The sequence below is a fragment of the Canis lupus genome, chromosome 17 (assembly GCF_011100685.1).
Source record: "Canis lupus familiaris isolate Mischka breed German Shepherd chromosome 17, alternate assembly UU_Cfam_GSD_1.0, whole genome shotgun sequence".
In the NCBI taxonomy this organism is placed as follows: Eukaryota; Metazoa; Chordata; class Mammalia; order Carnivora; family Canidae; genus Canis; species Canis lupus.
Genome location: NC_049238.1, coordinates 19382710 through 19667027, shown reverse-complemented (window position 1 = coordinate 19667027; position 284318 = coordinate 19382710). Strand labels below are relative to the sequence as shown.

General features: G+C 49.6%; 3 protein-coding genes, 3 long non-coding RNA genes and 1 other non-coding gene across 15 annotated transcripts; 5 read left to right on the top strand and 2 right to left on the bottom strand.

Annotated features, from left to right (window-relative positions):
• The first annotated feature begins 11508 nt into the window (after positions 1–11508).
• On the top strand, positions 11509–115217 carry DNMT3A (DNA methyltransferase 3 alpha). 4 transcript variants are annotated; one of them, XM_038560954.1, is made up of 23 exons: positions 11509–11674; positions 38429–38663; positions 51959–52063; positions 66574–66844; positions 72993–73036; positions 73492–73638; positions 96731–96946; positions 97211–97369; positions 97645–97752; positions 98047–98203; positions 98539–98688; positions 98796–98840; positions 99593–99672; positions 100281–100393; positions 100584–100767; positions 101009–101093; positions 102913–103058; positions 103894–103984; positions 104174–104322; positions 105431–105516; positions 107443–107512; positions 108335–108453; positions 109228–115217. In XM_038560954.1, the coding sequence occupies exons 2-23, from the start codon at positions 38601–38603 to the stop codon at positions 109367–109369; spliced, it is 2730 nt and encodes a 909-aa protein (XP_038416882.1). In that variant the 5' UTR covers positions 11509–11674; positions 38429–38600; the 3' UTR covers positions 109370–115217. The 4 variants fall into 4 exon arrangements, with proteins under 4 accessions (XP_038416882.1, XP_038416881.1, XP_038416883.1 ...); XM_038560953.1 differs by lacking the exon at positions 11509–11674 and adding an exon at positions 12182–12270; XM_038560955.1 differs by lacking the exon at positions 11509–11674 and adding an exon at positions 38061–38285.
• Positions 14100–20625, bottom strand: LOC111090538. Its single transcript, XR_005372221.1, has 4 exons — positions 20147–20625; positions 16529–16818; positions 15654–15797; positions 14100–15440 (listed from the first exon to the last, which is right to left on the bottom strand). It is a non-coding gene; the product is annotated as an uncharacterized LOC111090538 (long non-coding RNA).
• MIR1301 (microRNA mir-1301) lies at positions 25569–25703 on the top strand. Its single transcript, NR_128790.1, has one exon. It is a non-coding gene; the product is annotated as a microRNA mir-1301 (primary transcript).
• Positions 115218–163398: 48181 nt separating the features above from the next.
• Positions 163399–170184, top strand: POMC (proopiomelanocortin). Of its 2 annotated transcripts, none has more exons than XM_038560951.1 (3): positions 163399–163557; positions 167137–167288; positions 169331–170184. In XM_038560951.1, exons 2-3 carry the CDS (start codon positions 167157–167159, stop codon positions 169994–169996), a joined length of 798 nt encoding a protein of 265 aa, XP_038416879.1. In that variant the 5' UTR covers positions 163399–163557; positions 167137–167156; the 3' UTR covers positions 169997–170184. The 2 variants fall into 2 exon arrangements, with proteins under 2 accessions (XP_038416879.1, XP_038416880.1); XM_038560952.1 differs by having other exon boundaries at positions 163403–163557; positions 167107–167288.
• A 6834-nt stretch (positions 170185–177018) lies between these two features.
• On the bottom strand, positions 177019–266735 carry EFR3B (EFR3 homolog B). 3 transcript variants are annotated; one of them, XM_038560948.1, is made up of 23 exons: positions 266613–266735; positions 227254–227330; positions 226112–226239; positions 216854–217004; positions 202230–202351; positions 197557–197706; positions 196164–196298; positions 195618–195696; positions 194339–194474; positions 193891–194052; positions 193075–193186; positions 192637–192688; positions 190760–190932; positions 190172–190247; positions 189302–189463; positions 187992–188123; positions 186025–186092; positions 185223–185350; positions 184418–184509; positions 181433–181481; positions 179368–179474; positions 178006–178055; positions 177019–177373 (listed from the first exon to the last, which is right to left on the bottom strand). In XM_038560948.1, the coding sequence occupies exons 1-23, from the start codon at positions 266695–266697 to the stop codon at positions 177268–177270; spliced, it is 2532 nt and encodes an 843-aa protein (XP_038416876.1). In that variant the 5' UTR covers positions 266698–266735; the 3' UTR covers positions 177019–177267. The 3 variants fall into 3 exon arrangements, with proteins under 3 accessions (XP_038416876.1, XP_038416877.1, XP_038416878.1); XM_038560949.1 differs by having other exon boundaries at positions 194339–194447; XM_038560950.1 differs by having other exon boundaries at positions 194339–194444.
• On the top strand, positions 193278–198742 carry LOC119877154. 3 transcript variants are annotated; one of them, XR_005372220.1, is made up of 5 exons: positions 193288–193440; positions 194160–194459; positions 194777–194875; positions 195460–195692; positions 195957–197740. It is a non-coding gene; the product is annotated as an uncharacterized LOC119877154 (long non-coding RNA). The 3 variants fall into 3 exon arrangements; XR_005372218.1 differs by having other exon boundaries at positions 193278–194459; XR_005372219.1 differs by lacking the exons at positions 195460–195692; positions 195957–197740 and adding an exon at positions 198685–198742 and having other exon boundaries at positions 193294–194459.
• A 9488-nt stretch (positions 266736–276223) lies between the features above and the next one.
• On the top strand, positions 276224–278972 carry LOC111090536. The gene is made up of 2 exons (XR_005371841.1): positions 276224–276812; positions 278797–278972. It is a non-coding gene; the product is annotated as an uncharacterized LOC111090536 (long non-coding RNA).
• The last annotated feature ends 5346 nt before the right edge of the window (positions 278973–284318 follow it).

Sequence of the window (284318 nt, the reverse complement as noted above, 5' to 3'; positions counted from 1 at the left end):
CGAGGGGCTTTGCTCTCCGCGTCCCCTGCCAGGAGTTCGGGGGTCACTTCCATCGTCCCCACCCTGGTCCTCTGTTTGGCTGGAAAAGAAATAGACGGCGCGGGGGTGCGGAGTCCTAAAGCGACCTTGGGACACCTGTGGCCCTTGAGCATCCCCTCGTGGGGCCTGGACTCAGCCGCCCGCGGGTGGCAGCGGAGCCTGTCGCCAAGCCCGCGTTGTAGAAAACTAGTGTCCGATAAGGAAAAATGACTTCTCAGGTGGAAGAGCAAGCTAGAGGCAGAGGGGGGCTGCATCCAGATCCCGGAAGCCCCGGCCCCGCGCTCTGGGCTCCCCAGGCTCAGGCTCAGCGGGAGAGGAAAGAACAGGGCGAGGCGGCCTGCAGGGCTGGGGCCCTCCTGAAAGCCCCTGGGGAGGCCACGACGTGGCGGGCACCTGCTTCCAGAGGTGGCCCACATCCCTGGGCTCGGGGCTCCTTCCTGCTCCTTCAAAGCCAAGCAGCAGTAGGTCAAGTCCTTCTCAAACCCTGTCACTCTGGCGCCGACTCTTGTCTCCTGCCCTACTTCCAAGGCCCCTGGTGTTTATGGACCCCAGATAATCCGGGTGATCTCCCCATCTCCAGCTGGGCTGATTAGCAAACTTGGTTCCCCCCGGCCATGTGACCTAACATATTCACAGATGCCAAAGATTAGGATGTGGACGTCTTTGGTGGGGGTCATTATTCTGGCTGCCGTATGCCCCTTGTCCCAAGGGCGGCGTCTGCAAATAGTCGCATGTCCTGCACGTCTGACACATGAACTGTGATGTAGGCCTGCAGCTCTCTCCTGTGCGCCTCTCGGGAAGGACCGTGGCCAGCCCCCGCCTCATCCCTCGAGGATTTCCCCTCCACTCTGTGTTCCTGTGTTCCCCTGGAAGCGTTCCCACGGCCTGCCAGCTCCTGGTGGGAAGGCCCTGGTTCCCACCTTCTCAGCACTTTCCTGTCTTTCTGTGTGTCCCTCCCACAAGTGGGCGCGTGGCCTCTGGGCCCGAGGAGAGTCAGGGAGACAGGCCCAGGTTGCTGGCTAGGCTCAGCAGAGGAACAGGGACACTTCTGCAGATGGGACAGGGAGGGGGTCCCTGCCAGTGCATCCGCTGACAGGTGGCCAGTTCTGGAAAGTGCAAATGGCTAGGGAATCCGCTCTTGTCCTCTGAGGAGGGTCCTGCACCTCACTGGAGAGATGGAATTGGTTTCAGCTGGCAAAAGGGAGATGGGGGGCCAGGCCCTGCCTGCCTGCGTGACCCTGCTCAAGTAGGGAGTGGAGGGTGGGTGGAGGAAGCAGATGGTGCTGAGCTGGGATCTTCTGGGATCTGGGGTGGAGGCTGTGAGTTCGTCCCTGTCCCCCAAAGTGCTGGGGCAGCTGGGAACTGGCATCACTGCTGGTCTCCTCCATTCTGTCGCCTGCTGCTTGCATTCTCCTGACACTGTCCCCTCAGGGGCCAGCTGGGGCAGTCTTGGGTCAAATGCAGCCACCTTGTTTTTGCTCCCTGTAGTAGGCAGCTAAAATGGTTTCCTGTATTCAGACTCCTGTATATTCCCTGCCCCTTGAGTGTGAGCTGGTCCTGGAGGCCTGCTGTTTACAAAGAGAATAGCTGAGTCTGATGCAAAAGTCTGTGACTTCCCTCCTGCCTGAACACTGTCTCTCGCTCTCTCAGGCTTGTCACTCTGATGAAGGCTGCTGCCATCTTGTGAGCTGCCCCGTGGGGAGGCCCACATGGCAGGGAGCTGAGGGCCGCTTTCAGCCTTCAGCCAGCGTTGACTAGAAGGCCTCAGTCCGACAACCCACAAGGAACTGATTCCTGTTAAGAACTATTGCATGAGTGAGCTTGGAAATGGATCCTTCCCCGTCAAACCTGGAGATGGCTGGAGCCGGCTACGTCAGTTGTAGCCTATGGGAGCCCCTGAGCCGATGACCCCATGAAGCCACCTCCAGATTCCTGACACACAGCATCTGTGAGATAATGAGTGTTGCTGTTGAAGGCACCAAGGTTTGGGTTAATTTGTTGCGTGGTGATAGATCACAGATATACCCCCTTTGTCCTTGACCCTGTCGCCCCATCAGCCCTTTGTCCTTGGCCTCTGTTTACTCATCTGGTTCTCCCCTTGCCTTCCTGAGCCTCCTTCTCTCTCCTTCGCCGTCATCTCTCCCACCCCAGGCTGAGGTCTACCCCAGCGTCTCTGGTCTCCACACTCCCCAGGGGGAGCCCATCTATTCATGGCTTCCATAACGTGTAAGTACCGTGTGTGTAGCGATGCTCCTCCAGTCATTCCCCACCCCTTCCATCAGCTCATCAGCATTCAGTTCCATTTCTCCTCCGGCCCCTGAATATATATTTTATCTGGATGTTACTATAACAACCCAAACCAGTGAATATGTCCCTTCCCGTCATCTCTGTTTCCAGTCAGCAATAGATGTTCCTTTTGGAAGGCGGCGGATCGCTTGCCCGTACCCCCTGCCAGAGCTGAGCACAGATCTCCTCGCCTCTGGGCTGCCTCCCTCCAAAGACTCACCTTCCTTAAACATGATCCCCAAGACATCAGATTATCAATCACTCTCGAGTCTCCAAGTTCTTTCCCATTGAAATTGCCTGATGTTTTCCACCAACATCCCCACGTGACTCTAGCGGCTGGACCAGTGTTTCACCTCCCTGGCCTCAGGGAGGCCCCAAATGTAAGGCTAAAGATTGAAAAAGCCCCAGATGTCCTTCAACAGATGAATGGTTAAACGGTGGCATATCTGCATGTGGAATTTTACCCAGGAATTAAAAAAAAAAAAAGGTACCATTAACACACGCAACAACTCGGATGAGTCTCCAGAGGTTTATGTTGGGTGAAAAAAGCCAATCCCAAAAGATCTGACTCCATTTACATAACATCACTGAAAGGAGAAAACTGTAGAAACAGCATGGATTCGTATTGCCCCGGGGGTGGGGAGAGGCACAGGGGAGGTGGGTGTGGCTGCAAAAGGGAATCAAAATGTTCTGTTCCTTGACCACGTCGATGTTGGTATCCTGATCGTGATACCACACTTAGGTGTTGAGAGAAGTTATCATGGGTCAGGGGGAGACTGGTAAAGGGTACAGAGGATTTCTCTGTAGTTCTCACTACTGCACATGAATCTAAAATTATCCCCATAAAGGGATGCCGGGCTGGCTCAGTCAGTAGAGCACACAACTCTTGATCTCAGGACTGTAAGTTCAAGCCCCATGTTGGGCTCAGAGCTTACCAAAAAACAAAACAAAACAAAACAAAACAAAAAAACAACTCCAAAAAAGTTTAATTAAAAAAAGATACCCTTTAAAAAAAAAAAAAGATTTATTTATTTATTTATTCATGATAGATATAGAGAGAGAAAGAGAGAGGCAGAGACACAGGAGGAGGGAGAAGCAGGCTTCATGCCGGGAGCCAGACACAGGACTTATTCCCGGGACTCCAGGATCGTGCCCTGGGCCAAAGGCAGGCGCCAAACCACTGAGCCACCCAGGGATCCCCAAAGATACTCTTTTTACTGAGTGGCATGGAACTCAACTTAAAGCCTGGAATGTACATTACTAATATAAGAATATGAATGAAAAAAATCACTGCTTTTTACTCATGAAAATGTTTGTAGCTGATACAACCACAGGCTTCCAGCCTTTTATTTTGATATTGAATTACATGCCCCACAGAGAGCCAGGCGGGCTGTGGGGTTGCTCAGCAGCTGCCCTGAGCCCATGAGGTCCTATTCAGCAGGGGGCAGCTCCTTTCCTCTTCCCTCTGGAGGAGCAGAGGAAGGAACCAGGGGAAGGGCTGGGGTGAAGGAGGGTGCAGCAGAGTCAGGAGAGTTCCACAGGGGAGGGTCCCTGAGTCTGAGGGTCAGGCCAGCAGCAAAGGGAGAGAGATTGAGGGGGAGTGACCCTGGGCATCACCTCCTTGCCTCCCTGTGCCTCTCTGGATATTGCCCTCTCAATCCTGATGCCCTCACCCACCAAATCCCAAGCAGCTCTGGCTCAGTTCTATTTCCTTAGAGACCCTCATCCCAGCCTTAATCCCTTCTTGTTTGAACATCACAATTTAAATTGTATTTAGTATTTTATCTTTATTTTTTTAGACCAGGGCGGGGCAGAGAGAGAGAGAGAATCCTCAAGCAGACTCCCTGCTGAGCACAGAGCCCAATGTGGGGCTCTATCACACAACCCTGAGGTCATACCCTGAGCCAAAATCAAGAGACAGAGGCTCAACCGACTGAGCCACCCAGGTGCCCCTGAGCTCCACAATTTAGCTCATGATAACTGGCTAATGTTGGTCTGGATTGTGTCTTGTGATAATGCCTCACAGACGGAAAGCATCGCACCAGGCTCCCTGGCACAATGCTGGCTAAAATAATTGTTGGCTTTTATCACAGTCAAAGGGGTGACCCCCTTGATTTATGGAGAGGTCATAAAACTCAAGAAGAAAGAGATCCACAGCCCGACAGAAAAAGGTTCAAAAATAAATCTATAGTTCTCAGTTTATAAATGCAAATGGCCCTTAAACATATGAAAAGATGATCAACCTCCTCAAAATGAAAGAAATGCAAAACAAAATGTGGTGAGAGATCACTGCTCACCTATCAGATGGGCAAAAATCCAAGAGTTTGGGGCACCGAAGTGGCTTAGTCCATTAAACAGCTGCCTTCAGCTCAGGTCATGATCCCGGGGTCCTGGAATTGAGCCCCGGGTCTGGCTTCCTGCTCAGCGCCCTCTCCTTGCTTGTCTTCTCTCTCACTAGCTCTCTCTCTCTTAAACAAATGAATAAAATCTTAAAAAAAAAAAAATCCAAGAGTTTAACAACATTTCTCAACTGGCAACATACTTTTTCGTACATATTCCTGATGGGAAGGCAAAATGCTACAACCTCGGGGAGTGATTTAAAAAAATTTTTTATTCAAAAGCAATCTTATTTTTTTTTTTGAAGATTTCATTTATTTAATTATGAGAGACACAGAGACACAGGCAGAGAGAGAAGCAGGCTCCCCACAAGGAGCCTGATGTGGGACTCGATCCCGGGACTCTGGGACCACACCATGAGCCCAAGGCAGATGCTCAACCACTGAGCCACCAGGCATCCCGACCTTGATATTCTTAAAAAAAAAAAAAATTACAAATCAGTTATTTTGTAGAATACCCCTTGTTTTGGGTTTGCTATGGTCTGATGTCTGTGCTTCTCAAAATTCATATGTTGAAACCTAGTGCCCAAGGCAATGGTATTAGGAGGTAGGGCTTTGGAAGGCTCTACCCTCACGACTGGGATTAGGGGTCATAAAAGAGATCCCACGGGGCAGCCTGGGTGGCTCAGCAGTTTAGCCTTCAGCCCAGGGCCTGATCCTGGAGACCCAGGATGGGGTCCCACATTAGGCTTCCTGTAGGGAGCCTGCTTCTCCCTCTGCCTGTCTCTCTCTCTCTCTCTCTCTCTCTGTGTGTGTGTCTCTAATAAATAAATGAAATCTTAAAAAAAAAATTTTTTTTAAGAGATCCCAGGGTGCTCGCTTGTCCCTTCCACCACGTGAGGACACAGCGCAAAGACGGCTGACTATGACCCAGGAAGCCCTCACCAAACACTGAATCCGCTGCTGTGATGGTCTTGGGCTTTTCAGACCCCAGAGCTGTGAGAAGTGAATGTTTTGTTGTTTATAAGCTACCAGCCTATGGTACCTTGTCATAGCAGCCCAATGGGTTAAGATAGGGTTTGGATGTCTCCTCAAGATAGGACTCAGGCGATGCATCTCGGGTTGGAAGATCATAGAAATGATGCTGTGTCCTTCTCACAGCCTCCTGTTAGGCGGCATACCATTTCCATTTGGCTCATTACTGATGATGTTACCTTCAATCATTTGACAAAAGGGAAGTGTTTCAGGTTTTTCCATTGTAACGTCACTCTTCTTTCCTTTTCAATTAGTCAGTATTTTGTTGGGAAGTATTTTGAGACCCTGTAAATATCCTGCTCCTCATTCAACCTGCGATGTATCCATTTATTTCTAGCAGTGTGGTCGCATAGATTTCTATTTTATTCAGTGGGCTGTAATCTGTTGGTATCATCATTGATTCTGATGCTCAAATTTTCCCATATTTTGCCAGTGGGAGCCCCGCCCCTGTATCCCATTATTCTTTGAGCACTTCCTTACTTTTCAGTGTGACATACTCTGGGCTCATCTTGTTCCTTGCTTGGTCCTACTCTGGAAACTGCCATTTCTCCAAAAAGGTTCAGTTCCTTTTAGTAAATAATGGTATTTAGAAACTAAGATCTGAGCATGAGGTGTGCTCATTCCAATGGAGGTTTTATTGCTTGTAGGTGCTCTCAGCGGACAGAAAAAGGGACTACTGATACAGAGACACATACAGGCGTGTGTGGATGTGTGTGTGTGTGTGTGTGTGTGTGTTTACATCTATGTTTTTGTATCTGTCAATACACAGTGTGAGGCTCATGCTGGGAGTGAGAGATAGAGGCTGAGGTGTCTCCTGAGGGAAGGGGCTGAACCAGCATCTAGAAATGGGGGAGGTTTATGACAGTTGCTGTGGGAAATCCAATAAAAGGATAAAATAATTGAATAAAAGATTGTGTATACACAATAAAACACATAAAACCACACAGAACGAATTTGTGTCTTTAGGATTTTCTCTGTGCATGAGAATGCTGGCACTTTAATGGTTGCAAAGCACTTTCACATCTACTCTTTGTTTTCATGTTTAAAACTTCTGTGGTGGGTTAGCAGAGTAGTCTACCCAGCCCTTTGGGACTTTGGGGTGGGTGCTGGTTGCTGGTCCATGGAGTCCCCAGAAAATGAGCTGACTAGCAGCTGGCTGAGGCTTTAGGGAAGTAATATCAAATCCCCAGATCTAGGGATTGCTCAAACTCTGAAGGAATCCCCAGGAAGACATGACCGCGCCACTAGGAAGCTGGCCCCCCCACCAAAGGAGACTTCTTCCCCATAGGCCCTCAGGCACAGCCATGGAGGACAATGAACCAGGGAAATTCTTTTAGGACTGGGACCTGGATCCACCTGTGAAGAAGTGAGCCTGGCAGCCCAGGCGGCAGGGTGTGGTCCAGGCCATGAGCAGCAACCCCTAAAGGTTCTTCCCCCTCTCCTCTTTTGCGAAGTCAGTCCCTGTTGTGGATAATCTGTTTTCTCTCCGACGTCACAGATTTGGCATTTTGGGTAGTTGCGTTTAAAATGTAGCCACCGTGGTGGATAAGAAGCAGCCACATCCATCTCATTGAGAGAAATGCACATTACTCAGAGATCCTGATTTTAGAGCTGGTCATGACTTGGATTATCTTCCTTTGGGAAGGAGATCAAGTGCATTTTTAGTTGTAGATGGCGTGGGTTCTTCATTTTAGTAGGAACATCTTAAAAATATCTTTTTTATTGAGGTGAAATTCACTAACACTAATCATTTAAAAATGTACAATTTGGTGGCGTGTAGCACATTTGCAATGTTGTGCAACCACCACCTCTATCAGGTAGCCAGAGCGCTTGGAAAGTGCATACACAAGGAAAGAAGGTACACGTGGATGCCGGGCAGCCACGGGAGGAAGTGGAATGTGTTTGCTCAGCACCCCTTGCTCCGGGGAACGAGTTTGCTCCTACTCCATGGGTGCTGGCTGGATGCACCAGTACCGATGCCATCTCCTGCACTCCCTTATGGGGGTGGGCATGTGATTCATGCTCTCCTGCTGGCTGTAGAACCTGGTGCGCTGTGGGCTTGTGACCACGGCCAGAACAACCGAAGTGACCCTTGGAACGTTTCTGCTTCAGTGAGGGTGACAATGAAAGCCCAAACTGAACAATGATGTGTCTCAGACCTCGAGGCTCCAGGAGGGGGAGGTGGGTCATTGCTAGGGGACATGGAGCTTCATGTCCTAGAAGCCTTAGGCCACTTCCTGAGGGAAACGAAAACAATGTTCTTCCCCTGGGATTCTAAACTGGGAGAACGCAGGCCTGGGTCTGCTGGCCACCATCCTGGAGTCTGTTTCAGGGAGGAGAGAACGTGCCAACCCAGTGGGGAGCAGACAAGAGTGATGGCGACCATGAGCCCTGGAGCTAGCATTCGAGAAGCCGGATTTCCCTAGTCTTTCCAACCTTGGGCCTCCCCATTGTCTAAACTCTAAACCACTGAATCCCCTCATTTAAACCAGTTTAGGCTGGGATTCTGTCCCGTGTGACTGAGAGTCCTGACGAATATAACAAGCCACATGGAAGGTAGGTGGAAGTATCACCATTTGCTATAGATGAGGAACCTACGTGGATAGTGGTCTATGATGCAGCTCTCCGGGTGGGTGTGACAAGCAGTGGATATTAAGATGACCCAAGTGGTGAGTCACCGTGGGGCTGAAATCACCGAGCCTGATGGTAGGTGAGCCAGGTCTGCACATCAGGGAGGAGGTGCAGCAAAGGCAGGTGGAATGGTTTCAGAAGCAGGCTGGTCCAGAGGACATAAAGTCTAGCAGGGTGCTGGGGCCAAGGGTAGACTCTCGTCTGAGTCAGAAGTGTGGGAACTGAGTCTTCCGCTGGAGTCCCCAGGGGGAAGATGTTAGAGGAACATGCTGCCGGTGAAACAGTTGGAAGGGCCCCTGTGGTAGTCACTGGTGCTGGTTGCTAAATATGTCTGGTTCTCCCTGCTTTGAGATCCGTGGTAGTGTTTACTTCCTGGATCCTGATAGTTGAATGGAGCTGTTTGACTGGTTCCAGCCAATGAGGGACAGATGGCTATGTCAGTGTGATACCCTCCAGTGCCCTCCTTGCGGTGGTGGCTCTTCTGTCAGCCAGGGTCCCAGAATATTCCATGAGCTCTACGCCTCTGCAGACTTGCCACAGACACGTAACAGGAGCAAGAAAAGTAAACCTTATGGTTTTTCATAATAGATTTAATAGATTTAATTTATAGTCATACCGTGCTCAATTTTTTATTGTGGTAAAATATGTACAGCATAAAATTGCCATTTTAACCATTTCTAAGTGTCTAGTTCAGAGGCATTAAGTGCATTCACATATTGTGCAACCATCACCACCATCCACCTCCAGAACTCTTTTTGTCTTTCCAAACTGAAGCTCTGTAACCCACTAAATACTAACTTCCCACTCCTCACACACACCCACCCCTGACACACCCCAGTCCCTGGCAACTACTATTCTACTTTGTCTCTATGGATCTGACTACTCTATGTGCCTCACGTAGGTGGAATCACACAATATTTGTCCTTTTGTGTCTGACTTACTTCACTTAGCATAATGTCTTCAAGGTTTATCCATGTTGGAGCAGCTTCCAGAATTTCCTTCCCTTTTAAGGCAGAATAATATTCCACTGTATGCATATGCCACATTTTATTTATCTATTCATCTATTCATGAACATCCGGGTTGTCTTCACCGTTTGGCTATTGCAAATAGTACTGCTGTGAACACTGGTGTACAAACGTCTATTAGAGTCTCTGCTTTCAGTTCGTTTGGGTATGTACGTGGAAGCGGGACTGCTGGATCGGAGGGTAATTCTATGCTTACTTTTGGTGAGGAACCACCATATTGTTTCCTACAGAATTCTTGTGATTTTAAGTCACCAAAATTTGGGGTTGCTTGTTATTGCAGGATAACCCAGCATATCCTGGCTGATACTGCTCCTTGCCCCAGATAATCTAGGATCAACCAGGATTCCGATCAGGCCACAGTGAAAGAGACAGAAGCGAGAGGGTACAGGAGCCCAAAGGCTACATCAATTGGAGCTAGACCCGTGTGATGTATGGTTAGGAAGGCCCAGCAGGGTTAGCCAGCACTGATATGCCTCTTCTTGGGACCACCTGGAGGGGCCTTCATATGCCAAAGACAATCAGGGCCAGGCTCTGGACCAACCCTATAGCCACATGGTTGCTTCTGACTGGACATAACCCCCCTCTAACATGGTCAACTCGGGCCTCCCGACCCCAGCAACACAGATATCCAAGGTCATACACATCATGGGCTCCCAATGATTTCATCACAAATAGTTCTACTCGACAGATACTTGATCCTGAGAATTTCAACTTGTCAAGAGCAACTATAATGTTTTTAAAAGTGTGCTGTGGTGATTTCAGGGTGAGGTGAACCAGGCTTTGAATCCTGGTTCTGTGACTTCCCAACTGGCTAGCTTTGACCAAGCCTCAGTTTCTTCATCTGTAGAGTGAGGATAGTATAAACCGCCACACAGGTTTGGCAAGGACTATGCAAAATGTGCCAAGTCTGGTGCCGGGCACACAGGAGGCCCTCGGTAAACAGTCGCTGCTATTTGGGGGCAGCGTTATATAAGCCCTTGAGGAAGGGAGAGGTATGGCACCATCTTTCTCAACACGGTCTTCCCTTTAGCCATGTGTTAGAGTATTTGTGGACGCCCATCTGGATGTGGAAAGAAAGTGGCAAGGGGCCCGCAGTGCACACATTCATTCGTTCAACCGATGTTTACTGAGAACTTACTGGGAGCCCAGTGCCGAGCTCCACACGTGGTTCTTGTCCTCGTGGAGGAAGCAGTACGAGTCTCTGGAACTGGACAGCTGCAATCCACGGACGGCAGGGCCGGTCATCAGCGGCATGGGGTGACGACTGTGCGGACAGTGGCCTCTGACCTTGAGGCTGGGGGGGTGGGGGAGACTGGGGCATCTGGGAACATTAGAGAGCTTCCAGAAGGGGAACGTCTTGGACAAAAGTTGAGCTTTGTGTCTCAACGAGTTAGGTGACTGTTCTTGTGCCCTCAAAGGGGTGAAGCTGGTGGGAGAGAAGGGAGAAGTAGGACTGGTTTCAGCAGTGAGGGCCTGAGTGCCCATCTTGGGCAGCCCCTGCCCACGAGGGGGGTGGTGGGTACTTGGGTCAGGGAGCACACGGCACTGCCACGTAGCTGAGGCGCCAGGTGGATTGGGGGTGCGCAGTGGAAGGGGCTGCTGGAGGCTGCCGGAGAGCCAGTCTGGGGGTGCTCAGGGGGTCCAGCGCCAAGGCCTAGAGGTAGCGGTTGGGAAAGTGATGAGCAGAGGGTGGCTATGCTGATGGAAGTAGACAGAGATGCCCCAAGTCAGAAACCTGGAGCCCGGAGAACTCTCTGGGAAATGAGAACAACCCCCACGGGAAAGGGGTGAGTAAGCGTGAGGGTGGAGTGTAGGTGTGCACAGAATCTTAGAGCTGGAAGGGATCTTCAATGTCATTTAGTTCAACCTCCCACCCCACGAAGTCTTTCAGTCTTCCACTGTCCAATTGAGGGCACTCAACTCTACTTGGACACTCCAAGGTACGGGGAGCTCACTCCCTTCATGGGGACTCATCCTAGCGAGGCGCCCGGGCCTCCAGGACGGCCTGGATGGACCTGGCGCCGCGACCTTGGCCGCGCTGAGTGGGCCGGCCTCCGCTCGGCGGCGGCACCTGGCGGGGGCGGCGGGTCGGGTGGGGATTGCGCTGCGGATGGGCCGGCGCTGCTGTCCCCGGCCCCAGTGCTGAGGCAGGCAGAGTGCAGTGGGCTCTGGTGGAGGTCGGGAGAACTGCAGGGTGAAGGCCGCCGGGGGCTCCGCGGGCTGCCGGGGGGAGGCACTTGACACCGGCCCGGGGAGAGGAGGGGCCGCTGTCCCTGCGGCCAGTGCTGGATGCGGGGACCCAGCGCAGAGGCAGCGCCAGGTAGCGGGGCGCCCCGCGGGTCGGGGGGAGGGCGGGCTGCAGCAGGGCCCCCGGCGGAGCGGCCCGGAGCGCGGCCGAGGCGGGGCGCCCAGGCCCAGCGCAGGGTCGGGGCACCGCGGGGTCCGGCCCTCGGTCTCGCAGCGTGCGGAGACCCCCGGCGGGGCCGCGGAGGCCGGGGAGTCGGGCCGAGGGCGCTAGGACCGGCCGCGCGCCCAGGCCGCTACCGCCGCGGCGCCCCGGGGCCCCCCAGTCGGCGCTGCCTCCCGGGCCGGCTCCGCAGCGCCGGGGCCGGGGCCAGCGCGGCCGCGGGGGGCGAGCGGCGGGCGGAGGCCTGGGCCCGCGGGCGGCCGGAGGGAGGGAAGGAGGAAGGCGGAGAGAAGGGGTGGGAGGGGGGGACCCGGCAGAGGAGGCGGAGAGAGGGAGCGCGACAGCGAGCGGAGGGAGGGAGCGAGCGAGGCAGGCAGGCGGGCCGGGAGGGAGGGAGGGCGCGCGGGCGGCGGCGGCGGCGGCGGCGGCGAGAGCAGAGGACGAGCCGGGACGCGGCGCCGCGGCACCAGGGCGCGCAGCCGGGCCGGCCCGACCCCACCGGCCACACGGTAATGAGCGCCGCTGCTGGCGGCCCGGGAGGCCGGCCCGGAGGCGGGCGGGGAGGGCGGGCGGGCGGCCGGGCGGGGGGCACGGCGGCGGGCAGTGCCCGGCTCGGGGCGCGCTCCCGGACCCCTGCAACTCGGCGCCGGGCGCTCGCGGGGCCGGGGCTGCGGGCGGGGACGGCGGGCCGGGCCGGCCGGGGCGGCGCGGGGGATCTGAGGGTTTGTTTATGTCCCCGCGGGCTCCGCAGGCGCCCCCTCCCGTCCCGCCCGCCCGCCCGCCCGCTCCCGGCGCGGAGCCCCCTCCCCGCCCCCGCCCCCGCCCCCGCCCGGCTCCGGGCTCAAGTTCAAGTCTATACAATGCCGCGGGGGGCCCCCTCCGCCGCCGGCCTCCGCCGCGGTGCCCGGCCCGGCGCTGCCGCAGGGGCCCCGGCCTGGCCGCCCCCGCCTTCCGGGCCCTGCCCCCGCCCCGGGGCCCCGCCTGGGGCCTGCGGCCGCGGCGCTGCAGGGCGCGGACCCCGACCCGGAGAGATCGGCTCCCGCCGCGGCCCGCAGGGAGCGGGGGAGGGGGCGGGGGCCGGGCCCCGCGCAGGCTCCGCGGCGGCGGCAGAAAATGGCAGCCTGGCACGACCCGGCCCCCCGCCCCTCCCCCCGGCTCCCGGCCCTCCTCGGCCCGGCGGGGCGGGGGACGCGGGAGGCCCCCGGGGGCGGGCCGCGGGGTGATTCGGGGGCCGGGCCGGGGAGCGCTGCGCAGCGATCCTGCTCCGGCCACCTGTGGCTGGGGGTGCGGGGTGCCAGCGGATCTGGGAGGGGCGGCGGGGGTGGCGAGAGTGCCACTTGGGGGGCACACCTCCCCGCGGAGGGCCGGGCGGCGCGCGGGGGGGGACGTCGTGCCTGGCTCCTCCCTGCCCCCGCCGCGGGCCGTGGGAGCCGGGGCGGCGGCGGCGGCGGCGGCGGCGGCGGCGGCGGCGGTGGCGGCGGCGCCGCAGTGTGGGGGCGGGGCGGGGGCGGGCGGAGATCCCGGGCCGGGGCCGCGGGGGCCGGAAGACGCGGGGATGCGAGCTGCGGGCCCCGGCCGGGAGCGGCGCCCGGGGTCGCCCCCTGCAGCAGCACCCCCGGTCGCACACACTCGCACGCACGCGGACACACTCACGCACACGCACCCCCGCCGGGCCGGTGCAGACGTGTCCTTGAAAGCTTCGCATCTGCACAGTGAAGGACGAGGCCTCGCGGAGGCTGCAGATCGGGGTCTTCGGCCCCGCGGCCCCGCGCCCCAGGAGACCCCGAGCTTCGGAGCCGTAGGCGGCCGCGGCCCGTGTCCCGCCCTCACCCCGCTCCCCTCCCCCAGGCCGCCCTGCCCGCCCTCCCCCTCGGCGCGCGGACCGAGCTGGCGTGGGTCCAGGGCCCGCCCCCGGCCTCCCCCAGCCCCCCGGCGCTGGGGCCCGCGGCCCTCCGGCTGCCAAACTGCATTTCGCTTTCCTGGAACCTCCCTTCTTGGGGGCACCCACTCCCCTGCCCTCCCCTCCCCTCCCCTCCCCTCCCCTCCCACCCCCTCTGTTATTCCCCACTTTTCTCTCCATCCCCAGCGTCCTTCCACCCCTCTGCGCGGCGAGGCCCGCGGAGTAGGCGCTGCCGGCCTGGTCGGGGCGCGGGGGGCTTCTCCCCCTGCGCGGGCGGGAGCCCCCCGAGGCTGCACCTTGACCCAAGATGGCGTCCAGCACCCCGGCGGCCGGCCGGGCCCGGGGCGGGGGCGGAAGGGCTGGGGGCCCCGAGCCACCCCGCGTGCCCCCTCCCAAGCCTGCAGGGCCGGGAGCCCGGGCCTGGGCCACGGGCGCCCTCTGCCCTGTGACCCCGCTTGCCCCTCGCCGGGCGCCCGTGCCCGGAGGCTGCCATCAGCATCCCTGGGGGACTGTTGAGTCTTCAGGTTTCACCCTGGGCTGCCAGCGGCTGAAGCGGCCTCCGGCCTCCTGGGCTGGCGGGCTCTGCAGGGATCCTGGGATCAGGTGCTGCTCTAGCTGTGCCTCCTCCCTTGCAGGCAGATGTGACAGCTGCAGCCGGGGAGGCTTTTCTCCTTCGGCGTTGCTGGAGTGAGGACTGGCCTGTGGGCTCTGGGGAGCCCAGCTGTCAGGCGGAGGGACCCCCTTAGGGCTGCCGTCTCTGCTGGCAGGGGCTCTCTTCTGGTGCTCTCCTCAGCTGCCGGTCCGGAGGCTTGGGTTGTCAGGAGTTCCTGTTAGGTTTCTGGGGCAAGGTGGTCCCCCTCCGCCTCCAGGTCCCGTTGAGGCCGTCGTTGGGCTGTTTGACAGGCATCTCCGTGAAAGTGTGAGGCTGCGGGCCTGGGAGTGCATGTGTGTACATGTGCTGCACCCGGGCGGCAAACTTGCGCTTCGGGTCTGGCACCTGCCTGCCTGCCTCCCTTCCCTGGCCCCACTTCTTTGGGCTCTGGCTCCCTCTCTGCACTCTTGTCCAGCTGCTCGGTCGGTACTCAGGCTTCAGCTCCTCCTCAAGCGCATGGCTCCCGGCTCAGGCTCATGCTCAGGCTCAGGCTCAGGCTCAGGCTGACCGAGCCTGCTGCCCATCCCAGGCACGGGGCCCGCGGTAGAAAGCCGGCCTTGGGAAGGTGAATTCCTTCTAGATTCGAGCGGTGCCAGGGGCACAGAGCAAGGCTGCCCTCCTAGCACTGGAGAGGACAACCGCACTGTGGCCATCTGTCAGGGTGTCTGCGGACAGGATTCCTCTGTGGGGTGGGGGTTGGATCGGAGCTCGGAGGTCCATTCCAACTTTGAAATTCTATGGCTCTGATTCTAGTGGTGGAATTTCAGACCCGGGAATGGGGGTGGGGTGGTCTGTTTTCACCACACAGCGGTAATCCGGAAAGGCTTCCAAGGAGTGGAGGTCTGAGCGAGCCAGGCCTCCTGGGGGATGGGCCTGTGAAAAAAAAGGGGCGGGTGAGGGGTGGGGGCCCCCTCCCCCGCAGGGAGACAGGTTTGTCGCAGGTGCCTCCACAGAGAGTGTAAAAAGACAGCCTCCAGGTAAACCTTCACATGTAGGTTCACACGTAAATCTGTGTGTGTACATAATTTCCGAGGGTTTTTTCCCCCTCCGAGTCCAATTCACAATATGCTCTCGAGTTCCTCGTGGATATTTTCCTATCACGGTCACACAGCACTGCCAATGGTCCCCTGCAAGAAATGCAGGACAAGTTAGAAAATCCTTGCCCAGGGTGACTTGGCCCCTGGGGAACTCACACAGTGTCCCCTGCTCCAGCTCTCTCCCATAAGCCTGTGGTCTCCACAGGATAAGGACCTCGACTTGGCGGCTTCTGGGTCCCCCATCAGACATTTAGTGGGACCTCCCTGGGTGTCTGCTGAACAGCAGGGGAGCTTGCTACACACCTGCGGTTTTGGTGTGTGTCCTCTCCCTTAGCGGTGGCCCGGCAAGGCTCCTTTTGTTGGGAAGCACGTAGGGAACTCAGAATCGCCTTACCTGCTTCCTGATGGGTAATTTAAGAGTAGACCCCTCACTCCCCATCGTTGCACCTGAAATATTAACCATTGGTATCCAAGCCTTACAACTGAGATTTGAAAGAGAACTTGAAGCTCTGAGAACACTTGGAGCTGGGTTGGGGGCTGTTTGGGTGTGGGACCAGGCCGGGGTTGGAAGTACTAACCAGAGCCTGAGGCCAGGATTGGGTGCCCGTCAGAAGGCACGGCCTTTCCCTCGTCTCTTCCTGCTGCTGGTGCGGGCCTGGGGTCCCTGGGGAGATGTGTGGTATGGCCCTGGGGAATCGTTTCCACTCCTACTCCGGTATCTAACAGATAGTAGCACCAGTCAGGAGCCCCCCCACCTGCCCTTTTGAGGCTGGGCATCTCTGTGACCACGTCACAGCTAGGGTGGTCAGCTAGGGTGCCACATTCCTTTCCTCCCAAATCTTGAGGACTTGTTTTCAGTCCTCTCTATTTTTCGCTTAAAAAATAAAAAATAAAAAAATCTCAAATCTGAGACCCATGAAGTATCAGAGATATGTGTGTGTGTTCAAGCTGGCCTGCACTTGGCTGAATGTCGTGGGCAAGACAGGGTGTGGTGCATGTGTGTGTGTGTGCATACTTCCACGGACACGGTGTGCAGCCACGTGGGGGAGAGATAGGACTTGCTTAGACACGGGCCTGTTTCAAGGCAGCTGAAGTGAGGGCCCTGGAGTCCGATGCTTCCCTGCTGCCTCGAGATCTGGACCACCTAACTTAATCGCCCTGTGCCTCAGTTTCCTCACCTGTACCATGGAAATAAGTTGAGGGTGTCGTGAGGACTCAGGGGTCGATGCGCATTACTCCCTTGGTGGAGTGTCCATGCTCAGTGTCAGGTGGCTGTGAGGATCCTCATCATTTGGGCAGCTTGGGTGGACCAGTACTGCGGGAAGTGCTCTCAGAAGCCTGTCCACCTTCCCGCCTATTTTGCCAAAGAGTGGATGATGGAGGAAGGTGCTGGTTCTGATTGATGTGGATGTTCTGATTGACAGATCTGCAGAGGGGAAGGCTCCTCCGTGCCACTTAGCCATCTGTTCTGGAGAGTAACAGAGCACGTTGTCAACAGGTTGTCTGTGTACCCACCTTAAATCCCTCATGCTGTAGTTCCAGCTCTTTATTCTGATCCTGCCTTGAGCGTCTCGTGTTTGCTTGTTGAACATTTCTTGTGGGCAGAGCCCTGTGCTAGGATTTCAGGGAACACAGAGTGAGTTTAGGATGAGCCCATCTAATTGATGACCACAGACCAAGGTCACAGGAGAGGGAGAAATAAAGTGCTCAAAGACAGTGAAGCCACAATGAACCAGAGGGGATCAGGGAAAGCTTCTTGGAGGAGGTGGTACCACTGAGGTGGGGCCTCCAGGCCTAGGGAGGGAAGCCTTGCTGTGGGGGATGGGTGGCTGGAGGGTGGAGGAGATGCTAGGGGGTGGGGTGGGGGTGGAGTGGGGCCTCTAGTGAGCTGAGGGCCAGGCTGAGGCCCCACATCGATTTGGGGAGAGCAGTCCCTATGCTCTAACTCCTGCGTGGCCCTGCGTGTAGTGTCTTGGTGGGGTGGGGAGAAGCCAGAGGGACGGATGGGGAGGTGGGGGGCAGGAGGGGAGCAGGGAAGGGGCCAGCTGAGCTCATTTGGTGTAGGCTCTGGATGATCCCTTTATATTCCATAGACTAGCACTTAAGAGCTCAGACTTGGAGGGAAACAGAGCATATTTAAATCACAGTAACCCCAGGGGTCTGTGGCTATTAAGGGGAACACCAGCCAGGGTAAGTAAGATCTGCACTCCAGTGACAGCAATGGTGGTATGAATGGGGAGGAGGAGGGTCCCTTGCTTGGCCTCCCACTGCTTCCCCTCAACCAGGCTGAGGTGCCCCAGCATCCAGAACATTCCCATAAGGGGCTGTGAGTAGGAGAGAAATGGGGGCAGCAGGGCTGATTCTGCCCTTCCTTGCAGGCTCCCTCCGCCACCCACAGCAGAACCGAGCAGGCTCTGAGGGGATGTGATCCGGGTGTGGCTGCAGGTGCCTAGCAGCACGCCCCCCCCCCCCCCCCCCCAAGGACAGCTAGTGGTCAGGGCCCTCCAGGCCACATCTCCCTTGCCGATCACATCCAGGCCAGGCCTGTCTGGAGGACAGCGACGGGGGAGGAGGTGCAGACGTCTGGGGCTTTCCTAACTGAATCCCTGCAGGGAGTGGAATTTTTTTTCCAACCATAGCTCAGCTCAGCTCAGCGTGGTCCACCCCTGTCCTGCTGAGGTCCCCTCTGACCCCTAAGCCTTCCCAGCCTTATTTATTTCTATAACCAGGTTCCTATTTTCTATTTCCTGTGGTCATGGCCCTGCTCAGTGTCATCCCTATTGATCTCCCCTCTCTGTTTCTGTTTCAAATGTCAAGGTCATTTTTATTCTGAGCCAGTTGTTAGCCACCCTGTCTGGGAACACCAAGGGGACAGAGGCCCACCCATCCCTCCCAGCGAGTAAGTGAGGGTCAGAACTTGGGTGTCCTGACTCTTACTCTAGTTCCTCTGCTGCTGTGCCAATGAATGGGCCTAGGGATTGGTGCAGGTGTTCTAGACCTAACACATCCCCTAGATCCCTGTGTCCCAGTGGGCTTTACTTGGACAGATTGAAAGATGCTCAGAGAGGACATTATGGGACAGCGGGGTCAGGTCTGTGGTTTACTGAGCCATGGATTGACAGGGCCATGTCATGGGGAATATCAGGGAACTCTGGGCCTGGGCGGCTGTGAAGCTGGGGGCTCTGGGAGTGTTGCTCCCCCCCAGAGGTTCCCCAGAGGACCCTGAGAGGGGCAGGGGAGGGCACACAGGCCTATGCCTAGCAGCTGGTATCCTCTAACATTCCACCAAACAGAACCTGTGGGAAAGGGGTTTCTTGAAGAATGGTCCTGTCTGATCAATTTTAGAGATTCTGAAAAGAGTAATACATTTAATGGATAAAGAGGAATCTATTTAGATTCCCCCAAGCCTTTGAAAGGAGGTAGTAAGCACGTCTATTCTGATGTGTTACATGCCTGTGATATGGTGTTGGGTAACCCACGAAGGCAGTGTGTGGGGGTGTGATCTTGTTTTTGTAAAACCCTTTAAAAATAAATACATATATACATGGACAGAAAAAGTTGTTCTGGAAGGTTACCCAGCAGACCTGTCCACAAAGTCTCTGCCTCTTTATATGCTTTATACATTTTTGTAATCTTTGAAAAGATGTAAACGCACATGTGTTACTTTCTTAATGACAACAACAAAAATAAATAAAACCACACTTTTTAAAGCTTCTGGATGAGAACGTGGAAAAGATTTGAGTCATGGTAGGGCTGGAAGGATGACTCTTTTTTATAATGGGTAAGAAAGGAGCTTGGAGGCCGACAGCAAAGGCTAGGGCCACTCAGGTGCCTGTTCTTTCTGGAAGGGTTGCAGGGACAAACATTACAGACCCTGGGAAGCCTCTAAGCAAAGGCCAGGAGTAGCAGGGATGGGCTGTGAATGGAAGATAGGCAGCTGGCTGAAGCCTGGCCTGTGGCAGGGCAGGGCCAGTGGGCCAAGTTAGCTCTATGGGACGGTGACTTGAGCTGTCAGTTCACCCAGAATGGGAAATGAATCACTGGGGGACTTCATGGACGGCTTCGATCTGGTGGCTCTTGTGGCCCAAATGGTTCCCTGGGAACCAGCGGTCTAATCGGGGCCTGGTCCCCAGGTGGAGCTCAGGCGACCTGGCCCTGGCATAGAATGGGCAGCGCGGAGAGCCACACGCAGGGAGGACAGCGTAGGGCTTCAGAGGGGCCCAGAAAGGGATGGAAGGGGTTCTGGGGAACTCTTCGGGCATGTGGGCTCCAGCTGGGCCCAGGTCTGTGTCCGGAGAGGCCCACGAGTGGGTGGCAGCGACCCAGGTGACAGGGCGGAGAGGGGAGGAAAGGCAGCTACAAATTCCTCTGCCGGTTGCTTGGCAACAGCCCCCAGCTTCCCCTTCCATGGCCCGCCCCCAGCACCAGCCCCTGCCATGGGTGCCTTCCTGGAGCTCGTTTTCGAGCTCGTTTTCCCCTCCGAGGCGTCCCCGTTCAACATCACACGGGAGAGGGTATGCGTCCGTGTCTGCGTCCGTGTCTGCCTCGGCCCCACCCCTGGCTGAAGGCCGGCAGAGAAATATGGTGACATGGAAGCAAGCACGAAGCGTGTCCCTCTGCCGCACCCCCGGCCTCAGCCCCAGGCCGGCAGGGGACAGGTGTGCCGGCCTGAGAAGGGTCGTGGCAGGCAGACGGCCGGCGCACCTGATGTGCATGTCAGCCCCACCAGCCCTGGCTTAGCCTGGGCCTAAGTGTCCTTGTGCCGCAGATCAGCATGAAAGGCCTCCATCTCTTACCGGCATGGCCGGAAGCCAGTGGAATCCTGTCTGAAGAACAGTTGGCACTGTCCCCAGCACACAGTAGGAGGCGAGGAGACAGGAGCTCCTGTCGTGAGAGGGCTGCGTGCGGGTGACTGTGGGGACCGGGCAAGATGGCCCCCGTGAGGCCCTGTTGCTTTGCAAGACCTTACAGAGGTATCTGTCATCCTCCCTGTGGGGATCTCGGGGCCTCTGGAAGGTCGAGGTTCAGCTGGTTGATCTGTGAGCCCTCTGGCCCTGGCCCCCCGATCCCTGGGCCTTTAGTCTTGGTGGAGTCCAGGCCCACTAGGGACCTCACGGGTCCCCTCTGTCCTGGGCCTTCTCTCTCACTGCCCTCTGGTCTCACTGGGCCCAGAGCAGGCCGTAACCTCTCTGCTGGGTTCTGGGCCTGCTGGCAGGGCCGGCTCTGCCCCCTGGCCTGGAGGCCTGGGAGGGTCTAGACCACAGCAGGCCAGGCAGCTGGCACACGGCAATGGTCCTAATGGTTTTATGACCAGCAACAATGCGGTGCCTATTGCCATCCTCTCACGGCCGGCTTCCCCGCCCATCTGGTGGTGGCCTGAGGGCCTGCCTGGCACTGGGGGCTCAGCTGGGAAGCCCAGTGGGGCCTGGCAGTTGCTTCTGGGTTTTTTTCTGTCAACACCCTCTATGCGGCCTGGACTCCAGGAGAACTGGGGTTCAGCAGACTGAGCTGCCAGGGCTCTGCCTTGGCAGGCCTGGCAGCTCTCGAGTTTCTGTCCAGAGGTCCCTTGCTTCAGATCCTTAAATAATGTTCATCTGTTCATTTATTAAAGACCTACTATGTGCCAGGCACGGGCCACAAAGATGAAAGAGACTGAGCCGGTGCTCTGACGTGGAGTATTATTAGAATGCAGGTGGGTGGAGAGAGCTCAGGGGCTCAGAGAAGGGACATCTCATTCAGAGGAGAGAAAAAAATCAGGAGGGGCTTATTTATTTATTTAAAAATTTTATTTATTTATTTAAGAGAGAGCGAGAGAGCACAAGCAGGGGGGAGGGGCAAAGGGAGAGGGAGAAGTAGGCTCCTCACTGAGCAGGGAGCTGGTGCGGCTGGATCCCAGGACCCCAGGATCAAGACCTGAACTGAAGACAGACACTTAACCGACTGAGCCACACAAGCACCCCAGGAAGGGTTTTAACAAAAAAAAATTTTTTTTTTAAAGATTTTATTTATTTATTAATGAGAGACACAGAGAGGCAGGGACACAGGCAGAGGGAGAAGCAGGCTCCCTGCAAGGAGCCTGACGTGGGACTCGATTCCAGGACCCTAAGATCATAGCCTGAGCCAAAGGCAGACGCTCAACCACTGAGCCACCCAGGTGCCCCTAAACAATTTTTTTAAATTGAAATTTAGTTGACTTATAATGTTACATTAGCCTCAGGTGCACAACATAGTGGTTCAACAATGTCATAATGATGGGCTCATCATGATACTGTTCTAAAGAGGTGATGGCTGAGCTGAGTGTCAAGGGCAAGGAGCAGTTAGCCAGGGGCTCAAGGGCCTTTCCTGACCTGATGGGATGAGGAACTGTGGGCTGTGGGGCCGGAGGGCAGGGCTGGCACTGGACCCAGAAGGGCTGGGATGTTACCTGCTGATAGATGCTGGGCTTGGAATATCCATATTTGTGTCTGTGGGAGAGCACCCAGTGCGTCAGGACAGAGAGATCGGACAAAAGGAAAGGGGCAGGGGCAGCCCGGGTGGCTCAGCGGTTTAGCGCTGCCTTCCGCCCAGGGCATGATCCTAGAAACCTGGGATGGAGTCCCCCGTCAGGCTCCCTGCATGGAGCCTGCTTCTCCCTCTGCTTGTGTCTCTGCCTCTCTCACTCTGTGTCTCTCATGAATAAATAAATAAAATCTTAAAAAAAAGGGGGGGGGGTAAGGAGCTGAGGCAGGAGGGGAACAGAGTGTGAGCATGGAGGTGGGGTGCTTAGGGAGGCATTTTGGGAGCGGAGCTGGCAGGAATGGCTGGGTGATGTCACCTGGCCAGCTGCATGGGTGAAGGTGGCAGCCACTGAGAGGCACAGGTGGGGGTAGTCTGGGAGTGCCTTCATGTGGGGGAAAGTACTGGAGTTGGGGCGCCCAGGGCCTGGCCAGGCCCAGCCGGACGGATTAGAAAGGCGGGCACATTTTCTTCCATAACTGGTAGCAAACCCTGTAGATTTTTGAGGAGGGAAGTAACTAGGGGAATCCTGGTGGTTGGAAGCCTGAGCAGGGGCTTGTACTTCTAAGGAGGCCTCTCAGAGGATGAGCCTCAGGCCGCCTGGGTGGCTCAGTTGGATAAGCATCTGCCTCCAGCTCAGGTCCTGATCCCTGTGTCAGGCTCCCTGCTCAGCAGGGAGTCTGCTTCCCCCTCTCCCTCTGCCACTCCCCCTGCTCATGCTGTCTCTCTCTCAAATAAGTAAATAAAATCTTAAAAAAAAAAAAAAGATGAGCCTCAAGGCCTGGACTCTGTCCTTGGACTCCCCGGCTGCAGGACCTGGGGTGAGTCCTGTCCGCCTTTGAGAATGGCATGTGAATTGCAAAGTTAACATCCACCCCCCCTCCAGAGGCAGGGCTGCCTAGATAGGTAGGCATATGCAGTTTTGGGAAGCAAACAAAAGAGACGAACAAGAACTTTCTCTAAGATCGAAGTGGAGTCCTCTATATGTCACAGGAAGGGCCATTAGCAAAGAACTTCTTGAAAAGTGACGTGAGCCGCATTAGCGCCACTGAGACAAGAGGCAGTGTGGCATCGTGCCGGGGCCACCAGACCCAGTGCTGGACAGACAGGGGCCCCTCGGCCCTGCCACCTCTCAACTGCATCCTTGGGCAGATCAGTCCACCCATCTTAGCCTCAGGTTTGCCATCTGCAAAGTGGAGATAACCTCACAGGCTTGTGTTTGCTTGTTTGGAGCACTGCTTCATGCATTAAACCTGGGCATTTGATGTCACTCGTCACACTCTTTATGTCACCCGTCTTTTAAAAGAACCCTTATGTGGCTGGCCTCATAGGTACTCGGGAATGAACACTTGGCTGCACATGCTCTCTGTCTGGTGCTGGGGAGGCACACATGTGTGCCCCCTTCTTTCCCTCTCTCACTGGCTGAGCTGCTTCTTGGTCTTTGCCTCTGGGAGCCCTGTCCCCCTCTCCCCCCCGCCCCCATTCCCTCAGTCAATTTTGAGGAGTTGCCTGTCCTGGGAACAATCATGTTCCATTGACTCTCAAGCCTGGTCACCCCAGTGTATTTGAAGAGCATCTAGTGGGCTACCTGGGAACTGGGGGAGTTGGTTCCTTTTCTCTTTAGTAAAGAGTGGATAGAACTGCCCAGGGCTGTGTGGAGAGCAGAGGGCAGGGAGGGAGAGGCTCTGCACAGGGCCTGGGTGGAGCACAGCCGGGACCTTGCCCGGAGCTGGCTCAGTGTGCTAGGCAAAGGGGTGCAGGGCTCTGGTGGGGTCTGGGAGACGAGCCCGGGGTGACCTTGTCTGAACAGTGAGACTGGCTTCCTTGTGAGCGGGCACACATGGTGACCATTGGCTGTATCCTGGGCCCTGTGACACGCAGCCATGCCCGTGGGGAGACCTTTGAAGCATCTCTGCCTTCTGGAGGAGGCTCTGGTGGGAAGATGGCTTTTTCTCCTCCCAGGCTCTCTTGGCCGTGATGTTGGCAGGAAGGCCTGGGCCAGAGTCAGGCCGTCTCTGGCTGGGCAAGGGGTTGGGCTGGGACCACTATCAATTTGAGAGCGGAAACCAGTGTTTCACTGGGTTTGTACAGACCTGTGCGCGTACCCTGTCGGGGGGGCAGCCCTCTGGAAGCTGAGCATATATGGACTGAGGGTGTGGTGGTGTAATCAAATGAAACGTACAGCATAATTAATCTGGCATGCCCTTAATGGTATGCATAATTGTGCTGCATGGTAATTAGGTGTAAATGGTAAGCAGTTCACATAAATGTTTTTGTAATTGGTATTAATTTTGCAGAGGCAAACTAAGTTTATGCGGTTTTTCTCTTCTTGCTCTGTTAGTTTTCTAGCACAGGCGATTCCTAGCTCTTGGAGGAATTCTATTGCAAATGTTTGTTTATCGGGCAATGTTTTGTGTTTTCTCTCGGAACAATGTTATGAATGGTTATGAGGTTCCCAAGCTGGTTTCCAAATGCCTCTTTGGCCCATGCCGTAGGTGAAATGTGTGACGCATGTGCAGGGAGAGCCTGGTGCATGAGAGGAATGGGTGTGTGTGTGTGTGTGTGTGTGTGTGTGTGTACCTACGTGCCTGTCTGTATATGTGTGTCTGTATCTGACTGTGTGTGTGTGGGGGGATGTCTATGTGTGTGTATGTGTGTACATGCCTGTGTCTGTGTCCACATGCATGCGTATCTGTGTGTGCACATGCATCTGTGTGTATCTCTGTGTGCATGTGTGTGTATGTGTTCGTGATGACAGATTCAGGGCTGTGATGAAGAGGTTACCCAGTCTTGTGGCTAGGGGGATTAGGGGCAGGCTTGGGCTTTGCCTCAGAGAGGACTCTAGGTCAGGCCACAGGGAGCAAGAGCCACTTGTGGGTGTGGTCTTAAGCCAGAGTCTAGGTTTCCTGAGGACACTTCACTGGCCTTTTGCCCTGATTAATCGCATAATACTTTTTTAAAGACTTAACATTGACTTAGTGCCCACCGTGTGCCAGGCACTGTGCTAAACGGTTGTCTCGGGTTCTCTCATATCTTAAAATGGGCTTATAAAGTAGGAGCTCCTAGTCACTCTGTTGTACAGGTTGGGAAACCAGAGCTCATGTCTCTTGAGTGGCAGAGCCAGGGTTTGAGGAGGAGTCCAGCTGAGCCTCCCTAGGGCTGCAGTGGGGCGTGATGGCACCAGAGCTCCTGGGCAGGGGTTAGTGATTCTGAGATGTGCTGCGCAGAATCTGAGACCCTTTTTCCTCCCCTCCACTCCCTCCACAAGAGGTTTGGTTTTGGGTGGGGCGGAGGGTGAGGAGAAAGCAAACCAGGGACTGGTAGGTAGTTCATTTAGCAGTGGGTGGAGAGGAGCTGTGCCTCAACAGCAGCTCCCAGGCCCTGAGGACCCTTTAGGGGAGACATCGTAGCCTTGGCCTGGGAGGGGGTCAGGTGGGAGGTCGCTCCTTGACACTTGATCTAGGAAGAGTGGAAGAAGTGTGTGCATAGATACCTAGGACTCAGCTTCCAAGGGCCTGGCAGGGTGCGGGAGGCCAGCCCCCCTGGCTTCCCGTGGTTCATTGACACCCTGACCTGGGACCCTCACAATTCCCTTCTCCCTGGACATCTGGGGGCTGGTCGGGCCTGCAAACCCCACAGCAGGGGTACATCCTGGCCTGGGAAATGTGGCACAGGAACCCAGAGCTCCAGAAGAGGGCTTTTCCATTGGCACAGTGCCTTGGGGAACTCTGCTAAGCGACCCCTAGAATGGGGCTTGTGGGGGGTCACTCTGGGCACCGCAACACTGTGCTAGGGATGTTGCAGCTGCCTGGGAGTGACTTCACACAGTCCTCTCTGCCTCAAGGGTCACCCAGAACAGGCAGGAGAGGGAGGGGCAGGAGGGGAAGACAGCTGTTGGCTGTTTGGGGGGCCAGCAAGGTGCCAGACATGAACTCTGACCTCATCTGTTTGGGGAAAGCAGACACATGCATATACACATGAAAAGCAAAATGACCACACAACAGAAACTGATTAAAGACCCCTGGATGGGTGGTCGAGGAGAAGCAATGGGAGTGGGGTGGTGCTGAGGGATGGGGAGGGAGGGCCCTTCCTCCCCCCAGTCAGAGGAGAGAACGGTGTGAGTGTAGTCACAAGTGTGGGGATGGAGGATGTAAGCTGGAGGACAGTGACCGGCCCTGGAATGATGGGGTCAGCTGGGAAGGTGGGGTGGGGAGCATGCTGCAGTGAGCCATCGGTGTAGGACCAGGCCAGAGTTTAGATTTTACTCTGCGTGAAAATCATTGGCATCATGACGTTTTTAAATTTTTTTTATCTTATCTTTTTAATTTTTTTAAAGATTTTATTACTTCGTGAAAGACACACACACACACACACAGAGGCAGAGACATAGGCAGAGGGAGAAGCAGGCTCCCCACAAGGAGCCTGATGTGGAACTCGATCCCGTATCCCAGGATCACGCACGCCCTGAGCTGCCCGGAGCCGAAGGCAGACGCTCAACTGCTGAGCCATCCAGGCGTCCCATGAGTTTTTTTTTTAATAACAGCTTTATTGAAATATAATTCACATACCATCCAATTCAGCCATTTAAAGTGTGCAATTCGATGGGTTTTAGTACATTCACGGAGTTGTGCAACCATCACCACAATCAATTTTAGAACATTTTCATCAGGCGTCATAGGTTTTGATTGAGGAAGCCATGTGTGGAAAATCTTTGCTGAGCGGCTGGGGTGGGAGGTAGAGGGCCGGAGAGGCAGGGAGCCCCGTGGCAGAACCAAGGTTGCGCCCTGTGGTGCAGAGGGCAGAGGAGCTGGGGCATGGAGGCCTGAGGATCGGTGCCTGGTGCCCGGCGGAATGTGGGGACTTCAGGGGAAGGGGATTTCATTTCTCTTCGGGGTTTGGGGCTTCGGCAGCTGAGCGGAGGGTGGTGCCACTTCCACATAGGGAGAGAAGCCAGAGGAAACAGGAGACCTCTGGTTCTAGAAAAGTGGGATTTTAGGTGACTGCAAATCAGCCAGTGGGGGATGTTCAGAAAGTGGAGGTCTGCTCTACATGAAGCCTGAGTATCTCAGCAGAGGGGATTTCGGAGGGCAGCTGGGGGTACAGTGGGATCCAGGATGGTGCCCACATGCACTAGTGGAGAGGAGGGCCCCAGGGGTGGGAGGATCAAGGGCACAGAGCCAGGTGGAGGCATGGACAGGAGAGAGAGCCAGAGAATCCACTGGTTTGTAAACTTCCAGAAGGAGAGGTGTCTCGTGCTCAGCAGTGGCACTCAGTAAATGATTGACGTGCTTCAAGTGGGGTGGTGGTTAGCTGGCAGGGATGCTGGATTGAACTCACGGACGGTGAGGATGGAAAAGGCCCTTTGAGGCTGTGGGTGACCGTATCAGTCAGAGTCCATTCAGAAGACAGAAACCACATAGTGATTTAAACAGGAAAAGTTTACTATCAAGACTTATTAACTACAACAGGGGATTGGAGTAATGAGAGTTTGGCTAGAAAGCAAAACAAACTGCAGAGGATCTAGAAGTAGCATGTTTGAGACCAGCTACTTCCCTGGGGTCGCCATGGAACACCCACTGAAGATACCCCCCAGGGCTGGGACCCTGATCTTGTTGGAGAGGGCATGGCTGTGGCGCCCGGGATGACGGACATGTTGGCCGAACTTGCTGGAAACCTGCCCCTGGAGCTCACTGGAAGTCATCCTTTGGGTCCCAAGGAAAGTTGGGCATGAGGAGTTATATTGCTGGAGGCACAGCGCCACTAAGCCCCCCAAGGGAGTGTTGGGTGAAGCTGCTGGCTGCTGTTGCTGATCACCCCACTGCAGAGGCCAGGCCCTGGAGGAGCACCCTCCTGGCAGGAGCCCGGTGCTGGATGGGGCAGGACTGGGCAGAGGGGAGCCACAGAGACAAGGATGCCACAGGATGTGGCTGCTGGAGAAGTTGGGTATGGTGTTGGAACCCTCCAGGAGAGCACCCCGGGTCAAGGAAAGAGGACTCCCTTTTCTTCAGTGACCCTCCATCACCCTCTGCTGGCAGAGTCTAACGCCCGACTGCCCGCTGGCAAAGAAGAAATATTTCAAGGGCCTAGCTCCATTTTCACTGAGCAGGAAATGAAGGATGAATAAATCGATAACTGGCACAGTCTGCTCCTTTGGCTGCACAGCTCCATTTGCACCTTTCACACACGTTTGGGGCCCCCTACAACTACAAAATAAGCTATATTTCTATCTAGCGAGACACAGCTATTTTTCTCACTGAGGTTCTCACTCTTTTCCCCAAATGAAGAGTTCCACCAATCATTGGATCAGCCCACTGTCTCCATCAATAACTTCTCAAATTCAATCACAGTCCCACTGACTATTCTGTTACCTACAGACTAAATTATAGGGGCACCTGGCTGGCTTAGCCAGTGGAGCATGTGACTCTTGATTTTCTCTTTTTTTAAGATTTATTGATTTTATTTGAGATAGAGAGCACAAGCAGGAAGGGCAGAGGGAGAAGGAGAGAGAATCCCCAGCAGCCTCTGCACTGAGCCCAGAGCCAAACGTGGGGCCCGATCCCACAACTCTGAGATGACAACCTGAGCTGAAACCAAGAGTCAGATGCCCAACTGACTGCCACCCCAGTGCCCCTGAGTGTGTGACTTGATCTCAGGGTCCTGAGTCTGAGCCCTTAAAAACAAAAAAAAAAGACTCAATTATAAAGTTAACTTCCAACAACTTGTGTATGAAATCATGGTGAAATAATGGGACGAAAGGAGGAAAAAAGAGAAAAAAGTCACCATGTACAAATAAACACACACATGTATATCAAGAAAATAGAAAATATGCAAAACTACTACGGTTCTCATATCTATTTGTTTGCAAGGCAACATTTAATGTCTGGTTCCTTTCTCCCATTACTCACCCTACATTTCCTCTGCGCTCAGCTGGACTCCCAGAAGGCCAGGCTTCTTTTACCTGGTGGAGTGAGCTAAACCTAGATTCTGGAAGGATCTGAATACCAGATTGCCCTGTCTTCTTTGTTGTATTGTTACTGAAGTTTTCCCTTAATCCTAAATTTTTGGCATGGAAGAGGTAACTGAGAAAATCCTCTGGGTTCCAAACATGGTCGTCTTTGCCTCTGTTGTAAACCAGCAACCCAATGTCTCTTTGGTAATCAGGATCGATCCCCCAAGCCAGGGGGGTAACTCCTTTTTTTTGTCTGTTGATTTAGTGGCATAGAGATCCTGAAAAGCCAAGCTGTTGACTTACCTTCCAGTGGAAACATGGTGGTGGGGATTATGACGTTCAGCACTCCTAGTGGGTTTCAGACATATGGTGCAGACCAGATACAGGGGTCAATGGGGGAGTAAGTGAAGAGGCTCTGGAGCTGGCAGGTGTGGACCATGAGCCACCTCCAGGGGAGGACTGATCCTTGCTCACGGCTGCCCCAGACAGCAGGCCCTACCAGGATTCACGTGGCTGATTCTCACATGGAGCCTCAGCCTGGCCACCCTGGGTCCCTGACTCCAAGGGTGTGGGATGCCCATCTGGCTGCTATAGCACACACGGCTCCTGACTTGTCATGCTCAGAATTGCATGCTCCTTTCTGGAAGTCTGTACTGGCTCTTTTTAATGCCCAAGGACAACTTCAGCTCCTTACCAGCATCTATTTTGGGTATAAATCCTTTTTTTTGTCTCCTTGCTTTTGGGGCTGTGTCATGGTAACCATTAGTAAGAGCAGAGGAGTCTTATGCGACTCATCTCTGCTAGTATGGCTGCCATCGTGGCAGCAGGTTTGGTGTGATCATAAACGCTCACACTCGTGGTGCCCTGGCCTCAAGGGTGGTGTAAGAACCACAAGTCATCTTGTTGTGACTCCAGAGCCAGACAGATGGGCTTTGAAGTGGCAACAGGATGGCAGGACTATTGGCCTGTTGCCAGTGGCTTTTGGTATTCTATGTGCAGCTGGTGGTTTGGATGGGAGAGACGTTTCTGGAAGCCAGAGTAATGGTATGATGATGTGCATCTCACTCATGTTGAGAGAGAATGAGCAGTCCAAAGGAGAGATACTCACCCCCGCACTCCCACATCCAGCCCAGTCTTGTGATCGAGAGAGGCTGTAATGGGGGGAAAAGACTTGGCAGATAGACATCTCTATCTAGGAGACCCTGATCACTCCCATCAGCCTTCTGCTGGCCCCCAGCTTCCCAACCCTGGAGCTTATCACCACCCTGGGTGGCATGGGGCCAAGATTACTCTCCTGCCTTCTGTCATCCACAGGAGTCATTTGTACCTCCTCCCAAGCTCAAGTGGGAAATACAGCTAGAAGGCTGTTTTCTGTGGGCTGGTGTCATACCAGGGGCACGTAAAGCTGATCTGGGGTGTATGCTTAGCATGCTCATCCATGACTGAGAGCTGCCATGTGTGTGAGGACTTTGGAGTTAGATGGACCTGGATTCATAATCCTGCGCTGGAGCCTTCTACCTATGTTACCATGGAGAGGCAATAAACCTCTCTCGGCCTCAGGTTCTCCTTCCATAAGATGGGAATAACAAGAGAACCTACTTCATAAACTTCACAGGATTGTTGTGAGGATGAAACGGAACAGTGCCTGTCTCTTAGCAAGTGCCTGGCACACGGTAGGTCCTCATACTATGATTAGAAGGTTACATTGCTTACCACCTCCCCTACCCCTGCCCCCTACTGTACAGATAGGCCTAACCAGGAAAGGGAGGCTAACTGGAAACTTTGCTTTTGGACCAATCTGTGCCCAAAGTTAACATGTCTGCAACAGTCACATGTTAATGGTAAGAGGACATGATGGAGGGGAAAACTTTGGACTTCAAGGTAGGACAGATCTGGATTTGAATCTGGTTCCACCGTTTAATAATCACCTTGGGCAGCTTTGTAAGCCTCTCTATACTTGACTTTTCTCATCTGGAAAATGGAGGAAAAATAGTTCCCACTTCAAAGGGTCCAGAGTGAGGCGTAAGGATGAACGCGATGTTGAAATTGTAAAGCTCTATACACAGGGGCTGGCACATCGTGGGAGCTTCCTAAGTACCAGCTCCTGTTTGAGCGATGTAGGCTCAAAGGCACTCGGGGGATTTCAGGAAAGGAGAGAAAACTGTGGGCTGGATTAGTCAGGGACTAACAGTTGTTAAAATGTATTGCGTATTTTCTTATTTTCTTCGTGCCAGGCACTCTTGTAAGCATGCTCAATGCATCTCATTTAGAGTCTCACAACAGCCCGGTGAAGTGACTCCCTATTATTTCCCCCATTTTACAACTGAGTAAACTGAGGCTGTGGGCCATGGTTCTGCCCCCCGGTTGGTTCACACAGCTGATAGAGTAACCAGGTCAGGATTTGAACCTATGCAGGAAGAAGCCCTTGAGGAGGCTGAGATTAGCATATGAGTCAGGACTGTTAGCCTCGGGGCACAGACTCACTCACACCCCACTACGGAAAGCCTCCCATTACGGGGAGGTTCAGAGATGCCCTGCCTCCAGGTACAGCTAGATTCGGGGACCCAGACAATGACCACAGTTTGCCATCCCTCTAGCTTCAGCCCTTTGTTCTCGGGCAAGCCCTCCCCCGCAGGCAGCCGCTCCTGACTCACATCCTACCCCCTAGCATCTTTCCATTGCACCACCACGGTCCCGGGAGGCGTCTGATTGGCCCTGCCTCGTCACGTGCTCACTCTGCGCCTGGGGAGACTGAGGAGAGGTGCGGGGTCCCAGCGAACACCCCAAGCCCACTGGCGGGGTGGCTGGGGGAGGCCGCTAGGTAGCTGGAAACAAGCAAAGTCCACGAGGAGACAAGCTGACTTCAGATGGAGGCAGGAAGGAGGGCCTGCTACAGAGAGAGTCAGAGGTTTTTCAGCAGCACAGGTGGAGGACTCGAGGTGGAGTGGAAGGGATTCTTAGGGCATTGACATTAGGTTTGTTTTTGGTGGAGCAAGGATTTAGGCTTGGGACGATCCTGGTTTTGCTTCTGGAAGAGAATACTTCTGTGCAGGCCCTTGTTGAGATGACACAGTGGGGTGACAGTGTCAGTGCTTGGTCGGGCAGTCTTGGAGGGGAGATTTGGGATGATCAGCAAGGGGAGGTGCTGATGAGCTGGGCATAGTGAGGAAGGTGGGGATGGTGCTGGGACAGCGTGGTGTGAGCTGGGGGTGGGAGGTGACGTGGCAAGGATGGCTGAACTGTGGGTCTCTGACTGAGGTGGGCTCTTGAGTGAGCCAGCGTGGTGGTTAGGGATGTAGGCAGCAGTGGCATGCACAGATGCAGTTTGGGAGGAATGTAAGGGAGGCGTAGCACGCTGTGCCTGGCCTGGGCCTGGTGGAAGTGATGTGCTGGGAGATATTAAACGTTTGGTGAGGGGTGGGGGGTGGCGGGGAGGGAGGTACCACTTTTATAGCTGGTGATGGAACTCTGTGTGGGTGTGAGGAGCTAGCTGGTCATGGTTATGCTGTGGGATGTGATGGTTTCATAGAGCAACAGAGGTAGAAGGGCTGAGCTGCACTCAGAGAGGAGGATGGAAGCCAAACCCAACCAGTGGTTGCAGTTGGGAGGTAAGCCCTTGTTCCCATCCCCTTTCTGTCTTCTTAAAATTTCTTTTCTATTTCCTCTCAGTAGTACATGCATATCATTTAAGAAGGCAGTACCAACATCTCTTCACTAGAGAGACGCTCCCACCCTCTTCCTCTTCTCAGAGGCAACCACTTTTAGCTGTTTCTTCTAGCAATTTTACATCTCACGTTTCTGAGGAATGTGCATATTTTTGACTCTTCCATTTTAGACATTTCCCATTGATTTCCTATTTAGTAAAGAAGAATGTTCTCTTACATGGCCACCCTTTCCACTCCTAAATAGTTCTTGTGGTAGGCATACTACTAACAGTACCCTACCAGTGCTCTTTCCAAAACGTTTTATACACATATGTGTATATACATGTGTTGTAAGCAGTTTAATGCCCCTCCCCCCCAAAATGGACACATCCTCATCCCCTGAACCTATAAATGTGTTATTTTATATGGCAAAAGGGACTTTGCAGTTAAGGATCTTGATGTGAGGAGATTATCCTGCATTATCTGAGTGGGCCCAGTGTCATCACAAGGGGCATTAGAAATGAAAGACAGAAGCAGGAGATTGCAGAGGAGCTGTGATGGAAGCGGGGCCAAGTAATGTGATTGCTGGCTGTGAGGACGGAAGGGGCCATGAGCCATGGCATGGGAGCAACTTTTAGGAGCTGAAAAAGCCAAGGGAATGGATTCTCCCTAGAGCGTCCAGAAAGGAACGAAGCCCTGCCGATACCCTGGTGTCTAGCCTGGTGACATGAACCATTTTGAATTTCTGACTTCCAGAACTGCAACATAGCAAAATTGTGTTGTTTTAAGCCTTCAATTCTGTGGTAATTTATAACAGCAGCAGCAGGAAGTTTATGTATATATACACACATGTACCTCCACATGCATTGTGTATGTGTGTATATAGACACACACATATTTGTTAAATCAACTAATACAACTGTGTTCACAGCCAGACCTTATAGTATCTTGCAATAGTTTCCTTTCTTTTTCCCCCTGGAAGTTAATAATGACCTTGTCTCATCTGCCTTATTTTCTTTGTACCTTCTGCTAATTGCTGTCTCACCTTCGCAGCCATCAATGGGGCTCTCTGCAAGGGCAGTTACATCAGCTACGACATGTTCCAGTTCCCGGTGTCTGCTGTCTGGGTGGGTGACACGTTGTAGCGGCCATCCTGGGACTTCCTTTTGTGGTCCTCCTTGGCATTCCCTTTGCCTTCCTTCTGGTTGGAATTCCTGTTTTCTGGATCTTGTGTCTTCCCTCATTTGGTTTACTCCCCTTCTTGGAGCCCATCATCTAGGACAGATAGCGGTCAGTATCTGAATCCATTCAGTTCCTGAGTTCGGATGGCGGAATGCACGCAGTGAGGGACACCTGTAGTTTTGTCAGATTAAAAAAGACTGTTCGATGGTCACAGGCATGGTGACGACAGCACTTAACAGGCCCAGGTCTTGAGTTACACTGCTTAGATCTGACAGTGGCCCTCGATGGCTTCATTTGACCTCTTTTCACCTTAATCCTGGAGAATCCCTTCCTTTGTCTTGTGTGTCTTAGAGGACATCTGCTCGTGTGTGGTTCTTGAGAAAGGAGTGTCTGAAAATATCTTTTTCTATTGCACCTAAATGATGATTAGTCTGCGGAAAGAATTCTAATGGGAGAATTATTTTAAGAATTCCAAAGGTATTGGTCCTTTGTCTTTTTGCTTTCCGCATTAATGTTGAGCAATCTGAAGCCATTCTGATTTGTGAGCCTCTGTAGGTCACTTTTATCGTCCTTTGTGTGATCTTTCTCTTCGTACCAGTATTCTGAAATTTCACAGTGATGCACCTTGTCGTAGGTCTGCTTTCCTCCATTGTGCGGACATGCAGTGGGCCCTTTCCACCGGTCCACTCTTGCCTTTCAGTTCTGGGAGATTCTCTTGCATTATTTCATTGATAATGTTCTCCCCTGTTTTTTTTTTTTTTTTTTTTCTTTTCTTTTCCATAACGTCTGCTTTTCAGATGTGGAAACTTCTGGACCAGGTCTCTCTTCCATCCTCTCTACTTTTCATTTTTCTTGTTAATGTATCTTGAGCATTGAGTTTTGCCTCTCTCATAGCATGATTTGTATTTCTACAAATCTTTTTTGTTCTCTGGATGTACTTTTTAAACAACACCATGTTACTGTTTCATGAATGTGTAATCTTCTCTGTGCTTGAAGTGTGTCTTTTCCAAGTTGTATTTTGGTTCAGTTTGGTTTATTTGTTCTTGTGTCTATTTTCCAAGTCAGAGACTTCCCTCAGATGTCTACTGGTTCATGGTTGTCCTGTACAAGATTAAGAAGAGGGGACTGGGGAGCTGGTTGGAAGTTCTGTGCATGTTGGTGGGGATTGTTTCCTGGCAGATCCACACTGGTTGACCTAAGCAAGCCATTTGGACACCATTTGGGTTCTGGGGGCAGCATCCATATCCATAGGCCTTTCCTCTCAGACTGGTAAGATTCCCTAGAGAAGGTAAGGGTCTGGCTGCCAGGGTTCTGGGAGCCCATTGGGAGAAGAACTGGGAGCATTCAACATCAGGATTTAAAATACCTTTATCTCCTTAATTTTGTTATATTACCTTTGCTCTCAACTGCACTGGTCAGCTCTGTGCAAAGACACTGTTTTGTGTTCCCCAGAGAGGAAACCTTCAGATTCCTGGGGGAGGAAGTCTAGGGTTTTTACTTCTTTCACTCAGTCTGCTTTATTTTCAGACGTGGGTCCTCTCTACCCCTGGTCTGGGGGGTACCTGTTGCTGTTGCCTTAAGTGTCTTTTAAGGATTCTTGTTATAAATTAAGTTTGACTTGATTTGAAATCAGTTTTGTCTGAAATTTGGCCATCACAAGTCTGCTTTCCAGACCCCAAAATTTCGTTGGTGGTGTCTCCTCTTTGTTCAGCCCACTCATGTGACTATATGTTTTTAAAAAAGCTTTCAGCGAAGTTGGATTTAGAAGGTGGTGAAACTGTCTGTGTATATTCAGAATCCCAGCCCTTCTTCCACAACACTTTTGTAATTGAAATAGTAATAATGGTGACTATGATAGTTGTGATACTAAACTTTTTTATGATGGGATTCCTTAAACGTTTGTTAAAGTTATTGTTATAAAGATTATTAATGGCCACTGTCTCCATAAATAATGGCCACAGTGGCCAGTAGGAGTATAAGGGAGGAAATAAAAGCTGCCTGTCATGGTGGTAGGGTTCTTGGCATGGATTTTTCTTTGGTGGTGGTTTTTGTGGTACAGCCCTTGGCATGGGTGAGGAGGATGCTTCAGTGCCAGGAGCAGCAGAGCCATGCTTGGCAAACGACCAGCATGGTGGACACATGTTGCTGTGTTGGGAACATGGGCCTCGGGGCAGGTCACTCCTGCTTGAGAGAAAAGGAGGCTTCTAAGGGCAGGTGGGAAGCGCTGTGTCTAGTCCTGGACTGTGGCCACCATCGTGGATCCCCTGGAGTTGTGCAGTGCGTGGCCTGCCTGGCCATATGCTGGATGGTTTTGGAGGATGCTGGGTGATTCTGAGGAACACTTTCTGACAGAGCTGTTCTCTTGAGTCACACAAAGGAACCTACAGACGGATCCAGGTCAGCTGAGTTTGCTGTAAGGGTAGCAGCTCAGATATCAGAGGGATATGTGGAGAAAGGGGAGGAGGAAAGAGCATTTCCCTTCCTTTCCGGGGTGTCTGCCCTCAGGGTCAATGCCTTGTGATGTTCTGCTTTTCCCTCCTACTTCCTTCCTCTTCTCACTGGCAATCAGAGGTTCCCTGAAAGTGGTTTTGTTTGTTTTTTTTTCCCCCCTCACAGAAGCTCGCTGGATATTTCTAGGCCTCAGTGTTGAGACAAACATCTGGTAGAAGGTTATCTGCCTCTTGTTTGCTTTGTGCCTGGGTCTTCATGGACTCCATGCTGGGGCTCTGGGGCTCCTGAAGGCGGCCCAGCCTTGTCTGCTTCCCCCCACTTTGCCCTAGGCGCCTCCCACAGCTTGGCGGGGCAGGGCTAGAAGTCGCCTTGTGGATCCTGTAGTCCAACTCGCTCATTTCATGGATGAGGAAGCTGAGGGCGGAAAGCCCGAGTCAGGACTAGAACTCACGTCTACTGACTCGAGGTCCAATGTTTTTTTCCAACCGGACTATGCCCCTCTTAGCTCCCACATCCTTTTGAAGGTTTTAATGGTGTGTTGGGGGGGGGTCATTGGACGTGTTTGTGCTAACAAGCCGTGTGTGGGTTGGAAGGGGAACCGCTGGCTGATAATGGAGGGAAGCCCCGTGGAGTTCTGGGTTGGACCTGTTCTCTAATGGACTCTCGAGAGTTGTTTCTGTGGGGTGGTGTGTAAGTGGAAGGACGAAGCTTCCCAGAAACTGCCCTCAGAACTTTAGTGAGAGAGATCTGGATTCAAGCCTCTGCTTTGACTCTGGAATGTGGACCAATCCTAATCTTTCTCCACTGTAAAGGAGGGATAGTCATAGTACTAGTAGCTGCCCGAAGGAAGGAGGGCCGGCCTGTCACGTGCTTAGCACCGCGTCTGACACATAAAGCGACACCCTCTGCTGCTGTCTACGCACTCGTGTGTTGGGGCAGCAAACACGCATGGAACCCAGGAGGATGCTGAGCTTAGAAGTCCGCGTTGCACCTGGAGCTTCCCCACGGCTCACCTGTGGGGCTTGGCGCACCTTTAGCCCAGGCAAAGTTTTAACTGCCAGGAGTCCCGGCCCCAGGGAGGCTGCTCCTAGCCCCAGCTTCCGCCTCCTCCACCCCAGGGCCAGAGCCCACCTCCCGGCGAGGCGCCAGTCCCTGGGGACGGGGCTGCGCCCGTGGGAGACCCAAGCCTGTGCTTTCTCCAGTGCCTGGTTTTCCAGGGAGCCTTGGCTGGAGGGGGATGGGAAAAGAAGCCCAAGAGGGAGGGGAAGCCGGGGAAGCAGAACGGGAACTGGAAGGGGAAGGGTGTGGGTGGGCCCAGATCCAGCTGCCTCCCACTTTCCTTCTCCTGCCAATCCCCTCCCTGCGGGCGGGTGCACTGGAGGCAGGGGCTTGGCCCGTGTTTCCTCCTGGGGGGTGGGGAGCCCGAGAACTCAGTGTCTCTGAGCCGAGGGGGTTGAATCTGCAACACCCCCACCCCTTGCTGAGGCCTGCGGCAGGGGCTTTGTTATTTTACTGGCTTGAGGCCCACACCTGAAGCAGGGAGGATGAAAAGCCCCTAAAATTAAGCCGTGTGGGTGCGGAGGGGCCTCCCCAAGCCCCCCCCCCCCCCCCCCCCCCCGCCATTTCCCGAGACAAATGGGGCCGATTGGTGGGGTGGCGGGGAGAGCGGCCTCTGGTCGGCCCTCAGTGTGGCCTTGGCCGTGGCCTCTCCCCACCAGGACGTCCTCCGAACGGCACTGCAAACCTAGGCCTTCAGCCTGGCCGCAGCCGAGTTCAACCTCAGCTTTCTCTGGGCCCAGGCGCTGGTCCTAAAGTGAGGTGACATTCATTTCACTACATCCTGTGACTGCAGCTCACTTCCTCCACGTGGTGGGAGCGGTGTGGGGGTGGGGGCGTGAGGGGAGGACAGATTAGAAGGAAAATGTAGCAGGGCTGGGGACCTCTGGGATTTCCCAGGGGGTGGCTGGGTGGGAGGGAGGGTGCGGGAAGCTTTCAAAGGAGAGAACAGAAGTGAATGAAGAGAAGGGAGGAGGCAGGAGGCAGTTGGAAGTCCCAGAAGTGGCGCCCACTGTGCCACAGCAACGCGGAGGCCTGGGGAGACTGTTGCCGCCTCAGAGGCAGGAGGCAGCCCTCAGGGAAGCCAGGCAGTACCCTGCCGGCTGAGTCGGCCTCGGTTGCCCCCACTCTGGGGTGCTAGGCTGGCCTGAGCTGCTGGTGAGCCTGGGAAGAGGAGCAAGGTCAAGGAACAGGCCTCACAGGGCGCCGAGGCCCTGGGGCTGAGGCAGGCGGTGGAGTCAGGTGGGGCCTGGGTTGGGGGTGCCCTGCCCTGCTGACCCCTCTTGTCTTCCCCCCTGCAGGTGGAGCCACTGGAAGCCCACACCCCACGCAGCCGCAGTCAGAGTCTCACCGGGATCTATGTCTAAGTTCTAACTCTTGCTTACAAAGACCACGATAATTCCTTCCCCAAAGCCCAGCAGCCCCCCAGCCCCGCGCAGCCCCAGCCTGCCTCCCACCGCCCAGCTGCCCGCGATGCCCTCCAGCGGCCCCGGGGACACCAGCAGCTCCGCTCCGGAGCGGGAGGAGGACCGCAAGGTGAGCGGCTGGCTCTGCCCAGGACCCTTTGGCCCCAGCTGGGGAGCAGGGAGGAGGGGGACGGCCCGTCCTCAAGTAATGACACCTCTGGTTGCTGAGCGCTGGACCGCGCAGCTCAGGCTTCCCGTCGGGGTCGGTGGGGAGGGCTTAAGGCCCTGTTCGGGCCAAGGCCGGTAGAGGTTCAGTCCTGGCGGTACGGCGGGAATTTGAAGCACGGAGTTAGGCTCCAGGACCCAGACTCTTACCTCCCCGGTGTTTGAGCAGAGGTTCAAGCCCAGGGTCTGCACAGTGTTGGGGGGTGGCCCAGATTCCTTTCTGGATTGGCCTCTACTGGCTCCGTGTCCTCAGGTGGGTCGCTTTACCTGTCTTAGCTGCCTCTGCTTCCCCGGGGTATTCAGTAGCTTCTGGGAGGCCAAAGACGAGTTCAAGGTGGCTCCATATCTATGAGGCCGCATGAGGGCTCTCCCTCTCAGAGCGCCAGGCACACGGTGACACCAGTCATCCTGGAGATGGTGATTTCCTGTCCCTTACCCCCACCCCCGGGCTCTAAGTGTCACTTCTGATCATGGAGCCAATGACATCCTTGTTTTCAGAATCCCCTGAGGGGTGGCTGAGGGGTGACCTCATCACCCTCCGCTGAACTCCAGGATGGGCCTAAATCAGAGGAGATCCCAGCAGACCCATAGGGATCCCTGCTCAGTCCCAATAGGCTGCCTTGGGACCTCACCAAGCTGTGTTCATCTATGGGCAAAGCCACCCCAAACCCCCAGCACTTGGACTCTATTTTCTCTCTCTGTGAGTGAAATGGTAACCACCCCCCACCCCACCTCCACCACCTTTCTTGGGAAGCTGTGCCAGCCACGGGCCTTTCTGGGGTGTCTTGTTTGTTGTGCCCTAGCCCCCATGGTCCCCTCTTCCTGAGCAGGAGTATGGGAGGGTAATGCTTGGTCGGGAGTATAGTTTGTCCTTCTGGAACCAGAATGGACTCCTGGCACCGGGTATGGGCACTCTGAGGAGTGTGAGTTCTGCTTGCCCACTCTCAGGGACAGCTCTGAGACCTGCTCCCTGTTCATTCTGCCCTATGCGTGCCCAGCTCCTTCCTGGGCTCCCTCGTCCTTAGAGCCTGTTTCTGTTTTCTGAGTGGTTTCCATCCATGTGGTACTTGGGAACAACCCTTGAAATAAGTGGGGCAAGGACAGATGGCCCTAGTTTACAGATGAGGAAGCTGAGCCCAGCTACTCAGTGGGGGGTCCAGATGAGAGTCCGATGGATCAGAACCTTCCCCACTGCCCCACTTGTGTCAGTCGTTGTGTGGACACACAAAGGTGTGCGCACTAAGCCCAGTCACCTGCCTTCCCAGCCTAGAATCATGCAGAATGCCCTAGTAGGGGACGCCTGGGTAGCTCAGCAGTTCAGCGCCTGCCTTTGGCCCAGGGTGTGATCCTGGAATCCCAGGATCGAGTCCCATGTCGGTCTCCCTGCATGGAGCCTGCTTCTCCCTCTGCCTGTGTCTCTGCCTCTCTCTCTGTGTCTCTCATGAATAAATACATAAAGTCTTAAAAAAAAAAAAAAAAAGAATGCCCTAGTGGGGGATATATACCCAGCAAGCAGGGGAGAAAGTACTTGCTATGGCCTGTGGAGCCAGGCTTCTTGGGGCTACAGGTCTCCTTCTTTCTGACCCCACAGAAAAGGAACAGATAGTCCAGGTTATCCCACAGGCCTTCTGAGCTACTCCTGTCTCAGGCAGCAGTAGACCCACATTCTGCTGCCACAGAGTCAGGGCCACCTGCGGCTGACCCCCTGTGCTCTCCAATGGAAGCTATGGATAATTCCCTTCCTTCCCAACAGATCTGTTTTTGCTCTCCTGTTGGATTAGGTGACCCTGACTTCCCTGCCTGGTCTGAGGCCCTGACCGGTGCCGACAGAGCTCTGTGTCCATATACTTGTGGCTGGTGTCAGCTGCCCCCCACAGGTGGGGAAGGTGGGAATAGCCAGGCCAGGCTCCTCCTGTTACTGGACCGTGCTGCCCTAGATAGCAGAGGCCCTGGCTCCCTCGCATGGAGAGCAGCGGAGCAGGCTTTCTGATATGACAGTTCAAGCTAGAGAAAGAGCACTGGACAGAGTCAGAAGCCCCAGGTCCCAGGCCTGAGCGTGCCACTTCCTGGAGATGTGACTTCAGGCCATCTGGGGCTTGCGTTTGCTCAGCTGTAAAGTGGGGATAGTAACTCTAGCTGTGCCTGTTTTACAGGGTGGTTGTGGAAGTCAGATGAGGTCATGGGCATGGAAATGCCCTGCAAACAGCAAAGTCTGGTCCAATTAGGAGGGATTACGATTGCTATTATTATCTACCCATAGTAACTGTTCTGGCTCATGTGGCAACAAACACGCACCCAGCCCCAGGTCCCGGTGCTGGTAGGTGCTGGTAGACCGGGCTGATGGACGGGGGGCTGGGGCTTGGCGGGTGCTCCTCCTCGGCTGCCCACACCACAGCGCGCATGCTGGCTCACCTGGCACACCTCCCCGGCACCTCCGGGCTGGCTCCCACAGCAATAGGGAGCCGCCCAGGGAGGGCGGGTAGAGACGCTGACAGCCGCCCACGGCAGCCTGAGAAAGCCAGGCCTGGGGCAGAGGTGCTGTGTCACTGCAGAACGGGAAGATGGGCTTGGGCTGCAGCCCAGGGAGCCTGGCGGAGCTGCCGGGGGCACCTGGCACTAAGGAACTGGTCGGGGAGCCAGAGGGAAGAGGTGTGGCCACCCACTGGCCCTGCTGCGCGAGGCCCCACGTGCCCTTCCAGCCTCCTTCCCGGCCACGCCTCCACGCACCTTCCACTCTGGTACTTCCTGGAGCCGCCAGGCCTTTGTTTATGCTCTTTCCTCTGCCCAGTGTGCCCTTTCCCTAATTTTCACTGCTTTTCTCGGATCAAAGCCCTTGCTTCCTTCCGTCTGCCTTGAATTACAGTTTGTAGTGGACCCGGGGTTCTCAAAATGTAACCCCTGAAGCAGCACCAGTGGCACCAGGAAAGGTTAGAAAATACAAACCAGAACTTCTGGTGGAGGGGGAGGGGACAGCAATCCGAATTCTAACCAGCCCTCTGGGGCCTTCTGGTATGGATAACACCCAGCCCCACTGCGGCACCTGGAGGGCAGGGCCTGACTAGCACAGAGTAGGTGCTCAGGAAGTACATTGTGGCTAGGGTAGGAAGGAAAATGAGAGTGGTGAGATCCCTTCCACAGGAGAACAGCCCGGGGTCTGGATCAAGCGGGCTGGGTACAGAGCCATGGGTGGTAGCCAAGGAGTTCACTTACAGCTGGGAGTGCATAGAGAGGTGTGCCCAGCAGCCGGTCTCCCTGCCGGCCTCCCCCTTACCCTGCCATCTGTATGTTGGATGGGGAAGGAGCTACTGGGGAGGCTGAGGCAGTGCAACTTCTAGGGGCTGAGCCCTGGGGCTCTCGCCAGGCTGGGTCAGCTGGGTAAATGTGGCCAGATTGGAGGAGGGGGAGCTGGCCTTATGGGGGGATAGGGTAGGGGGTGGTGAACAGCAGGGAGGCTCAGCAGGGAAGCCAAGAGCCAGGGTGGGGTGTCAGGCCCTACGTGGAGGGGAGGGGAGGGACAGAGGGAACAGGAGAGGGGACCAAGAACATTCCAACCTTGGGCTAGAAGGGCCCCCTCAGATCCCCAAATACGAATCAGCGCCTGGCCAAGAGTCCAAGCCCCAGGCTGGGCCCCCAATCGTGTTGCTCCCCTCTTTCTCTTTCCTCTGGCCTCAGAAACACAACAGCCAAGGTGCACTGAGTGCTGACTATCTGCCAGGCACTACTTTAAGCTCTGTGCTCACGTGATCTTATTTAATTCTTACGGTTGCTCCATAAGGTAGGCTATATTATTTTCACCACTCTTATTGATGACTAAATGGATGCTTAGAGACATGAGGTCACTTGCCAAAGGTCACACAGCTAGTGGGTAGCTAGGTGGTGGCGTGGAAGTCCAGCAGGCTCCGCTGTTGGCTGGTGCTCATCAGGCTGCCTCCTGGTGGAGGCCGTTACACTCCACAGTCCCACCCATCTTGCTTCTGCTGCAGGTTCCAGTACGTTTATCTGGACTGGAAGTCGGGATGGTCAGAGCATGCTTTTACTTGGGGTAGCAGCGCTCTTACCCTGGAGTGGAGGCTGGGGGCACTTCATCTCCAGTAAGAATCTGCAGACAAGGCTAGTGTGCACGACTGTGGGTGGCTGTGTGCAAGCGCATACACATACACTCCAGATACACACTGTTCAACAAAGACAGAGCTGTGGCCACACTGCTTCTTACTGTTCCTCTCCCTCCTGCACGCATTGTTTCTCTCTTCTTCTCTTCCTCTCTTTCTTTCTAGGGACCTTTCCAGGTACCCAGCACATAGTAGGGCTTCACAAGTCTGTTGGATGAACTGAATGAATATTCCCTAGTAAAAGAATGGGATGGGAACATAGCAGTCTTGCCTACTATCCAGAGGAGGGAGGCCCCTCCTGGACAGCTGGCTAGTAGGAGCAACAGCAGGGGATGCATATTTGTGCTAGGGAAGCACAGCAAGCATACCTGTGTGTGTGTGTGGGTGTGTATGCATGTGTGGCCAGTGCGGTGGCCGGGGCTTTTCCCTCACCTAAGTCCAACCCAGAGGCCTGGCAAGTGCCGACTTCCCTTGGGCACTGACCACTTCTTGCAGTCTGATACCCAAGCTACAGGGCACCTGGGGTGGGCTTTTCCCAGCTCCACTACTCCACTGTTCTTGCTGTTGCACAGGCCTATTGCACACTCCAGGCAGGCTCTGCCTTTATTACACTCAGATGTCCACACACCATCACTTAGGGCCGGCTCTTTGCTTTATAATAATCACTACAGGGGTTGTTTAAATAGCATTCCTCTTAGCACATTCAGTTACAGAAAAGGCAGCTTTACCCTTCCCTTTTCAGGAACACAGCTAATAATAAGGATGCATCCATTTATTTTTAAAGATTATTTTATTTATTTATTTGACAGAGAGCACAAGCAGGGGGAGTGACAGGTAGAGGGAGAGAGAGAAGCAGGCTTCCTGTGGAGCTCAATCCCAGGACCCTGAGATCATGACCCAAGCCAAACACAGATGCTTAACAACTGAACCACCCAGGCGCCCTGGATGCATCCATTTTTAACTCAGTGGAGTCGATTAGATGCTTGGTCCTGTAGAGCAGGTGTGTGATGCAAACAGTGCCCACCCCTGAGCTGACTGGAACCTGTGTTTTACTTCAGGTTCTGTAAAATTTTCCAAGTTAGATATATGACAGGCATACCTCAGAGATATTGTAGATTCAGTTTCAGGTTACCACTGGAAAGTGAATATTGCAATAAAGCAAGTCAAATGCATTTTTTGACTTCCCGATGCATAAAAGTTATGTTAGTACTCTACTGGAGTCTATCAAGTGTACAACATGTCTGAAAAACTTACATACCTTAATTTTAAAATATTGCTAAAAAGTGCTAATTGATCTTTCAGCAAGTTGTAAATCACTGATCACCATAACACATAATGTTAAGGAAAAAATTTGGAATATTGCAAGAATTACCAGAATGTGGCACAGAGGCATGAAGTGAGCAAAATACCCAGCAATAGACTTGCTGGATACAGGGTGCCACAAACCTTCAATTCATAAAACATGCACTATCTGTGTGGTGTGGTAAAAGGAGGTATGCGTATGCACATCAAGTTTGGGTAACTTGCAGTTGTGAGTAGGTGTCACTTGGGTTCTGGAGAAGGACTTGTGTTCGAAATGTGGACTCTGCTGCATGGCTATGTGGTCTCTAAGCAGGGAAATGAGAGGTTTACATGAGCTGGTTTATATGGTGTGTGTATGTGTGTGTGTGGTAGTGGTGATTTTTTTTTTTTTTTGGAAGATTTTATTTATTTATCCATGAGAGACAGAGAGAGGCAGAGACATAGGCAGAGGGAGAAAAAGGCTCCCTGTGGGGAGCCTGATACAGGACTCGTTCCCAGGACCCCGGGATCATGGCCTGAGCCAAAGGCAGAAGCTCAACCACTGAGCCATCCAGGCGCCCCCATGGTGTGCGTTTAACACCGGGGCCTGGCATATACTAAGTTAGTCTTGTGACTTATTTTGGAAAACTAGCCAGCTTGCTATCTACCTACCTAGCAATCTATGTATTTACCCGCCCAGAGTGGAGATGGGCAGATGGCAGTGGGTGTCCCAGGATGAGGGGGAAAAGGGGATGATGCCCTTCCTTTCTGGCACCTGGGCCTGGCCATGCCCTGCGGAGAGCCACAGGGCAATTAGGGATATTACTTGTAATCGTCCCACACACCGTTTGCACAGTATGGAAGGGCATACTGTGCAAAGGAGTTTCCTTGGCTTGGCAATTAGCTCACTTCATCCTCCTGATTGCCCTGGAGGCATCTCCTCTCATTATCCCCATTTTAGAGGTGAGGAATTGAGGTCTAGGGAGGTTAAGAAAGTTCACAAAGGTCACATGGCTATGAAGCAGTTTTGTCTGGATTCTTTCCTTCTATAAATCAATAAAAATCATGCCCTATGTAGTGTTGTAGTGCCTTCAGAAAGGGGTTCCCCGGTGGGGTGGGGATGAAATGATGGGCTGTGTAGGGCCAGCGAGGGCGGCCTTGGGTCCACGAGGGGGACACTCTACTTAGGTACTTCTTTGATTATGTGTTGTCTCTCTCTAAACTGAGTGTTCTATTTGCTTATCTCTGTATCCAGTACCCGGTAGGTGATGTATAAATGTTTTTGAGCACACCCATTGGTCTGGTCTCATGTTGGCCTTGAGGTCATCATGGCTGGGCTGCAGTGTGTTGGGTGTGTGCTTAGTGGAGTCTCCATTCTGGAAGGCGGTGAGGACCCAGCATGGCGCACAGGTTGTTTAGGAGGGCTGCAGCCCTGGCAGGAGGGCCTGAGAAAACCCACAAGTACCACCATTTTCAACCGTTTGGTACTTATGGAGCACCTGCTGTTGTGCAGGTTCCTGGGAGCTGTGGGGGCTTGGAGGGGCAAACAGAACATGGCCACTGCCCTCCAGGAGCATGGCCCTTTGGGAGGGATGGAGGCTTTCATCGATATGTATAGTATGAAGCGGACTAAGCATTTAATGAATACTTGTTGAATGTTGTTGAATAATTGAGACAGAGGGCTGATAGCCACTCACACCGCCACCTTGCCCTCCCTGCACATTCTCCAACAGAACGTCGGGCTGCCCACCTGTGTGTAGGCCCAGCCCGGGTGTGGGGCACTTGTGAGCGCATATGCGCAGTGTGGTGTGCAGAGTCCCGTGGCTGTCAATCTGCAGACCTGGGCCTCAGGCAGTCCAGAATGGGGCCTGACAGGGAGGCCAATTGGTTTCACTGAATTCCACGATCACAGACAGAGCCCCTGGAGGCCAGCCAGCCAGCTGGCCAAGGCTGTACGTGCTTCTTGTCCCAAAGGGTCTGGGCAAGCGACTGGCTGGATCCGGCAAGTTCATCCCCTCAACTCAAACACCAACTTGAGACATCTGCTCAACGGATGCTGGGTCAGTAGCATCCGGTGTATGTTCTGAAGGGAGCACGTACATCTGGCTGGCTGTTTCCGGGTGGGACATAGATCTCTTAAGGGGAGGGGTCCTATGTCCAGGCATGAACTCCTGAGACAGCTGTGTGGATGTGTACATGCGAGCGCCAGTGTGTGCCTTTACCTTAGCTTGCCTGCATGTTCATTGGTTTCCTGGTGACGCACACGGTGACACACACATCAGTAGCACATAGTGTAGTAGGGTGTAGTGCGGTGTTGCAGCAGATAGACCCATGAGCTGGGAATCAAAAGATTTAAATGTGGGTTCTAAAGCCTTTTTTCCTGGCTCTCTGATCTCTGCAAGTTAGATAACCCCTCTGAGCTTCAGATTTCCCGCCTGTGTCATGGAAAAAAATAATACGGCTCTGCTTTCTGTAAAGCAGAAGAATAAAATGAAACAATGTATGTGAAAATGCTTTGTTAATTACCATGTACTGTACAACTGCGGAGAGATTATTATCGTCACAGCCCAGCTCATCAGAATGAGAAGTTGTATGTGGCTTAAAATAATCCATCCAGCGAGCTGTGTTAAAATCTAGGTCAAATCATAGCCTCAGAAGTTTAGAGAGGCTGATGGTAACTACCTAATCTAACAGGCCACCAAATGTGAAGGTGCTTTGAAAGCTGTAAAGAGTTACATAAATGTAAAGTGACATGATTGTGTTTAAGCCTAGAAAGTACATTTTAGTCATCTTGTTTCTTGATTTGAAATCATAAAGATCAGAGTGGTACTAGAGCCTCATACACAGTTATATTTATGCTGGTTTGTGGATTTGCATGCCCACCTCTCTGTGTGTATGTGTGTGTGTGTAGGGGGGACTCTTACTGAGTACCTACTATGTGACAGTCACTCATCAAGTGTTTCTGAGTGCCTGCCTCATGCTAGGTGCATCGGTCTAGGCCCTGGGGATGCTGAGGTAAGACACAGTCCCTTCCTCCAAGGAGCTCGTGGCCTGTCTAGGACAAGAGCTGACAATTGCAGTGTTGGGTAGTGGGTACTATGGGAGAGAAAGGACCTATGGACTCAGTCAGAGGATCAGAGGAGGAAGCCCTGGGGAAGGAAATCTGGGAAATGAGGTGGAGAAGTAAGGGGTTTGCTGGTCAACCTGAGGGGGAGGTGGTTGGGGCAGAAGGAATGCCAAGGCACTGGAGAGGGAAGAAGTCCACTTTTGCACCTGGTGCAGTCCGTTGGCGATGGGTGGGAGGAAGGCCGTGGGGAAAGGAGACCAGGGCGGCCTGCCAGATCCTGGGGGCCTTCCTTCACACTGGCTAAGGAGCTTGGCTTGATCCTGCAGGCCCCTGGAAGCCCCCTCAGCAAGGGCTTAAACTCTGCAGAGTGACATAATCAGCTTTGCATTTTGGAAAGATCAGAGAGCCCCATGTTCCTGAGTATCTCACTGCAGCAGGACCAGCCAGATGCTGGGGTTTGTCTGTAGCAGTGAGTGATGGCTGCAAATGCAGAATGCTGGGATTTGCCTGGGAATGGGGAGGGAGGGCCGGAGAAGGGGGAGGGATGCACTTTTGTGAATCCTTCTGGTCAGGATGTGTAGAGCAGAAGTTAGCGTGTACTTGAGGGGCTATCCTGTGTCAGCTTTTGATATATTACCTTGTTGAATTGTCACAGCATCTCTGTAAAGGAGATACAGTCCACCCCGTTTTATAGGTGAGGAAAGCAATACAGGGTAAATAGCCTGAAATTACTAGTGATCAAGAGCAGGCCAGAAAGTCCAGCTCACCGCTGCCACCCCCCACTCCACCCTCTCCAAATCCCACCCAACTAGAATGTCTGCCCCTCTCCTGCCACTTCCCCACCGTAGGGATTGACTAATGCAGTCCCCTTAGCTGATGGATGAGGAAACCAACCTGGGCCCATGTCTGTTCCTACTAAATTTGTTGCTGTTTTCCAGCTGCTCCAAGTCACCCTGGATCAGATTCTTTCCTTTCAGAGTATTAGTGACGCCGCCTATTCACTGCTGCTTACAGATTTGATAAGCATGTTTTACATTCCTTTGCTCAGTCCCTCAGCAAAGATATTGAATGAAACCAGATCTGCCCCTGTGGCAGATGAGGGGATGGATGGCTTGATACGCCTCCTTGAGGAGCATGGCCCTGAGCCATCTTCTCACCCTCCTCTGTGTTATCCCCCTAACTTTGTGTGAACTCAGGCGGGCCGGGAGCAGGAGGTCCCGCCACCCTTCTCTTTGCCCTGTGATATCGCCACATCATGGAAGAGTGATGGGTTGGCCCCAAATAACATGCTTTTCACAAATCCGTACTTTAGGGCCTGATGGAATGGGCACGGGCCAGGAGTTGCACAGACCTAGGTTTGAGTCCCAGCCCAGGCTCTTTGGGTTGTGCCCGACACCTGACTGTTGAACGGGGGCCGTGTCGCACCTTGCCCTTGCCCCTGGCACAGGGTGCAGGCTCAACACACGGCAGCCTACCCTGACAGTGTGGTGATTTCCACACTATCAACATGTCGAGACCTGGTTAGGTGACATGGCGTCCAGGCATTCCTTCCTCCCGAGGTGTATTGCACTGAACTGAATACAGCGGGGTAGGATGTGTTGAGCATCTCCTGTGCATCAGGCATGGCACCGGTCCCTAAACGTGCCAAATTACAGCAGTGTCCAGGTAGCACGGGAGTTGCCTATCAGGGCACCACCACACCCAGCCCCAAAAGGGTGTCTCCACGTGCTGATGGAAGCCAGGGCTTGCCAGTCCTGAAATGTCAAGTGCCTTTGGGTTTTTTCGTTTTTTTTTTTTTTTTTTTTAAGATTTTATTTATTCATGGAGGGGGGTGGGTGGGCAAAGGGAGAAGCAGGCTCCATACAGGGAGCCTGATGTAGGACTTGATCCCAGGACTCCAGGATCACGCCCTGGGCCGAAGGCAGGTGCTAAACTGCTGAGCCATTTGGGAATCCCCAGTACTGTTGTTTTTAGGTCATTGCAGTAGGGTAACTGTGTCTCCTTGTTGCTGTGCAGGGTCTCAGGTCAGTTCAGAATAAAAGAAAATCAGATGAATCCCTCTGCCAGAAATGCAGTCTGCTAAAGAAATAGTTCAAGCCTGGAATTTCTGGGCAGCAGGAGTCTTCCCAGACCCTGTGGCCACCCAAACTGATCCTGATGCACGTTGGTGCCCCCCTCTCTTGCCCATTGCCTTGTGCATTTCAGTCCCATGGGCCCCGCCATGAGGAACGGTCAGCAGCTTGGTCAGCAGCTCAGCCAGGTCTGGCCTGGTGCTTTCCAGGCAAACACAGCGGGCTGAGCCGGCCTCCTGCTGCCAGGGGAAATGGAAGCTCCCTCCTGTGGGGGGCATGTGGAGCACTCACTAAGTGCAGGACCCGTTTGAGGCTCTGGGAACTCAGCAGTGTGCAAAACAGACAAGAGGACAAAACATGGGACACCTGAGTGGCTCAGCAGTTGGGCGTCTGCCTTTGGCTCAGGGCGTGATCCTAGGATCCAGGATCGAGTCCCACGTTGGGCTCCTTGCATGGAGCCTGCTTCTCCCTCTGCCTGTGTCTCTGCCTCTCTTTCTCTCTCTGTGTCTCTCATGAATAAATAAATAAAATCTTAAAAAAAAGAAAAGAGGACAAAACATTTGTTCATTACTCTTCAAAACCTGAGAAGCAGGCAGAGTGGGCACCTTCATACTCCCCTTTTATGGACGAGGAGAGTGAGGCTCAGAGAGAGCGATACTGTGAGTAGCTAATGAACAAGCCAGGCTCAAACCCATTTTGGTCTGCTCTAAGTCCTGTGCCTTCGCATGACCTCACATAACCTCACATGGACTGTTGTTTTTGTTTTTTTAGAAGATTTTATTTATCTATTTGAGAGACACAGAGTGAATGAGAGAGAGCATGAGTATGAGCAGGGGAGGAGGAAAGGCAGAGGGAGAATCAGATTCCCTGCTGAGCGGGGAACCAGACGTGGGGCTCGATCCTAGGATTCCATGATCATGACCTGAGCCAAAGGCAGATGCTTAACCAACTGAGCCACCCAGGTGCCCTGTGGACTCTGTTTTGTGAATGCTGTTACCTAGTCAGAATGATCAGGATCGTGCTCATTTAGCAGCAGTGGAACCAGCACCATCTCGGCCTGAAATTCACTAGATCCAGTTGATCCAGTTGAACTGGATCCAGTTGATTCAATTGTGTATATCAGTTGAAACCCTCACCAAGGGACGCCTGGGTGGCTCAGTGGTTGTGCACCTGCCTTTGCCCCAGGATGTGATCCTGGAGACCCGGGATCGAATCCCATGTCAGGCTCCCTGCAGGGAGCCTGCTTCTCTCTCTGCCTGTGTCTCTGCCTTTCTCTCTGTGTGTCTCTCATGAATAAATAAATAAAATCTTAAAAAAAAAAAAAAAAAAAACAACTCACCAAGATTAAGGTCCTTTGGAAATATGTCCTCTCCCTGCAATCCAAATGATCATTTCTTATACAGGGGTGTCTGCAGGGGTCTCAAGGAACAGCCCAGAACCAGAGGCCTGGCCTACCATGGGGTATGTGCCCCAGCCCCTCCACCATCTGGCGGTTCCCCCTGTAGCCTTTCTGCCCTCACAGCTTCTCTGCCATGTTTTCCTGAAAAGAGCCTGTCAAGGGTCTCTGGTCCTGGTATAGACTCTCTGTCTCTCCATCCTGGACCCTCCCCTCCCGCCCACAGACGGGCAAACCACAAGCGATTTTGAAATCACAGAAAATGAAAGTTGAGTGGGATGTTGAGGGACATCTTGATTAAATCCACAGGGAACCCGCACACCTTCCCTTTTACTCTTCTGGGGCACCAGTTGCTGCTCGGGGTTGGCATCCTCCCCAGGGAGGACTTTGAAGCCATCTTTGGCTCCTGACATCATGCAGTGCTCAAAGAGCTGCCTGTAGTCCCTCTGCTGGGTCAGGGTCCCTTTCTCCTTCCCCAACATTGTTTCTGTTTGTGATTAGTCATGCTGGAGCCGGCTGAGTCAGAAGCGACCCGTGGGTGGTTTGTGGCCGGGCTGCTGGAGCAGTGAGGCAGGAGGACTTTCTAGGTTTCTGACTGTGCTCCAGGAGACAATGTTGCAGGGCCCGGCCCTCATAGGTGCTGGATGAGGTGGGTCACGACGCGAGACTTCGGGTCCAGGGCTCAGTGAATTCAGGGAGGGCATCAAGATAAACCCCAGACAATGTCTGTGAGATGCTCCTGTGGGGTGACAGACATGCGGGGCAAATGCTTCTGGCAGGTGTATTCTCAGGGGCCGCGACAGTCCTCTATCGTTTGCCACCGTCCTCATTCCAAGTGTTGCATGTGTTTCCAGTTGCTAAATTTAATAATTCTTTTCAGGGGATCTTACTCTTTTCAATAAAAGTGACCCATTAAATATATAACTAATTTAATTTTTGTACCTGTGTAAGATTTGTTTCACATAAATAAAACCCTATCCAGAGACACGCTTTATGTCAGAGCATGTGTTGTGATTCTGTGGCTGAGAAAATGTGTCCACCAGGAGACACAGCTGCACGGTGCCAAGTTTGCAGCATCTACCCTGAAGTCCCCCAAGGTTTTATTTATTGACTGAAGCTTCACCAGGCAAGACACAGATGAAAGTCGCCCCTGCTGGGGTGGTAGGGGAACAGCCTGACATGGCTCTGGAAATGTGGCTGTCATGGGATGGGGGGACAGGGGAGGAGTACTCTCGGATCCCGCCCTGGCTTCATAGGCTGTGTCTGTACCCACAGGAGGGAGAGGAGCAGGAGGAGGCCCGTGGCAAGGAGGAGCGGCAGGAGCCCAGCACAACTGCACGGAAGGTGGGGCGGCCTGGGCGGAAGCGCAAGCACCCCCCGGTGAGTGTCATGGCATCCCTCCAGCACGCAAATGCACACACGTGCACACATGCATGCTCTACACGCAGTGATATGTGTCCCGCAGGCGCCTGGGGACATTAAGACTGGGCAATGCGATGCACCCCTCCAGCTGCAGAGCTCACTGACATTCCCCAGGCTTTGAATCCTACCACCACCCTCACAACTTTCCTGTTTTCTGCATTGAATTGGAAGCCCCTAGAGACCAGAGGACTTGCACTGTGAGTTGTGGCAGAGCTGAGATCTGCTTCCAGAAGAGTCAGTAAGACAGCCTGATGGTTTCCACCAGCCCAGCCCTGTGGCTTGGACAGCGGGACTTGCCATTCCCTGGCTGGCCCACCCAGGGCCCTCCCCTTGCCATCCACACACCCACCCTGGGCCTCAGCCCCACCTGAGGACCTGGAAGGGGCGAACCTGTGTCTTGGAGTCTGATCAAAGTGAGGAGAGAAGCAGGCTAGCGGGTGCCTTCAGAATAAAGAATGAGAAGGAGACACTGTTTAAGTGTGTGCTACGGGGCCGGCCCCAAGCCCAGGCCTCTGGAGGCCATAAGCCCTGAGTCTGGGAGGAGCCCCAGGGTTGCCCAGGATGAACAGTGCTCTGGAGGGTACACCCCATGGGCTCAACAAGCCTGCCTACCTATGCCTTAGACTCAGAGGCAGAGTGATAGTTCCTTGCCAGCCCCGAAGACAGCTGGTTCCTCTCTTTCAGCCCCTTCCAGCTGAGAATGGGAAAGCCCAAGCCAGTAGGCAGTGGGGAGCAGGAGGTCAGATTTGTAACTGGCCTGTCAAGGAGATGTTCCCATTGGGGCAGGGTTTTCTCCTTTGGACTAGAGAGTCACGGTGAATGGTGGCCTTAGTGAAAGGGACAGCAGAGGGAGGGAGGGCTGTGCCAGCTGGAGGTAGGAGGGCTCTCAGCCAGAGGGCTGCACCTGCGGGTACCAGTGCCAGTTCTACTGGAAGGTTGGGAGGGGCGGGGGGCAAGCAGAAGTTAAGTCATTTAATTGGTAAGTAATTTTAAGCATTTTAATATTAAAGCAAACATGGATATTTTATGGCCTGTAATGAAAAATTCACACGAAGTTGAAAGATAAAACAGGGGACTTCAAAGGAGTTTCCAGCTTGCAGCAGACTCCAGGCTGTACTCCCAGGTTCCCAGGGTGCCCCCCTCCTCCCCAACTTGTGGGAGAAGGTGGAGGGCCCCAGTGCAGGCTGGAGTGGGAGGGGGAAGGGGAGCCAGGCTGAGTCAGAGCCCACCGGTAATTCCCCATCTACATGTGTGGTCATGATCTGTGGGCTAGAGCTCCGCCCCTCATCCAGGTGCACCGGGGACCACAGCCACCACCTAGAGCAAATAGAGACCCAGCAACCCTTTGGCTCATCCCTGTGAGTCACTAGGACCCAGAGGGAGGGCACATCACCGAGAGGTGGAGTAGGCCCCCGGGACAGAAAGTGCAAGGCAGTCAGGGACAGGTGTGTGGAAATGTGTCCAGAGATGGACAGATGAGAGGGAGCAGGGGCAAGGCCGAGTGGGGGAAGGGTCAGAGGGTCATATGCCCTCCCCTTCCCTGGCCCGGAATAGGGGCTAGTGTAGAAGGAAGAACACTGTCTTCAGAATATAACAGACCTGGGTTTCAGTGCTGGCTCCACCACTCACCACCCATGTGACCTTGCAGAAGTCACTTGCCTGAACATTGGCTTCCTCCTCTGAAAGACAGATTATAAGGTTGCATTCCTCCTAGCTGCCCATGGGAATTAAACGTGTGCAAGCACCAGAGAACCAGTGCTTCTCAAAGGTCCATCCTGCCCTTGCCCGGCCAAACCTTTTCATTTTAGGAGGCCATAGCAACCTCGGTTTGATAGAAGAAACAGCACTGGATTTGCTGCTTCCCAGCTGTGTGACCTTGAGCAAATTACTGAACTGCTCTGAACTTCTGCTGCTTCATTGGGAAAATACGGCTACCAGTAATATCTGTCCTGTCCAACCTCCGGGGATACTTTGCAAATAGCAAAGGGGATCCAAATGTGCAGGGTGGGCCGTATAATACACCTGCCCCTTGCAAGGGCCAGTGGGGCCAATGTCTACCAGACCTTTCAGGTAGGAGCCTAGCCTTGGCCTCTGAGGAACCCTGGCGGGAGGTGCTGCACATCCTGTGCAGGTCATAGTCTGCCGTGGTCCAGCCCATGCCCTAGCTGACACCTGCAGCCCCCTGGACTCTCAAGAGAGGCCCCAGGACAGGAGAGAGAGCATGGGGAAGGCAATGCTGATGGGGGAGGAAGAGGGCTGAGGTGGCTGTTGTGAACGGGCCCCCTAGCCCACTGGAGGAACAGAAAGACTGACCCCAGAGAAGAGAGCTCATGGGCTTTCCCAGGCAGTAGGCCTCTGGGCCCCCAGGGGAGCCCATGTGAGGGACAATGGTGCTGTCGCTAGAGGTTGGCTCCTGGTCCCCTGGCTCCTAGGCTGTCTGGCTGGCTTGTGGAGCAGGTGCTTGTCCTGGCCTCCTGTCCCCAGCAGAGGAACATAGCCGGAGGGCTTCTTGGGGACCTGGTATAGCTGTGGCCCTGGGAACAGATTGACCAGGGAGCTTTAAAGCAGCTGAGTGTGTGTCATCCAGCTAAGCCTGGAAAGAGGAGGGAGCTTGGCTCAAATCCCGACAGGTGGCATGGAGGGGGGAGTGCTGGGAGGCTGAGAGTAAGAGCTGGCTTCGGGCTGGGGTCTTTATTTGTGCATTTCCTGTGCTGGCCTGGGAGCCATAAGGTACAGCCTCTAGTGTCCTTAACCATCCCCTGGCCCCGATGCTAAGAAATCATTGTCTCTCTCTCTTCGTTTTGTCCCCAAGGCCTGTCTGTCCCTGGGTATCTTCTACTCATTCGTGTTCTGGCATCAGCCTCCTGGCTGCACCCCCACCCAGACCAGACCCCAGCTGCTCCCAATATACTTTATAACTCCTCGGCCACAGACACTTGATACCCGCTGAAGGGACCACACTGGTAAATAAGACTTACCTTTCAACCTGGTGTGCTAGAGAGAGGAGGGCCACGAGTGTTACACTAAATACTGTCCACGGGACGATTCTGTCCAAGAATTTTCAGAGACCCCATTTCTTATGGGACTGAGATCTGAATGGGTCCTCACCACATGATCTCTCCTGCCCCTGCTCTGGTGCTCAGAGTCCACTGCTTTTGTCATAAAAACCCCAACTTCTCTCTGCCCCCCCCGGGGCAGAGAAACCCGGGACATTTCTGTCTCCCTGCCCACTGTCACAGACCTTCTGAGCTTGCCCTGCAAGTGAAGCCCACCACAGCCATTGTGACCCTCCCTTCTGAGCTGTTTGTAAAATTAATCAAAACGAACACTAGGGAATAAAAGAGTAGATGGGGGCGCCTGGGAAGCTCAGTCAGTTAAGCATCTGCCTTCAGCTCAGGTCGTGATCTTGGGGTCCTGGGATCAAGCCCTGTGTCGGCCTCCCTGCTCAGCGGGGAGCCTGCTTCTCCCTCTCCCTCTGCCTGCAGCTCCCCCTGCTTGTGCTCTTTCTCTGTCAAATAAATAAATAAATAAATAAATAAATAAATCTTTTAAAAAAGTAAAAAGAGGTAATAAGCCCATTTACCATATGCTTGGAGGGCACTGGGCTTTTGAACTGTTACATGTCCTATAAAAGGACCTGAGAATAAGTAATTTGAAACTTTTATGTCAATCTGATACTGTCACCACATCCACATGCGTAATTTTGTATTTTACCAAAGTATCATTTCTTGATGGATTGAGAACTAAGAAAACTAAAACAAAAACCTGGCCTTTCACCCCAGATAGTTAGAAAAGCACACAGAGGAAGCTTGTCCCTTCCACTAGATTTGATGTTTCGTGCCACCCTGCATTGCACTGTCTACCTACCTCACTGAAGCCAGAGACCATGAATAAAGGCTCAGAGTTGTGTAGCACTTTATTGCCTAAGGAGGCTTTCAGCAAGGATGACCTCCCTGTGTGAGGTAGGTGGGGCCTCTGTCATCACCATGCCCACATTCAGATGAAGAGACCAAGGTTCAGAGAGGATGACTGGGGCTTGGACACCACATGTCCTGCTTGCAAAGCCCACAGGGCTCATTCCTCCTCACCCCTCCAGTCACGTGCCCTGGAAGCCTGGGTGTCCAAAATCCCCTTTAAGTTAACATGTGAATGCAGGGCTGTTGGAAAGAAGTATAGGCCTGGTCCAAAAAGCAAGCATACAGAGAAACAGAACTCATATATACCATGAGGAGGGTGATTGACCTCAGTACCGGGGAGCCTGTGGGGAAGTGGGGAAGGCGGCCGTGGTCCGAGGTGTGAGAGTTGGGCCCATTAAAACCAGGCAGTGGCGCTGGGCTGCAGCCCTGGCCTCAGAGCCAGGATGCTTGAGTGGAGCAGGCAACAGGAACAGGAAGCCAGTGCGGGGTGGGGCGGGGCCTAGGAAGGGAGCTGGCACCTGGGCTCAAGGCCTGTGGGCTGGCCCGTGCCCACGATGGGGAGGAGGGACGGCAGCATGCAGGGCTGATTTCTGCTGGCCGGAGAGTGTGAGCCTGTTTGTGGGTGTGAGCGTCGGGGTGGGAGAAAGAGGCGTCTTCCTGTCCAGCAGCTTCTGAGGACGTAACAAGTGAGGGCGTCACCAGGCCCGGCAAGCCCTGCGACCACCTTTGTCTTTCATGCTGGTTACAGCTGGGGCATCAGGAGGGACGGTTGCTGCCCTTGCCCACTGGACCCTGGAGGGTGACCAGCCCTTTGGGGCTCCATACCCTGTTTACTAGCTATATGTATTTATTCATTGAAGATTTATACCCACCAACTTCCTCCAGGGTTATTTTTGCTCAGTGGGAGCATTCTGAGGTCACCTCTTGCTAAGAATAACCCGGAGGGGGAGGGGGAAGGGGGGCTGGGGCTGGGAGAAGGGGCTGAGCTCAGCCAGGCCAGTCCAAAGCCAGCATTACTCACTCCACATTGGAGGCTAAGCCTCTGTCACAGTGCCCAAATGAGTTCAAGAGGACAAAGCCGCCCCCCTCTTCGGAGCAGAAGACTTGGGGTATAAACTGGGAAGTTAGGGAGCCATTCAACTGCAGCTTAAGCCAGCTGGGGACAGTTTGACTCAGCTGTTGGGAGTTTGCAGTATTGGCTCATTTGCCAACCTAATAGCAACTTTTGTCTTGTCTCCTGGTTAAGACAGAGCTCAAATCCCCTCTTTGTGTCCAGGTCGGAATGGTTCCTTCAGCAATCCCTGGAACCTTGATTCAGTGACTAGGTGCCCCCTGGTTTTTATGCACAAAACTTTCAGAAAGAATATCTCCCAGTCCTAGCCACCAGCCCCCTCAGAGGCTCCTCTCCCTGCAAGGCGCCCCTCTGCTCATGTTTTTGAAGGTGTGAGGAGAACAGATCTGTCACACATCTTAGGAGGTTAGAGACCTCTCTGGTAACTATGCCCTGCGGATTCATCTGCCCATTCCTGCACCTGATTGGTCAAAGCAGCACTCACCAGTGGCATCTGGTCCTGAGAGCCTGGCTAGAGGTCTGGTCTTCAAGTGCCAGAGATACATTGGCGGGGGTTGGGGGGGTGGCGGGAAGGGGTTCGGGTTGGGTCTGGGAGGGAAGGGAGTTAATGTTTAGAAATCCAGGGAAAAGTGGGAGACTTTCCTACCCAGAACCTTCCTGAACAAAGGTGTGGAGGGAGGAATGTGCGCCAAAGGAGAACCGTGCGCTTACTGGTGTGGCTGAGTGCCTAAGGGCTTCGTGTACGAACACATTGGACCTTGGTTGGAGAGGGTGTTTGCTGGCGGCCTGAGGTGTTTATCCTCTCAAAAACGTGTGTATCTGGAAGATTTTTGAGGGGGTCGGGGGGCGTGAAGCGATTGGGGTCATGTTTTGGGAAGCTGGCCCTGGCATCTGTGAGCATGGTGGGTTGAGCACGAGAGGATGCAGGGAGATAGGAGGGTGGGGTCAGGTGGGGTGAGATGGTGCCAGAAAACACCCCCAGAGCCTGCTAGGGGGAGGCAGCCGGGGACAGAATTGGCTGGGCCCTTACCGCCGGCCCCTGCGGACCAGGGAGAGCCAGGGGAAAAAGAAGATGTTACAGGCCCCAGGGCTGACGTCAGTGTTACTGTCAGAGACGGAGACTTCTGGAAGAGAGCAGATTTGGCAGGGGCCCTTGTGGAGGCCACTGTAGATAACTGGTCTTAGAGGGGAAGCATCTCAGTGAAATCCCAGAATCTCCATGTTGTTTTTCCAAAAATCCTTGTTGTTTTTCATCCCTCCCTGTTCCCTTTCCTGGACTCACACAGTCCAGGGCCACCTCCAGAGAAAGTCACGTGCTCCCCCGGGTCTGGCCTCCGTGGGCTTCTGTAGAGCCTGAGCTGCACCTGCGCCCCTCCTGTGAGGCGGAGACTCGCCGGCACTGCATCTGGACAGAGCTGCTAAAGCTGCTTTTCTTTCATCATCCTTGCCTAGAGAATTGGGTGCCCTTCGGTCCTGCCACCTTGAGAAAGATAGAACCCAACTGGAAAAGCTCCAGAGCAGGGCAGCTAGCTTGATCAAGGGGAAGGCAGTGGTGCCAAGCGAGGACAGACAAGAGAGATTATGGCTCCCTGGTCTGGAGAGACAAAGGCTAGAGGGGATGTGATTAAAGCTATGAAATCACATTGTGGGGTGGGGCAGGGGGAGTGTACCCCCATGGGGGTGCGGTGGCGGCAGTGAGGGGAAGAGATACCCATTTGAAGCTTTAGAAAGGTACGTGAAGCATAGAAAAGAAGGCCCCGTTTCCCATGGTGGGTTTCCTTCTTACCAAACCCCAGCCATGGACTGTAGAGGTTGAAAATAGAAATGACTTCAAAAGAGATTTACTTAAATATATGGATCTTCTATACATAATGGCTTTTTAGAGGGAGCCTCCAGCTCATCCTGAAATCCTTTGAGGTTGACTTCAAAGAGCACAGCCAGGCCCTCTTCCAGGTGGACAGGTGTCCCTGCCGGAAGCGGAACCCCAAGTGGCTTGGCCACCACCAGGCATGTTCGCTCTTGCATCCACTTGCCATGGCCAGCAGGGGCACTGACTGTGTTACCTCTAAGGCTCTGCTGGGCCCTGAAGTTGTCTCCTAGAATTAGTGTCTGTCCGTCCGTCTGTCTCTGACACAGGCACCCATAGTAGAGAGATCTCTGGGAGGAGGAAGGGAAGGCAGCTTATCAGCCTAAATGGTGAGGCCCGGAGGGCATGCCCAGGCTTTCCAAAGTTGGCCTTCCTTGGCTTCTGGTCCTACTGTCCCTTAGTCCCCCTGGTGGCTCTTTTAGCTGCTCCACCAGGGAAAAGGAAATCGGAGGAGTCAGAGTCCTAGTTCCAAAGTTTTTGGAGCCTGACTTCATTCACCCTAGGAAAGCCGAGCAGGAAGGCTTTGAGGACCTCTCTCGGGAGTTGGCACCGGGTGGACCTCTCCTGTTCTCCCTGCCTCAAGGCTACTTCCGGCCAGTCAGATCCAGGGCTGCCAGCAGAAGGGGCTGCAGGAAGGCCTGGAGCAGAGGGGAGGGGGGAGCATGGGCCCAGTGCCAGTGCTTGTGGGACAGGCTGGCCTGCTGTTTCCTGAAGCTAGAGTCAACCTGGGAAAAATCCAGGGCTCGGTCAGGGGGCTGATGGGCCTGCAGTTGTGAGGAGAGGGGGACTGTTTACGTGTTTTTGTTGATGTCACTTTGCCGCATCCCTGCACATCTCCCGGGCTGTGTCTCCGGGAGGGGGCGCACCCCTTGTGTGTCTGTGCGTGTGACTGTGTGTCTTTAATCAAGAGGCCAAGGCTGGCCGGATGCCAGGGTTCCCGGCTGGCACGGAGCTCAGTGCTGCCAAGGGCCTTAAAAGCACAATGGCGGTAACATGGGAGGGGAGGGGCCGCCTCACATCTGCCGGCCGCTGGGCCTCCTTCCCCGGCCTCCTTCCCCAGAAGGCCCCCTCCAGCCGCAGCCCCTGGCCACCGGTGGGGCGGGGCAGAGCGAGCCAGGTGCCCGGAGCCAGCCCCGCACGCCCCTCACGCCGCACGCCGGCTCGGACCTCCAGGGGCTTCCGGTCGGAGAGGCCGGGCCCTGGGCCTGCCCCCTCCACACCTGGGCCCAGGTGAGCCTGCGCGCAGCTGCTCCCCATGCCCCGGCCGCCCCCGGCGAGTGGACTTTTCTGTCCATGGTGTCTGGGCCTTGTCTCCTCTATGTCCTTTTCCCTCGTCTCTTATTTGCCAGGTATTAATTTTTTGTGTGTAAATATTATTATTCTAATAAACGGCCTCTCAAAAGTCACTTCCTTATTTGGAGCCTCAGCCCTCTGCCCGGCCTTGGAAGGCCAGGCCTCACCTGGAGAGGGAGGGGTGGGAGTTCTGGGGTCTGCTCCAGACTTCCAGCAGAGCAGGGGGAGGACAGGGGCTGGGGCCCGGACAGGTTCACTGAGGAGGGTTACTTCCTCGCCGGCCGCCGTGGCTGCTGCCAGGGAAACAGCCAGCGGCCTTTCCCTGGCCCTGCTTAGGCACATCAAAGCCTCCTTTTCCTCCTGGGAACCCTGGGGATTTGAGGTTGGGTTTTTCCAGAGACTCAACCCAAAGGGGGAGCGGCTTTCCAATGCCTCTCTTGTACCTGGGTCATTCTGGAAGCTTTACCACTTAGAAGGTGGTGTGACTGGAGGCAAGCCTTGGAGCCTTTTTCCTCCAGAAGAGTGAGGGTAATACCCCACGTCAAGACAATTGTGATAATTACGTTTATTAATTGTATACGTGTATTTATGCTGCGTGCTGTGCTTTGTGCTGGGGAGCTGTAGGTGGAATGGTTGGAAGGGAGACAAATAAAAAAAATAAGTAAAGTAAATCTCATGCGTCTGGGAGGGAGACACACAATGAATAATGAGGTGCAGCAGAGGAGTGCTATAATGAGATAGGGTGTGAAGAGCTCTGTAAACAAGCCGTGCCTGCAGTGGGCTGGGGGTTCCGTGACCACTGGGGTGGACTTTATCCCCACTCCTGCACTGGGGAGGGGCTGAGGGGACTGGGGAGGCCTGCGGCCTGGGGGCAAGGCCTAGCACAAATGCCTCCCAGGGGTGAGTGTGTGTTTGTGTTCCTGTGTCTCTGTGTGTGTGTGTGAGTGTGTGTGTGTGAGAGAGAGAGACAGCCAGGAAGACTTGAAAATGTTCCTGAGAAGACAGAAAGTAGAACAGTGGTGACTGGGGGGGCCGGGGGAATGGGGAGTTAATATTTCGTGGGGACAGAATTTCAGTCTCAGGTGACTAAAAAGTTCTGAAGATGGATGGTGGTACTGGTCATACAACGCGGACGTGCATGATGCTACTCAATTGTACATGTGGAAATGGTTAAAATGGTAAATATTATGTATATTTTACCACAATATTTTTTAAAGTTTTTTTTTTTTTATTTTTTAAAGGTTCTTAGAGAAAGGCAGTCTCTGGTCAGTGCCCCAACCCTCAGCGCAGGGGGCGGTGGGGGGAGTTTCAACAGCAGCATTATTGACATTTTGGGCCAAATAATTCTTTGTTGTGGCTTCCGCCCTGTTCTTGCACACTTTTCGGCAGCATCCCTGACCCCTACCCACTGGAAGCCAGCAGGCCTCCCCACCCCAGCGTGACCTCCAGAGGTGTCTCAGACACATTACCAAGTGGAGAGCCACTGCCTTCCTCAGCTTGGAATAAGCCATGGCTTTACCCAAATCTGTTGCCCCCAAATCTGTTGCCCCGACTCCTTAGCCCCACCTCCCGGGGAGAGAGGGGCATGCACAGCCTGCCATTCCCATTCATCTACCTCTCTGCTCCCTCCCCTCAGCTCCACAGGTGAGAAGCAGAGGAAGTTGAAATTGTCACCTTCAGCTGCTGGTGGTGGCTTCTGAAAGAACCAGGGGCTTCTGCTGCTTCCCCTCCCCCTTCCCCCACGAGGAAAAATGAGTATCTCAGGGTATGCCCTGTCTCCTTTCAAGGCAACTGTCAAATAAAAGCAAATGAAAACAGAATTTTAAGCAGTTACATGTAACATGCAGCTAGTTTGAAACTCTGTCTATGCACATGAGCAGGATGTTCTGAGTCTTAACCTAGGCTTGGCATTCAGGAATCAGTTATGGGTACTGAGTGCCCACCCTGTGCCCTGCACCTGCTGAGTCCAGCCTGATAAAGCAAAGTCCCTGCCTCCAGGAATGGACAAGCCAAGGGTGATGGGGGACAAAAGGTGGCTGAGAGGAGGGCATGGAGGTAGGGGCAGAAGGGTGCAGGCCTGGCTCTCCGAGGGGCTTCCAGGTGTGGATTAGGCTGTTCTTCTCATCAAAGGTGCCCCTTTCAGGTGCCCCCAGCCTCTCTCAGAGATTCGGACAGCCACTTCAGGCCATCTGCCTGTGAACCTCCTTCCTTCCTCTCAGTGGTTTCTTATAGGTGGATTCAACTGCTCAGCTGCCTGGGCCCCAGAGAGGGAGCCAGTGAGGGTCCACTACTGGCTGGGGCAGGGCAGAGGTGGGGGTATGCCTTTTTTAAAAAAGAGATTTTATTTTTAAGTAATCTCTATACCCAATGCGGGGCTTGAACTTTCAACCCGGAGCTCAAGAGTTGCATGCTTTCCCATACTGAGCCAGCCAGGTGCCCCAGGGTGGGAGGGCTCTTGGGGGTTAAGTTGGATCAAGGGCTGGCCTGAGTGGGAGTCAGCAGTTCCCCTGATCCCAGAGCTTTGGCCTACACAGGCTTATCTAGAACCAGAGAGGGTGGCCTGGTTGGGAAGAGAGGAGGTGAGGACTAGGGGGGCAAGGCGGGGATTTCAGCATGCTGAGCTAACCCTGGAGGGAGATCTGTAGAGAGCACTTCCTTCTCCTCATTTACCCACCTCTGGAAGGGGTGTGGGCCTTACACTGTTGCAACCTAGGGTCCTCCAGGGTGGGCCTGGAAGGGATGCTTGATCAGCATGGGTGTCAGGGCAGGTACTCCTGGCTCTCTCTGCTATGGAGCTGGCAATCAACAGGAAGTGAGTCCCAGGGTGAGAGGAGGCCATGTGGTCCCCGGGCAGGAAGTTAGTGACAGCAGAGTTGTCTTGAGTAGCTTTGTGGGGCTGGGAGCCTGCCCCAACTTGAGGTGTCTGTGGGGCAGCATGTGGCCAGAAGGCAAAAGGACATGGGCATGATAAGAGCTTGGCTGTGACCTGAATTTCCCAGCCTGAGTTGGCCAGGGGGACCGCCACCCCACCTCCCTGGCAGTGCCACATTTAGAGCTCTGTGATGCCCGGTACAGCCAGACATTGGGGTGTCTATGGGGGCCTGGGCATGCCCCACTCTGCCTGGGCTGTCTAGAGGCGAGAGGATTTATACCAGGGAGGGGCATTCTAGGCCAAGGAACCCTGTTGGCTTGAGCAGGGAAGTAGGAAAGGCCATCTGAGTCCTAGACAGTGTGTCGGGTCCAATACTCAGGGATGGAGGCTAAGGAGAAAGACAGGGCCTGCTTGCTCACTTGCATGCCTGTGTTTGGCCTCCTGGCTCTGCTGGCTTCAGCCCTCTGTGACCAAGGCTGGGCTAGCAGAGGACTTCTTGTTTCTGCCAGACGCCTCCTCTTTCTCTTGCTCTAGCCCCACCCCCACCCCCACCTGCCAAGGACTGCACACATTTGCAGCTTTCCATGGGAGCTTCCCTTCCTGGAAGCAGGCCTGCCCCAAGCTACCCCACTCAGCCAGGAAAACAGCTTGGCAAGTCCCTCTGCTTGCCTTCAGGCTACCCTGTGTGCCTAGAGCCTTGGCCAGGGAAGACTCTAGTTTTTCTTTTCTTTTCTTTTTTTTTTTTTTTTTTTTGTCCCCAAGGCCCTTGTTCCTATTTGCCACCCTGGGGGGGTTCTTGGACAGATAGCAGCTGGGTTCAGAGTTGAGGATATAGACCTTAGAGCAGAAGCAGCCTTGGAGATTACTGGGCTGTGTGGGGAGGGAGCCCAGCACTCTCAGGCTGTCAGAGTGCACTTGAGTGGTACAAGTCTTTGGAGGGAATTTGGCCAATCTACTCACACTTAAAGCAGGCCTCTACCAGCCAGCCCACTTTTGGGACTCTGATTTAGACATACACAGGCACATAGAACTGTAAGTGCAGGGGGTTCACTGCAGCAAAAAGCAAATCGGCCCAAAGGCCCACAATTAGGGAACTGTTTGAATAAATTATGGAGCATCCATTCAATAGAATGTTGAGCAGCTGTGAAATAGGAGACAGATCCATATGCACGGGTATGGAGAGATGCCCACTATGCTTGGTAAGTGAAAAAGCAAGTTATAGAACACTGAGTAGTAAGATACCCTATTAGGGAAAAAAAATTCTGGATCTGGCTGTGTGTGTGAATCCATGTGTGTAAACATGTAACTCACACACCATCGTAGATGCATAGAAACAAAGTCTAGAAAGGATACTCACCAAACTGTTAAGGGTTTACCTGTGATTTTGGAGGTAGGGGATTGAAAAAGGAGCCTTAACCTTTTACCACGACTCATTTTTATGTGGTTTGAATGTTTGTATGTGTCTGACTTTTATAAACAGGAGGAAAAAAAGACTTAGGGGTGGCAGGCTAGCAGCGTGTTTGCCCTTCCCACAGGCATTCGGGGGATGGAGCCGGGCAGGACTGCTGAGGGCAGCCCTGTGCCCATGGGCATGGCAGGGCACTGAGCACAGGGGATGCTTGCCTCTTCTGCCCCAAGAGGACACCTCCATTCCCTCTGAGGTGCCCTAGCCTGCTTGCCCCTGCAGGGCCAAGGACAAAGTACTCACCAGGCTTTCATGCCCTCACTCTGTCCTTCAAAGTGTGCTGCCTCGAGCAAGTCCTAGAATTCTCTGAGAGCCTCCTCAGGGAGGGTGAGTGGGTCGACATGGGTAACGGTGAGAGGGAGTGACCTTTACAAAGCACAGTTATGATTACCCTTTTTTTTTTTTTTATGATAATCACACACAGAGAGAGAGAGAGAGAGAGAGAGGCAGAGACACAGGCAGGGGAGAAGCAGGCTCCATGCACTGGGAGCCCGACGTGGGACTCGATCCCGGGTCTCCAGGATCGCGCCCTGGGCCAAAGGCAGGCGCTAAACCGCTGTGCCATCCAGGGATCCCTATGATTACCCTTGATGTGATTCTTATTACCTGGAACTGTAGTAGCAAGTTCAGTTCTTAGACTCTTGGGGATGAAGGGATACGTTTCCTTTTGGAAGGGGAGCATGAGACCACCGGCCCGGCTGGCTTACTGCAGAGGTTGCAAACTGCTCGTGAGGGCTGTGGCTCTCCAGGGGTTGGGGTGCCCGGAGAGCACGTGGGGTCCAGAGCTGAGGGAAAGACTTGTGCTGGGCTTTGGGGCCCCAGCATATTTGGGAGGCCCCCACTGAGCCTTGTGCTCCAGTTGGCAGCTAGTCACTATCTGGGTCTGGGCCTTGGGGGAAGCCAAAAGGAAAGCCAGAGGGATTTGGCAGAAGCCAGAGCAGCCCAAGGTTACCAGAACTGATGGGTGGCACTAGAATCTTCTGAGGAGGGGTCCTGATCTGAAGGAGGGATAGCGTGAGGAATGTTTGTCTTTTTTTTTTTTTTAAGATTTTATTTATTTATTCATGAGAGAGAGAGACGGAGGGAGAGACACAGGCAGAGGGAGAAGCAGGCTCCATGCAGGGAGCCCGACGTGGGACTCGATCCTGGGTCTACAGGATCAGGCCCTGGGCTGAAGGAGGTGCTAAACTGCTGAGCCACCTGGGCTGCCCGAAATGTTTGTTTTTTAAAAAAATCTTTGATATTTTATTTGATTGATTGATTTTTTATTTTATTTTTATAAGATTTCATTTATTTATTCATGGGAGACACAGAGAGAAAGAGGCAGAGACACAGGCAGAGGGGGAAGCAGGCACCCCGCAGGGAACCCAACGTGGGACTTGATCCCGGGTCTCCAGGATCACGCCCTGAGCCAAAGGCAGGCACTAAACTGCCGAGGCACCCAGGGACCCCCTGACTGATTTTTTTTAAGTAAGCTTTAGGCCCAGTGGGAGACTTGAACTCCAACCCTGAGATCAAGAGTCGCATGCTCTACTGACTGAGCCAGCCAGGTGCTCCAGAATGTTTGTTTTTACTTACATAGATATATGTATTTTTTTTTTCACTCATGAATAGCAGAATGTTTGTTTTTAACAGGGGCTGCAGAGTAGGCTTGGGAGTCCTATGTCACCTCAGGGAGTAGGGGTGGCGGCTTTGGTGGGGTGTCGCTTGGGCAGTGAAACCAGGCTGGTAGACATGGCTGGATTCTTCTGCTTCTTACACGGGAGGCCACAAACCCCTTGACTGCAGGGAGTCGGGCCCATGAATCCCTTGAAACAGAGAGCAAAATTGTTAGTATATTTGTTTACGTGGATGCCTGTGTGAACATGGTTTTCTGGACAAAGGGTGCATGACTTTCACCAGAATTTCAGAAGGGTTAGTGATCCAAAAGTGGCGCAAGACCACAGGTCTAATCCTCCCCTTCTGTTTCTTCATCTTTCCAGGTGGAAAGCAGTGACACGCCAAAGGATTCTGCAGTGACCTCCAAGTCCCCGTCCATGGCCCAGGACTCAGGCCCCTCAGAGCTGTTACCCAACGGGGACTTGGAGAAGCGGAGTGAGCCCCAGCCAGAGGAGGGGAGCCCTGCTGGAGGGCAGAAGGGCGGGGCCCCAGCAGAGGGAGAGGGAGCGGCTGAGACCCCACCTGAAGCTTCCAGAGCCGTGGAGAATGGCTGCTGCACCCCCAAGGATGGCCGAGGAGCCCCCACAGAAGAGAGTGAGTCCTGGGCGCTAGGGGAAGCCTCTTCTGGGCTCCCCAGGATCCCCCCCAAGGGTTAGAGACTTGGGGCCAACAGGTCCCAGGAGGCATGGGAGCCGAAGGTCTACTTGCCAAGGCTGTACCCTGGAGGCTGCTGGCTGGATGCAGCCTGCACACATGTTTTATTTGGCCCATGTAGTGTTTTAGACATTTTAAAAAATTAGTTGCCAGTATTTAAAAATCAAGAAATTTCACATAAAAATCTGGAGTTTTGGCTTCTCATGAGGAAAAAAAAAAAAAAAGCTAGATCTGGCAACAGTGGGTTTATAGAATGCCAACAGTTGCAGGACTGGGGTGATGGCTCTTCCCCCCACCCAACCTCTCTGTAGGCTGGTTGTGTGCCTCAGTTTCCCTCAGCCCTCACCTGGCCTGCTTCCTCTTTTATAAGACCCACAGCTCTCAGGGATTGTTGTGTCTGTAACCCTTCGCCTGAGTGTTCCAGGATGCCCGCCGAGGTGTTAAAAGTCCAGGAGCCTTCCCAGGCACAGATGTCTTGAACCCACCATGGGTTCAACTCAAATGTGGATGTGACTGAGTGGGTTGGGGGCGGAGTGGATGGGGGTGGCCAGTGAGCTGCCCAGCCCAGGCCCCTTCCTCCCCAGACTTTTTGGCCTTGCCCTGGAGTCCTGGAAAATTGCCTACTTTTCTCTTTCAGGTTAAGCCAGTGATTTCAGGGCCAACTGAGCTGTAAACATGTTAGTAATGAGGACAACTAGCATTTGTACAGGGCTTCACAGTTTACAGAGCGCTTTCTCATATATTATCACATTTGATCCTCCCGGGGCCCTGCCAGGTTGTTTTGCATATGTGCGTTTTAATTCAAAAAGTCTTCCTTCCAAGTGTGTATGATGGAATGAGTAAATTGATTAATTGGCATAACTTATTTTGTATGGCTCCAAACCCAATATTCCTGCAGGATTGAGAGCATTTCCAGAGAAGAAATTTCCAAATATAAAGATATATATATATTTATATCTTTCACTCATTAATTATTCAACTAATATTTTTATGATATTCCCACTATGCGCAAAGTGCTTTCTGAGGTACTCTGTGTTCGTCGTTTTAGTACTCAGTCTTCTTCAAGAGGTATTATCCCCATTTTAAGGCAGAAAAAAAACCCCTGCCACTTAGCGAGATGCAGTGACTTGCCCAGGGCCCCCAAGCCCATAAGGGGTAGATCCAGGATGCATTCCGTCTTGGTCTCTGGCTTCAAAGTTTTTATGCCCTTCCACTGTCCCCTTTTATTCTGCAGTGGGGTGCTCGCTTCGGCGGCACATATACTAAAAATATTCTGCAGTGGGGCTCAGGACAGGCCAGCCTGGAACTGCCCAGGGCTCCTGGCCTCACCTGAGTGTCTTGAGAGTTTGTCCCGACACTGGGCTGGAGGGAAATCCAGGAGGAAAGGAAGCAAAGGCACCATCCCTCCCATTAAGAAGACTGGGTGTTCCAGAGCGGAACCTGGGAGCCCATCAGTCCCCACCACCCCCACCTCCCGCAAATGTGCTGCTTCTCCCAGCTGGGCATGCCCACGGCTGATCCCCGGATTCCTGGGACCCCACCACTGGCTGGCACTGAGCTGCAGTCCTTCCCATCTGGTGGGATGGAGCCATTGCTCTAAGGCCGCCCTTAACCCTTGAAGGTTTGCTTTCACTTTGGGATTTCCCTGTCTCCGTTTCTATTTGTTCTCGAGTTCCTACTTCAAGTCAGTGAGTAGGTGTCTCTCAGACATCCATTTGGTGTGTGTGTGTCAGGATCTGTGCCAGGAGCTGGGGAAGCCCTCATACACAAAATCCTGGTTCTTGCCTTCAAGGACCTCACAGTCGGCTGGAGAGACAGCCGTTGACGAGAAAGTCACACTGAGAAGCATGTGATTATACAGGGAGATAGGTTCTCTAAGAGAAAATAAACACAGTTCTCTGAGGAACTGTGACAGGGAGAGCCCAGCCAGCCCGGTCTGTTCCCCGAAAGCTGGAGGATGACTGGGGGGCCACCACTTTGGGGGGGTAGGAGGGAGTGAAGACAGATTACAGAAGCTCCGGGGAAGGAGGGAGCAGGTCACCCAGAGACCTGAGAGAAACCAGCAAGTCTGCAGTGGAGAGAGCAAGGGAAAAGGGTGTGAGAGCAGAGCAGACAGGGCTGGACAGGCCTGTGAGGACACCTTCCCCGGGAGGCTGGGGATGGGGTGGGGAGTGACATGATCTGCTTTGTGTTTTGAAAAAAATCACTTTGTGCTCTGGCTCCTGGAATGGAACAGAGGGGCCGGGAAACTGAGTTAGGGGGCTGCGACAGCCGTTGAGGGGCCGAGGGCGGCTGTCATGAGGTGGCAGCAGAGGTGGAGAGAAGCGGACAAGGGCCAAGAACACCAGGGGAAAGGGGAGAGATGGTGTCAAGGTGACTCCTGGGTTTGGGATTTTCGCATACCAGGTGGACCTTCCACAGAATCTTAGTGCTGAGTATGGCCGGCAAGCACTTCCGGCCTCCCTGGCCTACCGATAGCCTCGGAGTGCTCCTGTGTGGCCGCAGCTATCAGCAAGTGGACATGCTGGTGGGCCTCAGAGCTGTGGGGACCCCCGAAGGCCACCATGCATTGCCTGGATGCTGACACCGGTGAGGTGCTGCCCAGGGCCGTGGGTCGTGGTCCACTGGAGGCTTGGCCGCCTGGCCCACAGTCAGCCACACAGAATGCGTCTGCAGCTGCTTAGTTCCAAGGAGGGAGGAGACTGAGGCCGCAGAGAGGGAGCAAGTTGGCTGTGGTCTCCCTTCTGTTCCCCTCATTCCAGGTCTCCTCTCAGGGAGCCCCATCCATCTTCCCTGAACCCCTTCCATTAGTTCTGATACAGGAAAAACAGAGGACTTTATGGCAGCATTTTTGTGCACATAGGTGCCCCAGATCCTGATAGTCCAGCCAGGAGAAACAAGGAGGAGCAGGGGAGATGATGAGTAATCAGGACAAGAGCCACCTGGATAGGCAGGTGGTGGCCTTGGGACCGCTCCTGCACTCCTGCATTAATGCCGCCATGATTATAATAGAAACAATGGTAATATGGCTTTCTTTTACTGGATATTGCCTATGTGTTGAGTGTCCTGTATCCTCACTACTCAAAGTGGCCCCACCAACCAGCAGTGTTACCTGGTATCACCTCGGAAGTTAGAAATGCAGAATCTCAGGCCCCACCCGAGACCCATGGAATCAAAATCTATTTTAAAGAGATCTCACGATTTTGATACATATTAAAGTTTAAGAAGCCCTGCTTTTTAGTTACATATTCTCTTGTTTAATCTTTGTGATCACGTGAGGAAGACTCTTATTGTCCTTATTTTTCAGATGGGGAGACTGAGGGTTCAGAAAGGTCAAGTCACTTACCCAAGATTATACAACTAGTAAAGGACCAGGTTAGGGTCAGCACAAAGCCTTTCTTTGCTCAGATTGATCACCCGGTTTTGGGCTAGTGACTGCCCTCTGAGGGAAGCCTGGCCTTAGCCTTGTCATGGAGATTTGGATTCTTTTTAAAGGAAATTTGGGGTGGCCCCGGGGGTGAGTGTAGGTGTAGACCAACAGGTAAGTGTTGGAAGCACCCTGGCCTCTCCTGCCCCCTGGACCTGAGATACTCTAGGGTCAGGTCGGAGCCTGCCAGGGCCACCCTGGGAGGCACACTGCCACCTGGCCCGCCTGTGACCCTGGGTCTGGGCCAGGAGCAGATGGACTGCAGAGGGAGTGTTGAGAGAGCAGCTGACCCCCCTTGACTCAGAACAAGTGCTGTATTCTGAGGCAGCCCAGTTTGTTGTTTTGCTGGGCCAGGCTGGAAAGTGTGTGTGTGTGTGTGTGTGTGTGTGTGTGTGTGTGTGTGATATCACTCAGTGGGCATGTGCAGAATCTGTCAGGGAAAGAATTCCAGAAAGCAGCCAGTTGGAAACTGCACAAGGAAAAGTAATTCTGTTTGGGGGAGCACGGGGGCCAGGGAACGGGGAAGGGGAGAACATGGAGGTGGTGGAGGGTAAAGTGAGCGGGCTTGGCATTCAGGAGCCCTGAAATCTGGCTTCAGCTCTGTAAGTCCCTCCATACCCAGTCCTCAGCCTCAGTTTCCCCACTGGCAAAATCTAGGGGCCGGACAGGCGCTCCATCGTCTCTACGGTTCCCGTCAACCCTGATTTTCCTTCATTCGAATGAATGGAGGATTCCCCATAATGAGATGCCACGGAGGGGCCCCCATGGGAAACGCGGGAGAGGTCCCAGGGACCCCGGGCCGAGGGCGGGCGCCCCCTACTGGCAGTCCGAAGCCTCGCCGCGACAACGGGCAGGTCTGAGAGGAGGGGTACCCCGGCGGCGCGGCGGGAGGGGGGACCCGGCCCCAGGGAGCCCGAGAGAAAGTCCGGGGAGGGGAGCGGAAGCCCGGAGGAAGCGCCAGAAGGCCCGGGTGGGACATACCTTAAAAGCCTGTCGTGTGCCGCGTGAGCGAGCACCGGGTTCCCGCCGCGCCCGCGATGGCCAGAAGCGCACCGGCGCTTCCTCCCCGCGCCCCGCGCCCCGCGCCCCTCGGGGGCGCCCCGGTCCCGGCCCCGGCCCCGCCCCCGCCCCGTGCGCCCCAGTGCACGCGGCCCGCCCTGGAGCCTGGCCCCGCGCCCCGCCCCCGCCCCCGCCCCCGCCCCCGGGGGCACAGGAGCGGGGCGCCGTCACCGGGGTGCCCCTCCCCCGGGGGCACAGGCACGGAGCCCCAGCTCTCCTCTAGCGACGGAGAGGGAAAGAAACTTCCTCTCCGGGGCCTTCGGAGGCCTTCGGTGCTGTGTCTGGTTTCCGCTTCAGAGCCAGGAGATGAAGTAGGGGCTGTTTTTTCCGTTTTGGGCTCCCCCACCCCAACTCCCAGGAGCCAGCCTCAGTGACCTTCCTGCTTTGGGCCCAAGCTCAGTACTCTTGACTTTCAGGGGCCCAGGTGAGAGGAGAGCTCACCGTCCTCCCCCGACCCGACCCGACCCGACCCCGCAGGAAGCTCTGGAGGGCATAATTAACCCAGCCCCTCAGCCAGGGCCTGCTAGCCTGCAAGGGTGTGCTGGACCTGGGGAGGGCATCTGGGGGAGGACCTGAGAGGACCACGGAGGAGCGCAGGGATGTTCTGGAGGAGTGTAGCTACCCTCCCTCATGAGGCCTAGACAGGAACAGGGAGAGGATGAGATGAGACCCTCCTATAGACAGGACTTCTGGGGCTTCTGCCCCCAGGGGAGCCTTTCCTTCCAGGAACTGGAATCTGGGCCCAGCTGAGGAGCTGCAAGAGACAGGACCAAGGAAACACTTCAGGGAAAGGGATCCAAACTAACATTTATTGAACACTTACTATATGCCAAGCCCTGCTCCAGGCACTCAATGTTCCCAGTAACCTAAAGATTTTAGAACAGTTGGCTATGTTGATTCAGTAAAAAACAGGCAGGGAGAAGTGACCAAGGTCACACGGAAACACCTGGACTCCAAGTCTTTTAGAATGAAGGTTCAGAGACCTGAGAATGGGGTGGGGAATAGGGTTACAGAGGCAGATGTTAATAACAGCAACAGAAACCACAGTATTGAGAACTGCAGAAGGACCCTAGAAATCATCTCCAGCATCATGATTTTCCAAATAAGGAAACTGAGTCTCAGAAACCAAGTTGCTTCGCCAGTCTTGCTCTAGTGGCTCTGTACCCCATTGCCCCCTCTCCCCCCCCCCCCCCCCCCAGGATATCTTTGCCTCACTCCATAGAAGCATTGAGCTCACTTCCAGGGCAGGGGGAGGCTTTGCAGTCTGGCCCCCTCCTCTAGGAAGGGAGCTGTTTCTAGGTGACCCCTTTTGTGTGCCTGAGACAGAGTCAGTGGTCCGGAAACCATGGCCCTGGCTTTTCTGTTGTTCCTTCGGATTTGGGTCTCCAAACCTGCCACAGTTCCTTCTCTGCTCAAGGCCACACTCTGAGTCCTTGGGGCCAGCGTGGTGCCTAGCACATGGTGGGCCGTCCCATTTGACCTGTGAACACCTGAATGGTTGGAGGACCCCTGTCCCTGCGCAGGGACCCCAGGCACAAGAGGGGGCCTCTGAGCCACTCCTGTAACTCTGTCCATAGTCCCTTTGTTCTTCCCTCTCCACAGGCAAAGAACAGAAGGAGACCAACATCGAATCCATGAAAATGGAGGCAAGTGTTTTCCTCAACCCCCAGGGGCTCTGTGGATCCTGATTCTAGGAGAAGAAAGCCACCTCTGACCACCTGTGGCGACTGTGTGTGAGGGGATCTTGAGGCGGCCCCGCCCCCTTCTTTACACGTCCCCTTGTAAGGAGGAAAGGAGATGGGTGTGGAGGTTAGAAGTCCTCCCAACAAGGCAGCCAGCTGGTCCCGCTCTGAGACCAGGCACCCCCCCTCCCCCGGGTCACGTCCATGTGCCCCCTCTCCCCCTGTGGCTCACTTCTCCAGCCCAAACAGGGGCTTGCCCAGCACTTGCAGGGTTGACCTCTCTGGCCAGGAGTCAAAGCTCCTGTGTTGTGTTTGAGGTGAGTGCCTCCTCAGTTTCCCCGCAGGAGGAACAAACCTTGCGGTGGGACGGTCAGCGCCCATCTTAATGCCAGTCTGTCTCTCTGTCGTCTCTGTCCTAGGGCTCCCGGGGCCGGCTGCGGGGTGGCTTGGGCTGGGAGTCCAGCCTCCGCCAGCGGCCCATGCCGCGGCTCACCTTCCAGGCGGGGGACCCCTACTACATCAGCAAGCGCAAGCGGGACGAGTGGCTGGCACGCTGGAAAAGGGAGGTGAGGTGCCTTCTGGCCTGGGCCCCAGCCTGCCCCACAGATTTGGAGAACCAGAACTTAGCTTCAGCCACCCTTGGGAGCTGTTGTCAGGTCCTGCTGAGCCTCAGTGTCCCCTTCAGGTTAACCTTTTGCACTCACAGGGAACTGTGTAACTCCTAAGTAGTGACCAGTTTCTTTTTTTTGTTCCAGAAATGTTTATTGATCACTTACCACATACCAGGTAGCATACTAGGCTCTGTGCGTATATAGTTCCTGGCCTCGTGTTGTTGACATTCTGATAGTGGAGGGAGACAGAACAAGTCAAGTAGAGATAGAAAAATAAAGCCTGGGCTGAAACAGAGGATAACAGAGGCCTACTTTAGGTGGGGTGGTCAGGGGAGGCTTCTTGGCGGAGGTGGCATTTAAGTTGAGACCTAAAGAACAAGAGCTGGCTCTGATCTGGTTGCTCCTTGGTCATTTAGTCTCTACTGCCTTGGTGCCTCTTGTTACTAAATCTCTCTACTACCTAGCTTCCACCACCACCCCAACGCCCCCCCCGCCCCCCGCCACCCATGAGCCCTATGGAAGCTATCTGATGAGGAGCCAGGTGGGGTATAGAATGTTCTAGGCAGAGGAAACATCACAAGCAAGACCTCGACTTGTTTGGCAAAATGAGAGACCAGTATGCCCCGTGTGAAAGGAGTGAGGGAGAAAGTGGAGCCAGACAAGGCTGGGAGGTAGGCAGGGGTCCGACCACCTGGGGCTTTGCAGGTCCTGGCCAGAAGCTGGTGTAATTCTCGGTACATTAAAGATTTCTATGCAGGGGATTAAAGGGGCAGCAATGGAGACAGGGTCGATTCGGGATGTATTTAGAGATAGAGTCAGTAGGGCTTGCTGAGGGATGGGAAGGGTGAGGCAGGGGAGGAAATGGAAGTGACTCAGGGACACCTCTCAGGGGTCTCACCTGAACCCCCAGTGATGATTGTGTGCCATGTCCTCAGGTGGGGAATTCGGCTAGTGGAGGCATAGGTTTGGGACTGGTGGGAATTACAAGTTCAGTCTGAGACGCTGAGGTGCCTGGAGCCTGGGGGGTTGGGAAGTCCGGGCTGCAGATGCAAAGGTCAGAGGACGTCAAGAGCAGAAGTCCAGGTGTTTAAGTCCAGGGAAACGGATGAGCTCACCTCGGGACAGGGAGAGAGAAGAGACCAAGTCCCAGGATCACATCCACAGAAACCCCAGCAGCTATGGGCCATGTAGAGAGGACTTCAGGGCCAGAGAGGCAGGCCCATTGCCTCTGACAACCTGGAGGTAGCTGGTGACTTTCCTAAGAGAAGCTTCCATGGGGGTGAAGCCAGGCCATGGCAGGCTACAGCAGTGATGGGAGGTGAGGCTGTGGAGACTGAAAGACCAAGGAGCCCCGGCAGCCCCTCAAGCCTGATTTGTGGGGCTGTTCTCCTGTCTGACCATAGAGAGAAGGCACTTGACCTCTGGCACCAGGAAGGGAACAGAAATGGCGCAACTTGCCACCATCTAGGGTGTTCACCCCAGGCCTACAAAGGAAGGTTTACATTGTGTGAGAGCTTGTAGAAAAAGTTCAGAACAAGGTATGGGTTTGGCTACTTGATTGCTTCTAGTTCCTTTGGGATCCAGGAAGGCAGGAACTTCTCTCCCCTGAAAGAGGCAGCCTGTCGAAGGTCCAGGTCCAGGAGAAGAGAGGCACTTGACCCTGAGCACGAAGTGTGGTCTTGGGATGAAATTCAGGAACCGGGGCTATTCTTGCCATCTGGTCGGTTGCCCACTCATCAGTCCTCGGCGGCCAGCAGGGGGGGCTTTGCATTTTCCTGTTCTCCCTTAGCCCTGGGGCCAAAAGCTTAGACTTAGTGACTTTTAGACCTGGAAAATTTATAAATTCTGTGGTTCTAAAACTATGCTCCCTTGAAGAAGTATGATGGAAGCCTACCCTCAGCTGCAATAAAGGGGATCTTCTCTCAACTTGCAGGAAAAATTAAGGTAGTAGGTGCATTTTCTCAATTTTAAGTTTTCTACTAGAATTTAAAAAGACTTTATCATGGGCCTCTTGTAGCATACACAGAAGTAGAGAGCATAGTGTGCTGAACAAACCTCCATGTGCCTGTCCCCCAGCTTCAACCATCATCAAAAACTTTTCTAGTAAATTTTAAACCTTTGGCATCTGCTTCTCCACTCCCAGCCAATAAAGGTAATCAGTGAGCATTAACAGGAAAACTTTCAACATTGATTTAATTTAAAATGTTTTAGGTATATGTGACTTGAGGTGTAGAGACCTGCCCCTGCCCCCAAAATATATTTTCTGGGGTGCCTAGCTGGCTCCGTCAGTCAAGCAGGAGACTTGATCTCCATCCAGGTCATGAGTTCAAGCCCCACATTGGGTGTAGAGCTTACTTAAAAGAACAATAGCAATAACAAAAACCAGTATACTTTTTGCCAGTAAAACTGTTCCTTCCTTATTTGTATTCTATAACTAAAGATGTCCATATGAAATTCCGTGACTTCCAGTGTGGGTTTCAGCACTGCTGATCCCCTCACTCTCAGACTAGGGGGCAGGCACTGTGCTTCTGCGCTGGCCACAGGTTTGGGTCCCATTCAGGCTTTCTATTGCCCGCCAAGGCCTGGCCACAGTGAGGCACCTACCTGCCTTGGGCTGGGCCAGATGTCTAGAGGAGAGCTAGCTGCAGGTATTGAGAATGTTGGGGAAACACAGGTAGCTCTGAAGCCTGCCAGGTTCCCTTCAGACCAAAGGGTAGTAACTATCACCAGCAGGCCTCTCTTCCTAGTGGCTTACCAGAGGTAAAGAAACACTTCCTCCACTGGCAACCTCACCTCGTTCCCTGACATTCAACCTTTTCTTCTGATACTGCCTCCCTTGGCCTTCCTGACCTTGGCCCTGGGATTTTTTCCCATTTCCTCCAACTGTATCTGCTCAGCATCCTTCTCTGTCCCTTGACGTTGGCATCCCCAGCCGCCACTCTTGATCCCCTTCCCACTTATGTGCCCTCTTAGATCCTACTACCTGCCCTCCTCCCAAAAAGACACCACCCCTCCTAGAACTACAGTTCCAGCTCTTTCCTAGGCAGTGTCACTTGAAGGCCCAGCCAGCATTTCTTAACCTCAAAATGCAACACCTGCTTTTAAAACTTCTTGCAGGGCACTGTTTTTGGGCGACCAGAACCCTCCATGTCTGAGCACTGTGTGAGATACTGAGGGTACTGGAAACCCAGAGGATTCTTAATTATCCCAAGATAGGATGAGGGTTTGGGGCACCTTGGGAAGAGTATCACCCAAAGGGGTTTAGATCAATTCTGCCAAGATCATCCATGCATCAACAAGAGGTGGTTTTTGGCTTTTAAAGGATGAACTATAATTTAGGGAAAGGGAAGGAAAGACATTGCAGAAGGAGATGTACAGCACGTGCAAAGGCTCTGGGGCATAAGGCAGCATGGCCTTTTCAGGATCAGGAACAGAAGTTGGTGGTAAAGCACAGGATGTGGGGCCTGAGGACTGTGTTGTCCTGTCTTGGGGCTCCAGTCTGCACCTGCTCCTTCCCTGGTCCACGTGCCCCACCTGTGCGGCCTGCTTCCCTCAGAATACTCCCTCAGCTAAATTTCCTTTTGCCAGTACATCCTTGTCAGTCCAGTTATTGAGTGAGATTTACTCTTTACTTTTCCAGCTGATACTACATACCTCTCCAGGTTTTCCTCCCCCAGGAAAAAAAATGTTAAGAAGGCTTAGAATATCACAAAAGTGATATCATGAAATTTAAAGTAACTGGTTGAGGAAAAGGCGACATTTGCTCCTTCCCTGAGGCTGAGGTGGGAATTCCGGCTGGAAGTGGGAAGCAGTTGTCTCCTGTCTGTTCCCTCATGTATTCCCTTCACGTCCTCATTACTACTTTTAGGACTAAGCTCTGCTTGAATCATGACCAGGCCCTGCTATAGAACCTGCAGTGGCCCCTGCATCGTCTCCCTCATGGTGCCAGAAATCCTCACCCCACCCGGTTTCATCACTGTCCTCTGAGAGAAAGGGCCTCTAAGAGGGACCAGTCCTCCCTTTATATTTGCCATGGGCCTTCCTTCCTCTCCTTCCTCCCTCCCTTTCTTCCCACTGATCTTTCCTTTACCTACTCTTCGGGAATGAGTCCATGAGGCTCTCCAGGATTTCTCCAGTTCACACTAACCTGTTCTCTGCACTCCACAGCTCTTACTGTCACTATTTTTGGGTTTAGCACTCAGTGATATCGCATAGGGTATGTTTTCCACTATTTCTTATGTGTTACTTGTGTCTTCCCCCCATCACAATACTGGGTAGGAAGAATAGGCTCCACAAATGGCTGCAGGTTGGCCAAGCAGTTGAGAGGCTGGTGAAGTACGACACCTCCTCAGAGAGCTCAACCCTGGGATTTCTGCCTTGAGGCCCCAAGCCCTTGGTCTCCATATGTTTTTTTCCAGAGGTGCTGACAGGCATACCTGGAGAAGAGCACGGAGCCAGGGAACCCATGTGGGTGGGTTCCCATGGGTAAGGTGGTGCCCTGACTCCTCTCTGCCCTGTGCTCCTCTGCCGTGCTTGAGTCCGAATCAGCCCAGACCCCGGCAGTGAGGAGGACAGACAGGAGGCAATTCCTCCTCCCAGAGGAGGGCAAGTCCTAGGTTCCTCTTTCTAATAATTAACGGAACAGAAAAACCCAAGGGAGTACTTTGGGCTTAGCAGGGGCTTCTCACATGTGTTATTTCATTGGTTCTTGCTGCGTGGAGGCAGAGGGGGTGCAGGGGGCTAGTCATCCAGCCGGAGGGGCTGTGGGCTTCCAGTGTATACCACTGCATATGGTTTTAGGACTCACTTGTAGCTGAGTGATGTTATGGCTCTTTCAATAGTCTCTTCACCCCAGCCCAGTTCTATGTTATGTCAAGGCAAGGATACTATGTCCTGCTGATCTAGGATCTGGTCTTTTTCCTGGCTCCCATCCTGAAGGGAGGGACTCATGGGTCCTTACACTTATTGGATGCTTCATACATATTCAGTAGTGATGATAACAAATTATCTGTGATTCAAGTCTAGTCTCTTGCCTTCTTCCCCTCCTACATTGGGCAGCCCCCCACCCCACCCCCTGCAATCCCCTGCTTCTAGGCTGCCCTACAGGTAGCAAAGCTTGCCTATTCCTAAAGGGAAGGGCACCTTTGGAGGTGAGCTCAAATGCTGCTTGGTGACTTACCAGATGTGAGAACTTCAGCATCACTTTTAACCCTACCGACCTGAGGTCCCTTGGCTACAGCTGGTTTTGGCTACGCTGGACACTCCAGGCGGGTCTCATGTCCATGAGGGCAGCACTTGCCAGTGCTTGCTTTCTGCCTCTCCCCAACCTGAGCTTGGTAGATGCAGGCACTCTGGGCACCTCTGGCCCCAGGGCTGGCATTCAGGAAGGACTGGGTAAAGGTTTGCTGAATGAGTAAATAATTCTAATCTCAGAATTGTGTGGGTTAATAAAGTAATTCTTAATATCTAAAGCTCCTACTGTGGGCGTCTGGGCGGCTCCGTCAGTTAAGCATCTGCCTTTGGCTCGGGTCATGATACCTGGATCCTGGGACCAAGCCCTGCATGGGGCTCCCTGCTCCGAGGGGAGCCTGCTTCTCTCTCTCGCTCTGTCTGTCGCTCCCCCTGCTTGTAATCTTTCTCTCTCTGTGTCAAATAAATAAGTAGTCTTTAGAAAAAAAATAATAAGCTCCTGGTGCAGGGCTAGCATATAACAGGAACTGGATGACTTTAAATGATTTTAAATGATACCAGTATTACACAAATACATTCTTCTTGTTAAAAAAAAAACCTCATCCCTCCCCCATGATTTTAATTCCTGCAGCAGAGGTGCCCAGTGTTGTTAGTTTGGTGCATACATGACATGATTTTTTTCTATCCATCTCTGTGTGTATAAATATATAATTTTGTTTCACAGATGCCTTTGTTTCTTTTCCTTTTTTACATAAAGGGAACCACATTGTAGTTTCATTTTACAGCTTGGTTTTTTCACTTATGATTAGTATCTACAATCTAGCCATGTAATTACGGTTCTATCCCACCATATGGATTACCATGATTTTACTTAAACGTTCTCTGAGTGGGGGGCATTCATGTTGTTTAAGTGAGCACTGCGGCGGTGAACATCCTTGGTCACGGCTCTTTGTGTATCTGTTTCTCTAAGACCCCTAGAAAGAGAAATGCTAGGTTGAAGGGAATGTGTATTTTGCATTTTCTCAAATCTGCCAAATGGCTCTCCAAAAAGGGCAAGCACCAATTTATGCTCCATAAACAGGGTATGAGAAGACTTCCACCATTGCCAACATCAATATTTTCCTAATCTAATGGGTGGGAAAAATAGTATCTTATTATGATTTTAATTGGCATTTCCCAGATACTAAGTGAGGCTGGACATCTTTTCATATGGTTATTGGCCATTTGTGCTGCTGCTTCTATGAGCCGAGCAAATGTTGCTTCCTCTTACTTTATAACCCTGCAGTCTCAACAGACTGTGTTTCCTGTCCATCCTGGGAAGAACAGCCTGTGACTGTCCAGAGGGTCATCTCCTGCTGTGCTATTTTCCATTTAATAAGCAATAACTGAGCACCTACTAAGTAGGGTGCCATTGTGCTGGGGGCTTTAGGAATAAGGAGATGAATTAGGTGTGATCCCCTGGGCTTTAGTATAGGAGACATGAGACATGGCAACGCAAAGTAGACCATTAAGGACTAAAACCAAATTATTAGCAAAGTATGTGGATAGCAGTTTTAGGGTATTGTGACCAGCAGGCATCCCTCACTTATCCACCATATATAAATTAATGACAACCTGAACTTTTGTAGGACAGCCTCAAAAATAACATCTCCCTTCAAGGAGGCGATGCCATTTGGGGCAGGAATGACAAGAGTACTTTACCAAAAGGCTGAACATGTTTTTAAAGGTATTCCCATGACAGCCTGTAATCAGAGTGACTTCTAGGGCTGGCCTTTAGGATAGGCTATGAAATTGCCATCCTAGAGGCTCCTGTTGTCTCCTAAGTAGGTGGACCATTTGCACACTGGAGCGTTCACTTCATCTGGGGGCACAGAAAAGACCTCTTAGAACAACCCCCACTTTTTAGTGGTGAGAAAGCAAGAGGCAGGGCTGGCCACAGCAACCCTCAAACCAGGCAAAAGGGGGTCGGACTTTACTGAGCACCTATTTCGTGCCCAGCACTGTGCCAAGAGCATTCACTTTCACCCCAGAGCTAAGATGCGATCAAGTGAATTCATATGCTGGGAACCCCGCAAAATTGAGTCTGCTCCAGGGGCCCAGCCCAGGTCAGGAAGCTAAACCTAAGTCCACCTGAGCTTCTGGGAAACACTTGTCCCAGAAGCCTCACATGCATCAATCACAATCTTACAGCTCACCTTTCCCTAGCAAACAGGAGCTGCTAGCCTTATAAGGAAATTCCCCACTTCCTAGCCAATCCTGCCCTGTTTCTGCATTGCGTCTCCTAACATTCGTCAAGCTTGCTCCTGCCCAGAATCCCTCCGGAAGAGTGCTCTATTGCTTGTTAGGCACTGTACTCCCCGATCCGTGGATTGTTCTTCCTTGAATAAAAGACATCAAACTCATTACTAAATTGTATTATTTTTGTCATTTGACAGATATATTGTCTGCAATTACTCTAAGAATTATTTTTATCCCTGTTTTACTCTTAGGAAACTAAGATTTCCCCTAGATGAGGAGGTAAGCGCCACACGGATGTGCTTGTAGAGCGTTCCCAGGGGCAGAACTGATCTCATGCTACTTCTGTTTTGCACCCAGATGACTCACCTGCAACAGTATCTTCCTGGTTTGCAGTCATGGCTTCTCCTCAAACTAAAGTATGGGGTTAAAAGAGGGCTAGAGCTGCCCCCCACCCCCTGCCCCACCACCTCCTCTCCCCACCTCCTGGGCTGTCCGTCCACTGCTGGCCACTCACCTTTGCCAGGTTTGGGTCCTTTTCAGCCATCGGGATGGGTCCCCCACTCTACTTATTTGGTCCTGAGGCCTTCAGGGCTCAAAAATTGCCATTTTCTCATAACTGTACATTTGATATTGTGAGACTGGCTTAAAGAAAGTTGGAGCGAGATTCAGGAGGCCTGGTTTCTGGGCTCAGCCTCTGCCCCTGATCCATTTTGAGAAGGTCCTTCTCTCTGTATGTTAGCTTCCTTCTTTGTAATGTGACAGATAGACGTAGCTGACACCAGAGATCCCAGAAGTTTATCATTTGCCGGGAGGAGAGCTGGAGTCATGCTCTGTAGCACCTTTGTCTCCTATAGTACCTTGTACATGACTTCCAAATTAAATATTTGAGTACATTCTCAGACCTTACATGCATGCCTCTTTGAGAAGCACACATATAAAGTATCCAGATAAGGATCCATATCAAGACTTCCGTAACATTTACGTGTTTGGTGCTAGAGGCTAGCTTTCCTTTCCTCTTCTCTACCATCCCTCTTTCCTCTGCTGGTGTTATATGCCCAGATCAGAAAGGCTGACCGTGGTGCTCATCTTCAGACACTAGGCCCAGGCCAGGAAGAGGCTAAAAAGGAGAGGTGGCAAAGTGCTACCCCCCCTACCCCCCCACAGAGGTTGACACTTGCTCCCGTCTTCCTGGGGCATTTCCTTAGCTTGGGAATTCACGTTCCAGCTTCTGGCTTTGGTGGCCATCTCCCAAGATCTGCTCCCTTATTATTGCTACTTTTCATTAATCACATAATCCTTCATTCATTATTTCAAAGACTTGTCGAACCTTAACTGAGCAAATACTGTGTGCTTAGGCTTTAAGATAGGTATCTTATTTATTTAGGTATCTACCGCATTCCAGCATTTTCTAGACACTAAGGAAACAGATTTGAAGGAAAGCCAGAATCCTATCCTGGGATCCCCCCATCCGCCCCGGCCCTCAGAGAGGTAGGCAGGTAAGGGAATAATAATAATGCTCCAACCCAGTAGGACCATTTTAGAAATATGAGCAAAAGGGCCATGGGAGCAACTAACCAGCCCTGTCTGGGGACCCTGGGGTGGGCTTGCCAAAGAATAGACAGCACGCAGGCCTTCCACTGGAACCAGGAGTCTCCCTGACAGGGATGATGGGGAGGGGCATTGAGTGCCGAGAAATCCTCTGGGAGTTTGGAGTCTGGAGCACCTCAAGATGGCTTGCATATTTGGCTCAACTGTGAGAAGCATTCTCGTAGCACTTTCTATGAGGCAGACAATGGAGAAGGTATAATGGTAATGTTCTCTCTGCTTTGCTGGAAAGACCAGACCATTTGTCCACGAGGCCCCAGGGATGCTGAAGCATGGGGAGGTTGGCTGGACCGTGTGACTCCAGGAAGGAGATGAAGGAGTTAATGGACTTGAATTCAGTCATCACTGAACACACACAGTACTGCGGTGGTGGTGCTGGAGGTGCACAGCTCCTGCCCCAGAGGCGCATGTGGCTAGTGGAGGAGGCTGGAATATTCACCGTGACCTCGGGGACAGGCAGAGTGTGGGGCTTGTTCTGTGCTCTGGGTACCAGGAGTCTGGTGAGCACAAAAGATGGCGAGAGAACTTCTAGGGGATTCCCAGGAAGCTTTCTGGCAGAGGCATCCTTTGAGAATTCTAGTAGGGATACATAAGGAAGGTTATTTCGGGGAAAGAACCACTGGGCAAAGAGGAGGCATGAAGCTTCTGGGTTGTTGAGGGAACAGTGAGAGCTCTGGCAACTAGGGTGTGTGAATCAGGGAGGAAGCATAAGAAGAGATAAGAGTGCAAAGGAAGATGGTCAGATCAGCAAAGGCCTTCCTGTCATGGTGAGAAGTTTAGGCTTCACTGTGCAGGGGAGGGAGAAATGGGCTTAAGGAAGATAAGGGAGTCCAGAGCAGAAAAGTGGAGAAGGAGGACGAGTTAGGAGGGCATTCCATCTGGCTTTGACTGTGGTTCCAGGTAACAGGAGGCAGACACAATAGAATTGTCTCCAGTTGGAGGGCAGGGAGAAACCTGCTTTGGATCTGGGGACTGGGGGTGGTGGTCGTTATCTGAGCTAGAGGATCCTGGAGGAAGAGCAGGTTTGGGACCGGAAGGTGGCGTGGGCTTTTCATTTCCTTAAGAATGTATTTTGATATGAGCAGGAGCTTTTAATTTTAATAAAGTCCAATTTATCCATTTTTTTCCTTTTCTCAGTTAGTATGGATGTGGATGTGTGTATCTCTAAGAATTCTCTGCCTACCCCAAGGTCCTGAAAGTATTCTCTTAGGAGGGAGGCAGACCTTTGTGTCAGGCGTTAGGCTGCTTTTGAGAAGCCAGCAGGGGTGTCTGTGCACCAGGAGAGGTGTAGCAGGCAGCTCAAAAGGTGGCTCTGGAACCAGACTGGGGGTCAGGGTTGTGGAGGACAAGTGCATGCTGCAGAGGTGTGAGGGGGAGCCCCAAAGGATGGAGAACAACCCGCATGACAGGACCAGGATAGGGAGGGGCAGGGACTTGGAGCTTCTGGGAGCAGCTGGCACCTGGGACCGCGAGGAATTCCGGAACCAAAGGAGTTCTGGAACCTATTAGAGAACCATTCAAGCCCTTTCCTCACCAGACTATGGAGCCCTTTCTAATTTCTGATCTCCGTGAAGTGTCTGGCCCTCCTGGCCTTCCACCTCTCAGTTTATACTCCTGGTACCGTGCCATGTGCGCATGAGTGTGCGTGTGTGATTTTTACCAATTTTCTTCCAACTTGCCATTTTTTAAATTACAACTCTTTACAGATGCCTTATGACTCTTCCTCTGTTCCTCTGTAGTCAGTAAACGGTGGGCAGTATAAATATTTTAATTTTTCACTTCCAACTCAGATGGATTGAAGAAAATAGGGATGAGACAGCTCAATGTCCTGTGTATTTGTATCTAGATGCTGTTTAAAGGGCAACTTTGTGGAGTAAACAAAAACCAGAAATGAGTTGGGCTTGCTCCATAAATAACGAAAATGCCATTAGAATTCAGTGTGTCTTAAAGGGCAGGTTGGTGTAATAATACTGCATCGAAGCTTCTGGGCAGTGCATTCAAAAGGCACATTCCTAGGCCCCTTTTGGAACCTATAGAAGCAGAATCTCTAGCGTGGTTCCTGAGAAAGCTGGTTTTCTAGCTAGCTTCCCAGATGATTCTGTGGCTTATTAGAAGTTTGAGAACCACCAAGCTTTGGATGATTCAGAGTAAACCAAACTTGGTACAAAAGTGATTTCTCAAAAGATGCATTTATTGTATCACCCACATCGTTGGGGCGGGGGGGGGGGGGGGGGGGGGGGGGTGGGCGGGGTGTGTCTCTGTGCACTTTAGAATCACCTGGGAATTCCGTCTTGCTTTAACCGGCCCTGCCTGGGCCCTTCCTCGCGATTCATTACATTTGGAATTTAGTGATGGGCCCTGGCCCACGGAGTTTCTGAAGCACTCCAGGTGATTTCTAATGTACAGCCAGGGTGAGACTCTCTGATCTGGGAATAACTGAGCGAGAAAAGAAGTGCGAGTCTGAGGCGGAGCTAAGGAACTGTTTCCAAACATGGGGTGGGGGGAGAAGACCGGAAAGGACTTGGTACAGGAATTCAAATTTTCCCTTTGGGATGGAGATGGTAGGCGTTCCTGCTGTTTTCAGCAATAGTTTACCGCAATGCTAGTCTGCCGGGCTCCTCCTGGGGCTTCTCTTAGGACTCTGAAACTTGAGAGGGTCTGCATGCCTGAATCTGAATGGTGGTCCCTGAGGCCCCTCCCTTTGACCCCCAGGCCTGGAGCAGGGGTGGGGGAAGGGAAGTCAGTCTGTTTGGGTTTACCAGGTTCTTTTTGACCCATACCCCTCACACTTTTCTTTAGGTTCAGGTTTCTAAAGCCAAGTGACAACATGGACAAGTGCTCAGGCCACCTGGACATAGGGTTCTTTCCACTTCTCAAATGGTGCACCTCCCTGCCTTCCTTCGGTCCTCCCTGTAATATTCAGCAGACATTGGTGGTCCCATCAGACTGATCAGAAACCAGGAGCCAGAGAAGCTAGGCACCTACTGAAGCTAGTCCTGGCATCAGCTGTGATCCTCTGCTCAGGCTGAGACCTCACATCCCACTCCTTGTGTTGACCTGGCCAAGGCCCTGGGGACAGCAACATTGCCACCTGTACCCCTGCTCCCTGCCCAGACCCCGCCCTCTATTCTCTCTGAGGTAGAGCCCTGCACACCCAGCGGCTCTGATCTAGGGGATGAAAGTGATCCGGAGGAGAGAGCTGGCCTTGCAGGGAAGCCTTCCCCTTTTGGAGCGGACCTAGAGCTGTAGGGAAGGAGAAGGCAGATGGGTGTTTTGGAGCAGACCTGGAGCGGTAGGGAAGGAGAAGGCAGATGGGTGCAGTGAGGTCCAGGAGCCTCAAGGCTGCTCTGACGAATTGGGGCTTCCAGGCATACAGCATCAGGGAAGTGCAGCAGTGATTGGAGACAACGACAAGGTTGGGAGGAGTGAAGGCTGCTTGGGGTCGTGGTAGGGAGAAATGAGGCGAGGGGTCAGCCAGGAGGTGCCTCCTTGACCCTCTATCGCTCCCCAGTTCAGAAGAGTACATCTGAGTGTGTGGATTGTACAGCAGGGCACCAGGGCTCCTCCTCCCTCCCGTTGTGCTTATGCCTCTCACCCCTGCCCTCCATCTGCTGGGGAGCCCAGGCAACTGCAGACACCCCTAAAGATCTGGCCTCTCTTGTCTGAAAACCCTGGGAGGTTGTGCTCACTGCTAGCTCAGCCCCTGTCACGCTCCTGTTCCTGCCCTTACTGATCTTGGTCTCTGATTTCCTTCAGCACACGGAGACAGCATCCCCACCACATAATTTACCATCTAATTGCATGCTGTCTTGGATGAGGGCTGTGGTTCCATGTGCGGTGGGTCTTGGGCACACAATTAGGCTGAGTAACAGAAGGGTGGAGGCCAGTCTCCCCCACCTCTGCAGTGTCCGCCCCCCTCCCCCCAGCTACTGCAGGTGGCTCAGGACTGCCAAGCTCCTGGATTCTGGGGTCCTGTCCGAGTGCCTTCCAGGCAGGCTTGGCTGTCGGCTCCCTGGGGAGTACAGCACAGCTCTGCTGTGGGCTTTTAGACTGGCGAGGGGGATGGGGCGTCCCAGCCCCCCGGCATTTGCTGAACGCCGCACCTCGGGCCCAAGTTTGGGAAGATGGCCCAGAGCCCAACCAGGCCAGCACACTGCAGGTTGCCATGGTGACCCTTTTGGTTTGCTTCCGAAGGAGGATAGTTTCTTTCAGCCCAGATCATCTGCCTGGACTGCCACCATGCTGTGCACCCTGGGAACCAGACTAGACTGCCCAGCCCCATTACCTCTGCTTTGTGCTACAGGGGATGGCTCGATGAGAGGCTCAGTTCTAAATCACAATCGAGGATCAGCAGATAGAGCGTGTTCTGGCTTGAGGGGAGCAGGAGGGGAGCAGCCTCACCTCAGACACGTGCACTGGGGGAGCTCACCTCTGCATCTTCTTCTACCTACCCCTTCCTCTCTCCAGACCGCTTCCTCTTCAGTTAGTGGCTCTGACCCTTTGGGTGGGTTTCAGTTTCCTCATTTGTAACCGGGACAGCCAGGGCCTTTAGTGGTTTCCACACCTGGCAAGCATCAGCATTACCTAGGGAGGTTTTTGAACAGATTCCCCGGGCCTTGCCCCAAGCTTACTGATCTCCTCAGGGCCCAGAAATCTATATTTTTGAAAATCTCCTTGGGCGATCCTAATACAATTAAACCCAACCGACTTTGGGACTCTCCTGGCCAGAAGATCCACAGGGCCCTTGCAGGGAGAAAAGGAAGCTCTGCCCTGTGCTGAGGACCGACCAGCCTTGCTGGGTTCCCAGGAGCTTCTGAAGAGCCCCTTGCAGGTTACTCCTGTCAGGAAGTGGGTGTTTCCTGGTCACGCTGGCTAAGCCAAGACCAGGCCCCCACCTTTCCCCCACAGGAGAAGCCCAGAGACAGAGAATGACAGGAAGGGGGGGTAATGTTGCCATAACAACCAGCTCTAGGCAGAGGCCTCCCTTCCAGGGGCTGGTACTTCACCCCAGTAATGGTGGTTTCCATGGAGATGGGTTACTGAGGGACAGGGGGAACATTTGCCCCACTTAGAGCATTAGTCAGGAGCTGCCAGAAGACAGACCATCTCTAGGTGGGAGCCTTGGACCTCTGTCAACTTCAAGCTCCCCACCCCCCCAACTATGGCCTCTGCTCTCCAGGTGCAGGTCTGACACTCTCTCCTGCTTAGTTGCTCTCTCTGCGACTGGTCTCCCTAGCAACAAGTCCTGCTAACTCCTTGCTGTTGGCTCCGTGGCTATTTTTAGCTTCACTGCCAGCAGCCCAGTCCTGGTCATTTGCTTGCAACCTCCATATGGATTGCAGGGGAATATGCAAACAAAGATTCCCGGCCTCTCTGGGGGGCCCTAGGCCTGGACCTCTTAGCACCTATTAGAATTTTGCTCTGGAAAGTATCTGTCCCCAATTGGGAACTTGGGCAGTGGATTCCAGATGAGGCTCCCGAGACAATGTTGAATTCCGTTCCACAAACACTGTTTAAATCCTCTATAGCGTGCAAGGAGCTCCAGTCCACACGGCTTCCATAGGAAGCTAAGGTCCAGGCCCTGCCCTCTAGGAATTTTTAATCTTGTGGAGGAGAAAGATGAGTACACAATCGCCTTAGTGGGCAAATATTGGCAGGTGCTAAGAGAGAGGATTACAAGGTGCTATGGGAGTGAGGCGGAGGAGGGGCAGGGTCATTTTTCTGTGGGTGTAGGAGAGGGGGATGGGCCAGAGCAGCACTGTCCCACAGAACTTTCTGCAGCGATCAAAATGTTTTAAAGATCTGTGCCATCCAGGACAGTAGCCCTCAGCCACATGGGGCTCCTGGATACTTGGAAGGTGGCCAGAGCAACTGAGGAACTGAACTTTTAGTTAATTTTAATTAATTGAAATAGCACATGCTGTGAGTGGCTACCCTGTTGGACAGTTTGGGTCTAAAGAAACTTTCTTGGTGGAGGTGGACCAAGCCTGGAAGGATAGATAGGATTGGGGCTGGTGGGAGTTGCAGGGGAGGAGCAAGGAACAGCATGAGCAAAGGCACAGAGGCAGGGAAAGGGCATATTTTGGGAATAGCAAGTGGGTGGGCAGAGCGTGGGCTGCGTGATGTAAGTGCTGTGCAGATCGTGGGGGCCTTGAATGCCACGCAGAGTGTTGCCTGTAATCAGCAGGTAGTCAGAGTCTATTGCACAGCACAAAGGCTTTAGAGCTGTAGGCAGGAGAAGGGAAGGATCAGAAGAGACATCCATTTTGATCTCATGGCCTTTTGTGGGGATGAAGCCTCCTTGGCCTTGGGATGGCTGGGAAAGCTTATGTGGTAATAAATATATGCCGTGACTCCTCGATGTGGGGCTTTGCAGGTGGCTTCATAGGGATCATAGCTTCTCTGGTTTTGAGTAAAGGGACTCAGGTAGTTAAATATCCTGTTTGATAGAAGTCACATAACACCCCCCCCTCCTCCTTCCAGCACTGGATTTCATGTCAATGCAGACCAAAGAACACTGAACTTTGAGTTAATATCAGCCCAGCAGATACGGCATTCCCACCTTGACATGTGGGACTTACTGCTCTTGGCACGGGGTGGGTGCGGGGGTGCTCATGGCCTAGTAGTGCGTCATCTCAGTTCTTTGAGCTGGAAAGTCAGATTAACCACACTTACTGTGATCATGTTCTTCGGAAACACAGGAGAGCAACGTACACCAGGTTGTTAAACTTACCAATTTATTTATTTATTTTTAAGATTTTATTTATTTATTCATAGAGATGCAGAGAGAGAGAGAGAGGCAGAGACACAGGCAGAGGGAGAAGCAGGCTCCATGCAGAGAGCCTGACGTGGGACTCGATCCAGGGTCTCCAGATCACGCCCTGGGCTGCAGGCGGCGCTAAACCGCTGCACCACCAGGGCTGCCCAAACTTACCGATTTATAACAGGACCTGTCCTTGCTACACAGATCCTAATACTTGTCCTCTTGCCTTCTGGCAACTTATGGGTATCAGAGTCACTGGAAAAATGTAATTAAGATTAGAAGTTTGCTTGATGAATCCAGGGTCAGGGTGAAGAGTCAGGTGTCCTCAAAAGAGGCTAAATCCCTGCTCTCTGCCTGTCATACAGGAAATGTGCCCTTTCTTTCAGGTCACTCTCTCTTTTGGGCATCCTGGATACTTCCTCTCCAACACTTCTTTTAGGCTCTTGACATCCACCAGCTCTTTTTTTCATCCAGGAGTTCCCCCCTTCCAATGTACTTCTATCACGTTTCTAAGAACCTGGCTCGTTTTACATAACCCTCCTATTTCAGGTTGACTATCTTTATCACAATCAAAAGACCTATCTCGGGGTGCCTGGCTGGCTCAGTTGGATTGATCTCAGGGTCGTAAGTTCAAGTCTCAACGTTAGATGTAGAAATTAGGGGATCCCTGGGTGGCTCAGCGGTTTAATGCCTGCCTTTGGCCCAGGGTGTGATCCTGGGGTCCTGGGATCTAGTCCCACGTCGGGCTCCCTGCAGGGAGCCTGCTTCTCCCTCTGCCTGTGTCTCTGCCCCTCTCTCTCTCATGAATAAATAAATAAAATATTTAAAAAAAATAGAGGTAGAAATTACTTTAAAAATAAATAAACTTAAAAAAAAAAAAAAAGACCTAGCTCAGTAACCACCAGGAGGGTTGCTTTGGAAGGTCAAGGACATACATGACCTGAGGATCCTTGAAACCTGCCTTGGCTTTTTCCTGACATTTTGCTAAAGTCACCCCTTGTCCTAAATCTGAGGTCTCTTCTGTTTGGGGCCTGTCTCTGTCCACTGAGGATGAAGAAGACATGACTCTCTGAGTGACTCATGAAGGGAAGGGAACCTTTCCTGTCCACATAGCTACAGATAGAGGGATGGTGCCCGAGGTTGGCAATAGGACAACTTTGAGTTTGGGCTTTCTTTTGCTTAAATTGGGAGCTGTGTGGAAGAGGTAAAATTTGAGCTTAATTTTAGAAGATGAGAATAAGGAAATTTGGCAGCTGGAGGGAAAGACTAAAAGTGGGCCAAGAGAAAGTGAAACTGATGGCCTTGCTCCATTCTGACACCTTGAGTTCTGGCTGCACGCATAGGCATCATTAGCACCGTCTGAAGGAGTCTCAAGACCAAAGAGTATAGAGTCTAAGGTGTTATGGCCACGTAGTAATGGAAAAGGAGAGGTCAGAAAGGAGACAGAATGTCTTTAAAAAGAGCCAGCCAAGCCAGATCAGAAACTTCATTTTGAGATGAGGCCGGCCGGAGGGGGGGGGGGGGGGTATCCTAAAGTGGCCTCGTGTACAGGCCTTGAATGCTGAGGAGACATCAGTGAGAGATGAAGTGAAGGAAGTGCTATTGCATTCCTCAAAGGGTGAGAGCAGGCAAGAGGCACAAATTCAGGGCTTCTCATCTCTGCATGGGGCTCTTCTGAAAAATTGTACCAGATACCTTGATTGGGTTGAAAGATGGTTTGAGCAGAAGAGCTTGTGTTTTGTGGAATGGCTCCTTCTGCTGGCTGTATGGGTTCTGGGCCTCAGTTGGGGTGGGGAGAGGGAAGTTTGAACTCCCCAAGTATTATCTGGAGAAAGTCCTCTGATGTGGTGTCCTTCTCCCTCTTCAGGGCTTGCTTGCTCTGATGGCTCTCAGAAGGATGCTGAGCCCCAGGAGGGATGGGAGGGCTGTCCTTCACAGCACAGCTCTTGACCTCATTCTACCAGCATCATCATCATCGGTGCCAGCTGGTATGTTCCCAGCTGACTGTGGCTGGAAGCCAGGCACCTGGGGCATCATCTCTTTAAGAGATGCTGGTATTCCAGAGCCTGGGAGGGCAGATGTTATCACTTCTGTTTTGCAAACGAGAAAACTGACTTCTTGGGGTTAAGTGACTCCTTCAAGGTCATGGTAATGGAACCAGAACCCAAGTCCAGACCTTCCTAAAAGTGCTATTGGCTCAACAGCCCTCTGCTGCCCAGAGCAATTACCTTCAGTTTCTCTGCTCTTCCTTCCAATTTACTGTGCACATTGAAACCAGGCTGATCTTTCCAAAATATCCAGTCCATCTGGTATTCTCAGAGTCTGCGGTTAGTCTTCACTGCTATAGATTGTATCCATTGACCTCTTTCTCTGCACCCTTTAGCCTTAGTTGTAGTGGGATGTGGCAGGTGGAGGTGGGCAAGGATTTTCTCTCACCTCAGTCTTCCATCTCTTATTTCCTTCCTATCTTACCTCATTCAAGATCTGATTCATCTTTGCTCTGCACTGCCCTCCTTAACCTCATTTATCATTCATACTGGCCACTTTTTGTTGGCTTTCAAGCCAACCAGGTCCATGGGGCTTGGTATTTGTGGTACAGTTATCTTCACAAATGTTTTTCAATGACCTTTTACTATCTCTCCAAGTCTAGTTGAATCTGTCAACTCTTTGATTGGCAGGGCCAGGAGGGTCTGCTGCTTTATCTGATGTGGGTGGAGACTGTGTGTATGTGCGCGCGCATGTATGTGAGAGAGTGTCTCCTTGAGGGGAGGGGCCTCTGCTGGGAGGAGGGAGCTTGAATTGGTGGAGGCTCTACCTGGAGGCTCCAGGAGAGGAATGTGGTCTTCTTGAGCTGCAGATGATTGTGCCCAGGAATGAGAAACTGCTGTCCTCCTAACTTAAGAGTGTGCCTTCCCCCCACCACCTGACACACAGAAAAATGGGACATTCAACACAGATCCTGAGTGACCTAGGGGACCCAGGGACTTGGCCAGGAAGAGGTTTTTCAAAGCCTGAACTCAAGGCACGCTTTTAAGGGACCCCTCTCTATCCACCTGTAGTATGAAGAGGAGAGCCCTCTCCCCAGCACTTCTTGTTCTGGAGCGCTCCCAATTTCTGCAGGCGTCTTCTGTCCGCCTCTGTGTGCTTTGAGTTTTCCCTACAGCTTCCTGGGCCTCTACGCTCATCTGTAAGCTTTTTCTTGTTTTCTTTTTTTTTTTTTTTTTTTTTTTTTTTGGTTGTGCTTCCGAGAGACTGACTTTTAACAACTTTCTCCTGGCTCTCCCAGGCTGTCCGCAACCTCCTCTCTCCTTTGGCCGGCGCTCCTGGCCCGCTCCGCGCTCCCGGCTTACCTCCGCCGCTGCAGAGCAGCCCCTTCCCTCCCGGTCCCCTTCCCTACCTCCGCGGGCTCCCCGCCTCGCCCCACGGCGCCCCTCGGAGCTCGCGCAGAGTCTGGGCGGAGGGGGCGGGCGGGCCGGCCCGGAGGAGGGGGCGGCGCCGCCTCCGGCCCGGCCTGGGCGGGGTCCTGGGAACGGGCGGAGGCCCAGCCGCGCCCCCAGGCCCCGGCGGCGGCCCGCGCCCCTCGGACGGCAGAGAGGGGCTGGCCCACTGCCAGCGTCTGAGAGCCGGCCCCCTCCCCCGGCCCGCTCGCAGCCAACCAGGCACTCCAGCGGGGCCCACGTGACCTGGAGTTCTAGACAAAGAAAATGTTCAAGCCCTCCCCCCCGCCTCCCCCCTCCCCCTCTCCCTGGCCCCCTCCGCCCCCAGCCCCATCGCCCCCTTCCCCTCCCCCCAGACGGGCAGCTACTTACAGAGCTTCAGGGCCGGGGCTCACACCTGAGCCGGACCACAGAGGGGCTGCACCTGGCCTTATGGGTAGGTTCCTGGACGGAGCCCTGGGGAGGCTGGGGGCGGGGAGGCGGCAGGGGCCGGTGGGAGGATCTCTGGGCCGCTGCAGCCCTCTGGATTTGAGAAGAGTCAAAGTATGCCTCCCTGGCCCGCAGGAGCTGGCCGCTCTGCCTGGCCCGAGTTCTGGAGATGCTGAGTTAGTGCCGTCCCACCCACTCCCGCCTCAGGAGCCCCAAGCCCCCACTCCTCCCTGCGCTCAGGTGGGACCTGGCCCTGCAGGGGCCAGAAGAGCAGCCCCAGCGTGTGAACCTGGGGCAGGAGTCCCTGAAGGCTGGGGGGCAGGCCCTGGCCCAGGGGAGCTGGGCCACCAGGAGTTGGGCTGCAAGCAGCGCCTCTGGTGAGCTACCTGGCTGATGGCTCGTTGGCATTTGCTTGCTGACCAGTGCTCCTGGCTGGTGGACCATGCTGTCCTCGGGCCGTGCCAGCCTTGTGGCCTCTTGGGAGAGGGACAGTTTCCTCTCCCGCGTGTCCCTCGGAGCCACCGGGCAGACCAGCAGAGAGAAGTGGCGTTGGGTGGGAGGGAATGCTGTGACCCTGACAGGGGCAGTGGCACATCAGCGGGTGTCGCGGGGGGGGGGGGGGGCAGCCTGACGACGGCCTGTGATGGGAGAGGTGCCTGGGACAGCCTGGGATCCACTGCACCAGCGGGGAGTCCGCATGGGCGCCCAGACCTCTGACCTTTGGAACGGGAAGCAGCCCGAGCTCCAGAGGAAGGTGGAGGCGGGACAGCTGCCCAGGACGGTGGGACTGGTCAGGGAGGCCTTGCCTCTACTAGAGTGGAGTTACCAGTGGCTTTCCAGGCTGGGCAAACTCCAGACGAAGTGGCTTCCTTGAGCCGCAGTAGTGGGAGGGGGTGGTGTGGTGTCTTCCTTGGTCCTGCCCAATCTCTGGGCCTCTCTGGAGTAGGACCTTGTGAACTGGGGGTAGGAGCCTTTAGCCCAAATGCCAAAGCCCTGAGTTAACCCTTCTTTCTCCCATTGTTTGCCTGGGGAGGAGGGTGGGAGTGAGCGTGGAAAAAAGGCATTCCCACACTGCCCTAGGCAGACTATTCTAATGAGGCCCCTCCCCCACCCAGCCACCGTCTCTGCCACTTCTTCCCCTTTCCTCATGCCTCCTGCTGCTAACCCACCCCCCCTTCCTCCTTCCCCCACCCCTGCTGGCCTCGTCCCGATGGAGGCCCCCTTCCTCCTCCTCCGCCTGCCAAAACCCTGCTGGGTGCGTGTTCTCCTGCACCTAGTGGGTTGGGGGCGCTTAGCAGCCGTCAGCAGCAGCATCTGACAAGCTGGGGGAAGTTGTGGGGGAAGAATGATGTTCAGGAACTCACTGTGGAGGGGTTGAGAAGAGAGACAAAGGGGCTGTGGGGGAGTGACGAGGGTGGCATCAGGCACGACTCCCTTCTAGACCTGGGGGGGGGGGCGCGCAGCAGCCACCCGCTGCTGCTTGCTGTGCAGGTGACTTCACCTTTCCTCAGAAGGCTCCTCCCGCCCTCTGCCACCTGTACCTGGTTGTGGTGAGGGGCCGTATCACCCCTGCAGCGGGGTCTTTGGGTCACCCATGCAAGCACCGTGGTCCAGATCAGTCATCCATGCCTGAATTTCAAGGAGGCGTGAGGCTTCTCTGTGAGCAAATCTGGGGTTTCAGTAGTGCTGCCACCACTGATTCCAGAAGAGGATGGGGTTGAGTGCACACCTAGGTGCATCTTCCTATGGGGGAGGGGGTGGTAGATAATTGATGGTAGGAAGGGGAGGGCAGGTGAGAGGCGGGAAGAGCAGTTGCTCTGCATTCTTCCACTGCTGGCATCCGGCTCATTTTCCCAGCTGTTTGTGGGCTGGGGGCAAAGGATGCATTAGCCCTTCTTAGAATACTGTTAGGGAAAAAACTAAGATTTCCATCTCCAGGGTTCAAGGACTCCACCAGAAGTAGGTTTGGTTGGTGGCCGGAGATAAAGACTGGAAGATTGAAACAAAATGAATCAACAACACAGTAGACCTTTGGGCTCAGCACAAAGGTTCTTAACCAGGGACTCTAGGGTTTGGGAGTCCATCAACAGCTTTGGAGAGTCCTTGGCATTCTTGATACTTAGATATGTCCGATTCTTAAACCAGTCAGAGAAGTTCAACAGAAATCCTTTAGATCAATTGCTTTTTTAGGTTGGAGCAACTCATGAGAAAGGACTGCTCCAGAATCAGCTGTTCAGTGAGTTGCAAGGCAAAGACCGGAACGTAGATGCTCCGACATCTAGCTTAGACTAGCTTCAAGCTCTTCTACTCCAAGTGCCTCTCCCATCCTCTTGTGTAGTCTTGAGGGTGGGCTTGCAGTCACAGTTCTAAACTCTCTGGGGAGTCCTATTGAAAGGCATGCTGAGGTTGGGAGGTTTTTCTCCGAAGGTGGTGGAAACAGGTGCAGAGCCTTAAAGTTTGAGTTCATGGGTCCCTCAGATTCAGTCTCTGGGGTGAGATTAGGTTGAATGGTTCTTAGAGCTAAGGATTTCATGCTCTGCTTTAGGGAATCCTGGAGCAGGTTTTGGGAAGGATGAGCGCCAGACAGTGAATGGATGGAGGCTGTCCAAATGGGAGCATGATTGGTTTTGGATTGTGAATTTCTCAGGATGGCAGAGAGGATGCGTGAACTGTAGTGTGTTCTCCATAAACCATTTTTGAAAGAATAAATGCATTGATGGATCTGAAAGGTGTGTGTAGAAAGAAGCGATGAATCTGATAATGTACGTTTGATAGGATCCTAAGATTCCAGAATAGCGTGGGAGCAGGCAAGCTCTGACAGGGCTTGCCTTGGTGTTCAAGCAGAGGGGGACGCAGAGCAGTGATTTCATGATCGTAGACATCACGACAAAACTAGATTTGTGGTCTGGAAGCCAAGACCAGGAATAGAAGGGGTAGATTGCCCAGGAAAATATTAAAAAAAAAAAAAAAAAAGACAAGAGGATCCAGTTCGTGATTGGGAAGTAGGATAGAAGAGGACGGAGCAAGGATCTGTGCTTGAGCTAAGGCGTGCAATGACTATTTGAATAGAATAAATCTTCCATGTCAGAGGGTGGACAACTGATGATGTTGACTGAAGGAGAAGGATTTCGTGAGAGGCACAAAAGAAGGTTGGAAAACAGCCAAATGACTTGAGTTTACCAACCCACCTCAGATTTTCCCATTTTTTTCTGTGGCAAGCCAATCGAGTTGCTGAGCAAAGAACTCTTCTTGCCCTTGACCTCCCTGTCACTGTCTCCAGACCACAAAGAGGTTGATAAGAGCCCCCCTCCCACCCCTCCCAGTATCAAGTGGCCGTGCTAATACCTGGAGAGGTCAAGGTAACTTCTGTTCCTTGTTTCTCCAGGCTGAGAAGAAAGCCAAGGTGATAGCAGTAATGAATGCTGTGGAAGAAAACCAGGGGTCTGGCGAGTCTCAGAAGGTGGAAGAGGCCAGCCCTCCTGCAGTGCAGCAGCCCACCGACCCTGCATCCCCCACTGTGGCCACCACACCTGAGCCCGTAGGGGCAGATGCTGGGGACAAGAACACCACCAAAGCAGCCGACGATGAGCCAGAGTACGAGGTGAGCGGCTCGCTTCTTCACCTGCCTCGGCCAGCTCTTTCCTGGGTCCTTCCACTGCCAGCTCTTCCCGTCCTGCTCTCCTCTCTCCACCTGACCCCAGGCCTCTTCGTCTCCCCAGTCTTGCTCTGTCCTGGTCGGTTCAGATGGAACTCCCTCCTGGCTGTCCTGACCCTCAGATGCCCAGGGCTGGGGTTGCCACGGGGGGATCAGGGTGGCAGGGCCTCGTGACCACCACGTAATGACTTCTGCTCCTTGGGGCTCCAGGACGGCCGGGGCTTTGGCATTGGGGAGCTGGTGTGGGGGAAACTTCGGGGCTTCTCCTGGTGGCCAGGCCGCATTGTGTCTTGGTGGATGACGGGCCGGAGCCGAGCAGCTGAAGGCACCCGCTGGGTCATGTGGTTTGGAGACGGCAAGTTCTCGGTGGTGAGTTGTGGGATTTGGTGGGAGCCTCAGGGAGGGATGGGTCTTGGTCCTCGGGCCTGTGGTTTTGGGCTGGGGGCTCTATCTGGAACTGGGGTGGGAGAGGTGGGCTCTGCCCGCTCCCACTCAACACGGGTGACTGGAAGATTACTTATCAACCTACCTGGTTCTCTCAAGGGCAGAGGCTGAGTCTTAAGGCCCCAGTACCTGCCCATTGCCAGGCACATGGTAGGGACTTGCTGGGTTTGGCAGGAGGAGAAACATGGCTGGTTCTCTAGGTGTGTGTTGAGAAGTTGATGCCGCTGAGCTCCTTCTGCAGTGCTTTCCACCAAGCCACCTACAACAAGCAGCCCATGTACCGAAAAGCCATCTATGAGGTCCTGCAGGTGAGTGCCCCTCCACGGCGAGGAGGCTGAGGCAGCAGGGACTCCTGGTTAGTCTGGCAGCAGGAGTTAAAAGCAGAGGTTAGGCCTGCCTGGGCAAAGGGTCTACCTGCAGGCCCTTGTGACTCCCTTTTGTCCCCCCACCCTCCACCTCCATCACTCGCCCCTTTCTGCACTCCCCTCCTCTGAAGTTCTCCTGTGACCCTCCCCTACCCCTTCTACCAGCTCTTTCCCCAGGCCACCTCTGCTGTCCTCCAGCCTGTCCTCACACCCTCCCCCATACATGTTGCTCTCCAGGTGGCCAGTAGCCGCGCGGGGAAGTTGTTCCCGGCGTGCCACGACAGCGATGAGAGCGACACTGCCAAGGCTGTGGAGGTGCAGAACAAACAGATGATCGAGTGGGCTCTTGGAGGGTTCCAGCCTTCTGGCCCCAAGGGCCTGGAGCCACCCGAAGGTAAATGCAGGTGCCCAGGCTAGCCTTCTGGGACCCCTGCCAGCCAGGCAGCTCCATGCCAGGGTTGGGAAGGCCCTGCTTAGAGCTGCCAACTCTTCGGTCGAGTGGCCCAGGGGGAGTGGCTACAAACTCCCTTTCCCTGGGGTCAGGATAGGGGCATTGCTGCTCTGGGGCTCAGAATAAGCTGCTCCCGTTGGCTTGTTGGCACTGGAGAGCTGGGAGCTAGAACAATTTGGGGAGCAAGTGGCACGCCTTTGTAGGCAGAATAGAGGAGGGGAGGGAGCTGGCACTGCTTGTCAACGGCCATGATCATGTCCCCTGCTTTCCCTCTCCAGAAGAGAAGAACCCCTACAAAGAAGTTTACACAGACATGTGGGTCGAACCCGAGGCAGCTGCCTATGCACCACCCCCACCAGCCAAAAAGCCCCGAAAGAGCACAACTGAGAAGCCCAAGGTCAAGGAGATCATTGATGAACGCACAAGAGGTAGTTGGCCTGGCTCTGGAGAGAGAGGCTCGGCGAGGCTGGCATTCAGAGGAGCGGGCATGGCCCCCTCAGCCCCCTCTGATGCTGGGCTCTCCTCCCCTCCGCAGAGCGGCTGGTGTACGAAGTGCGGCAGAAGTGCCGGAACATCGAGGGTAAGTCCTGATGGGCCTAGACCTCCTGGGGAGTCCATAGTCTGTCGCCCCCAGGTCCGGCCGCAGGGCTTGCTTCCTAGTGTGGTGTGCCCGGTGCAGAATAACATAAGTGCTTAGAAAGGTTTGAACATCACGGGACCTTGGCACCCAGTGAGAGCGTCTATCCTGCTTATGCCACCAACCCCACCCTGCTTTGCACACACAGCTGTCTTCCTGGGGCTGCCATCTTACTTTCCTACCAGTGGCACGGGCTGGTCGTTAGGGTATGGGAACTCCAGTGCGTCAGAGAAGGGTGCCCTCTTCTTGGATTTGCTTGAACTCATGACCTCTGGCTTTCTTTCATCCAGTGGTCTCTAGAGCATCTCCCATCTGTCTCCCTTGGCCTAGTCTGTCTGGCTCGGGGCCCTCAGGGCTGGCAGAGATGGGGGCAGGGCATAAGACTTAAGTACTGGCCAGGGACAGTCTCCAGTCACCCAGGGTCCAGGCCCTCTTCTCATAGGCAGGTTCTTGTCCTCGAATTACTGCCTTTCCTGGATGGGTGGCATTGCTGCCCTGAGAGCTGAGTGGGCATCGAGATTGGGGCCATGATGCCTCCCTGTTGCATGGGGTACCCTCCCAGACTCCGGTCTGCCTTCTTTTTTGGGCTGCTGCCCCGGCACACCCTTTTCTTGTGGCTTTTCTGGAGCTGAGCATTGGCCCCAAGGTGGGAAGGGGCCCTTCAAAGACATTCACTCTTTCTCTACTCTTTCCAGACATTTGTATCTCTTGTGGGAGCCTCAACGTTACCCTGGAACACCCTCTCTTTGTCGGAGGAATGTGCCAAAACTGTAAGGTAGGGGTACATCCAGCAGGGACGTGGTTGAAGGCAGCCCTCAGTCCCCGGTTGTCTGCACCTTCTCAGCTCTTTGGTCTTGTAGTCGTCTAAAGTAGCTGCCATGCTGACACCATGGTTTGCTCTGGACACAGTCCTGATAAAACAGACCCTTGGGCTTCAGAGTGTTCGACAGTGTTATCTGTCCTCCCCAAGGAGGGGAAGATTCTTTCTCCCTCCAGAGCCCATTTGGGTCCCCAGATATTGGCTCATGTGTCACAGTCCCTAGTATGGGATAGTAGGGTGGAGGGAGGGTAGAGAGTGGCTGACAAGTGGGTGGGTTGCCGTGTCCTTGGGGCCCCACGAGAAAAGCCCAGGGCTGTAACAAGGAGCAAGGGGGTGCCGCCCCCTCCTTGGCCTTGCCCTTGTCCTTCCCATGCACTGCTGTGGGTTGCGAGACCTGCTAGCCTCTTCCCAGGTCCGTGGTTCAAGAGGTTGGCAGGCTCGTGTCTGCAAGAACGAGTTGAGGTTCCAAGGTGAGGGCCCCGAGGCTGGGTTCAAAGCCTGCCTTTGCCCTGACCATGCTGCCTGTAGCCTGGTGGTCTCTGACCCTCTGCCCCGCCCTCTAGAACTGCTTCCTGGAGTGCGCATACCAGTACGATGATGATGGCTACCAGTCCTACTGCACCATTTGCTGTGGGGGGCGCGAGGTGCTCATGTGTGGGAACAATAACTGCTGCAGGTGAGGGTCCCTCCTCACCATTCCCTCCCTCCCCTCCCCTCCCTCCCTCCCCTCCCCTCCCCTCCCCTCCCCTCCCCTCCCTGGCTAACACCTCCCACCCCTCCCTGGCCCACCCTGTAGCGGCCCCCTCCCCAGCCAGGCTCTGTCTGGGGCTGAGAGGCCCCCCCCGCCACACTGGGCTTCCTTCCAGGTGCTTTTGTGTGGAGTGTGTGGATCTCTTAGTGGGGCCGGGGGCCGCCCAGGCAGCCATCAAGGAGGACCCCTGGAACTGCTACATGTGTGGGCACAAGGGCACCTACGGGCTACTGCGGCGGCGGGACGACTGGCCCTCACGGCTCCAGATGTTCTTCGCCAATAACCACGACCAGGAATTTGTGAGTGCTGGGCCTGGGGTGCCTCTTCTCACCTCCTCCCTGCTGGAGCCAGAGGGCAGGCTCAGACCTGGCAGGAGCATCTCATGGGGCCCCGGGCGACAGGCAGAAGCACCTGTGCCACTTGCAGGGGTGTGGGTTCAGAAGGCCACAGTGGGCCTAGTCGGCCGGGAGGGCCAGCCCTGGGTGCAGACCTGCAATGTACTCTCAGGCGTTCACCTGGCCTGTTGTGCTTGCTGCCTAGGACCCTCCGAAGGTTTACCCGCCTGTCCCAGCCGAGAAGAGGAAGCCCATCCGGGTGCTGTCTCTATTTGATGGAATTGCTACAGGTGAGTGTGTGGCACACCCGGAGCCCCACCCCGGGATGGGGGAGCTCCACTTGAGGAATCACCTATGTTTTAACTCTGGCAAAGCAGAATGCTAGTTAACATTACAGCTGTTAAAGTATTACCCCGCAGAGACTTTTTTTGTGTTCAGTGAGAAGTACAGTCAGTGGTCAACCACCATGTCTGGTGGGCACATTTCTCAGTGGGGGAGGCGCTCCAGCAGAGGACAGGGTGATTGCTAGTCAGAGGTTATTGAAGATTTTCACAAAGCCTCAAAAGGACAGACTCGGCGACCAAAACGAAAACATAGGCAGCGTTCTATGTATGATGACTGTAAGTCATGGTAAAAAAAAAAAACAAACAAAAACAAAAAAAAGATCAACAAGAGAGTTTAAACAATATTTAAATCACCCATAAATCTATAATTAGCATTTTGGTGTATATCTTCTTCTATTTTTTTTTTCAGTGCACATATGTGTATGTGTTTTTAGAATCCTACGTAGATAGAAAAATAAAATGAAAGGATAGTAAAATGCACACTGTGTTGTAACTCGCCTTTTTATTTGATATCGTGACTGCTTTTTCATGTTAATATGGAACTATATCCTTTATTTGTGAATGCTGCATCAGATTCCACTGGGTGAAAGTACCATAATTTAACTAACCCTCTGTTGGGTTGTTTACTATTTTTTCTCTATTATGAGCAGCCTGTGACAAGCATCGTTACACACACATCATTATATACGTAAACCATTCTCTTGTAGGGAGTGCTGGGCACCCTTAGGAAGTTTGTTTTATGTGGTTCTTGACCTTGCCAGAGAACCCTCCCAAAAGGTGTTACTGACACACAATCATCCCTCTGCCGTGCCCCCAGGCCAGCCCATGGCTTCTCCATTCTTAAGAAAGGAATAACCCTCCTTAGAACTTGTGTCTTCACGTGACCAAAGGGAGACGGCTGGGACATGGTGGCGTCCCAGGCCAGATGTTTATGTTCTGTTCTCAGCTCAGCGTTGATATTCTATAAACCTAGAGAAGTTAATTTACAGCCTTGGTTTCCCCTGCCAGAACCTTAAGGCCCACATAAACCACACCACACCCCAAGAGGCTATAAAAGCTCCTTCGTGGAGGGGGATCTGTGGGTACAGTGGAAATGGTGCTGCTGTACCCGGTTTCTCCAGAAACTCTCAGGGTCTGTTCTAATGGTTTCCTTGCCCTCAATTCAGCAAACATTTGTGAAGCCATCATGGTAAGGAAGTGAGTGTAGTTCGCTCAGGAGGAAAACACGGATGAGCTCCTTCTCTGTCTGAAGAGCATTTGCCACCCAAGAGAAGGGCTGAAGTAGAAATACCCACCGTTCTGATGAGTTGGAGAGCTATACAAAGTGCTGGGGGGTCTCCAGAGGAGGGGGGTTGCTTCCAGGGGGCTGCAGGGTGTGGGGGAGTGGGGGTGATGAAACGTTTTTTAGAGCAGGTGGCATTTGTGTTGAGTCTTGGAGGATGGGTGGAATCACAGCAGGAGGCCATAGCTGGTGGGGGGTGAGGAAGGAACAGTCAGGTAGGATGTAGGAACAACAAAGGCCACCCAAAAAGTTACCTGCTGTTCTCTCCGATTCCAGAAACCACCTCTTGTTTGGTCTTGACGGCCTTCTAAGTAGATCAAAGTAGGCATAAAATAGGATCCAGGAGGATCCTGCAGCTTCCTAGGCAGGGTGGGGCTCAAGGCTGTTGCTGGCCCACGTGTCCAGCTGACTAGAGAGCCCCCTGCGAAGACCAGGATGCTGGCAAGCAGCCCCAGTGACCGTGCCTTCTGCTGGCTGGCACAGGGCTTCTGGTGCTGAAGGACTTGGGGATTCAGGTGGACCGCTACATCGCCTCCGAGGTGTGCGAGGACTCCATCACGGTGGGCATGGTACGGCACCAGGGGAAGATCATGTACGTCGGGGACGTCCGCAGCGTCACGCAGAAGCATGTATGTCCGTGTAGTGGGACCCGCCCCACCTCCTCTGCGTTCCTTGCACTTTGCTCCTGAGGGCGGCAGTAGCCACCTTGCATTTCGCTTACCTGCTCTTTTCCTTTCTCCCCCCAATCCCCACCCCGGTCTTACCTCCTCTGCCATGTTCCCTGTCTGGAGAGGAAAATGAGCAAATCCAAATGGGAACCGGGAGCAGGCCCAGGATTTAGGCCCTAGCTGCCTCCTGGCTAGCTGCAGGGCCTTTGTAGCACGGTGCTTCAGTTCCCATTTTCTCGATACTTTGGGCAACAGCTTTACCAGCCTCCATTTCGGCAGGGGGTAGGAGATGGCTTTGGCAGGGTCTTGCCCAGATGACCCTTTGCCTTTCCAGTTATCTGTGTCTACCCCTGTAATTGCAGGCCCTCAGGGATGACCAAGGGCTTTTGGAGGGTGTTCAGGTGGCCCGAGCACCCTGCCCAAAGTGCACAGAGCACAAAGTACCTTCACATGCAGCTGCTTAGCCCGGACCGCCTTCCCTCTAAGTGGCTGCTTTTTCTGTTGGGAGCACACTGTTCCCCTGCTGGCCTCAGAAATGATCCAGTTGGATCCCTTCACTTTGTTTCAGAAACTGAACTCAGCCTCAGTGACTTGTCCATGGCGCTGTGTGTGTGTGTGTGTGTGTGTGTGTGTGTGTAGTATGTACATCCGAGTGTATATAGTGGGCATACCAAGCAGCTGGGTCTCCTTTCTCCCATGTCAAAGTACTTTTATGCCGAATCCACAGATAATTTCCTTCTTCCTTTCTGCCTCTGTCCCCGGACATCAGGCCATCCCGTTACCTTTATCCTCCCAGATCCAGGAGTGGGGCCCGTTCGATCTGGTGATTGGGGGCAGTCCTTGCAATGATCTCTCCATCGTCAATCCTGCCCGTAAAGGACTCTACGGTAGGTGCCGCGCTCACCCCTCCACCTTCTGAGCTGGTGCTTCCGCACATAGGTTTCCTCCTTGGATATTTCTGCCCTGGGACGGCTACTCCCGACGACCCTGTCCTCCCTTGCCCTCCCTGTGCCCGAGCCACACCACTGTCTCATGCAGACAGCCCCAGCTGATGGCTTTCTCTTCCGACCTCTCAGAGGGCACTGGCCGGCTCTTCTTTGAGTTCTACCGCCTGCTGCATGATGCGCGGCCCAAGGAGGGAGATGACCGCCCCTTCTTCTGGCTCTTTGAGAATGTGGTGGCCATGGGCGTTAGTGACAAGAGGGACATCTCGCGATTTCTCGAGGTATAGCCAGCAACCTTGGTTTGGCCAGCTCTCTAATGGCTTCTACCTTGGGCTGCTGCTTTATCCCTGTCTCATCTGCATTGTGGAGCTGGGGACTGGTGACTTCTGCTTTGCAAGGGGCCTGTTTGGGAAGCTCAGGGCTTCCCGGTTAGACAGGGAGGAAACACTGATAGAGGATGCCCCTGGAAAGAACCTCGTGGTCTGACTCTGAGAGGTAGTATGTGGGTGTGGGCCTCAGGGCTGGAAGGGCTTCACCATTCCCAAGTAGGGTGGGGTGCCAGACTCCTAGAGTTTGGGGTTCTATGTGGTGTTTCACTGGGGGAAATCTTCGAGATGGCCAAATCCGTTTTCCCTGACCAGAATGGCTTGCCCTTGTTCCCCTGGCACCATGACAGATGCTCTATGGCACTTAGGAAGTTAAAAAAAAAAAAAGATGGCTTACCTGGATTTATTCCCCATGATATGGGTCCCTTGTCAGTGCTGAGCCGGGTTGGAACCACACACAGAAGGTCTCTGTGGCCAGATGCATTCTCGGTTGCTGGGAGGGCGGGGAGATGGTCTGGGAGCTCAAGACTGTGATCCAGAATCATGGGGTCAGTAATCCCTCAAGCTGATGTTCTTAAAATGCAAACAAACGTATATTTGGCTTGTAATCTGGACATAGAGCAAACATGTCCATACTCATTGGAACTTCCCTGCTCAGAGCCTCTGGGTCAGCTAGAGCTACATAGTCCAGTAGGGTAGCCATCAGCCCTGTGTGGTATTTGAGTTAACATTAAAATTCCTCAGTCGCTCTAGCCTCATTTCAAGTACTCATTAGCCACCTGCAGCTACTCCGTTGAACAGTGCAGACAAAAAACATTTCTATCATCACAGAATATTCAGTTAGACTACAGTGCTCTAGAATGTTCTAATGAGAGCATGTGGAATATGGCTGGATTCCATTCTGGCTTTTCCTGGAGGCTTCAGGCAGTCCCACTGCGTGGCTTCCTGAGAGAAAGGAAAAAGCAAGTACCTTTCAGCCTGTAAGGCTCTCAACTAGCAAAATTTCCTGGCATAATCTGCTATTCCTTTATTTCTGATCTTTAATCTTTCTCCTGTTTTATAGTCCAACCCTGTGATGATTGATGCCAAAGAAGTGTCAGCTGCACACAGGGCCCGCTACTTCTGGGGGAACCTTCCTGGTATGAACAGGTTGGTGAGAGTGCCCGGGCCAGGGGTGGCTGCGGGTTGGTGTCTGCAGGCAGCTCGGCCCAAGGAGGAGGAGGTCACTGAGTGAGCCCTCTTGGGCATACCTTCCCCTGCTGACCAGCTTGCTGCTCTACCATGTTCTTCTCTGTTTCCTTCTCCTTGAGGGAGAACGGGAGTCAGGGTGTAGAAAATACTTGCCTGAGAAACCAGTAGCTAGGGGTCGAAATAGGAGAATCACTGTGCTGCTGAGTTACATAGTTGGTTCTCCTGCACTGGTGATGTATCTAGAATCCGCTTGTCCTTAGTCTCCAGAGGTAAGCTGTGGAGGGTGGAGTTGGGGTGGGGAAGAGCAGTGCCCACAGCTGGGCCACACCTGCTCCAGGAGAGGGAATCTCGAAGTAGCTCCATGCAGCTCAGAGGGTCCCACTTTGCTTACTATCCACGCACTTTGTTGGCTTCAGATCCTTTTTTGGAAAGATGTTCTTTGCTTCGATTACACAGGTAGAGATGTTAATGTCCAGGAATGAAGAGAAGGATTTCTTCAGTGTAATAGTTGGATTTTAAAAAGGCCTATGAGGAGAAAGGAATTCTGGTTGAACATTAGCAGTTCAAGAGTAGAGTCAGGTCCACCCTATCTAAATATCTGTGATGCAGCACAATATTTTCCAGAATGTTCTAAGAGTGGATTGTCACCCTTGCTTATATCTATAAATCGTTAACATCATGTAATCTGGCCTCAGCCTTCTGTCCCCCTTAGCCATTAGCATGAAGTTGTAGGAACATCCCCAGTCTCATATCCGTTTGGCAAAGCTCCTATGTTTTATGAGGGCTTATTGATGGGAAGGAGACTTGTCTGTGGGAGGGTTGACCTGCAGACCATTTAGTGCCTCCTCCTAAGTTCCCAAGCTGTAGGTGTGTTCTGAAAGTAGACTGGGTCATGTAGTCCAGTATTTCATGGAGCCACGAACTCTGTGTCTCTTCCCAGACCTGGGTCCTATGGGATTGTTCTCCCCTCCTTCTTCCAACTCTAAAATTCCAGAACCCTGAACTTCGAGGGGGAGCAGAGGTGCCGTGTGGGTCCACCTAGAATGTGTGTGTGCATAAATGGGGTGGAGGCTGGAGGTGTGCACTTTGGCCTGGGGTCCCTGTGGGCCCCATGCTGAGATGGTAGACTTGTGTGAAATGTCAGAAAAGGTCAGCGCCAAAGGTGATGTTCAGTGATATGCTCTGCCCTCCAAAAGGTGACATGTTCAGTGTCACAGAGTTTTAGTCTTCTGGGAACTGCAGAAGTGAAGGTACACGCTTTGATGAATTTCATCTAGTGTGCACACCCATGCAACCCTCACCATTGTCAAGACACAGAACATTTGGTTACCCCCCAAAGCTTGCTTTGTGGTGGATACCTTTTTTTCTTTTTTAAGATTTTAATTTATTAATTAATTAGCATAGGAGTTGGGGGGAGGGGCAGAGGGAGAGGGACAAGCAGACTCCCTGCTGAGCGCTGACACTCCCTCCCTCAATAATGCGGGGCCTGATTGAGATCATGACCTGAGCCAAGGTCAGATGCTCAACTGACTGAGCCACCAAGGCGCCCCCGTGAAAGGTATTTTTAGAACTCAGTGTATTTTAAGATGACTGGCACAAAAGTAATTGGGTTTTCCTTTTTCTGGGCAGGCATTATCTGCTTATCTATAGATTGAGACCACTGTGGAATTTCCCTTTAAGGATTAACGCTTGGTGGACTGCCCGTAGACGGCTGCAGTGTGTGTGCATATGTTCTGGGGGAGTTTGAAGGGGTCATGATGTGTGTGGGGGTGATGACGGTCCTCTCACCTCTCCGTGTGAGTCCTGGCTGCTGGGCCAGCACCGCCACGCGCATCCCTGTTGCTCTCCTGGTCTCTGTCGTTATCTTCTCTTTCTGCCTCCTAGGCCGTTGGCATCCACTGTGAATGATAAGCTGGAGCTGCAGGAGTGTCTGGAGCACGGCAGGATAGCCAAGGTTAGCCCCGGCGCCAAAGCCCTGTGCTGGGGGGTAGGGAGAAGGGGAGAGATGGCAGGATGAGCCAGTGTGCTCCCCAGGGCAGTGTCTGCAGCTAGTGCAGAGAAGGCAGTTTAGGAGGTGGCACGGGGTCACACACCCAGTCGGCCAGAGGGGAGGACCCAGGGGACAGCCTGAAGGGCAAGGAGAGAGACCAGAAATCCTTCCTGGCCTTCAGCCCATCCTCGCTGAGCTCGCCTGCTGGTCCTGTGGGACGCAGACACTTCAGAAGTCTTTGCCAAGGTCCCTAGATCTCCTAGGGCTCTTAAATCTTTTGGCCAGGACCTATTGCACGAGCCTTCAGGATGGCGTGTTCTCCTGTGATGTGGAAGCTGCACTTCTCTCTGGAGAAATCTCCCGGAGTGAGTGTACCAGGCGTCAGGTTCCATGAGGTCAGGCGCCAGCATCCGGGACTGCTGGCACCCCAGAGATGTCTGTCAGGAGCCCCTCAGTGATTTGGCATCCTTTTTGCCTGCAATTCGCTACACCTGTGCAAGAACCCATTCTTAGAAGACTTAGGAAGTTCAGTGGCTCGAGCTGCTACCTCTCAAGTCCTCGGCCAGTGGGACCAGACTAAGGATAGCCGGGTGACCTCAAAGTGGAAAGAAGAGCAGGGCAGTGGGATCTGCGGAGGCTCACACTGGGGTCTGACCCGGCCACCTGGATGGACCAGGCCTTGTCAGTGTTTGACTCTCCCGTCCTGGCAAGTGCCTGGTGCACGTGTTATAGACGCATGGCCAGCGAGTGAGTGCTCATTCCTCTTTTCCTCTCCTCGTCTTCTAGTTCAGCAAAGTGAGGACCATTACTACTAGGTCGAACTCCATAAAGCAGGGCAAAGACCAGCATTTCCCCGTCTTCATGAATGAGAAAGAGGACATCTTATGGTGCACTGAAATGGAAAGGTAGTACCCGAGGCCACGTGCTTGTGTCCTGGGGTGCGTGGCGCGTGGTGATTGCTGCCTCTGAGGGAAGAATCGCTGCCCCTTTGGGCTGGGCTTGTAGTTTCCACAGATGCCACTTGAGCATTTCCCAACACAGCAGGTTCCTGGAGGGGAGGGGGTGGGCAGACGCTCCTGTGCATTGTAAGGCCGGGCCCAGGGTCACAGGGGTCTAGGAAACCCGTTCAGGGGGCCATGGCTCCCAGGGGTCCTGCTAAACCTCCAGGAAACAGTGCAACCCCAGGAGCTTCCTCCACTCTCACTACTCGTTTTGGGGACTTTGCAAACCAGGATGGCACAGGACCAGGCAGGCTACATGGCCTCACGTCCTGACTGGGTATAAACTAATCGCCTGGGCTAGACGGCCTCCTCGCCCCCAGTGTAGTCGCAGTTTAGCCGAAGTGACCCTTTACACGCACACCCGGAGCAAACGGAAGGCTGAAGCTTCTCCAGCCAGGCAGCAGCACGGCTCCTTGGTCAAGTATTTGCTCTCGGGGGAAGGTACTAGGGAGGTGTGTTTATTACCGACAGACTCTGGATCTGTTTTTCCCCAAATGCTAACTTTGTTTCTGCTGTGTGGCCACTCCCGGTCAGCGGGTGTCTTCTCCCTTCAGATGCACGGCAAGTGGCAGGGGGCCCGGGTTGTGATGGGTGACAAAAGACGGAAGATGCAGCCGGGTCGCACCCGTCCACGATCACCGCCCCCAACCCCCTGCCCTTTCTGCCTTTTCTCCCCAGGGTGTTTGGCTTCCCTGTCCACTATACCGATGTCTCCAACATGAGCCGCTTGGCGAGGCAGAGACTGCTGGGCCGGTCGTGGAGCGTGCCGGTCATCCGCCACCTCTTCGCTCCGCTGAAGGAATATTTTGCTTGTGTGTAAGGGACATGAGGGCAGACTGAGGTAGTGACACAAAGTTAAACAAAAAAAAAAAAAAAACACAAAACACCAACAACATGAGGATGGAGAGAAGTATCAGCACCCAGAAGAGAAAAAGGAAATTTAAAACAAAAACCAGAGGCGGAAGTACCGGAGGGCTTTGCCTTGCACAAAGGGTTGGACGTCATCTCCTGATTTTTCAATGTTAATCTTCAGTCCTATTTAAAAACAAAACCAAGCTCCCTCCCATCTCTCCCCCCCCCCCCTTTTTTTTGGTCAAACCTTTTGTTTTCTACTCTTTTCAGAGGGGTTTTCTGTTCGTTTGGGTTTTTGTTTCTTGCTGTGATTGAAACAAGAGGGTTTATTGCAGCAAAAACCAGTAACAGGAAATAGTAACAATACCTTGCAGAGGAAGGACAGGAGAAAAAAAAAGGAAATTCTACAGAAATCTATATATTGGAGATTTTTTTTTTTTAACTATATATCTTTTTTTGTTGTTGTCTCTAGCCTGATCAGATAGGAGCACAAGCAGGGGGCGGAAAATAGTGACGCTCAGCGGCAGAATTTCCTTCCAGCCGCTGAGCTGTCTTGCCAGCACCATTCCTGGTCATGCAGAACAGAGCCCAACGAGCAGCAGGGAGACAGATCACACAAGACCCTTTTATACAGTATTTCAGGTGCCTACCACACAGGAAACCTTGAAGAAAATCAGTTTCTAGAAGCCGCTGTTACCTCTTGTTTACAGTTTATATATATATGATAGATATGAGATATATATATAAAAGGTACTGTTAACTACTGTACAACCTGACTTCATAATGGTGCTTTAAAACAGCGAGATGAGTAAAAACATCAGCTTCCACGTTGCCTTATGTGCAAAGGGTTTTAACGTTGGATGGAGAAGGGAGGCAGCTTGAAGGTGAATCGTTGCCATGGCGGGCTTTCCCCCTGGTGTTTAACAAGGCGAAGGAGGAGAATTCGGGACCCACGTACTCCCACTTCTCCCTGCCAAAAACAGGGGTGAGACGGGGTGGGCCGGACCGTGGAGGGCTGAGAGTGGGATTCATCCAGGCTCACGCAATAACCTTTCGATTTTTTTTTTTTTTTTCCAAAAAAAAGGAGACTCCCTCGGCAAGATGGCAGGATAAAGGGGTCTTCATTCCCAATTTCTCACATTAGCCGATTCGAGGGCTCCTTGTGGTGGGATCAGAAATTATCCAGAGTGTGGGAAAGTGACCGTTAAAAACCCCACCTGGAGCAAATAAAAAAACATACAAAACGTACTGGTGCTTTCCTGTCTAAGTCGCCTTTTGTGTGTTCTTTTATGAGGCCCTCACCATCCACCCTCTGTGCACAAGGCGGCTTCCGGCCCCTGGAATGTGATGTTTTTGGTCATCTCCAAAGGCTGCAGTTTTATACTGGGAGGCTGATGACACCTTTTGTTATAATTATTCTTATGGTTCTGGTTATAATTATGTTTGTTTTCAGATTTTCTTTAAGAAAACAAAAACCCAACCCCCCCTTCCTTTCGGTTATAAACCAAGGTGCGGGGAGCAGGGTGCTTCTGAGTAAGTGGTGGCCCTGGTGCCCTGGCTCCCCACCCCTCGGGCCAGGTGGGCCACCGGGCGCAGCGACAGCCGGGCTGCCAGGGGAGTCCCCTGAGGCCGGCCTTCTGGGCGCGTCCCTCTTCTCTTCTACTTCCCCTCCTCTTGAGTCACGTGTGTCAGGGCTGGAGGGAGGACCGGGCCATCTCTCTCCTCGTGTGTATGATTGGAGTGGTGTGTATTTCTTTTCTAGTACTTGGTCTGATGATAGCTGTGCTCGCACCTGGAGCCAGCAGCACCTGGAGCCCCATGTGTGCGGACACTTGGCTCCACCTCCTACCGAGGCAGGCAGCCTGGTGTCGGCGGTAGGCAGGGCCAGCGTTGGTGGCTCCAGGGTGAGGGCCCAATGGGCAGATGCTTGCCTGGATAGATGGGGTGTAGATATGTGGCATATAGAGATATATATTTTATAATGGGAGGGGGGATGGCACCTCCTGGGACTGGCAGGGCTGGGAGGTGTGCTGTCAAGCACATGGTCCCAAGTTCGCATCCCTAGAAAGATAGGGCCTATGGTGATAGGCGCTATATTAAATACATAGATAGGGTCATGTATAAGAAATATTATGTAGTGGGGAGCGGGACAAGGGGGCTCAGAGTGCTGAGCCCCAGGTCCCACTGCAGACATAAGCCCCACACCAATCAATCAATCCCACACGCATACACAGGAACAGATTTCTACCGATGCAGAATGGGCGCACTCACACACGCACACACAGCCAGGGGGCTCCCAGCACTCCTCCCCAGGATTCAGGACTTGGTGGCGTCGGCCCTGCAGCTCTTTACCTCTGTTGCCCTGATTGCAGGTAGACCGTCAATCCCAGAAGTTGCTAGGTGCTGAAGGCAGGAAAAGGAGGAGGTTTTATTTCCGCAGGTGCTCTCCTCTAGCAGGTAGCGTTCTATCTCTTTTGCCCCTGGTGATGTCAAAAGATTCTTCTGTTAGCAACCTGTGATACTGACCTGCAACTCTAGGCACCAGTCAAGTCAGCCCTCGACTCCCCCTACCTATTCTCCCCCAACCAAAATAAAATTTGACATCCAGGTCTGTCTTGGCCAGGGGGCTTCCATTGGGGAAAAAAAAAATGGGACAGTGAAACTTATCTTTTGAATAAAGGAAATTAGCAATTGGTGACAAAACTAAACCAAGGCTTTGAATCCCTTGCTCGTTGCTCAGGAGTAAGCTCACAGCTGGTGGCCACAGTCTCCCGTTCCTTTTAGAGGTGCTTGGTCCTGGGCTTCAAGCTACTGGTTTCCTGGTCAGATTGGTTTTTAAGATCCCACCCAGGTGCTTCCTGCCAGCTCTGTGACGTGGTGGCAGGTGGCCATGATGAGCCCCCTTGGGGCTGGAGCAGCTAGGAGGGGGGATACCTCTGTCTCTCCCTTGTTGGAATCCCTGTACCTAACTGTGGTGCTCGCCCTGCCCCCTCCTTCTCCAGCCGGGCCCCATCTTCCTGGCCTGGGTCCACCAGCAGCACTCCAGGAGGGCTGCGGGGAGGAGGGGCTGCATCAGGCAGTCCAAGGTGCTCCCTCCCCCACTGGCCAATGCTATGGTCTTCACAGCCCCCGGTGTCGGGACCAGGCCCTTCATGGGCCTTCCTCTGCAAACAGACTTCCCAGCTCTCCTGGCCCTCCTGGGCCTTTTCCCCACTGCTTATGTGAAGGAGTTTGCCTTTCCTGATGGTCCAAGCTCCACCCCATGGGCGCGGGGTGGGGGGGGGTTGATGTGGGGAAGAAACTTGGTAGCCATGGAACACGGCAAGCCTGAGGGCTTAGTGTGGGCTGGCCAGCTTGCTGGGAGGAGGCCTGGTTGTTGTGGCTGATGTACTTAAGAGCACTTGTTCCTCCTGGTCCCAACAACCTGACTAGGCCCTGGAATGGGCCAGATGACAGTTATCACCAGCTTTTCTTCCAGCTCAACCCACAGGCCTGGTCCCCCATCAGAACTTGGGAGGGCACAGGGGACCTTGGGAATGTGCCAACCTGACCACTTCAGATGCTCACAACAGTCTGCTGCTAGCCCTGGGTGGGGCGCTTCTGGGGACACAAATCCAGTCGCCTTCTGAAGGCTTTGTGCTTTGGCTGACGTAGAGTTGTATGAGGATTTAAGGTGGGGGTCGTTGCACTTGCTGTGGTTCGTAAAGCTGCGGATAGAAGCGTGGAATAGGAGAAACCAAGAAGGCCTCCGGAAAATTCTGGAGTGTGTCCCCAGTGGGATTTTCTTTCTGATGACATTTACCCCTGGAAACCAGGGCTTCCAGGGACTGAGGATGGTGCCTCCCTTATGTTGCAGGTGCCAAGTGGAAGGTGGTGCCAAAGAGATTGGTGGTTTTTGTCTGGGGTAAGTCGCTGGGGGCTTGTGCCAGAGTCACAGAGCCATCAGTCTCCTGCTTGAGGAGTAAGTGAGTCTCTCGCAGGCGGCTGCTGAGCCCTGTGGGCCAGCCTTGAGCTGGCTGGTGCTAAGCCCCTACCCTTGGGACTGACTGGAGAGCAGTAGGCTGGGGGAACCACAGGTGAAGACTCGGGTGGGGAGAGAGTTCTTGCAGTCAACAGATGACATGAGCCTCTTACTATCTGTTTTTCTCTCTAGACCCCAGAGTCTTCCTGCTATTGAACATTATTCTAGAAAGCAAACTTCCCCAAAGAGCATCCAGGACCTCTTAGCTTTTGAGACAGGCCTGGGAGTGGTTGTCTGGTAGAAATGCCCGTAGGAGTCTTGGTGAGTCGCTAGGGTGTGGATTGGGACAGGCAGACCCGGCAGCAGGAAAGGCTGTTGGACATTGAACTGCTCTCCCTCCTTCCTGCTTTGCTGACAGTTCTGGGAAAGCCTAGATGGGAATACCCGCCATCTCTAGCACAAGAAGGTCTGTCGCAGGAGCAAGAGAGGGAATATTTCAGTGGAGCCATCTGGGAGGTGTTCTGCAGAAAACTGCAACCCGTAGTCTTCCTATGCTTGATGATCTAAGTATATGTAAAGTAGATCTTGGAGGAGGTTTTGAATTCCTGCCGCCGTTCTGCTTGGCCAGAGTTGCTATGGCACTAGGGCCTTCCAGAGGAGTCGTTAGCCCCCTCAAGCTGTGGATTAGGGCCTTGGGGCCTCCCTGGCACCGTGATCTGGAGAGGACTGGCTGTTTCCCTTGGTCAGGGGGATAGCTGACCCAAGATTCTGGCGAGAAGAGAGTTTCTAGCCAGGCCTCATACTGATCCCAGGAGGTGAGGAATCTGAATTTTTCTTTGGGCATTGTCTAGTCTGGTTGCTCCTAGGGTTGTGATTTGAGGTGACACTGGAGTTGTCCTTGGCAGGAAAGCTGAAGGCTTTGCTCCAGCACAGGATGGGAGGGTGCTATGGAGGACTGGCCTGGAGCTAGCATGGCCTGACCCCGCGGAGGCAGGGATTAACTACGCTTGTTTGCAGGGTCTGGGAGGAAAGAGGGAAGATTAATGGCAAGGATTGACTGACTCCACAATGCTAGCAGAAGCTCTCGAATCTCTTTACATTGTGGTAAAGGAAAGCTTGGGTGTCTTTGGGAAGCGAGGGCAGCCCTCCCGTCCCCTTGTGTCTCAGAGACCTGGCCGAAGCGGGCCTTTGTTTGGTGACCTTTCCCTCAGCAGTGGGGCTTCTGGGGTGAGAGGAACAGGCAGGTCTGAACCCCGAGGACGAGCACGCAGGGTCCCTTTGCTAGTTGTGACGGGCTGAATTGTCTGAACGGAGGCCCGCGGACTCCTGGAACTCTGGTAACTGGAAACCCCCCCCCAAATCTGCTCCACCTTACGGGCAGGCGGGTGACTCCCCCTCACCCCCAGTCCAGCAGCCTCCAGCCCTCCCCCCACCCCACGCCTGAGGAGATGAGCAGGGATCAAAAGCCTCGCCCGCAGTCCCATTTCACGTCCCAGACTGATTCGGTCGCACAGCCCTAGAATTCACCAACCAACCCAAAAAATGCCGAAATTTCTTAGAATACGCAGAGGGAGGAGGTGACTCAACAAGGTGCTAAAACATTTTATTAAAAATATATATTGTTAAATTAAGTCTGCTGTCTGGACAATGACTGTTTGTTTTGTTTTCTTGTAGTGGAGTTTAAAAGAGACTATTATTTTACTCTGATATATTATTATTAAAAAGGCATTTTAACTTTGTACTTGAAAACTAAATGAGCGATTTCATGTGTTTTAGCTGAGGCATTGAAGTAGCGGGTGCTTACTTATTTGTGGGAAATCATGTATTCATACTGAAGAATAAACTCTGTAGCTGATTTGGTAATACCTTTTACTGTTACAGACGATTTCGCTTTGACCCCGGCGGCAGAGCACTTTTACTCCACATTCCACGCAGCTAAATGCAGGACTTCCTCCCCGCCCCTCCCCACCCCCCTTTCTCTTCAGTTCCTCTTTTTTTCCTTTTTTTTTTTTCTTTTTCCTTTGGGTTTTTTTTCTTCTTTTTCTTCCTCCTCTTCTCCTCTTCTTCTCCTTCTCCTTCTCCTTCTCCTTCTTCTTCTTCTTCCGTTTGTTTGTTTTCCTGGTTCCAGCATCCTTTCACCACTGTATTTTTTTTTTAGGGTTGCTTCTCTATTTATTGAAAATAATAATGTACATTTCACAGTCTGGTTCTGGGACATCCAAGGAGGGGCGTGGGAGAGGGCCCCCCCGCCCCCAGCGGGTCCCCCGGCCCCGTCCCCCTGGTGTTCTGTTGTATCTCTGTGTAAGTGATGCTCGTGACATAGCTGTTTATGAAATAATTAAAGAGATCAATGCGTACAGCAGATGTAGAAAGTCTGTCAGTTCCGCCTTCATCACATTTTTTTTTTTTTTTGTGCCCAGAAGAATATAATAAAGCTCCTTTCTAATGTACTTGTGCTGGAGAACACTTGAATAAATGGACTGTTTTTGTGCAAAAAGAAAAACGGAAAAAGCACCGTAATAATGTCCTTTTGTCTTGCGTCTCCTTCTCCCTGACATGACTGTTCACAGCCTTCCTGGAGGGGTCAAGTGCCAGACTGGGGAGGGACTGGCATGGGGTCCAGGCCAGGCAGTTTCTCCCTTGAAAACATCACCTGCATGAGCATTAAATTGGGCTGTAGATTGGGCAGGAAAAAGGGACTGTCTGGTCAAGTTGAAGCTCAAGCATCAGTTACGTAGTGAGACAAGTTCACTGGAAGAGTAAATTCTGTTCTGGGCCAAGGGGTAGGAGCTTTCGGGCTGGAGCGGAGAGAGGTGGGCCTCATGCCAGTGCCTGGGTCAGACGAGCCGAGGGCTTTGGTTACGGGCACTGTTCCCTTCCCTAGGGGGTTTCTGGGAGGTAGACAATCTGGACTTTGCAGGGGACCCTGGCACAAGCAGAGGCATTTGGCCTAAATGAGAGCATGGAGAGAGGTTTGCAAACCCTGACGGGGCAAGGCCAACATTGTTCTGGGTACTTCCAGAAAGCAGGCAGAAGAGGGGGCCAGTCGGCAGGAAATCAGCCCATTTCAGCTCATCTGAGGGTAGATCCCTTTTCTGCCCCCTGGCCAGCAGTGCTTTGGGCCACTGGGAGTGCAGTCAGGAGGTCCTGGACGGCCATCTGGGCATCCACTGGGCTTCCTTGAACCCCGCATATGTCCCAGCGCCTCCTCAGAACTGGCTTGCAAGTGGATGGTGCCTTATGGCTTGAAGAGTTCATCTGTATGCAATGCCCCCTTCATCCTCACGACTCTTTGTCTAAGAGTCACTAGTTCCTAGTCTCCACTATCTAAAAACTGGAATCTGAACACACAGAGGAACGAGATCTTCCTGCCACATCTCAGCTCTAACACCCCGGCATTCCCTGTGGTGTTTCTATTTCCTAAGTGCCAAGCAGGTCAGGGCCAATGGCTGCTTAAGAGAGGATTAGTCAAGGTTTCTTTCCTACCTTAAACTTCGGGAGAGGTTTAGGACTGCACCACTTTGTTGGCTGCTCTGAGAGAAATTCTAAATGGGAAATTTGAGAAAAAGGGAAAAAATAAGCTTTTCTCATGGGCACTTTTCTTTACAAAATTGTACATTTAACTTTTATCCTACTTTTTTCTCTATTTTTCAGTGTTGCTGTAGAATGCTTTTTTTTCAAATGGCTGCATGGTATTTTCTTGTTGGATATCTGTTTCTATATATATGCATTTTATTTTAACTATAAATAGAGCTGCAATAAATATCTTTATGTGTTGGTTTTTTTCCCCTCCATATTTTGTATTTTTTCTTCTTAAGCTAGATTCCCAGAAGTGAGATGTACTGGGGTAAAGAGATGAAGATTTGGGTTGGCTCCTGACATTTTGGCCTGATTTCCTCCAAGTGGTCAGCAGACATATAGTAGATCTTCAGCTCTGAGGCTCTCGGTGGAGGAAAAAAAGCAAACATAGTCCTTAGTTTGACCAACTCAGAAATGTGTTAATCCCAGTGGGGAAGGGAAGGCTCAAGGCATCCCCTCCCCCGCCCAAGAAACTAGAAATCTGTAGCAAGAAGCTGGAGGTGGAAGCAACATAGTTTGGTCACTAAATTTTGAAAATGAGCTCACTGGGAGTGCCTGCCTTGGAGGAAGCCTGTGGAGGATGGAATTCACACTGAATCTTTGAGACTCTAGTTCCAAGGCCAAGGAGAAAGGAAGGGTGTCATCGGTACCCTCTAGCTCTGAAAGCCACACTGGAGCGCCCCAGTGTCATCTGAGCGGGAGAAGGGCCATATGGCCAGAGCTTATGGGAAGGAGCTGTCGGGGCCATTTCCTTAGTAAAAGCCATCTTATGAAGTTCCTGCATTTAAACAAGGTACCATTTGATGGTGGAGTGGTAAGGAGAGAGGGAGAAGGGTCAGGGCTGGGCAGGAGTCAGGCAGTTGTGAAGTGACAGGGTCCATAGCCCACGGGACTGCCCAGGTGGGTCTGCTGGGTGTGGGGTGGAGACACTGCACACCACCAGGCACAGCTTGCTGGTTCAGGAGAAACTTCCCTGGGCTCAGCAAGATCACCGTGGTGAATCTGGGGTGGAATATAGGAAAGAGGGAGACAAGAGGCTGTCTGGAAGCTGCTTGGTTGGGGAGGCCAAAGCCATACAGCAAAGCCAGAGGTGATAGGCGGGTGGTGGGTGCCCTTCCTGGGGGATGTGGGTGTTAAGTGAGCGGCTTCAGTGAAGGAAAGAGAGTGTGTGTTGAAGATGGCATAAGAAAGTCACATCCGCGGGGGACAGGGCTCCCCTCTAATGGCCTCCTGGCATCACCCCCCAAAGCTCCCTTTCTCTTTGGTCCCAATATACTTTTAAAGGAACGAGGCTCACTCACCTCAGTGGCATACTTTGCTCTTCTCAGCTGGAATCTTAGAGTACAGCTGGGTTGGGGGAGAGAGGGGAGTCTGGAGGTTTGGGGGTTATGAAGTCCCAAGTGCCCTGAACTGTATCAGAAGAAAGACAACAGCATTTAGAGTGCCGGGATCTGAATCCTGTGTGGCCCAGGGTAGGTTAGCTACGGGTGTTGAGCTCAGTCTTCTCACTGGAAACCTGGGTCTTATCTGTCAGGCATGTGGCTTCTGATGCCCCCTCCCCCAGCCCAAGTGTGGGGGTGGTTGGGGGTCTGGGGAGGGAGGGAGCCCTGCCTGTGGAGACACAGTGCCACTCAACTCAGCCTTTGCTGAGTCCGGGCCTTTGACCAAAGTGGGTAGATGTGGGTTAAGGGAGGAAGTCTGAAGCCTCTTGGAAGCTTTTGCTCTGATGGAACACAAGGCGCCCACCTCTGGCTGCATGACCATCCCTAGCCTGGCGCTGACTTGGCTCATGTAACAATGAGTAGTGTAGATCACCCGGGTTTGCTTGGCCCAGAACTTCTGCAATCTTTCTGTCCCTTCCTGCCCCAACCTGTCCCTCCTGTCCAGCTCTGGGATCTCCCTCCACTAGGATCGCCCTTGTCTGGCTCTGAATCCCGCTCTGTCCTCCTGCTTGGCCATGGCTCTCCAGCCTGGCACCATTAATCTATTTCTCCCTGAGCATTTTCTTAATGGCACCATCAGTCTTAAACACATGGGCACACTGTCCCTTGACCTCCCTCCAGATGCCCTATTTCTTTGCTCCACTTTACAGCAAACTTGAAAGCACCCCTGGGATTTGATGACTCCACTTTCTTACTCCCATTCTTGTCCATCTGCCCCAAGAGGCCCTCACCCCCCACCCCATGTCACCTCTCAGGAGCTGGGGTCTGGGTGGCCTCCCTCCTCCCTGAAACATCTTCTTCCCTAGGCTCCTGACATCATACCCTGTGTTTTCCTGGGCTCTTTCCTGTTCTCTAAATGTTGGAGGGCACAGGGGATCCCACGTCTGCTTTCACATCGATTTCCCCTGACGCCCAGGTTCTCCTATCCAGCTGCCTGCTTGGCCTCTCCATGTGGGTGTGACACGGGCACTTCAAAGGTGACCTCTCAAGAGCAGAACTCTTGGGGCCCCTGGGTGGCCCAGTTGGTTAAGTGTCCAGCTCTTGATTTGGGCTCGGGTCGTAATCTCAGGGTCGTGAGATTGAGTCGGCGTCCAGTCTGTTTTGTTTTTAAGATTTTATTTATTTATTCATGAGAGACACAGAGAGAGAGAGAGACACAAGCAGGCTCCATGCAGGGAGCCCGATGTGGGACTCGATCTCGGGATCGGGATCAGGCCCTGGGCTGAAGGCGGACGCTCAACTGCTGAGCCACCCAGGTGTCCCATGTCGAGTCTAAGATTCTCTCTCCCTCTGCCTCTGCCCCTCCCCTGCGCGCTCTCTCTCTCAAAACCAAACCAAACCAAAACAAAACCAAAAATTTCCCCCGTAAATCCAGAACTCTTGGTCTCCTCCCAACTTGCTCTGACACTTCTACAGCTTAGTAACTGATGCTTAATTAGCATCAAAACCCTGGGGCTCCTCCTCCATTCCTGTTTCCGTCACATCCCACTGCTAGCTCACCAGCTTGGTCCGACAGACTCACCTCTAAATATATCCTCACTTGGGTCATTTTTCACCACCTTTCTTCCACCGCTGTTCCCCAAGTCCTCATCTGTCCCCTACCTGGTCTCTGTCCCCATCATGCCACAACAGATCTCTTTGCTCTGTCCCTGTCCCTTCCAGCCCATTCAACATACAGAATAATCTTATTAAAAGTCAAACCCTTTGGGGCACCTGGGGGGGGGGTTCAGTCAGTTGAGCATCTGCCTTCGGCTCATGATCCCCCCGGGTCCTGGGATCGAGCCCCACGTCGGGCTCCCTGCTGGGTGGGAGTCTGCTTCTCCCTCTCCTTCTGTTGTTCCCCCTGGCTCGTGCTCTCTCAAATGAATAAACAAAATCTTAAAAAGAAAAAAATCAAACCCTTTAAACACCCATCAGCTGTGTGCTACTGCAACCAGAATAAACCCTTCTTGCCCCAGCCTGCAAAGCCCCACCCTCAGCTGCTCCAGGTGCTCTAGCCGCAGGCCTCCCTTCCCTGGAGCAGGCCAAGCTCTTTCCCATCACAGAGCCTTTGCACGTGCTGTCCCCTCTCCCTGGAAGTCTTGCTGGCCTCCCTCCTCAGCCTCTTTCCCCCATTCAGGTCTCAGCTCAGAGAAACACTCCCTGACCACTCCTTCTCAAGTACTTCTGTGCCTGCCCCTTTCTATCTGATGTATTATCTCCATAGCTCTCACCCTCAGGACTTCTTACTCAGGACTTGGCTTACCTGTGTGTTGTCTCTCTTCTCCGCTAAAACAAAAGCTCAGAAATTTTCTAGGTTTCGGCACTACTCTCGGGGCCCAACCAAGTCTGTACAGAACTCTTAGGTAATAGCTCCAATCGCTGTTGTAACTAAACCTATACAGAGGGCTCAGTTTGTACCAGAAATCATTCTGTGTTGATCATTTCATCTTTATGACCTTCTGTGCTAAGTACTATTATCCCATTTTATAGATGAGATACATACGCTGCTCATGGTTACGGGCCCGTAGTGGCAACGGATTTCAAACCCTCTCTTCACGCTACCATCTGGGAGTCCTGCCCTACTCTACCTCTCACACAGCCTGGGCTGGTCCTGGGCTGGTCCTGGGCTGGTCCACCCTGTGGTGGGTCCCTGCTCTGTCCTCAAGGACCTGGGTGTACAAGCCTCTTACCCTTCCCCGCTCGGTCCTGGCTCCTTCTCCAGCCACCGCACCAGTGGGCTACCTCTTCAGAGTGTTGGGAGCGAGGGCAGGGGGGAACCTCGGTAGATTTCTTATTTTATAGCTCTTCTGTGCACAGACATTCCTACTGGTACTGCTTCCCCACGAGAGGCTACCCTGGGCTCAGATTAGGAGCTCCTCCTCTCCCCTAATTTTCTGTTTCAGCCTTTTATTTCCTTTGCAGTTCTTTTTTTTTTTTAATTTAAAAAATTTTTTATTTTATTTTTTTCCTTTGCAGTTCTTATCATAATTAGTAATCATTTTGTTTATTCATTTATTGTGTCTCCCTCACTAAAATGGAAATCCCGGAGAGCGGGAACAGACCCTGTCTTGTCCTTTACCGCATCCCCAGAAGTGTGTAACATGTTTGTGGAATGAATGGGTAACCACACCCAGCCCCACACCCGTGGGCATCTCCAGGACAGCGGCTCTCAGGAAGCCTCTTGCTGGGCTGAGCAGGGTTTCAGGAATCTTTTTTTCACAATGTCTGGACCTCCGTTTGTTCCAACTCAGCTGCATAAATGTTGGTTACGTCCACAGTGCACTAAGGACAAGGAGAAGGGAAGCAAAGTTCATTACTGAGTGTCCACCAGACACAAGGAGTCCTACCCCCGCAGCTGCCAACAGTGATTGATCTCATGGGTCCAGACTTGTGCCGAGATCTTTACATGCAATAATTATTAGCTTGTTTAATTCCTATGCAAAGACCTCGTAATTGTGCCTTTTTTACAGATGGGAATATTGAGGCTCATCAAGAGTATACAACTTCCAGGTAGAAGCTGGATGGAGGTATGTCTGACATCCCAGCCCAGCAGGCTGTTTCCACTGTCCGGGCTCCCTCGGGGAGGGTGTCTGCCCAATGGAAGGGGTGCCTGTGCAATTCAGGCAGCCTCCACATCGAAGAGAGTGAGCCATGGGTTTCTAAAAAAGTTAATATGACTCCCCAGTCTAAAATTATGTTAATTGCACCTTTAAAATAATGAAAAAGGGATAAGTGAAAAACCATCTTTATTGCACCTCCCAGAGGTAACTGCTGTTGGAATCCGTTTTTTCCTTTTGCGTGAGACACATCTACAACTTTACTAATTTAAGGCCATATTATTATTTGTCAGTATATTGTTTTTTTTAAGATTTTATTTATTTATTTGAGAGAGAGCAAGAGAGCACAAGCAGGGAGAGCCTCAGAGGCAGAGGGAGAAGCAGGTCTCTGCTGAGCAGAGAGTCCGAAGCAGGGTTCCATCCCAGGACCCCAGGATTACGACCTGAGTGGAAGGCAAATGCTTAACCAACTGAGCCACCCAGGCCCCCATCAGCATACTGTTTTGAAATAATAATTACTAACATTTTTTTGAGAATTCACTGTGTGCCAGGTATTGTTTTTCTGTTAACATTTTCCTATGAGCATTTTTCCACATCACTGCTCTTTGGACACACCATTTTGTTTGGCCGCGTGTTATCCTGTCTCATAAATGTAGCATAATTCATTTAATCCAGCTTTTCCTCCAGAGGGTGGGGGGCCCCACCCCCTCCCAACCCGAGCAGGGCCCTGTGCAGGTGCCTGGTGAGCTCATCTGCTATAGTGACCTGGATTCCCCTGGGGACCCAGATGCACCCTCTTCTGCAGAGGAGCACGGTCTAGTGAGAGTGCACTGGTGTCCGTATGTGATTATTTTCTAGCATAAATGTTTGAAATGTAATTTCAGGTGGAAGGGCTCAGGACCCGTATTAGTAAATTGGCCCCGGAAAGATTGTGTGCTGCTGTCTGTGGCAAGCCAGGTCCCCTGAGCCCCCTGCTCCATTTGTATGGCAGGTGGAACAGTGGATGGAGAAAGGGCAGGGGTGTTAGGGGCTCACCTTTATGCTGGGGTGCCCACGGGGATGTCTCTGTGCAGTTCTCAGGTGCTGCAAGTGGGCGTGGGCACGGGGACTGGTGGATGCTGGCCAGTGGCAGGAGTGTAGTGGCTAGGAGTCCTGGATGATTTGGGTCGGAGCCCCCAACCTAGGAAGGCTATTTTGCTGCTCTGAGCCTCAGTTTCCTCACTTAGGGAAATGGGGACAATAATGGGGTCGCTGCAGGAATTTCAGTGATACTGTTGTGTAAATGGTCAGCACCAAGGGCTGGGCTGGCCTATATGGAAGCACGATAAATGCTGTGTGTGCATGTGTGTGTGGAAGGTCCGGGAATGGGCATCGGATTAGGATGTGTACAGGGTCACCCTGGCCTGCAGCCTCCTCCCTTGGTGGACCGTGCACTGTTCTCCACATTAGTTCTCTGCACTTGGGCTTCTCGTCACAGTGAGTCAGAGGAGAGGCTGTGAGGACATCTGGGTTTGCAGCCCCAGGAGACTCAGCTGTTGGGTGGGGGGTTAGGAGCTCCTTCTTGGAAGTGGAGAGGAAGTGTCATGTGTTGTCAGGGATCAGGGGTGCCTCTCTCTCTGTCCTAGCTTGCCATGCAGGGGAGTCTGGGGACAAGGGCAAGAAGTGGGTCCTGCTGTCAGGTGCTCATCCCTTTGGAGTTTGGGTGAGGTGTCAGTAAGTCCATGGAAGGAGCAGGCCTCCCAGCCTGGGCCAGATTCACCATTTACCTCCTGCAGATCAGTGGCCAGAGGGAGGTGGCTACTATGTCTGAACAGGCTGCTGGCTTCATTCCCTGCAGCTCTGAGGAGCCAGGGATCCCCCACAAAGGCCTGGAAAAAGTTTAGTCAGGGTCCCCACACCTGGTGGTGTGGTCTTTTGTTGAGTATGGCATATGGAAAAAGCACTGGACCTGAGGCCCAAGACTGTTCCTATTGGTTCTTACTGTACATTTCGTGAGCAGCTGACCTCTCTGAGCTGCAGTTCATTTAGCTACAAAATAAGTTAACTTTCTGCTTTAACCAGGTCCTCAGGGCGTGACTGTGGCAATGATTAGTAACTGCTGGTCAGCCTGCTGTAAGGGGCCAGCCTCCACTAGAGTGCAAGGTCAGAGACATAGGATCCCCCCACCCCTTGGTCCATGTTTTATCCAATTACTCAAGTCGCACTTGTCCACTGAATTTAAAAATTAGAAATTACAGAAAGGCACACAGTAAAAAAATTAAAATATCACACAGAGATTATCTGGGTGCGTATTTTTGTCAAAACTGATTTAACTGTGCTCTTAGAACAGGTACAGCTTATTGTATGTAAATTGTGCCTCAATAAAGTCTTTATTTTTAAAAACTTTGTTTTTAAAATTGCCACCATCATTGGTGTTTCTGTATATTTACTTCTAGATTTTTACTTAGATATAACATATATTCTCATATATATACATATGTGTGTGTGCATTTCTCTATATAAATATTATGTACATAAACTCTAAACAACTGTCAGACTCTAAATGTGTGTGTGTGTGTTTGTTTTTTAAATAAAAATGGACTACGACATGCGTGCTGTTTGTGAGTGGCGGCCCTCTGGAGCCGTGGCTGCTAGTGGGCACTCCCCACTCTCAGGCAGCCTCACCCCACCCTCGTTCTGGAACTGGGCTGTGTGCACGGGGCCCCCATCCACACTGCATGTTGTCTCAACCAACGTCACTCAGGGTGGGGAGCCAGCCTGCCTGGCGAGAGTAACACCCTCTGCACTCAGCAAGGCCTCTCTGGGGCCCTAGGGCCCCAGGCAGAGGAGATACAGGGCCTGTGGACAAGGCGGGGGAAGGAGGCCTGGTCCAGTAACTTTGCAGTGAGTGTCTAGAAACTTGGGGATGGCATAGGGAGAAGGGAAGGCCAGTTTGAAGGTGGAGGGTTGGCAGTGGCATGGGCTAGGTCACAAGAAGTGTCAGGGGTTAACACAGAGTCCTGTCAGGCTGATAGAAGGGGGCTCGGCAGAGCTTGGAAGAGCTGTGGAGGGTGGAGGGATGGAGAGCAAAGATGCTTGGATTGCTGTGGGGTTTACCAGAGAGACAGGGTCCCCAGAACTGCCACTGGGGTTTTCGTGTGGCTGGAGCCCCTCCTGGGAAGCTCTGAGAGGTGTCTGAGCCCCAGAGTTGGCCTGTGTAGAACATACGATCCACGCACGTCCAAAGGGCAGAGCGGACAGATGAGAAGAGGAGGCTCTAGGGGTTGACTTTGCTTCCAACAGGAATACAGGGCTGGCTGTCTTCCCACCATGAGAGAAACTTCCTGGTCAGTTCATCCTCCATCCCTCGAGCCCGCTGGAGTGAGTTTTCACGGTGACATATTACAGAACCACATGCTCAACAAAGCACAAACAGTCCGGCTCAGAGTTAGGAAGGATGTGGGACTGGTCACGGAATTGAACAGATGTCAGGACCTGGCACCAGGGCTTTGATGCCTCTCTTTTGCTTTCTCTCTCCTTCTCGATCTCTCATGCTTCTTGCCACTTCTATCTTTTGTTTGGCTCTGCCTGGCTTCCTTCTGTAAACAGACGGATTCCAGATGGGGGGACGATGGCCACCGACAGCCCCGAGGGCATGTGCTCCTAGCTCGCAGCCTCAGTGGAATTCTGCTGATAGCCTTATATCTCCCGAGCCAGAGTGATAAGCCTGAAGGGGACAGGGTACAATCGGCTTCCAGAAGGAAATGGGGTTGAGAGGGGCTGGCCAACCAAAACCAATAGCAACTTGCTGCCGTCACATATGGTTTTCAGGATAAAGTTAACAATGAGGAAGGCAGAGGGTCTACGCTGAAGACCACAGTCTGTTCAGGATGATGGAAACACGGCAGAGGCCTGTAGAACGTACTAGTGGCTGGCTATCCTCAAACCACCACGAGACTGCTTAGCTTTTGGAAAAATTTGAGTACAGAACTGTTACCCCTACTCTGCAACTGGTTGACTCACATTTCAAGGCCACAGCAGTCAGAGGAATGAAACCTAGAAATAGGGGTCTTATTTTTTTTTCTTTAAGATTTTATTTATTTATTCATGAGAGACACAGAGAGAGAGAGAGAGGCAGAGACACAGGCAGAGGGAGAAGCAGGCTCCTCGCAGGGAGCCCGATATGGGACTCGATCTGGGACTCCGAGATCACACCCTGGGCCAAAAGGCAGGTGCTAAACCACTAAGCGACGCAGGCGTTCCAAAAATAAGGGTCTTAATTATGGTCACAATACAGTGGGGCAGAGCAGAAGAAGCCAAAAGACCAGAGATCGAATACTTGCTCTTTACTAGCCATGTGATAATCAGTGTCTTCAAAGACTCAGTTTCATCATCTGTAAAATGGGAACAGTGAATAGCCTCCTTCCTGGGGGTTGTCGTGAGGATTAAGACATGCACCTCGGGTGTTTGAGAGAGCATGTACACAAGCCCTCCATAAATGAGATCCAACATTATGGAAGTAGTCTTTTTCTTTTTAAGATTTTATTGATTTATCCATGAGAGAGACAGAGAGAGAGGCAGAGACATAGGCAGAGGGAGAAGCAGGCTCCTTGCAGGGGGCCCGATGTGGGACTTGATCCCAGGATCCCGGGATCACACCCTGAGCCAAAGGCAGACATTCAACCACTGAGTCCCCCAGGTGCCCCTAGAAATAGTCTTTGATCCACTGCAGCTACCAATAAAATGGCTGGAATCCCAGCTCCCTTCCACTATCCTGGGGGGACCTTTGCTTCCCAGAAGTCACCCCAGATGCCTTCCTTGGGCAGAAATGAGGCATCCCGGCCCTAGACGGTGGGTGGGACCTCGTTGGATGGAGGAAGATGCCTTGAGGACCTGCCTTGGGCTGAGTCCTTCCTGCCTTCCCTATGACCTTGCCCCGAGGCCACTGGTTTGGCTGCAAGGCCCGGAAGCCCACCTCAGCTACTTATATCAGAGGGACCTGGGATAAGCAATCAGGCATTCGGGCGCACCGCCGGCCGCAGGCTGCAGAGCAGGTGTCCCAGCAAGGAAGGACACCAGGCAGCGGCTCCACGTGGCGTTTCTTCTCTGGGGCCATGTGCGCTCTACGGGCTGCCTTCCTGCTTAGCTGTTCCCTTTCCTGGCCTCTGGCGGCTCACTCTGTGTGCCTCTCAAGGCCCCTCTCACAGGCCTGTGACCCCCCATTTACAACCTCCCAATCCCGGCACCAGCCCTGGCTGACTCAGTCTCTCCCTCCACACCAGGTGTCTGGGACAGGATCTGGTTGCCTGGCATGGAAACGGGGTCACCCCAGGCTAGTGAGTTCTGATAGGGGAATGGCTCATGGGGGGCTGAAGCCCTTCTTTCCCCAGTGAAGGGTATGGCCAGCTCTCTGAGTGGGCTAGTGGTCAGGAGGTACTCTCAGTCCCTGGGGGCAAGGCCAGACGGCGTCCCAGGGTCTTTGCTGTGCCTCGCATGCTTGACAAATGATACCAAGAAGTATTTGGTGACACGTGAACACTACATAAAATTCCAATTCGGTGTTGCATTAGTTTCCTGGAGCTGCTGTAAGAAAGTGCCACAATGGGCACCTGGGTGACTCAGTGGTTGAGCGTCTGCCTTTGGCTCAGGGCATGATCCTAGGGTCCTGGAATCGACTCCTGCATTGGGCTCCCCACAGGGAGCCTGCTTCTTCCTCTGCCTAAGTCTCTGCCTCTCTCTCTCTCTCTTTGTCTCTCTCATGAATAAATAAACAAAATCTTAAAAAAAAAAAAAAAGGAAAGAAAGTGCCACAAAACAGGTGGCTTAAGAAATCCATTTCTTGGCCCATAGTTCCGGAGGCTTGGAAGCCCAAGACAAGAGGCCCTTGCAGTGCCACTCCCTCTGACCCCTCGAGGGAGGATCCTTCTTCGATTCTTCCGCTTCTGGTATCCCCAGGGGTTCCCTGGCAGGTGGCAGCCTGGCTCAGATGTCTGTTTTGTCTCCACTTGGCCACATTCCCCCTGTGTCTGCGTCTTCAGATGGCATTCTCTCCGAGTGTCTGTGACCAAATATCCCACTTTCCCAGCAGGACACCAGTCATACTGGATTAGGGGACACCCTGAGGACCTCATTGTGACTTGATGACATCTGCAAAGACCTTATGTCCAAACCAGCTCACACTCACAGATACGGGGGGTTAGCACTCCAAACGGTCTTTCTGGGGGATGCAATTTCATCCACAACAAGTACTTATGTGTAAATGTAGTGGGGTCACTGCCGTGCTAGCTGTACAGACACGGTATTCAAAACTTAACTACTTACCAACTGGCCCTTCCTGGGGAGTGTTTGCCATTCCCGCCTACAAAGGAGCAGAGTGGGGTTCACAGGAGGAGAAGGCGAGGGGCGTCCAGGCTGAGCGGCCACAAGGCCAACTGCAGAGAAGTCAGAGAGGCTTCTAGGGGATTGCGATCCCGGTGCGCTCATAAACAAGGCATCTTGTGAGCTAGAGTTACAATACAAAGAGGAAAGATGTTCAGATACAGGCCTTCAGTCTTCCCCCACCTCAGGAAGGGCAGTGTGGGAACCAGGGCCCTTCTGCCCAGCAGCCCACGGCAGATCTGGAAGGAGTTCCGCGGGAAAGGAGCCTCCATGGGGTCACCTCCCAGCCCCCCGCTGGCCTTGGTGGCTCCCACTGCAGGGAGAACCCCCCACCCCCGCAGATGCCTTTCTCCGAGCAGCCGGAGGAGGCCCGGTGGGCATTGTGATATTTGCTCCTTAGCTATCAGATCCTGTTTGCATCCGGCTGCCCCCTGGGAGCCGTCTTCTAGCCCAGACAGCCCAATTCCAGAGTCCAGGCCTGGTTGGCTGGAAATGTGTGGGAAGCCTCATGTCACATCTGCTGCTGGGTGGAGAGATTTCCCTTTTTGGTAGTGGGCCGGCTGGGAGGGGTAAGAAGGCCATGGGAGACACCCAGGCCCCGCTGGCCCGGTTGGTGAGGGGATTGTGCTCAGGGCCTGGAGGATGGTGTCTGCGTTTGGCAAAAAAGCGACCTCACAGTAGCCTTTTAGATACACAGGGCAGAAGAATGATCCCCATCTGTCTGCTGGAGACTGCAGCTCAAGGCATGTTTCCTGAGCTGCCCAAGATCACACAGCAAGGTCAGGCCTGGCAGGACAGGCATCTGGGCCTTGCGCCCCCTAGCCGGGCCTCCCTCTGCTCTTCACCTGCCTTGCGCCCTGCATCCTTTCCTCCTCTCTTCATGGATAACACAGCATGGCCACATGAAAGGGAATCATTTGGGATCCCTGGGTGGCGCAGCGGTTTGGCGCCTGCCTTTGGCCCAGGGCGCGATCCTGGAGACCCGGGATCGAATCCCACATCAGGCTCCCAGTGCATGGAGCCTGCTTCTCCCTCTGCCTGTGTCTCTGCCTCTCTCTCTCTCTCACTGTGTGCTTATCATAAATAAAATAAAATAAAATAAAATAAAAAGAAAGAGAATCATTTAAAGAAAATCTCTCAAATCCTTCCACCTTGACTCATTTCCATCTATATATGCACATGCTCTTTAAAAAACCATCCCTGGCTCAGTAGGTTGACTGTCAGCTCAGGTCATGATCCTGGGGTCCTGGAATTGAGCCCCGCCTCGGGCTCTCTGCTTCATGGGGAAACTGCTTCTCCCTCTCCCTCTGCCTGCAGCACCCCCTGCTTGTGCTCTCTCTCACTCTGTCAAATAAATAAATAAAATCTTAAAAAAAAAAACAAACCACTCCTGTGTGATAAAATTGTATGGAACTACACACACACACACACACACACACACACACAACTGTTATAAGTAAAACTGGAGAAATCTGAACGAGGTCAGAAGATTCTATCACTGTCAATATCCTGATTTCGTAAGATGCTACCATGAAGGAAATTGTGCAAAGCTGTATCTCTTTATTATTTCTTACAACTACATGTGAATCCACAATTGTCTGTGTAAAACTTCAATGAAAAAGAAAAGCAATTCTGAAGGATCTGTGATCCACGAGTATGTACCATTTCACACAAACCGCTTTCCATTAGCGTGATGTTACAAACCATGTTTCTGCGGCCCCAGCAATAATCACAGAAAGGCTGCCCAGCTTTCCATCTCGTGGGTGTCAGTCTTTTACTGAATCTCTTTCCTTTCCTAGGTTTTCAGTTATTTCCAAATTTTAGCCACTGTCATTAACGCCATAGTGAATATTACTATGCAAGTAACACTTTCAGTTTCTTGGGACGCCTGGGTGGCTCAGCAGGTCGGGCATCTGCCTTCGGCCCAGGGCGTGATCCCGGGGTCCTGGGATCGAGTCCCGCATCGGGCTCCCTGCTGGGAGCCTGCTTCTCCCTCTGCCTGTGTTTCTGCTCTGTTTCTGTCTCTCATGAATAAATATATAAAATCTTAAAAAAAAACTTTACAGTTTCTTAAAGTATTTCAATAGGATAAATGGCCAATGAGGGGGGGTTACTGGATGTAAGGTTTTGGAACTTGATGGCTCTATTATGTAGAATTGATTTAATGTTTTTTAGGATTGATTTAATATTATGATATCTTTATGATTGCTCTTCCTTTCTAACATACAGATTGGCTTTTCCCCCAGTGAACAAAAATCCTCTGCTGTGCCTTTCAGCATTTAGATTGGTAGGAAAAAAGACAAGGAACCTCCCACCTGTTTCTACCTGCACAATGTCACCTGGGATTAGGGAAGGCAGGGGCAGCAACGTTCAGCTACAGGAACTGTCACTGGTCTCACCCTCCTGGGGGGGCCTTGGCAGGTGTTCTGGGACCTCATGGACACCGGTGGCACCCATGTCCTTCTCTCCAGCAAGACAAAGCAGCAGAGGTGAGGAAGGGGCGCAATCTTCCTGAAAACACAGTGATATTTGCTAACTCTTTGGGGGCTCCTTCCAGAGCTGCAGAAAGCCATTTCCAGAACACACTGGGCTCAGTTTAAAGCGATGGAGAAACCACTGCATCCTTCAGCCACCTGGTGGGGAGGATTCTGGGGGACAGGCGCCTATTTCTCAGGGGTGATTGCTGCCCAGGAGGTGCAGTGGGGAGAGCTGGGTGTAGCCACAGGTTGGCGCTTAAAGTGCCAGGCAGGGCATTGGGCTGAGGGCTACTGCCAAACTGCGGGCCTGTGAAGGAGCTAGGGTTGGAGCAGGCCTGTTAAATAAACAAACAAATTTATATTATATTATATTTTTCATTTTTATTTTCTGATTTTATATTATATCTATTTTCTTTCTCTAAATTTGATTTATTTTATTATTTTTAAAAGATTTTATTTATTTATTCATGAGAGACACAGGAAGGGAGGCAGAGACATAGGCAGAAGGAGAAGCAGGCTCCATGCGGGGAGCCCGATGTGGGACCCAATCCTGGGAATCCGGGATCACGCCCTGGGCCAAAAGCGGACGCTTGACTGCTAAGCCACTGGGCGTCCCTCTAAATTTTATATTTTATGTTAGTTTTAAATTATGTCTTATTTTACCTTTTTAAAAAAATATTTTATTTATTTATTTATTTATTTTGAGAGAGAGCATGAGTTGGGGAGAGACAGAGAGAGAAGCAGACTCTCCGCTGAGCAGGATCCCGGGATCATGACCCAAGCTGAAGGCAGATGCTTAACTGACTGAGCTACACCCAGACACTCCTTACTTTATCACCATGTTTTATCATTTTATTTTTATACTTTATTAATTTAATTTTGCAATTAAGATTGCTAGATAAAATACAGAACACCCAGTGTAATTTGAATTTTAGATAAACAATAGGTAATTTTTTAGCTTGTGCATATCCTGTTAGTACATCCTATTTAGCATAAATATGTCCCAAGTGTTCTGTCCTGTATTTTTTAAAAAAACATTTTCTTTATTTATTTGACAGAGAGAGAGCATGAGCTAGGGGAGTGGCAGGCAGAGGCACAGGGAGACTCAGGCTCCCCACCGCAGAGAGCCTAACCGCAGAAACCTAACCGACAGAGCCACCCCGGCGCCCTCGTCCTGTATTTTGTTTTAAATCTAGCAACCCTATTTGCAGAAGAACACCTTCTTTGGAGGAAATCTGACTGGGAATCCTAATATGTAACACACAGAAACTTCCCAGAGGGCAAGATAGCAGGAGTCCTAGCCAGCCTGTCACTATTCCTGTCCTCCTGGATTTGCACCAGCAGAGGGAGCCATGACTTCTGCACATTGAATTTTCACAACCGCGACTGGCCCACATCCTCTGAAAATGTCCCTCAGGCTCATATGTGAGCAACAAGCTCTGAGCGTGGGGCCCAGGTTGGCCACTGTAGGATATGGGCAAGCCACTGACACCTCAGTTTCTCCATCTGTGAAATGGGGCTATTGCTGGGGTTGCACAAGACAAGTAAAGTGAAAGTGTTTGGTGAGCTGCAAAGCACAGATACCTTGATATGCATTATGCTCTAATTCTCAAGCAAAAACACCCACCAATTATAAAATTCAGGGAGCTCTGACTTGAATTGTGTGATTACCACAATTACGTATATCCCCTTTTATCAGGTCAACAAACATTTGTTGAGCACAGTGTCCCAGGCATTCCAGGCACAGAGATGAAAGCCAGAGTCCTCTCTTGAGGAACCCAGAGCTACACACACAGCTGTGTGAGAAGCAGCACGTGCAGGCGGTGCACCAGGGCACAGAGGTCCATCGAGGTATGAGGTTGCTATTATGACTATAACTCCCTTGAGCGTTTCACGACCTGAAGCCCTCAGCCCACCCTGCAGTAGCCCACTGGGTCCCATGTACATCTACACCCTCTTTTCTCCTCTTCATCTGGCTAGAGCACATTCCTCTTCATGCTTTGAGGCCCAACTCAGATGCTGCCTCCTCTGAGAAGCCACTCTGACCTTCCTGATGGTTCTAAGACAAATCTGTGGCTCTCTGCTCAGTGCATGTGGGGCCTACAGGTGCTTTGGGTTCGAGGGAAGCCCAACAGGAAGGGCAGCAGGGTAGGCCAGAGAAGGATCACTTCCTGTAAACAGCAGGTGCAAAGGGCAGGGCAAGGAGTGTGGGTGCCGGGGCTCAGGGATGCAGGCAGGGATTTTGAGCAGCTTCTTCCTGGACCAAGTCCTCTCTGACAGGAGACTCTGTCCTGTGCAGGAGCCAGAGTTCAGATATGGGGGGAGAGAACAGTGTATCTGCTGGGAAGGGGCCCTGCTTGCACGGCCTCCTGACCCGGGAATAGGTGCTACCCATTCAAATGCTTACTCAGCAGTTGCCAAGCAGGTTCCTACCTGGTGCTGAGGCCTGTACCCATGAGAGTGCGTGTGAGAGTCAGTGGGGTCAGTGGACAGAACTGGATCAAACCTTTTCCATGCTTTAGCTTTGGGTGGTAGGGTAGGGGTCTCCCAATCAGAGGATCTGAGTTCTCAGAGCCAGCGGCCAGCCACTGGCCTCCAGGCTCTGTTCCAAGTAGAGAACATGACAGATGTGGTCTCTGTCCTCACAGTGGTGTGGGGGATGACATTTGCCATAGGGCAGAAACGTGGGGTGGGAGGGTATGTGTGGGAACCCAGAGCTGTTTCAATCTCGTCTGTCAGGGTTGCCTTTTAGGTAAATCTGGAATCCACTGATTCCTCTGCACCATGGCCATCCCAGCCACCGCCATGCCCTAGCCAGATGGCCAAATGTCTCTCCACAAGCCACCCACGGCTCCTGTGGTCAGTTCACACCATGCGATCCTAAACAACAGCAGCGATCCTATTACAGAAGTGATACATGCTCATGGTAAAAATTCAGATCGTGAAGGAGGATATAAGGTGAAAAGTGAAAAATAAGACGTGTCTCCCCCTTCCCCAAACTCCAGGCTTACTTCCCAGAGGCAATCAGTTTCTTCTGTATCCTTCCCCATTTTTTCAAAGCACCTGAATGCTTTCATCTATGTGTATACATATGTCTAATTATACATGTGCATTTGTATGCAACCTTAAAAAGCAAACAATTCAGACTTCCGCACCTTGCGTTTTTCCCTAGAAAGTGCATGCTGGAGCTGCGGCCCTATCCAAGGACCGCCATCCTGTTTCCAGTGATTTACTTTTGTCATGAATACAGCAGGGAAGTCAGTTCCTAAAAGTGGGGTTGCTGGCGTAACGGGTCGTACAATTATAATGTCAGTAACCGCTGTCCAGCGGCCTTTCAGAGTGGCCAGACCCATCAATTTCCATCTGTGTGATCCCACATTTCTCCTCTCCCTTACCAACTTCCCCCTATTTTTGTCACCCTGATGAGGTTAAAAATAGTGATTTATTTTATGTTTTTAAAAGTATGAGTTAGGCTGAGCTGCTAATGTGTCTGTCATCCACGCAAGTCTTTTTCTGCTGTGTATTGTCTTGCTTGTTCTTTTTCCTGGGTTTGATAGAAATATACTCATGCTTTCTTCTCAGGCTTTCATGGCCCCATTTTTATATTTAAAACTTTGATCCAGGGGCACCTGGGTGGCTCAGTGGTTGGGCCTCTGCTTTTGGCTCAGGTTGTGATCCCCAGGTCCTGGGTTCAAGTCCTACATCAGACTCCTCATGGGGAGCCTGCTTCTCTCTCTGCCTATGTCTCTGCCTCTCTCTTTCTGTGTCTCTCATGAATAAATAAATAAAATCTTAAAAAAACAACAACTTTGATCCACCTGCAGTTTATTTGGATGGGGAGAAGGGTACAGATCCACATTTAATCGTTTTCTGAATGGGAAGCCATCTTCCCAGTGCCATTTATTGAATCATCCATTCCCCCACTGAGGTAGTACCACCTTTATCATATTCTAAATTTCTCCATAGAGTTGGGGGGTACTATTTTTGGTCTCTCTATTGTGTTCTCTTGATCCTTCTGCCTATTTTTGTCTGGTCTGTGTGCCAAATTTCTTTATTTACTCCAATTTATAATATATTTTTATTAGCTGGTAAGATTTTTTTTTTTTTTTAGAAATGTACTGGCTATTTTCACTTGTGTGTTTTCCAGATGAATTTTTGTGTTCTTGTACCCAGGTAGTGTGTAGGCAGTCGAAACACACGATTACAAAAATTATCACACCAACATACATGTTATGGATGGAAAGCACTGGAAGTTGGGAGGGTGTAACACGGGGCCCTAGGATCCAGATGGTTGTGTTAATATGTGTGTGGCAAATACATAGGAAGATCGGAGAAAACATCACATTTTCACAATACTGTCTTTTATTTGAGACAAAATGTGTCTTTCCATTCATTCAAGTCTCCTTTCCGTCCCTCGGGAAAGTTTATGGCTTCTCCTTAGATATGTATTACATATTTCTTGACAAATGGCTTTCTAAAGAGTTTGTTCTTTGTGTCACTCTTATGAATAGATTCTTTTCTTCCAGCGTGCTAACTGGTTACGTCCTCTGTTACAGGGCATCTTTCTAAGAAGCCAGTCTTGCTCAAAACACTCAAAAACCGGTGCGGACTTCCTGCTGCCCCCGAGAGACGCCACACTTGCTCACCAGCTTCCAAGATCCTGGGAGGTCTGGCCTGCTGCCCCCTGCTCTCCTCGCTCCCTCTGTGCTTCCTGGGCTGCAGATTCCGTACCTGCCCCGCCTGGGCCCAGCCTGATGACCTCTGTGTGTCCTTGAGTTCTGAGTTTCAGAAAGCCCTCCTGGGGAAGGGGACCCCGCCTCGGAAGTCAGATTAAGCTGGGACACTCTTTGATACTTTCACCTATTACAGTGGAATCAGAACTGTTTATTTCTTTCTTTCTAAAAAAGATTTTATTTATTTATTAATGAGGGAGACAGAGAGAGGCAGAGACACAGGCAGAAGGAGAAGCAGGATCCCCATGGGGAACCTGATGCGGGACTCCATCCCAGGACCCCGGGATCACCACCTGAGCTGAAGGCAGATGCTCGACTGCTGAGCCACCCAGGTGCCCCAGCAGGGATTATTATGAAGATTGTGGGAACACAGGCTATGACAGAAATGAAGATACCAGGGTAAAAAACTAGAGTGATTGTGGCTGGGATGTATCTTCTTGATTGAATGAATGAACTAGGTATAAAACAGGAATAATCGGAAGCTCTGGGAGCATCCGGGGGTTAAGATGATGCGATAATTTTTTATTTCCTTACTTTCTTCTCAGTTGTTGACAACGGAGTCAGGCAATTTGTATAATGAAAAAAAAATTCCCTAAATTGTGGTCAAAGCTTCTCTGCGATGGCACTGCACGCGGTGGCCACCAGAGGGCAGCGCTGCCCTACTGCCGGGGTTTGTAACCGCCTGACCGAGTTTATTCTAAAGACTTCAAAGTGGAGTTTTTGTTACATGCCTGGGGCCTTCCTGGTGACGGGAATCAATCCCATTTCCCCCTCACCCATATCTCAGCTCCCCAGATTGGAGACAAACTGTGTCTCTTGGGACACCTGGGTGGCTCAGCGGTTGAGCATCTGCCTTTGGCTTATGTAATGATCCCGGGGTCCTGGGATCGAGTCTTGTATCAGCCTCCCCACGGGGAGCCTGCTTCTCCCTTTGACTATGTCTCTGCCTCTCTCTCTGTGTCTCTCATGAATAAATAGAAAATAAAGTCTTAAAAAAAAAAAAAAAAAGACCCTGAGCTGGAGGACTCAGCTAAATTGCTTGCAGGGCTGCTCAATCAATTAAGCATCAGCCTTCAGCTCAGGTCATGATCTCAGGGTCCTGAGGTTAATTTTGAGCAGGGACCTTAATAAAATGAGGGAGCTAGACTAGTGGCCATGTGAGAGAAGGCAGAGCAAAGGCCCTGGGGAGGAATGTGTTCGTTCAGGTGGGAGTGAGCTTGCCCAGGTGGGAGTGTGTGTGTGCTCAGGTGGGATGTGTGTGTCAGGTGCGGGACCTGTAGGGTGTGAGATCCCACAGATCCTGTGGACTATTGTACATTCTGCCTTTTGCTCCAGGTGACTTGCTGCATTGAGAATGGTCTGTAGAGGCACAAGGTGGCAGCAGGGAGACCACTCATCCAGGGGAAATGCCGGTGGTGGCTTTGTACCTGGGCACTCCGTGGAACTGAGCCGTTCCACACAGAGCTGGCCTGAAATCATGACTTCCTTTTTTTTTTTTTTTAAGATTTTATTTATTTATCCATGAGAGAGAGAGAGAGAGAGAGAGGCAGAGACACAGGCAGAGGGAAAAGCAGGCTCCTCGCAGGGAGCCCGATGTGGGGTTTGATCCTGGGACCCCAGGATCATGACCTGGGCTGAAGGCAGGCACTAAACTGCTGAGCCACCCAAGGATCCCCGAAATCATGACTTCCTGATCCCCTACAGAGAATGGAAAAATAACCACAGGAACAAAGCTTCCGAAGAAAAAACTGCCCCAATTTTGACGGTTGGGGTAAAAAGGAAGATTTATTTCTATTCTCAAATGGGAATCTCCGAGTTCTAAAGGGGGGAAGATTCTGGGCAGAAGTTGCTGGTCACATCTCACATTTGACAGGCGAGTTCTCTAAAACTCCGGGTGGTCAAGTGACTGATCCAGGGTCACCCAGCGGCTGGGAGGCCACCTGGGATTCAGCATTCTCGCCCTGCACTGTGTCTCTTTCTGCTTTGTTCCCTTCCTTGGCCCCTGTTGCCGAGTACCAGTCACCTCGCCCCCGAGGTTCCCAAGGTCTGCTAGTTACTCGGGTACTTGGCAGCCTGGCCAGATTGTGCCTTGTTCTCCTGGGACCCTGGGCTGGCTCTGGTCCTCTCTCCACTTAGCAGGCCACCTGGTTCTCTCACTCTCCATCCAGAACAGAAATAGATTTAGTCCGTTACTGAGGCTTTCACGTCATGTTGATGAGAGAGAGAGAGTTTGCAGTATCTCAGAATTACAAGTGCTCGTGTCCTTCGACCTAGAAATTTTGCCTCTAGGACTTGTCCTAGAGAAGCAGGGGGAGACTCAGGCCCAGGAGCCACTGCTTAGGGTACCCTATTTTGAAATAGCCAATAGCCTGGGGCCCCCTGCCCTCCTGATCGTCCCCCTCTCTGGGTCTCTCTTGTGCGCCCCTCCTCTGCCACCCAAGGTCAGCATGGGGCTCTTTCTCCAGGCACAAGGCTTCCATCACTTCTCCCCTCTGTGTGCTACCTTAGGTATCTCTTAGTTCCCTTGGTTTTAAACGTCATCTCTATGCAGACACTCCTTCTGTTCGGTCTTCAGTCCTGACCTCTCGATGGTCCCAGTCTCCTTCAGCCAAATTAAAAAAAAATTATAACTCTCATAAATTAAAATTCACCATTTTAAAGTGTATATTTCAGTGTTTTTTAGTATATGCACAAGATTGTGCAACTATAACCACTGTACAATTCCAGAACATTTTTATCACCCCCAGATCAAACCAGTCACTGCCATCCCCCTCTCTCCCCAGTCCCTAGGCAACCACTACTTTACCTTCTATCTCTATGGATTTGCCTATTCTGGACATTTCCTATACATGGAACCAGACAAAACATAGCTTTTTGGGTTTAACTTCTTTCACTTAGCATCCTGTTTTTGAGGCTCATCCATGTTGTAGTGTGCCTTATGACTTCATTCCCTTTTGTGTCTGAACACAACTTCATTTTATACCCTCATATATATTTTTAAGATTTTATCTATTTATTCATGAGAGATACATAGAGAGAGGTAGAGACATAGGCAGAGGTACAAGCAGGCTCCCTGCAGGGAGCCCAATGCAGGGACTTGATCCCAGGGCCCCGGGATCACGCCCTGAGCTGAAGGCAGACGCTCAACCACTGAGCCACCCAGGTGCCCCTATACCACCACATTTTGTTTATCCATTCATTAGTGGATCGACATTTGAATTCTTTCCATTTTGGGGGCTAATATGAATAATGTTGCTATGGAAATTTGTGTACACGTTTTTATGTGAGCATGTTTTCAGTTTTCCTGGAGATACACCAGGAATGGAATTATGTTTCACTTTTTGAGGAACCGCCAAACAATTTTGCAAAGTAGCTGCACCGTTTTACTTTCCCAGCAGTCATGTAGGAGTTCCAGCCGCAGGCCTCTAGAGATTCCCCCCGAGGGGCCTCAGAGGGCTCTCACACTCAAGGAGTCAATATGTGCACACTCTCTCTCCTTCATCTGGGTACTTGGCACCAGCTAACTGTTCAAGCCAGACACTGGGGGACCATTCTTTAAACTGCCTACGTTCCTGACTCCTTCGGCCAACCCATCAACAAGTCCTCTCAGTGCTGATCCTAAACCTTTCAATCTGCCCACCTCCACTGCCAAAACCCTAGCCACTCATTTGAATGGCCTCTGTGGTCTCCTGTGGGGATACCCACCTCCGGGCTTGCTTCCTCCAATCTACTCTCTAGCAGAGTTACTCAAAATAAATTTTGAAAAATTAAATAAAAATTATATACATATTCATGGTAAGAAAAATCAACTATTAGCCAGAATTTACAATGGCCCACAGGCCATCCCTGATCTGACTGCCTTGTTACCTGACCTTATCTCCTACCTCTCTGCCTTGGCTCACTCCAATCCAGCCTCACAGATCTCCTTACTGTTCCTCAAACCAACCAGTACCACTCCAACCACAAGGCCTTTGCACTTGCTATTCCCTCTGCCAGATGTCCATGTGGCTCTCTCCTTTGCCTTCTTCACTCCTCTACTTAACCCATCACTCAGTGATGTCAGCTCTGGCCCATCTATCTGAAGTCGTAACTCCCTCGCCCATCCCATCCTTCTCTCCTGCTTTTTTCCCCCCATTAGCCCTTATCATCCTGTACCATAGTACAGATCTTATTTATCGTCTCCCCTTCTGGAATATAAACTCCATTTTTTTTTTTTTTTTTGGCTGCTTCTGCGTCCTTTGTGCTTAGAACAAGACCTTGCACCAAAGTAGCTCAGCAAGTATGTGCTGAGTGAGTAAATGAATGAATGAAAAGCAACTCTCCCATCACTCACATCTTTCCCAACCCCCAGTCCTCTGCCTCAGAAGTAACCGCGTGTCATTGTTTGTCCTGGATGTTCACTCAGTTTCCCTGCATAACACGCTACTGCTGCTGGTCCTGATTTATCCATTGAAAACATCTACTGACTTCCTCTGACCCTGCTACTTCCTTTTCATCATCCCCAAACTTATATTTTACATTTAGTTAAATCATCGGGACTATATAAATACTGGGGCAGCCCCGGTGGCGCAGCGGTGTAGCGCTGCCTGCAGCCTGGGGCCTGATCCTGGAGACCCAGGATCAAGTATCACATCAGGCTCCCTGCATGGAGCCTGCTTCTCCCTCTGCCTGTGTCTCTGCCTCTCTCTCGCTCTGTATCTCTCATGAATAAATAAAAAATAAAATCTTAAAAATAAATAAATAAATACTGTTCTCTGCAAAGACAAATTCACGCTCTGATTATCTTTCCTTCCTTAAACAGTTTTTTGCTCTTCTGCTGCTCATGGCTTGTATCATTCCTTTTTTTTTTTTAATTTTTTATTTATTTATGATAGTCACAGAGAGAGAGAGAGAGAGAGAGAGGCAGAGACACAGGCAGAGGGAGAAGCAGGCTCAATGCACCGGGAGCCTGATGTGGGATTCGATCCCAGGTCTCCAGGATCGTGCCCTGGGCCAAAGGCAGGCGCCAAACCGCTACGCCACCCAGGGATCCCTCCTTTTTTTTTTTAAGATTTTATTTATTTATTCATGATAGACACAGACAGAGACACAGTCAGAGGGAGAAGCAGACTCCATGCAGTGAGCCCGACGCGGGACTCGATCCCAGGACTCTAGGATCATGCCCTGGGCCAAAGGCAGGCACTAAACCGCTAAGCCGCTAAGCCACCCAGGGATCCCATGGCTTGTATCATTCCCTGCAATGTTTATTACTATTATCATAATCCTGATAATTTTCAAATGTTGCACCACATTGGAGATTCTTAGGAATTTATCTTCCTCTGTAGTATATTCCACAATTTGTAATTATATGCTTATTTCAACATTTACTTTCTTTAATGTCTATCACTCACTGGAGCATAAGCTTCTAGATGCCTTTTTGTTTACCAGAGCATTCCCAACATCTGGCATCTCACCCCGTGCCTGGCACTTAATAGATCCTCAATATGTATTCAGTGCATAAATGAACAGTAAAAACTGGTGACATATGTGGCCATCAGTGGCTGGTTGGTTGGACGAATTGTGGAGTTGTCTTTGCACTGGAATAGCATTCATTTAGAAACAATAAGCTATAAAGCTTGAATATTACCCATATCATCGTTGTTTTGATTCTTTTTAAAGATTTTATTTATTTATCCATGAGAGACACAGAGAGAAAGGCAGAGACACAGGCAGAGGGAGAAGCAGACTCCTTGCAGGGAGCCCGGCGTGGGACTTGATCCTGGCGTGGGTCTTCAGGATCATGCCCTGGGCTGAAGGCAGATGCTCAACCTCTAAGCCATCCAGGTGCCCCTTGATTCTTTTTTTTTTTTTTTAGGTTTATTTTTTTAGTAATCTCTACACACATCAGGGGCCTCGAACTCATGACTCCGAGATCAAGAGTCACATGTTCTTTTGACTGAGCTAGCCAGGCTCCCTTTTTTTTTTTTTTTTAATTTAAGATTTTATGTATTTATCCATGAGAGGCACAGAGAGAGGCAGAGACACAGGCAGAGGGAGAAGCAGGCTCCATGCAGGGAGCCCAATGTGGGACTCGATCCCAGGACTCCAGGATCACGCCCTGGGCTGAAGGCAGATGCTCACCCACTGAACCACCCAGGCGTCCCTAGCCAGGCTCTTCTGTTTTCATTCTTATTACTGCTAAATCCCCTAAATTTAGCAGCTTCAAGGTCACCTTTTTATTACAGTCAAGGATTCTGTGGGTCAGGAATTTGCCTCCATGTTATTGTTTTTAAAACTTAACATTGTGGGGCGCCTGGCTGGCTCAGTCGGAAGAGCATGCGACTCTTGATCTGGGGTGGGGGAGGCATGAGTTTGAGCCCCACGTTGGGTGTAGAGATTGCTTACATAAATAAATAAACTTAAAAAAATAAAGCTTAACGTTGTGTTTTTTCCTGTAAGACTGAAACGTGGTTATTACAGAAAAGTCAGAGAATATGAACAAAAAGAATAAATAAACCTCATCGTCTAACTCCTCTAGCAATAAGCACTGTTAATACCTCCAGCATGTCCTTTCTGAGCCCTTCGTGTTTTGTTTTCATGGAAATTCTTCCAGGCTTGAACACATGTAAATGCAAATCCACCATGCTGACTTGCCACTCAACAGCACATGGTGGCTGTCTTTCCCCACCAGGAGTACCAGCTGTCAGGGCTGCCTGGGTGGCTCAGCAGGTTAGGTATCAGGGTCCTGAGCTCAGGGTTATGAGTTCAAGGCCCACTGGGCATGTAGCCTACTTAAAAAAAAAAAAAAAAAAAAAAAAGGAGTACCAGACCCAGTGTCACTCTTCTAAAGTGTCGTATCACATAGCTTTTGCCTGCTTGCTCATTTGTGCCTTCCTTCTTGAGCAGAGACCTACTATGTGCCACACATGGTCCAGGCAGGGTTGGTGAGGCAGACATGGCTCTGCCCTCATGGGGTCTGGGGTCATGTTAGCATGTGAAAGCACCAAGATTTGCTAAACCATACCCGCCCCCCCCATGGATGTTCATGCTGTTTCCATCTTTTCCTCCTACAAATACAAACAAATACATATATCTTCAGGCATGCCTTAATGCACTTTCTCAGGATGAACATCCTAGAAGTAGAACTGCTTCGGTAAAGGACAGGGACGCTGACAAGATGGATATGTAAACCCAGAGTTGCTATCCAGTGAAGTTGTTTCAGTTTACATTCCCTGAGCCATGAACGAGGGTCACTTTTTGTTCCTGATCCCCACCTTGTGGGTGCCCGCCAGTGCTTCCATCTTCCTGGGCATACCCGCCATCTGGCCTGTTAGGGAACAGACTATCTTTCCAAGCCCTTTCCTGGTCTCAAAAGAGAGCCCCTATGATAAACACGCAGCCTCACCTGTTCAACACCTCTACTGTTCAACCAGTAGAACACCTATCACCTGTCTACTGGTTGTCTCAGTAGAGGCCATGAGACACCACACGCAGCCCCACCCTCTGTCTCATGGCCCCTTTTTGGACTCTCCCTCTGGGCCTCTGCCCTCCCTGCTCTGCATCTGTTCCCAGCAACTCAGCATTTCACTCTCCCGTAGCTTGATGTCATTTGGCACCTTCTCTTCAAGGTCACGTATCAAAGCGCAATCCTTGCACAGAGCCTTGAGATGGCAAGACCTTCCATCTCGCTGTCACGCCGGTTTCCTGTTGGTGACGACACTCCCTCTCACACACTGACATGTTTTCATTACGGTGTTTTTGGTGGAGAAGTTACATGTCCAAGTCTGAAAGTATGATGACGTGGGACTCTCAGCTGCATGCACACATTGCCGTCAAAGCCTCATCCTTTATTCCTTAAGAAGAGGCCTCTGCCTAAGGGATTATTTTGGGATAAGGGGGTTTGAGATACTGTAGCAGAACGTGGGGGAGGGAGCTTTGTATTGATTTATTAGTCATTAAAAGAAATTTTAAAAAAGATTTTATTTATATTCATGAGAGACACAGAGAGAGAAGCAGAGACATAGGCAGAGGGAGAAGCAGGCTTCCTGTGAGGGGCCTGATGCCGGACTTGATCCCAGGACCCTGGGAACACAACCTGACCCGAACTCAGACACTCAACCACTGAGCCACCCGGGTGCCCCTAAACATTTTTTAAATTAATTTTTAAAAAGTCATCTGTAAAAAAAAAAAAAAAAGTCATCTGTATACCCAATGTGGGGCTCAAACTTAGGACCCCTAGATCAAGAGTCAGGTGTTCTACTGGTTGAACCAGACAGGTGCCCCTAAAATTTATTAATAAAAATTTTGTCTTACAACTTATTTTAGAAAGTTTAGCAAATAGGGACAAGCAGGAAGAAGCGAAAAACCCCAGTATTTCCTCAGATAAGCATTCCTACCGTACACTTCCTTCAGAGTTTTACATTTTCTTTGTATACAGTCTTTGAAAATAGCAAAAATAGGATCACATTATAGATATTGACTTACAACCTGCTATTTATCACATAATAATAACATGAACATCTTTTTTTTTTTTTAATCTTTTTTTTTAACATTTTTATTTATTTATGATAGTCACAGAGAGAGAGAGAGGCAGAGACATAGGCAGAGGGAGAAGCAGGCTCCATGCACCGAGAGCCCGATGTGGGATTTGATCCCGGGTCTCCAGGATCGTGCCCTGGGCCAAAGGCAGGCGCCAAACCGCTGCGCCACCCAGGGATCCCATGAACATCTTTTCACATCATTACACAGTTTACGACAACATAGAGGTACCTAATCCAATCAATCTGAGGGAGAGACTTCTGGATGCTCATGTTGGCAGCGACCCACTCAGCCATGTGTGCACGAGCCCTGCTCGCCCCTTGGCCACATGCTCTGGCATCTCAGGATCCCCAGACAATGTGCAGCCCTGCCCCCCCACTGACTGTGAGGGGCATAACCCTGATGGCCACATGTAGTCTTGGGGTTTGAGTTGATCATTCCCGATGGCCTAGCAGGCCCCTGAATGGGCGGCAGAGGAGGTTGGCTGTGGAGGAGAGACCCCAGGCCCCCTGAGAACTTCTGAGAGGCACCCCCCCATCCTCCCTCCTCTTTCTCCATCCCCCCCCATGCCTGTCACATCCCATCACCCGGGTCTGGCCATCGTTGTTAGCAGCGTCTAAAACCTACGCGGGCAGAGAGTCACGGGGTCCCGGGGCCTTTGTCTCCCAGCCACTTCACCGTGAGTGCAGCGGGCTGCAGGCCTGGACACAAAGGCCAGTGCCTCCCCCCACCTGCACTGACGCAGCGGGCCTGCGCTCCTCTGAAAGCCTCTCCCCTCCCCAGGTCCACCTCCCCAGCAGCTCCATATGGGAAATCTGCCTCTTCAACCTGGAGCCGGCAAACCACTTCCCCTCTCAGCATCTCAAGCTTTTTAAAAGCAGAGGGAAGAGACAGATGTGACTACCCCCTTTGATCCCCACCTCCCTCCGCTTCTCCTCTGCATCTGGCCTGCAGGGTGGAGGCAGCGACTACCCCAGGAAGAGCTCATGGCTTTGTTAGGGACAAATGGAGCCCGGCAGACCTTCCTTCTCCCCACTGGCTGCAGCTGAAAAGGCAGGTCCCCTTGACAACATTTGTTCCCTGTCAATGACTGTCTCAGGGCTAGTGTTCTCAAGGCCGGGCCACCAGCTGCCCTGGGGACTAGTCAGCACAGATCAGAGGTGGGGGTGGACCGTCTGTCTGTGCTGCTCCGTGGCTGGTCCTGGGGACAAAGCTGCCCTGCTCCGTGGGGGCTGTTAAAGGACCCAGAGACCCTTCGTGGGCAACCATGGCCATCATTCCCTTCTCTTACCAGTTGGGGTATAATTTACCTACAGTGAATTGCACCCGTGGTAAGCATACCTTTCGTGGGCCCCTGACAGATGCGTACACCTGTGTAACCCACACCCCATTAGGACATAGACTATCTTCCTGACTCTAGAAAGTTCCCTTAAGTCTCTTCCCAGCCAACCCTCCTCACCATCACCAGGGGCAGTACTCATGGGACTTCTTTCACCCTGGGTGAATTTTGCTTGTTGGAGAACTTGATACAAACAGAACCATACAGCGTGAATACTTCTGACTTCTTTCACCCAGTGTAATGTTTTTTCAGATTCATCTGTGTTGTATTTATCATTAGTTTGTTCCTTTTTGAAGTAGCATTCCCTTCTGTGAATATACCATAATTTTTTATAAGTTTTCCTCCACAATCATCCCATCTCCGTTTTTTATTCTTTCTTTCTTTCTTTCTTTCTTTCTTTCTTTCTTTCTTTCTTTCTTTCTTTCTTTCTTTCTTTCTTTCTCTTTCTTTCTTTCTTTCTTTCTTTCTTTTCTTCTTTCTTCTTCTTCCTTTTTTTTTTTTTTTTTAAACTAGGCTCTGCGCCTAGCTTGGAGCCCAATACAGGGCTTGAACTCATGCCTCTTAGATGAAGACCTGAGCCGAGGGACTCCTTGGGGAGCTCAGTGGTTGAGGATCTGCCTTTGGCTCAAGGTGTGATCCCGGGGTCCTGGGATCAAGTCCCACATCAGGGTCCCTGCAGGGAGCCTGCTTGTCCCTCTGCCTAGGTTTCTGCCTCTCTCTGTATGTCTCCCATGAATAAATAAATAAAATCTTCAAAACAACAACAACAACAACAACCCCAATACCCAGCCTGAGCCAAGATCAAGAGTCTGACACTTACCCGACTGAGCCACCCAGGTGCTCCTGTGTATGTTTCTTTATACAGCACTGAACTGGATTTTTAAAAACCCATCAAACATATTTTTTCTTTATAGATGATTCAAGTCCATTTACATTTATGAATATACTTTTTTAGGTCCCAGTTTGTCATATTGCTCTATATTTCACATGTTACATCAGTATGTACTGTAGGTTATACATACTGAGTAGAGCTTTTCATTAGATGGACTATATTTTCTTTCTCATTTTGTGGTGTTTAGGAAGGTATATATTATTGTTCCAGGGATGATCACTAATGAATACTTTTATTATATAATATAATACCTTTAGTTATCTCTCTCTTTTTTAAAAGGGTTTATTTATTAGAGAGAGACACAGACAGACAGACACCACAGGTGGGGAGGAGGGGCAGAGGGAGAGGGAGAAGCAGACTCCCCGCTGAGTAGGGAGCTGGATGTGGGGCTCTGTCCCTGGGACAGGACCCTGGGATCATGACCTGAGCCGAAGGCAGGCGCTTAACCTCCTGAGCTGCCCAGGTGCCCTCTAGTTATCTCTTTATTTAGAGATTTATTTATTTTTTTTTAAACAATTCTTTTTTTATTTATGATAGTCACACACATACACACAGAGAGAGAGAGAGAGAGAGAGAGAGAGAGAGGCAAAGACATAGGCAGAGGGAGAAGCAGGCTCCATGCACCAGGAGCCCGATGTGGGATTTGATCCTGGGTCTCGAGGATCGCGCCCTGGGCCAAAGGCAGGCGCTAAACTGCTGCGCCACCCAGGAATCCCTATTTAGAGATTTAGATGTTGTCCCTTGGTTTCCCATTAGGAGCTATATTGACATTAACTATGAAGTACTTCTCTCTCTCTTTTGCCCACTAATTTGCTGCTCAGGATTTTACCTCTGTAAAGGGAAATAAACACCTATTACTTGATTTATCAGTTTCTAGTGTATTGTTTTATTTTCACTGAATACCCAGAAGCACTCAGAGACCTTATTCTATTTTACACTTATTGCTTTCCTTCCTCTCCCATTCATTGTTAGTTGAATTATTTCTACGTTGTCAGAACATATAACACATTCGTACAGCTTTGCTTCCCTTCTCCAAGTTTTAGTACTTGAGTTATTCACATTTAACATTAACACTTCCAGACTTATGCTGAAGTTTCAAAACTGTCTTGTAGTTGCCTTAAATTTGGTCTGTGGTCAATCCCTGTGCTCCTCATTGGTTGTCTGTGGTCTTTGCTCTATTTTTTTTTTTTTTTTAAAGTTTGGAATACGACCTTTATTGAGTTTATCCACTGGAGTGGAAATAATGTCTGTACAAAATCAAATGTTTGTTACAATAACTTCTGTATCATAATTAAAATCCAAACAGTTTTTTTTTTAAACAGTCAACTCAATCAAAACCCACTACTTCAGAATCAATAGCTTCTCTGAAGCCACAGTAACACTTACATATGGTTAAGACTCGAATGCAGAAATTTAGTTGGTTGGAAAGTGAATTAAACTTCCAACTTAAAAAGAATTACAAAAAGGCAAAATTGTGTTTTTCAGAGAGGTACAGTCCAGTGGAATCACCAACACTGTAGAGCTGTTAAGAGTATTTGAGTCCTGAGATAATAAGGAATCCAGGCATCCTTTAAACAGTCTTCGTTGTCCTTTCTTCCCAGAGATTTGTGGATGTGTGGAATAACACCACCACCAGCAATTGTAGCCTGGATGAGGGAATCCAATTATTCATCTCCACGAATAGCAAGTTGCAAGTGATGAGGGGACTTACCCCTGAAGACTTACCTTCAAGTCTTTCAATGCATTTCTTGCCGATTCAAGTACCTCTGTGGCAATTCAAACTCAGTCTTTGCTCTTGAAGAATAATTTAGGGCAAGACTAGAACCCTTGGCTCACATTTTTCCATGAGAATGGCGCTTTATTAAATAATAATTGACTGTTATTAATTGATAATTGATTTCCTGATAATAAGTCTGATTTTCTTTGATTTGTACAGATTTAGACTTCCTGTGTTATGCTCAAAGCATGTTTTCCTTTTAATAAAAGCCCAATGATTGATTGTATGGGAGTATGTGTTGGCACTGAACATTTTAAGTCAACTTTTCAAGTTATGGAACGCCCTTTCAATATAAATATCAACATATATGTATACCTACATATGTTTAAAATTTTTTCACATTTATTATTATTTTTTTAGTCATCTCTACATCCAAAGTGGGGTGCGAACTCACCCCAAGAGCAAGAGTCACACTCTTTTCTGACTAAGCCAGTTGGGCGCCCCATGTATATCTGTATTTTAAGGTCCTTTTAAAAGCAGTGTTTCCTTGAGTTAGAGTTATTTTATTTTATTTTATTTTTTTACAGATTTTATTTATTTATTTATTCACACACAGAGGCAGAGATGTGGGCAGAGGGAGAAGCAGGCTCCAGGCAGGGAGCCTGATGTGGGACTTGATCCTGAGACTGCGGATCATGCCCTGAGCCAGGAGCAGGTGCTCAATCGCTGAGCCATCCAGGCGTACCGAGTTAGAGTTTTAAATGTTTATTCCATTGCTTTGGTTTTCTTCTCTGGAGACTCCAGTTAAACATCAGTTAGATCACAGTTGTTTCACTTCTCTTTCATTTTCTCTAGAAGCTTTTCTTTTTTTTTTTTTTCTATGTGATTTTTCTTTTACCTATATCCTTTTACACTTTATTTCCTTTCTGTGCTTTTAATGATGTGCATTTTCTCTGGTGTTTGTTTCTGTATTTCTTCTAATCTAGTCTTTATCTCTGAAACATGATTCTCTCCTAATATGTTTTTAATTCAGTAAGCCTTTTTTTTCCTTCTCCTGCCCACCCCACCCCCCAAATAACTCCTTGAGCTATTAGATCATATCCCTGTTTTCTTTCTTTTCTTTTTTTTAATATTTTATTTATTTATTCACGAGAGACAAACACAGAGAGAGGCAGAGACATAAGGAGAGGAAGAAGCAGGCTTCCCACAGGGAGCCTGAGGCAGGACTCAATCCCAGGACCCTGGGATCATGACCTGAGCCAAAGGCAGACATTTAACCACTGGGCCATACATATGCCCCTCATCCCTGTTTTCTTTTGCATGTTTAGATTGGATGAGTTTTCTGAGGCTACTACAGGAGGAATTGCATGAGATCACGGGACATAGTATTATTGAGATAACAGGAAATATGTAACAATATCTCTGCCCTTGGTTCCTGGCACTGTTCCTAAGACCCTAGCAATTTCCCAAGTGATAAGACTACTAGGGGCATCTTTTGTTCTATTGAAGTGACTCTGAGTGGGCTCCTGGATGGCTCTTGGATGGACCCCATCACCAGAAAGACCAAGGCATATTAGAAGCTTGAAGTTTACAGCCTCCTACTTCCTCCCATCCTTTAGAGAGGGGAGAGGGGCTGGAAATGGACTTAATCATTGATTATGCCTATGTGAGGAAGTCTCCATAAAGCCTTAGTAGTAAGGGGTTCAGGAGCTTCCAGGTAGGTAAACACTGGAAAGGTGACACACCCCACCGGACAGAGGCTTCTGCTCTCAGGACCCTCCCAGACCTACCCTATGGGTCTCCTCATCTGGCTGTTCACCTGTATTCTTTATCATATCCTTGAATAAACTGGTAGATGTGTTTCCTGAGTTCTGTGAGCCATGGCAGCAAATTAATCCAACCTGAGGAGAGGGTCCTGGGAATCTCCAGTTTGTAGTTAAATCAGATAGAAGTCGTGGGTAATCCAGGGACCTGCTATGTGCAATTGGCATCTGAAGTGGGGTGGGGCCAGTCTTGTGGGATTTAGCCCTTAACCTGTGGGATCTGACTATCTCCAAGTAGACAGTGCTAGAATTGAGTAAAATTGTAGGATACCCTCTGGTGTTGTGGAGGATTCTCTGATGTGGGGGGAAAAACCCATATATTTGTTGATCAGAAATGTCCTGTGTGAGGAGACACACAGCAAAGACATGAGAGAAGGGGCAGCCCCGGTGGCTCAGTGGTTTAGCGCCACCTTTAGTCCAGGTCCTGATCCAGGTCCTGATCCTGGAGACCAGGGATTGAGTCCCACGTTGGGCTCTCTGCATGAAGCCTGCTTCTCCCTCTGCCTGTGTCTCTGCCTCTATCTCTGTGTGTGTCTCTCATGAATAAATAAAATAAAATCTTAAAAAAAAAAAGACATGGGAGAAAAAAAACTGGTGTTTTTTTCTTACACAAAGGGGTGGTAGGTCTGGGTGGTTTTCGGTTTCACATCTGCAGGATCCCCTTTTAATTTATTATGTTGAGAGATTCAATACAATCCTTTCTCTGCAGCCATATCTTTGTGTCTCAAAAAATTACCCCCTTTTAAATCATGGTGTTATTGAGATATAATTCACATACTATACAATTCATTCACTTAATTCATATACAATAGTGGCATCTGAGTTCCTCAGTCAGTTAAGCCTCTGCCTTCAGCTCAGGTCATGATCTCAGGGTCCTGGGATGGAGCCCCACAACGGGCTCTCTGCTCAGTAAGAAGTCTGCTTGTTCCTCTCCCACTGCCTCTTCTCCTCCCTCGCCTTTGTGTGTGTGTACACACGCTCTCTCTTTTAAATAAATAAGTAAGTAAGTAAGTAAGTAAATAAATAAATAAAATCTTTAACAAAAAATAAAGTGTACAATAATACTCAGTTGTGCCACCATCACCACAATTTTATTTATTTTAATTTTAAAAAAGATTTTATTTATTTGAGAGAGAGAGAGAGAGAGAGAAAATGAGCACAAGCAGAGAGGCAGAGGGACAAGCAGACTCCCCACTGAGCTGGGAGCCAGATGTGGGGCTTGATCTTATGTCCCTGAGATCATGACCTGAGCCAAAGTCTGACAGCTGACGGAGCCACCCAGGTACACCTCACTACAATTTTGGAAGATTTTAATTACTCTAAAAGGAACCCCTGTACCCACGAGCAGTTACTCCCCATATCCCCCAACACTCCTAGTCCTAGGTAACCACCCGTCTACTTTGTGTCTGAATGAACGCACCTCTTCTGAACATTGTGCATAATGGAATCACACAGTAGGTAGCTTTTTGTGTCTACCTTTTAATTAGCACGTTTTAAATATTCGTCTGTGTTGTAACATCTATAAGCACTTCGTTTCTTTTTATTGCTGATAATATCCCACTGTACAGGATATGCCACATTTGGTTTATCCATTCATCAGTGGATGGACATTCAGGTTGTTTCCGCTTTTTTTTTTTTAAAGATTTTATTTATTTATTCATGAGAGACACAGAGGGAGAGGCAGAGACACAGGCAGAGGGAGAAGCAGGCTCCATGCAGGGAGCCTGACGTGGGACTCGATCCTGGGATCCCAGGATCATGCCCTGGGCCGAAGGCGGCGTTAAACTACTGAGCCCCCCGGGCTGCCCTGTTTCCAGTTTTTGGCTATCATGGATAATGCTGCTACAGACATTCTTGTAGAAGTTTGGGGATATATACCTGGGAGTAGAATGGCTGAGTCATGTGGTAACTCTTGTTTAAATTTTTACAGAGCTGCAAACTATTTTCCATTCCAACCAGCAGCAAAACACCCTTGAAAAGCAAATATTCGGGGTACCTGAGTGGCTCTGAGGCTGAGCGTCTGCCTTCAACTCAGTCGTGATCCCCGGGTCCTGGGATGAGTCTCACATCAGGCTCCCCGCAGGGGGCCTGCTTCTCCCTCTGCCTTATGTCTCTGCCTCTCTGTGTCTCTTATGAATAAATGAATAAAATCTTAAAAAAGAAAAAAGACCTTACTATAATATAAAGGAGAAATAAATGGGACATAATTGATGCATTTTTTTTAAAAACTTTATTTTTAAAAAAAGATTTTATTTATTTGATAGACAGCTCAAGTGCTGAGGGGCAGGGACAGTGGGAGAGGGAGAAGCAGACCCCGGCTGAGCGGGGAGCCCAACTTGAGGCTGGATCCCAGGAACCTGGGATCATGACCTAAGCCACCCAGATGCCCTGTTGATGCATTTTTAAAAATGTGACTTTGGGGCAGCCCGGGTGGCTCAGTGGTTTAGCGCCGCCTTCAGCCCAGGGCGTGATCCTGGGATCCCAGGATCCCAGAATCAAGTCCCACATCAGGCTCCCTGCATGGAGTCTGCTTCCCCCTCTGCCTGTGTCTCTGCCTCTCTCTCTCTCTCTCATGAATAAGTAAATAAAATTTTTTAAAAATGTGACTTTGGAGTCAGGAGACTGGCCTTCTGGGGTGACTTGGAAACTGGCCCTGGGGGCGGCTCCCCAGCGGGGTCTGCCAAAAGCTCCAGCGCCGTCCCCACTGCAGGCATCAAGAACAACTGTGGGGCGCATGCATGCTTTGAAGTGCATCACTTTCAGCTGGATGTCAAGATTTTAGCCGGTTTGTTAAAAACCAAATCAAACTACCCCCCACCACGTCGGTGCCCCCCCCCTCCCAAAGTGTGCGCGCTAGTGCGGCCCGATGGGCACCCGGGGCCGCGGCCCATCAGGTCACCGTGCACCGGTACTGCCCAGGCCTGGCGTCACCCTCCCAGGGCAACGGAACTTGAGGGCACGGCGGGGGCTCTTTGGGCCTCCATTCCTTTGAGCAGGGCATGAAATGCAAGATGAGCCCAACGGGTGGGGCTCCGGGACAGGGCTGAGCTGAGTGCCCGTAAAAAGGCCACTTCAAGCCCCCTCCACAGCAGCCATTGTTGGATCTGCAGGAAGAGGACAATTCCTGGGCTTCTGAATGCCTCTCCTCTGATGCACTAATGGATGTACATTATCAGTGTCCTTCCTGGCCACCAAGTCACTTTCCTGACTTCAACTCCTGGCTAGAGAACTCTGCATTCTTCTGGAAAAGCAGCTGTCACCCCCAAGGCCTCACAAAGGCATTTCCCCACAAAAGGACCATTATGACCATCGCTGCATCAGAACGGTGGCTGCTGGCATCTGGGCTCTGTCTGGAACTAGTGGCAGCAGGGACATCGTGTAGGAAAGCTTAGTGTGTCCTGTATGTCTGTGACATCTTCAGCAAGACCCCCTCCTCCAGGAAGTCCGCTTTGATTGCACAGGAACAAGCCCTCAGCTTGAAGAAAGGGATAAGAGAGTGGCTCTGAAAGAACATACACCTGGTTCTTTGTGCCCATAGACCTACGTACAGAGTGGGTACGTAGGTCTAATTAAAAAAAAAAAATTTATTTGTTTTTTAAAGCAGGCTCCACACCCAGTGTGGCTTGAACTCACAACCCTGAGATCAAGACCTGAGCTGAGATCAGGACTCACACGCTTCACCAAGTGAACCAGCCAGGTACCCTGGAGTGGGTGACATTTCTAAGGTGGGACTGTAAATATGAAACCCTGTCACACTGAGATTGGGCCTGTATAGAGAAGCAGTTGCAGGGGACTCTACGTGGGGCTGGCCATCTGGAAGCCCCTGGACCCCTCAGTAGCTGCCTGCAGGACTCTGGGCAACAGAAGAGAAGGAGGTTCATCAGGCCAACCCCCGGATTCCTCTGGGATTTGGGGAGGAGAGAACAGAGATTTGACTGGCCCATGGAGGCAACTAGAGCAGAAAAATGAGAAGAGCATGAGAGAGGCCTAAGAGGAGGAGGGACAGAATTTCGCTCCTTAGGCCAGCAGGTTTTGCTGTCCCCATTCTAGGCCATATTCTGCAAAACTAGCTATTTTTACCACAGAGTTTCACTCTAGATATGAGCTTAAAACCACAGAACATCAGGCCTGGATGGGACCGAGGGGGCCATTGACTCCAGGAGCCCCCTCGCTGCCACTGTTTGGAAGAGACAGACCCACGGGTTAGGGGAGGGGGTGCTGGCCCAGGTTTCAAGGCCATCAGCAGCAGAACTGGGGCTGGAGCCCCTGCTTCTTCCTCCACTCTGGACTCTGCCTTGGACCTTAAAGAGGCTGCAAACCAATTCCTGGGGGGCTGGGGTGGGTGGACTCGCTCCTGGGCCCCTCCAGCCTTGTCTCCCCCTCCGCCCCACTTCCTCCCTCCCGCCCCCCCAACCAGATGGAGGCCCAGGCTGCTGCACTAATGCACGCAGGAGTAGATAAAAGCAGTCTCAAGGGTCTCTTCAGGAGGCCCCTTTGGCTGTAATAAAGCAAATTAAAACCCCATTCAAAGGTCAATTGAAATCACTTTCATTCCAATTCTCTGCACAAATTGATTCCTCTTTGCCCTTGGGGTCAAACTGAAGGCCAGCGAAGTGGCCCAGCTGCGGTGCTGAATGGGAAGCACAGAGCAAGGGGCGGCAGCTGGGGATGTGTGGGTGGCAGGGCATAAAGGGGGGGCCGTGGGACCCCTCCCCCTGTGCCATCGGCACACCTCATCGGGGACCCTCTCCACTGTGCTCCAGACTTCAGGGTCCCTTTCTGGAGGCTAGCTCTACGTCTGCCCCCAGCCCCCATCACGCTCCCCTTGGACAACTTCATTTTTTTTCCCCCTTGGAGGAATTCTAATTAGTGCTTCCATTGATAAGACCCTACTGATAGCATTTCTCACACCTGCTTAGGAGTCTCTGAGCTAGGGCTTTGAAAATCCCCAGGGACGCTCAGAGGAGCGTAATTTGCCCAAGGTGGCAGAGCTCACGGTTTTCTCCTCCAAACCTCTGAGGCTTTCAGTATTCCCCAGTATCTCTGAACAATCCCAGGGACTCACTCTCCAGCTGCTTAAACCAGAATCTGGAAACTTCTTTAAACCTTCCCTTTGATAGATGGATAGATAGATACATAGATAGATAAATAAATAAATACCCCCCCACCTTGCTTCACTTCCACATCTGCTCCAAGTCCCGTGGATTCTGACTCCAAAAAGAAGTTGGTTTTTTGCCCTCAGACTGATTCTGCAGACAACAGCCAGAGCCATCTCTTAAAGGAATTCTAGTGGATCCCATTACTCCCTTGCTCAAAACCCAGCACTGGCTTCCTTCTGTTCTTGGCATAGAATCTAAGTCACCATCTAATGACCTTCACAGCCCTCAAGACCTGTCCCCTCAATATCAGAAAGGGAGACAGAACATGAGAGACTCCTAACTCTGGGAAACGAACTTGGGGGGGGTGGAAGGGGAGGTGGGCGGGGGGTGGGGGTGACTGGGTGACGGGCACTGAGGGGGGCACTTGATGGGATGGGCACTGGGTGTTATTCTATATGTTGGCAAATTGAACACTAATAAAAAATAAATTTATTTAAAAAAAAAAAAAGACCTTTCCCCTCAGGTTCCTTCGTTCCAAGAGTTACTCTCTTCCCCTTGCTCCCACTGGAGCAGCTCCTGGAAGGCTCTTATCTTCTCTGCCCCAGGGCTTTTGCATGTCTGTTGATTCTGCTAAGAAGTTTTCCCCTCCTCTCTCCCACGGTTTCCTTCATGGTATTCACCACAGTTTGTAATTATTTATTAATGTGAACATTAGTAATGGGAAGCCTCACTTAAATGGAGTTGGGAGGTTTCAGCAGGGGGAGCTGTACTGCCCTACCAGTCAATTGCAGACCCAACAGGAAGAGATGGACTTGACCTTATCTAGACTTGACTTTGCACAGGACACTCCTCTACTATTCTAGCTGGAGGAAGAGAAGCTTTCCTCATTGCCCAGGGTCACAGCTCCACCAAGGAAAAGCCAGCACATTTCAAACTCCCAGTTGGCTCATGAACAGTATGAATTACTGTTAATTCATAACAGCCGTCCCAACTTACCCCTTTTCACCTTAAAAAGTATGGCTCTCCTATGTTCTGCAGACTTGTCTATGGTTTCCTGCAGCTTGGTTGTTCTGGATTGCAATTCCTTTTTTTTTTAATTCCCAAATAAATCCATCTTTTGCTGGCAAAATAACTGGCAGCATCTGTTTTTAAGGTTAACATTGACTAGTTTATTTGCAGTTTTCCTAAAGCTGAATTCCCCACGAGAGAAGGTCTGTCTAGGCACACATAGGGCTTAAGAACCATTTGTTGAGTGAATGAGTGATAGAAGTAAATCTGGGCACTCCAAGCCAGCACTTTCCCCACCATACCAGGCAGCCTAATAAGCCCTATGTGAGCACCCACTGGGTGCCTGGTTTTGGGCCAAGAGCAGATGGGACAGTAGTTGCTTCAGAGTCAGGGTGTCTCAGCTATTCCCCATCCCCGAGCCTCTCCCTTGTTCTCCCAATCTGCCCCCAGCCCCAGGGCCCCACTAAATCCTGCCCAAATTCTCTCCCCCCAAACTTTGCATCAAGTCAGAGCTAAGGCATGACCATGGCCCTTTAATGGCCCTTCCTCCCAGTCTCTCTCCTTCCCTTGCCCTCCCTTCCCTCCTCCGCTCCTGGGGCAGAGTGTGCCCAAAGCCCTGGTCACCCCATCCACCCTGCTGTAACCTTCTCATGGACCCTCCTTTCTGAAGCATAAGGTTGGTGGGCCTGGGGCCTGTCAGGGTTTTGCTCCCTGGCCTCCCACTGGAGTCTCCTCTTCTCCCAGAGAAATGTGCCCCTCTGCCTCAGCCCCTAAGCTCAGGGCAAGGCACCTTCCTTGTGCGTCCCTCCCCTGTTGGGCTCCCAGCTACCCATCCTTGTTGCTGTCCTCTCAGCTCTTCCCTCTCCCCGGGAGGCCAGCTCTGCACCTGTCTATGTAACGCACTCACACCCTGGTGACATTTTGCTTTTTCAATTAAACCCTTAAAGGTGAAAATCTGGAATGACGAGAGCAGCCCTGGCCCTTTGCCTCCAGCCAGGTGTGGGTGCGTCACCTTGTCCCAGGGTCCTCACACTCAACGTCCCTTAAGGAACCCTCACCTACTCTGTCCAAAGACCCTGTGTCTGCTCCCTCTTCTTTCTGTCCCTCCCACTCTTCTTTCCACTCCAGGCTGGGCTCTCCTGGGCCAGAGCTTCTATAATGATAAGGACAAGGGCTAGCTCTCTACAGGGCTAACTAGCAGCCAGGCTCTGCTCTAAGGTCTTTGCATGTATTATCTTATTTCAGCCACATGATAGCCACATGGGTTAGTACAACCACTTCCCTCATCTCACGGATGGGCCTACTAAGTATGGAGAAGTTGGGAATTTGCTCAGAGGCTCACAGCTCAGCAGTGGTTGAGTGAAGGACCCAGGGAGTCTGTCTGGCTTCAGAGCTGTGCCCTTAACCATGGCACCATATGGGGCCATCCATGTAGCCACACCTACCTTGGACAGGGGGCGTCCTTGGCTCCTTCCTCGACACTGATGCTGCCTCTTTAATATTTCATAAATTTACCTTTGTCTCATCTTCCCCCTCCCTGCTCCCACTCCTGGTTGGACGGGTCTCCAGGCCCTGGAGCAGAGCACTGGACTTCTGATCATCCTTTGCTGTCTCCAGGCTCCCTCCTCTCTGCCACAGAAACCTGGTCCTATTGCTCCTCTGACTCAATCCCAAAATGGTCCTCTACTTCCTCTCCTCCTACTTCTGATTCTCCCAGTATTCTCCCAGTATTCTCCCAGTATTCTCTCTCTCCCTCTACCACATGCACCCAGCATCTCAGGAACATAATCGGATTTCTCCTGCCTTAAGCTCTTCACACATGCTGTTCCCTCTGCCTGGATTGCCTTTTCTTTCTTCATCTTTTTGATCCACTGTATCATGGCTCAGCCCAAGTCAGCATTCACTTCTCTGAGAAGCCCTTACTGACCACCCACTGCCTCTACTTGGCAGAGCAACCTGCCTCCAGATGCATGCTTGGAAGGCCTGAGCTTTGTGTAGGCAGTCCAGCTGCAAGAGATCACATGGCAAGGCTACATAGAGACAGAAAGGGGTGTCTGAGGAGTCCCACCTCTTCTTGTCCTCAGCTGTTTGAGTTTTTCCAGCCCAGGAACCAGTCATGTGAAGGAGTGATTTTAATCATAATAGATGCCAGTCCAAGCTGATGCCAAGTGGGGCAGGGACATGCTGGTCATACTGCAGATTTATAAGCAAAATAAGTGTTGTTTCAAACCACTATGTTTTGGGAGTGGTTTGTAATATAGTGTTAGATAACCAGAACAACCACTACAGACAACACTTTGATATCTTTAATCTTTATCTCAATTCCTATCTCTATTTATACCATTATCTTATTGTATTTCCTTCACTTAACAACACATAGTGGCCATTTTTTATGTCTAGAAATTAATATCTACATTGTTATTTTGAAATGCTTCCAAGTATTCCATTATATGCCTTTAGAATTATACCCTACTATAGATGTTCAGTTTATTTCATTTTATTGCTAACATAAACAATTCATATGAATAGTCTTGAATAGTAATTAGTGTAACTGTTAAGATGATATTCTAAGGATAATTCCCAGGAAATGCTGGGTTCAAAGGTAAAGGCTTTGGTTCAGACAGAAATCCACTCATCTTGCTATAGCTTATCTTACAAGTTTACTTGTGTTTGCATCTCCTTCTCCTCCTTCACTACTGCTGTGGAAGAGGAAGACCTTCCACTGTTCTAAGGTCCAGTTCTTCCTAAATCCCATCTTGTTGATACCAAAGGCTTGGATTATTCAGTTTCTCCCCTCTCCTCTGTAGCATCAATTTCCCCCTCTCCACTAGATTATTCCCATCAGCATGTAGTGATGCCCTAGTATCTTTCTACTCTCTTTATCCTTAACCCTATATTACTCTCCACCACCGCCCCACATTCACCATTAGATTTATAGAAAGAGTTGTTTTTATGCCAGGACTAAAGAAAGAAGTAGATGAATCTACAAAAATAATGAGGAGATTTTATTTTTTTTAAAGTATTTTATTTATTCCTGAGAGAGAGAGAGGCAGAGACCCAGGTAGAGGGAGAAGCAGGCTCCATGCAGTGAGCCCGACATGGGACTTGATCCTGGGTCTCCAGGATCAGGCCCTGGGCTGAAGGCGGCGCTAAACCGCTGAGCCACCAGGGCTGCCCATGAAGAGATTTTAAAACATACATCTATTAGCAACATAAAATAAGATAATAAATAATCAGAAAGGATATAGAATATTTAAGAAACCATAAAATACAATGTTTTGAACTGCGTATGAAACATTAATCAAAACGGGCCAGGGGATTCCTGGGTGGCTCAGTGGTTTAGCGCCTGCCTTCAGCCCAGGGCGTGATCCTGGAGTTCCAGGATCGAATCCCACAACTGGCTTCCTGCATGGAGCCTGCTTCTCCCTCTGCCTGTGTCTCTGCCTCTCTCTCTCTGTGTGTCTTTCATGAATAAATAAATAAAATCTTTAAAAAAAAAAAAACATGGGCCATATGGTCATCTATTGAGCAGCTCCACACATGTACACTAACTTCAAAGGACTGAAATAAAATAGAGCATGGTCTTTGACCACAGGGGAATCAGTCTAAACATTAGTTTCAAAACATAACTAGAAAATCTCCAATGTTTGGAAGTTAAGCAAAACACTTTTTAATAATGCATAGGTCAATCCAGATATCTTAAGGAAAATACGAAGATATTTAAAACTAAATGGAAGTAGAAATACAACATAGCAAAACTTGCAGGATGAAACCAAAGCCATACTTTACTTATTTTTTTAAAGATTTTATTTATTTATTCATGAGAGAGAGAGAGAGAGAGAGAGAGAGAGGCACAGACACAGGCAGAGGGAGAAGCAGGCTCCATGCAGGGAGCCCGACGTGGGACTCGATCCTGGGTCTCCAGGATCACACCCTGGGCTGAAGGCGGCACTAAACCACTAAGCCACCAGGGCTGCCCTAAAGCCATACTTTAAAATAAATTCACAGGAGCCCCTGGGTGGCTCAGTCAGTTAGGTGACCAACTCTCGATCAGGTTGTGATCTCAAGTTGGTGAGATCGGGCCCCATATAGGGCTTCTGTGCTCAGTGCAGAGTCTGCTTGTCCCTCCCCATCCCCCCCCCACTTACACATTCTCTCTCTCTCAAATAAATAAGTACAATCTTATAAAAAATAAGAGAAGAAATTTATAGCTGCAAATACATATATCAAGAAGAATAAAGGTTGAATATCAATTATCGAAGTAAAAGCATTCATTTAGTGTCTAACTCAAGAGGATAAAAAGGAGGGGCACCTAGGTGGCTCAGTTGGTTGAATGTTACTCTTTCTAAAACCTTTTTTTTTTTTTTTTCAGGGAGAGAGAGAGAGAGAGAGAGCACGTGGGGTGGGGAGGGGCAGAGGGAGATACAGAGAGAATCTTAGCAGGCTCCATGCTCAGCGAGGAGCCAATGTGGGGCTCAATCTCATGACCCTGAGACCAAGACCTGAACTGAAATCAACAGTCAGATGCCTAACTAACTGAGCCACCCAGCACCCTAAGCCTTCAACTCTTGATCTCAGCTCAGCTCAGGTCTCTCTCTCTTTTTTTTAAAGATTTATTTATTTATGATAGACATAGAGAGAGGGGCAGAGACAGGAGGGAGAAGCAGGCTCCATACCGGGAGCCTGACGTGGGACTCGATCCCGGGACTCCAGGATCGCGCCCTGGGCCAAAGGCAGGCGCTAAACCGCTGAGCCACCCAGGGATCCCCTCAGCTCAGGTCTTGATCTCAGTGTTGTGAGTTCAAGCCCCATGTTGGGCTCCATAATGTGTGTTGAGCCTACTTAAAAAAAAAAAAAAAGATAAAAGAAGAATAGATAATTAGGAATTAGGAAGCAAAAAATAATAACTGGAAATTTCAGAAGTAGATAAAAGTGTACATGCAATAGAGAAAATCAATGAAACTAAAATTGATTCTTTAAAAACACTAATAAAATTGAATAACTCCTAAGAAACTAATCAAGAGGAAAGGAGAGATGACATAAATTACCAACATCAGAGATAAAAAGGGACCATAATTATAGATTCCATAGATGCTAAGAGGATAATAAGAAGATATAATAAACAATTTTAAGCCAATTAACTTAATTTAATTAATTAAATAAATAAAAAAATTGGGCAGCCCGATGGCTCAGCGGTTTAGCGCTGCCTTTGGCCCAGGGCCTGATCCTGGAGACCCAGGATCAAGTCCGGCATCGGGCTCCCTGCATGGAGCCTGCTTCTCCCTCTGCCTGTGTCTCTGCCTCTCTCTCTGTCTCTGTGTTTCTCATGAATAAATAAATGAAATATTTTTAAAAAATAATTAATTAAAGATTTTAGATGAAATGGATACATTGTTAGAAATATGCACCTTGGGGCAGCCCGGGGCGCTCAGCGGTTTAGCGCCACCTTCAGTCCAGGGTGTGATCCTGGAGACCCGGGATTGAGTCCCACGTCAGGCTCCCTGCATGGAGTGGGCTTCTCCCTCTGCCTCTCTCTCTCTCTTTCTCCCCCTCCGTGTGTGTGTCTCTCTGAATAAATAAATAAATCTTTTTAAAAAAATATGCACCTTACTCAAATTGACACAAGAAGAATAGATTATTAGAATAGTGCTAATCAAGTGATTGAAACTGATTAAAAGCCACTCAACAAATAAACAAATGTGGTATCACTGACGAATTATCTCAAACATTTAGGGAAGAGATAAATATCATTGTATATGAATTGTACCAAATTATTAAACTAGAGGAGTTGGGGGATAGAGATTTCCAGCTTGTTTTCTGAGGACAGCCTAATTTTGACACCAAAATCTAAGAAGAATTCTATAAGAAAGGAAAATTACAGGCTAATGTCATAAACACAGATACAACATCTTAAATAAAAGATTAGAAAATTGAACTCAGTGTTACATAATGATAACATATCATAATAAATTAGGCTCAATCCAGTAATACATGGTAGGTGTAACACTAAAAATCAACAATGCTATTCACCACATTATCCCAGTAAAGGGGAAAAATCATATTATCACCTGACACTATTCATTCTATATTCCATTAAGAAAATGTCATTATAAGAAATCTCTCAAGAAGATGTAAAACATCAGACTGGGGAAAAAGCAATAAAGTATCTGACTAAGGAAAAAGTCTCTTAAGGAAATAATATTGGAGGGGGACCTGGGTGGCTCAGTGGTTGAGCGTCTGCCTTTGGCTCAGGTCATAATCCTGGGGTCCTGGGATGGAGTCCTGCATCGGGCTCCCTGCAGGGAGCTTGCTTCTCCCTCTGCCTGTGTCTCTGCCACTCTCTCTGTGTCTCTCATGAATAAATAAAATAAATAGAACTTAAAAAAAAAAAGGAAAAAGGAATGTTGTGGATGGTTGAAGTGCCAGGATGTAAGATGGACAGGTGGGAAGTGACCCTTGAGACTCAGGGCAAGGTCAAGTGATAAACAATCTTGTTTACTGTTTAGGAGTTTAGATTTCTCCTGTATCCCAAAAGGAAAGGATTGTGGACTATAAAGCCAATGTCACCAACCAAGAATTCTCACAGGAGTGTTGGAGTCCGAAAGAACATCTGACTGGGAATAAAGAAAGCTGCAATTGGCAGACTAAAATGAGCGCATAAATAAATAAACAAACAAACAAACAAATAAATAAATAAAACAAGCACCTTGATCTGAAGTTCAGTTTTGTTCTAACACTCCCTCCCACCCCCGCCCCTCACAATTTGTTTCTTCTTTACTCCAGGTTAAGGTAGACCATAGGGAAAGTACTTCAGCTGTTCTCCATAGAGCACCCCATTCCCCTCCCCATTAGTAGTAGAAGGTTAACAGCACCTTTTCCTTGGGGTCTGGAGCACAGGAAGGAGCCTGCTCTGGCCTAGGCCCCAGGAGCGGCAGTGCAACTTGCCTTCACACCTCCAAGAAGGCAACCTTCCCTGGGCCTCAGGTGAGTGACCCCTGACCTTTTCTGCTCCCCTCCCTACCTCCCTGGTTCCCACCAACCTACTCTGCTAACCTGAGGCAGAGGGATTGTGATTCCCCATGACATCTTCACCACAGTTTCCAAAGGATGGGGAAATCTGAGGCATTACAGACACACTCCCCTTTGTGGAATATTTACCTCCAAGTGTGAACGAGGCAGATGCCAGACCAAGCACGCACACAAGTAACTTCACCCTCTCCTCAAAGACCTCAGCCAGCGCTCCAGGCCTACCCCACACCGGGGTGCTAAGCCACCTGCTCGTCCTAACTGGAGACCCAACACCATCCTTAATTAAGTTCTCTCCTGATAGCTGCCAGGTGCACCCTTCAGCAGGACAGTGTTAATTCCAGCCTGCGGGGTAGAGACCCGGCCCCCTTTCCGGGCACTTCTGCCCTTTCTCTAGCCCCTACCTGGAAACCTCCCTCCTGAGCCCTATGGCCCCCCTTCTCACGGTCGGGGGAGTTGCTTGTTACGCTGCCAGGAAGTTCACGTCCGTTGCCCACCCGGGCGAGCCCCGCAGGTATATAAGGACCGAGGAGAGCGACTCGGACCAGGCGGCGGCGGAGGAGAAAGAAGAAAAGTGACCTGAGGAGGCCGCCGAGCATCCTCGCCCAGCGCAGCGGGAGTCGCCCAGAGCGCAGCCTCTGCAACAGGTAAGGGCGCAGCGGCGCCGAACCTCGCTCTTACCCCGAAACCCCCTGCCCCTGGGCCTCGGGATGATCTCGCCCGGCTCCGATCGCTGACTTGAGGCGCCTTTGGCTCGCTGCGGTCCTGAGTTCCTTGAAAACTTTCTGTCCTGAATGCGGCGCGGGAAGCCTCGGGATGGTGGGCGAGCGGCTGCGACGCTGAAAGCGGTCCCTTCCAGGAGCCGGCGGCCGTGTCTTTCCCGGGGAGTCGGGCTGCTAGGACCCCTGAGACTCCTACCGCCTTCTGGGGGGAGATCTCGGTAAAGCCCTGTCTTTTGGTTCCTCTTCCTCTCGATTTTCTTTTCTTAAAAGATACCATATGCTGTAGAGCAAATTAACGTTGGAAATGAGAGCAAGAGAACAAAGGCTAGAAGTTACAATAAAATCCCTGCATTCCAGACTTCTTTGGATTCAGACCCCTGAATCCTCCTTTCTCTGCCCACTTTAGGGCACCTGAGGTGTCTGGATGCAGATGCGGGTCTCTAAGACCCAACTGGGGTTAAAAAGAGGTGTCCCCGTGTGGGAACTGTCCAAGGTTCTGAACACCCTGTGGGTGCCCTCAATAGGACCGCAGAGTGGACCTCTATCCTGAAGACCCTAGATTGCAGGGTGGAAACAACCCTTTGAGCTGTTGGAGGCTTAGTTGATGGAGATTTCCAATGAAGGAGGAAGAGTCTGCAGGGCATTTGGATCCCCCCAATTTTTCGTGTATAAATGGAAAGGTGGTGATTCTCACAGACGGCTGGAAGAAGCCAAGGAAAGTACAAGTGCATTTATTTTGTCACTTGTGAACATTTGCACAGATTAAACCTTATTTAATGACTTAATATTCCTTTGGCACTTTTGTTTTAGGACTTGATGCACGTGTGTCATGGTGAAAGGAGAAAACTCTGCACCTCTGCTCCTCTAATCTTTACAGAAGGGCATGACCAGTGTGCAGTTTTAGACTGACAAACAATATTTTGTTTAGCTCAAAGAGAATTTGCCTACACATATGAAGTTCTCATAAAAGTAGTTCTGTTTAAAGTTAATGTCAAGATTAGTAAATCATAAATTTCTATTTATTTTCCCAAGGCTTTCAATTATTAAATTATATATAACACTATCCCTACCTACAAAAGCACAATATCTGACATTTCTTCGTTACTTTATTGCTTGTAAAAAATGACACAAGATAATATTTGTTCATTATAGAAAAATAGAAAATACACATAAGCAAAAAGAAATCAAGTTGCTTTCAGGAAACTGACTTTTTAGCAGTAGAATGGAACTCTGAGAGGGAGGGCAGTGTGAATGTTATTATGTTGTACGACACAGCCAGTGCAGTAGAGAGAGGAGAAATGCTCTCTGGGGCTTCTCAGGAAGGCCTGAAATCATGAGGTAGGTTTTAAGAAAATGGAAATCATCCCAGAATGGCCAGCCTTGAGGAGAATTGAAGTATAATTGAAGTGACTGGCAGATCTGTATGATTTTACTTTTTCTCTACTAATGTTATTTTACACTTGCCCACGGTGATATGTAATGACCATTTTTCTGCCTCTCTTGTAAATCTCACATTTTTCTGACCCAGATGTTTGTATAATCTCAGAGCTTTTTTTTTATTATTAAGATTTTATTTATTTGACACACACACAGAGCACAAGCCGGGGGAGTGGCAGAGAGAGGCAGAGGGAGAAACAGGATCCCTGCTCAGAACCTTGAGATTATGACCTGAGCCAGATGCTTAACAGACTGAACCACCCAGGCACCCCATCAGAGCTTTAATTTAAATTGCTTTGCCCACCAAGTTTGGGCTCCAATTTTGAACTGGAGCATCAAAATGCTACAGTGGGGGCAGCCTACCCCTGGTCAAGACTTAGACATCAAGGGGCACCTGGGTGGCTCAGTGGTGGAACATCTGCCTTCGGCTCAGGGTGTGATCCTGGGTCCAAGGATCGAGTCCCACATCGGGCTCCCTGCGGGGAGTCTGCTTCTCCCTCTGCTTATGTCTCTGCCTTTCTCTCTGTGTCTCTCATGAATAAATAAATAAAATCTTAAAAAAAAAAAACAAGACTGGACATCAAGGTTGATCAAATGCTCTCCTGGTTGCCCCTTCAGCCAGCTGACTGGCTGCCAGCGCCACCTAATGGCTGTTCTGAAGACACTCAGGTTGTGCCTGGCAATCATTCAAGAAGGGAGCCCAGAGCTGGCTTAGCTTTGGGGGGAAGGAGTGGGGGTGGGACAAAGAAAAGGAAATGGCTTTCTGAACTAGACAATGAGAGCCAGGGAGAACTTTCATTTCCAAAGCCTTCTCTATAAAAAAGATTTGCCCCCCTCCCCTCCACGAATAGGAGATTTCTTTTAGGCAAACATTTACAAATGCAAATGTCCATTAGGACAGATAAGAAAATTAGTCATCCACACCTTAATGTGAATTACTCTTCTCATCTAATTAGATTTCTTTCTGCAGTTGGTTGAGAAGTTCTTCTGAAATGTAAAATGATTGTGGGTTGGTTGTGAGCTAATCACAAAAGAAGCTGACCTGGGTGAGGGGGGAAATGACCATGGGAGAGGTGGAAGGCTGGGGAAAGTGTGGGGCGCAGGGGCGAAGGGCTGCATCACCGCTCCCTTCTTTACTGCATCCTGACCTCTTGACTTCAGCTTCTGCTGGGAGGTGCTTTCTGACTTCTCCAAAAGTGTCTTTGGTGGGTGTTCACAATGGGGGGGGGCGGGTAGTTCCATTCTCTTTTGTGTGTCCATCTCCTTCCCTTCTACACTTACAGCATCTTCCACTCTGGCTATTTCAGACTATGAGAGACTCAGAGAAAAAGAGGAGGTCCAATAAGGAATGTATTTAGACGATGAGCCAATTTTAAGAGAATGGGGGTCTGCTTTAAAAATAAATCTCTTCAAAGCTGCAGGAATCTGAGAGATAGTGATCGTCTGAGTGATTTCTGTACAGGACATCAAATTAGGTTGGCTGAGGTTTTGACCAAATTGGCCAGAGGTTTTATTTGCTTTTATGTAAGCCTACTATTCATAGGAAATAAGAGTTTCCAAAGAATGATAGGATCCTAGGGGATGAGGAGGAGGATAGACCATCTTGAGCAGGAATTTCAGAATCCCTTGTCTTTCTCAAGTTACTCCTTGGATCTAGAATGTTAGAACTATGCTGCATGAAGGTGGTGAAATGGGAAAGTTTAGGATAACAGGAGAACTTGTCATGAACACCCAAGTTATTCTCTGTCTCTGGGCCTCAGTTTCCCCATTTCTCAAATAAGGGGCTGGACCAAATGATCCCTAAAATAGCTTCCAACCCTAATGTCCTTTGGGGTCTGATTTTAACAGGAGACAAAGTGGAAATTGTGCATAGATTACCCAGGTCCCGTTCCCCTGCTCCCCACCACAACTCATACCAAACTTCTCCTTGAACTGCCCCTGTCCTCAAAAAGCCTCGAGCTCCACAAGTGAGTGTGTTGTTAATATTGGCTCACAGTCCTTCCTGGTCAGTGGCCAACATTGTTCTGCTCCTCGCAGGGGTCCCACCAATCTTGTTTGCCTCTGCAGAGCCTCAGCCCGCCTGGAAGATGCCGAGATCATGCTGCAGCCGCCCAGGGGCCCTGCTGCTGGCCTTGCTGCTTCAGGCCTCTGTGGAAGTGAGTGGCTGGTGCCTGGAGAGCAGCCAGTGTCAGGACCTCACCACGGAAAGTAACCTGCTGGTATGTGGGCTCTGGCCGCCATCTGGATTTGGGCATTGGCTGGGACTGGGGCTGGGACTGGGACAGCACAAAAGAAAGGGGTGCAGGGAAGGGGAAATTCATTTCCAGAGATCTGGTAACTCAGCGCAGGGTAGGAACAGATCTCTAGGGTGAAGTCAGAATTGAGCTAAGGAGAGAGGGAGCAGCTTCGGGGAGATGAGTCTGGTCCACAATTTCTACTCGATTATCTTCCTACCCTGTCTTCTTGTATGAAGACCCATTCCGTTTAAGCTATTTAGAGATATTGCAATTAAGATAATAATGATAGTAACAGTAATAATAATTGTTCCCTCTATTGATTCTACATTTTCAGTCCTTTAGCATTTTATTCCCTTTCAAATAACTTTGTATCACTTGACATTTTCATTCCCTAGAATTCTGTACAAGGAGAAGGAAAAACCCAGGTGCCATTTTCCTCTAACTGGTCCCAAATGTCTCATGCTTCTTCTGGAAGACTGATCTTCTGAAGCCTTTCCAGAAGCATGTAAAGGCCCTTTGTGCCAGGCTGGAATTGTGTGTGTGTGTGTGTGTGTGTGTATGTGTGTGTATTGGGAGCTCTAAATGAGAAATTACACCACGTTAAGGACTCAAAGACACACTGCCAGTATCAGTGACTGAGTTCCATCCTGCTGCCAGCATCTGCCTGGTGAGGGTGGAATGCACGTCATTACATTTGTGTGCTTCAGTTAAGGTGAAGAGAGAGAATTTAAAAACATGGAGCAGGGATCATGTACAATATAAAACAGAAGAAAAAGCCCAGGGAGTTATGTCTCTTCCAGTTCAGAGAGAGACACAAGAGACTTTTGATTAGAGACACCCACTGCATAGCCTCTCCTGTTGAGAGTCCACTAGGGAAGGAGCAGTGGCCACGGTCAGAGCCCATGGGTTCTAGCCCCTTCTCTCCCACCAAAGAGTTGTGAAACTTTGCCAAGGTCCTTTCACCTCTCTGAGCCCCCTGTTATGTGTCCAGGGGAGAGGAGTATGAGATAGTTTTCACTTTCCACTGTTAATATTCTGCAGTGTCATGATTCTAAATCCCTGGAGTATGAAATTCCCAACTCAACAGAATGGATGGGATCCTTCTGTTTCCTCCTTTGCAGTCCCACGTAACTAAAAACTCAAGGTTGCAGCCTATAGGTCATTTCCCCAGGCAAATGTGTACCATGGTGGAGTTGTCTGCTTACAGAAAGCAGAGACATAGGCCCCGTGACTGAAGCAATGGAAATAATCGTGGCTGTTTACCCTTCCCTCCAGTCAGAATGAGGTAACAGGGAAGTGAACTGCTCCCTCCCAAAGCTCACTGACTGGGAAAAGCACAGGATCAGCTCAAAAGACTTGAAAGAAACAAAGAAAGTGCCAGATGGCATAGGAAACATTTTTGAGGCATGGTACAGGGAGATGGTGGGGGGTGTGCCATGAGTTAGGTGTGCAGATCACTGGGGTGAGGTTGAGGCATTATTGGAAACACAGGCTCTAGAGGCCAGACTTCTATTTCTTCCACCTGAATAGCCTCTTCCCCAAATTTCAGCCCAATGCCCCTCCCAGACTCGAACTGAACCATACTTATTTATTCAATTTATTCAGTATTGACTGAGTGCAAACAGCTACCACCCATTTACCATTTATTGATCAATTCCTATGCATCCTGGGTATTCCGGGAAGCTGCTGACCCTGCTCACAAAAGCCCTGGGATAAGTAAACCGCTGGATGGCATGGGGGGGGGGGGGGGGGCGGGGGGGATTGTTGCAGCTGCCAGGAAGGAGAACCAAGGGGTCCAGGGGACAAAAGAGGTGATGCTTAAGCCGAGTCTTAGACGTCCGCGGGACCCAGCTGGGCGGGGAGGGCAGGCGTCCTCGAGCGGGGTCCTCGAGCGGGTCCTCCGCGGCCCTCGGTCCCGCCCGCACGTGCTGAGGGCCGCGGGCGCCCAGGGCGCATGCGCAGGCGTGGGGGGCGGGGCGCGGGGCCTGGCGGCCCTAACCCTCTGGCTCGCGGCCCTCCCCCAGGCGTGCATCCGGGCCTGCAAGCCCGACCTCTCCGCCGAGACGCCCGTGCTCCCCGGCAACGGCGACGAGCAGCCGCTGGCTGAGAACCCCCGGAAGTACGTCATGGGCCACTTCCGCTGGGACCGGTTTGGCCGCCGCAATGGCAGCGCGGGCCAGAAGCGCGAGGAAGAAGAGGTGGCGGCGGGCGGAGGCCGCGCCCCGCTGCCCGCGGGCGGCCCGGGGCCCCGCGGCGACGGTGGCGAGCTCGGCCTGCAAGAGGGCAAGCGCTCCTACTCCATGGAGCACTTCCGCTGGGGCAAGCCGGTGGGCAAGAAGCGGCGCCCGGTGAAGGTGTACCCCAACGGCGCTGAGGACGAGTCGGCCGAGGCCTTCCCCGTCGAGTTCAAGAGGGAGCTGGCCGGGCAGCGGCTGGAGCCGGCGCTCGGCCCCGAGGGCCCGGCCGCGGGCGTGGCGGCGCTGGCCGACCTGGAGTACGGCCTGGTGGCGGAGGCCGGGGCGGCCGAGAAGAAGGACGACGGGCCCTACAAGATGGAGCACTTCCGCTGGGGCAGCCCGCCCAAGGACAAGCGCTACGGCGGCTTCATGAGCTCGGAGAGGAGCCAGACGCCCCTGGTGACGCTGTTCAAAAACGCCATCATCAAGAACGCCCACAAGAAGGGCCAGTGAGGGCGCAGCGGGGCCGGAGGCTTCTCTTCCCGGGAAGTCCACGGAAGGCCCCCCTCCTGCCTGCCCTCCTGCCCTCCCGCCCCCCCCCCAGCCCCGGATGTGCTCCTCGCCCAGGCGGTGGGGGGCAGCCCGGTAGTCAGCCTCCTAAAGCTGCCTGTAGTCAGGAAATAAAACCTTGCAAAGTTTCACACCCGACTCTGACTTTGAATGTCCACTGGGTGAATAAAAAATCCGCATCCATCCAAGCAAGAGCAGCATATATTGATTGGAGAGACTGGTTTCCATGTGACCGCGTGGCAGTATAATTCATAGGACACATTGGGAATGGAAAGAAAACGTACCCTTCCTTGTCCCCCGTGGGTCTGAAAGGGAAGGCTGCAGGAGCTCCCCTCTGTTAAAGAACAAAAATTCACCTGGGTAAATTAATTAGTTAATCGATTATTTATTTATTTATTTAAGTTCAATTTGCCAACATATAGCATAACACCCAACTGGGTAAAATCTGAAGATGTAATTGGCTTTATTAAGTGATTCAAGAATCTAGGAGCATCCCATCTAGCAAGTAGAAGGAAGCTCAGAGGAGTGAGACAAAATGGAAGATTTTTATAGGAAGGAGGGCTGGGCAAGAAAGTTATTAACAAATGAAAGGATTGTTCAGGGCAAGGTGGCTCCCTTAGAAGGAAAAGCAGGCGCGGGGGTGGGGTGGGGGGGGTGTCTTACCCTGATTGCCTAATCTTTGGGGTGGGAGTGGGTGATGTTTGCCTTTGCACACATTGTGCGTGTTTGCATGTTGGGTTGTTGGGTGCTGGTGGGAGGCAAATGGGAAAGGCCCATGTGACAGATTACCAGATTGGTGCTAGTCAGAAACTTCCTGATAGAGGAATTAGATTTACATTTCTGGGGGAGGTTGAAACTGCAGTTAGGTAAGCCCCCGTTTGGTGACTTGGCCTAAGTGATGCCATTTTGGGCCTGTGGTTTTCTTTTTAACATGTCCAACAGCCAGCCAGACATTTGCAGAAGCTTACTGCTACTGGGGGGGCCCTCTGGGCTTGGGGGTGGGAAGCTGTGGTAATACCTCCCTGGCTCTAGCTGTCTCTGTGACCTTAGGCAAGTCTCTAAACTTGTCCAAGATTTGGTTCTCTCATCCATCCACCCCTCCGTTCCTAGTTTGAGGACTATTGTGAGGATTAATGAGAAAATAGATGTGATCTTTTCATCACTGAGAGGTTATGTGTGACAGCTGAGGATGGGTAACAGTTCAGATTTGACTGCATTCCCAGGCTACTCACAAATATTCGCAAACACTTGTTCTCACCTACAGATGCTTCTAGTCCCCCAGGCTCAAGCTTTCATGTTTCTGGTTTTCTTTTTGCTCTTGCTACACCCAAACCCCTCCCCATGTTGCCCAGCTGCAGTCTTTCTCTTTATTATACTCAGTGCTTAGCCTTGACCGTCACTACCACTTCCTAACCAGCTGGTGTCCTTGTCTCCCCAAATGGTCCCTTTCCTCCCTAACCCATCATACACAAGTTCTTCAGATTAATGCATACGAAATCTTGCTTTCCTCACATTCCTTGGTTCAAGAGCCCAAAGTCACCCCACCTCAATGTTCCTTCGATGTCAAATTCCAAGCCATGGCAGGACCCTCGTCCATCAGCTTCACTCTCCTTACCAAACCCCATTTCCCATGTTTTCACCGACCAGTATTCTCACTCTTCTTTTCCCTTCTTCCTTCACCTGTGCCTGAAACCCCCCACCTCCACCCATTTTGAAACCCTTTTAAAAACATGAGCCCAGGCTTGACTCTAGTTCTGCTGGGAAAGTTGTGATCTCTTCCAGATAAGCCTCTTCATTCTCTGCTCTGGAGGGCACACAGTCCAGCTGGAATGGCAGTTTCTAGCTGCATGTATATCTTGTACTCTCTTCAGGGAAATTCTAAGCTCCAAAGGGCAAAGGCCAGGAGTTGTGTTTCTTTTTCTTTTTCTTTTTCTTTTTCACATAGGCTCCATGTGCAGCATGGAGCCTAGTGTTGGGCTTGAACTCATGATCCTGAGATCAAGACCTGAGCTGAGATCAAGAGTCGGACACATAACTGACTGAGCCGCCTAGGTGCCCGTTTCTCTTTTATATGTCCCATGGTGTTTGTACAATGCTGGGGCCGTAGATTTACAGCTACATTTATAATTCACAAGAAACTCATACTTACATATACACAGAGATCCACACATATATATGTCAATTGCATTAGACATACCCGTGAATGATATAGATCAAATCCAGCTGGGAAACATCTATGTATGGCACTTGCACGTAGACCCCCATATATTGATGCTGTAGGAGTTCATAATTAAAGAAAACTGGAATGTATCCTCAGAAATCCCATGTAAAGGGAATCAGAAAGCCTGATTTTTAAGTCTATTGTCTCCCCGACAGTGGATTATATTATGGGCCTAGAGTCTAGTCATTGTGATGAAGAAATGGCCCAGGCTTTCCCATCTGAGGATGCTCCCATGCTGGGAATCCTGAGCTTCATGTTTACATCTTGGTAGCATCTTTTCCCCTAGTCTCCTTCCTTTTTAGGTGAGTAAAGTAATGGTAAGTGGAGGTGGCTAAATGTCAGTAGTTAATGTTGGTATTTTCAGATCCTGTTTGCATCTCAAAAAACCATTTACTTTAAAGAAATCAAATACACAACCATGTGGTGACAACATTAACATTTATTTGAAAAGGGCATCGTGAAGACTCACTGGGAAATCATGACTAAGAGTCTTAAAGAATGATCTTGCTAAGAATCCTTCTGCCTACAATCCCCCCCTCCCACTCCTTTTTCCCCTTCCTTAAAATAAAACTAATTTGATCAATGAGTTTAAAATACAGAAAACTGCCACAGGCACTAATTCTGCACTCCCATATAAATACATCAGCTGTTATGTACATATATTGTCAACTATGAGCTACATTAATCACACGTATGCACGTGAGCACACACACACTCAACCAGGTTATGAGGGTCTAAATGGACACAGACATATTACAATGTATGTGTAATGCTGCAGCATTTGTGGATTTACAGCTCTGTACTACATAGGCCAGAATCAACAGTCACGGAGGAAGAGCTCAGAAGGGGAAAGTGATAGCCTGAGGCCCCAAGATCCCCTGAAGGAGAAAAGACCAGGTCAACCTGGCCGGTGCTAAAAGAGAGCCACAGAGCCCCATCCACAGTCCCTGTGTTGCCTCCCCACTTCCCCAGCTGGCGAGGCCCACCATGAGCATCCTTCCAACCTTCTGCAACCTTCAGACCTAGGGTCACTTTCACCAGAAAATTTCTAGGGGATGGAACAGCAGCACATGGCCCTAAACTTCCCCAGACACCAGGGAGATACCTTATTTTAGCAGGATCTGGCTGTCAGGTCTATGGGTTAGGAGAAGCAGGCATGACCTGCTGTGATGGGACATATTTCCTGTTGACTTTTAAATTTCATACTCAAACTCATACACAGGTCTAGTCCTTTCCCTCAGACCCTCATAGGCCAGTTGCCATTTCATGGTCACAGAGAAGGATTGGAACAAATGGCCTCACTTCCCAGTGACACTCTCTGTGCCCAGGTTAGAAGGCCCGGGGACCATGCAACAGCAACTGGAAGCTGTCATGACCCAGGGGCCCCCAGAGAATCTGAGGCCTGGCCTTAGAGCTGTTTCAAGGTACTCTAAAGCTGCTGTGATCCTTAGGCCAATTGAATCATGTCCTCTGGGACCCAGGATACCCAGGGCGAAGGGTAGCATGTATATGATCCTCTTACTACTTCTCAAGTGCTGTAGATTATTCCAGCCCCACCTTATCACTGCACATCCATTTGTCCTTGTGTAGGAGGCTGGACAAAGGACAGTAGCTGAGTGAGGACGTTTCTAATTCTTCTCACCTACTTGGGCTCCTCCTTTGATGAGGAGGCATTTAGGAGTCAAGGAACCATTTATCTTCACTTTTCAGAGTCAGGAAAGTGGGAACAGGCACAGGGTAGCAGGGATCCCACTGAAAGGAAAACAAAGATCCTCCAGGATCATATTGGTACTTTTTGCTGACCTGCTTTTTACTTACTTAGATGATTCAAACGATATTTTTAAAAAGATTTTATCCATTCATTTGACTGAGAGAGAGCACATAAGCTGGGGCAGGGGCAGGCAGAGGGAGAGGGAGAAATGGCTCCCTGTCAAGCAGAGAGCCTGACACAGGGCTTGAACCCAGGACTCTGGGATCACAATCTGAGCTGAAGGCAGATGCCCAACCAACTGAGCCACCCAGGTGTACCATGATTCAACCAAATTAACACTCTCCAAATCTCAAATACATTCATGCCTCAAGTTCTGCCAACAGAGTGCTAACTCCATGGCCATGAAGCAAGAGTTCTCAGTGGCTCTAGGGAGCAGTTGGCTTAGATGGGCTTTGCTGGCTCAAGCAAAACAGAGACAGGCAGCAAAGAGGGTTGGTCAAGTGACAGTGCAGCCAGACACCAGAGGGTTTGGAGGGCAGTAAACGGTGAATTTCAGCCAAGGGCTGGGGTGCCCGCCACACTCTGCTTTATCTTTCTCCCCGGGCTTCTGGGAGTGGTGGGGAGCTATGTGTGTGAGTGAAGGATACTGCTCAGTTTACCAAGTAATTGTCTGTTCGAGTTAAGTCACTTTACACTTTGTGACTCCGAGGCATATTTGGTTAGGATCCAGGTTCTACTTCATGTCAGGGGGCAATCCAATATTCTACTGAGTGAGTTTTTAAATTGAAACTAAGAAGAGGGCATTCAAGAAATAGCTAGTCCTCTAAAAGCAGTTGTGAGGTAAAGAGCGAGCTGCTTTAGACAGATACAGGGGTGAGTGCGTATGAAGAACAGCAACTGCACCTTCTCTTTTCACTCTGTTCCCAGGGTGGGGAAGAAGGAGAGGCATCTGAGTGGGCCTACGGATCTCTGGTTCTAGTGCTGGCTCTAGAAAGAGGCTCGAGGGCCACAACGCCCCAGTCCAAGGACCAGGACCCCATGGGCAGGGCTCAGGGTACAGCTGCCATGGGGTGGACCCTAAAGTCAAGTGGACACAAGAAAGAAACAGGGCTCCTCATCAAAGACAAGCAGGGGATAAAGATGGAGAGATCTAGTAAGGAAAGATGTTTGTGGCTCAAGATTGAGATTTTTCTCTGAAGTTTCTTCCAAAGGTTATTTGCCTTCAAATTTTAGCTTAAATTCTGTTTTTTAAAAATAAAGAGTAAGGTAAAGAGAAATCTTAGTTCATGCTTATAAATTTGGGTTGAGCATTAGCCAAGAGCCATAGGACAGAGCCAAAAGCCATTGTGGTAGGGTGGGGGTGGGGAGCAGGAGCCAGGCTCCTGAGGGCTTGTAATCATGCAGGCTGTCTGGAAGCCACAGGCCCATAGCACAGAGGCACTGACCAGCATGGAAACTATGAGAATGAGAGTCAGATAGCCCCCCATCCAAAACATTTATTGCACACGTAATGGGAAAATGCATACGTTAAGGGTTTCCCAGTTTGGGAAAATACACCTATTTATCCTAATAATCAGCCTTTCATTGTGTGTTTGTGCAGGGCTGTGTGCACGGGTGGGCCAGGTGTCCGGAAGAAGCCTGCCTTCCCCTTGGCAGAAACATCCTACTTCTGACCCTTCCCCACACAGCCTAAAATTGTAAAAAGAGATTCCGTTGGGTCAGGAATTTACTCACAAATTCTCTAGGGAGGAATGGTTTGACCATTCACATTTTCCTATGAGTTACATCAGCTCAGAAAAGTTATGAGAAGTCTGTCTGGAAGGGAAGAAAAGGGCTATTTGGGATTACAGGGTGCTGCCACGGAGGATACCCAGGAGGCTCTAGAGGTACAAAGGCCCCCAGAGGGAGGATGGGTGTGGGGAGCGGAGGGAGCACAGCAGAAGGCCTCTAGCTCTGTAGCAGCCCCTCCTCTGCACACAGGCAGGCATGGCACTCAGGGAAAATGGAAACCCAGAACCCACAAGGGTCTCCACTGCCTGCCCCCCAACCTCAAGCTTTGCCAGTTGGCAATGATGTCCTGACTTTGTAAAAAGAGTGAAGACATCATTCCAATACCAGGTGCTGGGGCCTTCTTTCCTTGAATGAAATATCCAAAAGGTTGACTCTGACAACCTTGCAATGCAAAATGCTATCCTCATAACTTGCTCCCCTTCCCTCTCCCTAAACCAGGCTGGGAGCCTCTTCCATAAGCAGTGAAGTAGGCAGGCCTGGGGCCCCTTGCCACTCTTCTTCCTTTTGAGCCAGGTAGAACCAGATTTTCCAGAACCAGATTATCCCATTCTGCCCTCCCTCAACCCAGAGGCTGTAGAAACATGCCAGGATCCTCAGGAAGAAAGGCATCAGAGAGAGAAAACTCAACTCAGAGAAACATCCAGAAGGGAGAGAACAATGGGAGGCCCCAACAAGCTCCCTCTGAACGAAGGAGGTGAGAAGATGCCATAGAGGGACGGTGGCCTTGCCCACATCTGCCGGCTGTTCGTCTGTGGGGGGCAGGCCCAGCCTGGGGAGAGCCAGCCCACTCTATGGCCAGCCTGCTGACCCTGCCTCTTCATCCTTTCTGGCCCCGCATGGTATCTCTACCGCAGTTCCTGTTGGAAGGGCTCAACATGAATGAATAATAGAACGAATCACAAGGACACAGCTGGCAGGGCAGCAGGAGAGTGGAAGGGACAGCAGGCCGAAGGAGGGAACGCTCTGAGGAGCAGCCACCTTCCAGCCTGGCGCACCGCTGCTCTCCCAGAGGAGCTGGGAGCTTGCCCTGCTTCCTCCTGACCACAGGCCGTGGCGGCTTCCTCTGACTGACCGAGTCTCCATCTGGTTCCCTCCCGGGGGGCTGGCAGCGGTGACCCCTGATCCACCCCCGTGAAAGCCCTTCCCGCGCTACACCAAGCAGGAGCTTCTCGGGACCCCAGCCTCCTTCTGGAGACGCCCATGGTTCTCGGCTCCTGGTGGACACAGAAGAGGAGACAAAGGGTGGGTGAGATGCTTATTGACCCCAGAGGTGGAGGAGGCCTGTCTCCCTCGGGGAGGACAAGGAGGAAGTGGGAGGGCCGAGAGGTGGCCTGAGGGAGGGCCCTCCACCTTGCTTAGCCGAGAAGATGATGCCAACCACAGTGCTTTTCCTCTGAGGTCCCAGTTCCATTTCCATGCCACAGGGGTGGGTTGTGAGGGCAAGTGCTTCCCTCAGACCCCACCCCTCCGAGGAGCTCTGTCTTCTGGAATTCAGTATACGCACAGATCGGGAAACTTCATCTCGTAGACGGGGATGGAGTGGTTCTGAGGCTGGCCATAGGCTGCGGTGATGGTGCCTGATGGGCTTGGGGGCGGCCTGGGCAGGAGCACACGGAGGAGAAAGGTGTGGGAAGGTATGGATCTGGAGTCCCGCCCCGTGCAACCAAAAAGCATAGCTGATTTGGGTTTTCCTTTGAACAGGAACCAGAGACGGTCACTCCATGGGTTCCTAGGTTGCAAATTCTAGAATCTTCTAAACTTCACTTGAAGTCTAGCTTCACTGTAGGTTCTAATAACACTGTTGCTTTGGAAAGTACCAGCCTGGGACACTAGGACCACTGGCTCTTTTCTGGGGTTCACTGAACTATCTCTATCTCTCTCTAGTCTTGATTTCCTTTTTTTTTTAAATTTTTTAAAATTTATTTATGATAGTCACACACAGAGAGAGAGAGAGAGAGGCAGAGACACAGGCAGAGGGAGAAGCAGGCTCCATGCACCGGGAGCCCGACGTGGGATTCGATCCGGGGTCTCCAGGATCGCGCCCTGGGCCAAAGGCAGGCGCCAAACCGCTGCGCCACCCAGGGATCCCTAGTCTTGATTTCCTTGTCTGGGAAAGAGAACTGGTGGCAGACTCCAGCCCTGGAGAGAGAGGCTGTAGGCAGGAAGCCTGGAGACAGGTGTGAGAGGAGGACTCGGGAAGAGGGGTCCCTGCCCAGGGCTGCCACTTACCGGATGGTGATTTCAAAGATCTGGTTGAGTTTGCTCTGCAGCAGTGATGCCTAGACACGAACAGAGGGAATGTGAGCTGGTGGGTCCCCCACACCTATGCTAGTTCTCTTGGGTCCATCTGTCTAGAGAACCCATGGAGGCGTGGGGCAGTTACAGTCTTAGGAAGGGAACTGGTGTGAGCTCCTTTCTGACACTTATCTGTGGATCCTGGCCATGGGTTCAGGTTAGGCAGGGCCACCCAGGGAGGCCTGCTGGGGACAAAACAGAGGCCAGGACCACCAGGAGGACCTCGGCAGGCAGTTCTTAAAGGGCCCTTCGTTCCTCCAAGTGGGCAGCAGGGCTTGCTGGGTATATAGTCATGAGGCTCAGAGCTGGTTTCAGATCTCCCCTTAACTCCCAAGGAGTAGCTGTGCAAAACTGGTGGGTTAGGGAAGATGCTCTCTCTGGTCCCTTCTTGCTGCAGCTAAGCCCATGTGCATAGAGAGCGACAGCCTGCATGTGCTCAACTCTGAGCTCATGAAATGAGCAATATCTATCTCTGGAGCTGGGACAAGAGGTGAGAATAACGTAGGCCCAGGAAAATCTATATGCATTTACATATACCATTATATTGCTATATATCATGATATACTAGAAATATAGATAATATATCTTGGGTAATAGAAAAGAAAATAACATGTATTCTTACTGAGAGGAAAAATTACAATAAAATAAAAGTTATTTGTAGATTTTGGATGTCTGCAATTATGTTTCATTGTTATGAAGATGGCCACTGTGACTAACAAATCCTGGCATGTAATCAGTTTCAAGAAATGCAAAGACATAAGTCACTCTTCTTACTTACCTGGCACTTTCTCTTTCAAATCTCTTTTCCAGGGCCAGACTATTCCATTCCCCCTGTTGGGGTCCCCTGGTTGGAAACTGGGCCCTGTTGCAAATGTTGGCCATCTGCCATGGCTCCTTCCCCCCTTATCCATAATGAGATGAGCATAAAGGCACAGACCGCACAGAGTTGTCTTGAAAATGACATAAGCTAATAAATGGAAGATGCTCTGGCTGTGCCTAAGTGCGAGTTACATACTTGCTATTCTATGTATTACAATCTGTCCATCTGATGCAGGAGCTCCTGAGTCGGGACTTCCTCATTATACAGAAAATATGAGGTCTAAAGGAGTATATGGCTAGGAGCCCAGCCTTCTGGTTCTTGGGGGAAACGATGTAGTACCAGGGCACTGTTGGGATCTAAACCTTAATTTCTGGGTGACAAAAGTGCCAAGACCTCCTAGAAACTCAGTCTGCCCTGGATCCAAATCCAGTGTCTGCTTGGTCCCCAAGGACTCACCCCTGTTAGGGCTCACTCACCCGGGCCCCACAGTGTGCTGCAATCTCCTCGAAGGGTGCCTTCTGGAATTTCTCCACCACCTGTCGCCGCCGTTCACGTTCCTGCTCCTCAACAGCCACGCTGTCCACTGCAGCACAGAGAGCTGGGTCAGCCCTGGGGTCCCACCCACTGATGCCGGGGTGAGGGCTAGAGAAGATGGACCCCTCCAGGGGAGCTGGGTCTGTGACTGCATTTTGGGTTCTGCCCTCTGCTGATGAGCAGGGCCATGAGCATGGCATGGAGGATGTGGTGCCCATTACTCAGGCCTACAAAGGCTAGATCTTTTCCTGACTTAGAAAAGATCCTGAGGCTCAGCCCCACTCCTTGTGAAAGAGTTTGAGAACTAGTTAAGTGGGCCCTTTGGCTGGAGTTTATTTATTTATTTATTTACTTATTTATTTAAAACAGATTTTATTTATTCACAAGAGACTCACAGAGGCAGAGACATAGGCAGAGGGAGAAGCAGGCTCCATGCAGGGAGCCCAATGTGGGACTCGATCCCAGGACCTCGGGATCACAACCTGAGCTGAAGGCAGATGTTCAACCACTGAGCCACCCAGGCGTCCCTAAGCTGGGCTTTTAAAGCCCCTGAGTAGCTGTGTTACCACTAGGACTCTCAAAGAAGTTCCTGGAACAGGAAATACTCTGTCACTAATTTGAAAGGGACAGCAACTATGGAAAAGCCAGATGGGTCCCAAAAGCCAACATGAGAGCTCAGCCCTCCGTGGCTCTGCAGTCCGAGGTTGTCCAGTTTAAGGCTTCTACGTATTCCTTTTAGCTTCCAAAATAAGTCAGTGAAAATAAAGGGGGAGGGTGGTCAGATATGTTCACACGTTAAGGCGGCAGAGCAGTATGCACATTCAGAAGGCATTACTACCAGAGACAACTGAAATTAAAATGGTTTGGCATTTGAAGGTATAATTTATCATCAGTTATCAGAAAAATTCTCTTACTTGGGATACTTTATTGCCCAATAATCCAAGTAAATGAGGTACTGCTGCATTTTAAAATCTGCTGCCAACAAATATTAATATGATTTGTTCTTAATATCTTTTTTGTTTTAAGATTTTATTTGTTTATTCATGAGTGACAGAGAGAGAGGCAGAGACACAGGCAGAGGAAGAAGCAGGCTCCATGCAGGGAGCCAGTTGTGGGACTTGATACTGGAACGCCCTGGGCCGAAGGCAGGCACTAAACCGCTGAGCCACCCAGGGATCCTCAAGTTCTTAATTCTTTCATTAGTCAACTTGTTCTTTTGTATTATAGTGCACCAAAAAATGGTCTAAGTATTTATACAAAATTGCTTTTTATCTAACTGGCTGTAACCCTCAATTGATTACTTTTTTTTAAAGCTTCATCACTTTATAAAACATTTTATTTATTTGAGAGAAAGAGAGAGTGAGAAGGAGTATGAGCCGGGGGAGAGGCAGATGGAGAGAGACAGACTCTCACTGAGCTGTGAGCCTGATGTGGGGCTTGATCCCAGGACCTCAGGTCATGACCTGAGTCAAAGGCAGATGTTTAACTGGCTGAGCCATCCAGGCACCCCACAACTGATTACATTTATTTATTTATTTATTTATTTATTTATTTATTTATTTATTTATGTATTTATGTATTTATTTATTTATTTTAAAGATTTTATTTATTTATTCATGAGAGACATATATAGAGAGAGGCAGACACACAGGCAGAGGGAGAAGCAGACTCCATGCAGGGAGCCAGATGTGGGACTCGATCCCGGGTCTTTAGGATCAGGCCCTGGGCTGAAGGTAGATGCTCAACCACTGAGCCACCCAGGCATCCCCAACTGATTACTTTTAAAGGCATCTAGTTGTCAGTAGAGAAAGGGTTGCCTGACATAGGATATGCTGGCAGCACTACTGATTCCCATCAGGAAAGTGGAACTATTCACTGCAGTATTTGTAGCTGTCATGAGTTTTGGGAAAGCTGCCAGCCTCCCTTCACCTCTGCACTGAATCCCGTAGCAGGCTGCACACACCTGTGCCTCCCCCAGGACCAAGCACTCCCTCTCCTCCAACTTACCGATGGCCTTCTTCAGGGTCTCATAGGTGATCTCCTCGGCAGGCACTCGCTGAGAGAGAAGGTGCAGAAATGCTCAGAAAGGTAAAGTCGGGGTGAGGGAGGGAGGTTTTGGCAGCTCCTTTGCTTCTCAGAAGAATGTCCCCATGGGCAGAAACTCCCCCAGGATCCCCACATTCTCACCAGTCTCTGAACCTCCCCAGCCGGTGGCACAGAGGCACCATGGGTGAGGGGGCCATTCCTCATCAGCATGCAGAGGATCACCTGATAGAGCTCACTGCCCTCCCCCCACTTCCAGCTTGTCCCATTAAGCCCCATGGGAGGAAAACAGTGTGAAAGTAAAAAAAAAAAAAATCTTCAGAAAATATTGGCAGCAGGAAGAAGCAGTTGGCAAATATCTCAAATGTAAATTTTAAGAAGTGAATAACATTTTGAAAGAATCAGGATATAAAATTATCCACCATGGTGATTTGAATATTTACTAAAGGTCAGACATGCTGAAGTTATTCAGGGACCTGGGTCACAGGATCTCAGCCCTCACAGAGCCTATTAAAGGAGGTGAAAAATAATAAACCCAAAGAAGGATTATCCCATGGATGCCTAGCCCCGGGCCAGAGGCTGAAAGCCGTGAAGAGTTTGAACTAAGTCCCAGGTATTCCCCAGTAGACTCTGAGCTCCCTGAGGCAGGATCCATGATCCACTCCTATCCCATCATTCAAATGTAATATTAAGTGAAAGAATCAGACACAGGAGAGAATGATGTCACTGATAGAAAGTGCAAAAAGTGACATAAGTCAGGCTTTGGGAAGAGGGTCCTCTTGGGCAATGACAATGTTCTATTTCCTGATCTGGGCATGATTGCACATATACATTCCTTTTGTGAAAATTCACTAAGCTGTACTTTTGTGATTTGTTTGGCATTCAGCAAAGGCTAGTTTGCTAGAACTAGAGTAGTTCCTACTAGAGTAGGAAAGGCCAGAGATGTAGGTATGGGATACAATCGTTTAAGAAATATGAAGTAAGCACTGAGTATGTGCGGGACTCGTGGCTGGTCACTGAGTAGAAATGGCACAGTCTGTCAGCATGGGAATTACAGGCCAGAGGGAGCTGTGCTGAGCTATCAACCACTCTGAATCCATCCTCCGCACGTCCATCCATGTAGCCGCTCAGCACTGACCCGTGTGGGAGGTGCCAGGGAAGATCGCAGGGACAAAGAAGATCACTGGTCAAGGGCAGGTAGACAGGGGCTTATGGAGGAAATGGGACACAAGCTGAGCTTGGAAGAGTAGATGGTTCATGGGCACAAAGGTGCAGAGGGAGGGACTTACATATGGGATTACTAGCAAAGACCTGGCCGAGACCTCACGGGGAGACTGAGCAGACCAGCCACAGTGGCACACAGGCTACCTGCCAGAGCGGGGAGGAAAAGAACATGAACCAGTCACACCAGCCCAGACTATAAATGGCTCTGGATGCCAGGCACTGGTTGGGGGTTTGATCAAATCAGTATTTATTGATGAACTGCTTTGAACTTGGCATTTAAGGCTATAGGGGGCCAGCGTGGGATTCTGATAGGGCATGGTGGGCTGAGAGTGGAAAGAAGTGCAGCGTGGCTGAAGGGCACAGGGTAGAGGCCCCCACACCCCTTGCTTTGGCTACCAGGCTCCCCCTGAGTTAGGTGGACCCTCCAGGAGGGAAAGGAACCCATTCTGGTGACCCAGGGGACACTAGAGAGTAGTAGACCCTGTACATGGGCAAGCATTTCTCCTTCTCCTTCTGCTTCACTTTACTCATCATTCCTGAGGGTCTTAACTCCTGAGCAGGGAGAATCACAACTATGGTGGGGGGGACCAGCCTACTCACACTGCAGTCCTGACACATGTGAGGTCCCCTGTCCTGCAGAGCTGGAAGGCCTTGGAGGGCACATGGTTCAACCTCATTCTACTCTTCCAGTTAGCCTGACTCAGAGCTTCCTTCTTTCCATGGGAAGGTTCCAGACAAGTGTCCCAGTGAGAGAAGACTTGGGAAAGTGGAAAGTGGGCACAGTTGGAGGGAGGCTCAGTCTGGACCCCAAAGACTTGCCCTTGCTCCAGGGCATCTGGGGAAGGGCTTAGGGATGAAGCTGTCCCCCATGGCTACCCCAGCACCAATGAGCAGAAACTGACCCAGTTCCCCCTTCCCTGCCATGGGCATCCTCCTCACTTCCCGCCGAAGCTCTCTCATGTGTCCGTCAATTCCGTTAATGGTGGGAGACACCATTAAACACAAGTATGCTGCATCTTATGGCTTCACCTCCCTCACGACCCCCTTCTCTCCCTCTCGACCCCTTTCTTTCCCTCTCTGCCCCTCCCCTTATTTCTTTTTCACTTGTAGGAGGAAAGATGGGTCTTTCCACTGTGATTCCTTCTTCTCTCTTACTCATGGGCTCATCTGCTTTATTTTCTGAGGCAGAAGAAGTAATGGCAGGGGAGATATCACCAGTTAATTTGAGCAGAAATTAGGTATTCACGGCCCCCAAGAGAAGATGAAAGAGAGATCTTTAAGCTGCAACTTTGTCTATAAAAAAGCACTTCTATTGATCTACGTGTTAGAAGCACTGTGAAAGCTATTCTTGCCCTCATTTCCCCCATTAAGTCTTCCAATTTCCTACATGGAGCGCATCTGCCTCTGTTGGGAATGGGAAATGACCACTAGCACGCGATCCGTGTGATCTGTATGACACTGTCATGGGAGTGAGTGTGTGTGTGTGTGTATGTGTGTGTGTGTGTGTGTGTAGCACATATATTTTTTCCAGATGGAGATATCTATGATATATGTGATTAGAGACAGTAAGAAAATGGGATATTTGAGAACTTTGCTTTCCATGCAACTTTAAATGTGTTATGTAGTTAAGGGAGCCTGGAGCATGGAGTGTCTGACTGCAGAGGAGGCAGGAGCAGGTTCCTTCCCTGGGGATGCAGGATAGCATTTAAACAATAGGACACTCACTTCCTCCTTCTCGGGGCTGTTCCTAGATTCCACCTCCACCTGCAGGGAAATGGTTTCTCCAATGCTTTTCCTCTTGGATAAGCGATCTTCATCTGGGGAAGAGAAGCCCAGAAGCTAGAGTCTCCACTGTTCAGAGAGAGCCAGGATCACACCCTTCATACTGTCTCCCAATCCCCCTGCCTTTGCCAAGCCCACAGCCCCCGGAGAGCTCAGGACACACTGAGGCTATGGCAGGTTTTTTGAAGGCTGCTGGCCTCCTCTGCCCACCTTAGGGTGGTGATTTTGCTGTTTATGGCTAAGATTTTGAAACCATCGAGGAACACAAAGGTGCTGCTTGTGACATCTCAACTTGCACAAGTAGCTAGCTGTCACTTGTGGAGCAGTTACTAAAAGTGCCTTTGCCTTTATTATTCTGTGTGCATCTCCCACCAGCCCTCTAAAGCAGGTGTCATTAAGCCCTATTTTGTAGTCAAGGAAACTGAAACTCAGAGATGCCAGGAGACTTGTCTAAGAATTTTCTGGAAATAAACAGCAGAGAACTCGCACAGTTCATGTGTGCTCTTTAGGGCTCTGTGGGGCTGCTCCTGCCTGGCTCATGGGCCACTTTCTCCCAAGGATCCTGCCCTGGGGAGAAAAGGTGGGGGAATCAGAAGGCTCTCACTTCCACTACATTTTTCAGCTTCTGTGTGACATGCAAGGTGCCGGGGGAGCCGAGCGAAGGGCACCCGTGTCCCTCACACCCAGGTGCTGTCCTGTGAGGAAGAGCCAGGGGGCAGGCTTGGATGTGCTTGCATGGAGCACCTACCTGTCAGCTGAGGGATGTAGGGCAAGCAGAGCCTGTCTGAATTGTAGCCGCTGCCCCCCAGGACTTCACTGATCTTGCTCTGGCGGAAGAGGAACTCAATCACTACCCCATCAAGATTTTGGGACAACCTGCAGGACAAAGAAGGAAAGAGGCAACCAGAGTGATTTCCTAGTGACTTGATTATAAAAGGAACATGCATCATGCAAAAGTCCCACTTTCCAGAGTCAACATCTCTACATTCTGCATGAGTTCCTTCGGTCATGTACGCTTCTGCACACACGCACACATCGCCCCACCCCTGAATTCATCTGTTCTGTGATCCTTTTTATCTACAGATTACACAGTGCATGTTTCACATGAACTCTTCTTCCAAACCACTGTGGTGGAAAGGCCATAGTTTACAAAGCTATCCCCTATTGTTGGACATTTTGCTTTTTCACAGTATTTTTCTTGAGTTTCTCTGAGGCTGACTAGATGCTGGCCCACGGACTGCAGTCTGAGGATGCCACTGGGATGGGTCTAGTGTCTCACAGGAATGGCTCCTCCAAGATGCACATCCAATGGGCTTGGCCAAGGCTCCCAGAGGTTATGTCACATTATCGCACAACACACTGATATGGCTCAAGGCGTGGATGATGGCCCCATGACGAAGTCCCACTTGACCTAGGATTTCTGGGCCACAGGGTAGGGTCCACTTTTGACCCTGGTGCTCATAAAGGACTCTGCCCCTGGCTTCGGACTGCCCACCTTCTCACTCCGCTGCCTTGGGTGCCTTTGACCATGTCACAGGTGTGCTCCTTACCTGGGCCTCTCCACAAAGACATCCTCAGGGAGCATGTATGGAGCCTCCTTCTTCCTGGTCTCTATCACCTGGAGTCAGGAGGAACCACATACGGAGAGAGAGCCGGGTTTGACAGGAAGGAGGAGCTCCAAATAGGCAAATGATGGCACTCCCTCCCCTCTGAGCAGTTCCTTCCTCCCACAAATGCCTTGGCACGGCACCCTACAGCTGGGCTGCTAAGGCAGAAACTCCAATCAACAGTGACCCGTAGAGTACCCCAAGAAGCCCAGGCAGACTGCTCAGGCTATCCCCAATGACAGGTATGCATTAAGTGTCCTCCAAATGCAGGGGACTCAGCCCCCAGGAGACAGCAGTTTCTTGTTCCTATGCCCTATTCCTGTTTTCTGCACAAACATGAAAAAGGGAGCACAGGTCACATGGTTCCCCAAACCCTGGTGCATTGCGGAAACATCCTGATGAGCAGTCACACGTGGAAACCTTTGCAAATTTTTGACAGGAAAAGTGAAAGTTATTAAGACAGTAAGAAGTGGGAGGATACTTGGCAGGCAAGTATGTGCAGGAGGTGAGTAGGCCAAGCTGCTGCTATTTTAATGAAGAGGCTGTCTGGGCATTGCCTTTCCTATGTCCCCTTACAGGCCCATGCTGGCGGGGCACAGTGACACAGCACCCTCTCCCATGCCCCCCAGTACCCCCAAACCAGCTGAGACCCAAGGGTTATTTTCTTTCATTTTGCATGAATATTTTAAAGTTAATCCTAGACATTATATCATTCCACCTATAAATACTTTGGAATGTTTGTTTGTTTGTTTATTTATTTATTTATTTATTTATTTATTTATTTAAGATTTTATTTATTTATTCATGAGAGACATACAGAGAGAGGCAGAGACACAGGCAGAGGGAGAAGCAGGTTCCATGCAGGGAGCCTGACATGGGACTCGATCCTGGGTCTCCAGGATCACACCTTGGGCCAAAGGCAGTGCTAAACTGCTAAGCCACCCAGGCATCCCAACTTTGGAATGTTTTAAAACATTTTAAAACATGTCTTTTGGGGACAACTGAGAACATTTGATTATAGACTGGGTACTAGATAATACCAAGGCATTATTGGCAACTTAATTAGGTATGTTAATAGCACAGTGATTATGTAGGAAGGTGTCCATATTTTTACACACAATGCTGATACAGGTAGGGTAAAACAACATGAGAGCTGAGATTTGCTTTAAAATAAGAAAAAGAAGAAACAGTAAAAGGGGCCAAGGGAAGGAGGGGAAACTAAGTGGAGAAAAATTAGAGAGGAAGACAAATCATGAGAGACTCCTGCCTTAGGAAACAAAGGATTGTGGAAGGGGAGGTGGTGGGGGGATGGGGTAACTGGGTGATGGGCATTAAGGAGGGCACATGATGGGATGAGCACTGGGTGTTATACTGTATGTTGGCAAGTTGAATTTAAATTACAAAAATATAAAATATAAAAAATTAAATTAAATTAAAAATTTTAAAAAAGAGAAAACGAGTTAAAGAAAAAAGGGGAAAACCTTCCTATTTCATCTGCACGATAGCTATATGGATGTTCACTGTTCTACTCACTGCTTTGGTGATATTTGAAAACTTTCATAATAAAAACCTTTAAAAAAAAACTAGAGTTAGTCCCAGATGACATGAGAGGCATGAGTGGCTGGGTTTCTGGGAGTGGGGGTGGCACAGAGCAGCAGGAAGTAGAGGCGGGCAGGTAGCAGGTGAGGAAGGGGTACTGGTTCCTGCCTGTGGCGCTCCCCATCATGCTATGTCCTGTCATACAGGAGGAAAGGCTGCCTCTAGTAACTTCTCACTGTCCCTAGTCATTCCACCAACCCTTCCTCAATGCCTAGACTAAGCACAGGGGCTTAGGTAATTAAGGAAAAGTCGTTCTGGGGAAACTGAAAGCCAAGGGCCTCCTGAGCTCTCAGGGTCACAAGAACACCAACCTCATGGATGTGCTGGCAGAAGGCAGGTACTGTTGTGAGCTGGCTGATGAGGTTCAGGTAGGCTGCGCCCAGTGCGTAGAGGGCACAGCGGTTGTACACAGGCAGGTTCTCTTCATTGACCTGGGCCACGTCCTGTGGTGACACAGAGGGGCCTGGAGTTTTCTGATTGACAAATGATACTGGTGCCCCACTCTCCACCCAACCTCTTCCAACCTTCTGTAGAGAGGGCCCATCTCTCTAGACTAAGCCTTTTTCAGCATTTGTCCCATAACTTCCCAGGAGACAGAAGTCATCCTCAGTAAAGCAGAAGTGAATCATCCTTAGAACAGTCCATGAGCTGGGAGCTCATAAATACTTGAGTAGAGGGGTGATGACCTATTCTCTACTTTGCAGTGCCAGCTTTGGTGACCTTGACTGTCCAAACCCTCATCGTTAATCCTACCTCTAGGATGCTGTGTCCTTGAATATAGACCTTGAATGATTCTTGGGGGGACTGGACTGGTTTGCTAAACTGGGTCCATATGTTAAGTTGAAAGAGTAGCAATAGTTACTAGGGATTGGGACACAGAGGAATCTCAAATTCTAGAGTGAAGACAGCCATAGCAGCTGGGTTGGCCTTGCAGGATTTAACACTGGTGGCCTAAGATTCTCTACCACTGAATTCCCAGGGTTGCCATTCCTGCTCCTAGGTAGGATATGATGCCACCTAGCTTCAGGACCCTGGACACCCCGGTCTTTTCAGGTCTGAAGGACCCACCCCAATTCTCAGCATCTTTGAGAGTACACTTCCACCCAGAAAGACTCTGGAAGTCTGAAGCCTTATCTAGTGAAGCACTGGCTAAAAGTCATGAGAGAGGCTTGTTGAATCTCCAGATCTCCAGATGTGGGGAGAGAACTGGGAATATATATTTTTCATAATGCTTAGAGTAATTCTAAAACACAGCTAACCTTGGGAACCAGATGATCTTTAGAAAAGTTTGTTTTGGGATCACTCGGGGTTTATGAGCAACCTCCTGGTATTCCTTGGAGTCTCATTCAGACCTTGTGAGACTCGAAATACTAGGGACTAAAGGGTGTTTTTGAAAGACCCTGTTCCTTGGGTCTCCTTTAGCTGGAGGGATGGGCTAAAGCCATGAATCAAGCATTCTTGGGTGGTTCCCCAAACAGAACCATGGCTTGTGGTCTCTGGAGGAATGGGCAAGCATGGGTGCAATATTTCTGGGCTCTGAGACAGTTAGTTGTTGAGCAGCCACAACTTGGTGGTCCCCTGCCCCAATCTCAACCCTATGAGATGCCCACCCAGGTCCCACCTGAACAGCCAACACCAGGCGGATGAGGTCTACCACCACCTCCTCATTGGCCAGCTCAATGCTGATGAGAGCCAGCAAGCCGTAGAGCGCCTCGTAGTGCTTCTGTATGTTCGTCTCCTCCTTACAGCTCAAGTAGATGTGTCTGTAGAGCTGCTGGGAATGCTGGGTTTGGGGGAAGGGGGGGCAAGTTCGCAGTGGGGTGGGGGTGGAGGCAGGAAGGGCAATGAGAAAGAGAGGAAGACCAATCTGCAGGTGGCACAACAGCTGTGTGTACCCCACCTCCACCTTCAGGGAGAGGATGCCTTCTCTCTCTCTCTTAAGTTTTATTTATTTAAGTAATGCTTACACCCAATGTGGAGCTCAAACTTATGACCCTGAGATCCAGAGTCTTATGCTTTTTGACTGAGCCAGCCAGGCACCCCAGGGAGAGGATGCTTTTAAAGCAGACCCCAGTGGAAGCAAAGGTGCAGGACACATTTAGGGAAGGGTGAATGTAGTGAAACCAGCATCAGAAGCTGCTGCCTAAACTCAGCTGTGTTTCGGAGAACACAGCCTGCAGCTCAGCTCCGGCTAGGCTCACCAGCAGGTGCTCCCAACTCTGGCCTCTGTGTTGGGCTTGACCCACCACCTCCTCATTGGCCAGCTCAATGCTGATGAGAGCATTTTGCTGGGGGTTTGCTGGGGTTTGCTGCCCCCCACCCCGCCCCGCCCATGGGTCAACTGGTCTTCCCGACTAAGCATGCTCAAAGAGCGAGCGAGAGAGCAGGCCTGGCGGCAGTGGTCAGCACTGACTTAGGGGTCTGGGAGGTGGGGGTCCACAGAGCCTGGCCCACCTGGGCTTCACTGGGGCTTGAGGTCACACTTGCTAACCTTCTTCATGAAGACGGTATCCTGTCGGGAGCACTTGTCCACTTTCAGCTTCAGGACCGAGATGTCGCTGAGGGTACTGAGAGGGGACACGAGGGGCTGCCTTAGCCCTGTGCGAGGCCAGTCAGAGCTCATGTGGTGTCACTGGGTTTCATCTTGACATTGTTAGTTGAGTCACAGCCACACTGTGCTCTGGTTCTTAGACCAATCTCCACTTTCCTCAAGTTCTCATCCTCTCTCCTGCCCAGTTCTTGTTGCTTTTTCTTAAATCCTGATCCAGAGTATTCTCTTCCTCCCTTCCCTCCTCCCCCAGTCTTTACGGATAAACCTGCATCCCCTTCCTTCCTCCCCACCCGCTAACTCCATTTAGGATCTGCTCTTGGTCTCCCCCATGTCCAATCCATCCCCAGGCTCCCTGGGAAAGGTGCCCCTCCATCTCTCCTTCCCTCATGGGACCCCAGGGTCAATGTCCGGGATCAGCTCCTGCTGGTTCCCACCAAATAAGGGAACTGTTCTCTCACCTGGGTGTGAGGCCTATCGGGAGTCTTCTCCCGCATCACATACCAACTGGAGGGGAGACCCCAAGTTCACCTGATGGTTGAGAACTTGTGGCGGTTGCCATGACGATCGATGAAACTGATGAGAATCTCTAGAACAAAGAGGCGGATCTCTGCATCCTCCATGAGGGCGGTGGAGAGAAGGCGGTCAAGGAAGTTGCTGGGCAGTGCTGACATCATGTTGTTGCACTGGAAACCTGTGGATACCTGCAAGGGAACCCAGAATGGCCATGCTTAGGAATGCTGGCCCTCCTGGTGTAGGGAGGCTCTCATGCACCCAATCTCTCTCAACATCTCCCAACCCAGGTCCTCTGTCCTCCACCCTAGGCCCTGGATGCCTAATGCAACTTTTTTGAACATGCCAACAACCACCTAGACAGGTCTTAGGTTGTTAAAAGCAAGCAAGGGGTAAGCGCTAGAGGGGAGCAGGAGCCAAGGAGCCTCTGAACCTAATGTTCCAGCCATCTAAGCGCAGCCAGTGAATGCTTACCACAAACACAATACTGTATTAAGAGCGTGGACAGTCACAACGACATGGAGAGATGGTGGAAGAGCATAGAGTTGGGCTGAAGAACCAGAACCCACACACATAAAACAACCATTTTGTTACATCTCTTCTACGTAGCCTTACTGGGGGTCTTCTGGTTAAAGCCAGCGGGCATCAGTAGACACATCATATATGATGTTGTCAAAGCATTCACAAGCAGCAAAACATATTTCCTGTTAAGTTCATATTGCAAAACAATGCCTTTGATGATTCAGTAGGCCCCAGGGGATCTAGCAAAGCCTGGTGGCATCATTGGTGAACATCAGCTGAAGGATATGAGTGTACCCCAAACTGTCACCTTGATAAGGAGCTGAATGCAGTGAGAGTAATGAGAGTAAGCTCAGCAGAAATGGCAGGAGTACACAGACCAAGGAGGTCACCAGATGTGGGCAGTGCCCGCATAAAAAGCCTTTATAAAAACACAATGACATGAACGGTGTGGACTCGGGACAGGGAATGTATGGGAGTGACAAGGTGACAAGGTGTGAATGGGAGTGAGTGGGGTGTGTGTTTCAGTGTGACTGAACAGAGACTGGGGCTATGGGATGAGACGGGGAGTTGGGGAGGGGAAGGGGACTGGGGATTTCCCACCGTTAGTCTGAGAAGTGTGAAATCTGAAGGCACATCAATTGTACACTGCCACCTACTATTTGAAAAGGAGCATTTCTAGAAAATTCTTCTTGTGATTGTATGTGTGACTGGTGAGGGCAGATGGAAATAAGGACAACCATGAGAAGAATCTAGTTGTGAGATGTCCAGAGCTTAGGTGGGGCCGTGTGTAAGAATAGTAGGGGAGGGGCTGTTATACACAGATTCCAGGACCCCACTGGGACTGATAGCTCCAAATCTCTAGGGAAGCTACACTATTTTAACAAGTTGATCATGGAGATGGCATTGGATTGGAGGATAATGAATCTGGACTCCAGTGATGGCTGCAATGATGTAAAGAAGAGGAATGTAAAACCCTGATGAAGGCAGAGCTAGTGGCCAGGGGACAGAGGTGGGAACAAGTGCGGAGGAGCAACAGGTGGAAGGGACCTGGAGAGGTACTTGGAAGGGGAAAAAAGGCAGGAACTAAAGATGCCATCCCAATTCAGAGATGATGTTTGACAAGGCTATCAGGAAACTTTGCGAACATTAGGAACAGTATCCAGCCTGCTCTGGGTGACCCAGCTCTGTGGATACCCAGACTGCTAGAGTGTAAGGCAGGTTGGATTTCAACCCCCCTATTCATTCACCCTTTAGGCCGGGCATATTTGTGCCGTGTGCAACCTGAACCACTGTATATGGTAGCCTTCTCTTGGTCCCTTGGAGGAGCTGCCTCCCATAGAGGCAGAGCAGGAATGGGGACAGGAGAGGCTCACCTGAAGGAGGGATTTCAGCAGCATAATCTGGGTCAGCCGGTTCCTGTTCTCTCTGTAGACCAGAGACACAAATACTAGGATGGTGATGTGGGCAGAGATCCCATGCTTCCCTGCCCAGGGCCCCTTGTGATTAGATTCTCCATGAGGCTTGTTACCCAGGACTCCAGTTGACTTCCAGGGCCAGGAAGCAGACCAGAGAATTATTGGCTTGCCTCAAAAGTAGGAGGTAGCTATTGGTAGGGGAGCTTGAGGAATTGTTGTGGGACCCAAGGGCCCCACTAAAGCCTGCTGAGGGATTTGAGAGTAGAAGAAGAGAAGTGGGGGCAGGACCAGGAAAGTTAAAATGGAGAAAGGAGTCAGCGAGAAAACACAGGAAGGGAAGCTGGGGTGGAATGTCGGCCGATAGAGGGGAAAGGGGAGCAAGGCTGGTAGGCTTACCCTGTTTTCCCTGTCTCCATGGGATGGTGCAGGGAAGGCAGGGGGACCTTGCTCATGATGAAAAGGATCACCTCGGAGCGCTGATAAGTAGGCAACGTGCTGGCAAAGGAGCCTGCGGGAAAGGGATGGGGCCCAGGTGAGGCTGCCAGCTGCCGGGGTCTGCCCTCCACCCTTCACCTGAGCAAACCGCTGCCCAGAGTGCCGGCTGCGTCTCTAGGGAGACAATTAAGACGCAGAGGGAGAAACCTAGACGACGCCAGGGGACTCCCGGGCTCCGGCTCCCTCCCCGGTCATTCCGCAGGCTGTGGCGAGTGTCTCCGGGAAGGAGAGGGGAGCGCCCGCGGTGCTAAGCAGGGAGGCTCTGAAGTGAGGAGCCCTGCACGCTGGAGGGGTGGAGGCCCGGTCCCGCCGGTCCGCAGCCAGGAGCGCGTCCACGGCCTTCTCCCGGTCCTCCCTCCCCTGCTTCTCCTCCTCGCTCCTCCCCTCCAGTCGCTCTAGGGTGGAAGCATCAGACACGCCTGACCCGGGGCTTGGGTGCAGGCAGAGCTCGCCGCTCTCAGCCTGTGACTGGGAGGCCAGCCCGAGCAACCCGCGGACCCCGTCCTGTGCTCTCCCTCAGGCCCGGCTCAGGCCAGTCCGAGAGCTGTGGGCGCCGGTGACTGATTCCATCTTCTCCCACGTCCGCGAGGAACACAGTTTGAGCGGACGACCTTCCTAGAGCGCCGGGGCGTCGTGGTCCCGGTGGGGGTGGAGGCTGCCCCCGGCCCCGCCCACCCAGGGCCCCGCCCGCCTCTAGGCCCCGCCCCCCGGTCCCACCTATGGTCTTGATGACCGCCTCCTGGAACATGCGCTCTTCGTGCTCCTTGATGATCTTGGTGCCCAGGCTCATAGCCACGTCGTAGCTCCCGGTCAGGGCGTAGTCGATGCTGAGCCGCAGCTGCCTCAGCAGAGTGTTGAACATCTCCAGCACAGTGGGCCCTGGGCGCAGCCGGGGTCGGGGGGTGTGTGGAGTGAAGGGAAGACCCGAAATCCAGGGCTGGCACCTCCCCCCCCGCCCCCCCCTTCTCCCCTGTCTTGCATTCCAGCCAGAGGCTTCCTCTGCCCCACACCTGCCCTGGTTGACTTCTTCCGAGGAAAACCGTCTCTGACACCTCCCTGCGCTCCCTTGCCCTTTTCTGGAAGGCGGAGGCAGCTTCCCCCTAAGGGCAGTGCTTTGTTTTGGGAGGCTTCCCGGCCTCCACGCTGTCACTCAGCGCCCCCTTACCGACGGAGCCGGTGGCGGCGATGACGGCAGCTTCCGACAGGACCTCCACGATGCCCGCCCGCACCGTGGCCGCGCTGCGGCTGTTGGCATCCAGGTGGCTCAGGAGCTGCTGGATAACCAGGTGGGAGTGCTGCGGCTGGGGGGAGGAAGACGTGCTGGCCCCAAACAGCAACCCCCACATGGCCTCTGCGCCAGGGCAGCCCTGGACTGGGACCCAAAGGCTGGCGTGGACAAGAGTGAGGTCCTGAGGCCAGTGGGCGCGGGAGGTGGTGCCTACATACCCAGATTCCATCTCCTTAGTGTCCCCCCACCTTGGTCCAACAGGAGCAGAGCCCCATCCCAGTGACGACCTCTATTTCCAGAGTTGTCCTGGGCCCTTCCACTTCGAGGGAGTCAAAAACTAGTTTAAAATACTGTCTTTCTTTTCATTGTTCCCAGGTCCCAGGTCATACTGATAAGGGCCCCACAGGCTACAGGGTTAGTCCAGTGCTGCACAAAGTGTAGCCGAATTACACTGGGATAGTACAGAAATTGAAGGTAAGCACTAGTAAGCAATGTGATGATGCTGATGATGAAGCCCGGTATGGTCTGTGGGCTTGTATTTTGCATGAGTTTTCATTTACTTTTTCTAAGAATTCTTTAAGATTTTTTAAAAAGATTTTATTTTTTAAAAGATTTTATGTATTTATTCATGAGACACAGAGAGAGAGAGAGAGAGAGGCAGAGACATAGGCAGAGAGAGAAGCAGGCTCCATGCAGGGAGCCTGATGTGGGACTCAATTCTGAGACTCCAGGACCACGCCCTGGGCCAAAGGCAGGCACTAAAGCGCTGAGCCATCCAGAGATCCCCAAATTCTTTACTTTTTAAAAAATTTATTTGAGAGAGTGAGGAGAGAGCTCAGAGGGGAAGAGAGGGAGGGAGAAGCAGGCTCCCCACCAAGCAGAGAGCATGATGTGGAACTTGATCCCAGGACCCTGAGATCATAACCCGAGCCAAAGACAGATGCTCAACCGGCTGAGCCACCCAGATGCCCTAAGAATTCTTCTTAATTGTATTTTATAAAGTATTGATCTGTGCTGGATCAGAAATAAAACTGAAACCCGCCCTTCCTCACAACTAGATCAATGAAGCGGCATGTCTCGACACGTAGGGGCTTGGAAGAGGTCACAGAGCAACCCTGCTTTCTCCTTTAGCACATTGTCCTGCCCCCCTGCCACCCCCACCACCCCGAGATGCCCTGGGCCAGGGGTGAAAGCTGGACTGAGGGATCCACCATACCTGAATTGAGTACATGATGATTTTAAAGCAACGGATGGCGAACACCTTGGGTTCCCAAAGAGAATGGTTATCCAGGTGGCTGTGAGGCAGAAAATATGGGGGGATGGCTGTGAAAGGCAAAGTGACTGAGGGAGGACAGGCAAGCTTGAGGGAGAGGGACCTCCTGAGAGACCCAGCCCCTGGTTTGGCTCCCAGGTAGCGAAGGTTATAGGTAGCCCTGAGGGAAGGGGATGAGGGACCCCGGGGCCGTCCCGGCGCAGGAGCTGGAGAAAAGACAAGGACTAGAGTCCCACAGCTGTGGACTCAGGAGTGAAGCTGGGCACTGTCCTTCTGTTCCAGGGGGCCTCCTAACCAGCACCTCTCCCCAACACTGAGCTAGGCCACTGTGGGGTAGCTTCTGCTGTCACGGTGCAGGGAACACAGGCACAGAGGACCATCTGGGCACAGCACCACCGCCGGACACCTCCTTCCCCTCTCCCCAAGTCAGCCAGCAGGATGCCAGCACCTGAGATAGTTCTCTGACGGCCAGGGGCAGGGGGCACTCACATGAGAACAGGCTTGATGGCATTCTTGATGTTGCCAAAGGCAGCCCGGCCCAGCAGTTCCCGAAGGCACCTCTCGGCCAGCTCTGCTGGGTTCTCTTTCTCCTTCTCTGGTGCTTGGAGGGGCGAGGGCGAGCGGCTATAGAAACAAGCAGCGTGTGGGGGTAAGGGGCAGCCAGCAAAGCCGGAGGCAGGCTTCGTGCAGCCTGCGTTTCTACGCTGCATCCTTGCCAGCGGTGGCACTAAGACAGGCAGGAATTTTCCGTGGGCTGCACGAGATAATGTAGGAGATATCTTGGCTGGTGGAGATGAAACAGGGTAAAGAAGCCCAGGGTAGAGGAAGATCACGGGAGAAGGGATCCAGTTCTCTTTCTGGAAAGCCTTGAGGACATGTGCCCCCACGGGAAGGGCAGATAGCCTGCACATAGTGGGCCTGGTGAGGCTCGCACCAAGAGTGTCTCCATGCCCCGGAGCTCAGGAAAGAAAAAGATGGGGTGTGAAGAGAGGGAGGCGGAGTAAGAGAAGGCATAAGTAAGTGGGAGAGAGGAGGAAGAGGAAAAAGAAGGAGGGAAAAAAGAAAGAAAGAAAGGCATGGAGGTTGGCCCAGGTGTGACTCAGTGGTACCTAAGTGTCAGGGGCTGGGCCGGATCTGGACCGAGGAAGGAGCCTCAAGGTCTCCGGGAGCGCGGAGACCACGGGCGGAGCTGGTCGGTGAGGCGCAGTTCCTCGAAGGGCCCCCAGGGGGCACTTACTTACTCCCCCCGCCCGTCCCCAGCCGCAGAGGCTGCACCGAGTCGAGTGCGGGAGGACCTCGCTCTGCGCCGACAGCGGGACAGCGCGGGGCACAGGTGCACAGCGGCACCAGCCTTTCCCTGCGTCCCGCTTCACAGTCGGGGAGAGCGAGGCGCAGGGACAGACTGGATCCCCCGTCTGAGGGCCCCCAGATTAAAACGCAGGACCTGCAACTTGTGTCCAGTGGCTGCTGGCTGGTCAAGCAGGTTTTCAGGGGCTGAAATACCATTAGGAAGGGAGGGAGGAAGGCAAAGTCCTCAGTAACTGGAGCCAGTTGACTTGGCCTGCTGCTTTCGGGGAGACAGAGATAATCTGATTCTTGGTTCTGTGTGTTCTTACCAGCACACACTTACGCTCGGGGAGCCCAGCACAGTTACTGTCTTCCCCTCCGGATGGACACAGACCTAGGGGGTACAGCAAGCTGGCAGAAGGCCAGACCCAAGGCTCCTAGGGAGCCGGCCTTGGGCTTATTGCAGAACAAGCCACAAAAACCACGATCCCTGGCCTTTTAGTTAGTCTTTACCAAGCAGCCCAAGCCGTGTGGGTCCCCAGCGGATGGCAAAGGCAGCCGGTCTGCTGCCCAAGCTCCAGCCTTGCCTGCTTACCTCTCGGCCTCTTCCACATGCTGCAGATTGAAAAGCAGTGATGGGACAATTTTGTCCATGTGCTGTGGGTCCCAGATATTGGCTTGCAATTCATCGTTCACCGTCTTCCTTACCACCCCTTGCAGACCTTTGATGCCTGACATTCTGATTCTGTAAGAAAAAAAAAAAAAAAAGGCAAAATGGAGCCATGGAGTCCTCAGGCCCTGAAAGGCCCAGCTTCTGTGGCCAAGGGAGGAGCATGGCATGGGGACTGGGGATGCGCTCATCCATCTAAAGGCAGAATGGAGCCCACCTTCTACCCGTCGTGTGACTCAGCCTCCTGGCTGGCTGGCTTCCTGTGCTAGTGGATGCGAGCCCAGGAAGCCACGACCTCTGGCCCATCCTGGAGATTGCCAGGCGCCCTTGCCTGGGACCACACGGGCTTCTCCCTGATGCTGCCAGTTGCCCCAGGCTCCTCCTCTTTAGTACCCCGCTGGGTTTGTTCCCAAGATACAAGGCCTCAAAGTACTGCCAAGAACTGATGAAGCAGGATCCAGGGCTATGAGTAAGTTACAGCAGGGAGGGGATCTGGATGGAGAAGCATGGTGCTGCCAGACTCTGAGCCAGAGAGGTCTCAGCTGGGGCTAAGCTGGCTGCGAAACCAGTAAATCGAGTAATAGTGCAGAAGAGGCCCCGTTCACCCCCACCCCCACTCTTGTACCTCTGCAAGTTCCACTGTGCTGACCAAGGGTCCTTGCGGGGTGGGGGGGGGGGGAGGCTCTTTACTGGTTGTGTATTTCAGCCCAAAGTCTCTTTTTTTCTTTTTGCAACCAACTTTTTTTTTGATTATAAAATAATACATACCAATTATAGAAAAGTATAAAGAAGATTTACCCCTCTGATTACCATTCAAAGAGAGCCTTTATTGGCATTTTAGTGTCTTTCCTTTCTTCTGTGCATAATACATAACAGAATTAAGAACCTGTACTGGCTTTTTCTCCCCATAATATTCTATCATAAGCATTTTCTTATTATTATTAAGTCTTCATAAACATGCATGATGTACTGTCATAAGAACTTTCTCAACCAGTCCCCTGTTGGTCATTTGTTTCAAACTTTTTTTTTTTAATTTTTATTTATTTATGATAGTCACACAGAGAGAGAGAGAGAGAGGCAGAGACACAGGCAGAGGGAGAAGCAGGCTCCATGCACCGGGAGCCCGACGTGGGATTCGATCCCGGGTCTCCAGGATCGCGCCCTGGGCCAAAGGCAGGCGCTAAACCGCAGCGCCACCCAGGGATCCCTGTTTCAAACTTTTTGCTACTGTAATAATGCTATAATGGACATCACCAGATAAAACACTTTATAACATTACAAATCATGGCCATGAGTGGAATTAATGAATCAAAAGGTGAGAAAGGAGGGGCACCTGGGGGGCCCAGTAGGTTAAGCACCCGACTCTTGATTTTGGCTCAGGTCATGATCTCAGGGTTGTGAGATGACCTCTGTGTCGGGCTCCATGCTCAGCAAGGAGTCGGCTTGAGATTCTCTCTCTCCCTCTCCTTCCTTCTGCCTCTCCTGTGCCCCCCAAAAGTGCATTCCTCTCTCTCTCTCTCTCTCTCATGCTCTCTCTCTCTCTCTATACACACACACACACACACACACACACACACACACACACACACACACACATGCATACACTTATTTACAAGTCCCAGGGGTTGTTCTGGGCTCTGGGCTCTGCCAAGGCTATGAATGAACAACAGAGGGGATCTCAGGGAAAAAGGGTGCATGGAGGCTGTGGAAAAGAGAAACAGAAAGAAAAAGGATGACTGATGCTAGAAACACCTGTCACCTGGCAGGCCTTCCTTTCAGGGTTGGCCTGTGGGTGCTAATGGCACTGCCCAGTTGCCAGGAGGAAACCTCAGCCACCCTCCTCCTGATGTGCAGCACATCCTGAGCTGTTAGAACACAGAATATGCTTCTGCGCCTTTCCCTACTGTGTACTGTGTGTGTGTGATTGTACATGTGCTATTGCACATATGAGTGATTATGTGTGTGTGGTTGTGTATGTGCTACTGTGTATGTGTGATTGTGTGTGTGCTATTGTGTATGTGTGATTGTGTGTGTGTTTCCCCTCTGCTCCCCTCCTGAAAGCACTGCCCAAGCGACCAGCACCTGTTCCAGCCACACCTGGCATCTTCCCCAGCACCTGCTCCTGGACATGCTCCCAGCTGCTCTAGCCCCTTCTGTCTCCTTACAGCCTGTCTGCAGTGAGGTGGCTACTGCAGGGCCAATGCTGGGGACAAGATGAGGGGCTCCTTCCTCCAGGGACTCCCACTGCCCGCCGGAGGCATGGGGTAGCACACTTCCAGACCGGGACTATTTTAGGAGATGGGGAGCTGTGGAGGCTGGGATGCTCCCAACCACTCACAGGGTGGGTGAGCTGTCCTGGAGGTGCTTCACAGGCTCACAAGCTTTGGGAACTGGCCACCTGTGGGATGGAGGGGTTCACTTCCTGTTCTGCTAATGCAGACCCTCAGCTGTGGTGATAAGCTGTTGTTCGGGACATGCAGGGTTCCCTGACCCCACTGTTGCACAAAACATGGCAATACCCTCTGAAATACTGGTGTGATGAAGGAAAAAGCCATCGGCTGAGTTCTGGAAAAACCGCTGGAGAATTGGGGTCCTATGGGCATAACTGGCCACATGTCAACTTCAGCCCCAATCCTTTCTCTGACAACTCCTGCCCTTTCTCTTCTCTTCTCTTCTCTCTTCTCTTCTCTTCTCTCTTCTCTTCTCTTCTCTTCTCTTCTCTTCTCTTCTCTTCTCTTCTCTTCTCTTCTCTTCTCTTCTCTTCTCTTCTCTCTTCTCTTCTCTTCTCTCTCTTCTCTTCTCCTCTCCTCTCCTCTCCTCTCCTCTCCTCTCCTCTCCTCTCCTCTCCTCTCCTCTCCTCTCCTCTCCTCTCCTCTCCTCTCCTCTCCTCTCCTCTCCCCTCCCCTCCCCTCCCCTCCCCTTCCCTTCCCTTCCCTTCCCTTCCCTTCCCTTCCCTTCCCTTCCCTTCCCTTCTCTTCTCTTCTCTTCTTCTCTTCTCTTCTCCTCTTCTTCTTCCTTCCTTCTTTGTCACCTTTAAACATATTCTCTGGTTTCAGATAGCCTCCCCGAGTTGATCACACACCCTTTGTGGGCAGAGGCCGATTTCTAGTCATTTTGCACCTTATCTGTCCCATGATAGGACTTTGCACAAAATACCTACTCACGGGGATCCCTGGGTGGCTCAGCAGTTTAGCGCCTGCCTTTGGCCCAGGGCGCAATCCTGGAGTCCCGGGATCGAGTCTCACGTTGGGCTCCTGGCATGGAGCCTGCTTCTCCCTCTGCCTCTCTCTCTCTCAATCTCTCTCTCTCATAAATAAATAAAATCTTAAAAAAAAAAAAGAAAGAAAGAAAAAAACCTACTCACTGCTTCCTTGCCTCTGAGTGGTAACTCATCAGTCTGCTGCTGTGCATCCCGCCTTAGCTTCTGTCGGCATATATTCACGTATATGTCTTCGTGATGTCATTTGAGGAGTTTTGTTTCTATGTTGATAAGTGTGTGACTGTGAGTTAAATGACTTTATAAGTTTGAGTCTGTATTCTGTAACTCAAAATGTTTATCTGAAAGCATTCATTTGGGGCACCTGGCAGGCTCGGTTGATAGAGCGTTCAACTGTTGATCTCAGGGTTGTGAGTTCGAGCCCCATGTTAGGCACAGAGATTACTTAAAAGAAATATAGTCTTTAAAAAAAAAAAAGAAAGCATTCATTCATTCATTCATTCACCCAACAACTGTTTATTAGTTGTTTACTGATCCCCAGGTAGCACTGCAGCAGGTGAGATGCAGCAGTGAACAAAACAATGACTCCTAGCCTCACAGACTTTACATTCTGGTGTGGGGGTTGGGCAGACAATGAGTAAGAAACAATATGTTACAGAACATGTTTGAAGGGGATTGTGCTATGGGGGAAACAGCAGGGCGAGGGAATAGATGTACAGGATATTCAAGAGAAGGGATTATTTGAGCAAAGGATTTGAGCAAGGGATTGCAGGGGGTGAGCAAGTGAGCTAGACAATATCCAGAGAAAGCTTTCCAGGCACAGGAACAGACTGTGCAAAGGCCCTTTGGCAGGAATGTCTTTGGTGTGTTCATGGGGCAGTGAGGCAGCCTGTGTGGCTGGAGGGGAATGAGCTGGGCAGAGTGTGGAGGAGACAAAGTAGGGTGCCGGCAGACATCAGTCAATGTGAAGACCTGGGCTTTTTATTGGCAGGGACATATTGTGATGGAGAGTGGTGAGTGGGTACGTTTCTGGGGGGGTATAAACACATGTACTTCTAAACGAAAGAGCACAGGTGTGTGCATGTGTGTATATATGTGTGTAGCTGACTCTCAGATTTGGCTCCCAGGACCATTCCCTTCCATCTGTTCCTATTTTGTGCCCCAGAAGATTTTCCTTTGAAAGCACATGCTGGGAGCTGGGAGCCCAGCTCTGTCTACCTGCCCACCTGCATCCCACCAGGTGTTCCTTTCCTCCTCAGCAATGTCAGAACAGAGGTAGACACTGATGAAGACAGACAATGCACTCTGCTCTGGCAGCTCTGTAAGACCCTTCGATGCCCTTGTCGTTAGCTGAGTGAGCCCCCTCACTTCCCCCACTCACTTAGTCTTGATTTCCATGTCATCATGGCTGGAGTGGCACATTTCACTGAAGCGGGACACAAAGAAGTCATAGCTCCGGTGATAGGATGGGGTGTCCTCTTCGATGTTGGCAAATTTCACAAACTACCCGGGAGGAGAGAAAGAAGTACAGGTGAGAAGTGACCCACTGTGCTCTTCACCTTCAGGCTCTAAGCTCTGGGCTCTGGGACTTGCAATCCCAAGGCCCCCTGCCCTAGAAAAGCCATGGGACAGACACATCCAGGAACCATGCATTCCAGGACTTGGCTCTAGTCTGCTTCCCACAGCATACCTGGTCTCCACACCTCTGTGGGTTCCAAATCCTGCTTTTCCTTCCTGTCTACACCACCAGACTGGACCCCTGGCCCTTTTAAGCCCTTCTCCGCTGAGATGAGCAGAGGATGGAACGGGTGAGGACACAGAGGGGACTCCCTTAAGCTCTGCCCCCCTTCCATTTCCAGAATTGCATCAAACACACAGAGGCTGGGAGGCAGTGAGGGGTCCAATGAAATAAGCAAAGCCATCATCAAACCATGTCTCAACACTTTAGAATGAATTCTGGGAACCAAGAACAAAATTGAAATTTAATTTAAAAATGTAAATCCGTTTTTTAAAAGATTTTATTTATTTATTTGAGAGAGCTAGAGAGCACAAGCAGTGGGGAAAGGCAGAAGCAGGCTCCCCGCTGAGTAGGAAGCCCCAGGGCTCAATCCCAGGACTCTGGGATCATGACCCTAGCCCAGGGCAGATGCTAAACCCACTGAGCCACCCAGGTGCCCCTAAAAATGTAATTCCATTTTATTGTTTAAAATATGAGTACAGTTGTAAAGTTTGCCGGTTCAGTGCTGTTAAGTCTTGCTCAGCATTATCAGCTGCTGAATTCCTTCTGCCACCCGGCTGCAAATTTGCAATTCTAAATAGGGACTTAATTTCAATGGAATCCCACGGAGAAGCAAGAATCACGGACTAAGTAGAGTTAAATAGCTAAAAATTAAGTATAATTCTTATAGGTTATTTTGTTTAATGTTACAAATTTAGTACTGCAAACAACTCAAAAGATTACGCTTATAATAAAATCTATTCTCCATTATTCTATCTTGTATTGTTATTTAATTTTTGTAAACATTTGTTGGTTCTAAAAGGATATGCTATTATTTCTAAAAATTATCTAGTTAGTGCACTCATGATATTCATTATCAATTGCCAATCTGTTTCTCTAACGATTCAAAATTTGTTAACTTTTTCTGTATGACAATTAGCAACTTCCTTTTTTTTTTTTTTTTTATTAAAGATTTTGTTTATCGATGAGAGAGAGAGAGAGAGAGAGAGAGAGAGGAAGAGACAGGCAGAGGGAGAAGCAGGCTCCATGCAGGGAGCCCGACATGGGACTCCATCCCTGGACTCCAGGATCACGCCCTGAGCTGAAGGCAGGCACTAAACCGCTGAGCCACCCAGGGATCCCAATTAGCAACTTCCACCAACATTAATTATTCTTTCACTAATAAATATATATTTATTTTCTGCTGACTAATAGAATCTCAACATACAAAGCAGATAAGGAGGTCTTTCTTTCCAAGTTAACATCTAAAATGTATACATCTATTTGGAAGTGAATCTTCTGATATTAGCAATAAATCCAAAGGACACTGCTTGCATTATTGATGGGGTTCTGGAGAAGAGGCGTAACGGTAATTCATGTGATCATAAGATCATTGATTAGATACAAGTTCAGGAGTTCTAGAAACAACTATAAAGTCAGCCTTTGGCTATATGAACGTCTTAAGCCCACAAAAGGTTAGAACACGGACGGAGGCTGATACCCAGGCTAAAGTGAAGTTTGGGAGTACTGCTGCTCTTACCCACCAACAGGAAGTTTCCAGGCTGCACTCCCCTCCCCAGAAGCCTGGCGTGGTCAGGGCGTCCATCTACTCAAAGTGGACAGGCAGCTATTGGGGTTCCAGCTGCAGATCCACCTCTCAATGGCAGTGTGACTTTTGAGTGGGACATTTAACTTCTTTTATGGTTTGTTTTTCCCGCGTGTAAAATAAATACTGCAGTCATCATTCACTAAGATTCTTAATTTTTAAAAAAGATTTTTTAAAAATTTATTTCTTTGAGAGAGAGAGGGAGAGAGAGCAATTTCGCATGCATGAGCAGAAAGCAGGGCAGAGGGAGAAGCAGGCTCCCCGCTGAGCAGGAAGCCCAGCCCCAGGACTCTGGGATCATGAGTGCACCCCTTAATTTTTTTTAATACTGTATGTACCTTACATATGATGAGGCAGCTTAAAATAAGACAATCTGAGTGTATGCAAAAGAATATGCATTTAAAATAATTAAAACAAGACTGAAAAAAGAGACCATAATAAAGATGGAGAAATAGTCAACGAGTTTAGTCTCTAACATTTACTGACCGTGTAGACTCAGATGTGTATCAGGAGGATGAATGCCCAAACTTCATGTTCTCGGGTTGGGGAACTGGGGGCTAGCAACGAGGAACATGCAGAAGCTCATATATGTCAGGTACTACCCTAAGCATTTCACACACATCATCTCTTTTTTTTTTTTTTTTTTTTTACATCATCTCTTTTATCTTTAAGAATGACTCTAAGTGCTCCAGAGATTATGTACAATGGAGTCATGAGGCTTGGGAACCACGGAAATTTGCGTCAACAGCCCCAGACATGCTGAGTCACTCTGGGATGAAGCCCTGGGGTTTACCTTTTAGCACAGTCCCAGTAGTCTTGATGGGACAGTCTGCATTTGTGGATCGCTGCTAAGTCACTGACAGACAACCTGGCCTCCGGGCTTGTGCACACTGCCCCCCTCTCCCCACACGGACCCTTCTCTGAACCGATTCCTGACCTCTGTGCAACATGACGTCAAGTTCTCCTGCACTTTCAACTTTGACTTTCCTCTTCTTCTTCTTCTTAAGATTTTATTTATTCATGAGAGACACAAAGAGAGAGAGAGGCAGAGACACAGCAGAGGGAGAAGCAGGCTCCACGCAAGGAGCCCGATGCGGAACTCGATCCCAGGACCCTGGGATCACGTCCTGAGCCAAAGGCAGACGCTCAGCCACTGAGCCACCCAGGTCCCCTGACTTTCCTCTTCTAAGTGCCATGAAGCCATTAGCAGGACCGGCGGACGGTCAGGGGCATGGCCTGGGCGCTTGTTCACACCCAGTGTCTGTTGAGACTGGCCATTCCCCACGCTGCCCAGGCTGCTAAGTATTTTTGACTAGTACCCACTGGCTGTAAGGTTAGAATTAAGATTACAATCAATTTTTAAAAACCAAAAATTCCATGACAGCCACTCTGGTAAAGCGGGATAGAACACATCCATGGGGATTCTTTTTCTACAACCAGGGGTGGCCTTTTTCTAGTTTCTTCTGAATCTATGCCAGTGGGGCCAGCCCCTCCTGCTAAGCACAGGAAACCGCCCTGATTTTTCTTGTCTGACTGTGTTCCTGGGTTTTCATTCTTCTGCACTTTTCTTCCCTGGAAAATTCGGTCTGAGTCTTCTCAGCTCAATCAGAGTTCTTCCATTTAAATGGACAATGGTCCCCTCTACACTACTGTAGTCACAGTTGGATGGCACCTCCTTGCTCTGCCTCTTGTCATCTGTGTGACTATGGACCAGCTGGGCAACTTCTGAGCCATGGTCTCCTCATCTGTGAATAGGGACACTAGGACCTATGTCACGGGGCAGTCACTGGGATTAAATGGGGCGGGAGGGGATGCTGAAGCAGAGTGACTAGCACAGTGCCTGGCACAGGGGAGGTACTCAGGAAACAGTGCTGTGGTGACCATGGTGCCAGTTGCCAGTTATGGTCTGGTCCATCAGCTCTAGGACCAGGCAGCATGACCCTCATCCTTTTCATGTCACCAACACAGGACTGGCTAGGCAATCAGAGGAACGCAGGTGGGAAGCATGGACCAGGCAGGCAACACACCTCAAATGCCTGGGGGTGTGGAGAGAAGGAAAATAGTTTTAGCCACCCTAAACTGAGGGTGGGAGTGATGACTGCAGTGGAGGGCAGGGAGGATGGAGGGTGATGGCCACGAACCCTGAGGCACCATTCAGGGACTGAAATCATTTAGTGCAATAGGGTGGGACAGAGCACAGCACAGAGGGGCAAGAGGGTGAGACTATGGGATAGCCAGCAGCCATCACTGCAAGGCCAGGGACAAATTAGTGGAACACTGGTTTTCTTCTCTTTAAAATGCATACATCATCTCCTAGGAATGTGAATAAAGTAGAGATAATTAAGAAAAGCTCCCCAGGTTCCTGAAATAACAGGAGCTCCATGAATCCAAGTTTCAATATTAGTAAGGTTCTTATTTCTAAGAGACTTAAGCTTTTTTATCAAGAGGTAGGGGAGGGGCAGAGGGAGAGGAAGAGAGAATCTTTTTTTTTTTAAAGATTTTATTTATTTATAAGAGACACAGAGAGAGAGAGAGAGAGAGAGAGAGACAGAGACAGAGACACAGGCAGAGGGAGAAGCAAGCTCCATGCAGGGAGCCTGATGTGGGACTCCCGGGACTCCGGGATCATGCCCTGGGCTGAAGGCAGGCACTAAACCGCTGAGCCACCCAGGGATCCCCAGGAAGAGAGAATCTTAAGCAGGCTCCAGGCCCAGTGCTGAGCCTGATGCAGGGCTTGATCCCACGACCATGAGATCAGGACCTGAGTCAAAATCAAGAGTTGGAAGCTTAATTGACTGAGCCACCCAGGTGCCCCGAGGCTTAAACTTTTTATGATTCCTACAGGATTCGGCACCACACGATCATTGAGTGGAGCGCATGCTGGGGCAGCGTACAAATACATTCAAGACACCACTCAACAAATAGTGGTCTGGTCTTTACACATCTGTGACTCTGCTTGTTTGTGCTTTCTCATCCCACCTGACCAAAAAAACAAATTTCAAATATGTTTGTAGTGAAGCTTGTTTGCCTTGGTTTAACTCATACCTTCTTCTGTTGGAAGTCCTCAAAATATTCAAAAGGCATGGGTCCTAGGAAAAGCTGTTTATAGAAAGGAATTGTATCAGGTGGAGCCACACAAAGCCCAGCCCATCTTGACTGCTGAAAGTGGAAGGCAGCGAAACGCAGAAGCAGCTAACACCCATATTCTAAGTTATAGCAACATTAAATATTTCTATGGCACCTGCAGCTCACACATCCTATTAGTTCCCTGAGGCTGCACCACACCAGCCTTTGCCTTCACGCTATCTCCTCTGCATCAAATCTCCTTTTGACTACCTCTTATCAGACTATTGTGACTGCATTGGACTCATCCAGGATAATCTCCCCATTTCATGATCCTTAGCTTAATCACATCTGCAGAGACCCTGTTTCCATATAAAGTGATGTTCACAGGTTCCAGAGACGGGCACATGGATAACTTTTGGGGGGCCTATTTTTCAGCCTACCAAAATATGCGTCACCTAATGTAATTTTTGGCAAACTGGCAAGTTTTTGCAGGATCTCTGTTGTTCCCATTGTGAAGATAAGGAAATTGAGGGAGCAAGTGAATTATTTTGGGTCATCCAGTGGTGACAGATAGAGTCGGGCCTCAAACTTGGAAATTCTGATACTCTGGTGCTCTTTGCCCTCCACCAGTGGGTTTTAAATTTTAATGTGCATTGGAATGACATGAGGGAGCTTGTGGAAAATGCAGACTTCTGAGCCACCCCAGGCCTGGTGAACTAGACTACCTGGGGAGTAGGGTCCAGGTATTTGCATTCTGAAGCGCCATCTCCCAGCCAACTTTTGCACAGGAGGTTCTGGGGCAGGGGTTGCAGACCCTATGTCCTTTGTCCCTTTACTGGCAAGCAGGACCAGTAGCTCTAGAGATGTTCCCAGTCCAGGCTTATGCAGGATGCTAGAAAATGTAGAAAAGGACATGAAGGTCAGCAAGGCTGGCTAGATGGCCATCTCCTTTGAAGACCACCTCTTTTGAATTGAAGTGGTTCAGAGTTAAACCAAGGATTGGATAGGTGACAGGGGCCTTGGCTCCATTTCTGGGGCCCAGAACAGCCTCGGGGCAGGGGGTGCAACCATTTGAGGCTTTGGCTGTCAACTATTCTATTCCCATATTTGCCAGGACTCCTGCTCTGTTAGGAGGTCTGATGATAAGACTGCGCTTAACCCTATTCTGAATCTCCCATACAGAGAGTATGTGCCCTGTTTATTACATTATGGGTCATGCAAAATAGGTAACATTTTGTTATCAGGATATCTGAGCATCCCTAGGAACCCTTGGTGTGATAGCTTGATAGAAGGAGCTTCCCTCCCTCGAGTCCGAAAGTATGACTCCCCAGACATACCAGCAACAATGGCCTGGCCAGGGAGCATTGGCCTGTGGAGTCCCCCAGGGACACCTCCCAGAGAGCCCATTCCAAGCTGCTCCTGAGGCTTCTAGAGGTTGACAGGAATCTTTGGTGATCGTGATTCAGAGGGTCAAATCGGGGTGCTTCAGGGGGGCCCAGGTCAAGGCTCCACACCCACTGTGGAAGTCCATCAAGACCTTCCAGACATGGGGTTAGAACACTCCAGTTTCATAGTGAGTAAGGCCTCCGTTCCTTGTAAGAGAGACAGTTTAGTGTTACTGTTATAAGAAGGGGTCTGGAGCCAGACTGCATTTCTGAATCCCACCTCCTTCACTTATAAAGCGTATCTGCATGACCAGCCCATCCCAGGTGACAGCTGCAGCCTCATCCACCCCCCACCCCCCACCCCATGGCATTTTTGGCTTGCTAGGAACAACCCCTGGACTCCTACTGAGTGCATTTACCTGTGTGGCCAGTCACTATTTTTTAAAATGCACAATACAGCAGGGACTTCCTGTCTGCTTCGCTCCCTTTATTGCGAATTCATACTTTACAAATTGGCTCTTGTTAAAATGCTACTTGCCTAATGAATAAGGTTGTGAAATAATAAAACTGGGTTTGTTTTTGGTTTCAGTTTTTTAAGATATAGTAATGATGAAGGTCTCCATAGCAACAAACTGAAGATTTGTGACATGTGACAGTGACATGTGACACTTCAAAGGCCCCAGGCACTGCTAGGGCCACCCTTTCAAGATCAAAGTTTCAGTCCTTTATACCCAACAAAGGGTGCCAGGCTTGCTGGAGCGGATCAGCCACCTTCGGTACAGGCAGGAGGGAGCCACAGTTATATGAATACTGAGGGTTACTAGGGCCTGAGTTAATAAAAGGAAAGTGATCTCCAAATATTGACATTGTAAAAACAGCTCTCCCCGGGGAGGGGAAAAATGGAAGCTGAGCTGGTTGGCCTCACTTCTGTGCTGAGAGTCTCCAAGCAGGAGTTAGCCTTTCTCTCTCGTACGGATGAGCATTCTGAGCCACACGACTTCCTGCCATCAACGACAGAACCGCAGTCTACAATGTTGAGCATGGAGAGAACCCCAACTTTCCCCTAGATCTAGGACTGCAGGCCGCCTCGCTGTGTTTACCTCTGCCAGGAGAAATGGGAACCACTTCTCAGCTTTGCTGAGATAGATCCTAGCTGGGAAGCAGATCCTGCAAACCGCATGGGTTGGACTGTAACACCCCCTGCCCCGTCCTCCAGCTGCTCTTGTTGATAGCAACTTCCAGAGAAACAGTTCCACTGTGATGTGATCATGTCCTGCCAATGCCAGCTGAGGCACGGTCATTCCCTAGACCTTCCGTTTTGCGAGATTCGTTGCAAAGCTGACATGGTTTCAGGGTCTCTCAGGAAAGCCTGGTCCTTGCCACTAGAGAGGGTGATCCCTCCAGCCCCGAGCAGCCCCACATACCAGCCCGGTAGACACAGACCCAGGAAAGCCCCAGCCGCCCCTGCTCTAGAATCCCCGTGGTGTGCTGGTGCTGACCCCTGTGACCTAAGCGGTACACCTGGCCTCACAACTCTGATTTGATCCGCCTGCAAGGAGCCCACTTCTGGCATGTGGGTTTCCAGCAGCGGTTCCTGCACTGGTGTTGGGTGGGGGAGCATTTTGAGTCAATAGTTGACAGTCAAAACCGCAAGAGCTGATGAATCGTCCAGGGGGAGTACAAAGAGGGAGAAGATGAAGGCACCAACTGTGGAGACCACAGACATTTAGGGGCATGTAGAGGAAGAGAATCATTGCAGGAAACTATGTTCATTTCCGATTGCTGCTGCAATAAATCACCACAATTTAGTGGCATAAAACAATACAAATGTATTATCTTACGGTTCTGGAGATCAGAAATCTAAAACAGGTCTGCAAGGCTGTATGCCTTCTGGAGGCTCCAGGGGAGCATCTCCTTGCCTTTTTAGCTTCCAGAAGCTACCACCTATGTCCTTTGGCTCACAGCCCCCTTTCTTCCATCTTCAAGGCCAGCAGAGTAGTATTTCAAATCTTTCTCTTTCCCTCTGCTTCCATCATCATTCACCTTCTGGACTCTGACCCTCCCGCCTCCCCGTCTATAAGCATCCCTGTGATTCCACCGGACCCACCTGGATAATCCAGGAGAATCTCTCTATCTCAAGATCCAAAACCTGATCATATCTGCAAAGTCCCTTTTGTCATTTAAGGTAACATTCATGGATCCCAGGGATTGGAATGTGGATATCCTTGGGGGGACCGTTTAGCCAACCACAGGAACTAAGGAGCATAAACCAAGTGGGAAGAGCTTGGCAATAGGGCCAGGAGGTTAAGAGAGCCCCAAGAAGGTTCAGTCAACAGGGAGATATGCCATTAAAGGCACAGCAGCTGAAAGACGAGTGGGGAATGGATTACTTGCCTGGTTCCCACTGATTTCTACTGGCAAAGACGAAAACGTGCTTTTAATAAGGAGAGAACTGGTGAACACCGCCCTAACCCAGGATGGCATCCATGAAAAAAGTGAGATCTCAGACATTTGTGGTCTGTCGTAATTGCAGTTTGCAAGAAGTATAGGCGACAGAAGAGCAAAAGAAATGGTGCCACAAGCAATTAACCAGACAAACCCAGAATGCGGGGCCATTCCGCAGAGCAAATGACCTGGTCTCTCCAAAAAGTCAGTGTCGTGAAGAGCAAAGGTGGGCAGGAGAGGGCTGGCAACAGGCCAAGAGGCAGAGAAACAAAGTGAATGCATCATCCTTACTGAATTTGGATTTGACCAATTGCAACACAAGACAATTTAGGGACTCTTAGGGAAATTTTGGGCACTCAATCTGAAAAGAATATTAGGGAACAATTGTTCATTTTGTCAGGTGAGCTGAAGGTATTTTGTTGTTATGCAAAGCGTATTTTTTTCCCTGTGAGTTTGTTTATTGACTTTGTTTATGTTTATACTGGAAGAGACTTGGATTTACTTGTCCACTGAGGGAAGGGACCAGAGAAGGGATGCGATAGAGACCTGGAGGGACAAGAGAGAGAGAGAGAGAGAGAGAGAGAGGAGGAAGGCTCCTGACCAGATGGGAGTCTTCTGGAGAGGAAGATGAGGGAACCTCACCTATTTTCTTTGGATAGGAGAAGGCAAGGCCACCTCTGACACAGAGGAAGCCACTATGGGGAGGGAGTTTGGAGAGAAAAATAGAAGGTTTTCGAAGAGACCACTGAGAGGGTGAGTGCAGGCAGTGACCAAAAAATGGACCAACGAGCCACGCTGAAAGCCTGAATAAAATTGTGAAACATGTATTTGCAGAGGCCCCGACCCACACATTTTGTGGTTTTTGGATACACTTCTCTGAACCCGGCCATTCAGGTGGGGAGGGCAGTGTGGCCACAGGACCGGGAGGTGAGGGCAGGTGGAGAGCGGATGGCTCCCAGCAGGTCCAGGAGGGGGTCAAAGAAAGGGAGGACCAGTGGCAGGTGAACTCTGGAAAGAAAGGAAGGCATCCTGGAGGTGAGGTCTGGAAGGGGCCGGCGAGGACAGGACGGGAAGGACAGGACACAGGCAAGTCCCAGCCGGGAAATCTGCTTTCCTGGAGGCAGAGGGCTGGGGCGCCTGCAGGAGCCTGCATCCCTCCTGCTGGAGGAAGGAAGCCACCCTGCCATGCCGCACCTCAGTTGTCACCTAAAACACGAAGGCCTCTGTGCCATTGACCTTGGGCTGCTTAGGACTGAAACTACGGTTTAAAAAATTTTAGGTAAAATTTACAAAACCTAAAGTTAACTTTTTTTTTAAAAGAAAAAAGAGATTTTATTTATTTGACACAGACAGAGCAAGCACAAGCAGGGGAAGCAGTAAAGGGAGAGGGAGAAGCAGGCTCCCCTCTAAGTAGGGAGCCCGACTCGGGGCTCTGTCCCAGGACAGAGCCAAAGACAGATGCTTTACGGAGCCACCCAGACACCCTAAAGTTAACCCTCTTAAAGTGCACAATTCAGTACCATTTAGTACATTCACATTTTGCAGCAAAAGCATTTCATCATCCCCAGAGGAACCTCAGTACCCACGAAGAAGTCACCCCCGCTCCCCACTTCCCCAGACCTGGGAACTCACTACTCTGCTTTCTGTATCTGTGGATTTACCTAGATTGGACATCTCATCTAAACGGAATCACACACTGTGATCTTTTGGGTTGTTTCCATCTTCTGGCTATGGCAAGAGTGTTTCTGGGAACATCTGTGTCCAAGAATTTGTTTGAGTACCTGTTTTCGGTTCTTTGGGGTAGATCCCTAGGAAGGATTGCTGAGTCATGTGGTAATTCTATCTGCTTAACTTTGAGGAACCACTAAACTGCTTTCCACAGTGCCTATGCCATTTTACATTTCCACTAGCAATGTATGAGGGTTTCAATTTCTACACATTCTTGCCAACACTTGTCATTTATAGTTTTTTGTTTTTTGTTTTTTTTAAAGATTTATTTATGATAGACAGAGAGAGAGAGAGAGAGAGAGGCAGAGACACAGGAGGAGGGAGAAGCAAGCTCCATGCCGGGAGCCTGACGTGGGACTCGATCCCGGGACTCCAGGATCGGGCCCTGGGCCAAAGGTAGGCGCCAAACCGCTGAGCCACCCATGGATCCCAGTTTTTTGGTTTTTAAAAATTTTATAGCCATCCCAGTGGCTGGGAGATGGTATCTCACTGCAGTTTTGGCTTGTATTTCCCTCATGATTAGTGACGTTGAGCATCTTTTCATGTGTATCTTGGCCATTTGTGGATCTCCTTTGGAGAAATGTCTATTCAAATCCTGGACCATTTTGTTTTTAATTGGGTTGTTTTTCTGTTGTTTAGTTGTAAGAATTTATCATACATTCCGGTTGTTGGACCCTTATCAGATACATGATTTGTAAATATTTCCTCCCGTTCTGTGGTTGTCTTTTCACTTTCTTTTTTTTTTAATATTTTATTTTATTTTATTTTACTATGATAGTCACACAGAGAGAGAGAGGCAGAGACATAGGCAGAGGGAGAAGCAGTCTCCATGCAGGGAGCCCGACGTGGGATTCGATCCCGGGTCTCCAGGATCGCGCCCTGGGCTGAAGGCAGGCGCCAAACCGCTGCGCCACCCAGGGATCCCCTGTCTTTTCACTTTCTTGACAGTGTCCATGGATGCAGAAAATTTGATGAAGTTCATTTGTCTATTTTTTCTTTGTTGCTTCTGCTTTTGATGTTGTATCCAAGAACCCATTGCCAAATCCTAGATCGTGAAAACATAACCCTCTAGTTTCTTTTAGTGCGTCTATAGTTTCAGCTCTTACATTTAGGTCTTTGGTCTATGTTGAGTTAATTTTTGTATAGGTTGTGATGTAGGGACAAAAGTGCAAACTGTAATCCAGGAATCTTCTTAAGAGTTTACTGTTTGTATACATTAGGCTAATATACTGGATTGGTCATATGGGGGACCTTGGCATTTTCAGACTTAGTATTTTCAGTTTATCATTAGAGAGTGATTTCAAAAGGTCAGGACACATGATCACTTTACTGTCCCTGAGACACAAAGTCTGGGACCTCCACAGGCCTCCCCTAGGATTGTACTCATCAGGCAATGAGGCAGGTATGCAAATGTAAATCCTGGAAAAAGCAAAGTGAGCTTAGCTGGCTCTGGCTCCCCATTTTCTCCAGATTTCCCTGGTCACTTATCATCCTCCAAAATTCAGATATTCTCATTAAGGGCTTGAAAGTATCACAGAAATTTCTAAAAATTACACTTTACTGCATGCAGCGTGCAGGAGTGGTATTAGCAAATTTGGATTTTGTGGCAAGTCTCAGCACAATGTCATCCTGCTGGTGATCAAATACAACCTGGATGAATTTCTATGAGGGATGAAGGAAGGAAGGGAGGGAAGGAGGGAGGAACCCTGCACAGGGTGTTCCCTGCAGGGTGTCAGGGGTCCCCAGATCTGCTACTAGCATCAATGGGAAAATTCCTTTTCTCTTTCTTTCTCTTTCTCCCTCCTTCTGTGTCTTTCTGTTAATTTCCTAGCAGCAAAACCCTTTATCCAAATGAAAGTTGCAAACTTCCACACAGGATCCTTCTAGTCCTCCTCCCAGGAGACCTCAAAGCCCCCATGAAAACCTGTTGAAACTCTGAGGCTAGACCCTCTAGGACTACATCAAGTGTTAGCATGCTGACAGTTCTAAGATGATGAGGAGCAAAAGAACACTGTCCTAGGGGAGGCCTGTGGAGGTCCCAGGCTTTGTGAGCTCGAAAGAGCATCTGTTTCAGGGGCGCCACTAGCAAAAGCTGCCTCCAAAGCTGGGCTTTGAATCTATTGCATTTATTTGATTTACCTTACTCATAATCACCTGTCCTTATATAACCTTCATTGTGTGCAGTACAGGAATCATTAGCTGACTCACTGTTGCTGAGGCAGTGATTGGCTGTGATGGGGAATCTAGGAATCTGCAAGGCTGGAGCTAACAAAACCCCTACCCCGGGCCAGGACTTGCTGTGGGGAAAGATAGCTCTGGCTTCCGTGTCCCTCGGCGGGAGAGGCCCTCTGGATGCATGATGACTGGTTTATTTTCCATTCAGATGTTCTCTCCTAGGCTATAGTTTTCTTAAACAGGATAAATGAAACAGTATCTGGAGCTGTTGCCAGGGCAACCTGACACAGGGCTTCACCCTCAGCTACTGTATATGTATGTAATTTGTCAAAGGCAGCTGGCTTAAGGAGAGAGAAAAGGAAGGGAATAGTTGCTACTTGGGGTCCTTAAAATTAAATTTAAAGACTATCTTCTGGTTAAATCAACTTCTGTGGAACAAGAAAGCAGTTGTGATCCTTGCAATAAAAATTCAGAAAACTCAGGCCGGAAGGTTAAGAGGGCAAACGTTTAACTTTTCTTTTGTGAGATCTGTAAAATCGTTGCGTATCAGGGCTTTTAACACTGAGCTGCTTGAAGGCCTGGAGCTGAAAGCAATGCCCTGAAGGGGATGGAACAGTTAGATGGTGAGACACTGAAGGTGGGTGCCTGGGTGGCTCAGCGGTTGAGCATCTGCCTTCAACTTGGGTAGTGATCCCGGAGTCCTGGAATCAAGTCCCACATCGGGCGGGTCCCCGCAGGGAACCTGCTTCTCCTTCGGCCTATGTCTCTGCCTGTTTTTCTGTGTCTCTCTCATGAATAAATAAATAAAATCTTAAAAAAAAAAAAAAAAGACACTGAAGAAAGCCAGCAGGATATTCAGGTATATGTAGATAAATATGAAACGGGGAGTTCTTGACACATTTGATAACTCTTCTCTCCTCAAACCATAACCTCTCATGACAGTAACCACTTGTACAGAGACCAGCATTACAGAGCATTGCAAAGCTTGGACCAAGTTCAGTCAGCTCACAGTATGGATAAAAAGACTGGTCCATAAAAGATAGCCCACTCAAGGTTAGCCAGCTGGGCAAGGGCAGAACTAAGCCAGAAACACCGTTTCCTGCTTCCCCATGATCTTTCCACTAATCTGATGGCTCTTTCCTGTGCTTCTTTGAAAGAGGCACAAGCTGGACAGCTTTCAAAGTATGCCTCATGGAGCCTGGGGCCGAGCTGTGAGGGCATGGGCCATCCCCTGCCCTCAAAGGAATGGCTCCCTTTCCATCTATTTTTATATCCACTGGGGCCCCCACTTAAAATTATTTAAGGGGGGATCCCTGAGTGGCGCAGCGGTTTGGCGCCTGCCTTTGGCCCAGGGCGGGATCCTGGAGACCTGGGATGGAATCCCACGTCGGGCTCCCGGTGCATGGAGCCTGCTTCTCCCTCTGCCTGTGTCTCTGCCTCTCTCTCTCTCTCTCTGTGACTATCATAAATAAAAATAAAAATAAATAAAAATAAATAAAAATAAATAAAAATAAATAAAAAATAAAATTATTTAAGGGAAAAATCTTTACTAAAAAAAGTTTGAAGATCACCAGTCTAAAAAGATAAATTCAGTAGATCGTGGTGGTAGTTGTGCAACCTTGTGAACATATTAAAAACCTCTGAATCATATGCTTTACTATAGTTATCCGGTTTTTTTTAACATTTGTTTTATTTATTATATATTTATTTAAATTAAAAAAACTAAATAGCCCTTTATTCACACAAAGAGGGGCACTAAGATAAGAGGTGAGTGGTACTTAGGGTCAGGGACCAAATAGGAATGGAATAGAGCAAGGCTGAACCAGACATCCTCCATGCCCACCCCAACCTCCCCACTCCCAAGCCCCTGGGCAGCTCCTTACCGAATTGGTGCCAAGGATCTGTAGGTTGGGCTTCTCTGATTCCAGCAGTTTGGCCACCATCTTGAGGAAACTCTCTACAAAGAGGTTGATGCTCTGGCAGTGGCAGGCCATGAGCAACTGGTCCAGTGCCTCCATGGCGATGCACACGTACCTGGGGAAAGCAATACCATCACTGGGTCTCATGCTCATTCCACCCTCGTTGCATGACTGGGACGATCAGCATAGTGACCATATGGCCAGAATCTGGGTACTGAGGCTCTTCCAATAGGCTGCCAATGTCTGAATAGCCATTCCAACTAGTGCCTACTCCAGTCCAGCACCAAGAATCAGAAGGAACCAGAGCTGGAAGGGAGCTTGGAGACCAGCTCCCCCCTAGTCCCTCATTCTACAGATGAAGGACAGACGAAGTGTCCCATTTCATTAATAGACATAAGCAGAAAGGATTGATGCCTGGAAGAGCAAATTCTGAACCCAAACCCAATGAGATCAAAGAATTCCTTGATCTGAGGTCAGGAAGTGTTTGTTGAGCACCCACAGGAGAAACTCTGTCTTAGTGCAGGGATGTAAGGAAAGAGGAAGCCCTTTAAGTCAAGGAGCCTCAAGTTAGATGGACAAGATAAACACAAAGATATCTCCTGTAAAGGGAAAATAAGAAATGCTACAAGAAAATCATACAGGACATCCCAAAGAGTTCCACCGAAGGGTGATGGTTCCAGGGGGAGGAAGAGAAGAGCTCTAGGAAGGACGTTTGAAGAATCTGAGATGGGCTTGAAGACCAGTCAACTGCAAAGTTTAAGAAATATAAAATCTGCAGGTATTGCATTTGAAGACCTCAGAAGTCCTATGATCATCACACATATGGTTGATGGCAGGCAGTATGATATTTAGGCGATGCATACCATACCTCGGGAGCATCTGTACCTCACAGAGTAAAATACACACGGAACAAAATTATCTTTTTTCCTAATGAGGAGGATTCTAAGTCCTTACTGACTTACTTATTCCCTCTAAAGTCTAGAACCTGAGTGAATACCTCTGGAAACCAGAAATACGCAGTGCCCAATGATGAATGGCTTCTGAGATAAGTCAGGTCATCCTATTTTTTGACAACCAAATAAAAACTTCTTTATATTTCAAGCTAAACCTTAACAACTTTATCCTTTATTCACAATTTTACTTTCAGGAATAGTAAAAAGACAGGGCTATACCTTTTACACGCCAGCCCTTCAACCACTTGAAAAGATCAATCTCATTTTTCTTGCTCTTTTCTTCCCCGTGCTAAAAATATCCAATCCTTTCCAAACTAGCCTTTGTTGGACAACCCCTGATTATCCTGGCTGGTGCTTGTCTTCTTCAATGCCTCTCTTGAATCCCAAGAAAAATGCCACAAATCAAATTCCTATTGAGAATTAGGAGTGCACATCTGAGTCCAAACTCGACGTGTGTTCTGTGGTGGAGACATGAGTGCATGGTCAAGTGAGGTATATCATCAAGGGTTCATGTCCTCCTTATAAAGTACTTGCACACTAAAGAAAACAGATGACCTGGGTGGCTCAGTCAGTTGAGTCTCTGACTCTTGATTTTGGTCCAGGTCATGATCTCAGAGTTGTGAGATGGGGCTCCACATTGGGCTCTGCACTGGACCTGGAGCCTGTTTAAAATTCTCTCTCTTCCTCTCCCTCTGCCCCTCACCCTGCTCTCTCTAAAAGAAAAGAAAGAAAGAAAGAAAGAAAGAAAGAAAGAAAGAAAGAAAGAAAAAGAAAGAAAGAAAGAAAACAAAGTAGGTGTTCAATGGAAAAGGTTATTGTTTAACTTCTGACAAAAACACTGTTGCAAATCTGTCCAAAATAATTTTATTTTTATTTATTTTAAAAAAGATTTTATTTATTTATTCATGAGAGACACAGAGAGAGACAGAGACATAGACAGAGGGAGAAGCAGGCTCCCTGCGTGAATCCTGATGCCGGACTTTATCCCAGGACCCGGGGATCACGCCCTGAGCCAAAGGCAGATGCTTAACCACTGAGCCACCCAGGTGCCCTGTCCAAAATCATTCGAGTTAAAATCTTTATAATTTTTGGGGGGGAGTTAGGTTTCTGAGGCAGAATGCTAGAAGTCTTTCCTGTAATCTCTTTCCCCCCTCCTCCCCAGTAATTAGGAATTTTAGCTGAGCTTGTGACTGCTCACCAGGATCAGTTCCCAGCCCCTTTTGCGGCTAGCTGAGGTCACGTGAGTGAAATGTTGCCATTAAAATGAGGGACAGTGAGGTGAACAATGTCAGCGTCACTTGCTTAAAGGACAGGATTGGCCTCCACGTCCTCCCCTTCCCTTTGCCTGCCAGCTAAGGAGTGGCAATACCTGGAGTCCCAGACATGGAAGTCTCTGGACAGCCTCAGGGTGCAGAGCCCACACAGCCAGACTGGACGATGACACGAGAGAGGACAAAACCACTTCCATATTGCTGGAGCCACTGAGTTTTTACACAAATAACACAGATACCTAATGATCAGGTTTGGGAGTGCTTGGGGAGCCTCATGATGCAAATAAAAGCAAATCCCGAGCAATCCAAAGCAAATCAGCGACTGATCTCATAAGAAGGAGAAGAGAAGCTGGAAGTGATTCTATCCTGTGAGGGGAAGATTATCCTAAGAACCCTGCGGACTCATGTGTGAGCTCACGTGCTGTTCCAGGGCCTTGATCCTCCTACTTGTTAAGCCACACCATGTGGACTAGAATAGTACTTCCTTTTACACAGAAATGCACGATAGGTAAAGTGGGCAGAGAACTCCTCACCCTAACAGAGGTGCTGAGGGATCAGATTAATGCCTTCAAGTCAAAAGCAAGTAGCAAAAGACTTGTCTGAAAGATTATGGTGGATGTGTCAGCACGAGCTTTTAAAGTGTGAAAGCTGCCTGATGCTCGAAAGCCAGGTTCATATGCCAGGCATATCATAAAGGATGAATGAAAAGATTTATTCTCCTTTATGCCTCAGTCCCAGTCATACCCATCTTTGGAATGTTAGGCAGATATTTGAAAAGCCTTGATTAGCTAGTTGCTTATCTTCTTTTTCAAACAAAGTTTGGTTGAATAAAAAAAATAGATAAAAAGTATGACTATGAGGTGATTTCTGGAGGTACCCTGAGGCCACAACACAAACCCGCACAACGCTGCTTATGGCAGCTGTTCAGTTTCAGACATCATGTGTCCAAACTGCCTGGCACATGAGCCAGCTCTGCAAATCCAAACATATAAAGTAACAGCAGCCGTGGCATCTCCTCAATGATTGCGTTTTTTTTTTTTTTTAAGACATCAGATACCATTTCTTAGATACCCTTGAGCTAACTTTTATACTGAGCAATCGTAAGAAAAACAGCTTTCCTACTCTGAAATTGTCCTGTCCATTTTTGAAAAGTGTTTACTGAACTGAGTCTACTATTATTAAATTATTATTTAATAATATTAAGCACTATTAATGATCATCTCTGGGCATGTTTACAAATGGATCAGGTCATGCTCTTATCTACAGAATGTCTTTCAAATATAAAGCCAGCATTGGTCTTAGAGCTCCTGGAGTGCACAGGAGCCACCAGTCCCAGCTGGGGCAAGGGTGGGGCGGGGGGTAGGAGTGGCTGGCCATTCCTGGCACACGACAGCCTTGCTCTTCAGAGGCCATCCCCATCACAGTCCAGGAAACCTGCCATTCTTTGCAGATAGTCCCTGCATGTTTCAGGTCGGCTGTGCTGGCCAGTGAGGCAGACTGAATCCCATGTGGTTGGGAAGCAGCCTGGCTGAGGCCCTTCCGAAAGAGACACGCTTTCCTTGCAGACGAACCTGGCCACGTTTGGGCAACGGTGGCAGGAGAGCAGAATTCTCTTCTCTCATGAATCATCCCAGCATCTTAGGTATGAAGGGCTTCACCATTTGTTCACTAAGTTCAAATGAGGGAAAGGAAGAGGTTGGGTGGGGTTTGGCACGAGAAGAAACTAGAAGGCTTCCCAAATTCCAGAGTTTAGATCACTGCTTTTCCTCTTCCTGTAAAATATTCCCAGAAAATCCTAATAAGGTAAAACCATCCTTTGCAAACAAAATGAATGAATGAATGAATGAATGAAAAGAAAAAGAAAAAAGAAAAATTGGCTACTAACCAGGGGTGGAAATTCTGATGGAAAGTGAAAATTATGGTGGCAGAGAAAGTGAAAAGTCAGGCAGTTGAGGGCCTACTTCTTTGAATACACTCTTCTTTGTCCCTCATGTGGTGCCCTAATACTAATGATGGAAGGATTGTAATTATGAACTTGAATTTTTCAAAGTATCTTATAAGATTCAAAGCTCTCTGTGCTGGTCTGACCTTACCATAGCCCTCTTGGATACAACCTGTAGTGGGGCCCATCCTCTCAGGGAGAATAGAGCATGAGCTTCTCAGGATGATGGCTGCTCAAAGGACCAGGGCCAGATGGGTCGGTCTCAGCAGAAATCTGATCTGGGCTCGGTGTCCTGGAAGGAGTCCAGCATAGTAATAGGTCTGGGAAACTGAACTGGCCTGACTGAGAACGAGGAGCAGGAGGGAGCTGGTGAGGACGAGCCTGCCCCAAGGGCCCAAGGGGGAAGGGCAGGAGCGGGCACAGACTGCAGCAGCAGGTGACAACCAAGGGTCCTGGATGTACTCGTAGGGCTTCCCAGCAGGTGAGGAAGACAGAACCCATGGAATTTGAGATAGAATCGGGTTCACAGGTAGCAACCGACACTGGGAGAGGACACTTGATCGGTGACAACAGGAACGCAGGGGTGAGTGCCAAGGCAGGAGGTGAGTTATAACAATGGAGGAGAAACACAGGGCATGAGGCAAGAAGTATCTCATATTGAATTCCAGAACAGGCAGCTGGTTCTGCTCAAACACCTTACGCTCAGTCAAGAGGCACTGAGCTCCAGAAAAGGAGGAGCAGGTGTAGAGTCTGGGAACGGGGTGGGTGGGAGAAGACAGGCAAATTCAGAGATGAAGACTGGCAGGCAGGAGAGAGAGGACAGCTTAGACAGGGCCAGTCACTGCCCAAGAATCACTCAGAAGTCAATCGCCTTAACAGAGAACCTCTCATTCTATGCAGTTAGAATGGACTTGGTCAGCCCCACTCCTGGACAGAAACTTCTGGGTTTTAGGAACACAAAAGTAGGGGCTGACCTCAGCCAGGGGAGGAAAGGATAAAGCTCCTCTTCTAGTAGGAATCTGCAATATCTCTGTCTGAAGGGTCAAGGCCATCCTCCAACCCTGTTCAGGCTCCTCCTGGGAAATGCGTGTCTCTTAGGAGTCCCACCAAATCAGGTCTGGGGTCAAGGTCCTCAGGGAGTAAGCCCATCCCTCTTTGGCTTGGGGATCTCCACCCTCCAGGCTCTAGGCACTGAGGAACCTGATAGAATCTGTATATGGTCAGAGCTCTGTGGTCACTGCCAACTGATCTTGAGTCTCACAAGGCACTTTCGGTGCCCCACCCCCGCTGCCCCGTGCTCTCCAGTTTCTAGGGGTGTTCTAGCAGTTGGGCTGAATTGGAAGGAAAATGTACAAAGATGGAGAAAAATAGAGGGAAATCTCACTTTTTGCTCCTCTGCACATCTCTGCCCATCATGGCCCATGTCAATGAGCAGTAACTTGGAATTCACACCTTGTTCTCTCCCTGCCTGCATCTGGTTATCATCCTGGATGCTAAACACATATAAAGGCAGAGTTTGCACACGACTGGAGTGGGGTGATGAAGCAGGGAGGCAGTGGGGTAGAAGAGGACAGTTCTGCTACTGAGTCCAACACCCAAGGTTTGTGTCATCCATAAATGGTCAAACCATAAATACAGACACCTGTGTGATGACGGGGGACACAGCCCCGGAGCCTGAAGGAGGATATTTTGCTCTTCCAGAGCTGCCATCAGGAAGTTACTGATGACTAGGAAGATAATAATGATGTGCATGGCATTGGGGCGGGCAAGGAGAAAGAATAGGAGATCAGATCTAACAGATTTTTCTTCTCCAAATGTTTATGATTAAAGCTTCCAGTGAGGCCTTCAAGCCTTTAAATACTTAGATGCTGCAATGACTATTTTTAACAGAATGATACCAATTTTGAATTGCAGTTCTAAGGGCAGTGGAATATGATTCGAAGTGGCTCTGCTGGCTATAGGACATTTTTACTGAGAACCATCACTGCAGAGAGGGCAGATAAAATTAGTATTAAATGTGTAATGTTATTGCTAGCATATTAGTTTTAGGTTCAATCTAGGATAAAGTCATTTTTACTTGCTTGAGCATGCTTTATAATATGTCAAGGCGATTTATATAATCAGCACGTACAGTGCATTTGTGCCCTTTTTATTGAGCGTGTAGCCTAATTTCATTTTATAAGATGATGATAGAAATGTATTGTTTCCGGTCTTGCTGTTACTCCTAGGGATAGTTTGATTTCAGATTTGCTGGTGGATCCTGCAGAGGTTGGACCTCTACACCCTATTGGCACAATGCACACCTTTCCCTCCAGGGCTCATTCTGGCTTCCTCACCTGGAAGAAGGTATCTTGGCAGGTGGTAGGGCTGATGGGCAGTGGTGGGGGCCCATGATGATGGTGGGGGGTCAAGGGGAAAGGGCACTGCCCCTTGAGAGAGAGGTGTGAGGTACAGAAAGCCAGTGGTGATCGCCAGCCGGTCTATCTGGAGTGGGTCTAGAGCAGGCATGGCAGGTGCAGCAGGCATGGCTGGTGGAGCATGACTTAGGGGCAGGTTGTAGAAGTCCCCAGAAATTAAGCTGAGGAACTTGGATTTTATTCTTAAAGAGACAGATCTTCGTTTTGAAGATCTTGTCTGGAAGAACTGGAACAAGAGAGATGAAGCAGGGGAATAATTTCTAATGCTGCCATAATCTGGAGTCTGCAGCAGGAGAAAGGAAGAAGTAGAGGATGGATATATGGGGAATAGCCATTGCATAGCCTAAGCAACAAGACTTAGGAACAATTGTCCTAGATCTACCCCACCACCTGCCCTATCAGCAATGCCACCAGGGATGTCTTTGGGTTCTTTTACACAAATTCTCCAAATTGTGGTGTAGGTAGGACAGCAAACACAGTAGGTCCTGCTGCTCACTCTTCTTGTTGGAAAGTAACACATGCTTAATAGAGAACATTTAGGAAATACACAAAAAAGGTAGATAGGACATAAAACAAAGCTCACACACACACACAAACCTAAACACACTGCTCCAAAAAAGAGCACCCCTAACATTTATGGCATAATTGTTTTTACTATATTCTCTAGGCATTGAGATTTGTTGTCTATTTTTTAACTTGATTGTAAAATACTATATACATAATTATTTATTCTATTTTTCATTTACTTAAGGCATTTTCATTATTATGTGGAAAGCATGTTTATGAACCTCATTTCTATCGAATTATATTCTATTTTTCATTTATTTAAGGCATTTTCATTATTATGTGGAAAGCATGTTTATGAACATCATTTCTATCGAATAGATAATATTTCACTAATCATAATTTGCTAAACCATTTTCCTCTTATTGGACATTAATTTTCACTATTTCATTATTATAAAAAACACCATAATGAACATATTTGTGTGTAAAGCTAGTTTATATTTAAGATTGATTTCTTGGGATAGAAGAATAGAAAAGGAATTTAGTGGACCAAAGGGCATAAATGTTTTTGAAGATTTGATCTACATTTCAAAATTACTTTCTAAAAAGGTTCAATCAATTTGTACTTATTCTTGAAAAGTATGAAACTGCCCCCCATGTTGCCATTCCTTGGTTAATACTGGAAATACTGTTTTTTCAAGTTTTTATTTACTTATTTGACAGAGAAAGGGAGAGAGAGCGAGAGAGCACAAGCAGGAGAAGGAGAGGGAGAAGCCAGTTCCCTGCTAAGCAGGGAGCCCAATGCAGGACTTGATCCCAGGACTCCAGGATCACCTGAACTGAAGGCAAAGACACTTAACTGACAGAGCCACCAGGTGCCCCTAGAAATACTTTTTTATCAGTTTGCTAAGTGAAGATGTTCTCTTAGTATTTCAAGCCACATCTTTGATTATAAGTTTGTTGACTATTATTATTTCTTCTTCCTCTTTCTGTGAATTGGTTATTTGCGGCTCTGGCTTCACAGCTTTTAGTGACTAATTTTCTCCACTCCAGCCCCACCATTTGTTATATGCAACCAATAGATGAGTTTGAATCCTTTGTCTTATTCTTTCAAAACACTTTTTTTGTTCTCTTTTAAATTTTGATGGTTTCTTTTTTTGACAGCAAAATATTTAAATTTTTTAAACAGTTAAATCTATTGATCAGTTGTTTTCTTTTTCTTTTAAGATTTTATTTATTTATTCATGAGGGACACAGAGAGAGAGAGAGAGAGAGAGGCAAAGACACAGGCAGAGGAAGAAACAGGCTCCATGTAGGGTGCCTGATGTGGGACTCGATCCGGGGTCTCCAGGATCATGCCCTGGGCCAAAGGCAGGCACTAAACCACTGCGCCACCCAGGGATCCCTGATCAGTTATTTTCATTTCAGATTTCTTTACTAAACATAGCAAGTCCTTCCCTCTCAGAAGATTGATAAATATTTCATTTAAGTGTATTTTCAATGGACAAATTACCCCTAACCTTGCCTTCTCCCTAGAATGTAGATGGCTCCGCCCTTTTTAATATTTAATGTCTGATTTTTTTAATTAGAGAGAGAGGGAAGTGGGCCAGGGGGAGAAGGAGAGAGAGAACCCCAAGCACACTCAATGCGGGGCTTGATCTTAAGATCCTAAGATCATGACCTGAACTGAAATCAAGAGTCGGCAGTTAACCAACTTAGCCATCCAGACACCCCCTTCTCCCTACTCTGCTTTTTAAGACTGTAAGTTTATTGGTTTGATGAGAATAATTGCAGATTCTGGACTAGACCAACATTTCAAGGCCCCAGATTGTGGGTGAAGGCTTCTGAATAGAGACACAATGGGTAAATGGTGAAGGCTTCTAAATAGAGACACAATGGGTAAAAAGAGGTGCTCCTAGAAAGCCAATATCCCCTTCTTCCTACATCTTGACAGCAACATCAAATTTTACTCTGCCATTGCAGGAACACATGCAACTCTCCCTCAGGCCCAGTCCCTGTTTTCCTAGTTTGCTCAATGACCAAGTCTACTATCATTTTCATAAAAGGATCCTATATTTTGCCCTAAAAATATAATATTTTTGAAAATATCTCTCATTTTCTCACATTTCTTACCCATATCGATGACGACCCACATCACGGATGAGCCTCTCAGAGAGGTAGGCGCCAATTCGATCCAGCTTCTCTGGAGCTGAGAGGGCATAGAAGGTCAGCTTCTCCATGTTAGTCTTCACTAGGCCATCCTGTAAAAGACAGGCCATTATGTTGCACCATGACCATTCCATGGCTAGAAGGGTTCAAGTCTAACGGTAAATAATATGTCAATTCAATAACCATTTTCCAGAGTGCCATTCTGTATGTGACAAATCCCGCTATGTGGGGTCAGGGATATAGAGATGGTTAAAGCATCATTCCTGCCTCCCAGGAACTCACAACTTAGCCCAAAGTGTGCCAGCTATAAATTAGAATAGTGGCATAAATGTATATATTATGTATATATATATATGTATGGGGGTACATGTGGCTGTGTATATATATGCACCTGTATATATGTGTGTATACGCGCGCGCGTGTGTGTGTGTGTGTGTGAGTGAATGACAAGGCTTCATTGAAAGCAATCAGAATTAAAATGTACTGGGTATCCAGCACCAAGACATGAACAGGAAAAGAAGGCGGCTCAACAGCAATTAGGAAATTTTCCAGCGGATGCTAGGAAGTATGGCCCTTCAACTGTTCATCAAGAAGATGTCACTGATTTCTGGAGAGCAAATCAAAAACATCAGATCCTGACATTTCCAAAACCACACAACCTGTCATGCAGCCTGAGCAGGGAGGGGCGGCTGGGAAGCCGAGAAGCCAGGCCTTCTGCGTGCGTGCGTGAGTTCATCCAGACACCTGGCAGCTGCCAGAGGGAGCCACAGAGAAGACACGGGCTCCTGAGCCAAAACCCAAGAAGGGAAGTGCTCCCACTACACAGCAGGGAAATAGAACCATCAAGAGAGTTTGCTCAAGGCACCATCACTCAGAGAGGAGACATGAGTGAGAAGGATGTCTCAGTGGTACAGCAAAGGCTCCGAGTGTGCCAAAACCAACTTCCCAAGCCCTCTGCAGATGCCAAATCTCCTCAGCCTGCAGGCCCCCAGCTGGCTCTCCCCACTGACCAGAGTCTGAGCAGGCCCACAGGCAGGGGCCTTCCCCTCACAGCCTTGGATGGGGTGAGGCGGTAGGAGGTGATGCCAGGGGGAGGTGTCACCTACCTCGGGATCTTCAGGGAAGATGTTGTCAACCAGCCTTTTGTACCTGGGGCGCAGAGCACCGCAGCAGCCACACACACCTACAACGGCAAGAAGATAAACCTGTGAGTGTAGCCTCCTAGGCAGGCTGAGGGGACTTGGGAACCAGGCCAAGGTGGCATTGTAAGGAGCCAAACCCATGTCAGGAAGCAGAAAGATTCCTCCCCTAGAGTGCCAGGGGCCCTGGAGTGACTGTCTCCCACAGCTTGCCCACATTCCAAACATTTGTCCTTTGTGTTTTGTGTCTTTTGTTTGGGGCTCCAGCGCAGGAGCATATGTGAGCATGATACCAGCACTTGTTCATGAAGCCAGGTGTGGAGGAGCGCTTTGAGGGCTGGGAGCTCACCTAAAGGTCAGGTGCCACCCCTACATATGTTCCTGGCACATGGGCGGGCATGTTCAGGTGGACATACACACACACACACACATGCACACACACTTTTGGGGGCAGGACTGCAAACCTGCCTCCGGCAGCCCAAGAACCTCCCCTGGCATCCTGAGAAGGTGGACACAGCTTGGAGGCATGCTTGTTCCTCCTCCTGCTCCTCACTGGCACCCCACTTCTTCTATTCTCTCTCCTCAATCTCCTCCACCATCCCATCCCCTGGAGGCATTTCCATTATAGAATGTTATATGAAACTATGATAAATTAACATGACTATTAATTATTAACATTTGAAAATGCATCTTTAATGCGGTGTAAGGGTGGTGTTTCAGGGTGAGGTGGGGGTCCTAGCGGGCAGCCAGGCCATGCGTGGTCCTCCAGGCCAGCACCCCCACCCCACGAAGTGTTCACCAGTCTGTGGCAAAAGACTAAGAACAACGTGGTACATTTTTAGAAAGCTGAATCTCTTCCATGGAGGAGACTGTCGGACATGACCTCTTTCTTTGTCTTCAGGTGCTTGAGATGGTGGTGTTAGGAAGTCAGCAGTAATAGAACAAACCTTGGGAAAATAAGAAGCTGACTCTTGTAGGTCCCACCATCAAAACTTTCAGTGGACAAAGGAAACAACCATCTGGGAAGCGCTGCTGCTCTACCTTCCTCGGGGGCCCAGGGATCCTGCCTTTCACATCTCAGCCGCACCCCTCCCTGTCCCGTGGGGGGAGTGGGCCTTGTGGGGAGGAGCCGAGGGGAGGGCAGGGAAGGGCCTGGGAAAGTCCACCCCTTCCCAAAATAATTGCTCCCTCATTCTCCCAATTAATGCTTAATTCTGCTTGTACAAACTTTCCAGTTGAAATGCAAATGCACCACAGAAGGATCAAGCCTACGGGTCATTCAGAAAAGAATGAATTACTTTAGTGGGAATTACTTTAATCACACAAAGAGCTTTACAGCTTCGGAGAAAGGCAGCTTTCTGGGAATTTTGATTGGAAGGGGGTGCAGGGCAGTGGTGCCAGGAGGAGGAAGGAGCAGTGATTTGGGCCCTGGGGTGACTCAGGTACAAAGGAATGGGTGCTTTCTTGGGGAAGCCAAGGGGTGCGCCAAAGAAAGGCAAGATATCACATAACCGATTCATGTCACCCCTCATGGGGAGCTGTGTGCCCCCAACAGCACCCCCACCCCATGCATGGGGGGCAGTAGAACTGAGCCACGGCTGCAGAGCCAGGCTGTCCAGGTTCAGTCTCACTGGGTTGGCCTGGCATCTCCTCATCAGCCCTCTACCCATGCCTGGGGGTGGCGGGCGTTAGGGCTCTGGATGCCAGCTGGGGCTAGTTCTCATGAGTGAACAGCACCCAGGGGTGGCGTTCTCTGTCTTGGGCCTGCAAGCCTGGGATTTAAACCCATTCTCCTTCCCCCTTAGGCCACCTTGACTTATACCCAGGGCAGCTGTCAGCAGGCTTCTTCCCGAGACGCCCACAGGACCTGCCCTACACTCTCCCGGCAGCCTCTTTTGTCACTGTCCCCAGACCAGGAGCACCGGGCCTTTGTGTCTTAAGGGAATGAGGAAAGAGCAACAGGAGAAGCTAGGGTGGCAAAGCCACAGGGCCTGTCCCTTCCTCAAACATCTCTGAGAGGCCTATGAGACAGGATCTGCGCTGGACAGAGGCCAACTCATGGTTGCTAGAAACTCAGGCTTGTTGAGGAAGCACAAGCCAATTTTGGGTACTCAGGGCAGAAACCTCTGTGCAGGGGCCCTGAGGGGGCGTGGGGTTCTTGGTGTTACCAGGGGGACCAGGAGCTGCTTCCCACAGGCAGCAGGCCCAGTTGTAGTTTGGTTTAGGGACACTGGCTCTGTTTCTTCCCTGTAGAAACCAGGCAGCCTGTTGGTCTCCTGCTCTCTTGTGTTCTAGAAGGAATAAGCCTCAAGCTACTCTTCTGCTCCAGCGCCTCTGCCTGGAATGCGCCTTTCCCAGCACAGAGAACTCAAGGAACCACCAGGCAGGGCCCCCCACCCACCCCTCTGTGGGAACCAGTCACATTCAAGGCCCTAGGGCACTTACCCACCAGACAGGAAGAGGTAAAAAGGCCTTAAAATAATAAGAGAGGAATGCAGGTGCCCCCTCATCAGCAGAGCTGGCATTGCTTTCAGGCTGCTTCCTTTTTTCTTTTTTTAAAGATTTTATTTATTTATTCATGAGAGACACACTGAGAGAGGAAGAAACACAGGCAGAAGGAGAAGCAGGCTCCTTGCAGGGAGCCCGATGTGGGACTGGATCCCAGACCCACATGCCCTGAGCCAAAGTTAGACGCTCAACCACTGAGCCACCCAGGCGTCCCTCGGGGCGCTTCCTGACTGCTTCTTCCTAGTCTGTTCTTTCTTTCTGACCTCCTCAGACCCCTTGAGGGCTCTCAAGGCAGAGTGGTCAACAGCATGGGTTTTCATTCGTTCATTCTTTCTTTTTTTATTATTTTATTTTATTTTATTTATTTTATAAATATTTTATTTATTCATTCATGACAGACACACACAGAGAGAAGCAGAGACACAGGCAGAGGGAGAAGCAGGCTCCATGCAGGGAGCCCGACGGAGGACTCAATCCTGAGGTTCCAGGATCACGCCCTGGGCCGAAGGCAGACGCCCAACCACTGAGACACCAAGGCATCCCATTCTTTCTTTTTTTAAAAAAAGGTTTTGGGCAGCCCAGGTGGTGCAGCGGTTTAGCGCCGCCCGCAGCCCAGGGCGTGATCCTGGAGACCCTGGATGAGTCTCACGTCGGGCTCTCTGCATGGAGCCTGCTTCTCCCTCTGCCTGTGTCTCTGCCTCTCTCTCTCTCTCTGTGTCTCTATGAATAAATAAATAAAATCTTAAAAAAAAAAAAAAAGGTTTTATTTGGGGATCCCTGGGTGGCCCAGCGGTTTGGCGCCACCTTCGGCCCAGGGCGTGACCCTGGGGACCCGGGATGGAGTCCCAAGTCGGGCTCCCTGCGTGGAGCCTACTTCTCCCTCTGCCTGTGTCTCTGCCTCTCTTTGTCTCTCTCTCTGTGTCTCTCATGAATAAATAAATAAAATTTAAAAAAAAAAGAAAAGATTTTATTTATTTGAGAGAGAGAGAATGAGAGAGAGAGAGAGAGAGAGCACACGCATGTACATGCACCAGCAGGGGGAGGCCAGAGGAGCTGGGGGAGGGCAAAGGGAGAAGCAGACTCCCCACTGAGCACAGAGCCTGCCCATAGGGCTCTATCAATAGGACCCAGGAGATCATGACCTGAGCTGAAGTCAGGTGCTTAACCGACTGAGCCACCCAGGGGCCCCACAGCACAGCTTCTACTTAAATCCCAGGACCGCTACTTCTGAGATGCATGACCTGGAGCAAGTGATGACGCCGCATTGGTGAGTGTCCTGGGCTTGTGGCACCAGGCTGTTATGTTGGGAGGTCAAAGTGACTTGGTGGCTGCAAAGCCCACGAAGCAGGGCCAGGCGGTCGCAATCAGTGAAGGCTCACCAGTACTCTCCTCCCCTCTGCATTCCCCACCCCTGGGTCAGCCGAGCCCTTCCACCGCTGCCCACTGCTCTGTGCTGGCTGGTACAGCGTAGTGGGGCTTGCCCCATTGACCAAGGCCCGTGGACACCCAAAAAGGCCCGAGAAGTGAGGCTCACGGCAGTTCCTTCAGCTCAAAGCTCATTGGGTCTGTGGATCTGAAACATGAACCGCTTGCCCAAGGCAGCTCTCTGTACTTGCCTATCACAATAACTTGACTCCACCTCCAAGGATGGCTAGCATCTTCCCGAACCGGGCGTCCCCAAACCTTCTGGCCTCTGCAAACCCCAATGCAAATGTGACACACCAGGCGCTCACTCAACAGAGCAGACTTGGATGCTGACTGGATAAAGCAAGACTGTTGTTGGAGAGAATCCACAGGCCTGGCCCTCGGAAAGTCAGTCACTAGCACAGCAGTTGCTGCATGTTGAGATGGAAACAAAAGGGGCCCCATGAGAGAAAAACTGTTTTTTTTCCCCCTTTGCTTCTTTTTGGGCTCTATTCTTTCTAGGACCTGCACCCCCACCCCATTTTATACAAGCTTTGTAATGCAAATAGCATATGCCCTCCTTGTAAGGGACAAGGAGCTGATAGATTTCTCTGGAAGAGATAACATCTAAGGAAGGATCCAGTGAAAATGACCAGATGAAGGTATCATTTACCCATTCCAGACCATTGTCAAGGCCCCTGGCTCCAAGGAATAACACCTGGTTCCTAGTCTTTATTTTAACTGATTCCCAGATGCCTGCGAGGACAGGTACACCAGACTACCATCCTCAGTAAAAACCCGCAGACCCAGGCAGCCCTGGTGGTTCAGTGGTTTAGTGCCTGCCTTCGGCCTTCGGCCTGGGGCGTGATCCTAGGGACCCGGGATCGAGTCCCAAGTTGGGCTCCCTGCAGGGAGCCTGCTTCTCCCTCTGCCTGTGTCTCTGCCTCTCTCTCTGTCTCTCATGAATAAATAAATAAAATCTTTAAAAAAAAAAAAAACACAGACCCCAAAGAAAGGCTCATGTTCTTCTCCTTTCCAAGCCATCCCAGATGGTCCACCTGTTTCTGCTCTCTCTGCATCTTCTGGCTCACTCCAGCCTGCCAGCATCACTGTGGCGGAAGTGAAGGTCAACGTCAATGAACTGACCAGTACATGGGGATAGAGCAGAGGTCTGGAGAACAGAGCTGCATCCCCAAACCACATTCCATGAAGCTCTAGTTGTGAGATGCTAACAAGCATCTCTCAGGAAAAGGGTCTAAGGACAGATAAATGTATCAAATTGTGCATGCCAAATCTCCTGATTTCAGACTCATGGTGCAAATTAACATATTAAAGTCTCTGGAAAGTCACAAGGTAAAGGAACCTGTTGACATTTGTCACACCAACATCTCATTTTTTGCAATTACAAATATCACTGTGATGAATACTTTTAACATTCTTTTTCCAAGGCATATGCACTGCCTATCATAATATACTATAATACAATGCTGTAAATGTAATACATTGGAAATGGTGCTAATTTTAGAGTCTGAAAAGGACTGGGTTCAAGTCCTGGTTCTGTTGCGTTGAACTCTGAGTTCAAGTCCTGGTTCTGCCATTTTATCTTTGAGACTGTTTCCTCATCAATACAATAAGAAAAAAAGTTTCTCCCTAAGATACAATGCTATGACCACAGTCCCAGAATTTACCACAGATTCCAGAAAGGGAGAGATCACCTAGAGTTCTGATGGCTAGGGGAAGGGCTTCTCAGAAGAGAAGGGACAAGATGTGGGGTAGGATTCACAGAGGTAAAAAACACAATGGGTGCTTTATTTTTTATGTGCCAGGCTCAGTGCTAACATACTTTACTAGTGTTAACTTATTAAATCTTTACAACAACCCCATGGGGTGGTCCTATTTTGTCGCCACTTTACAGACAGGGATACTGAGGCATCAGAAGGTTAAGTTACCTGCTTAGAGTGACACAGCTGAGAAGTGGCAGACCAGGATTTGAACCCCAAAAATCCAGGGGCCATGATGTTGACTATCATGCCAGAGAGGGGAGGAGTTGGCACCGTCATGGAGCTCAGAAAACCAGGGGCTTATATGGAAAGAGAAGAACCATCAGGGCAGCATATCCTGAAGGGAACCAGAAAATGTCACCCTAAAATATGTCTCTTTGACATAAAAATTATTTTGAACTGAAGGCCATCAAGAAGCAATAAATGGGGGCACCTGGGGTGGCTCAGTTGATTAAGTGTCTGCCTTTGGCTCAGGTCATGATTCAGGGGTCCTGGGACAAGTCCTACATCAGGCTCCCTGAGGAGCCTGCTTCTCCCTCTCCCTCTGTTGCTTCCCCTGCTTGTGCTCTCTCTCCCTCTGTCAAACAAACAAATAAAATCTAAAAAAAAAAAAAAAAAAAAAGAAAGAAGCAGTAAACATAGAAATACCTCCCCCTTTCCTACATGAAGGCAGAAATGCAGAGAACGTACCAGAGGAATCCGCAAATAAACTTTATAAAGCTAACCCATATTTTCCTAGTTACTTCTTCACCATTTACAAGTAACCCAAGCCCTTTTGTTTTGTCAATTCTTCACAAATTTTTTGTGTCTGTTTAAAATATATGAAAGCTTTCTTCTGGTCGCCTGGTAGGTTCTCATTCTCTGATGAAGGTCCCCACCTTCCTCTAAGACTTCAGGTGAATTTGTCCCATTAATCTCTGTCAGTTTCATTCTCACACCCAGCCCTAAGAGGGTCAAGGGAGACTTTCTTCTCCCCTAAAACCTCAAGCTGTAAAGGGCATGAGTCATCTGGGGACTTCACTAAAATGCAGATTTTGGTTCAGCCCACAGGGATGGGGCCTGAAACCCTACCTCCCCTCGGCCACCACCGCTCCTGGTCCACGGACCGCACTTTGAGGGGGAGGCACCCCAGCACCGGGGTTAAGAATTTGGGCTTAGAGGGTCACTTGGGTGGCTGAGTCGATTAAGTGTCCCACTCTTGATATCGACTCAGGTCATGATCTCAGGGTCATGAGATGGAGTCTGCTTGGGGTTCTCTCCCTCTCCCTCTGCCCCTCCCCCTGCTCACACATGTACTCTGTCTCTCTCTCTCTCTAAATAAATTTAAAAAAAAATTTTTTAAGATTTTATTTATTCATGAGAGACACAAAGAGAGGCAGAGACATAGGCAGAGGGAGAAGCAGGCTCCCTGAAGGAATCCTGATGGGGGACTCGATCCTATAGGACCCCAGGATCACGATCTGAGCCAAAGGCAGATAGTCAACCACTGATCCTCCCAGGCGCCTCCTCTAAATAAATAAACTCTTAAAAAAATAATTTGGATTCAGGGGTCAGACGGGCTTAGGTTGAAATCCCAGCTCTTCTTGTTTCTGACTGTTTGACCTGGAATACGTTCCTTAACCCAGAGCCGAGTTTCCTCACATGACAAATGGAGCCAGCGATGGCCCCTGCCAGGGGACCGAGGTGCGGATCTGGCCACCACAGGCCCACCGCCTCTTCTCTCTTCCTCAACTCGCTTGAAGGGAAGACAGGGGCGGCCAGGCTGGGCCAGCCGAGGACAGCTTTGTGCAGCAGGCTGGACAGCTTAGGTCGTGCCTAGGTTACCAGGAAGCTCTGGGAGCCGCGGGAGCCGGGGGTGACAGTGACGATCAGCCTGGAGGTGGCATGCAAGACTGGACTCAGATTTAAGGCAGAGAGAGTGAGTGACTCGCCCCAGGTCGGGGTAACCGCCTGCAGTGAGGGATGTCATCGGGATGGGGAGGAAGGGGCGGAATCCGCAAGACTGGAGACCTGTGGGGAGGAAGGGCGGATGGCACTAAGGGGGACTGCGGGCTTTCCAGGACAGTGCCGGGACCTGGGCTGAGCTGGGAGGCCGGGGGGCGCGGGGACTTCAGGTGGGATTGCCCAGGAGGGCAAGGGCTTGGGAGAGAGACCAAGGCTGGAGCTCCGAGGCTGGTAGGCCCAGACACCACCGACCACCAGTGCCATGAACCGGGGTCCGATTGCTCAGGGCAAATGGGCAGGAGGAGCAAAAGGCAGAGCCCCTGAAGACGGCTGCCTTGTCCTTTCCCTCTGCCACTTTCTTCCTGTTTTCCCCTCCCACTAGTTTTCTGTAAAACATTTCAACTTTTCCTCATTTTTCTCCCCTTCCAAACGTCCTCCATCTAAGGCATTTGGGGCCTTCAGGCTGCTTGGTACCAGAAAAATGGCCTTATTAGCATGCTAAAAATCAAAATTCCCTCAGTAATCTGATTATCTAATTCACAAGATGCAGTAGCTGATAAACAGGCTTCCAGAGGGCATATGCATCTTAAAAAAAAACAAACCAAACAAAACTCTAAAACCAAACAAAATCATGTCTAACAGTAGAATCGTAGAGGCATGGGGCAGGGATAGGATGTTTATATGAGAAAAAGCAGTACACAAGTGTCTATAAACTGATCTGTTGTGTTGGACACTGGAGTTTTTTGTTTCTCAATCCTTTACATACATAGTTCTTAAAAAATTTTTATTTATGTATTCATGAGAAACACAGAGAGAAAGGCAGAGACATAGGCAGAGGGAGAAGCAGGCTTCCCACAGGGAGACTGATGCGGGACTCAATCCCAGGACCCTGGGATCACACCCTGAGCCAAAGGCAGATGCTCAACCACTGAGCCACCCAGGCATCCCTACATACCCAGTTTTAAGGAAAATTAGGTAGAGAAACAAAATTAATAGGCTTGTTCTTTTGGAGCAGAGAGGAAGTATAGAAAAAGTGAAAGTATAGAAAAAATGAAAAGTGAAGTATAGAAAAAATGTTTTGTATGTTTTTAAGCACAGGGTGACTTTCAAAAGAGGATAGGATGGACAACTCTGAAGCCATACAGCTGACCATATCCTGGAGGAAAGAAACACAAGAACAGATCGCAGAGGAAAAGAAATCTAACACTATTACGTACTGTCTTATCTGCTCCAGGTTAGAAAGGGACCAGTCATATAATGAAAGAGATTTTTTTGGAATCTCAGCCAGAGGGCAGAGAGCCTTGAGCTGCACTCTACACTTCCTGGGTAAGTAATCAGAGCCAAAAGCAGAAGATAAAAGTCTCCTCTCTGATAAGGGATATGTCTGGCGAGGCTTGGTCAGGACCCCCTGGCCTCTGGGTGCCATACCAGCTCAGGAGATGATAGGAACCCACAAGCACCATTAGAAAGCTTCCAACCAGGAGATGATGAATTCAAAACAGCCACAACTGGGCCAGGGGTAAAAAAGCCAAAGAACAGAAGACATTTAAAAGAACTTGTGGGGCACCTGGGTGGCTCAGTGGTTGAGCATCTGCCTTCTGCTCAGGGAGTGATCCCGGGGTCCTGGGATCGAGTCCCACAACAGGCTCCCCATGGGATGGCTTCTTCTCCCTCTACCTATGTCTCTGCCTCTCTCTGTGTGTCTCTCATGAATAAATAAATAAAATCTTTAAAACACAACAAAAGAATTTGAAAACAGTTCATTGCTACAAGAGATTCATTGATACATTTTTATATATTTCTTTAATCCTGCTACTGACAGTATTTATTCTTAATGTCAGTACAAAGAGGTAGGTGGAGTTTAACTCACAGCCGTGTGCCTGTAAAAGAACCTTTTAAATTCTGAGCCATTTTATTTCTAAGGCAGGAGTACTCTTCCCCAAGGCTCTGTCTTACTCTCCAGGGATCGCATCTAGCAGATCCAACTACAGGATGTTAAAAGTAAATTAATTAAGGATCCTCCTCTGTCATAGGACTTTTCTTGCCTAATATTTTTATATCAATTTTTTTAAAGATTTTATTTACTTATTTATTAGAGAGCACTCACGAGGAGCAGTAGAAGGGGAGGGAGAGGGAGAGGCAGAGAATCTTTTTTTTTTTTTTTTTTTTTAGAGGCAGAGAATCTTAAGCAGACTCCCAATTGAGCATAGAGCCTCATATGGCGCTTGACCACAAGACCTGAGATCATGACCTAAGCCGAAAGCAAGAGCTGACACTTAACCAACAGAGCCACTTAGGTGCCTCCCTGTACCAGTTTTAAGAAAGAGAGGGAAAAGTGGCATAGCCAGCTTCACTACCATGTAGCTGCACTGGTTACTGAAAAATCACATCTGTAGGGATTAATGGTGTTCAATGAACAGGATTTTAGCGGCCTTCTCGAACTTGCAAATTCTATGAATGGTTAGACCTGCCTCAGCGGCCCTGCCTTTCCTGGGACCTCTCTATGGCTCTCTCTGCCCCAGCTGCATGAGCCACGTTGCGTGACCCTGTCTCAGGGTCCTTGTACTTAATATTCCCCCATCTGGACTATTCTTCCTATTTCCTCTGGGCTCCCTGGCTTTTTTTCTCCTAAAATGTTTGCCCAAAATATCACCTAACCAGTGAGAACTTCCCTGACCCTATTCTCCTTTAATTTGGGAGAAAAGGATGATGGTCATATATATTTGCTGAATGAAGAATGAGGGTATAACTGGGTAGAAAAGGAGTCACGAATTTCAAAGTCAGTATGGGGGGGGCACCTGGGTGGCTGAGTGATTGAGTGTCTGCCTTTGGCTCAGGGCTTGATCCCAGGGTCCTGAGATGGAGTCCCACATTGGGCACCCTGCAGAGAGCCTGCTTCTCCTCTGCGTATGTCTCTGCCTCTTTCTAATGAATAAATAAATAAAATCTTAAAAAAAAAAAAAAGAAAACATCACAAACTAAGTAAGGGGACAGCAAGGCATTTAACAAAAGAACAGAGGTCCAGGAGGGCCTTGGGGAAATGTTCCCTTTGGAGAACCACTGATACCAGCCCATCTTCTGGGTTTGTCACCACCTGTGCCTCTTGAGATCAGGGTCACTGGAGCCCAGCTCCCTCCAGATGGTCGGGGATGGGGTGGGGAGGGGGTGCTTTGGATGGTGGGTGGTCAGGGATTAGGATTCCTTTGGCCCTGCCCCTGCCACACACTGGCCCCCTGCTTGCCAGCTCCCAGCTTGCCCTGTGGCTGCCGCCACCCTGAGTCTCAGGAGGAGACTCCGTGATTCTGGTGCACAGCCAGGGGGAGAAGCACTGGCCTGGCTCTTTGCACGTAGTAGCAGATCTCACAGCTGCTGGCAGCCTCTGCGGACTCTGGACCTCTCACCTTGTCTGCCAGCAGCATCTGTATCCCTGCGCCTCCTACACAGCAAAGGTTTCTCCTTTGCTCTGCTTGCCTGATCCTGTTTCCTCCACTCATCTGTCCCCTTGCTAGGAGCTACCCATGAACCCAGGTGATTGGTGATCTGAAATAAACAAACAGTAAATCTCAAACAAACACTATAAGTACATCATTCTTTTCAACATCGAGGGCCCTTGCTCTAAATTCCCCATGAACACATCATCTGTCAGATGCCCTGAGATACTGTGTTCATTCCTTTGGAGTCCCACCTGTCCTTTATCACTGCCCCAGCTTCTCATGTCAGCTCATCTTTAATATCTAAAAAAAAAAAAAAAACCAACCAGGGTTTACCACCTACTCTATGCTTAGCACAACACCAAGCACTCAACAGATATTTAATATAATACTCATAACTACCCAGTAAGGTATGTACTATTATTCCCATTTTACAGATAAAGAAGCAGGATCAGCGGGGCTAAGTGCCCTGCCTAAGGTAACACAGCATGTGACTTTCTGCCCTGAGGCTCCTCGAATTCTCCCATCATTTTCCCAAAAATACATCTTCAGCAATTCCTCAGGTTCATCGCATGCTTTCGCATGCCATAGCCACTGTGCTAGGACGCCTGCAGAACTCCTGCTAGCCAGTCCTTGGAAATGCCTCTCGGCCAGTCTCCTTGCTTCGGGTCATTCTATGTGTAGTTTTGAGGCAAATCTTTGATTTAGTTTGCTTCACAGCCAAGCAGTTAGTGCAGCTAGCCACTGCATTAAATGCCAACCTTTCCACATAGTATTCAACATGAGGTGGCCCATAAAGGTGGGGCCGGGGTGTGCTCCAATCCATGTCCTTCCCCAGCTGTAGGTCGGCCTCTCGCCCATGCTCTCCTGTGACTGCTGGTCCAGCAGCTAGAGGCCACATCAGCTGTGAGCAGAGAGGGAGGTCTGAAGAAATAGGAGCAGACAGGGGGAGTCACCCAGTTACAGAGAGTCCCATAGCTGAAGACAAGAGGGTGTTTGGGTGGTGAGGATGGTGCAGAAGCTGGAGATGGTGAATGGGCAGGAGACTCAGAGCCTCAGACCTGGCGGCCTTGAAATCATCACGTTGGATGGATCCTGGCACCTGCTGGGTCCTCCTTGAACAACCTCCATTAACCACAGCCCTGGCTCTAGGCATTACCTTCCGCTCTGCCAGCTGTATTCTTGTACTGTCTCATACACTCTTCTATCACCGTTCGCTCAGTCTAAGTGATTTTCAGTGACTCATATATCCTCCCTGCAGATAAACTGTAAATTCCTCAGGTCTCTTTCCTCTGACCTCAGTACAGTATCCTGAGCCCAGCAGGACCGGAGGAAAGCTGGTATGACGTGTGATGTCTTTGATCAGTGTGAGACCCAGTGAAGCCACCTCCTCTCCTGGCCCTTACTTTTTCCTTTTTATAAACATCAACTGCATGATCCTCATTCACCAAGAGAAACGCCTTTTTGCTCAAAATAGTTCATATTTATTTTCTTAGCTTTACAGTCAATCCTTACCAAAGCAAACTAATTCTATTTAAGCAATTTACAATAAAATTTAACCCAGGGCTGATAGCACAGACACCCCTTCCAGATGAATTGGAGGAAACAGAACAAAGTTAGGAGAGCCGGGGCGTCAGACTCAAGTGCCTCCAGAGAGGGCCTGGCCTGTCTCCAGCTGATGCTAACTGACCCAGCACATTGCACAGTACTTGCTAGGTGGGGTGGGAAAGAGGAGGAAGTTTAAAATATATAGTTTCTGCCATCAAGGAACTTACTCTCCAGTTGAGATTGACAGATATTTCAAGTTGATGATGTGTCATAATGAGACATAAGACTGAAGAAATCTCTGGGAGTTCGATGAGTCCAGGAAGGCTTCCTGGAAGAGGCAAGACTTGAGCTGGATCTCAAGGGGGTGGAGAGAATTGGTAAGTACAGGTGAATCCACAGAAGGAAAAATCAATAACTCTTCAAAGGGGAAATATTTAAGAAAACCAAAAAGATTCCATCTTCTCTTTTTCCTTTTTTTTTCTTGTTTCTGATTTTAAAAGGAATACATACTTCCGTGTGTGTGTTTGTAAGATAAGAAGAAATAAAAATGAATGTAAACATCACATAATCACACTCATCGTGATTAACCCAAAATTTTAGTGTTTTCATTGTATTCATGTGACTACCAAACTCCATATTAGACAGCACAGAGATGATTGAACATTTCCATCATCACAGAAGGCTCTATTAAGCAGCACTACATTAGAACATGTTCATACTGCCTTCTCTCAGATCAGTTCATCTGTGTTAGAGAACATGGATATCTTAATTTGATGGCTCATATGTTCCACGAAAATTCCTGAAGATACAATTGTATGTTCTTTTTAATTTTCACAAGCAATTGTCGCTCTGCTTATTTCTTTTGCAATTTCCTATAAAGTTTTTTCCAAAAAAAAAAAATTTAGTGTATTTGTTCTAGCTTTCATTTCCATGTCTGTGCCTATTTTTAAATATAGGCATAAAAATGGGTCATACAGTATGGTGTTAATAACTTTTTCTTCTTTTTGTATTGTACCTATCTTCCCACTAAATGTTTTCCAGAACCTCATTTTCATAGCTACTCATTACTCCACCTTTTGACAAGACTCTGATTTATCTAATCATTTCTTCCTGTTGTTTCTAATCTTTCATTATTCTGAATGATGCGCTGATTTGCCCTTGGTAATTAAAGCCAGGAATCATGCAGGGAGAGCCTGGTTTGGTTTTATTAGGGATCAGGAAATCAAATGGCGACATGTGGCTACTGGACTAGTGATGCAGTACAGGGGGCGCGTGGAGGGGCCAGACCTGTCTCTCACTGTCCAGGAAGATTTGGGAGCAAAGAAACCAAGAGGATGTGCTGATGAAAATGAGCTTAAGGGAGCTCAGTAGATTAAGAGTCTGCCTTTGGCTTGTGTCGTATTCTCAGGGTCCTGGGATGGAGCCCTGTTGTCGGGCTCCCTGCTCAGCGGGGAGCCTGCTTCTCCCTCTCCTTTTGAGGCTCCCCCCTGCTTGTGCTCTCTTGCTCCCTGACTCTCTCTTTCAAATAAGCAAATAAAATCTTTAAAAGAAAAAAAAAGAAAATGAGCTTGAGAAAGGAGGAAGGGTCCAAGTTTCCAGACAGATTTTACTGCGGAATGGAATTAAATAGCCAATGAATCGGCCCTGGGTAGACAGTTTGGGCCAGACCATGTCTGACAAACCAGTAGCTACCAGCAGCCTGACCTTTCTGAGCCCTCCCCCGCTTTCCAACACGCTCACTGCTTTCCGGCCAATCTTGGTTAATCCGATTGCCACCTTAATTGAGGATGGGGATGAAAACAAAAAAGAGAGAAATGTGTCCAATTGATTTCATGTCAAGGCTTCCATTCTTTACTAACGCCCTGGGCTTTGGTATTGCTCTTCAAGTGAGAAATTCATTAAAAATAAACAGAATTTGGGGCGCATGGGTGGCTCAGATGTTGAGCATCTGACTCTTGATTTCAGCTTAGGTCATGATCTCAGGGTTGTGAGATCAAGCCTGTGTCAGGCTTCGTGCTGAGTGTAAACCCTGCTTAAGATTCTCTCTCTCCTTCTGCCCCTCCCCCCACAGCTCAAACTCTCTCCCTCTCTCTAGAAAAACAAATAAAAATAAACAGAATATTTTTCCATTCTTTATCTCTTAGAACCACTGACAGAGGGAAAAATTTATCCCGACTATTTTCAGGAGCCAGACAGCCCAGCTTCTGACCCCAGTTCCAGATCTCACCAGCTGCACACACTTAGGCAAGATATTCAAGCTCTCTCTGCCTCTGGCTACTCATCTGCAAAATGGGCACAACAGAACCACTTCATAGGGTTGTGGTGAAGATGGGCTGAGTTAATACAAGTGAAGTTCTAAGTACTCTTCCAGGCACCTAATAAGCACTCAGAAACTATTAGCTATTATCATCATTAATATTACTCTAATAATTATTATTAAAATTTCTTCCCCAGCTTAGGAGAGAGAAGGCAAGATAGAACAAATGGAATTTCAGAGCAAGAATGACCCGGATATCTCTTGGTTTTATTTTATACTTGGGAGTGTGGAGTAAAGCACAAACAACTCTTTAGAGATTTGAATCCAAATCCAGGTAGATACACATCACCTCGCAGATGCCCAAGGACAAAGCTCCCAGTAGAAGTACAACTGGGAAGCTGCTACCATGTTTTGAGGCTGTTTGTAGCAGGTGCTATGCTGACTGTCTCACTTGTATTGGTTTGTTTAATCTTTACAAAAAGCCTATGAGGTTGATATAATTATCCTTGTTTTACAGATGGCACCAAACCTAGGCTCATCCAATATGTCGACTTGTAGAAGTCAAAGCACTTAGGTCAGTCCTCAGATACCTTAAGGTACAGATAGGCAAAAATAGAAATAAAAATATATTCAACAGGAACAAAGAACGTATAATCAGGATCGTACTAATTAAACGTTACATAGAGCAGGATTGCTGAGGTAATGAGAGATGGGATGAAAAAGTAATCTTGAGAGGAGACTAAATCTGAACACTATCTTAAAAAGAAAGATTCCATTGAACTGTGAGAAAAAGAGGGCTTTTCTACCCCTTTCGAGAGGGTAGAAAGAACATGCTGGTATTTCCTGAGTGCCTATGATATCATGTTCCTAGGTTAAGCACTTCACACTTAAGCAAGAATTCCATGAGGTTAGTATTGTCACTTTCTGGATGAGAAAACCAAAGCTCAGAGAGGTTAATTAATTTGAACAAGACCACACAGGGAGCAGGGAACAGAGTCAGGAACAGAGCAAGAGGGCCCTCTGACTTCAGAGCAATGGTGATGCATAAAGATTTGAAGTGAAAGTAAGTATGTCAGGCAAGCATATGAAGAACACATGCCCAGGTAGAAAAAAATAGTTTCTAAAGTACACTATTTTTCTTTGGTATATATAACTGATGATGAAATCTGAACCAGCTCTGTGGATTGTACCAATGTCAGTTTTCTGGTATTGATACTCAAAGTATTAGTATTACATACTAATTATGCAAGAAGTAAACATTGGGGGTGGTTGGATTAACAGTTAACAGGCCTTCCCTGTACATTTCTTTGGAACTACCCGTGAATATATTTTTCAAAATAAGAAGTTTTTAAAAAGTTGACAAAGGCACTTGCTTTGAGTGGAGGTGGTAACTGGAAGAGGACCTTGACTTTGGACTCTGATCTGTTTCCGGAGGTCACAAGACTACCATCATGCTGGAGCCTTTCCCACTGCCCCCTTTGAATGACCAGCCAGCACCATGCTAGGTTGGCTACAACTGGAGGGAGAGATAGGCTTATCAATGCATACACTGAGCACCTACTATGGGCTCTCACTGTGTCAAAGGCTGCCTAGGTATACGAGGTGTTAACAAGACACAGGTCTGGTTTTCAGGATTCTTACAGTCTACTTGGAGAGAAGGGCACAGCCAATAAATAAAATGTAAGTCAGCCTGGATGGACTGATGTTTCTCAAGCAAAGATGCATGTGTTATAGCAATTCAGAGAAGAAATGCTCCTTAGGCTGGGTTGGTTAAGGAAGATTAACCCTCTAGGGGAGATAGGATTTAGGGCAGAGCCCCAAAGGATGTGGGCCTAGCAAGTACACACCCCAAATAGAAATTGTGTCATAACATAGCTACTGTCTTGTATTTTATAGCAGAGAAAGAACATGCTTTGGAATTAAGCAAAACTGGAACTATGAACTAGGTGACCTCAAACAGGACATCCAAGCCCTCTGCTGGTTTCCTTGTTTGTGGAAGATGAACAAAACACCAGGAGGAACTGGTACACAGTAGGTGCTCCATAAATGTGAGCTGTCTGGTCCCCTTATTTCATAAGCATTTTTCCCATTACTGAATTGTCATCATAATCATCATTGTTAATGTGACTTAAAAAACCACAAAAAGAAGACCTGTAATCATTTGCTGAACTTTTTCTATATTATTTGACATTTATTTTGTTTACATTTTCATGCTATTAAAAACAATGTCAGGATGAGTGTGTGTACATTGCAGCTGTTTTTAATTTTCTGGATTATTTCCTTAGGACAGATTTCCAGAAATTGAGAAAGTTATCTCATAGATGATGGGGAGTCATTCGAGAGTTTGTTGAAAGGTGAGAATCGTGTAGTAATCTGGATGGTTGAATGTTACTTTGGAGAGAACAGAAGAAGGGAGGCACCAAGAAAACGAGCAGGAACCAAAGCATAGGACAAGAAGAGCCAGAGTAGGGGAGAAGGCAAAAGAGAAGAGAGAGGATGGGCCGGATGAGTCATACCTGAGCACAAGGACAGCCCATGGCCCTGGCTGATGGAGCAGAGTTGGGGGCAGAAATCCAGCGCTTGGAATTAGTGACGGAAATAGAGCTCCCCACCCCCAATCGTGTTTCACTGGCCACAATGGTCCTGGAAATGGGGTGAGAAACTCAGCCACTGCTGTGGAGTGCCAGCTTCAGCAGCACTGCATCAGAGTGCCATGTGAGATGTGGGATCAGCCGTGACCAAGAAGGTGAATTGAGGCCAGAGTCTGAAAACTGTCCAGTAAAATCAATGCGCTGAAAGCTGATAAAAATCTGGAGGGAAAACAATGGAGCAGAGCCTTCCAGCCCTGGCTCTCCTGTTTTCCAGATGTCTGCTAATCAGAGGCACAGGAGCCACGTTCACCACGATGTTTGTAAACAAAGAAACTCAGACTGAAACTTAGCCAGCTGGCTGGCATGTCTTCGAATAAGTAATTTAAGTGCAGACCTCATTGGCATAATTTTGAAGACTAGGAGATGACATGGAAACATTTTGGGATGGGGTGTTTAATGAGAAAGGTATATGCTTAAGTGTGTCCACAGGATGGCCCAAACTATGGAATTATGATCAAACCAGGACAGGAGATGTTCAGTCAGGAAAGGAAACATGTTGACCTATCGGGGGTATCAAACCACAGTGAATTTTCTCCTTTGTTTTCATGCCTAGGAACGCTGGATATTTGCATTATTTCCCCAATTCCACTTCTCTGTAAGTCTGATTAGCAGGCTCTGTTCCCGCAGAGTCACTGTTCCCTTTCCATGTTCTCAGTTCTGTTCCTTTCTCCTTTCCTGGTTCTTGGTTGGACAATGGTCCGTTCCTTCTCCTGGCTGTGGAGGGGCATTTCTAATTTATAAGATGCTACCTGCTGTTCACCACATTCTTCCTCCACGGTTAAACTTTAAAATCACCAGTAACCCCTGTTAACCACTGGGAAAAAACCTAGTACAGAATCCTTACTGATTTTTATTTCAGCATGCTTTGAAATGAGGGAAAAAAACAAAAACAAAAAGAGCACCGATAAGATACACACTGCGGCCACCAGAACAGGCAGTGGCCTCTTCACTTCAATTCACACGAACTACTGGCTATTCCCAAGGTGTGGGCCTCTTTCGCCTCACTTAGAAAATGACTCTCTGGTACAGATCGGACAATGAATCTTTGTTTTACTCATTGCTCAACACCCAATTTTCGAGTGCCAGCAAATATATGGGTTTTTAAGGCCAGTTACCTTATTTTGTGCCCCAAGGTGGGAATAATGACTGTGCTTTGAGAAATCTTTTTTTTTTTTTTTTTTTTTTTTTTTTGCTTTGAGAAATCTAACTCAAAAAGGAGGCACTGAACATTCCAGGGTTTTCGCAAGCTCTGCATTGGACTCGGGTTGCTTATATTACTGAATGCTGTCTGTGTCTCTTCATATTGTTATTAACATCTCACTATTTTCAGAGCTCATCACAGCCTGTTTGATAAAATCTAGGTTTCAGGTTCTCAGCATGAGCAGTAAAAACAAAGATCACAGTATTACATGGCTGCCAGCTTCCTACAAAATAATAACAACACCAATAATAATGGCTCTTGAGCACTGTCTGTCGGCCCAGACCATACATGCATGGTCCAGGAGAACGAGGCCTGGGAGAACCAGGGGTGGAATATAAATACTTTCCCCTTGCCTTGGTTCAGAATTCAATTCTCAGTATCTGCACCTGCCCAAATGCACAGGGAAGCAGGTAAGAATGGGTTGATGGCGGGCACCTGGGTGGCTTAGTAGTTGAGCTTCTGCCTTTGGCTCAGGGTGTGGTGATCGTGGGGTCCTGGGGTCGAGTTCCACATCAGGCTCGCTGCAGGGAGCCCGCTTCTCCCTCTGCATATGTCCCTGCTTTTCTCTCTGTGTCTCTCATGAATAAATAAATAAAATCTTAAAAAAAAAAAAAAAGAACGGGCTGGAGGTTTTGTTTGGAAACAGCCTCAGTGTTCATCAATAGGGAACTGACTAAATAAACCGGTGAACCTCCAGGCAATGGACTTTATGCAGCAGCTGAAATTAATAAAGCAGGGCTATGAGCACTGCCCCCAGTAACTCTCCAAACATATGATCAATTAAAAAGGAGGCTGCAGAACACGTATGGCATCATATCATTTGTATGAAACACTCAGAGATGAAACAAACTTGGCATGTGTGTAAATGTGTATATAAAACAAGCTGTGAATATGCAAAGAAAGACGAGTAAGGAAATGCAGTGCAGGGTTAGCAATGGTTCTCCAGCGTGGGGGCTGGAGCTTGGGGCCTAGGGATGAGGAGACAAAGTACTCACTAGCCCCTTGTGGTTATTTAAATAAAATTTAAGGCCCAATTTCTCAGGCACAGTAGCCACACTTTATGTGTTCAACAGCCACATGTGGCTAGTGGTTACCATATCAAACAACATAGATATAAAACATTTGCATAACCGCACAAAGTTCTCCTAGACAGCTCTGACTTAAACCTTTGGTTTTTTTTTCAATTTCCTCCTCCAACAAAAATGTTTATGTATTATATAATACAAAAATGTATTATGTATGGATAATACATCAACATACATAATTTTCATGTTTCTGCCATTTTCTCTTCAAATCTGATGGGAATCATTTTCTGTTCAAATATTTGGAATCCAAGAATTTAATCACACACACACACACACACACACACACACACACACACACAGAGAGGCTGTTTTCTGCACTTGCTCAACTAGGTTTTTGCTGGAATTTTGACACAGAGTTGCTGTTAAAGACCTAGAAGTCATTTCACTTATTCACCCATGCACACACCTGTGCATGCAACAAAACACATCCGGTACATTAGACATGATAGAAGATGAAAAGAAACAGAATGCAGGGCTCTCGTCCCCTTGGAGTGAAAGCATGTGCACAAGCAGCCTTAACAAGGCAAGTACCAGTGTCACTGGAGCTAGAGAGCCAGCGTGCTGGGACTTCCAAGGGTGGAAATGTCGTTTCAGTTGAGAAATATTGAGGCACAGATAATATGTTGACAAACAAGAGAAGCACAGGCATTCCAGGCAGTGGGAACAGCATCAGTAAAAGCTCAGAGGGGCCAAGTCCAAGGGAGCATCACATGGTGTGCGTGTGTTAAGGAGGAGGAGGTGGTGAAGTGCCCCCAGATGGCAGGCCAAGAGGGGAACTGTCATTATTAGGAAATAACAGCCTCGACCACTTTTTTTTTTTTTTTAAGGTAATCTCTACACCCAGCATGGGGCTCAAACTCACAGCCCCAAGATCAAGAGTTACATGTACTACTGGTTGGGCCACCCAGGCGCCTCTCAACCACATTTTATTGGGCTGTAGAATGTGTAATGAATCTACTTCCAATGGATGATACATGGATGGAGCATGGTCTGTTCCTCCCATAGACCACTGGGAATGAGATTCTTCTGGCAGAGAATCAAGACAAGATGTGAACTAGCAGTGCCCACTTGGAGGTGTAATGAATGTAAGGGAGGCAAATTCAGTCTCTTGCCACAGTGGAGTGGTGAGTAAGTAAAAAGAGAAGTCAGAAGGAAGGAAGGGCTTCTGCTCGGTGGCTCACCTGCCTCAGAGCAAATGATGACATTTGGGATCAGAGATGAGGTGGGCAAAATGCAGGCTCCCCTCGGCCTCTCTCCCTCCCTTTTTCTGTGGGGGTCACCAAGTGGAGTTGACAACTGAAGGGGAGTAGAGGGGCCATCAGGACAGACACCTGGAGACAAGCAAGAGCAGAGCCTCACGGCATCAGCACCGTGACAGGCAAGGACGCCTGTCATCAGACAGAGGTGAGCACCCAGAGGGCACCCGTCACAGCCGTTCAAGGGCAAAGAGAGTTTCAAGAAGTAAATGGTCAAGATAGGAAAAACCTGAATAAAAAAAAAAAAAAAAAAGGAAAAACCTGAATGCTGAGAGGACAGTGAAGGCATGGGGCTCGGCAGTCAGGCCTCCACTGGCAGCTTTTCGGACAGGTTTTCTGTAGAGAATTGACAGTAGAATCTCAAATAGAATGGATAAGTGGACAGCCACCAAGGAGGAAGGAGGAAAGGTGTACTGTCATCTTCCATCACTTCTGGTTTAGAAGCGTCTAGAATATTACATGAGTCATTTTATGTAACAACAGCAAAGGTCATGCTTGGTCTATCTATGCATCCGTCATGGTGGACATGCTGCTCTGGCAGCGCCCCAACCTGCTGCCAGGTGTGGGCACTTGAGGAGCCACAGGCCACCTCCAGAATCAGCACACAGGCTCCTGGGCTCGGGGGCCAGCTTCTGAAGTGGCCTCGCTCCTTGTGCTTCGAGAGTGGCCTCAGTACCCTAGACATATTTTGTAGCTTTGATGATAGAATTACTGTTAACAGAGTAATTATTGAACCATTGCTCTTTAATGATTCACTTAGTACTACTTTATAAGCATTGTTTATCAGTATAAGTAGTGTACTGGGTACATTTGTGGAAGGAAGCATTTTGTGGCCCTTTGAAGCCCAGAGAATCTTAATCAATGAGAGCAAAGAGGGGAAAAAAGTGAACACTTACGTGTGTAGTTGTCTGTAAGGTGTTCTGAGCTCAGTGTGGGAATTCACTCATCTGAAATGTATTCATCTGAATACAGCACATTGAGGCATTTGATTTTTCTTTTAAGATTTATTTATTTGAGGGATCCCTGGGTGGCGCAGCGGTTTGGCGCCTGCCTCTGGCCCAGGGCGCGATCCTGGAGACCCGGGATCGAGTCCCACGTCGGGCTCCCGGTGCATGAAGCCTGCTTCTCCCTCTGCCTGTGTCTCTGCCTCTCTCTGTGTGACTATCGTAAATAAAAAGAAAAAAAAAAAGATTTATTTGAGAGAGAGTGTGTGTGTGTGCGGGTGGGAGGAGGGGAGGAGAGAGAAAGAAATTTCCAGCAGACTCCCCACTGAACACAGAGCCTCACGACATGGGGCTCAATCCTAGGACACTGAGACCATGACCTGAGCCAAAACCAAGAGTCAGATGCTTAACCGACTTAGCCACCCAGGTGTCCCTTGATATATTTTTTTTAAGAACGTTTGAACTGTGGGGCATAAGAAGCCTTCCAATAAATAAGTCCTGCCTTCAAAAAGCTTGCAGAATAGTCCGTAGAATCTATCCCATGAAAACAGTGCAGCATTAGAAATTTCACTGGCAATTTGGCTTAAGTTTGGAGCTAAGAGCTAGAAATTAGGATTTAGGATTTACAACGCATGTATGCCTTCCCCGTTCCCATAACATGTCCAGCTTCCTACTGTGGTCACTAAGCAGCCTATAAAAAGCAGGGTTACTCACCTCTAGCTTTCCAAATGAACACACAGTGTCAAATATAGAACCCAGAGGAAGCTTCATTGTTAGGGAGCCAAACTGATTGAGAGCAAGTGTGAGTGCTCTAAATATATAGAGGAACTAGCAGATTTAAGATGCAGACTCTTATGGGCTATGAATCCAAGATCAATCACTTAAGAGTCCAAATATATAATCAGAAAGTCTGTCACAGCACGAGCTGTCAGTGCCAGAAAGCAAAATCGGCACCATGCCCAGAGATGCTAAAAAATAAAGCCAGGACCAGGGTGGTCGCAGTGCCAGAGGGAAAATTTCAAAAGCAACACTTTTGAAATGCAAAACAGAATCAGGAGCAAGTACCAGAATTCTGCAAAAATGCAAAACAAGTACTAGGTTGAGTCATACTAAAAATGCCAAGTAAGCAGCAGGCCGAGCACAGCCAAGACTCATTTTTAATGAAGCAGTTCTAGCGCACATGGGTGTTCTGGACAAACCGGCATGGGGAAGAAAGTCCCCCCAGCAGGTTCTGGCCTCTGCAAGAAGCAGAAAGCAGGTGGACTAGGAAGACAGCCCGGTGAGTGCAGTGTGTCTCTGAAAGCAGAAACCCAGCTGGAAAGGAACAGCTCCTTAGAAAGCTCTCAATGAGAACTGCAGAATGGCTCCTTGGAAGCATATCCTCGGGCCGTGTTACTGCTCTGTTGTCATTCAAAAGGATGTTCATAGTAAAATATCCATTATGACCTCACCTGTTCATATGAACGTCAGCTAACATTAAGCTCTCATTATGTGTCAGGAACTCCTAAGAGGTTTGAATGCATTATGTTATGTAATCCTCCCAGCAATATTGAGGGGAGGTTTCCCCATTTTACAGAGGAGGAAAATTGAGGCTTAGAGACTTAAGTAACTTATCTAAAGTCATACCACTGTTAAGAGAGGTAGCTGGAATTCAAACCGAGGCTGTTCACACTTGACCCTGGCCTATAAAGGAGACACTGAGATTTATTCCTTTCTGTGTGTCCTTAGGGAAAAAAAAAAAAAATTTAACCAGGTCTTTGTGCAGAGATGTCACAAGCCAGCACATTTTTAAGAATTATTAAGACCAGGTGAATAATAAGGCTCAGAATTCTTAAGCAGAAGACATCGCTGTGGGCCATGAGGTCATGGAAGCCCAAAAGAAGAAATGGAAAAATCAATCCTGTATACATGCCCGACCCGGCTCAGCCATCAGCCAATGCCTATGTTGGTACTGAGACGGCGTTGTAGACCTGGTAAAGCCAGGCTTTAGTTTGTCATTTAAAGTCCTAGAGAATGCCAGTGGCAGCTCTCAAAAGGCCTTACAACAGATGGCCCTGCTCTGTGGGCCCTCTGCCCACTGCCCTGCTGGTACCATCAGCTCCCCGGCTGCCAGCGAGGAGCTGGACTTCCCGGGGCACTTTCCTCCACTCTCTGCTCAGCAAGTAAGTTGTCTAGCAGCATACCCGCCCTGACCAGCAGCTCTCAATGATTGCTTTTACTGGGGTGCTGGGGACCATCTTGGGCTGCGGGTAAGATCCCTGGTGCCGGCTGGCACAGGTCCTTGGCTGTTTCCTGGCACACCGACTGCCAGCAACGCAAAACAGACTCACTATTGTTTACATGCATGCTTTCTTCTTTAGCTGGGTTTCGTAAGGTCTTATTGCAATATAATTAACATGCAGTAGATGCTCAGATCTTAAGAGTTCGCTGACTTGAGTTTTGACAACTGTTTATACACTTGTGTAACCACCACTCAAACAATAGATAAAACATTTTGGATCCCTCTAAAGAGTACCCCTTTCTAGTCAAGCCCCTTACCCAACCACTATCATCTGACTTCTAACTTCTATCATCATAGATCGGCTTTTGATTGCAGTCTTGCATAATTGTTTCTAAAACATAATTAGAAGATTCTAGATAACTCTCCACAGGCTCTTGACGATGAAAAATACTTTTAATTATATTTGTGTTCCACCATGAAAACACATGCTCACTACACAAAATGTGAAAAAAACACAATATTTTTTAAAGGAAATTCAAAAATCATCCATAATCCTATCACACGGAAATAACCACTGTTAGTATTCCAGTGGACTTCTTTCAGGGCTAGTACACATGCATTGATTATAGGCTGGCTCCCTAGTGGAGCATGAGCTTTTTTTGTAAATAAAGCTTGTTGCTGCTCATCTCAGAGCAGGCCATTTAGGGCTGTCTGTGTGAGAGGCGGCTTGATAAAAAAAACTAACCTGCAATTTAGGGCGCCAGCCCTCTGGTTCAGAGGAGATCAACATCTGAATTCACTGTTTATTTTCTTCTGTTGAATATGTCTTGCATGCCTTTTCCCCTGGACCTCTAACGGAAGTCACTGCTTACAAGGACAGTCACTAGCTCCTTGAGATACACCCCTCACCTAGTATACACATTTGCCAGCCACTCAGACCACCTGTAATGGACCCTTCAAATCTCATCATCATTCCAGCCACTTCCACCACTACAGGGCAGTATCAGACACATCCTCAATTTTATTTATTTAAATCTTCTTTCTTCAAAAGAAAAAGAAGGTACTTTTGGGACTCCTGGGTGGCTCAGTGGTTGAGCGTCTGCCTTTAGCCCAGGTCGTGATCCCGAGGTCCTGGGGTCGAGTTCTGCATCAGGCTCCCCCGCAGGGAGCCTGCTTCTCTCTCTGCCTAGGTCTCTGCCTCTCTCTGTGTCTCTCAAGAATAAATAAAATCTTTTTTTTTTTTAATTGGTACTGTAATGATATTCTTCATTCAAGTTGGAGGAGTTTTTCAGAGAGGCAAAGAATATGATGACATCAGTTTGTGGTCTCCTTTTCTGTACACCCCGAGCAATCAGGGGACTAATGCTAGGTCATCAACCATGTCTGAGGCTGAATAATGTCCCATTGTATGTATAGATCACATTTTGCTTATCCATTTAGCTGTGGATAAGCACTTGGGTTGCTTCCACTTTGGGCTATTTTGAAGAATGCTGCTATGACCGTGGGTGTACAAATACCTTTTTGAGGCCATGTTTTCACTTTTTTTCAGTATATATCCAGAAGTGGAATTACTGGATCATATGGTAATTCTATTTTTAGTTTTTTGAGGAGCCGCCATACTGTTTTCCATAATGGCTCTATTATTTCGCGTTCCCACTAGCAGTGCACAGGGGTTCCAATTTATATATATATATATATATATATATATATATATATATATATAATAGCCATCCTCATGACTCTGAGGTGATATATTATTGTGGTTTTGATTTGTATTTCCCTAATAATTAGTGACACTGAGCATCTTTTCATGGGCTTATTGCCATTTATATATCTTTGAAGAAATGTCTAAAGTCCTTTGCTGATTTTTTAACAAGTTTGTTGTTGAATTGTAGGTACTTTTTCGGAGAGAGAGAGCATGTGTGAGGTGGGTGGGGGTGATGTAGGGGAGGGGTAGAGGGAGAGGGAGAGAGAGAATCTTAAGCAGGCTCCAGGCCCAGGGCAGAGCCTGACTGGAGACTTGATCTCATGACCCAGAGATCATGACTTGAGCCAAAATCAAGAGTTGGAGGTTTACCTGACTGAGCCATCCAGGTGCTCTGGTGCTCTTTATATATTCTGGATAGTAATCTCTTATCAGATGTCTGATTCACAAATATTTTCTCCCATTCCATGGGCTGCCTTTATACTCTATTGCTAGTGCCCCTTGGTGCACAAAAGTTTTTAATTTTGATGTGGTCCAATTAATGATGGTGTTTTCAGTAAGAATCCAGGCATAATAGAGGAAAATGGCATTGGAATGAAACAGACCTGCTTCTTTTCTTGGCTATGCCACTTAATGAGCTGGTTGACCTCTAGCCAGACATTTAACTTTTCTGAACATTTTTTTTTTAAAGATTGTATTTTAAACTAATCTCTACACCCAACATGGGGCTCAAATTTAGAACCCTGAGATCAAGAGTCACGTGCTCCACAGACTGAGCCAGCCAGATGCCTCCTTTTCTGAACTTTCTTATTATTATCTGAAAATGGGTCAGGGGAAAGGAATATCACCCCCTCCCTAGGATTTTTGTGAAATGTGAATTACATAAAGCAAGAATCAGGGGAGGCCAGGTGGCTCAGCAGTTTAGCGCCACCTTCAGCCCAGGATGTGATCCTGGAGACCTGGGATAGAGTCCGTGTGGGGCTCCCTGCATGGAGCCTACTTCCCACTCTGCCTGTGTCTCTGCTTCTCTCTCTCTCTCTCTCTCTCTCTGGGTCTCTCATGAATAAATAAATAAAATCATTTTTTTTAAAAAAAAAAAGCAAGAATCGTAGTGCCTAGCACTTGGAAGGTACACAGCTCTTATCCATGCTTATCCAATATACTTGTCAGCTTGCATCTTCCCATTCAACAGGACCCCAGGACAGACACTGTTTGTATTAACAAAGGGATCATTATTCTCATCTGATCAATGAGGAAATGGATGCATAGCCAGGTTACATAAAGGTCCTGAGATCCCAGTGTCTATGTTGCCATCCAGAACTTTTGAAACAGCTCTTGTGGGTGCACCCTAAGCCCCTGCTTCCTCACTCACAGGACAGATGACAGGTGCTCCAGCCCATTAGCAGACCTAAGAACTGGGAAACCCTTAAAGACCATCCAGTCCAGCTTTCCCAATTTGCAGATGGTGAAACTAAATCTGAGGGAAGTTGGGAATTTTGCTTAAATTCACAAAGCCAGAATCAGGCCTGATGGCCAACTCTCCCTCCCAGCACAGGAATGAATGTCCTTGATCGAGCAGAAGGAAAGCGTTGTATGACGTCCAGGACTGCCCACTCCTCAGAACACTCAGCCTTGTTCTTCTCCGATAGTGTTGTCTGGGGAGAAGTGGACATTCCTAGTAGTGCTGAGGAATAGCTTTGGGGCGGAACTTCTCAGGACAGTCAGACATGTTTACTGCTTTTACCAGCTGCTGGGCCAGGCAGCTAGTAGGACCAGGCACTTTCAGAAGTTGGGTGGGAACACTATGGAAAGACTCTGGTGTTTGTTTTCTCTTCTATTCTGTCTATGACCCTCAGCCAAGATTTGCATACTTGCTATTCTACTCAGCTCTTCCATACTCCAGCTCTGAGACTGTAGGTGCACAAGGCTGTGTAGTGCTTTATCCAGGAACATTCTGGTGAGGTGCCTCCAAGCAATGAGAAAACAGACATTTCAGAGTGCCTGGGTGGCTCAGTCGGTTGAGCATCTGCCTTAGGCTCGGGCTGTGATCCCAGAATCCTGAGATCGAGCCCCCGCATCGGGCTCCTGCCTCAGTGGGAACTCTGCTTCCCCCTCCCTCTGCTCCTCCCCCTGTTCATGTTCTCTTTCTTGATCATTCTCTCAAATAAATTAAATTTTTAAAAAACCAACAGACATTTCATTTTTTTTTGCCTCAGAGGGCCTTTTTATCTTTCTTGTTCCACAAAAGAAGAATGTACAAAAGATATGAATGGAAATCAAAATAGAGATTTGCCCATAATTATACTACTAAGTGACCTTCCTTTTTGAAGAAAAAGATTGTGATATTTATTCTGAGCTCCACAAACCAAGGAAAAATGTGTGAGAATGTTTCTCGAACTGCCCTTCACCATTTCTGCAGGCAGACTAATTAGCTGTTTCTCATAACTGACACTGTCAAAGTCTAGACGGAAAGTCATGGTTATATTCTGGAATATTCTTTACTGTACACAACATTATGACTAATGGGGGAAGACAAAGTAAAATGATGAAATATTGTTGCTGTTGCTACAGGATTCATTCTGAGATACCCCCCCATCCTGGCCCTGCCCACTATCGTTGGTGCTCTAGAAACATAGACTGCTCATAGACTGCTATGGATGGATGGATGGATGGATGGATGGATGGATGGATGGATGGATGGATGGGGAGATGACACACATAATTATTATATAGTTAAATGCAAACATTTGAACACTTCCTACAAACCAAAGATCTCTGCTAGATGCTAAGAAAAATAAAGATAATTAAGATAGAGGCTGTGTCTTTGAGAGTGTCACAGATCTAGTGTAGAAAGAAAGAAATGACATTCAGTGTAACAAATAAATGACAAAAATAACAAGCAAAGCATAAGATACAATGGGGACACAAAGAAGATTGTGGCAGGAGGCTGTGGGGCTCTTGATTTTTTTCAGCATCATCTTTGATGCATCTGCTTTAGAAGCATCCCTCCTGTACAAGTAGTGAGAAGACGTCACATTACAGGCTTTCTGTTCTGAAGAAACTCTGCCAAGGTCTTTATAAATGCTCTTGTAATTTGGGGATTCTTTTTCACACAGTTTATAAACATTATTTAAACTATTGTCTACCTAAAAAGAAAGTTGGGACACAGAGCAAAGTCTTTCTCAATAAGCATGAGATGAAGCATGGAGCTCTGCCAAGCTAAGAATCTAAGACTCCTGCTTCCCAGGTGCTAGAATTTATCTAGGTCCTTTCGTAGGGTGATGGCAAAGTCAGTATTTGAACCCAGAAGCCCTAATTCTCAGATTTATAGTCAGACCACAGGATGTGAATTAGGGCACTGAGCTTAAAAGTCATAGATGTAAAGCTACAACAGAACTATGCCACATCTACTAAAGTATTCGGTTTGGAATTCTTCCCTTACGGTGAAATTTGCTGTTTGGCATAAGGTGCATGAATTGCCACCAGGTACGAGGGCAGTGTTTGATCTCACATGAAGCTCTGTGAGCACCTGCTTAGGAGACAGTGGAGAGAAATGACTTCAGCCAGCTGCATGACCTTGAGCAAACTGTTGGACTTTTAAATCTCTGTGCCCCCAGCTCAGCCACAGAAAGAATGGCACCCACCATCAAAGGACTGTTCTGAGTTGAGATAATGAGTAGAATGACACGGGGTTGCTAACTGTCAGTAATACGTAAGAACTTAGCATAGTATAAGACTCGGCTAAAGGGGCCCTGTCTATCCTCTTGGTGGTCTATAAGATTTTCTGGTCTTTCTAGTGCAGGGATGAAAGGAACAGAGTCACGGACTGCCAATCTGTGAATGGTTCTCGAGGAGACCCGAAAGTGCTCAACATAATCAGCATTCTGGTGGTCCCATCTCAGGGGCCCCATCTGGCAGGCAGATTTCACAGAGGCAGGTGTCTAGCTCATAAGATGGAAGCCACTCACTGGTTTTACTTTTTTTAACCTTCTATCTAAGACATTTAAAACAGAGTCTAAAAATAACACCTCCATCCCTGTATATAGGGATTGTCACTGTTTCTGGAAAGGTTAAGGGCATGCCCCAGAAACATCCATTAGAATTGCCTGGATGGAAAAAAAAATCGCTTGGATGGGGATAATATCACTTTTGATAAGCATAGAGTTCTGTGTATGGCAACATACTCACCTAGACAGTATCTCTTTTGACCCCGTCAGTAGACCTTCACCACATCAGGCAGACTGATTATCCCTATTTTACAGGGGAGGAAATGGGCTCAGAGGGAGGGGAACTACCTGTCCAGGGTTCTATGGGTAGGGAGTGGTTATCTGGGACTGGGGCTACTGTCCCCCTTTCCCCCACATGGCTTAGTCCTGACCCACCCCTCAGAGGCAGCGATCACCACATCCAGACTAGCTGGACCCGAAGGTGTGGGGCTTCGGTGTGGAGAAGGAAGTTTTTTTGTTTTTTTTGTTTTTTTAAGATTTTATTTAATTATTCATGAGAGACACAGAGAGAGAGAGAGAGAGAGAGAGAGAGAGAGAGGCAGAGACACAGGCAGAGGGAGAAGCAGGCTCCTTGCAGGGAGCATGATGTGGGACTCGATCCCGGGTCTCCAGGATCACGCCCTGGGCGGAAGGCAGGCGCCAAACCGCTGAGCCACCTGGGCTGCCCGGGAAGGAGTTTTAATTCACAGGCAAACTGTTAGAGAAGCAAAGGTCCTCCTGCTGGAGCATCTGGGTGGCTCAGTGGTTGAACATCTGCCTTTGGCTCAGATGGTGGTCCTGGGGTCCTGGGATAGAGTCCTGCATCAGACTCCCCACAGGGAGAATGCTTTTCCCTCTGCCTATGTCTCTGCCTCTCTCTATGTCTCTCATGAATATATAAAATCTAAGAAAGAAAGAAAGAAGAAAGAAGAAAGAAAGAAAGAAAGAAAGAAAGAAAGAAAGAAAGAAAGAAAGAAAGAAAGAAAGAAAGAAAGAAAGTTGTCCTGCTAAAGAAGGTGCCCAGTGGGACGCCTGGGTGGCTCAGCAGTTGAGCGTCTGCCTTTGGCTCAGGGCATGATCCCGGGATCCTGGATCAAGTCCCACATCGGGCCCCCTGCATGGAGCCTACTTCTCCCTCTGCCTATGTCTCTGCCTCTCTCTGTGTGTGTCTCTCATGAATAAATAAATAAATAAATCTTAAAAAAAAAAAAAAAAGACGGTGCCCAGTATCCCAGGCCAAGTGCTGACTGGAGAGCATGTCTTGAAGAACACTGCCAGTCTAGGCATGTGTGTAACTCGGTGGTGGTTGTGACAGCCCCACTCTGCGCCCTTCCTGTCCCTCTCTCTGTGACACATGGCCATGCCTCCTCAGATCCCATGCCATCACTGGCTCCTATATCCTATCTTTTGGCCATAGCAGCCTGCTCTCTTGGCTCCTCTCTTACTTACTCATGCATACCTAGGGCTTTCCCAGGGCCCTGTCTCTCCCACAAAGCAAAGCAATGATAAAGGAGCTAAGAGGGGTTCCAAGAGGCAAAGGACCCCGTTCAGAAGTGAGAGCTCCCAGCTTCCATGCTAACTGGCTTGGGACCAAGGAGAAGGCACCGTCCCCTTCAGGGCTTCATGCCTGTCTTCCGCACTCCCCACTGCGGCCCCAAATTAATATATGTGAGTCTGTGAGGTACAGTGAGCTCTACAGAGGAAAGGCCTGTATTCTCTGAAAAAAAATCATATTATGGGGCAGGCCAGTGCTGTGGAAGGGAGGGGGAGTCCACACTCCACCTAGACTGAAATCCCAGCCCTATCACATAACTGTGTAGCTGTGGGCAGGTTACTAAACCTCTCAATGCCTCCCTGCTCTCATTTCTAAAATGAAAATAATAATCCCTAACTCATAGAATTTGGGGAAGATTAAATCACTTAATACATAAAAAGTGCTTAGATTACTGCTCAGCACACAATAGTGCCCAGTGAATGGAAGCTAAAGTAATAGTAATTGTATTGCCATTTGAAATACATTTAAGGCTGAAAAATGTAGAGGGTCAGGTTACAAAGATAAATAAAAAAGATACTTAATTTAGGATTCACTCATTCAATAAAGTTTTTGAGTGCCTTATTCTGTACCAGGTAGTGTCCTTTTTTTTTTAAAGATTTTATTTTTATTTATTTATTCATGAGAGACACAGAGAGAGAGGCAGAGACATAGGCAGAGGGAGAGGGAGAGGCAGGCTCCCTGCGGGGAGCCCAAAGCAGCACTCAATCCCAGGACCCCAGGATCACACCCTCAGCAGAAGGCAGATGCTCAACCACTGAGCCACCCAGGCATCCCTGCCAGGCAGAGTCCTATGCCCTAAAGAGGCAGTAGGGAGAGAGAGAAATGATTCCTTGTTTTCATGGAGCTGACAGGCTAGTGGAGAACATACAGGAGAAATACTGGATTGTGATAAACAGCTGTGCAAGGCAGGAAACTAAGGCACATGGACGAGAGGAACCAGGCAGTCTCCCTCACTGCAAAGGCAGGAATGGCTTCTCTAGGGAGCAAACTCTCTGAAGACTCACAGCTATCTGTAGAAGGAGAAATCACATCCGCGGCCGTAAAGTGGTTCAAGAGCCTCAGTGAGTCTTGGTTTACTGCAAACCAGGAAGGAAGCTGAGAACAGAGCCAGGAGCAATTTCAAGGTAAGGAATCAGAACCCACAAATTTGTATTTGGACAGGTCTTAATACTCTCCAAACTGGCAGGGAGCACATTAAGGGAACTACATTTGCAAAAGAAAAATCTAATTTAGACCAATAGTTATGAAATATCTTGTCTTTTTGGTGGAACTCAGGCAGGATTTTTCTCTCAGATCTTAGCATCTCAGAAAGCTGTTTTGGGCTAAGGCAACTGGGAAAAAAACACATATCTACAGATACTATGAGTCTTGCAAATGACTTTTCCCCTCTTTTTTGGCCTACGGAAGCCCAAAACTGAATTTCCTGTAGAAAACTCAAAACTCAGTTTGCAACAGGACCTGCTGCTATGCACTCCCCACCAAAATAACTTTATTCTTGGCTTTATTTTTTTTCTGTATAATTCTTGAATTTTCCCTGCTTTGATCTCTTTATTATATTGCAGGTATGTGAACATGTGTATGTGTATGTATAAAGTATAGGCTCTCAATCATCTTTAGAACAAGTTAGAGTATAATATCTTTATAGCCCTAAGTAATTTAGCACCTATTTTGAAATATTTTTTCTTGTTAAAAAAATTTTTTGAGAGAGAAAATAAACTATTTTCTGTACATGTTTGTATAACTCACATTGATGTAGCATGGAAAATTTTTTTTTAAGTTTCAATTCCCTTCCCTTCCCCACCCCACCCCCATCCCGAGTCCTACTGCTTTTTTTTAAGGGACAAACATTTCCCACTGAAAATGCACCATTCTAAGGGGGCCAAAGCTTTCCCACTCTGGTTACTGCCTGTGCCTGCAACAACTCTCTCTACTTTCCTTCATTTTCACTTTATCCCGCCCCCCCCATTCCATTCTGTAGAGTGCCCCCAGCTTCATTTCTCTAGAAGATCAATTGTGCAAATCAACCTTTTGGCAGTTTAAAATCTTCAATGGCTCCTAACGTTCATAGAGTTAAGTGAAAAACCCTTATTTTGACAAAAATCTCCTCCACCAAGTTGTTCCCCAACCTGATCTCTGTCCTAACCCAGGTAGCATCTGCCCCTAATTCTCTCTGGACAGGTCTTCTCTTTCCCCACCTCCATGCACCTTCTCACACTGGTACCTCCACCGGGAACACCCTCACCCCCTTCTCCATTTAGTCCTCAGACCCCCTTCAAAGTCCTCCCAAATGGTTTCACCTCGCAGTGGTCTCTTATATTTTATACCTCAAGATACTGCTGGCTGAACATCTTAATGAATAACTCCTGGATCCTGCAACACTGCAACTTTACTGAATCTACCTTTGTATCATTTACAGTCTTACATGTTTAACAACTTGGTTACTTACTGAAATTGTAATCTTCTTGACAGAAAGGGCTTCTCTAAGTTTTTTTTTTTTTTAATCCCCCTTGATGCCCTATGGAGTATCATATGTAGCTGACACTCCAGAAATACTTGACAGTGTGCATCTTCAAAACACAGAGCATAAAGCAGATAGCAGACAAGTAGTTAATATCCTCAATAAATAAAGGACTCACTTGTATGAAAATTCACTAAAATGCAAATGGCAAAAATACACACTAACTGCTTAACTGCTAGAAATAAAGAATACAAGTTAAAATGATACAACTTTTCTATCAAATTAGCAAAGGTTGGGGGAAATTTCAATATTTAATGCTTTTGAGAGTACAGGGGGACAGGTACTATCAGGACTGCTAGTGGGATTACAATTGATACAAACAAAATAACTTGACAATATGTAACAAATATTTTAAATGTTTATATACCTTGATCAGCCCATTTGGAGGGCTATAGCCTAGATAGTCTAAAATTCAGAGAAAGCTTTGGTACCCTTCCCAGGGTCATAATACTGTATGTACAACCTAAATGTGCAAAAAGGAAATTATACTTCCACTCAGTGGATTGTTACATAGCCATTAAAAATGGCAGCCATGAACCAGGGGCAGGGGCAGGCAGGAATGCTTATATTGTAATGTTAAAGTAGAAAAAAAAATACAAAATGATGTAAAATAATTCCAACCACATAAATGCGTAACGGAAAGATACCAAAACAGTAAAAGTGATTATACTTCTTACAGTTTACTGTGTTTTCCAGATTTTCTAGAAGGATTGGATGACTACCAGGAAAAAAAAAAAAAAAAAGCTTTTCATATTAGATTTTCCTTTTTTTTTTTTTTTTTTTAATATAAGGAACAGTCTCACAAGCACTGATCAAGCTTTTGGGACATACATTTTCATTTCCCCCTGGCTTTTTTATTAAGAAACAGAGAGGAGAGAGTTGAGGAAAGGGAAGGAGGAAATGGGAGCAGCCCTCTTATCCTGATTAATCTCTGCAGTGAGGTGGGCGGGTGTTGTCATCTTTGCAGAGCCAGGAAACAGGTTCAGAAAGGCTCAGGTCCAAGGTTACCTGAAGGACAGAGTCAGGGTTCAGACCCAGGGTATGGGCCCCTCAGTGCTCCCTCACCCTCACACTCAGGGTAACCCAGCCAGGATGAGGCAAGGAATTGCAAGGTAAGGGCAGAAGGTGAATACCAAATCCTAGTGGTCATTTCTATAATAATATTTTTTAAAACATTGATTTTAGTGAGTAGGACTGTGGACAGTTTTTTCCCTCCTCTTTCTTCTAGACTTTCTGTAAGGCAGTATTAACTTTCTACTTTTATACATGTGCAAAAAGAAAATTGCACTTGGATTAACTGAACTGTGAGCTGCAAGGAGATCTCACCCTGCTCGAGGGGACCAAGAGAATTGAGGTGGGGTGGGGTGGGCTAAGAGGAGGCAGGGCACACAGCTCCTGGCCCAAGCCAAACACCACACCATAGGGCTGCAGGAGCCTCAATATTTGGGGGAGGAGACTGCAGCGTGTGTGTGTGTGTGTGTGTGTGTGTGTGTGTGTGTGTGTGTGTCGTGGGAGTTGCCTGTGATGAGGAGGAGCAGCAGGAGCTATAGAGCCTTCTGCGACAGTGAGCCTTGCACCTCAGAGGGAGTCAGCTCCACCCTGCAGCTTCTCCACACCAACCACACAGGTGGCACACATGCGTGCTCCGGAAGACACCTTTAGAGAAGGCTGTGCGCCATGGCTCACTGGCCTATAGTCAGGATTCTCAATCACAAAGCATGAAGACAGGCGGGTGTTGAGGATGAGACAGGATCTAGAGTTAAAGAGGAATTTGTGAGGGATGCCTGGGTGGCTTAGTGGTTGAGCATCACCTTTGGCTCAGGCTGTGATCCCAGTGTCCTGGGATTGGGTCCCACATCGGGCTCCCTGCATGGAGCCTGCTTCTCCCTCTGCCTGTTTCTCTGCCTCTGTGTCTCTCATGAATAAATAAATAAAATCTTAAAAAAAAAAAAAAAGAGGGATTTGTGAGAGCAGCTTCTGTTCTAGTGGGATCAGGCTCTGTGGACTGTGGTTCTGGGAAAATCCTGTCCAGTGGCTTTCCATGGCCCACTGCCCTCATCCTGAAGGGTAGCGTTTCTTGGAGAGCTCTGCTTCACCTCAGTGGGTAAGTGGGACACTCCCAGGCAGGACTGCTGTGGCTCCATCCCAGGAGAGAGGGATAGGGAAAATTAGTTAGACAATTCTAACACAAAGAAACATTAAGGGGAATTCTTCTCTTTTCAGAAAATTTGCCTACCCTCTTTCTACCCCAGTACCAAATGTTTTTATTTTTCTAGCTCCCTTATCAACCTGTGTTTATCAGTCTAAACAAGAATCTGGGAAGTCACTGCATCCCTTTGGAGAGCCATTTCCAGAAAGTGACTGGGGTTTAGGAAGTAAGGAGGTAGGTGGGGTGAGTTTGGCAAAGGGGAAGCAGAAGCAGTTCAGGGGCTTGAGTGGCCAGTGAAAGAAGGTGATCAGCATGGTTATGCTGGAGTGGGAGGTGATGGCAAACAGTCGTCCAGGAGCTGGCAGAGAGGAAAAGAGAAGGGTAGAGGCCCAAGAGAATCTGAAGGGACCAGGCTTTTGAGCGACCTGTCTTGTGAGTGCAGAACCTCTTAATGTACTGTCACACCCACTACCCAGCTTTAAGGCTCACCCACAGACCCAGGAGGCATAGATGGACACTCACTCCATCAGTTCATACCGAGATGTAGTTCCGAGGGATGACCCCACTTATTTGTGGTCCCAAAACCATGAGCTGGCTTTTGGATTGAGTGGGCGGACCTCAGTTCTAAGATTCTGTCTCGAATAGCACTGTGTCCTCTAGCCAAGACAAGGGGCTCTTATTCTCCCACAGACAGAAGAGAAGGAAGGAGATTGACAAATTCATAGTGGATCAAGTCACCAAGGTACGTGGTCAAGGGACACCTTTACCTAAAGCTTAGGTGACTTTTGGCTATCCATGGGGCCCCCGCTGCCCATTAGTCACTAAAATCCTGAGTGGCATTTTCCTAATGAGCATTTATTCAAGGCATTCAGGGGAAAGGGGCGCTGAGCTAGGAAGCCTTTTTTCATTTTCCCTGGTTCCACCTATGTCACCTTGGGCAAATCACTTGGAAAATATGGTAAAGCAAGAACCAAACATAAGAAGACTGTGCCTTCCCAACCTCTCTATCCACTTCCTTTTTCATTTCTCTCTTGACGGCTGGAGAGGGAATGATTATGAGTATTCACATGGACCCTTTCTTTTCACAAATTTTAAGAAAACACTGAGATCCAGGCCACTGAGCCCTCCCCTTGGAGAGCAGGCTCCCTTTTACAATCTCCTAAGACAAGGCTTTGCACTAAGCAAGACTCAGTAATAATCTCCCAACCAGCACTGGGACAACTTTCCTTTGCTGCAGGCAACTGCCCAGAGGATTCCTTCTTTATAATCTCTCTATGAATGATTTAGGAGTAACTACCATCTCTCTTTGCATCTGGAGGAATAAAAACATAACAGAGAAATGAAAAAGCTGTGGTGTATCCAAAAATAACACCCAGCAACGCTGGCTTCCCACTTTACCTTTCTGTACCAACCAACTCTTCCTTGATCTGCTTCATACAACGGAGGCAGATTGGGACCCCCTCAATGTCCAGATATCTGGGATCAATTATCAAACTGTCTCACACTAAATGCAATGAGGTGGCCCAGCAGAACTCAGGTTCCTAATTCTTCCTCACCCTGATGGGCCTGGTCCTTACTCCCTCCCCACTGCAGGTGCCCTGCAGTCACATGCTCTTGTCAAGTGATCTGCTGCTTTGGGCTGCATACTCTGCAGAAAAGAATAGGGGGTAAAACAGAAAGAAAGAAAATACAGCTTTCTCCTGGGAACCTCACAACCTCCCAGCTTATAAAGCAACTGCCTTGTTACCTTCTTGCAGAGTCCCCACTGGCCAGCAGAACACACTCAAAAGGTCAACCACCCCTCCCTTTGGTGCATCCAAGAGAAAGAGTACTTGCTGAGGGGATCTGCTGATGTCTCAGCCTGGTTCAGAAATGCAGATATGTGACCAATGGGATGGGGGGAGGATGCGGAGGAAAAGGCTGAATTTCTCTCTCTCTCTCAACAGTGAGGCCCGCCGATTGCGGAGCCTTTGTACCATGCTCAGCTTCCTCTGCCTCCACCAAACTTTGTGACTCACAGTCTGTGTGCAGAGTGAGGCAGCTGAGCGGGCCTCAGTGGTGGGTTAAATCGGGAACTCGCTCTTCTCCCAACACTCACCTCTCAGCTGTCACCTGAGTCCCTACCTGGCAGTGGGGATGGGAGGTGAGCACAGTTCCAGTTCTTTGGTCCTAAATAGCTGTCAGAACCTGGGACCTGGGTTCTGATGGACTTATGTCCATCGGGATCAGGTCTCTCTCTCTGTGTCTCTCTCTTTCCCTCTGTCTCTCTCTTTCACACACACACACCAGGTCAGAGCATCTGGAGGCTCTGTAAGGCAGTTGATTTTCTAGACCGGTCTGGGTCTCCAGGGCTCCATCCACTAGAGATGCAGCGTGAGACCCAAAGCGCTCTTTTCTTCACCCATGCTGCCTCCAAACCTGAGAAATGCCTGGCAAATTTTTAAAGCAGAACTGCTCATCAGGAGGGTCTGGCTAACTGTTGCACATCAGTTGAGGAGATGGCTGGGGAAGGGGGGAAGAGAGGTAGGTGGGCGGGCAGCCAGGAGGTGGCTGGCTCCCCAGAGCTGCGCTGTACCCTCGGCAGCGTCTCCTCCCTCCATCACTGCGGAGGGCAAATCTGGAAGTTGGGGAACCTGGGACCCACGGGCCGCAGGGGCGGACAGAGGCCGCGTCCATCCAGGGGCGGCGACACGAGGCTCCCAGTCCCGGCGATGCCCCAGCCCCCCCCGCGCCGGCGCCGCCCCCCGCATCCTCGGAGCCCGGCGAGCTCTCCCGGCTTCCCGCAGAAAACTCCCCGGCACAACCCGCTTTTGTTAATTCCGCAATTGCTGTCACACGATCACCCCCGCCAACGCTCCCTGCCGGCCGGGCTCCAAGGGTCCAAGAGGAGACCCGCTCGCCCCGGAGCGCGGCCGCTCGGGACGCCCCCGCCCCGCCCCCGCCCCGCGGACGCCCACCGCCCACCCGCCCCGCAGCCGCAAGTGCCCGGCGCGCAGGACCTCCGAGGACCCGCGGGTCCCCGGCCTGGAGCATCTTTGTCCTCTGAGCGCAGCCGCGCGCGCTCGGAGCGACAGCAGGAACCCAGCCGGGCACCGAGGCTGTGCCGCCCGGCCCCGCCGGCCCCGCGGGGGACAACGGCCCGCGCCCCGCAAGTTTGGAGGCGGGGGCAGAGGCCGCCTTACCGTACATCTCTGCGGGGCGAGCGCCTCCCGGGAGGCCGCGTCGCCGCGTCGCCTGCAGCCAGCCCCGGCGGCGCCTGCCTTTCATTCACAGCCTGGGCGGCGGATGGCGGCGGCCGGCGGCGGCCGGGGCGGGGCGGGGGCTGGAGCGAGGGCGGGACGCGGAAGGGCCGGAGCCGGGAGCCGCGCGCCCATCCAGCCGCCGGGCGGAGCGCGACCGGCCTCCGCTGGGGTCGCGGGCAGGGCCGCGCCGGGAGGGGAGGAGGCTGTGCTCACGGGGGTCCCGCCCCCGGCCCGGCCGCCCCGCCCCGCCCCGCCCCGCCCCGCCCCGCCCCAGCCAAGTTCCCGCCCTCCGCCCGCCCCGCCGCGCCCCGCCCCGCCCCGCCCCGCCGGCCTCCCCGGAACCCCCGACCCCCCGCTGGGGCTCCCAGGCCCTGGGCGGCGCGTTTTCCAGCCGCGGCGTTCCTCGGGGGAGCCGCCCACCCTAATCCCCTGCTCCTCTCGGAATGCGCAGGCTGACCGCTGGCCTCGCCTCTAACCCGTGGGCCCCGAGGGCCAGCCCGGGCTTCCGAGGCTGCAGGTGTACCCCTCCCCGCCGTCTGTCCGGGATGCGTAGGCAGAGCCAAGGGACGCAAGGAAGAGGAGCTGAGGAACAACTCCCCTCCCTTGCTTGGCTTCCTTAGCGAAGCCGCATTCCCTAATTAAGAACCGCCCTGGAGCCTTCCCAGCCAGTCTCCGGCCAGGTGCTTGCTGCCGAAGGGCGTCCTTCCTGGGCCAGACCCGCGGGAAACACCGCACTCCACCCCCTAAGTGCTGCAGGAAGCCGGCTTGCTTCTCCCCTCTCCGATCATACGTGTAATTCACACGCTTCGAGCCCAGGATCCTCTCTCCCTGTGTCCCAGGCCGACTTCACCCTCTGTGACTACAGGAGAGACAGACTGGAGGCTGAAGGCTCAAGCCCCGCACCCTGATTAACATCTTCTGGCCCAGCCCAGGGCTTCCCTAAGGCTTCTCCATCCAGCCTCCTCTGTCTCACGCATTTATTCACCTGGCCTCCCCTTCAGCGCATCAGTTTCTCCTCCTGCCCCGTGGCTGAGGGGTTTTGTCCCTAACAAGGAGGAGTGAGGGAGCTAACAACCTTAAAGATTGTGATGACTCCCATTTTACAGAAGAGGAAACTGAAGCGGTTAATTTGTGTTCTTCTTCCTAGATACTGAGCTGTGTTTCTGCAGGCCAGTCTCCTACTCTCTCTGAACCTCAGCTTCCTGCAGACTATAGGGAAGTTTATATAAAACCTCATGAGGGGCACCTGGGTGGCTCAGTGGTGAGTATCTGCCTTTGGCCCAGAGCGTGATCCCAGGGTCCTGCGATGGATCAAGTCCCACATGGAACTCCCTGCAGGGAGCCTGCTTCTCCCTCTGTCCCTGTCTCTGTTTCTCTGTGTTTCTCATGAATAAGTAAGTAAAATCTTAAACAAAAAAAAAAAAACCTACATGAAAGTACACAGTGGGCACTCACACAGTTATTTTTTTCCCTTCTTTACCCAAGGCAGGGAACAGAACTGAAGAGAGAATCCTGGTTGCTGGACTCTTGGATCAGTGCTCTCTCTTTGTATCCCAAACTCACGTTTCCTATTTCTCTCTGGCCTTACCACCTCCTCCTACTCCCTTGCTGTTTCCAGATTTTTTTCCCGTTCCTTTAAATCTTTACCTCTCTTAGCAGCACACATGAGCCCTGGAGCATTTTTGCCCCCCATTCCCCCCTGGGAGGGTTCTCAGGTCTCATATTTAGTCTAGACCCTTAGATGACTTACAAAGATGCTCTGTCTCTATTTTCCAGTTTTGGGAGGTCAAGTGGCTTTGAAATCTGCTGAGAGTCACACCTGAACCAGGGCAGAAGGGAGAATTTGGAGTCAAGCTCAGTCTGGACACCTGGAGATACTCCCAGCCCACAGTTCTGTTCAACACAAAATATACTCATTAAACACCGGTGCCTGCAGCATAATGGCAAATGCACTGTCTTCACTTCATGGAGTGAAATGTCTGGCAGGTGTTATTTCCATGTGAGGAAGTTGGGGGGGGGGGGCACAGTCTTTTGGCTCACAGATTTTGTTTTTGTTTTTAAGATTTTATTTATTTGAGAGAAAGAGAGAGAGAGAGCACAAGTGACTACGTAGGGGGAAGAGGAGGAAGAGGGAGAGGGACAAGCAGACTCTGCATTGAGCATGGAGACTGATGTGGGACTCCATCTCAGGACCCTGAGATCATGATCTGAGCCAAAATCAAGAGTCAGGTGCTTAACCAACTGCAGGTGCCCCTGGCTCACAGTTTAAACATAAGGGCAGAACCCAAGGGTCCTAATATCCAGGATAGTATGCCCATGAAAAGACATCAAGTAGCTATCAGCAATTTAGGTGAATTGTGGTAAAGAGGAAAGGTCAGAATTGCGATTTCTTTCGCAGCTAGGTTCTTTTCTGTATCTGCAGAAACCCAAAACATGGTGATGAGTATGGCAGAAAGGAAAGTGGAGAAGAAATAACATTTACTGTGTATGCACTATGCATTGGGTTCTGGGTCAAATACTTTGCACAGGTTATCTCTGCAACACTCTCAGCAACTTTGCAAGGTCAATAGTATTATTCCCATTTTGCATCTGGGAAACTGAGTTCCAGAAAGATGCAATAACTCTAGTAAATATCAAGCAGGGATTCAAGCCCAGAACACTCTGCCCAGGACTCATTTTCTTCCCACCACACTCTGATGCCTTGCAGTCCACACTGATGTACACAGAACAAAATTTTATTTAAATTCAATTAATAAACATATAATGTATTATCGGTTTCAGAGGCTGAGGTCAGTGATTTATCATTCTGATATAATACCCTGTGCTCATTACATCACGTGCCCTCCTTAACATCCATCACCTAGTTACCCCCTCCCCTTCTCCCTCTCCCCTCCAGCAACACTGTTTGTTTCCTATAATTAAGAGTCTCTTGTGGTTTGTCTCCCTCTTTGATTTCATCTTGTTTTATTTCCTCTCTTCCCCTATGATCCTCTGTTTTATTTCTTAAATTCCACATATGAGTGAGATCATATAATTCTTTCTCTGATTGACTTATCTCTCACTTAATATATATACACACACCACATCTTCTTTATCCATTCATTTGTCAATGGACATCTGAGCTATAGTTTGGCTATTTTGGATATTGCTGCTATAATCATTGGGGTGCAGGTGCCCTTTCGATCACTACATTTGTATCTTTGGAGTTAATACACAGTAATGCAATTTCTGGCTCATAGCGTAGCTCTATTTTCCACTTTTTGAGGAACCTCCATACTGTTTTCCAGAGCGGCTGCAACCAGCTTGCATTCCCATCAACAGTGTGTGAGGGTCCCCCTTTCTCTGCATCCTCGCCAACATCTGTCATTTCCTGACTTGTTAATTTTAGCCATTCTAACTGGAGAACAATTGCATTTTAAACTGAGTAGTTTTAACAGTGCAAAGGCCATGCTCCCTTCCTGCTCTTTTACTTGCTTTCACTCCCCTTCCTCATCTGTATTTCATTCCCCCATTACCTGAGTTTGGAGGAGAGAGCAGAGAGGGGTCTCAAGCTATCCAGACCAAAGCAGGTGCTCTAATTTCCACCATCGTAGGCCATCAGCAGCAGACCCCTGTGGTATTAGCTGTTCCTCAGTCAGGCTGGAGGAACTAACCTAAGGAAAAGTTATTCTTCTTTAGCGAGCGTGCACCCAATTAACACAATCGCTCTGAGCAAGGTGCTTAGCTGCAACAGTTCAGTGATCCTCGGTGACATGAGCAAGCACCACAATTTCTAGAGTTTCCATATGGACCAAAGGTCAAATTTCCCTGGATTTCAGAGAAAGGGGGGCTTAGAAGTGGGAGGCAGTCCACAACCATGGCACAAAAACCAGGACCATCATTTGCATCCTGGGCCCCAGCACAGCACCAGGTCCATCCTTCAGTCCAGGAGTCTGACTTGTGATGCTCCAGCCTCACACAGCCACACCAGCTCCACTGGTCTGCTTAGGAGCCTCTAATCACCCCATCAGCCACAAAGCTACAGCAGCTCTTGCTCTGGGCACCAGCCTTGAACAGGCAAGGGCTTTAAAGGCCTTCCAGAGGGAGGGAAAAAGGCAAGAAGATGACAGCTCCAGAGGATACAGCTTCAGAGGAAAAAAAATTATGAGGCCTAGAGAAGGGTCCAGGGAGAACTAGAGGGGAGAGTGTCCCCCTAAGATTGTCAAGTAGCTGATTAGCTGTGAAACCTGAAATAGAAGTCAGGATTCCTGACTCCAGGCCTGGTGACTTGAACTCCTGGCACTTCTTCCTTGAAGCAGGTACCTTGACCTACTTCTCAGAAGCCGCAGGGAAAGAACAGCCTATAAAAACAATACCCAAGTCTAGGAGCTAGTGGGTATCTAAGGGCTGAAGAATGCATCTCCACAACACGGAAAACAGCTCACGAGCCGGGTCAGTAGGACGTGCTCTTGGCTAGGTTCCTGGAAGCTGCCTGGAGGGACACAGGGGGACAGAGCTGCTTGCTGCCATGAGATCAGGGCCTGAGCATCTGGGGTACATGCAGAAGGCTGCTGCAGACTGATTTCATCTCTAAACCAGATTTTACCAGAGAGTGAGTGAAGTTTGAGGTATTGATTGCTGACATGTCGGAGTTTAAGGGTACTGAGCAAATTCTCCTACCCTCTTCCCCATCTCTGGTTTACCTTGTGTTCACCCTCTGGGGCAGAGTCAGCTTCCCTTCATTAGTTGCTGCTGCTGCTGCCCGTGGTCCCTGGAGAAGAGGCTCCATTCCCAAGGGAGGTTCAAATCCATGTCCTCTTGCTTCTAGTAAAAAGCTCAGGCATTACCATGCCTTTTGCCCTGACCCTTCTGTCCTTTCACTCTGTCCTTGCTCCCAGCTATCAGGAGGCACCTGTTCTCCACCCATCACCTCCCATCTCCAACCTGTGTGATTCTTGCTTCTACTGGGACATGCTGAAGGACCTGAAGGCCCATGGTGACATTTTCATCCATTGATAGGCATGGCTTAGAAGAAAGGACATGGGAAGCTAATAGCTGATCAGACAGATCATCTCAGAAGGTCAGAACTGGCTTTCTAAACCTTGGCTAAGGAGACCTGTATGACACCACAGCCAGCAGGAACAGGTTTGCCGAGAGCCTGGCCAACATGGTGAAAGTATGGTTTAAATGAAATTGGAGGACGGAGGAAAACCTGACCACTAGGGAAGGATATGGAACGGACATGTGAGATGCTGAACTCTAAGACCAGGAAAGTGTTTCCAGTGGAGGAAGAACACTGGGGCTTCAATGGGCTGGATGCCAACACTCCACAGAAGTTACCCTGGCTCTCCTGAGCCAAACCCAGGCTCCCCAACCTTGTCAACTCATAGCCTTGTATTGGCTTTGGAAAGCACCTCTTCTTTTCTTCCAAAAGATGCTCAGCCTTTGGCAGCCATGCAGTGAGGAATCCCTGGCAATGACCATTTCCCCCTCCCTGGACTTTGCTTAGCCATAGGACCCCTCTTTGATACTCAGCCCCATTTTCAGCTTCTAAATCTTTAGCTTAGCTCTCACTTTTCTGGCTCAGGAAGACAGCTCAGTTCAGTCTCATGACAGGATGGTCAGCAATTCTCAGGTGAAAGTAATAGAGAAGCTCACACATCTATATATCAACACGCATATAACAAAGAAAGTCAGTTTGATGGGGCACCTGGATGGCTCAGTCGGTTAGGCATCTGCCTTTGGCTCAGGTCATGATTCCTGGGTTCTGGGATGGAGCCCTACGGCTGGCTCTCTGCTCAGCAGGGAGCCTGCTTCTCCCTCTCCTTCTCCCACTCCCCCTGTTTGTGCTCCCTCTGCTCGTGCACTCTTTCTCTGTCAAATAAATAAAACCATAAAAAAAGAAAGTCAGTTTGATTTTGAACCCATTAATATCTGGTGTCTGTTAGGTTTGGACTCAGTGGTGCTCTGATTTATGGGACATGCATTTATTGAGAGCATACTACAGCAAGAGATTCTATTAAACATCACGGGGGGAGAGAACTAAGAATGCTCCCACCATCCCGAAAACTCACAGTCTAGTAGAGAAGTCAAGACAGAAAAATGACATATCAGAGGAGGGATCAAAATAGAGTCTCAGGACTCTGAAAACTAAAATGTTGCTTAGAGGAGTTAAGGAAGACAGACATGAATGGGAAGACATCTGTATTCATGGATTAGAAAATTTAATATTGTTGAAATGTCCATAGTGTCTAAAACAATCTTCAGATTCAATACAATTCCTATCAAAATTCCAACAGCATTTTTCTCAGAAATAGGAAAAAATTCCCAAAATTAATATGGAGCCACAAAGACTCTGAATAGTCAAAGCAATCCTGAGAAAGCGGAATAGATTAGAGGCAACACACTTCCTGATTTCAAGCTATATTACAAAGTGATAGTAATCAAAATAATATGGTACCAGAATAAAGACAGGTATATAAACCAATGGAATAAAATGGGGAGCCCAGAAATGAACCCTTACATCTATAGTCAAATGACTTTCAACAAGGGTGCCAACACCATAGGGGAAAGGTTGAGCTCTTCCACAAATAGTCCTGGGACAACTGAATATCATGCAAAAGAATGAAGTTAGACACTTATTTTATACCAAACACAAAGGTTGACTCTAAATGGGTTAAAGACTTAAACATAAGACCAGAAACTATAAAACTCCTAGAAAAAAAGCATACTTGAAAAGCTTTTTGGCATTGATCTTAGCAATAATTCTTTGGATATGACACCAAAAGCATAAGTGACCAAAGCAAAAAATAAAGAAATGGACTATAGCAAACTATGAACTTTATACAACAAAGGAAACAATGAACAAAATGAAAAGACAGCCTATAAAATGGGATAGAATAATTACAAACCATGTTCCTGGAATGGGATTGATATCTAAAATACATAAGGAACTCATACGACTCAACATCAAAAGAATGAAGAACCTGATTTGAAAATGGGCAAAGGATCTGAATAGACATTTCTCCAAAGAAGAATGGTCAACAGGTATATGAAAAAATGTTCAAAAAAATGTTCAACATCACTAATCATCAGAGAAATACAAATGAAAACCATGAGATACCACTTCAGATAGTTATAAAAAGATAAGAGATAACAAGTGTTATGAGTGTGTGGAGAAAAGAGAACCCTTGTGCACTGTTGGTGGGAATGTAATTTGGTATAGCAAATGTAGAAAACAGCATGGAGGTTACTAAACAAATTAAAAATAGAACTACCATATAACTCAGCAATCCCACTCCTAGATATACATCCAAGGGAAATGAAATCAATATTTTGAAGAGATCTGCACTCACATCCTCATTGCACCATTGTTCACAATAGCCAAGATATGGAAACAACCTAAATGTTCATTAGCATCTTGTTTAGTAGAATGGATTACAGGTGAGGAGCTCATTTCTGTGATTATGCCAATCTCTGAGAAAGTCTAGTCCAATTCTGTACTCAATAACAGAGGGAATAACTATGGGGAATTCAAGGGTTCTAGAGTCCACTGTGAAGTAGATTCTGGCCAAAATTCCACTTATGACCTGACTCCAATAGACCCTCACTTCAACCACTTAACCAATATTAAGTGTTCTGAAGAATTAGTGTTACATCCAAGTCATTGTCCAATAATCCCTAGCTGATCCTTTTTTTATGGCCACAATCCACTTTGGGAAAGGGTGGAAGAAATATAAACTTGTGGTGGTTCTGCACTGTTGTGCCTTAAAAAAACCCCAGGCTTTCCCTTTATTCATGGAGTCTTAGGTCTAGCAATTTGATGTGAGGCTGCCACTCTCTTGTAAAGACTTGAGCCAAATATTTTTTTCAGCAGACCAGGCATTTGGTTTTCAAATGTTTGGTTGGTTTGTTTGCTTGCTTGCTTGTTTCTCTAAAGATTTTACTTATTCATGAGAGACACTGAGAGAGACACAGAGACATAGACAGAGGGAGAAGCAGGATCTCTGCAGGGAACCCGATGTGGGACTCAATCTCAGGACCCTGGGATCATGACCTGAGCAGAAGGTGGATGCTCAGCCACTGAGCCACCCAGGCATCCCTAAAATATTTTTAAATCAAATGGGATCCTAGTGGCTAATCATTCATTTTAGCATAAAAAGAATCCTTGGAGGCCTGAAGCTTCTGATTTATCATACCAGCCTTGCTGCCCATAATGCAAATCAAGTCCCTGTACCACTAGCAATCAAGTGTCACCATTTGGTCTTTGCTGAGCCAGGATCTGTTCACAATAATTGAAATAAAGGAGGGGAGGATGTGAGAGGGTCCATTTCAGTTGTAGCATATCACAGCCATTCCTGGCCTACTTAGAATAGCTGCTAAAGCACTCTCAAAGATTCCCTTCATGAGCATTTTCTGGGCCACCTTGGGAACATAGAGGATATGAAAAATGCCTTCTGATATTTATACTTTTCGGTGTCTTTGAATCTCTTCCTCAATATTATACCACATTGTATCTCAGCTTCACTTAGCATTGTTCTCTACTGTGACTAGGATTTAGGCAACCCACCAAGAAAATAGGTAGAAACACTTCCAACTACTCAAATTAGTATGTTAGGTTCAAATTTCTAGAAAATATATCCATGTCTCTACATTCAGCCTGAATCAAAATGTTGGTTTTCTTCCTTAAAAAAAAAATCTATTCCTCTTTGTGTTTTCCCCCGTATTCATATAAATTAACAAAAGTTTGTGTGTGTGTGTGTGTGTACTTGACCACAGTGGGTTCTAATCATTAACTCCTAGATTGTACTTTATAATTGGCCTCCCTGGGCATGCTGGTACCTAATTCTAGTTATGTTTGGAAATAATGAGGAGTGAAGGGGGTAGAGTAGGGAAGGATAATTGGTTTCTCTTTGCAAGTTAACTCCCTTAGATACATCTTGATGTAAAACAACAATAGACTCATTAGATATTGGAGCAGATCTTGTTTGGACTGGTGGAGGAGGTTCAGTGTGAGGTTTAGGGGAACATGGTCTTCTGAGTTCCTCAGGTTTTTGCATATATTGCCATTCTAGTGCTTGAGGTACACCACTTTCCTAATCAATGCCCTGGACTTTGATATAAGAGATCTAGTGAGGCTGTGAATTCAGCTGAATTTGTAATTCAACAAGTCAGGGACTTTAGCTTTGAGTTATCTCTGTCCTGTGGCTGTAGGAAACGAATTTCTTTTTCATGCAATCTTAGACAATTTGTATGACAATCTGAGAACTTAAGGATTTGAGCTTGTGACTTATTTTCTTCTAAGCAAATTCAATCCAACAGAAGAAGTTATACCATTCTGTAGTCCTTTCATCCCTTTCAACATTCTTGCAGTTTGGCAGGAGCAAATAGTTGGTTCTAATAAACAGAAATCAGGGGCATTATTTATCTTTTTAATTTTTTCCAACCATTGTATATCATGATATTTACTATTGATTATCATGATAATGATATTTACTGCCCTTGGTCTTAAATAACTAAGCGGTGGATTCTCTCTTCCACCCGTTTCCCCAAGATTCTGTTGCTGGCAACCATCTCCCAGCACCAGTTTCTCCCTACTAGTCAAGGTTCGTCCACATAACATAAACCAACTCTGGCTAGCTTAAGCAGCAAAGGAATTCATTAGAATAGTATAGAGTCAACAAGGAAGCCAAAAATCCAAATCCAGCCAGGAACCAAGAGAGATTGGGTATCCAAATACCATCAAGATCATGTCATCAAAATAAGGCCATCATCACTGACACCACCACCACTGGCTACTTGCTGCTGCCACTTTTGGTGTCTCTGACAAAGGATCCCCATCCTCTGCATGTTCTTTCAAACCCAATACTGCAGTAATACAGAACTCCCACCTTCTTATCTTCACAATATTCAAAGTCCTGTACAGTAGCATCTGTTTCACTGATTGCAGACCACATGCTAATACCTTTGGTGGAGAACAAGGAGAGCTGTTTTTCTTGGTTTCCATAGTGAGAGGTGGAGCCTTGTCTCCTATATATGTTGGATCTTTACATGAGAAGAGTGGATGCTAGGTGGTCCCATTCCACTACCCCATCCCTGAAAAAGTCTAATGGTCTTTAAACTGAAACGATTAGAACAAACAGCAAATAGACAAAAGCTAAGGTAGGTGAAAGTAATTTATTAGAATTAATTATTTTAACAAGTGAAAATCTCCATACCTAGGTAAATTTCTAAGATGCTAAGAAGTCTTGGGAAAAATATTGCAAAGTAACTATCAATAAGCCTTAAAAATTCATGAGAAACTAGAGAGGAATTGAAATTGAATTGACCTTGTAGGAAGGAAAACTGTGGGTTCTGCTAATTACCAGCTTCGTGTTGAATGCTGAGAATTAATACAATCACTTGGTTAAACAGGGTTGCTTGCTGTGAATACCTAGAAAATGATTAAATGAACACTTGGAGCCAATATGAATTTATTAAGGACCAGTCATAGTAACCATCTTTATTTTCTTTTTGAATCAATCATCAACCAATCAATCAATCCATTAGCCCATTAATTAATTGGTTTTTGACTATTGGTAGAAAATGAGAATGTTATGGGTACTGTGTCTTTAAAAAGTTAAAAATACCATTATTTGCTTTTACTATAAAAAGAAACCATGGTAATTATGGAAAAGTAGATAGAATTTTCTAGTGAAATGAACTCTATTATCCATGCTTCCTCCCCACTGAAGTTACATTAAAAGAATAAGAAATATAAGAATCCACAAAGAAAAAGAGACTAAGAGAAGAGAGAAAAGGATCATAGAGGACAGCACATCTTTGGAAGATGGAAAATAAGTGGATGCATGGAACTGATTTGGCAGCACATACAGAGTAGAAAGCAAGTGCCTACAAAGAAGATGCCAATGAAAACAAGGCAATTTGGATAACCGAACTCCAGGAATTCTCAGGAATCAAAGGCAGTAAGAACCAGATGTAGAAGTGGAGCTGAAAACAGGAGAATTGGATACGACTCCTGTCCACTTACATTTCTGATCATATTTTTGCGAGTTGCTTTTAAATAGGAACTGAAAGCAAAAGATACTCAGATGCTTAACAAAAAGATCTAACATGAAAGAGAACAAAATACAAAACAAACAGTAAAAAGGACTTGCAGGAATTAGAGGCAATACTGGTAGTAGGAGAAACCTTTACATGTAACATCACCAGAGAGGGAAGAAAAGATATTACATCAATGAAAGATGGCTTTTATTTTATTGTAGAGACTTATCTGTTTATTGTACAGGGCAAGGGGTAACCAAGTGAATAGATCTTCCATTAACACGGACACTCTGGATTTTTTGTTTGTTTTATATACTAGAATTTTAAAAATGGTTTAACAAAATGTTAAAGGGCTCTAGACTGAGTTTCAAAAATTAATCTTTAAATTTATTTGTTATTGAAGTATACTCAACACACCATGTTACATTAGTTTCAGATGTACAATATAGTGATTCCACAACTCTATACATTATGCTATGCTTGCCACAGTTGTAGCTTCCTTCTGTTACCATACTTTCTGTTCAAGCAACAGAAAGTAATACTAGATAACTTAAACAAAAATGCAATTCATTATAAGGTTATGGGTATCTCACCAAATCAAAGACATAGGTGAAAAATCGGAATCAGAAAGGGCTGGAGCCAGGGCAGCTCTGGGTTCCTGGCAGCAGGAATGTTGGATCAACCAGTTGGATGAAGGCATGACTGCTGTGATGCATGTTTCAACTTTTTGTTTTTAAAGTGCTGGGAGGGAGAGGAGCCTACTTGTCCTAGGTTGGGTCAAGGGTACACTCTCTGGCTAGGGAAGCAAAAGGTCCATTATTAGATAGTTTCACTAAACATACATCAGTAGAAAAGGGAAGTCTCCCCCCTGGAATGTCAGAGTAATATTATCAGGAGAGGGAATAAAACCCAGGGAACAAACCCAGCAAATTTCTATAATATCAATGGCTAAAAATAAGTTTGGAAACAATGAATCTGCAAAATTTTTATTTTTTTGCAATGACAAAGAATAGTCCATTGGAAGTATATGCAAAAATGTATTCAATCAATTACCTCTCATGGGACATTAAGATTGTTTTCTATTTTTTGCTTTTATAAATAGTACCTTGACAAACATCTTTAGACCCCAGCTTTTGCAGGCATCTTTATTGAAAAGTGGTCGTCTAGAATCCTTGTGGACGAGATGAAAATTTCTAGGCTGGATGACTTCATATGAAGAATGCTGCTGGTCCATTGATGTTGACTTGCAGAGACTTTACTAAAGTTCTGTGGACTTTGCCCTTGGCCTCTTTTTGTTCTACAACTTTATGGATGATTTAGATATGCCATTAAAAAATGTGCTTAACAAATATGTAGATGCCATAGATGTAATAATAATAATAAATATGGTAGAATATCATCAAACTTCAGAATGAAGGGCGGTCCGGGTGGCTCAGCGGTTTGGCGCCGCCTTTGGCCCAGGGGTGATCCTGGAGTCCTGATTCAAGTCCCACATGAGGCTACCTGCACAGAGCCTGCTTCTCCCTCTGCCTGTGTCTTTGCCTCTCTCTCTCTCTCTTTCTTTCTCTCTCTCTCTCTCTGTGATCTCAAGAATAAATAAAATCTTAAAAAAAAAAAAAGAAAAAGAAAAAGAAAAAGAGAAATCAGTCACCTACTGACCCAGCTCACTATCAGTCAAATAAGGGTCTGGTGATCTTTACCAAACTTCAGAATGATCCTTATGAGCTGAAATACCAGGTCTAAGCCAACAAAATTAAAACTAACAGGAAGAAATGTTAAAGTTCTGCTTTTTTTTTTTTTTTAATAAAAATCAATTGTTCAGAGACAGGAAGGGTAAATGCCATTTGGACAGAAATTCACACAAAAAGATCTGAAGATTTTATTAAATGCAAAGTCAGTATGGCTCAACAGAATGATAATCAAAGCCAGTGTGATCTTAGAATGTATTAAAATAAGTAAAATATCTAGAACTTGGATGCTAGCCTCCCATATCTTTTGCTCTGGTCAGACTGGAGTGTTGGGTTTTAATTTTGACTGATTATACTTTTAAAAAGAGTAACAAACTGGAGTGCATGCAAGGAATGGCATCCAGTGGGTATAATGATAACTTACTGAGTGCTTACTATATGCCAAGCACCATGCCAAAGACATTAAAAAAAAAAAAACACATGAAAGAGGTATAATTTTACAGATAGGGAAACTGAGTCATAGGATGCTCAATAACTTGCTCAAGGTCACACAGCTAGTAAGTTAAAAATCAGAGACTGGAACTCGTGAGTCCAACCCGGGAGATTGCTGTCACCCATCTCATCACACACACTGCTATTTTGTGAAGCAAAACAGGTAACTCCACCACGTAAGTGTGATTTGAGGGACTCTGAGCACATTGTCTGTAGTGAAATATCTCACTGGCTAGCTGGACCACACAAACAGGCACATTATGCACTTGCTCTTTATATCTAAACCCAGAAATCTTAATACTTTGCAGATTGAAAGTCAGCTAAAAAAAGATTTTGATAAAAGGAAGAATTGTTCAAGGGTGCTAGATAGTGGAATTCATTCACTCAACAGCTAGTTGAGTGCTACATCGAGAACTACAATGTACTTGGCAGTGTGGTAGGCCTGATAACATAATGATGAAAAAGACTAATGTTTTTCTGCTCTGGCAGAGTTCACCTTCAATGGAGGGTTGAAAAATACAGTTGATCCTTGAACAGCACAGGTTTGAACTGTGCGGATCCACTTACATGTGGATATTTTTCAATAATTACAGTATGGTACTGTAAATATCTTTTCTCTTCCTTATGATTTTCTTAGTAACATTTTCTTTTCTCTAGTTTGCTTTAATGTAGGTATACAGTATATAATACATATACAAAACATGTTAATCAAATGTTTGTGTTACCAGTAAGGCTTCTGGAAAACAGTAGGCTATTTGTAGTTAAGTTTTGGGGAGTCAAAAGTTATATGTGGATTTTCCACTGTGTGGGGGTCGGCGCCTCTAACCTCTGCATTGTTCAAGGGCTGCTATAATGAAATCAGTGATGGTAATAAGTGTAGTTGGTGAATTAGGAAGGAAGGAGAACCATGGAAACCTTCCTCAGTCTAGAGGGGTAGGAGTTTAGGGGTAGGGTGCATTTCCTTGGGAAGTGAAGGCCACGTTAAAACTTGAAGGGTAAGTTCAACTTTACCCAAAGGAGGAGATGGAGAGAAGGAAGAGAGTTTTCTGGGCAAGGTTCAGATAATTCCAGTAAGAGGTGGGGATGGCCAAGGTATGGGCTGTAGGGTGAAGAGAGGATGGATTTTTCCAGAGAGTGGTATGCATACTATTTGATCAGTACCTGAGATTATCACATGTGCTCCACAGATATGTATATCATACTAATTATGTGCTTATTTTAATATATATTAGAAATATATAAAACTAGCATATCAAACTTGATTTCCTGGATGGTATTATTTAAGATGAAACTAGATACTTACATTTTAAAAAGAAAGTCAGTTATAAATATTAAGCAAATAATGGTACTGGTGGCAGAAAGCTCTTTATGGGTGGGGAGCAGAGCTGCAGAATTGCTGAGGGCACCACGTTGCCTAGGGTCAGCCCTGCCAGTAACAACCGTGTCCTGCCCCTCCCTTGACCCACCCTTGGACTCTTTCTGTACACAATGTTTGCCCTGAGTCTTAGCCTCCTTTGTTTTATTCTTGAAATTTCTCACTCTGCCTGTGTGTGAACAGCTCTCTCTCGCCATGTCCTCAATATAGGCATTCCCTGACTTAGGATGATTCAACTTATGATTTTTCGACTTTACAATGGTGCGAAAGTGATGTGCATTCAGTTGAAACTGTACTTTGAATTTTGAATTTAGATATTTTCCCTGGGCTGGCGATATACAGGATGAACCTCTCTCATGACGCCTGGCAGTGAGCACAGCACCCAGTCAGCCACACGACCATGAGGGTGAACCATCCACACACTGACAGCCCTTCTGCACTTATATGACCATTCTTTTCCTTGTTTTCAGTGCAATCTTCAATAAATTACATGAGATAGCCAACACTTGAGCATAAAATAGGCTCTGCCTTAGATAATTTGGCCCAACTCTAGGCTAATGGAACTGTTCTAAGCACATGGAAAGTGGGTGACATTGTGTAGGTTAAGTGTATGAAATGCATTTTTGACTTACAGTATTTTCAACTTAACAAGGGATTTCTCAAGATGTAGCCCCATTGTAAATTGAGGAAGATCATAATCAGCTTTTGCAGCTCCCTAATTCAGGCTATTGATAAGCCTTTCAGAGCTCTTAAAAGAGCTTTTTCAAACAAACATATATCCTTTTATCTTAAAGTTTTAGAGCATGCCTTCTTTGAAACACAGTGGTGGACAATTTCCACGTTCCTTCTCTTCCTCTCTGCCATGCCCATACCCAAACCACCATGTTCCTTAGCCTCTCCAGCTTCATGTGGATTCTCATCCTGGGTCATATTATAATTTTTTAAAGATTGTATTTATCTCTTCATGAGAGATACAGAGAGAGGCAAAGGCATAGGCAGAGGGAAAAGCAGGCTCCCTCCGAGGAGCCTGACGTGGGACTCAAGGCCAGGACCCCAGTATCATGCCCTAAGCCAGAGGCAGACCTCAACCACTGAGACACCCACGCATCCCCTAGGCTGTATTATTTACACTTCAGCAGAATCAGAGTGGAGAGCTCAGTTCTAGTGTGACGACCCACCACGGTCCAAGCGCCCACAGCCGAGCAGAATGACCGTGTCTGCGATTATGGCTCAGCAGCCCTGTAGCACCTGCCTCCTCATAGCTGCTGGGGGCCAAGCACTTATCCAGACATCACGGCTCCCTGTTGCGACAAGGACTATGCCAGAGCGACTGTCACACAGGTATGATGCACAGTAGAGAATATGGGGACAGGCAACACACACACATACTGAGTTCAGCCAGAAACAACCATAACGATAATCTTCTATGTGGAGCTGGGATCTGTCTCACACCTCTAGCCCCAAGCCAGGGAAGCATACTATGCCTGGTTCAGGCCCAGGATAATGGAAGGGAGACAACTGTGTCATCACAGTGATCTGGAACTAGCCTGGCTAAGTCAAAGAAACATACCATCCTTGCTCATGCCTCCCTGTGACCCACAGGCAGCTCTGGGAATAAGAAGTTCTGCTCCCTGACCACATGGTGTAAGGGACAGCCAGAGATTTAATTCTAGGATATCACAACGATCATTTTGGAACAAATAGTGAAGTGGAAAAACAGAGTGCTGATAGAAATGCCCCTGGGGACTGACAGTCCCATGGAGGAGACCGTGTTCCCAGGATATCCCCGGCCCCACTTCAACTTTGAGTCAAAGCTATTTTCTCTTCCTGTTCTGAGACCAGAGGATTCAGGTGTTAGGAATTGCAGGGTGATAAGGAGGTCTCCAAGGGCAATAGAAATCATTGGAAAAGCATCTGTGAGCAACTCCTGTTCCAGTTTCTTCCTAATGTCTATGAATAGATCATATTAAATAATGTAACTGAACGAAGTTTAAAAAAGAAAGACCACAGAATGTGAAAATGATTTATGACAAATATAACTCGTGGGAGCTTACATTCCTAAAACATCTAGATCTAATAAAAATTTTTATGGCTAATCTTTAGCTTCTCTGTGGCAACTGGTCAGAGTGTAAAAGGATAAGTATAGACAATTTTATATGCAGGAAAATAGAAACTATGGCCTAAGCCTCTGATAGAAATTAGATAAATACAAATCAAACAGCTTAGATATTTATATATATATATATTTAAATATTATATACTTACAAGTCTAGCAAAAATGAAATAATAAAAGCCAGCATCATTGAGTAAAGAATTCAAAGGAAAAAAAACTTGCACAATGATACATTCACAGCATTACTTATGATGCCAAAAATAATTTAGGAACAATCTCTGCACAATAATCCCTGGGGACGCTTGGGTGGCTCAGTGGTTGGGCCTCTGCTTTTGGCTCAGGTCTTGATCTTGGGGTCCTGAGATCCAAGTTCCACATCAGGCTCCTTGTGGGGAGCCTGCTCCTCCTTCTGCCCATGTCTCCGCCTTTCTCTGTGTCTCTCATGAATAAATAAATAAAATCTTTTTTTTTAAAAAGAAACAATCCTTAAAGCTGTCACAGTAAAGATAATTGAGTGAACTGTGGCATAATCAATAAAATGGAATATTATATAGCCATTAAAAGTAATAAGCATGATGGTCATAGAAATGTACATATTCAGAAAATTGCAGAAATACAGGGAGTGTGTTAGGCAACAATTTCAGAAGAATGTACATATTCAAATGAGGGTTAGAAGCGATTTCAGAGAGACATACTTGGTTTATGGAATTTCCTTTTCTGTGAAGTGCATAATCAAAATATATGCATTTATAGACATACAGCGCATGAAAGAGGGGATGGAGAGTAATTTCTTCTTTCCCCTTGCTTCCCAGGGAAGCCATGAAAACGAATTAAGTGGTTTGAACTGCTTGGCTCAAAAGTATTATATGCTTAGATGAGTGAATGGTTCAGATTCTTCCTTGGAAATAGTAAACAATATCCATCTGTCAACTGTTAGGATGTTTTTAAATTAATTT

Excerpts from the sequence above, each read along its gene's own strand:
- DNMT3A (XM_038560954.1), top strand. The coding sequence starts at position 38,601 with ATGCCCTCCAGCGGCCCCGGGGACACCAGCAGCTCCGCTCCGGAGCGG. Across the intron at positions 97,753-98,046 it reads CCATCTATGAGGTCCTGCAG|GTGGCCAGTAGCCGCGCGGG; the intron begins GTGAGTGCCCCT and ends GTTGCTCTCCAG. Across the intron at positions 99,673-100,280 it reads GAATGTGCCAAAACTGTAAG|AACTGCTTCCTGGAGTGCGC; the intron begins GTAGGGGTACAT and ends CCCGCCCTCTAG.
- POMC (XM_038560951.1), top strand. The coding sequence starts at position 167,157 with ATGCCGAGATCATGCTGCAGCCGCCCAGGGGCCCTGCTGCTGGCCTTG. Across the intron at positions 167,289-169,330 it reads CCACGGAAAGTAACCTGCTG|GCGTGCATCCGGGCCTGCAA; the intron begins GTATGTGGGCTC and ends GCCCTCCCCCAG.
- EFR3B (XM_038560948.1), bottom strand. The coding sequence starts at position 266,697 with ATGAAAGGCAGGCGCCGCCGGGGCTGGCTGCAGGCGACGCGGCGACGC. Across the intron at positions 181,482-184,417 it reads ACAGCCCCGAGAAGGAGGAA|CGAGTGCCTGCCGAGGAGAT; the intron begins GTGAGTGTCCTA and ends CTTCTCTCTCAG. Across the intron at positions 177,374-178,005 it reads ATCTTTGAAATCACCATCCG|GCCGCCCCCAAGCCCATCAG; the intron begins GTAAGTGGCAGC and ends GCTCCTGCCCAG.